Source organism: Rhyacophila brunnea, unplaced genomic scaffold (genome assembly GCF_057557595.1).
Source record: "Rhyacophila brunnea isolate RB1 unplaced genomic scaffold, BYU_Rbru_1.0 scaffold_7, whole genome shotgun sequence".
Taxonomy (NCBI): Eukaryota; Metazoa; Arthropoda; class Insecta; order Trichoptera; family Rhyacophilidae; genus Rhyacophila; species Rhyacophila brunnea.
In genome coordinates this window covers 16802957-17083736 of record NW_028233339.1, presented here as the reverse complement: position 1 = coordinate 17083736, position 280780 = coordinate 16802957, and the positions used below count along the sequence as shown (strand labels likewise).

Below are 280780 nucleotides of genomic sequence, written 5' to 3'. Positions count from 1 at the left end.
TAGAAGAGAAACAATCACAATTACTAGAATTATAGAATTATCACATAAATATAATATTGCGACTTCACTGGAAATCGAACCCAGAGTCGAAAATACGAAACATGAAATTTAATAGACTTTTCGGATAATTTACAAGTGTTTTATTTAATTTAAAAAAACCGCCATAAAATGTGGGTTCGTTGAAAATTCGATTTTAGTTAGTAGCTTGATGACAAGGAGATGGTTGAAAAGAATCTAGAGCCTGAGAATGTTTGGCGTCGTAAATCGTGAGAATCCGGAGTAAGGAATTCCCATCTGGTGATAGACCCAATGGTAGAGTTCCCAGGATCCAAACTGCCTCACAAATACATCATAATCTCTAAACTACGTATGCCGCGGACATATGCAATGTGATTATAATATGCCAAAGTGGGGATTAAATCCTTCTTTATTGTGTGAATATGGAGAAATTCAAACCCTTGAAACCTACTTTGTCCCCACAAGGAAAAAGGCAACCCCTATTGCTTCCCCGGACGACTCTATGATGAAAACGCGCTGGCATGGATTAAGGCTTTATTGGTACCGCTGTAGTGATTTCGTGTTACTGTGCTTTTGTTAATGCATACGGAGTTAATAAATTAGTATGTCGTATTTATTATATGGTTATTTTTATCATTTAAACATAGTTCTAAAGGTTATTTGAAAACTTATATAACGACTTTCGAATAATCATAGTTTGAATGTATTTTATATTTAATTAAAAAACATTATAAATAATAATTACAAGATAAAAAAAACTTTTCATATACAACGTTTTTAAATTTTCTGTTGAATTATTATGCTCAATATGCTCAAACTTCTCCTTGATATGAAGTAAATAAAAAACAAACAAACAAACAAACAAATATAGAATATTGAAATGTCATTTCGACATTTCATATTAATTTCCATAGTAACGCACGTATAGATTAATAATTTAATTGCTAGGACCCATTTAGCAACCAATAATAGTCTTTTACTTTTTACGGATTTTTCTGAAATAACTTTCCATACAAAACAGAATGAACTGAAAATGAATTCAATTCTACTTAAAGATGGCTAAAGGTATTAAAAGAATGCATTGGCATCGTGTTATGATATATTCTAAAAGTTTCAAATGTCTAGCTAGTTGGGAAGTTAGTTAAAAATCGATTGCAAGATTTGTACTGGACAAACAACCACTGGATAAACAAGAATACGAGCTAATAAAAACGTTGTAAAAATGGGTATAACTGGATTATTTTATTCTTTATACATAACTGATTTAAGTCTACACACTGCTTAAATATTTATATCGCATATTCATTAACTTATTTTCTTCTTTTTAACATTTATCACTCTTGTCAAAAAATATCATTTAGATCTTTGTAATTTTTATTAGAGGGAATTTTACATAGATTGTAATTAAATTCACTGTTGTGATTGAAAATGTAAAAGTGAAAGTTAGGTCTTTATAAATTACCTAGCATTCATTAAAAATGTATAGTAGTAATTATTTCTTCAGTATCAGAAGAGTAGTCTCTCAAAATTAGTTATAGATTTGGTTTTCTAATTAGTTTCATAGTTATAAAGGGGAGCTTAATACTTTGACGAATTTTTGCAGACAGGAGGTTTGATAAAATTTTCTAAGGCTTATTTTTCACCTTAAAAATTACGCAGGTAACATTTTCATGATAAATCTTCCCCCAGTTTTGGCCGTAAAGAATATAAATTTCTAGACGCACCAAGTTTTTGGAAAGTTTAATAAGACGACAAAGATTCGAAAAAGGAAAGTGACGTGAATACAAAGAGCAAATTAGGCTTAAACTGCTGAATTTATATGAAAAGATGTACAGTCAACTATTTATGTCAGTACTTTTCGAAACCTGATCAGGATATTTTGTTTGTAATCTCCGGTATTAAAGTAAAAAAAAACTGAGTGATACAACTTACTATTCAGAGAACTTACATTATAATATAGATGTAATTCTATTCTAATTCTTAATATTTAAAATCTTGTAATTATAGCCCGTTTACACGTGCATGGATTTACTGCTCTCAGTATGTATTATAGCGATCATAACAATAATAATTACAAGATAAAAAGAACTTTTGACATACAACGTTTTTAAATTTTCTGTTGAATTATTATGCTCAATATGCTCAAACTTGTACTTGATATGAAATAAATAAAAAAACAAACAAACAAACAAATATAGAATACTGAAATGTCATTTTGATATTTCATTTCGATTTCCATAGTAACGCACGCATATATTAATAATTTAGATGCTAGGACCACCCAGTTAGCAACCAATAATAGTCTTTTACTTTTTACGGATTTTTCTGAAATAACTTTCCATACAAAACAGAATTAACTGAAAATGAATTCAATTATGCTTAAAGATGGCTCGTGTTCTGATATATTCTAAAAGTTTCAAATGTCTAGCTAGTCGGGAAGTTAGTTAAAAATCGATTGCAAGATTTGTACTTGACAAAAAACCACCGGAAAAACAAGAATACGAGCTAATAAAAACATTGTGATAACATTGTAATAAAATGCAAGTGTAAACACGTATGATCGTGCAAGTTGCAAGACTGCATGTATGGATCAAAGAAGTTATGCAGTTTTTGAATTTTCACGCGATAGTTGCAACTTGCGCAATATTCTTCAAATGCAAAATATAATTATGGCGGTGAACCTGCCGGAAAAAAACGTACTACACCGCGCAGCACAGAAACTTTCACGCAACAACAACCAGCGCATCTCGCTGACATTTGAAAATGAGATTAGCATTTTTGTATCCAAACAGTTATTATCGCGATAGTTTAATTAATACTCAAGACACTGGTAGTAAATCCATGCACGTATACAGGCGCTTTATAACCGATTTATAAAAACCTAACGCCTGCGATACATCTGTCACGTATTACGTGTGGATGAAAAAACACCAACGAAGCGACGTGGTGTTAAAAACAAAGAAAAGAAACCCTTCATATTTATTGAACTAGAATACAAATGGAGTGTGAAAATGGCATTATTTCGATGGCTTGATGATATATAGAAATACTTGCGAGGACTGGGGATTATCAACTAGAGATGGAAGTACGGACAGAACAAATGCGTCTGTTTAAGGTAGCTATGGTCCAGCTTGGGCTGTAACAACACAAAACATGAAGATATAATGAACATACATAACTTGAAAACACCTCAGATGTATACCCACTAGAAAAAATCATTTTTGAAAAAAATACGATGCTCAACAGGATTTGAATCCGTATAACCACTGGTATTTTCAAATTATGTTTGTTCAATATATGGAATGCTACATTCTCAAAATCTTGTGAATTATTTGTTGAATAAAATAAATGGTTTATTAAACATTAAGATATAGATTAAGATTTTACATTATTTTAGTTTAAAAAAATATACCCGTAGTTTAACTTTACTAATATTATTCCTATACGGAGTCGAGTCGTGGACCCTGAAGTCAAGAGAACGGAAGGAAATTGATGCCTTTGAGATGTGGTGTTGGCGCCAAATGCTTCGCATTTTTTGGACGAAGCACAGGACGAACCAGAAACTGAAGATAAAGGAATGGCTCTCGACGATATGTCTGAGAAGAATTTTGCAGTTTTTTGGACATATTGTCCGGCGTGGACCGGACAGCCTGGAGAGACTGGTAATTTGGCTAGCCTCCAGGGAAGGCGAAGCAGAGTAATAGCGTCTGCGCGATGGTGCGACCAAGTGAAAGAGCTGACTGGGGGCACCATCCATTCTGCCCTGAGAGAAGCGGAAGATCGAGAAGGATGGAAAGTTTTGGTCGCTCAAAGGATGGCGAAATTTAAATGTGGTCACGATCCTCAGCCACGAGTGTACGACCAAGAAGAAGAATATTATTCCAATTCTATTAGTATGTTCAGGGCATATCAGAGAGAGGAGGGTTTATACATGATGCCATATACCACAAAATTTTATGGCGCTCAATTTAAACTCTGTAAAAAAATATAGCTCTTTTACAAATGCCTTTAAATGTTTTTTAAAAGAAATAGGCAGATGATTCTTGTGTTTTCTACAGAAAAAGTTTTAAAAAATCTAACCAATAACGAGATAATGACGATGCTAAACATACAATTACTATGTTTTCAGTAGTTTAGAACTTTCCCAGATTTTTCTTTATAAACACTGCAATACGAATTTACATCTAATGTATATAGATCAGCATAGGTATCTACGCTAGCAGTAAGTAGCGATAAGTTTTATACTTAAGTATGAAGTAATAATATATATTTTAAATATACATAAATTTTAATTAACTATTTTTTTATTCAACGAATAATTCGCAAGATTTAAGAATGTAACATTCTAATTATTGAACATACATATTTTTGAAAACACTTCTCAAAAAATATATTGCCTATGACCAATAGAAAAAATTGGAAAGCGCTTCAAAGAGTATTAAAAGCCATTAGTTAAAATTTGTCGCAATTAAGTATGACGCCTTTAGCATTGTGGTCTATGTCTAGGTCTATATGACGCGATACCCGAGAGATGCAGGTTCGATTCCTCCGGGGCGTCTTACTTTTTACAAAAAAGAAGATTTTTTTCTATTGGTTATAATATATTTTCTCAGAAGTGTTTTCAAAATTATGTATTAAGTAATAGTACATCTAAGATATATATCAGAATAATTAATAATGCTATTGACTTTTGTAAAATAGGTACCAAGCAATTTTCAGTAGGTATTCTTTGTTAACCAATAGTCATTTTGGATTAATACATTGAAATGAAAAAATGCCGGTCTAAACTATCATAGGCTAGCGTTCGCTTTCCCATGAAACGTACTGCTGGTAAAAAGCAATTTCCGAGGTCGCCTCTTGAGTCGAGATAGATGATACGTTTCGTTTTTCGTGTTATTTAATCCACGTATTCTCTAAAAGTATAGGAATTGGGTAGACATTTTAAATCGAAAAAAATGTCATCGCTGTATTCCTGTTATTATTTATTACGGGAAACGCAGACGCTGTATAATAATATCGTCCACTAATACAGGCGATTAAAGTATAATTTTCGATATAAAATGTTTCGAAAGGGGAGAAAATTTCACCGACAAAATTCCTACGAAAATTGTATTCTTTTTACATAACAGTAAAGATACGAATGCCTAACTATACTTTGTTTTGAAATGTTAGTTCTTGGGATATACCCACTCAATTGTTTTATAGTCATTCGATAAAAGATATTATGGAGAGTAGTAGAAAAAAGCGCCTAAATAAGTCCTACTTTATCTCATACGGAAAACAATTTATAAATTATCAACAGTATAACATCGCTCTTGTAGTGAATATATTATCAAACCATATATTGTGTGTTCAGTTTTAAAACGAACTAAGACACAGTTTTAGATGTTTATGAGTTAGTTATGCAATTTAGTAGATAAATAAATTAATAATGTAATTTCTTTTATTATTATTTTGACCATGTCCAATCCTGATAACACCAAACGAGGTTTATATTAACAGATTTTTCTTTTTACGAAAAATGATTATTAGCCATTTTCTCAATCTATTATTAGGTCCATGCTCTGGCTCCAAAGAAAAATTAAAAAAGCAATATGTGTATTTGACAGACCCAGGATTCGAACCTGGAATCCACGTTATTATAAACTGACGCGTAAGTTAAAAAAATACTATTTGGATTTTAGAACTAAATAGGTACCTGAAATATTTTTGTTTTTTTTTTATCTAATACATTAAAATACATTCCTACTTATATAACTATAGTTTATATTTATATACTATATTAAAAAAAAAATTGTAGAAAAATATTATTTATCGATTTTTATCTAAAAACAAGTAGGTATATTATTCGGCAATTAATATTTACTTAATAGATTTTCAATTCCTATCCTATCTATTATGGCTTTACTTAGTGATAATCATGAATAATTCCAGGTACAAAAAGGCACATTAATATCATTTTGACTTACATAACATTTGCACATTATAAAACAATGGTACCTACTTATTTTGCTTTGTTCATATTAATTGGTATGATTTGATCCCCGCGTTTCGATCTTTGTTTTTAAAAAGTTCATTAATTTTAATATTGTTATTTAATAATTTAGGCATAGGTATAAACCCTAATAGGTTTTTATAAAAAAATATATTTTTGAACGCTTTTTCAGTTTGGTCAATATTTCATTATCATTTTGAAGTAGTTACTCAAATAATTTGATCCTAGATTTAGAATACTGAATATTCACCCAATATCCACTTCTATGTAATTCTACCCTCCACCAAACTATTCCACTTGTGGACTTTATTTTGGTCCCTACCCTAGTTTAGCGCGTATTGTCCATTGATCTTCTACGTGCAACTTTGTTCCACCCTTTCTAGTAGGTTCTTTAGTGTCAGTATTTTCCCGTGCCTGATTTGTTCATTTTACACACGTGACCTAGTTATTTGAAATGACCTACTTTGGGTTAATACTGGTCTCAGTAATTTAAATAATTAAATTTTTAGTTCGTCAATTAAGTATTCTTACTATATTAAATATACGTATTAGTATCATAATTGTATTAATATAGATATATAGTGTGAATAATATGATTACATAAAGAACTAACATATAGGTAAGTACACAATGATTACAATAACGAGAAAAATATTCTTCTGCTGTATATAGTCTTGTAATGAAAAAAAAAAGATATCAAATTACATATTATACGTATTTAATTTACTTTATATAAATTAGGTTAGTATTTATTTTTATTAATATTTAGGAATTTATTATAAATACGGCTCAGTATCAATTGATCCAGTAAAAAATATTAATTTATCAAAAGGAGAATTTTATCATGATTGCAAAAATATTATTTTAGTAGATATTGTTTTGAATAATGCGTTCTGTTATCAGTATTATCAAGTGAGTGTGAAATATTGTTAAAAAATTATGACAATAATATGATGTTTTATTGGGTTGTTTTTTCCACAGTTTCCCACAAAACACATTTTCACACTTTATCATAATATGTCTTAATTCTGTACTGATAGAAGTGGCAGTCCCCGCCGTCCCTCTGATCTAAGGGAAAGCATTACAGCTTAAAACCCATCGCGCCCTATCGGCGCCAATTTGGCGCCGGTGTTACAGGATGCAGGACATGATGAAAATAAAAAAAATTTAATCATATTTTGATTTTTTTAAAAGTTGAAATTACTTAATAATATATGTAGCTATCATTTTATGAAGTTAGTTATATACGGTCCGATATATTTTTTAAGAAATATTTGATTTATAAAATCTATTTTTATTTAAATTTGTCAAAATAATGATCAGTTCGGTAGGTATGAGGTGTTTGAGACAGTAATAAACATAAAATGGCCCTCCATCTTCTAAATATCTTGAAGAGTATTATATTTAGCTCCAGTTTTAGTTAATCTTCCTTTTATTATTTACTTCTATCATAGACTTTTTATCTATGTCATTTTGTATAAAAAAAAGGCTAAAAACAAAAAACTATATTTGACATATTTTTTTCATTCCACTTATACACAAAGTTTACTTAAAATGTAAATACTTATTAGAAAAATTCAAAACCTATAAATATTTCAAAGATTTATTTGAATTGAATGAATAATACATGAGTTATATCAATTTTAGTAATCAGCGTGCCTTTTTAAATGATCCTGAAAAATTAAATCTGTCTGCAATGGGTTAACTTGATTATTGGCGTGTGTTCAAACGGGAACCGATTTGATCGAAACTGTGCTATTGAATCGTTTATCCCATACAAGTATTAACGGAATGTATAAATACAGTTAATCAATATTAATGAATATAATACCCTAGAATCAAAATTAATTTAGTGTTTCTATAATAAAATATGTGTATCGAAAATTATATCGAATTTTGTATAAATAATTATTTTGTTTATTTAATTACTTAAAATGTTTTAATTGAACAATTTTGTATCCGATGAGTAATATTTAAGAATATAGAAATCGTTTTAACGTCCGTTAATGGACATTGAAATAACACATCGCACGCCATTGCTGAACTCATTCATTTGTGTAGTGTCGACGTATCATTTTGTTTTCTTTCACAACCCGATTAAAATAAATGACTTATCCGATTTTTCAAATTTAGAATTTGCATTTATACGTGTATGTTAAATATGTGTTTTTCATGTCTCGCTCTTTTTTACTTATTCATATTTTTTCTTTTATGCGTTATAATCCAAGACACATATAATCTCTATATAAATAAAAATCTCGTGTCACGATTTTTGTGGTCGAACTCCTCCGAAATGGCTTAACCGATTTTTATGAATTTTTTTATATATATTTATTAGGTATGAGAATAGGTCAACAAGTATATTTCATACCGCTAGATGATTAGGGTATCTCTATCCAGAAAAATTTTCTTTTATTTTTTTGACAATTTTTTTTTTGTATTTTTTTCATTATTTGGCATAAAAAAATACCTATAAGCCCAAATTTTCACTCTCCTACCCCCACCCTCTCATTTTTAATTGCGATTTTATTATTTTTGTATGAACAAATTTAACCGTCGTTCGTATTTCAAACAGAACGAAATTATTTATGTTGTTGAATGACAGATGGCGCTAAGTCCGAAAAGAATTCAAGAGGAGCGTCGCGTCATTTTGACATTTCATTTGGCATATCACAACGCAGTGCGTGCAAAATTTTGTACGATTTATTTTAATTTATCTATTTTTATGTGCGTGTATTACAGTGCACAATGCCAGCAAGACGCAAGGGGGGCCATTTGGGCCGTCGAACGAATAAAGCAACAAACATGCAAAACAGTAGAGCAGAAAGAACAGACGAACAAATCCAACAAAATAACAGAAACGTGCGTGTAAGCATGTCGCAATTGCGTGCATCTCAATCACAAGAGGCACGAGCTGAACGAAATCAACAACGATAATTGGAACGGAGCCAAGCGTGCCGGTTCGTAGTTAACACACGCAGAGCAAATGACCGACAACGCCAACAAGTACATCGAACATTTATATCCGCTTCGTTCCTTCGTCTCGCATTCGAGTACGAGCCAGATATTGAATATTCCGCTCATCCAAAAGTGCTGATTGGTGCTATGGACAAAGAATGTTCCCATTGTCATGCGCTCAAATTCAAACATGAGTCAGCCGGGATATGTTGCGCATCAGGAAAAGTGCAACTACCAGAAATTGAGATACCACCAGAACCATTGAACGGCTTGCTCATCGGCACGATTCCAGATTCAAACCTGTTCCTGAAGTCCATTGGCACATTCAATTCATGCTTCCAAATGACTTCGTCCGGAGCAACAGAAATAGTTCACAATACTGCGGCAAATGGTCAACAATTCCATTCTACGTTCAAAATCAAAGGCCAAGTATACCACGAAGTAGGCTCATTGCTGCCAATACCAAACGAACCACATACATTTTTACAAATCTACTTCATGGGCGCGGCGGTGAGGACATCAATCATGTGGATGCACGTTGCGGCTACAATAGCCTCATTTCGCATAATGCCAGGCGCATCGTCGGCGAACTGGACGCCCTATTGAATGAGCACAATGAATTATTGAAATTCTTCTTAGCACATATGCACGAATTGCAAAGTGACAATCACTGAGATCTTGTCACAGGTAATTCATTCATTATGAACATCATTACTCATTTTGAATTGAGAAAATGAATGGTTGATGTTTTTTTTTTTTTATCGGCGGTCATCGTCTACAGCGCTCTATTCCTCTTTCTGTCATAGATCTTATCCCCACACACTTACGATAAATTCGTTATTTTTTATTTACCAACCAAAATATTCACTAGAAATAATTTATATGGCAGAACAACGTTTGCCGGGTCAGCTAGTAATATATAAGATAATTGGTGATGCACATTATCAGTAGGTACACATATCTTTTCTGTGTTCATAATTGATTCCAAAAACTGTTTTTATCCTTCTTTATTCCAGTTCTTGGGTGTTTTAAAGTATTAATGATTTTTTTTATCTCTTTTCCTGTTATATAATTGTATTTTAAATGAAATGAACAAGTTCTTGAACATTTCATTGAAAGTCTTCCTGCCAACTGCCTATCAAGGTTTCAATAGATGTCAGATGCAGTTGTTTAGCTACTTCAGGGTAGGCGAATATAAATAAATATTTGATCTTATTCGTATTTTTTCAAGAATAGTAAATATTAAACCGAAAATTATAACCATTTATTTAAAAAGCATTGAAATAAACGCTAATTATATTATTTATTAGAATAGCATCCTTAAATGTAGGGGTTGCAATACCAGTATTTCAAAACAGGTATTCAATTATTTATTGATATCGAAATACCAGTTTCCAAAATTAAAATACTAGCATATTCGGTATTAAGAAAGCATATACGTTTATCGAAAATGAATTTAATGCAATTTTTTCACTGTCGTATACTTAATACTATATTGCATATTAAATAATTAAGTGTACTTATAATTTTTATGCTGCCAAAACGCAAATAAATTGACTGAAAACAACAAAAGTTAAATAACATTAAAACAAAATCCGTCAAATATACTTATAGAAATGTCGCGATGAATTATTAACATATTTCGAAAAAGAAAACATCTGAGGCAAATAATTCAAATTAATCCAAACTATTGATCTAACGTTGATAGTACATCCGACAAACGTTGAATTTGAAAGAGATTTTCTTGTACCTGGACTTTGTAAAGTGAAAGAGAGTTTTTGTAAAAATTAGCAGTTCTAAAATATTATGGTCTATGCATATTTATAAAGGTCAACATAATAAATGTAGGTAGGTACTTTAGGTTGCTACAAAATATTGCTTTCAATAGATTTTAATAGTTATATTTATTGATAAGTACTTATTTTTTCTATCATATGTTTTGAGGAATACCGGTATATAAGAAATACCGAAGTACCGGTATTGATATATTCATTCGGTATTGCAATCCTTACTCAGATGTGACATTATAATATTCAATAAGCTAAATCTAAGCTTCTTCGTGTTTACCTTTATATAATATACCATGTACTTTTAAAAATAAGAAGAGGTATAAATGTAAAAAATATTATTGTAGAAATCAGAAAAGTAATAATTAAGCAAAGCAGTGAAAATATTGAGCTTTATTTTCATGAAATAAATGTCAAAAACATCAAAGAAATTTGGATTTCAAAAACATTTTTCCACTCTTATCTTCTTTTGATTAAGCGTCCATTTCACTCGTATATTTTTCAATTTATTTTCAAATTCAAAACTGAAGCATGTTTGTCAAAGGTTCTTTTATTATCACCTATTTATAAATAGAATGAAAAATAATATGACTAGTCAAAATTTTAGGAATCAGTTACAAACTTATATTTGATTATAGTAATGAAATATTTAGTTTCCATTTGATAATATGTTATTATTTTACTGAGTATTGTTGTCAATGACATTAATATGGACGAATCATCTGGAAAAGAAAATGACACTCACTTTATTGTCGGGTCTGCCGAATGGCATAATCTTTTCTAACGCCATTACAATAAAGGTGATATTGCTATAAATTCCTGATGCTTTTTGTTGGGTCTGCCGAATGGTTCGGTTCGAACGGGTTCGCTCAAATGAACATTGACATTAGAAACACTGCTCTAACGCCATTACAATAAAGGTCATATTGCTATAAATTCCCGATGCGTGATATCGCATAATTGAATTGCGTGACGTCTACCTATACATGCGAATTTACTTGCTAGCTACTGTATTGAGTGCGTCGTCCATTAATAATGTCATTGATTGTTGTTTAATTTAGTATAGTAATACATAAATAACAAATAATTCTAGTTAATATCTCAAAGAGAAACATCAATACCGCTAATAACGAAACAATTAACTTATATGTGTTTATTTTGGATAATCTGTAACGCATGAGAGAAAATATCTGAAAACGTGTGAGAGCGCGACAAGGAGAAGACATTAAACATACACGTTTAAATGCAAATTCTGAATTTGAAAATATGAGGAATCTTTTATTTTAATCAGGTGGTGAAAAAATACACATGAAACTTTTATAATAGTTTTACAGATGCTTACAGTGCGGTAATAGCATACTGTCACCTCCGAAAGGGGGGGGAAGGGGATGGATGAGTGCTCTGGACCCCCCTGATGATGTAATGTCATGTCAAGTCACGGTGGTATCGTCTGCTTCTTCTTTCGGGGACATGTTTATGTTGATTGACAACGCGGAAGTACAGGCGAAAACAGGGCGTTTATTGTTCGGAATATAAATACAGTAAAGTACAGCGTACAAAATATTTAAAAAAAAAAAAAAATTAAATGGCGGTGACGCCGGCGAGCGCGGCGCCACAGCCGACGTCACGCTCCTCGAGAGTCCGAAAACCGAATGAATGAATCAACCTTTTTGGAGTAGGTTAACTCAGGCAAGAATTAAAAATATTACCTACAAATTCTGTCACTGAAAAATGACAAAAGGACAGCCTTTACACCCTATGTACCTGGCTGGTAGGTACATTGGGTGTCATATTTCTGAGAATTTTTGCTAACCACAGAAATATTCAAGCAGACCTTTTCCAGGTACATGCTTTGAAATATTTGAACTAGGTACAAATACATATTTTTTCAAAGTAATCTCAAATCAGATATTCTAGGTGCTAGGTACACTGTATGGCTGGGAACTTGCTTTCAATATTTATAATTATGTAAGTGTACGAATTTAATACATATTGGTCAAAATTGGATGAAGGCTAATGTAGGTAATAATATTAATAAAATGATATTAATAATTACTATTTGCTTACGGGCTAGAAATTTGCCTCGCAGTCAATCTGTTCATGTTTGCATGAATCAGCCCAATGATGATTCAGGCCTCGTGGCCTTGGATCCTCTGAGGATGCCATGGTTTAGGCGGTATCAATACCTATCAAGTGGATATAGTGTCAAGAAATTAGTATGTTATCTAAGAGATTTGAGGGTAATGTTAATAGGGATAGGGTGCTGCAACCTTAGTCAAAATACACAATCAATCGGGATATTATGGATGAGAAAGAACCATCAGCTGAGCATCGCCGGTTGACAAATGAACGATTTCAGTGATGGCTTGACGGCAAAGCTATGATACTCTCTCTACAAAGACTTCGTCAGGCTGATGCGATGTAGCAGCTCACAGACAAATAATAATTGAGTCTAAAACATCAGAATGAATACAGTACGACAGAAAACATACGTAAACATAATATGAGATTGAGAGTGACAGGGAGAATACGTATAAGAATGTTGACAGCTGGTATTGCCATCTGGTAATATTTAATAGTTATAATAATATTTATCGTATTTTGTACACATTTTTTAAAATTATAATATTGATAATTAATTACAAATATTCCACCTGCATACTATTTGAAAGACTTCATTGACTTTTTATCTCATCTTAAAATTTTGCAAATGAAAAAAAACTATAATGGGTCATCCACATTACCACATCCACAATACTAGAAAGTATGATACCCTAGACGTTGATGTAAATTCACAAATGTAAAACAGAAACAGAAAACAGTAGGAACGTAAAGGATATCAGAAAGTGACGTAATTTGTTAGTAGGAACTTACAGAAACTTATAGTCAGTGAATATCTGTTGTAAAACATGCTGATGACGAGAATAGACAGCATATTTAGAGCTGTAGAGAATGAAACAAAACCAGTTGAATGCTTTATTTAAGTATGTAAGTATCAATATGACGTGCTGCAAATCTCTTTACGATAAGCACACTATGGTTTAGTCAGTTAAGCAAATGTGGTAGAGTGAATGGTTCAAAGATAATGAAAAGGTAAATGATAAGAATAGAAGATAAGCGAAAATATACAACGTTTTCCTGTTGTTTTTTCGATACACTTTTTTCTGTCACGCTCGATTTTCGCCTCTTTTCCGTATAACGAAAGACCTTAAATTAGGTGCATATGTGCTAATGCGGTAACAATGCGTTCTAGGGAAGGTCCGACAGTGTCTATACATCCATACAGCGTTCTGAAAAAAACTTTTTGAAAGAAACTTTCGCTCATAGATGATGGAAATTAAAATTTTTATTAGTGGCCATCTTTATTTTGGGCGTGTAGGTAAGGGAGGGTAGGGGTTCTGCCAGGGAGTTAAGAGGTGAGTGGCCGAAAGATAATGAAATACTGAATAAAAAAACATAATATACATTTAAAAAAATTGAGCTACTTACTGTGTATTGTTATTATTAGCCGGCTCGCACATCAAAACTCGCCTCGTCTACAACGTGTTGAATACGTCGATTTAACGTCATCGTTATTTACAATACACACGTTGCCTAATGGAGCTCCGCACATTGTTTGAATGCGACTTTTAAGTTTGAAAAACAAACATCCAGTGCTGTCAGCAACACGTCGCATGCGTCTCGGGCTGCGAGTCGAAAACGCCAGAACGCATATGCACACCTACGAATTGGTCATTTCTATACCGACTCGCCGGTCACCGCATTAAAATATATATACATTTCAAGAGGGTAAGCGCGACTGCCGCTAGGTATATGTGCGCGGTCTTCATATGCAACATCGGAGCGACGTTTCTAGGAGGTTTGATTTATGCCTATGTGGCAAACGATGATAGTTTAGATGTGAAAACCGGCTTAGAGTCAAAAAATATATTTGTTGTTTGTATTTATTTAGGTAGCTTGTACTTTTGTATATTTTATGAAATACTTTTACTACTACAAATGTTGCTTAGACGAAACGCAGAACTTGTATAACCATCTTACAGTAGGTTATATTAAAAACAACAAGATACTATCCTAAATAAACTAACCTAACCATAAAACGGTTCGTTAGCCGCAGAGGTATTGCGTCAGTATTAAATTTATCAGACCACGTTTGTTTAAATAATATTATGTTAGTCGGAAGTTTCGCAGTTATCCGGTTTGCCAGGCGTCAAAACGCCAGGCGTGACTTGAAATTTTCTTTCATTGATATTAATAATTCGTTTTGATACCTACGTAATATTTTTATTTCAAAAAGTCACAGCGTAAGTTCATATTGATTTATTGTTTACTGATTGTAAATTCACTATATTCATATATATTTTTAAAACGTTTATGTACGTGAATATTAAGTACAGTGGCGCACCCAGGGGGGGGGCCAAGGGGCCCTGGCACCCCCCAAAAATGAAAATTATCAGAATGATTTTCAACATTGAAATTGAAAGCCAATAAACTATACCTTTGGGTTTAGACAAATAAAAACACGGCAAAAAATGATTTGTAATAATTCTCCAGCACCCTTTTTAGAAAAATTTCTTAGATTTTAATTTCTAACACCAAAATTTCGAAACGCTAATGTCAGGTTTTTTTAGAAACCCAATCCCTAATGGAAATGTCAAAAAATTCTCGTTGTTATCCCGAATTCCGGAGTGGTGTAGGTCATGGCTGGGGAGGGCTGACATGGCTCTAGCCTGGGGGTCCGGGCTGTGGGGGGCCCGGCGTGTCGGGTTGAACAGATAAGTGAGATAAACACACATCATAAATTAGCTTTAATAGCAAAAAAACGTCGCCTGCGGCGCTATTATCCTTCATGGCCATAAACATTTTCAATTACTTATATAAATGTGCAATATATTTTTTGATCATTATGTGTCGATACTCGACAGCTCCATTATTAAAGTAGATGTATTAAAAATCGCCAATAATTCATAGTATAAGTGCCCTTAATTTGAACTAAAACACAATTTGAAAAACGTTAATGTAGTGTTTCACACTGCCTTTAATCTTAGCGGTAGGTAGGGGTGCCACCAAATATCCTAGCCTGAGGGCCCGTTTCAGGATGTGGGGACCATGGTATAGGTACACCGAGTGCAATAGACAAAAGACCGATAAACGAGAAATTAGGCTGTGAAGAAGAAAAAGAGCCTATAGGACTATTAATTTACATTCTCCACCTTGGCCCCCCCCCAATATTAAATCCTGGGTGCGCCACTGATTAAGTATAACTATCAATTTGAATGGTATATATTCTGAGTTCACTGGAGTTCAATTGCATAAAGCTCTATTGAACTCAGGCTCGTTTATTTTTTATAAAAATGAGTTACTAATGTAGGCAATACATTATACATATTCTACAGTCATTAGTATAAAATTGTGTATTTAAAATTTAATGTAGTCTACGATTTTTTTACATGACATAGTTATATTATATTAATACTTTGGACGCGGAAGACGCACACAGCGCGTAATGACCAGGCGGCCGATCGATGTAATTAACGTGCATTTTAAAGGGGGCAATTAAAATCTCATTATCTATTCAGCAGCGAAAGCGTTAATCAAGATACACACGCATAATATATACCGGCCGGGATGCCGAATACCGCATTCCGATGGTAGTGTCATCTATTTAGAGAGAATTTTAGTTTGCGAAAGTGTTTTTTCACAACGAAAATAAATGACAAAATGACACTTTATGAAAAAAAACTTTCTAATAATTTCAATAAAAATAATTACAAGATAAAAAGAACTTTTTATATACCACGTTTTTTAAATTTTCTGTTGAATCATATAAACTTAACAATTCTATGTATTAATAATTTAGGACAAATAAGGCAATTGTCAACAAATCATTTTTTTGCTATTTCGCAACAAACAAACAAATATAGAATACTGAAATGTCATTTTGATTTTCGTAGTAACGTACGAATATATTAATAATTTAGTTGCTAGGGCCACCCCCTTAGCAACCAATAATAGTGGATTGGATTACGGATTTCTTCCGAAGTCACTTTTCATACAAAACAGAATTAACTGAAAATGAATTCAATTCTACTTAAATATGGCTAAAAGTATTAAAAGTATATTATATATTATCATGTTCTGATATAGGTATTCTAAAAGTTTCAAATATCTAGCTAGTCTGGAAGTTAGTTAAAAATCTATTGCAAGATTTGTACTGGATAAACAACCACCGGACAAACAAGAATACGAGCTAAAAAAAACGTGGTAAAATACTTCACTTGCGGTAAACTGTATACCGGTTTGCATGAAAAATTAGCAACGAAAGCTCTCGCGAAATAGACGGCACCTATCATACGAATGCACTATTCGGCGCCCTGGCCGGTATATAGGTATTATTACTGTGATCACGATATAACACGACATACATGCATGTACATTACGTTATTTACTACTGCAATAATTCTGTACTTGACAAAGTAATAGGACCATAGAAAAGTATTCTACAGAACAAAAATAAATCAACGTATTTAATAATATGCTCACAGTTGAAGTATTAAAGTAAATTCATTGTTTGAATGTTAACCTTCTTCGAATCATGTACTTAACAGTTTATTTTATATGAATCTCAATATACTTAATACCATATAATATTATATTCGTATGTTATCTGAATAGTATATATTTTTAAGATATACACCATTTTGATTTGAAATATAACAAAAGAGAGCTAGTCAATAAAAATATATTATCTTGGTTTAAGAGTCTAATAAACAAAAAAAAAAAATCACGTTTATAAATACATAATCATGTATTTAGGTTAGTGTGGAATACGTTTCAAATATTGTATTGCCTTTTGTCATACGAGCTTTTGGATTCTACAGTACATTAGTTTTCCCGTCAAAACGAAAAGCTCTTGTTCGATCGGATGGAGTTATGTAGAATGAAACCTTCCCAGAAATTCGCAACAAAGTGGTTTAAATACACAGACAGATAGTCATACATTCTACCCTCGATGAACTAATAGGGTTGGTTCTTATAATATCAACATAATATTATGTTAGTAATATGATATGGAAAATATATTTATTTCTAATGCAAAATAAATGGTTGAATACTTTTGAATTTATTATAATAGATTCACATCGTGTTGCATGTCATGTCAAACCGGATTTACATTATTACCACAAATTGCTCGGTTACCAGGTCCCGTTTCCTATACTTGTTGTCTAGTAATAAATGTAGATGGTACTGTTACCTCACATCGTTACTTGTTACCTCGTTTGGCTACTCCGGTGACACGTCAGTGAACTAACCCACTTCAAATAAAGTGACGCGTTACTACTTTAAAAAGTTTGGAAGTGTCATCAATAACGTAAACTGGTAAATTTTAACTGAAGTAACGTCATCGAGTGTAGGTGTGAGATTGGTGATGTTACCACAAAATAAAACAAGTACCTGTAACGTGGTTAAGTAACAAATGTTGACCAGGCTTTATATTTTAAAGAAAAATATACAAAAATCATTAGGTATCAAAAATATATCAACAATTATAATGAAAGTGACATAATATTTTGAGAAATGCATCATTATTTATTTACTTAAGATTTTCTAAATGATTTTTAAATACTTATGGATTTGGATTGATTAAAAAGAAGATACATTTAGAATTTTGAATACATTATAATCAATAGAAAAAATCTTTTTGAAAAAAGTAAGACACCCCGCAGGAATCGAACCTGAATCCTTGATCCGTGACATCGGTTAGTAATTGAAGTTATACCTACTTTAATTTAAAATACAAACGCCGATAGCCAATAGTAGCTCAATTTAGAAAGCGCTTCAGAGAGTACTGTAAGAGCCATTAGTTAAAATTTGTAATAATTAAGTATGGTACCTTTAGCATAGTGGTCTATGTGCGTGGAGGAGAAACCCGAGAGATGCAGGTAATGCAGAATGGGGTGGAGATTCAAAAATGTAACATTCATTTTTGAATCTTGTGAATTATTCTTTGACTAAAAAATTAATTAATGAAGATACATTTATTTGGGTACATATTATTAATTTTTAACAGATTGCTATCACTATTTCAAATAATATGTCAAATGTGACCATTTTGTACCACAAATATTAAAATAGATACCTACTGAAGGTAGATAATAATGTGTCATTTTTTATCTCGATAAATTGTTTGTGGCGTGGTTGATTTCTGCATTACGTCATACGATTTTCCCAAAGTAAGTTCCCTAACCACGTGTCATAGTCTATCCGAGGAAAGCTGTTGTAGCGTTAACTGACAGTGCGGTTTCGCTAAACAATTCCAAGACTTATTGTATGAAAGAAGCCTTTTGTGAGATGTCTCGTATTTTTGAAGGCGCAAATATATTCTTTTGGGGTATTTATTGTATGTACATGATATGTCAAGAAAGCTTCACAGAAAATATAATAAAAATTGTACAATACTCATGTCTCAAGTCGAATATAATAAAAACAAGATATAGCATTTTACTTCATAGTTCATATGGGTTAGTTGGCCAGTACATTAATATATAGGTTCTGTTTATTTTCAAAAGTTGAGAAAATGTTTATTCATTAATACGGTGCTTCTTATTTAATTTTAACTGGTATCTATTTACTATTATTTAGGTAAAACATTTTTTGTATTTTGTTAAAGAGTAATATAAAATCCGTCATGTAAGATAGTATTTATCAAACTGTGGGGCGCGGTCCCCTAGGGGGCCCTGGAGCTCCTGCCAGGGAGCCGCGAAATATTTCAGTATTTCAACAAATATCTCCCAAACTTAAATGAAGACCAAAAGTACAATTTTATTGGATAAAAACACGATTTGCTAAATCCTTAAAATATGATCATATTACGTTGATTATTGATTGATATTATTAGATAGATTAATTACCTTGAATACGAATTTAATGAAAGAAGTCTTTAGAAATTAGCATAAGGCGACAGCAAGAATATCTGTCAATCGCAAAAGCAGCATTAATCATAGTTCCTTTTGCGACAATAAACATATGCAGCATTTTCATCATTACTGCTAATAAAAATAAACTTAGGTCGTGTCTTTCAACGGAGACTTTGGAGCAAAACCAGCGAATTAACATTTCAAACATTTTACAGGATATTGATTTAATTATGTAAAAATATGCAATCTCACCCCTCTTTCTAAATTGTTGTTGTAGGCTGTAGCTGTAATAAATTTGAAGTTTTTTTTTTTTTTTTGCTTTAGAAGCAAGTAAATGAAAAAAAATGTTCTATTATATATTAATAATTATTTGTAAATAAACTACTGTTGATTACTAAAGACTAAAATTTTTGGGGAGAGAGTCTTGGATTTTTTTCTGATTTCTGCGGCCGTGGTATAAAAAACGTTTGAGAAGCACTGATGGAAGATGCCACTCCATAATTATTATGCCGTAATCAGCCGAACAACAATCGAAATAGTATTGTGAAAGAAAACAATCATTATTATTTGACACCTGTTTGTCACAATTATTTTTACAATTCATTTTCGTTGACAGTAATATGACTAATGATTAATATTGTTATTACCTACATACAATTTTATTCAACGACGCTAATTCTAATTATAATTTTTATGAATAAAATATATCCTATTTCAACTAGTAATAAATTAAGAAAATATATGACGCGTTGTATTAATTGATCATGCCGGATTACCACTTGAAAGACCCTGAGAACCCAACAACTACTTACCATAATGTTTTTTTTTTCAAATTTCGATGTGAAAATGTTATTTTCTACTAGAAAAAAGTTTCGCATTCTGCTTTTACAATAAAAACAAAAATGCTCATTAGACCGTTATTACTAAAACTAAGGTGCTTATTAGATGATGTAGCCGCTTAAGGTGCCGTGCCATGATAGCAGAATGATGTCACGCGTCTTGCCTACACGAATGAAAAGGCAGCCTCTGCACATGTGCCGATGCGACAATTTGATATACTTGCACCCCATGTCGAGTAAAATTGGTTGTTTTCGATATCAGCTGTTTTTTTTTTAACTAAAATGTTGCATTCGTGTGCCATACATTAAGTTACCTACATGTGTTTTGAGAATACCAACAAAATCACATCGACACATTCGACGTATTGTAGTCGAGGCGAGCTTAGATGTGCGACCCGGCTAAAAGCGAATATAAATGAAGTGGTAATATAATATTTTGCTCACAGTTGAAAATTGTTCTTGTATTTCCTGTAAAGTTTATATTATGGAAATAAGTCCATTAAGCTGTCATTCACAGTAAATTAAATTTGGCAAACAGTATTTGAGAAGATACAATGTTTAGAATAACATCAGTAATGCATATCTACTTACTGGATAATGTTATTTGTATACTAATTATAGTATACGCACTGTGAAAGTAAGTTTGAGACAGCTGCTTGGTGATGATATCAGCGAATGTCACGTTTGGGACTAATGATCATTTACCTAATAAACGCTAAGCCCTTCGTTAGCCAACGGTGCCAGATCCCATTTTTATTATCTGCTGGATGCTGATGCATAGCATTTGCGGAAATTATGTAACTTTACCCAAAATCTGTATAGAAATACAAGAATACGTTGTTAAAAATATTTAATCATTTTCTTTATAAAATATCTGCAAAGAAAAAGTAATCGTAATTTCATGGATTTAAAATATACTTATACATAATTTATTAACAACGTAGGCACCTCACCATTTCACTTATAAGACGTAGATATTTGTAGATGTTTTTTTTATAATATATTATAAAATTACACATAAGTAATGGTTTGTTTAATAATCACTTTTGACTAATAATCTCGGCAATAAAAATATACGTTTAGACGGCTAACTTATTGCAACAATTATAATACCTCGATGCATAAACATGATTAACTACCATCGATAGCCGCCTTGTGTATAGCATAGATCCACTGAAACTGAAAGAAATTATTTATTTTCACGAATTTGTAAACAACCAACTTACTTTGTAATTAGTAAGAGAAAAAAAATATTTACTTGTACATATGGCTCATGATTATTGCAGCTTACTCTACGCATACCAAATCTGAATAACTGAAGTATTGAAAAATGTATCAGTGATCTTGGTAATTTATGACAAGCTTACAGCATGCCAGAAAAATAGAATTGTGTGCATGAAAATAAAAGTAAATTATGGTTAAAACAATCTACCTGACGGCAGTTTTATTTTTCTGCTATTTTGTCTATCTATTATCTGTCTAGTTTGGTTTAAGTAATATGTTTATCACATGCGTTTTAACATCATTTACAGTAGCTGATTTGTAAGAGTTGTCGTCTATGAATCCGTGGATTACAGGCTCGATTCCGTGTGTTATGCTTTTAGTAAAATTTATATATAAAAAAGTATAATATTTTTGTATTTAGATTTTATTTTGTTATTATATTTATTAATATTGTTATATTCAATAATGATATTATAATAATACCTATTACAACTACCTGGTACTTTTTATTGTTTTCCATTACTTACACCTCTCTAACGCAGCCTTCGCTAGTGAAACATATTGACTTATGTAATATGCCAATTTTATCCACGTATGTTAATACATATTATAGTGAATACCAAACTAAGATTTATATAAAAATACAACAGAATATTTATTATGACTGTCATGAAATGGAAATATTATTATTAATTTAAATAAAACGCAAAGTTTATTGTCCTGATTCTACTTTTATTTTAATATAGCTGGAGCAGTTTCGTCCGCTTCAGATGAACATTGTCAACTAAAATATTATATAAGACAATAATATATTAAGCAAATTTAAAAAGAGACAAAAACATTAACAAATACATTTAAATAGCTTATCAAATAATATTATTGACAATGAATATAGATTGAATATTCATATTTCATAATGAATCGTTATTAAGAATCTAAAACCAAAAATTCTAATTATTAACATAAAATATACAAGAACATTATTCAAAAATAACCACTTAATCACTAACACGTGTGACATATATATATATCGGACAGTTACTTATTAATTATACAACATTTAATAACACGATAATATTTAGGCTAATAATCAATTTATAAATTTATAATAAAATATATTATTATAACTTAATAGACATTCGAATGGAACAGTATCAACTCTTACAGAAAATTATATATATCTAAAATAAAGATAAATAATGTTCAATATATGTACCTACCAATTTATGTTCAATCAATAAACCAATATCACGAAAAAATAATAGATGTTAATACTATCGACTTCAGGTACTTGGTGGAAGTTGATTTTAAATTCTAATGGATTTAAGTTTTGGTACTATTTCATTCGAGTTAAATTTGATTCAAAGGAATAGTGCAAAACTTAAATTCTTTACAATAAAGAATATTATTTTCTTCCACATGGTTTATTACTTAAATTCTAAATTATATCCCGATTATACATATTGAGCGGAATTAAGTTATATGTAAATTAGAAGCTGTGTATGAATTGCTTATATCTACTAAATTTTATTAAAATTCCCATCTTCCCAAAACTTGGTGCGTGTGAAAAACTTTTTGTTAGATGGTTTAGTCTTAGATAAAACACTCTACTAAAACCACGTGTATAATAAATCACTCTTTTAGCTGAAATATATTATTTTCTTCCTATTCCATTTTCGTGGTTCAAGGCATTTGTCTTAGTGATAAGAAAGATATGGAGATTTATTCAAAATGTATGAAAACTCCTTTCGTAAAATTATACGAAAGTCTAAGAGAAGCTTTAAGATGAAATTATTTTTACGTCTCGGTATTATTAAAACATGAATAATTTGACTTTATAAATAATGCCCAACATTACAAACAATTGTATTTAAATACTTAAAACAAATTTTAGAATATAGTTGAAGTTTATCGGAAAAATAGTAACATGCTATTTTTAGTAACATTATATTGAATACCTTATCTTTTGGAAAATCCGGGAAACGAATTTTTCGATTACTTTCCGTATACCAAGGGACTTAAAGGCTTAAGGATATGGCATTTTTGATAAATTCAGAATTGAATATATAAATGCCACAATCTTATATAATTATTAAGTAGAATACTAAATGAGCAAAAAAGTCTTCAGCTATGATGAGGATATCTTTGTAATGGGCTAACATTTTGATTTAACTTATTCTGATAATAACAACGATATCGACATAATATCCATTGAATTATTAAGGATAGTTTTCTCATGAGTTAAAATATTATGTTTTTATTTAGGTTCGAATTTTAAAAATATATTACCCTCAGAATATTTGTCTAACACTACTACTTTAATTCCATTATCTATAGTCCAATTTTATTATGTGAGTAAAATATTCATTCATAATTAAAATTTATACGTAGTAAGTGACCACTCCTAAAAGGTATCAAAATATTTCTATAAAATTTAAAGGTTTTAATTATTCTCAGTTCTTCAAAATACTTTTTGTTAATAATTTAAGCTCATAGTAAATTATCCTCGCTCCGTGGATAATATAGGTCTCTATATAGTAAAAGTAAAGGCTATGTGAGAGTAAGAACTCTCACATAGCCTTTACTTTTAGGGATGACCACTGGATTAAAAAAGTACGTCAATGATGGCTGGGAGGTTACCGCGTCGGGCTATAATGTCGTGGGTCCCGGGTTCCAATCCAGGCTCCGGCAAAGTTCACATGTTGTTTTTCAATTAGCGTATCAACCTAATATGTTGAGCAAGTGGTCAGAATCTATTTTTGCGTAAAAAACAAAAATCTGTCACTCTGTGAAAGCACATATTATGATCTTTTTAGAATCGTACATGAGTAAAGAAGATAAAAACAACATGTATTTTTACCAGCCAGATTCAAACCGCTTTAGCAGATAGTCCATCCTAGCTGCATTGAGAAGTATTATTATATGCAATTATTGATAGTAAATTGATACACCACATATATTATAATATATGAAAAATAAGAATATACGAAAGTTGAAAAGTGAAAGATTTTGTTAATAGAAAATCTGAAGCTTTTTTTTCAAAGTATGTATAGTATTACTAGTTTTTTAGTTTTATCACTTTTTATGATAATAGACTTGGACCATAAAACAATTAAAAACCCAAACTAACCAATATTGTTGCCTAATATTAAAGTATTTTATTGATTTTGTTTTCTAAAGTTTCTGTTTGTATATAAGCATGTTATGAATAGGTATCAACTTAATTCACATAACGACATGGATCGATTTCGACCGCATAGAGGGATATGAATCAAAGTTCACTTATTGTAGTTATAAACCACGATTATTAATTCAACTCACGATGGTTCACTGTAACACAAAGAACCCTTTGTCAATACCCGGTGATATATACTTACCTGTCATTCACTTCCCATAATTATTAATTCGATACGACCTATCTTTATTTTGGTGGTCAGTAGTAGGATATGGCTAGTCAAACTATACGTTTTTTAGTAGGTAATAAATATATATATATATATATATATATATATATGATCTTTAAAAATAATGGTAACAGTGTTGAAAATAGATATTAGAAATAATTTCTTACGTAAATTAAATTATGTACATGGGTGGACAAATAATTTTATTTATGATGAAAGTATTTATCATATAAAATATAATATTTAAAGCGACATAATTTTGAATATTCGTACACGTGAAAGTATATCTTTACGTAAGATACCCACAATAATTTACGAATGTTATATCTTTCTTAGATTCCCCAAAGAACCAGAGATACTGCTTCACTTGCGATATATATATTTATGTACTTTTAAAATAAGGCCCGGAAAATCGATTTTCACATGTCTTTAGATTTAAGATAGTTTTGGTGACTTCGAAGTAAGAAGATTTAAAATAAAACAGCGTTTTCACAGAGATGACACGACGCAGACGGGACCAAATTGTCAGAAAATGGAAAAATTTTGATCTCAGAGTAACTATTGATAATTGAATTAATAGTGGTGATTATAATAATAGATATATTTCATAAAAAATTAAGGTATATTTAAAATACGCGCCCGTCATAGATGAGAGATTTTCTTTACGCGTATTGACTAAACATCATTATATACGGTTGTGGCATTTTTAATTAATTCAGAATTTATAATTTTATTTAGGGAATATCGATACAATCATTTTTAAAAAAGTTAGTTTAAAAAAGTTTAATGGAGTCCACATGTTTGGAATACCGTACTGCTACAAAATTATAATAGAATGTGTTGTCTGCATTAGCATCGTGTACCGAATTTATAAAGATGCTGTGTATTATACGGGCAGTAGGCAAAAATTGAGCATTACAGAAAACGCCATAGATTTTAGCGTATCTTTTTATATTATTGAGTAGTTATACATATAATAACATAGAGCCCAAGTGAAGTTAATATTGTAAAGTTAGTATAAACACGAAATAAGTTATGCAAACATAACGAGAGATAAAATAAGTAAAATGAAAATAATCAATCACGTTCGGTAGTATCAGTGGAGTTCAAATATGTTAAGATAATATATAATACGTAGTTTTCGTAAGAGCTTCGCAAATGGAAAATCGTTTATCTGGGATTTTTTTTTTGAAAATACTGGTATACGAATTTTGTAGTTAAAAATAGAATGTATATTCGTATTTAGGGATTGCAATACTGAATAAAAATATCAATACCGGTAGTTCGGTATTTCCTATTCGTGAAATATATGAAAAAATAGAAGTATCTACCAATAAATATAGATATAAAAAATTCTGTAATATATTAATATTTTATAGCAAAAATGGCTAAATAAAACTAGGTATGTAAACCTTTAAAAATATGTAGAAATACTGATATTTAAAAATACCTAGTAGTTGAAGTATTGGTACTTTCTTCTTCAAATGATCTATTAATAAATGTATATTATGAAATATTCTGAGATGTGTATGTGCTCTACTGGTTATTCCACCTAATGTTTTATTAGTTTATTGCAATTTTTACATTTACGAATAGAAATTTCTTTACTTATATTTCTACATTATTATATAAGGCTATTCTTTAGTAGATAAACATAAAAAATAGGCACAGGCAAGTTCATTGTAGTATGTAATTATTAAATTATTCTTCCATCATGAAATATTCGCCACTAGAGGTGAGGTTACTAATGATTATACAACCGAACGACAAAACGCAAAAAAAAAATACAGTCCTCTTAAACTTTTCATATTAATTAGTACATTTTGTTTCCACTTTCAATACCGATTATATCAGTATTGTCTGATTTTTAAAACCGGTATTTTGGTATCAAAAATACTGGTAATCCCTACTCGTATTATATAATATGTATTAAAAGAATTCGGTACTGTTCGGTTATACCGGAGGCAGCGGAAAACGCATTTTGAAAATAGCCGATAAACTGGATTATTTGTTAGGTTAACCTAACCAAACCTAACCTAACCTAACCTAACCTAACCTAACCCAACCTAACCGAACCTAAACTAACCCAAACTAACAAATAATCCAGTTTATCGACTATTTTCAAAATGCGTTTTCCGCTGCCTCCGGTATAACCGAACAGTACCAAGAATTCAAGTATGCATATTCCAACTATGGCTATTAGGAAATTTGTTGGCCAATAGGTATAGTGTAATATAATATACGATATAAACGATTTAATGGTATGTTATTATTACCATTGTGGATGATCCTAGTGCTGGACATGAAGTAAGTAGTTTGTTGAAAATATTGCGTCCCGAAATACGTAATAACAAGTATTACATATTTTACGATACGAGTATATACTAAATTTTCTGTCATGTTGTATTATAATAAATAATGCAAGAATCATATTAATTTGTGCCGACACGCATATACGAGGAAGGGGTTATTGCCCTCGTAACCCTCCCAGGAACAAAAATAAATCACAATTATTATTAAGGTAAGTACCGTACCGGTGATAAAAGAAAGATGTATTTTTAATATTGCCTTACGCTATGTTTAAAAGACAGGACAGCATGGCGTTGAAGATGTAAACGGACACCGTATTACTAATGATGAGGTCACAGCGATTTGTAGATATGTGTATCACCAGTGGCTATAAGACAGATCAGCGCATCGAAATAGAGACCATCAGTTGTTTATTCTCCCAAGGTGCAGAACTAACCTGCCACTGGTAATGCCAATTGGGAGGGCGATAACTATGTTCAACGAAATTGCTTCGGGTGTTGATATATTCCACCTACGTGAGAATGAGTTTAGGTGGATGTTGTTTTATAAATTCTTAAAATAGGGTCTGCTTAACTCATCCGGTGTACTTCCATGTACCTATCTAATTTATCTACTGATATATCTCTTTTTTATGTAATACTGTTATATTTATATATCTTTGTTTCTAAATGTCTTGTTGTGAACGTCTTAAACTTATAATTTGTAATGTCCACAATATGATAAAAAAAAAATTGAAAATAATTAAATAAATTGAAAATCTATTTTATACACAAGACTGCTTTCGACCGCTATCTAGGGTAGGAAAGTATCCAAGTATTAGCACTTATTGTAATAATTACAATAAGTTAGTTGTAATTGTTACAATAAGTGCCATGTTTTAACAGCACCTCTCTTGGCTCTGATTAAATTTAGAGTGAGATACACAGTTTTGACAGTTCAGATGGCTAACTTATTGTAATTGTTACAATAAGTGTTAATACTTCGATACTTTCCTACCCTAGTTAACTGCCGCACAGACTGAAAGCAGTCTCGTATAATATAGAATATAATATAATATATTCTATATTATATTATCGCATATTATGCGCTGGTGTTCGTAGCAGTGCGGTAATCTACAGTGAAAGCGACGGGGCGCTGTGGTTAGTCGCATCCGATTAAAATTACTTTAATATAGTTATAATCTCCCCCTTCGCAAAAAAAACAATGATAAATAAATATTCTATTACGGATATATTTTTTAAAAGAACCCCTCCATACAAAATTTCAGCGTACGCACCTGATTTCGTATATTTCTTGTTTTAAAAGAATTGAAAACTAACGGAAGTATACCTTATAATTTAACGAAAGGTCGCTTTATATTTGAAACAGTTAATGGAAGCTGAATAATTAAATTCAATTCTCTTCTACCATCGCTATGATTTATACATACTAACATTTCCTTCTGCAAAATGAACACTTACGTATAGGTATTAAAGAAAAAGAAATTTTAAACTTCCTTTCGCCTCGCCTTTGTGACCTGCTGATTTTTTTTCGCAGTCATAAATAGCATTTTGTATGAGAGCTTTTACACACTGAGAAAACCGAACACGCCATGTCCCAGGTGTATTGTTCTAAAAGCTATTTAAGCCCTTACCGAAAATATATCACCAATGTACGTGAAAAGCGTGCTTAAATTTTAAATAGACTGGTAATTTTTTGCGAGACATTTTTAGAGAATTAGTTTATAATGTTGCAATTGAAGGATCCGGATAAAGCAGTATCAATCAAAAACAAATTTAATTTTAAAATCTGTTAAACGTGTTTAACTAATGCGCCGGCGACTTGCCTGCGTGGTATAGTTTGTGCAAAAAATACGGAACACTTTTACAGTGCTCTTCGGTTTGCGCGAGCTACAGTTTTCCCGTCAATACACACGGGCTTTCTATTATAAACTGGTTTGCGCAGGTAAGCTTGTGGTAAAGCATGAGCGTCTAGCCGGCGCTTAAAGAATGGGTTGTTATAATTATTTAACGATGAAATATACAAAAAAACATAAAAATGTTTATTTTTATACAGTTAGCACAAAATTGTTATAAACACTTGTGAAAGGCGCGGCGCTATGGTCGATTTAACTTATAAATGTCTGAAAAGGCCGTCATCTCGGATTCATTACGTCACGCAGGCCATGTGCTACAATTTCAAGCAAAACATCCGTGAAGCCATGACTGTAAAATACATAAGGGATGTATTTCAGGTAGCGATTGAATTTCTTAATTTAAAATCCCACGACGGGCTATTATTTAATTACAAATGCTTCAAGACAAAACAGCGTAGAGGCAATTCTCATAGATGATGTCATATTCAATATAATTGTAACTAAAATAAAGGGTTGAAACAATAAGAGGCTCTCGTACGGAAGCAGGAAGCGGGTTCGATTCCCGGACAGATGAGACAGTGATTATTTCACTTCTATTACTAAATACACTACTGTTAAACTACTCCACTGTTATTGGTCTTCTAGGCCTGTTGTAGTGTTAAAAAGAATATAATATATACTGTGCGCAAACATCTTCTTGGCTACGCTTCTAGGCGCTGTTGTTTACTAAATGGGAGAAGCTTGTTAGTTTATAATGGAAGTGCGGTTAAAAATAAGCGGAGCATGTTAGTTCACAGTTTTAACACGTAGCCAAGAAGAATGATGTTTTCGCACTATAGATCTATAGATATGTTTTTTTTTTTTATATTAATGTTAATCTGATGATTATTATGATTCAATTGACTCACATAAAACATACTTATTAAAGTTATTATCATCATTACTAGACGTCAATCTCACTTAGATTCTATTACTTTTGTCAGTCCACAGTTTTTTTTTTGTGCCGGCTCGTACTTTTAGTACATTTTGTAGGTTTGTAATTTCAACAAATCGGTGGATTTGAGGACAGCCCTGTGGTTGGTTAATGCTTCCTAAGTACCACACAGTGTGTCATAATATGACACGATATAATATAGTTTATAATATGACACATTTAAAGGTTTAATTGTCATAATTAACATGTATGTCGCAGAGGTACACGGATGACATGGAAATATACATATTAGAAAAATTCTTTCAGAACTGTTGGAGCGTGTTTCATTTGAAAACACGTTATTTGATTGCGAATTAATAATATATTGATCCAAATAGGTGTTTTTAAATTTACCAATCATTAAATATGCACTTTGATATTTTTTTCTCAATAAATGGTATTTCGATTATCATATGGCAGAAAATAATATAAATTAGCATATTTTGACGTATTTATAAAATAATAACTGGTCCAATGAGTGAGGAAATCAATATATTAGATTGTTATAGGTACATGACTTTGTTATATTATTATTTTTTAAATAATTAATATGTTTTAAATATGAATATAAAATAACTCTATGTTAGATTTTGGAAACCGTAACTATCCTACCCATATTCTTGGCCCACGATGGTCGAGCGGCTGACGCTACAGCTTATATTAGCATGGGTCCCAATACACACATTGTTTTTTTTTTCATTTCAATGTGTGTTTGTAGTCAGAGTATACTACACCAGTCAGTTTTTGACAGGCTGTGGTGGATTTGCTATCAAGCTCAATGAGTTTGGACTTGTTTTTCGTTCAACATGTTCATGTATCGGAGAACTATAGGATGCAAATCACATCCTCTGAGAATATCCGAGAATGTGCTCTGAGAGAGAAGAGATGTTTAAGTCGGTCCAACCAGATGTTGAGCCCATCGGGCTAGCAAGCAACTGCTGATGCGTCACATCAAAACGTAGGGCCACGTGATACGCTCGATTAAGACCGAGTGTGGTGCGGGGCGGGTTGGTTTGGAGGGGTCTATGTTTGTGTTGTAGTCAGAGTATGGAACTAATAGGTTGAGTAAGTGACTAACATCAATTTCTCATAAAAACAAAAATCTGATTATACAAACCTCCACCATGTGGAAGCCTAACTATGATCGTATTAGGATCAGAAGTGGACGAAAAAAAACTCTCCTACTAGATTCTACTGAATCATATTTGGTATGTAGAGTGGAAAAATGTAATTTAAATTGTAAAGTCGATACTCTGATTGTAACAGCTCTCGTCCGAAAAGTAATAGTCTACAGTGTTCGAATCCCATCCAGTTTTTCTAAAATATTATTTATAGTACCTACGTATATTTCTCAATAATTTTTAAGTTATGTAAATTAATATTTTTTTAATAGCTTAGTAGGTAGTTCTAATAAAGTTTCATTATAATTTGTAAGTGGTTATAGTATTTTCAACACAATATTATTACTTCACAGTTGAGTTAAACTTTTATACTGTCTCTACGTAACTAAGTTGAATAATGAGTTAACTGTTCTGTGTCACGAACGTTCACAATTTATTTATAGGAGCCGTCATATTTGCTTTCAGCTATTCGCACAAAGCAAAGGACCTTGTTCTACCGTGTAAAGAGATGGCATTTGAATAGAAAAGATATGCGTTCTCTCTCCTGCGAACCGGAAGTGACCAACCTCCCGCTCTACTGGTTCGCACTCAAACAAATGAAGCCTGAGTTCCGTGTTATTCTTTCCTGGAAAATGTCGACGATTTATATTTACCTACACGTAGATCTGGCCGAAGCTATTTTTGGAGCGTTCGAGTAAAGGGTTTTAGATGATAAAGGCCGAAACCTTTGTCTCTGTGACTGCATTTCCACTCAGGAAATTGGCAAAGAAAATTATTATTATATAGCTACCAACCTTTTGTCTATAGATATATTTTATAATTCATTATTTATACGAAACGTAAAAACAAAAGAAATGTAATTTAAAAAAAAAGGAAATAAGGTTCCCTCTTCATATCCTCTGCATTGGTACTCAGTTATGGTGATCACTGAATATACAGGCGTTGCCAACAAACTCCTTGCATCTAAAGCAATAATGAGTTGATCTTGTAGCTTCAGCTACTGTTAATTTAATTGTTTTCTTGATAGTTACGCTAAATCTGGAAGGCGCATGCCCTCGTAAGTCGCAACCTCCTTCCTTTGACGCCACCACCAGAGGTCACTCTTCTCTTCAAGCTGCTCCGATATGCCATTTTTTGTATAGGTCCAATTTATTTAGGGATATTCTTCTCAAATATATTAAGGGTCATCTTGTCACTTTTTGTAAGGGCTATGCTAGAATGGGTTTGATGAGGGTATTATATGGCTGACATTTGATCTTCCCTCTAAAATAGTTTGACTTAAATTGTTTTTGGAGATCATAGTAGCATTTATCCGTTTACTATGATGATATATAGGATCATTATCTTATCACCCTGTATCAATCAACTGCTGAATAAAGGTCTCTTAAAGCACATTCCATAAATATATTTTAACTTATCTATCTCTTCAATTCAGTAGTGTCTAAGGTCCACCCTTTGAACGTTATCTACTTCTTGGGTTGGTTCCATCGAATAACCAAATGTGTCCAGTAAATATTTTTTACATATAGATATATTTGCTGCGATTTTTATTTGCTGTTTCTATAACATCGAAAACATTTGTTTCTCCCGTTACCCAAATCTTCCTTTTATGTAATTACGTATTATGACCAGCATGAACTTTTCCATACCATGCGGTAACACACTGACTTTTGTATTTCATTTTTATTCCCCACATTGGTTCCATATTTTGCAGACGTGTGTAATAATTAAGTATTAGGCACCATTGTCTTCTTAATTTAATAATTAAGGTACTAGCTTCTCCCCCGGGTGCTCCGAGTTTGATTCTCAGTGAGGTTACAATAAATTTATCTAATTTTCTCAAAATCTAAGTATTTTTGAATTTGTTTCATTGCTACTATTACACTACTACCATTAAACCCCATGGCCTGCTTTTAAACTGTCAAAAAGAAAAAATAAGTATGACACCTAATGGGGGTCAGTTTTAAAAGCATTATTTAAGTGATCAAAAGTATACAGTACAAAATAAAATATTAGCAACTATCAATAATACTTAGTATATAAAGATGAGGGAAAATTATTGGCATCTACATCTTAAAAAGTATTTTAAAAAGTTTTTTGTATATTATTAGGTATGTACTAATAATATATCGTGTTCTATATTTTTTTTAAGAATTAATACATATAAAAGAGAAATCAAACATATTAATTGACTTTCCAATATTTTTCAAAAATATAAATTGACTAGATCTCCCGTATCAAAGACTTTGTAGTTATAACTTGGATTAATTACTTTTCCAATTGGAAAAACAATAAAATTCTATGCAGTATTGCAGTTGTTTCAACTTTTGTTAAAATGCCAAAAAACTCATTAACAGTCTCATTTGCCTTCGAGTTTTCCACTGCAGTTAAGTTTCATATGATAATGATCATTGAGTGTTCATAAAAAAGTTTACAGATGCTTTTCACGGGCAATTTGCTGGCCTTTTTCTATCTGAGAGGGCAGTAGACTGTCGTAAATGCGGAGCGTATACAAAAACTTTGTGCACCTTCTTAAATTACACTTTCTCGTGCTTTAAAAACATTTTCTCATAGTAATAATATACTCTAGTATTTCTTAGATAAAAGTCAACAAAATCAAGTAACTATAGAATTGCAAAAAAGTGTATAAACTTAAATGTTACATACTTAAAATAAATAATATTTTAGCGATCAAAGTAAAATTGTACATTGTTGTGCTTGGGTATTCTTTGATTACATGACATTGTAATATATTAATAAAAAAAAAATAAAAACAAAATATTTTCAGGTAAAATTTAAACTAAAAAAAAAATAAGAATTAATAAATTAAAAAAGAGTTGAAATTGAATGCGCATTTCATAGGCTGTTTATTAGGTTGGCTATGAATTTTCATTAATTTTATTAATAATTATTTCCAAATGCAATGACATCATATAAGTAAATTTACATAACTTCTGACGCCATCCATAAATCATGTTGGTTTTTTTTTATCATAACCTTGATTTACTTACAAATCTGATATGCATTTCCTTGGATAAAATATAAAATACCGAGGATAATTATGATAGTTATTAGAAGTAATTCGCATGAGTGACAAATGAATTAAAAGCTTAAATCTTAAAGAATAAGAAAACTCATTCAGACAGTGAAAAGTCCGAGTTCGGTTCCTGGTCGGTCCATTTATTTGTGTGGAGTTTTTCAAAATGACGTATTTTAATTGATAATATTCGAATAATCCTTTAATTCTTTAATATATCAAGATAAAAAATGTTAAATACTAATATTATTGAACATATATAATTTTGAAAAACACTTTCTGAGAGTATATTATAACCAATAGACTAAATAATACTAATTGTGACAAATTTTAACTATTGGTCCGATTTAATACCTACTCATCAGCGTTCTTTCAAATCAAGCTACTTTGGCAATCGACTTTTGTTTCTTAAACCAAAGTAGGTAACTATTACAATTACTTATTACAATTACTCCGATTACTAACCAACATATGTCACGCCGTAGCATATTGGTTAAATGCAATGGATGGGGCGTAAATTCGAGTGATACGGGGTTCGATTCCCCGTCGGGGTGACTTACTTTATTCAAAAAAAGATTTTTTCTATTGGTTATAATATACTCTCTCAGAAAGTGTTTTTCAAAATTATATATGTTCAATAATCGGAATGATATATTCTTAAATCTTGTGAATTATTCGTTGAATAAAAGAAATAGTTAATTACTAATATTATTATGTTGAAATGGACTACTTTAATGTGTAAAATAGAATTTTAAGTATTACAATATTTGAGTCGCTTAGAATCATAACTCACATATTCCAAAAATCGAGTTTTGAGATAATCGCAAAAAACCACCAGAGCACTATTTTTAGTAATTAGAAGAAAAGTATTGAACACACTTGAATATTAATGAGTGACTGAGTCGATTGACATTATTTTTTGTTTATATATAATGCTCGTAAGGTTACGGGAAGCATTTAAAATTTTCATAATGTGAGTTTTGACACCAACTTTGTGAATATGTGAGTTATGACCCCAAGGTGTAGGAATAATGTGAGTTTTGATTCCAAGCTACAAAAATATTAATAGATGTAGATTGTAGATACATCATACTTTTTATATGAATTTGGTAGGAATGATTGGATTTTTGAATAAAACTAATTATTCTGGGACATTTTGTCATATTTTATTTTGTTCTTACATAATTATTTACACTTATCAAAAATTTTATTCTAAATAATATCAGATCATCGTCCTAATGTTACTCCAGACACTGAATTTTATTGATATCACATTTTTTATAATCAAATTCTTGCATGCTTCTGATTGACAACGATTTGCAAAGAATAGCTCCTTTCTGATGTGTACATAAGGGATATTATAGGCATTCCACTGGCCTTGTATCTGAAACCAAAATAAAACAAACCAACTTAATAAACCCTTGGAAGTATTTGCCCTATATTGTGGAACAAAAGGAATACGTAGATACCAACTAAAATATAATTGGGTCTTGGAAAAAATAAGTCTCACTCATTGTAAAGTTTATTTTGATAACTCAGTGGAATCTTTTATAGGTATTCATGGTTATAATTAATATATCAATAAAGCACTGAGCTGAATTTTTTTGACAGTGTCATTGTGCAAAGTAATAAAATAACAAATATATAATAATACATACCAAATTATTTTAACATAATATTATAACTTCATTCAATGTGTATACTAGTTGAAAACAACTTTTACAAACTCATGTGAGTAATGTCATGTCAAACAATAGAGCCTATAGATCCAGAGCAAATTGGCTGGCAACAGCCAATGACAAATTCTTTAAAAGGCTTAATTAAGTTACTGAGACTGCTAAGAATAATTATTAAACTTTATATTTTATACAGAAGGTATAAGTAATGACAATGACAAAATACAAGTTATTATCAATGGAAATTCAATATCACATTTTGGTACTGACCTGTCAGTCTTGGCTTTATTTTTCTTACAGTTTCATGTACTTTCCTCACTTTCTTACGACCCCACCTGTGACTGTGGATACATTTATATCCATATTGAATAATTCTATATTATTTTTAGTCAATTTTTAACAAACAACGCCGAAATTATCAAACACAATGACTGCACAAGTGAACAGCAACTTCTTATTGAGATGCGAAATCCGCCATGACACTTTGAGGAATAGAGCTCTCTGATTGGTTAGAAAGGCATTGGAGTCAAAACTCACATTATTCTTTGAATTATGTGAGTTTTGACTCCAACAGTGAACTTTGTCAACGATTTTCACATAGTTTAAAGTGTTTTTTGATACCCAACTATTTTCTGTATATAGATTAATGCATTTAGAATCACTTGGCATATTTAACTCAAAAACGACAAAAATGCAAAATGTGAGTTATGATTCTAAGCGACTCATTTTTCCAAATATGAATATAAATGATATTATATCATCCCTTGAAAAATTCTATGATTTTCCTACGTTGATAGTTTTATAAATTGGTTGAAGCCTGTGACGTAATCGGATTTATCGAAATTTGACACCCACGATGGACGAACATCTGCTACATATGCATGATTAGGCACCTTTGAAATGGCACAAGCCCAACGGATATGTGGACGTCGACGATCGTTGATCAGTGTTCTGGAAATTCACGACTTTGCAGGTGTGATTTTCTCCTACAGAGATTGCAATGCTTATGTGAACGAAGGATCAAGGGCGATGAAAGAGTACAAGCGATCAACGTATATTTCAGACTGTGAATCCACAGAAGAAATATATTTGCGTGTCATATTAAGTTGAATACATATGGAATTATGTAAATTGTCAGTTAATTCGAATAATACTATACAAGTGAAAAAAATATGTGGAAAAACGTCACGCGATTTTATACAGTTGGGTGTTCGAAATTTGAATATAATGTAAAGAAGTGAATAAATTAGTTCGTTAGTGTGTGTAATAAAAATGTTTCATTTATAAAAATACATACCTACAAAATACGTGCATAATCGTCACAATTAGAATTTAGTTTGTATAGGAGAACTACTATAATATGACCGTTATTTTTCGGTAGTGGATTATTTTATTATTACCACGTTTTTATTAGCTCGTATTCTTGTTTGTGCAGTACTAATTTTTTCTTGTGTGTCCAGTATATATTTTTTCTTGTTTGTCCAAGATTTGTATTGGACGATTAAAGATTTTTAACTAACTTCCCGACTAGCTAAACATTTGAAACTTTTAGAATATATCAGAACACGACGACAATGCATTATTTTAATACTTTTAGCCATTTTTAAGAAGAATTGAATTCATTTTCAGTTAATTCTGTTTTATATGGAAAGTTAATATTATTGGTTGCTAAGGGGGTCCTAGCAACTAAATTATTAATATATACGTGCGTTACTATGGAAATCAATATGACATGTCAAAATGACATTTTCTGTATTCTATATTTATTCGGTATTTCTATCAAGTACAATAAAAAGTTTTCTTTAATACATAGAATTGTCAAGTTTATATGATTCAACAGTTAAAAACGTGGTATATAAAAAGGTCTTTTTATCTTATAATTATTTAAATAGTAATGATACATAAGTACCTATATTCTATATTTTTTTGTCTGTATTACTACATAATATACTTATCAAAATAAACTCCAAACAGATAATAAGTATAGGTACACATGCATGATTTTAGCATATTTTGAAATTATATAGGTATTGCAATATTGACAATGTAAAACTATATACGCGCTATATAAAGAACCATGGAGTTAATATTATGGAAACAACGATAAAAGTAATTTACGAATTTATTTAGAAAAAAATTGACTTTATAGAATTTTTTAATAATAATTTTACAATGAATGTAATTAACCATATAGCAGGAATGTCCAATTCGTTTGTTGTGATCGATTATTAGGATACAAATATATTATTCGCGAGATACTTACAAAATTCACATAATAAATTAGCAAAGAGCGCATTGGTTGGTTTTCACTAGAATATTAAATCATTTTATGATGTGTTTTGCACCAACAAGCACCAAGTAAATGAGTAAATATTTCATAGATATTGTATTTTACCACTTTAGGTAATTGTGTGTTTTGAAAATAGATATTATGTGCGTAAATTTAAATGATAAAATATTACATTATTTATATGTTTTTAGCAGTAAATGTAATTTTGTGATAAAATGACTTCTCATTGTGTCTTAATAGTAACTTTTTGAACCAATGTGTGCTACCAGGACTCATGAATGCATGTGAAACATTGACTCTTAGGGCTTGCGCAGACAGAGCGCGGTCAGGCGGTCTGCGTTCCGCGTTCGGAGTTCGGCGTTCTTTGTACTGTATGGACTTCATACTGTATGGGTACACAGCCGGCGGTCAGACCGCGCCGGTCAATTGGAACGCTAGAGTTCTGGAGTTCTATGCCCGGAATTACAAAGAACACCGTACCTCCCGTCCAGTCCTGTCATAGGAATTTGAGCAGTCACACAACATAGAGCGAAACCACACGAGGGAGTGAGTACGCAACAGCGGTGCTTTCTCACTTCCACTCGCAGTCGGAATATAGCGGTCTCGCATTATGCAGCGCTTGTGTCAGTACAACGTTTGTAAACAAATGGAACGCTTATTGTTGACCGCCACCTGTCTGCTGTCCCTGAACGTTAGCGGTCAACGGTCGGTTGAACGCAGAACTCCGACCGCTCTCTGTCTGCGCAAGCCCTAAGTGTAAGAGAAATCCAACAATTATTACGAGTAGCGCAACGTGGCATGCAAAGGTGCATCTTGGATATAATGCGAAAATATCACAAAAGAAATCAATGGATAAAAAAGCAGATAAGTGTATGCGATGTGATAGAGATCGGTAAGCAGATAACAAAGACAATGGGCTCAGGGCTGGATATGTCGCTCAGCGAGTGAATAATTTCTGTACAAAATAATATCGTCAGACAGTGGTATTTAAGTGGTATCTAACGACCATAGAGACGCCCTAAATCTCACTAAATAGACGAATTGATAAAATTAGGCGAACGTACGTGGTTGCGAAGAACTATTAGTAAAATTAAAAATAAAGTCACAATTAACCACAAATTGCTTTACAAACAACCCCTTAATCATATTTGATATTTATACTATTATATTATATGGTAAGTATATACTTTAAGTGGATAGTAATTTTGGCTTTGGTGTCATTGCCAAAACTATAAATCGAAGGCTCGATATTCGCGTGAACGCTGAAATATTTAAAAAAAGTCGAATATGTAATTTCACGGAGTAGAAGGTTATTCCTGACATATACTTATACATAGCTAAAAGGTATATATTATTATGTTGACTTGCTGTAGCTTAAATTTAATATTATTCACTTTTTCAAAGATTATCGTGAACATTGAATAACTATATCAGAGGTTTATAACGTAACTTATATGTGATTACATGACATAATGTTATATTATATAATCAACAAAGCTCTTCAGATTATTGTCGCTAATTTTGCGGGAATCTCATTACGATTTCGGCGAAAGCTTTTAAGCCCAGCACTGCGTGCCTCAGCGTGGAAAAGCTTGGCCGCCGCCACCGTCCATTTTCATTGCCCCGCTTGGCCATAAAACAGCGTCTCGGGGCGCCCACCTGAGCGCCATTTATCCTCTAAAGCCGACGAGTAAAAGGATATTCGCGACGTGCGAGTTTTTAGACCGAAGGCATGTATCGCTCTTGAATAATTCCATTCTAGATCAATTTTTTTTAACTAATGTATTTACCATGTACCTGCCCATTAAAAATGGACTTCAAGCTTTTTTTCGTAGGAACGAATTGTAATCAGAGCACAAAATTCTGTTTATATGGCGGCAGGTTTAAAAGTATAACATAATTAATTATTGGCAGTATTAATTAAGTAAACGCTATGCGTTGCGGACTTACACTCGTCTCGTCTGCGGTAAGACGATTAAGTTCTGATCAAATTGAGATGCATATCACGCCACTGTCACGCTGTCATGGTGACAAATTTAGTATTTGGTTTCATCATTTTGCAGAATATTTTGAACGATCCTCTCTAAATTCAATTATAGAGAGTGCCAACTCTAATGTATTAATATTTTGAATTATTATTAATTATTTATGCGAATTTCAACTAATTTAAACAGTTTCAACATGTGCGCACTTGCAAAATTACTTGCAATATTATATCCATAGATAATATTTTGAACAGAACCCAACCTGATAATTTATTTATTATAGATAATAAACAATATTCTTATAGAAAATATATAGTGCCAATCACTAAAAATAAAAACGTGATTTTGACATGATTCGAAAAAGTGTAGACATCTAGAATATGATAAAAACGTTCAAAACGGCATGTAGGTGTCGATGCAGTGCGGTTCAACGTAAGGTGACCTCATTGTTGATTTGGTGATTTCGGGAGATTTTTCCAACTGATAATGTTCGCTTACAGGTTCAAAATGTGCTATGGGATGGGACCATCGGTCTGATAACATTTTAAACACACACTTTTTCCCGTAGCGGTAGTTTACTGTGACGTCACGTCATAGTCCGCGACATGCACCATAATATATTTCACGCTTTAAGGTCACAATAACGTACTTGTTAGACCACCTGTGTCTGAAGCCGTGGGTATGGGTTTGATAACGTATTCTGAAACAACCATGTCTGGCACTGGGGTTTATCTTCTGGATCATTAAGCATCAGTTGCTTTGTTGCTACTGTTTAATCCATACGTGTTACATGTCCGAGTCATGGCAGACGTAAGGTGCAGATAAATATTCTGATGACATCAGGCTTATCAAATAGCTTGTAGAGGTCATGATAATAGCAATGTTGTCAGATGTCATCTTTGTCGGGCCAAATATCTTTTTTAAGATTCTGGGCTCAGATACATATTATGGCTTGTGGGAATTGGTCTCAATAAAATTGTATTAAACATGAAAGTAAACCTATATTATATGTATATTTTCGTGTGTGTTGGAACTATAACAACATGTGAATTTTAGGTCTATGGTATTTTCCAAATATCATATTGCCCCCTTGATTATTAAAACAGCCCCTAGTCTGAAAATCATTAAAAATGTTTATTTATTAATTAATTAGGTAATTTGATTTATTAAAAACTGTATTTTACGGTATCTTCAATGTTTTTGGAGTAATTATTTATTTTGATAATCTGTCAAATATATTAAACATAAATCAAAAAATTGTATTTTAATTAAATCATATTATAATAATAATTTCAATGTGTGGAATATGGTGTATACTCATATATTATAATATTAATACAATCGACTGAAGGTACTTGATGGAATTTGAATTTAAATTATAATGGAGTCAAGTTCTGTACTATTCCTTTTGAGTCATTTTTTGCGACCCGGGTTTCGCCTTTCGGCATCTTCAGGCGCCGTGTACACTCACCAAAGTGTGTGTTTACCTTTGGTGAGTGTACACGGCGCCTGAAGAGGCCGAAAGGTGAAATCTGGGACGCAAAAAATGACTCAAATGGAATAAGCACAGAGTTTGTATCCATTAGAACTCATATATTAATTATCTAGGTATGTATAATAAATCAAAGATAAAAATATGTCGTTAGGATTTCATTAATATACGTCTATGAAACGTATAACTATCCAGTTACCAGATACCGCTATTGAGAAAAGTATTATTCAATTATTAAACATATTTTGAAAATGTTTATATAAAATAAAAAAGCTTTTTACTTGAATTACACGACCCTCAGCTAGTACTATTTCCTAAATTATTTTATCCGGGCTTACACGTAGAATATCGTTTGAATTTTTTATATTAGGTATGTAAATACTTAATTACCTCATAACATATTTTTACACAGATATATAATATTATATGTACGCCTTAAGTGATATAAATTTAATATATGGGCATATAAAATACTTATTTTTTCTTTGGAGTCCTTTTGCTCTTAATGTTTGTCAGTGAGTATATTTGTAATCCGAGAGGATTTTAAATAGTAAAAGACATTAGTTTACAAAATTTATATTGTATAATAAAAACGTATTCATTTATATCATTAATGCAGGTTAAAATGATATCAGTAACAAAGTCAAGGAGCTTACCAAAAGGAAAAGGGATAGTCTTGATCTAACGGATGATGGGTGAATTGATCTAATGACCTAATTAATTAATGATTAATGGTTGAATAGTTTCTGTAATCTATTAATTAAATCGTATAAAAAATACTCAATAAATATACTTTAATTTCGATCAGGACAGTAACGGTTAAAAATATTAAATCGGGTGCGTTAAGATATTTTTTTATTTGCAGTTATCTAACCACATGATATATATATATATATATATATATTTTAATTTAATGCTTCGAATTATGTACCTGCTTCGATACTTTTTAAATAAACTGACCATATTTAATTTCATCCTGTTAATTATTTCATTCTCATTCAAATATTAAAACAATTAATTTATAATAGTTTATTTAATTTTTATTTTAAGTAGGTACCAACTATGAGTAGGTTAAAAGTAAAAGGACTTTTCTCCATCACTTTCATATTGAGATATGAGCATAAACATATTGCCAAATTTTGAGGGGGATTTAGGTACATTATAAATTTTCTTATATTATATCAATTTAATAGAGTAGGTATACTATTACTGAGATATCTATACCATTGTTTAAAATAAAAATAATAATTTTATTTAGTCTAATTTGAATATTTCGAATGGTGACTTTTGTGTATTTCAAAAACCGATAGAAGCCGTTTCGCATTTAACCTAGTCAAGGTATAGTTTATTATTATTTATTTTCATTAATATAATTCACAAATTGTCGCCATAGATGTCAAGGGAGCCAGTCCACAAAATCATAATGCTGAAAAACAGGCATGCAAAGATTTTGTGTGACAAATAAAAATGAAATTTTTTTATTGACCTTTTTTGTTTTTAAAGATATAACGGTGAAACTTTGAACATAGAATATACTTTGTGGTGTTACCTTTTTATTATTTTGTACAAATAACTAAAAAAAATAGTATCTTAGAAGTTATGTGTGTTATATCTCTTGACCACTGAATATTTAAATGTACAAAAAATGTAGTCAAAAGAGTTTTGTGGCTTAAATCCATTGACCACTGCATCTTTGATGATTTTAAAATGCCTTTGTGTACTTTACTCATTTTCGCCAAATTTGTGGCTTGGCTCCCTTGACATCTACGGCGACGAAATATTAATGCATTGATATTATTTAATACCTCCATTACGCCTTTTTATTTACGTTATATTATATTGTTTATTCTAACTACATATTATTTAGGCAAGGAAGAAACTATATGACATAATCCACACAAATCATATTCTACAGGAGGCACAAAAACGTCGTTGTTATGGTTTTCGGTCAAGGTTAAGAAATAAAATATACCTACATAAACTTTAATCATATGATAATTCAAAATTTGGTTTTTCTACTCCGAATCTAATAATAATTATTGAGTTAATTAAAGAAAAGCCAACATAACTGATGGTAAAGTTTTTTTTGCACTTGACTTCGTACCTTTTTATTAAATTACGATCTAAATTTAGATAACAATTCGGCATTTTCAGCGTACATCATTTGGATACAATACGTATTTAGTTATTATCCAATAAAACCTATTTTGAAAAAACTGAGGGTTACGTTATTTTTCCTTTCTACGGTCAATCAAATTAGCCCTATATTATATAGAATTTAATAAACAGCTAAATTGTTGGATATATATGCAATACATATCTAGTGGCGGTTTTTTATGAAACAAGCGAGGCCTTCGTTTCGTCAATAAGTATTAAAAACTTTAAAAAGAACATGCGTATCCTTCACAAATTGAGTATTTATTAAACATCTATCGAAGCTTTGAAGCATGAGCCTCTACGTAACTAAAACCGCCAATGTACATAAATCTATCTGAAAACAGCATTTTAATAGAAAGAACTTATGTTTAACTGAATATATAAATATTGGAAAAGCTTTTTAATAAGCATTATGTTTCAACATAAGCATAAGTGAAGTGAAGAATACGAGCTTGTAAGGAAAAAGTTCTACATTATAAAGGCGTGTTGTCTCCTGAATAGTGCAACAACCTCCGCTTTTCATCGTTTTCTCGCGCCATTGCCTTTTTACTGCCGTTTAAAACGTATTCATAGAGATGAAAGACGTTAAAATAACGGGCCGTAAATTATGCTCCGTGTAAAGTTGGCTTTAATTCAGAAAAATTACCATATAAACAGTAATGTTTTACGCCGTGTTATGAAAACTACGTTGTTTTCGAAATTTTGTGAACAATAATAATACATCGTATTTAGGTACCAGCGGCACAACGAAAACGGGTTGAATATATTTTCATTTTGTCGAAAAAAGATATTTTTTACATTATACTATTTATATCAGCTGTACCTACATTAGAGCAGAAAAAATGAGTTAAATCCTTTCAGAGCCAATTTCCACCTTTAGTCTATTAAAAAACAGTGAATTCCCAAAAAAAAAAACGAATACGTAGTTCATAAACATCAAGTGACAAGATATCTCAATTACGTTTTTTTAGCTACTTGAAACAAATAATTACAAGATAAAAAGAACTTTTTATATGCAACGTTTTTAAATTTTCTGTTGAATCATATAAACTTGACTTGACTAGCTTAAATGATCAAAAAAATGTACTTGATAGACATGCTGAATAAATATACTGAAATGTCATTTTGACACTCCATATTGATTTCCATAGTAACGCACGTATATATTAATATTAATAATTTAGTTGCTATGACTCACATAGCAACCAATAATAGTTTTACTTTTTACGGATTTCTTCCGAAATAACTTTTCATACAAAACAGAATTAACTGAAAATGAAATCAATTCTACTTAAAGATGGCTAAAAGTAATAAAAAATGCATTGGCATCGTTTTCTGATATATCCTAAAAGTTTCATGTGTTTAGCTAGTCGGGAAGTTAGTTAAAAGTCGATTGCAAGATTTGTACCGGACAAACAACCACCGGACAAATAAGAATACGAGCTAAGAAAAACGTTGTAAAAATGCGCACATGTCTATTATGATTAAAATTGTTCTAATTTTGAAATAAATTAGTTAAAAGTTAAAATAGGTGGCATATTTACAAAATAAACACGACAATTTTACTGTTTCATTTACAATTAGTTAAGTATATTAAAAAGTAATAAATATTTGAGTATTGATAAAATTGACGTATTAAGCATTTATATTGCTGTCCTTGGATAGGTTTTCCAGATCATTTTTCAATAAATCCGACAAAATTTTGGTGTATTTTGAATGATCGCGTAACTTTGTAGTAAAAATAATAACCAGGTATATATTTTAGCTATATTTTGTCACGAATCAATATATAACCGGAGGGGCAACGAGTGAGAGAAAATGATGCAACAATCCTGATGTAAGTACAATCAACAATAATAACCATGACACTAATTACATTAGACCTGCAATATTATCTAGGCATTAGAAGAAATCATGTCTAGCTCAAATGGTACTATTATTGATTGAGAGAGATATCATTTAAATGAGGTGAACGAAAAAAAACTAAGCACTTCAGTAAGTATCATATTTCTTGAGGCTTTACATTTGAAAGGCTCAAATCTCGTATAATATATACTTGAAAATTAAGTTATTAAAAATGATAATATTTTAGAGTAATTTTAATAAATTACGATGCAATCTTATAATAAACCTCAGACTTTTGGTGGAAAATCAAATCACATTACGCTATAAGTATGCACTTAGACGATTTTATCAACAAGGAGGCTCCATCCTCTGGAAATACGCGAGGCTCTCTCACCCCACTGGCTTTAGTCGATGCACAAACATTTAATCGAAATCCACCGACGCGTTAACCCCACTGAAAGCTTATAAGGCAGCTTAATCGAAACCTTTTATCACCTGCGAAAATGATTTTTCGAGCGAGAAGATCCATCCACCTGTTTGGATGTAATTCGCGCAAAGGTGCGTTGTACGATATCAAGTCTGCGTCAATCCACGAATAATGTTATATAAGCCCATGCCATTATGTCTTTCAACTTTTGAGTTGAGTTGAATTTTATTTCGCGGAGATTTTTTTTAAAAAATTTAAACCAAATAATAATAAGTTCAATGCATTCAAATTTAATGCCAATTTTAAAATAATTTTTATAAAAATAAATTATGTTATAAGCAACTAAAAATTAATTCAATCCTTGCGGGCCCTTTTAATTAATTTTGTAATTAACGTGTTATTTGCATTTAAAAATCAATTAGCAAAAACACAATTTTGTGCGCCACGTAAACATTGAATAGTTTGGATCTGCATGAAACAGTTTCCTCCAACAATAAGTTTTGAAATAATTTACAAGTAGGAACCATGTAACTTGATCATTGTATTATATTTTTTTTAAATTATTATACTGTGATAAGGTTCTGGCATATTCAAAAAATACATTTTTATATTGAATTATAGAAAAAAAATCAGCTCTTCACTATCATTAAAAATAATTAATCAAATTGTTACTTGTATATTTACATAATTGTAGTATAATTAACTGATATTTAATAATGAACTAATCTAAGCTAAAAAAATGTTTTTTTTTTCTTTTCAAAGAGAAGAATAATTGTTAAGAATATTCTGAGCGTCGAACATTTCAATTTTCCCTTATTTATTTTTCATTCTAATGTTAATTTGGTTTTTTTACATTGTTTACTTATAGGATTCCATGAATTACGAGTATTATGAATGTTTTGTAAAAAAACATGAATCCAATTTGCCAATTATAATTTATCTACTCAATATAACAAGAGTTGTTTTCTTTTTCAGTATTTCGCCAAGGAGATCAAGGAAAATACTGGTATGCAGTACTAGGGGGCTCTTTGGATGTTCGAATACAGCAGCCAGATACCGATTCTAAGGTTTGTGTTTTGACTATATTATTTGTGATATAATAGAATTATTTATTATCAATATTTACATAAATGCATTTAGCCATGTAGAATTGATAACACCTAAATTTTTTTTTATGGCAATGATGCCATAAAAGTATTTCGCATAAACAAGTTTCCGGTGTCATATAATAAATAGGAAAATAATATATTATAGCTGAAATAGCATATTTTTTCCAATCTATCTTTTTATTTAAATTTTATTAACTAAAAAAATACGTTGAAAAAGCAATAAGAAATTGATTAAAATTAAACAAAACGTGCTCAGTATAGCTTAGTCAATGTAATTTTATTTAAATAAGGTCATGATCGATTTCGTTCGCTTAGACTTAAGAGTTTGACTTTAGAGCAGGGATGTCAACTAATTTTTACAAAAGATCTACTTTGGAGAAGAAAAATTCTCCACGATCTACTTTTTCTGAAATTATGGACATATTTATAATATATGGTATATAATAGATATATTTTTTAACCAACATAGAATCTAACTAAGAAAATTAAATAAAGCGTTGTACATAGAAAATTTTATTTATATAACAACTATAGTTATTTTATTTTGTATACATTAATTCAATTTTTAGATTCCGGATGCTATAGAGCTTGAATTACTTATCCTATATTGAAAGGTGTCCATAATTTTTAAATAATAGGGGGTGCAATTACTCAAACCATTTCTCAAACATGATTTCGAATATTCGTCCGTTAAGGTTGTTCTGTACTTCGAATATATAATTTTCGATAGCAAAATTCGCACAAGTATGTCGACCTAAAACATGCGTACAATTTTTCAGCACATTTTATAGGTACTTATATTTCCAAAATGTATTGTCCGAAGTTCTTGCTTTAATTGAAACATCATTTTGCAGCGTAATTAAGTTTCAACATTTCCATATTATGAAAAAGAAGTTTTGAAAGGTGTCCTGCTATTACTTCTGCTTTGTTTTTTGTATCAAATGTAAAACTCATAAATAAAACTACACCATCTAGTTTTTTAAAATTATGAATAAATAAATTGAATATTTTTGGCGATCGACCTTATTGACACCCCTGCTTTAGAGGGACACTGTAAACTTATCCAAACACTGTTTTAATTTGTTTTTCTTATACAAGTTTTGCCGTACTTGTTTTATTAATCATAGTAGTGGTGTTAATTATCTAATGTCCCTTTAAGCGGAAGGTAACAGAACTAGCACGTCGAGTTTACATCGATTAAGTCAATACCTGGAATATATTTTTGGTTTTGCCAAACATATTTCTCAATTGCGTATAGGTACGTTTTTTCTCGGACAGTTTCTTTCCGGAATATGAGTTACGAGGGTGAAAAAATAATATATAGGTATGTACATACTTAAAACCATAAAGTACAGCTACGGGTGGGTGCTCTAGTCTAGTAGGTGAATAGTGGATTTTATTAATATTATCGTTGTATTAGTATTGTAAGTATTTTTTATAGTGTATCTATCATATTGTGAATATAGCACAGCCTATTAAATATGTAAGAATAAAATATCAGAATCAAATAAGATAATAACAGATATCGCAGGTATTACTGTCAGTAAAAATAGTATTCCACAATGTAGGTACCGACTGTCACCTTGGGACTGACAATTTTTTCGAACTATAACAAAATCTGGGTAATTTTGAAACAGTTGTGTATTTCAATAATATTAAAACATTCGTCAGAGAACTGGAGTAAATTACCCCGATCTGACTAAAAGAGATTGTTTTGGCGGATCTTCTTTTTATTGTGCCATCCCCTAGCGGAGGTCGGCCACCATCAATGCGATCTTATCTTTGTCGCCTGCTACCCGGAATAGTTCAGTGGAGCTGCAATCGTACCAATCACGGAGGTTCTTAAGCCACAAAATGCGGCGCCGTTCTCTGCAACGCTTCCCATTGATCTTTCCTTGAATGACAAGTTGGGGAATACTGTATTTTTGTCCTCTCATAGTGTGGCCGAGGTACTGTAGTTTCCTGGTTTTGATACTACGTAGAACTAACTTCTCGGTCCTTCCCCATTCGATTGAGAACTTCAAAATTTGTCACCCGGTCAGTCCAAGGAATTTTGAGGATGCGCCTATACAGCCACATCTCGAAAGCTTCAAGTCTCCGTGACATCTTTTTGCGGATATTTTGGAGGATAATAGGAGTTAAAAAACAAATAAAAATCTATAAAACTTAAAATAAAGGCTTATAAAACTGCGTAAGTAGAATCAAAAAAGATATAGCTTCCATTTTCAAAAGCTGCCTGTGTAAATAAGGATATATACCTTTATCATAAAACAAAGTATATAAATCATTTAAAATCCAAGTATTCAAGTTATTCTGACATTTACAAAATTGTGATATCAATTTTGTTATCACAAATGAAACAACACTATTCTTTCTAAACCTAATGTGTTGATCCTCTATTATTCATATTAAGAGCTTTTTTAAGTTGATAATCTAAGTTATATAAGTAAATTTATATTTTTCTACACGACGTCTTTAAAGTACCTACTTACCTTCTTAAACATTATTTTACGGATTCAATAGTGTATTATTAATTTTAAACAACATTAATTTGTTGGGATGAGTCAATATGAATAAAATACTCAATATCCGATACATTATTAACATAATCTCTAATATATTTTCATATATGACTAGTTTTTATAACAATCGACAGCAGTATTTTCCAAATATTTATTGAAGCATAGTATGCAATACCACATTGACTGTGGATCGCTTATACAAGGGATATATTTTACGAGTGACCTTTTTACTATTGAATGAATTCAAACGTTACTCCACCAAATCACTCTACGTGGAACTCAAACGTGAGTGTCCCACGTGACGTCATCAATAATTCAGGAGACATGCCGTGGTAGACTGGTTGATGTTACCTGCATACAGGACGTATACATGAGAAGGTACAACCTGGGGTCTGGAACATGTTGACCGTTAAATTTGACGTGAAAACGACAAAAAAACACTGTACATGACCATACAAGAGAAATAAAAAGATTTTAAAAATGCACACAGAGTATGATATTTTTTATTAATTTTGTTGATAATAACTTAAGAATGGGTATAACAGGGGCCAGTGTGATTCATATTTCAGTCGAAGAGAGTCCACTGAGCGTGTACTACGTCATTTTAAATCAAATTTACAACACAATCCCTGGTCATCGAAGATTTTATTTTAAAAACATAATAATAATTTATGTCGGTAGAGCAATTCATTGCAATGATTTATTAGGTTCCATCACCGCTGTTCGCCGGCCGGCCGAATGTAAAACAATGTGAAAAATAATAAAAGTGCATGGGGTGCCTGCACGATAATGTTTAATTTTAGGCGTTATAAATTATTTCGTGCATTGGCTTTACTCAACCAACAAAATACAATAATGGAACCCACCTATTGTTCCACTAGTACATATTATAAAAGTTGCGTTACTAGTTTGTAAAAGTATCAGACTAAACTTAAACCAATCGGGTACATCACTAGATATATTCTACGTTTTTAAAAAATATGCATTAGAATTAAACAATACTTACCTATTTTTTTAAAATAATTATGTAGGTCTTACACATTAAAAATAAATACTATTCATTTATAATGTTTTTTGGATAGCACATGAAATAAAAATGTATGTAGATAATATGTGTTTCAACATCTTTCGTATGTTTAGTTCTCGTACAATTTCAGGTTAAAAAGTTATCAATCTATTTCTAAGTTTCTAAACTACTAAACTAAACTCTAAGTTTAAAAACGTCACAATATCCACCATATTGGTTGCAATGCTTCGCACCAAAGAGCTGATTAACATATTGAATTTAGTAACATTTATGTACTTATATTAGAAGATATTATTTTTTGGTCACCCCATACTGGATTAGTTGGAGTGAGTTTGTTTGTTTTAAATTTAATTTAGTGACCATTACTTTTGAGGCACGCATCGGCGGCGAATTTTTAATATTACTAGTAGACCAACTATTTCGGACCACATATAAAAATATCATATTTTCAATTCTAAAGGGCATTTCTGTAGAGCGTCCCCTTAAGGCTATACCTCAGCTGAGGCATGGTTTAAAAAGATCGTGACTAGGCGATGCGCGGATTGTGCAAATGACGCGAGCCGAACGAAATATAATTTGTAATAACAATTCAACATGCGTCCTTTTTATGTTATGTTTATTATTATATTCGTAATGATAATAGTATATTCATTGACATGTTTTCTTTATCAAGTATATGCGGAACGATTTTTAGTCATCTTTATACGATTTAAGAATATATTCCTCCGACGCCATCACAAAACAAATTAACGTGCAAACAGGTCGACTATCGCTCTCCGAATGGCAACGCGGCCAAAATTTCGTTCCACATACAGTTGAAAATTATTTGCCGTTTCAATTATGTACGCTCTTAATAGAGAAAGTATTCGTTCCTAATTGTGAAATGAAAATGTTTTTAGACAATAATTAGGAAATTATAATAAAATCAATGTGCATTTGTAAATATTATATTTATTTTTCTCTAGGGAAATTTATAATTTTAATGGAAAGCATCTACAAACATACTTACAAACAAGCAAGTGTGGCCACCAGTGAACACAACAGTATTAGGAATTGCGTTACGTTTTGGGTGTGGTTGTAAGAAGGTACGATTCTCGAGTGTGGAGAAATGTGAAATAAATTTAAAACGCGTGTTAAAGAATATGTCACATGTCAATATTTATGTCTGTAATCTATATTTTTTTTTATGTAAACGCATTCGATATTGGTAATATTAGAGGAAATTTGTGGGGACTTTGTATCTCTTGCGTTTAATGGCTTGCCCCTCATTAAGTCGTTAATCTAAGCTGCCGTCAAAATCTTAGTCTATGTCGATTGACTTTTGCTTATCTATATTATTTTTCTGTTCTGCGGTGGCTATATTCAAATATTTTCATAGGAAGTAGCGACGCGTAGATTTGTAACGTTGTTTTTATGAAAGCACGCAAATTTGTCTGATGCGGACTGTCCAAACTATATTTACTTTTATCGAAAAGTTTCCACATGAAACATCCTTAAATATCAACCCTGTTGACCCACACGGTCGTTAGGGTGCAATTTGCAACGTTTTGGAGGCAAATTTAGTAAAATATTTTTATTAGTTTTGTCATAGTTAGGTATATTTTATGTACTAACTACCCTGCCAAGTCTCGCATAAAAGACATCTTAATTAACATAATATAACAGAAGTTTTTAATACTCACAGAATATTAAACCATATTGAATATATAAGAGATTTTAGAATATTAGATTCGTATTAATGAAAGTAATATTAATCCCTCTAATTAAAGCAAATAATGTTTAAATGTAAACTTTTTCAATTTTAGGTTAATTTCAAACGAAAATATTATGAATTATTTACATTGCCAAGTTTATTAGAGAACTAATAAAATTATATTGATATCAGTAGAATATAGAAATACTAATTTTATTTAAAATATACTTAATCAAAATTGGTGAAATATGATTACATAAATATCATTTTCATCTTAGATATAGTAAAATACCTCGACGGCAATAATTACATTGCAATTTAATAAAATATATGTACACCAGCAGTAACAAAGTAACATTAATGTTGTAATTTACTATTTACGTGATTCTGAACAGAGATCGTATAGGGTTAATGCACGAATGTAATATACCAGCTTTACGGTTTAGCTGCACAACTTTCCTGCAGAACTTTTAAAAACATTGAATTCATAATAGGGGTGGGTGAGCTCATTTGAAATGTAGAAGACTCTTCGAAAAATTTATGACCAAATATTCTACCACGTCTTTGCAAACTCGTACGAATGAATAAACTTGTAAGTTATAAGAAATTTATCTACTTATTGGAAAATACTAATCCACAGAGTTTATACACTTATCTGTTCCTATAACTGTGAGAATTCAAAATGAGCGAATATTATATTATTCGCGCCGAGAGAAAATATTATTTCATAACTTTAAAATTCGGTTAAAAGAGAAGTTAGATACGTCTTATCAGTGACCTTCTTTTTAACTTTGAAGGGATCAAACTTTGGTAAAGTAGGAAGAAAGATTTTTTTATATAACTACTTAATAAGCCATTAAAACAATTGGCAGATTTTTCTATCACATTTTTAAGAGTTTATTATTTTCAAAAATATGAAACAAATATAGTATGTATTTATTCAATGATTAACTTAAAAATATGTTTATTGCATTTTACACCAAAGTGACATCGAAATATTTCCGTTTTTATCAACGTTTTGTCTCCCACCATGGCCTCTCGTTTTAAGTGTCAATTCAATTCAATTCATTTATTTTACATATCGATGGCTTAGAGTTAAAATATTGTATCTCCATAAATCATAATATTGAGAAAACTGCAATTGAAAGTTTGCAAACCTTGGAAAATTAGATTTTGTGATATATAAATAGGTATATATCTTTGAAATGTTAGGTTTAGAAGATGCAATATTGTAACACATAAAAATATAGGCTATATTTGGTACATTTCAGTACTTAACTCATTTTCGACCAAACCTGGAGATACAATATTTTAGCTCTAAGCCATCGATATTGTGGACATTACAAATTATAAGTTTAAGACGTTCACAACATGACATTTAGAAACAACGAAATATTATTAAAACAATATTAGGTACATAACAAAAAGATTAGTATTAAGTTATTCTACAGTATAAATGTGTAAATACAAAAAATTATATAGGTACAAGGAAGAACACCGGATGAGTTAAGCAGATCCTATTTTAAGAATTTATAAAATAACGTCCACCCATACTCATCCTCACGTAGATTGAATATATCAACATCCAAGGCGATTTGGTTAAACAGAGTTATTGCCCTTCCAATTGGCATCACCAATGGCAGGTTAGTTCTGCTCCTCGGGAGAACAAACAACTGATGCTCCTGATTTCTAAGATAGTTATCAGGGACACACAAATCAATACTACCAAGAATGGCAGAGTTCTCATTCACACCACGTATAAGTCGAAAAAAATACGTGGCCAAATATTGATATCTTCTAGCACTTAAACTACAGTATGTAAGCATACCTAAGAGAAAGTCAGTTGAATAAAGCCACGGATAGTATCCATATAACCTCAAATAAAGGAGTCTCAAAAATTTCTTTTGAACTCGCTCTACCATAAGGTCATATTTCAACTGATGCGGGGCCCAAACAATCGACCCACTCTCAAGCCGGCTTCTCACTAAGGAATTATGTGAGTCCCAGGTTCAAACCTGGGTCTGGCAAGTACACATATTTTTTATTTATGTATGAGTCAGAGTATGGAGTTTATAGGTTGAGCAAGTAGCTGACATCCATGTCTCGTAAAAACAAAATCTGTCACTACAAACCTTCACTCTGTGGAGGTCCATAATGATCCTATTATGATCGGACATGGTCGTAATATTATATATATAATATAATATGCATTTTTTTTAATTTCTATCTGTCTCTGTATTTTTATTCCGTTATTACCATACAAACTGCTAGGCTGATATCGATAAACCTTACATAGATTATGACTACAACAGTATAGTAGCTTAGATGGGCTTCATTTTGGTATTTCAAAAGGTTCTGAAATTCTGATAAAACTTTTTGCAACTTGCACTTATAGCAATTATCATATAAAATGAGTTAAGTGTTCAGATAGCAGCAGTGGTATGTTGAGGTGAGGTGGGGGTAGAGAGGCACGTGCCTATATCCTCATGCCTCAATCAGTCTATATAGGTGGTGAAATAACATTCAAATCGAATCAGTCTGTTTCGTCAGTGCAGCAGAGCTACTAACTGCTAATAATAATAATTATCAATTTAGATTTATACAAATATAAATACAGTAATCGTAGTTTAGAGGGTTTTATATTATAATAACTAATGTAACCAGATAATTTTCAATTGTTTCGTTGTATGATAAATTTATTATTTTATACGAAATGATGAAACCCTAACAATACCTACGTCAACATTAAAAAAATATCCGCCGTTAAAATAATGTGATATTGAATTTTGAGATTATTTTTTCCTATTATTTTTTAGAGAGTAGGTAGGCTTCTGAAAATAGCTATCAAGGGATAAGGAATATACCTATTTGTCATGGAACATTTTTTTATATCCATTTAGTAAATGTTTGATCTGCGTGCTTGAAACAGATCCCCAGGAATATTTATATTGAAGTCTTAAGATAACATTCGACCGAGGTAAAAGTGATTTACTTTTTTTTTTGAAAAGGGATCCACGGGGATATATTTTCCATTCAAGGCCGTAGGCAATACATTTTGATGGCATTTTGCAGTGAAAAGGTTAGGCCCACATTTCATTTCCACCTGCGTGTTTGTTGTGTTAATAGGTTTGTTGAAGTGATAACTCTATTTTTATACACACTTCTGATCTATCTTTGTTTCTTTAATATGATTCAGTATTATATACACAATAAATTATATATATAGAAATGTGTTCCGTGGTTGAATCAGAGATTTTTTTAAAATAATGTAATCGTTATTTCAAAATTGGGGGTGTAGACCTCAACTCATCATCACGTCTCAAACCTCTCATCATGTGTGGACCTACAGTGCTTAGATTGCTTTTGTAGCATTGCTGCAGGGTGTGGTCGGTCGGCCACGGCGACGTAACCCTTGAGGTTGTTCTACAAGGGTACAGAGTGTCGCACTCTTTGGCAATCACGTGAAGCGTCTCGTCGTGATTACTTCAATCACCGCTTGCTGCCGTGCCTATGACCCAATAGTAGGTCGTGATAGGGTAAAGTAAGTAAGTAAAATTAAAAGTAATGTATATATAACATACATAATTTGAAAGAAACTTCAGTTACTTATATATTTACAATAAAAAGCACAACGTGCGATTCTGGATTCGCGCCAATGTGCTTTACCAATTGAGCCTGATTTGAGTTATCCCATCTCCATCCGCCATATATATGCAGCCGCGGTTTGTGCACGGTCGCCTTCCATAGCGCTATAAACGTGTCAGAATGAAAAGATTTTAGCAACCATGCACCTTAGTGCTTAAAGAAAGTGTTTTCGAAAATAGAAATAATCTTGACTTGCTCTGCCGTCATTTATCTTTAATGACATTAATTAGTCTATACCCGTGTACTGAAACTCTGCCGAAACAGGAGTCAGAAGTTGAAAGTGATGAATCTAAGGAGGGATCTGAATTATTGCGTCCTCCATATGCCGCAGCAAATTTTTCAAATGCCTCAAGAGCCATGTGAATTCTATCACATTATGAGGAAATTAACTAGTAGTTTTTGCAACTTGAAGCGTTTATAAAACTTAATTTTTGGTAACCGGGTCTAGTTCAAACGTATTTTTTAAAATTGTTTTTTATAGAAGGTGTTAAAAATTATGTATTTTCAATAAAGGAATGTTAAATTCTCAAATCTTGTGAATTATCCATTGAATAAAAAAAATGTTTTATGTGTATTTGTTTAACCGATGAAAATGTCGTAAGTATAATTATTGAATGAATTATATTATTATTAAATTTCAAAAGCAAGAAACTTTGTAACTAGGTCAAGGTAGACATCAAGTTGACGTTGAAGATATTCCTGAGAAGCCCTTGTTTATGAATATTAAATTTTGGTAGTCAGTGTGATTGGATCAAAACTTTTTGTTTTTAATGTGGTAAAGTGACATTTATTAATATTTCATTTTGACGTAATATGAATGTACCTGATAAATTGTTACATGAATATATAATACTTACATAAATTAAATACGTGTATAATATTTTCGTTTTACTAACACCAGATGTAGTTAATAAAACAATAATTCGTGTAACAAATTTCTGCATAAAAATACTCTAAAAGAGTAATAATATTTTCTTATATGAATTTTCATCGTGCAAAAAAACAGAGCGAAACTTTTTACGGCCGCAGATTTACTGATATGATATTTCCATATTTTACTACCATTTTTTATTTTATATATGTGAAGCGATTTTTCATTTGATTTACACGTGAAAGAAGTGAATGTTTTTTTCGTTCTCGACTAGAATATACAACTAGTTGGTAAAGGAAGCATTATAATATACATACAAAAACCGCTGACTTGAACGTTTCGGTTACATACTTATATAAGACGTAGACAAAATAGACTTTCTGCAAAATGACAAACTTTCGTTTTCGGTCGTTAAGCGACAGAGTACAAAAGCTCTAAGTCAATACATTTAAACTGATAATTTTCTTTTTAAATAATCAAAACGTATCGAAAAATAAACATTGTTTTATAAATTAATAATTTCCAAATAAATAAATGTTTGTGCTTTGAACAAATTAATTTATCGTAGTTACATACTATTTTTTTATTATTATATTGTAGTCAATATCATTTTTTTGGGAAATATAAATGATGTTAAATTCTTTTTATTTATATTGATTCTAGCTTCAGTGTTGTTACCTTATCTGTTTTGTTGTATGTTGAGCATTATTACCTCACATACAGTTTGTTTGAATCGAAAATTTGTGTAATGTTCTTACGTATGTTTATTTTTAAAAATGAACTTAACTTTTAGAGCGAGATAGATGACAGGTTATGCGGCTAACTTGTTGTAACCTCTATATATAAATATGGTAAACTACCGTCAGTAGCCACCAATAGCCGTCACGTGTATGGAATATACCCACTGGTCCTTATTGCGTTTTGGAATTTGAAATTATTCATCTACTGTTATAATAAATAACTTAACACAGGTAAGAGATGGTGTAGGCCTCCGAATCCTCGGCTAGCTCCGGGCCTGGAGTGGAGGTACATTCAAATTGTAGGAAGAACAGGTAGGCACTATGTCTAGTCCAATAAAAGAACTTATTACGATATTAAAACAATTTATTAGGTTCCGCGTCCACAAAGGTCACAAAGTTCAAATTGTCTAAGTCCGAAACCACAAAATTATTAAAAAGTCTTATTTAAGATATAACACTAATTACATAACTAACACAATTATTATTCAGTTATTTGAGAATTAATCTATTTTTATCCGTAAGCGAGATTGCGCGAACACGGGGCACCGCGATAAAAGGTTGGGGACCGGGTCCGGTAATGAAAAGATAAACTCGCGAATAAAACGACTAAGTCGCTGGGTGACACTTCACTCCTATCTGTCAAAGTGACAGTAGGTAGAGAGGTAGGTATCTGCCTGTAGGTATCAGGACCTGGGCGAGTACCTCCTCACAAGTCCTGGCGACTTGTATGTGAAAATGTAGAGAAAATTACGCCGCTGACCTTCGCAGGTTCAGGGTCGTAAATGCGGGCGTCGACTGATATTGAATTTAAAAATATTGGGTTTATATGCAAATCTGGCCGATTTCATCCCTTAGCTCAACGTTTTTCGGGTGACAAAATTAATTAACGGTTTCCTTACGAGAGTGGCGGAAATTGTACAATGACTAATTACCCGCGACATCTACGTAAGGGCCGACTAAGAAAAATTATGGGCGCGAGTCGACGCTCGCCGGCGGGCGGCGTCGTTCACTCGTCACGTACGTCCTTCGAGTACCTAGGAGTACTGAGATCGTGTAATTGATGAAGCAGTACCGCAGTGTTTCTGGGCCAGCCCCACGAAAAACGCACCTACGAAGGCGTGCAAGGCATCGACGGATTCGTGGTTGAATTACCTATCGATACAGCACACCCCCCGCGTGGTGGCGCTCTTCATGGCTGAGGGAGGGGCGTTCCCGCGGCGGCCGGCTTTGCGGGCCCTAGCGGCGCGAAGGTACCTCTCACCCAGAAACAAGGGTACTACAAAGTTAGCCTGGATGATAAGGCGTCATATGCCAGTGGTTAACTTGGCATATTTGAGGCACCAGGCCTCCGACAGCGCATATCAATCCTTCGGCCAACTACCGTTGGGGGGCTCAACTTTGAGGCGCCCCGACGGCCTGAATACCTACTTGACGTTGGTCTAAGAATATGAACTCGGTAGATTGGTAATTTAACTACAAAATAAAAGCTTAATATAAACCCATATTACGCGGGGAAGTTACTTGATTCTAATATATAAACGTATTGGTCGCGCAATCTTTCTCACGTTAACAACTAATATAGCTCGGTGTCGCCACAGGCACATACTTACGACTAGTTGACGGATGTCATTCCGTCAACCAAACATATAGGCAGTAATAATTGCTTAGTACATACTCATACCTAGCCGATCAAAGATTTCCCGCACTTTATTCCAGTACGTGGTCTCCTTGATCGACCAAAATCATTGATCCGATTCTCCCGTCGCGCGTGAGCGTGATGCCGTCATACACGCGAGCGAGAGGGGCTCTGTCACTGCAAAGCGAGCAAATTCGTATCTCGAAATCGGTTTCTACACATACGACAGAGACGCCGTCGTATGTGCGAGCAGGAAAGCTGCCAGAATACCGATTCGGAAACGCCGCGCGCGGAATGACCGCGGATATTAATAATCGAAATTGAAATGAAAATTAATTGCGCGGGATCGTGATTATAATCGGATCGATGATTGCCTAAGTGTTGCTACGCTTTGTGATTGCACATACGTGCAAAAGGGAGCCTTCGCAACAGGCCTATGAGCATATATTAACAATTACTGTGCCGTGTACGTGCGACGCGCAGCGACATCGATCTATATGCACTTATCACTACGTACATCTTAACTATCTAATTACATACCCTCAACGCCCATCCATAAGTCCCCCTTTATTACTATTTAATCCTTTGCCTTACATATAATATTTTACAATTTACACTATACATTATTATAAACAAATCATATTTAATTTAATTACCCTTTACCTAATATATATTTAATTCAAAATTCAACCTTATACTATATTACCTATTACCTATATTTACATGGTCAGTGGCGACCGACTTAACCATCCACAGTTCACTCTGAGAAGCCGTGGGGCCTGTCAGAGCAAACTGCGGGACTTTACATATGAAATATTTTGTTCAGCTTTGCCAAGGGTCATCATCATTTCATCGGTGGCGCATTGACTACCAGGGTCAGACCGAGCGGCTGGGTGGCACTACTCCTTATGGGAGCGCCCCCCACAGGGGCGGAAAAACCTGTCGGTGACAATGGGCTGCGAAAACATAACACAGTTATGGTTACTAACAGTTTATACGGTTAACTTATTGTAGCAATTGACCGCCTCATTGCATAAATATGATAAACTACCATCGATAGCTGCCGATAGCAGCCTTGTGTATAGAATAGACACTTCTTCTTTCTTCTTTTGATATCCGATGTTAATATGGTCATATGGGTTCAACAGGGTGGAGGTTTGTATTAGCAGATTTTTGCTTTTCCGAGAAATGTTTGTTAGCCATTTGCTCTGACTCCAAACACAAATTGAAAAACGATTTGAGTATTTGCCAGACCCAGGATTCGAACCTGGTGCGTTGCCTATCAAGTGGCCATTAGATATAATTAGCAAGATAAATATTAATTAAAAGGTCCGCAGCTAATCGGTTTTAAAGGCCAACGCTTAAGCCGCACGGCCATCGTGGGCCCACTGAAGAGAAACAAAATTGAAATAAATTCTAATGGATTAATAATTGAAATATATTTTTTTTTAATTTGGTGAATTTTTCTCATTTTTACACAATATCTTTAAGTCACTATTTACAAGAAAAATTTAAAGCATTGAAGATTGCGCATGAAACAACCATAAAAATTGTCTCAAAATGATAATTTCAAAATTCATTAAGACGGTTCTTCAGTGAAACGGCAAATAATTTTCAATTATAGTTGCGACGAAATTTCGACTCGCTGACAATCGGAGAGCGAATGTCGAGCTGTGAACACGTAAATTTGTTTCGTGATGGCTGTAAAGATGACTAAAAAACGTCACCCATTTACTTTGAAAAGAAAACATGTCAATGAAAATATTATTATTGTTACAAATAGAACAATAAACAGAACATTAAATGGACGCATGTTGGATTTATATGAAAAATTATATTTCGTTCGGCACGCATCGTTTGCACAATCCGCGCATCGCCTAGCCACGATCTTTTTAGACCATGCCTCAACTGTGGTTTAGCCTTAATAACCATTAATGACTATGTACGCTTTTTACCCAGAGATAGAATGAAAAAATGGGAGCAGTACAGATATTATGATAGACGAGTAACTATGTATGGACATGTTTCATACAATGCTTGGGGTAAAACTTTCCTTTGTTCTACGATTATCTCGATTGTATGGCTACCTTCGTGCCTTGTGCTTTGACTATTTAATGAATGCAGTTGCTGTGCTAGCGGATCCATTGTCTCAACTGCGCTTGTAAAGGTAATTCACAGTACATTAATCACCTTCTGCTACTAAATATACATGTGCAGTTATTCTTTTAGAATTAGAATTTTACGCTTCTGTGAATATTGTTATTTTTATTCTACTCTGCACTGGTATTTCTATATTGTTTTATCATATATCTAGAGCAATATATAATATGGTAATAGTTATGGCTTTGCGACTCCAGAATAAAATTATAAAATAACACGTACATAACATAACAAATGAAATAACATAACAATACTTTAATAAGCCGCGTATTTTCTTATCAAATACTAAAAAAACAGTAGGTACTTAAATTGTTAACAACCAAAGATTTCTAATACAACATAGATTGAGCTTTTGTTATTTTATACAACAAAAACACTGAAGTAAAATACAGTAATTGGTTATTAATGGGGTCATGTTTGGAAAGATTGCCTTAGAGCCAATTACATTCCTAGACAAAATGCCGCCCCATTTTTTATATAGTATTTTTTAATAATTTTTTCATGACTCCAATATCGAAGAAATGTGTTGTATGGATACATTACTAACAAAATATTATATACCATACATACAAAATTAAATCTATACATAATTTTCCTTATTTTTTGACGTCGGAAATACTGTGACTTATTACATGTCATTTTTGCGATACAAATATTTTGGCATAATTAAATCGATTTCTGGTCAGCAAGAACGTCGAAGGGCAACGAAAGTAAACCAGACATAAAAATCCGACAAAAAAATGCAGTCCTGTTAAACCTTGTATGTTAATTACTACATTTTATTTCCAACCAGTGAGCTGATTTTTTTAATGGAAAGATATTTTCGTTATTACTAAGTTTAGATAGCTATTACTATTACTTTACCAAATGATTCTCCTCGATTTTCCGCCCTTCCAGTAACTGCCGCCCCCAAGCGACGCTCAATCTACCTACCCCCACGGGACAGCTCTGCTTAGAGCCAACTTAATCAGTAGACCAGTAGTATTTTTTTGCTTCAATTCTGTACATTTTGGTTCCATCTCGATAGAAGAGAGGTTTCTTTAACATTTTCGGTATCGACATTAAATTTTGTGACGTTAATTTAAGCATTGGGTTTGAATACGTTATGAAAGCTCATACAATCTTGATGTTATATCAAATAGGCTGATTGATAGTCTGTTTCAAATTTTTGGTTTTATTATGGTTAGAGTTACAAAACCCAGCTCGCAAATATGCTGTCGCAAAGGGCAGTAGTGCATACATTGTTTTGTGTACTAATGTTAGATTTTGGTTTTTTTTTTATTTTAACTACAATATATACAACTACTTAGTTCTTTAGTTATAACTTTGTATTTCAATAAACTATTCTTATATGTAGGCTTACCATAATTATGAAACTTTAAACCGGGTCAGTAACGGAAAGGTCAAAGAAACAAATTTAACCATTAAAAATTGTTTTATTATTAAAAGTATGTACAAAAGAAGAATTCTTCTGCAGCAGAAATTTAAAATTATTTAGTTATTGTAGGTACCAGTCGTAATTCTCGCTGGAATGAACTTTTTACAGCACTTTATCATTTTTTTATTCATTAATTTTACGTGCACACCTTTCAATGGTAAAAAGTACCTATCTATCTATCATCAGCAGGCGCTAATTTTACTTCTATTTTATTTGAAGTGTCGTAAGTAACACTTACAAAATGCGTCTTGTGTTTACGGTCAATCATGATAATTTATTATTGCTAATCATTCATACGCGGAATAACAGTCGGGACAAAATGCCAAACCGACCGGGACCAATTTGTGAAACCAGGACATAATTATAGTAAGCTTACTTATAGGTCAGGCATGTCCGACGAATTGATCGCATGATCAATTATGTACCAACCGGATATAAGTCGGTAAGTCTTGTTTTCAGATTATTATAGGCAACAACTTCTACATTAAATAATTTATTAATTATTTAACAAAATAGAAAAAATACGACAAAATTATAAAACTATTAGTATAGTTTTGTTTGTATAAAAATTTAAATAAATTATTGTATAATCAATTAAATATAAAATAATGAAGCTTAAAAGTTGCTTTTCGTGTAGTTACCTACTTATTCATGGTTAATACATAATTTAGGTCGATCCATATGACATAGGCATTATGTCGTGAAAATGTAAAAAGCGCTTTTAAATTCCGTTGCAATATTAGGATTATTTCATTGAAAAGAGGACCGTAGACATTTCTTCAACCAGCATACATTAAAGTCGTTTCAAAAAAAATCATGAGGAAGCCCGCATGACCTCGTCGTACCTATTACTTGATTCGTATTGGATCACTCGTGACATACCATAGGAGTTAGAGAATGACGTGTGAATCCCCGGGAGTTAAATTTAAACAGTTTCGTAGTTTTCTCATTCGATTTTGCAGTGGGATTTTTCCACAGTATGCGAATAGTTTGACAATGGGTGTCCAAAGAAGGCAAAAATTTATCATTTTCACAACAAATTGGTAAATTAAATTACATATATATTTGCGATAGTGATAGAAGAGTGGTGTTGATTAATTTGTACAGCAAGAATTTTAATACATATTTTTCTCAACATGAAAATGTGGCTATAAACAACGATATCTTTAAATTTAGTACACTAATAATATATATATTTTTTCAGTAACTATAATAACATTATATTATGCCTTTGACGGTTTTAATATGTTCTGTTTGGGGGTAGATTATGGGTCATTTAGTGACTAGTAGAGACTTACTAATATAGCTATCTTGATAATATGAGTGGTATAATTTATCATTAAACCAAATTCCGAGAGAATAATATATCATTGTAGGTAGATTCAGTCCGTATAATATACTTAATAGAATATTAAATAAGTATATCTATGCTATACCTACGTGATAAACCTATTAACAAAGCTTAAACTTAAAGGTTAAACGTATTAAACCTATTAAGAGTAGCAAAGTTTTCTCATAATAATAATGAATTAACACGTTGTAAGTAAATATTAAATTATTTAAATAAATACGTGGGTGTACGTTAAGATGTTAATGTACTTACTTATTCAGCTTCAGTTTGTTTGGAGTTAGAACAGTATTAAAAAAAACTTATAAGCATATCTACTTAAATAAGTCTACTACAGTATAAATATTTTTGGTACATGTTCCTTAGATAATTATATATATTATGTACTTGATGTCAGAGATAGATGATTTTTTTAAAATGCAATCAGTTATTACAATAATATAATCATATCGATTTGATCTCTCTCCAGTACTAATTGCCATATTTTATCAACCGACTTTTCTACAAAAATTTCACTCTGCCGTAGATACTAATTTTGCATACTTATAATATTTTGATTCATAATTAAAATTCAAAAACTGAATATTAATAAATCGCACTTATCAATTAAATATATTTACATGTTATTCGTTTAAGATATAATGAAAAATGAATATTTATTTTAGTACCTATTTATATTATTATATAGATTAGTTTATAAAAAATGCTATTGGCCGTCTGAATAATGTCTTTAAAAGTATCCTTTCTTTATGTATAAAATGCAAGTGCTCACGCAGTGGGTTCTTCCCGTATGAGAGGTCCAGAAACTAAGAGAGACACCACGCGGTACGAAGATGTGCATGTTGGTCATACCGACAAAGCGTTAAAGCAGAATGACTGGAACAGGAAATGATGGTATGACACAATAGATTTAAAACCCCTAAAACCTTAAATGAAAATGTGTTGAACGTTTAGTTCGATGAAGTAACAATCGCTGGACAAATCGAGTTATTAAATGGTACGAAAAATTTTATTGGGTATGTAGAATATTTGCTCCAGTTATAATACTAATAGTATTTTTCATGATTATAACACCATATATTTCAATAAATTGCTGTGCGGTTCATTGCATGACAGGAAAGGTGTAGAATCAGCTTGGAGATGTTGTCGTCTAGCAGTGGATAGATTCAGGCACTTTATGATAAAACAAATATATTTTGATTGAAATAATTATTGGTTTAGACAATATTTCATCTTTTGTTCAGATGATCCCTTATTACAGTTATAATAAATTAAAAAGATTTTTGTGTAAGGATGTCATGAATTTTGAAGGGTTTATTTATTATCAATTAAGTATCAATAATATGTAACTACCAAAGCGTTTGAATTCATATATATTCCATTAACGTGTACTGTGGAAATTACAAGCATAATATTACTTCAGTATGATTAAATGCAAACACTCAGCGCAAATTATATTAGCCTGATATAATTGTGAGACAAGTATTTAATTGGGTAAATGGCAAAGTAATTATTACAGAGATGATAATAATAATCTCATTTCGACTAATCCAACATGTTTTGTGAATTTTGATGTCATTGTAATAAGCTATTTTAATTATAATGTGAATGTACAAAATTACACGTAAATAAATTGGTACAGTGTGTAAAATTTACCTTGATTTACAATAATTACTTACAACACAGACGATAAACACTTGATTAGATTATTAAATAGAAAATAAATATAACTTACTTAATATGTTCATAAGAATTTTATAAGTACAGTAAGTATATTATTTCAGTCTTTCAATTAAGAAATATATATTTTGCTAATAACATTCTTATTTAAGTTAAAAACTTGAAATTAAATCGTTAAAATTATAATAACTGTTTTATTTTATAGTAATATCAGAAACGGTAAATATTTCTGTTACAAAATGAAATGTTTATGAACATCGGTCTTACTACGGAGAAATACCAAGTTAATTTTTATATTCCTTTGAATTGTTATTTTTCTATATCTAAACGTAAGAATTTTCCAATTTTTATTGGTATGTATTTTATTTTTTAAGGAATCATTTGATAAATACCTTCTGGACGGACAGACGGAAAGATATTTTTGACAATTTCATTGCATGTTGTTTAAACCGTACCTCTACCTACTTAATTTTATATAATAAAAGTCGCTTTGATCATATCCGTTCCTCAGTTTGAGCATATGGACACCTCATGGCATCTCCAATTTTTGCATCAATTCAGGTTATGCCAGAATCCCGTAGCTCCGCCGTATCTATATACACATAGTTTATTGAACAAGTGAACGTAATCAAGCATTTAGAATAATATCACTATTAAATAATTACAAGATAAAAATAACTTTTTATATACCTACAACGTTTTTAAATTTTCTGTTGAATCATATAAACTTGACTTGGCTAGCTTAAGCCATCAAAAAAATTTGTACTTGATAGAAATAATACTGAAATGTCATTTTGTCATGTCATATTGATTTCCATAGTAACGCACGTATATATTAATAATTTGGTTCCTAGGACCCCAGACAGGGGCAGTTGCTAGGGAGCAACCAATAATGGTGTCGAATTAACTTTTCATACAAAACAGAATTAACTGAAAATTAATTCAATTGTACTTAAAGATGGCTAAAAACGCATTGGCATCGTGTTCTGATATATTCTAAAAGTTTCAAATGTCTAGCTAGTCGGGAAGTTAGTTAAAAATCAATTGCAAGATTTGTACCGGACAAAGAACCACCGGACAAATAAGAATACGAGCTAAGAAAAACGTTGTAAAATTCATAAAGGACCAAGCGAGACTTCCCAAAAATATTTTTTCTAACAGGAATGTTTCTGAGGTCTTTCAAAATATACAATATTATATTCAATAACAAATGTTAGGTACAATTTTAAAATCTTGTATTGATTGAATAAAAAATGAATTATTCAAGCATAGGTATTTATTATCGACCCTGCTTCTGTATGTAATAGAAAATATTAGTTATAGTAAAATAATTAAGACTTGAATATGCGCAGATGAAATCTATTCTATTGCGCAGTAATAAGTCAAAGCAAATGTTATTATTGTGACAGTTACTATCGTGGACTCGGTAAAAAAAATTAATTGGTTTTTACTGTGAATTATTCAACACAAAAATATATCTAAAGGATTATTTCTTAAAAATTCAACTACCTACGTCAAACAGATAGATACCTAGGTATATTAGGTGAAATTGTAATTGACACTACGTTTAAATTAAAGCCCTCGTGGATAATAATAGTATACCTAATTAACTATATCAAAATTTTGTAAGTGTTGTATACGTATTTACCAATGGAGCCATACCTATTATGTTGGAATGATTTAATCTGATAGATAGAGAAATATTGGATGTTTTAATCAAAGAAAATGACAAAAGAATTTAGAAGGAAGCGTTTCTTTGTTAATGAAGGCAATTAGTCTTTCATAAAAGCTCGTTTTCTTTGGTGCCAGTAAATGTCACTTTATGGTCAAATTATAATTACTTTTCCTTTTGAAAAATTTAATGTTTTACTTCAAAAATTTTGTCTTATTAATATTCCTATTAATAACATTAAAGGGTTATCTCAGAAATAGATGATGTTCAAACGCAAGAAATTGATGACATGAATTATTTAAAATAATTGTATTACTCATTTTGTAATTGAGGATATTTCAAATATTTCATTGTTTTAAACAATTATTAATCTTTTGTAAAATACACAGCAAAGTTTCATTTGATTTAAATTAAAGACTGTAGTAGTGTATTATATAACCTATCTTAGAAGTATTTATTTATAAAATAAACAAATCAAACTTAGATACTATAATGTAGTAAATAATACATTTATATTTGCATCGATGTAAATTTATCTCCGACTTTATGAACCACAAGAAAGTAAAATATAGTACCTAACCTAATTAATAGGTACCTATAGGTGTTCTAAAAAATGTAATTTTTTAACTAGCAAAAGTTTTTAATTGGTTTCAAGAGAAAATAAATGATTCGGTTCCAAACCTTTTTCGAGTCGCGACCGTATGCTAGATTGTAATAAAAAACATTTTAATATGGTGAATAAAATACATTAAAAATAATTAGAGTATAAAATTACAATAGGATAGAATTTTTATAATCTGCTGAAGACTAATTTTTATCTTTTTAAACCGCAAATGACTTTTGTTTATTTGTTGCACTTTTATTGATTTTATACTGAAGTTTTTTCGTTCTTATTTTGGTCAAATTATCCAAGTAGTAGGTATGCATATCAACGTTTTTAATAAAAAAAAATACATATATATCAATATGAAATTCTATTTGAAGAATGTCCACATTCGAATGGCTGTTATTCAAATAATGAAACGCTGATTAAAACTAATTTTGATATTGATACTGAGATAAATCCTACATTATATTACTCTACTATTAATAATTACCCTTATTCCTGATTCCTGGATATGGATAAAACAAATGGTTGATAACCAATCCAGGATAGAATGAAAAAAGTCAAATTTTTCACAACAGTAGAGAAAGTATTCGTAAAATAATTTTTGAATCGTTGATGAACATAGTCACCTGTCATCTGATCTATTTCCCTTTAAGATGCTTTGAACAAAGTAGGAGTATAATGGACGATACACTCTTCCGCGCATTTCCCAAGTCGAGCGTGGGATGCGGTAAAATTCGTAGACGGTACCTACCGCAAACGCGCGCCGATCGAGTTTGTGCATTCCGACTTTTTGTTGATTTATTCACAATCACACAAGGTTTCACTGTCGCAGTTTATACGGGGTAAATAAACATTTTGTCTCTCAAACCGTGCATGCCGCGTGCATGGAGTGATATAACGTAATATTGCTGATGTGATTACTAGTATTAATATTGTTGAAGTGTTTACGGTCTTGCACTGAAAACTCAAATGGTTTATGACGCGCTCGTTGGTCGTTCATTGGTTGCGCGGGGTAAAATAATGCATTTCTTCGCCGCTGTTTTGAGGTGTGTACGCACAGTGAGATGGTTACATGTAAATTGTACGTAAAATAATTCACCGTAACACAGTGAGCTTTCTTATCGGAAAGAGATGAATCCAATTTTATTATATTCAATAATTGGCAAAATTATGAATTTAAGAATGAAAACCTAACCGAACCTAAAAAATAATCCAATATATCGGCTTTTTTTCAAAATTTTGAGTTGTTGGCTTCCTGTAAACTGACAAGAAATATGTTTTACTTATGTCAGTACTATACGGTCACAAATAGTTTGGACCTTAGACTATATATACATCTAGACGCCACCCATTGCATTGCTAAATGAAGCTGTGTGCCGTGCGTTTGGTTTGTGGGCGAGCAAACGCATTTGTATACAAATGTTCGAGACCATAGACCATTTCGCTAGTGCTCGCCCAAAGTGCTCGCACTAGATGCTCAGAATTAAAATATATTTTTCCATTTTTTTTACGTTATGTATTATTTTTAAGCGGTCAAAATGCAACCATTAGGTAAAAATATCCATAATTTAAGTTATTTTAAAGAAACACGGTCACTTGATATTAAAATAATATATAATAATATACAAATAAATTATCACGAACATGTATCAACTTACATAATATGAAACGTAATACCATATTCTTGCTTATCAGTACGGCTATCACATTTTAATACAACACACATAACCATCTTGTCTACTTAATTAACTAAAAATATTTACCACTGACTTTATGTTAAACACAAAATAGCAATTTTAGCAACACGGTTATCGACGCTTAGTTAAGCAATAAGGTAAGATTTGGCGGCTACACCGTAGCAAACCATCTTCCACATCTGTAAACCTTTTATCTTACTCTAGCGCGTGTCGCAGAGATTATAAAGGTGACGAATACTTTCTCACTCGCTTTTGTTCAGGCCTTGGTTTGGACGGTCTTTAATATGCCGCCATATATTTCCGATACAATAAATAACGGTGAAGTGTGATACGGCGAACTGCATACGTACAAGTTATCGGACACACAGTAAGACAGTGCAATAGATTGAGAAATATAGGAGGGTAGTTTACCCAGCAAAAGATCGACAACGGCTGTTTATGAAATTATGGTTAAAGTTTGAATCCAAAAAATCTTCAAAGTAAAATTTTGGATGCCAAAGATTTAAGCCGATATATAAAAATATGACTGAAGAATTTTTATACATTTGCGATAATTGAAATAATTATCAAAATGTATCATTATTTTTTATGATAAATGAGTAATGGGGTAATAATTTGAGAAATAATTACCTGCTGTAAATATGGTGGGTAATGAAATATCATAGTCAATAAATTATGATGTTTTGAAGTAGCGTCATAATAAAATAATGTGTCAAAACTCATAAAGTTAATAAAATTCTACGTCACTTTTATTTTTGCGGTATCTACGACCATCAATCTTCGAGCGAGTTTCAGGAAACTTGATTACCTGGCGCTCGAGAGAGGCTCGCTACGTTAAGCTCGGAGTTGTATTAGGTTCAAGACTAGGGTCGCTTCCGCTTTTGAGCTTTGCGGAATAAAGGAGTTAGTTACTTGCCAGGCGAGACCGATATTTAACCTCGTGCCAGTAATAACGTGTATGTGTGCATTTCTCCTTGGAAGTTTGCATTGCTTAACAGGTTAAAGTACCTATATAAATGTACATCTATGAATCTTAAATTCTTAAGTTTTCATTATTTTACTATGTTTGTATGCTGATTTAAAATAATATATTGTATTAATTATACAAATATAAAAATAGCAGTAGGTATCTAAGTAATTAGGTATACATTTGATAGATAAATACCCATTAAAAATGTTGGAATATCTAAGGTTTTGAATGTCATTTCAATATTTCACCGTTGTTAAAAAAGAAAGTTTAGCAAAATTATTTATATGAAGTAAAAAAACATTTTTGGTGGTAAGGATTAGATTTAGAGATCATCCATAGACGGAAACTGTATGCGGCTTAGAACCGTGTGCCATATGTACTAAACTTATGATTTCTGTTCATGGAAATATATTTTCACAAAGTATATTATAAGCATCTGATCTTATCCGTTTATTTAGACCAGCGATACTCAACCTGCAGCCCTTTAAGCTTTTTGTGCGGCCCGAAACACATTTATTATCAGGAATTTCGTATATCTTGAGATTCGTTTCAACTTTGACGCACAGATAGTGACACCCGAAGAGGTTTGTCATTATAGTCCACATCATATCAAGTATAAGAGTGGTGCTATTGCGCACGATTTATTTAAAAAACACGCATAATTTTTAAAATCTCAAAAATGTTTTGTAAAAAAGGGGGAGTTTCATGATTTTTTTTGTCACACCAGTAGTGATGCGGCCCGCGTTACTTTACAAATATACGTATTTGGCCGGAAGAAAAAAAAGGTTGAGTATCATTGATTTAGACCATACACTTACACTTACGTGAAAATATATTTTCATGAATAGAAATCATAAGTTTAGTATAGCACACGGTTTTAAGCCATGGTTTCAGTCTACGGATGACCTCTTAATCTTTCGACCATGTCCGATCCTAATAGGATCATATGGGCCTCCACAGAGTAGAGGTTTGTATTGACAGATTTTTGTTTTACGAGAAATGGGTGTCAGCCACTTGCTCAACCTATTAGGTCCATACTCTGACTCATATACAAATTGAAAAACAATATGTGTACTTGCCAGACCCAGGATTCGAACCTGGGACCCTCGACTCTATATAGAATACATATATTTTTTAGTATATTTTAGTTCATTATTTTATTTGTTATCATTTATTTATTTAATGTTATTATGATGAATTAAAATATTCTTTATACAAATTGGTCAATATGTAAATAGCTATTGAGGCTGTTAAACGATTTTGCGTTTAATTGGTTGAGTATGCATTTATAGATTAAATCGTATTCAAATTGCAGACAAATTAATGATTTTTAAATTGGCTTTTCAATTCGATGTGGATCTTGGCCGCCTCACAAAAAGGTTTCTTAACAGATCATTTTATGAGAAATGGAAATGGAGCATGGATGCTCTGGGTTCAAACATACATTGAAAGACAATATAATAAATTGCCATATCTATCAGTATCAAACCCAATAACTACGACTTCATAAAAGGACACTTTGTCACTCATCCGCCGTGAGCACTCTCAAAGTAAAAATACATTATTCATAAAAAAAACATTTTTAATAAATCTAGACGCACAAATCGGTCTGAATACTTACTTGATTTGTTTATTTATATTATGTTCTGTAATATTACCCACTCTTGCATATGAAAAGTCACTCGAGCCAAAATTAATGGGAGGAAAAAACATTGACCATATTTTTTACAACACTAATGATTCAATACATAATATATAATTATATTATTAATAATATTATATTTAGTTTTGTATTATACTTATAATGATTATTGTGAATGCTATACGATGAGGGTGAAAAAAGAGTTATTTATTGTAGGAAAGGGATAGATGTTAAAAAAAAACTGATGGTTATACCAAAGATTAAAAATAGAATATTTACATTGACATACGTTGTCATTTATGTTACTACAACCCTTGACGTGTCTTATTATTAAACTGGCGCTAGGGGCCGTTCAGGTCCATGGCCGACTGCACAACGTTTTTCCAGGCATCTCTGTCCAGCGCTCTCTCTTCCCAGTTGACTATCCCCAGCCTTTCCGCATCCCTTTGAATGTTGTCCGCCCATCTCCGTCGAGGGCGGCCAAGAGGTCGAGTGCCAGCTGGTGTGCCTTTGTAAATCCTATAGAGAGTTCTAGATCGTTCAGATCGTACAACGTGGCCCGCCCATCTGAGCCTTCTTGACCTCAGAATATTAGTGATTCTAGGTTGGTATCGGTCGAAGAGCTCAGCGTTTGTGCGGATGCGCCACCGGTGGTTCTCATTGACGGGTCCAAGTATTCTCCGGAGGATTCTGTTTTCAAACACTTGGAGCGCCTTTTCTTGTTTTTCTGTTAAACCCCACGTTTCACATCCATACATGACGATTGGCTTGATGACCACGTTATACACCCGGAATTTCGTTTTGATGGACAGCATTTTGGACCTGAACAGACGACTCAGCGCGAAGTACGCTGCATTTCCACTTCTCAGTCGGTCAGAGAGCTCTAGGGACATTTCATTTTTAGAGGTAATGTTGGAGCCCAAGTACTTGAAGAGAGAGGTTCTCTCGAACGAGGAGTTTCTTATTCCAATGTTTCCAGAGGGTTCAATGCCTCTTGTCATTTTCAAATACTTGGTCTTTCCCACATTTACTCGTAGATTCAACCTTTTCGCTGTGTCCTCCAGAGGAGTGAAAATATCTCTGACTTCTTCTTCAGATTCTCCGAGCACCACCAAATCATCTGCGTAGCCCAATATTTTATGGGACCCATTCAGGGTAACTCCACCTTCTGCTTTCAGAGCTTCTCTAACGGCTTTCTCTAAAGCTAAGTTGAACAGCATTGGTGATAAGGAGTCGCCTTGTTTTAGTCCTGCTGTCACCTTAAAAGATTCTGATATACTACCTTGCATATGAATTCTACTTCTGGATCCGTCCATGCATACTTTTATTATATTTATAAGTTTTGACGGTATTTCAAATTCTTTCAATATATTCCAGAGAGCTTCTCTATCAATAGAGTCATATGCGGTTTTAAAATCTACAAAGAGACAGTGTACATCTTGGGCGTATTCCCATTTCTTTTCAAAGATTTGGCGCAGTGTAAAGATTTGATCGGTAGTACTGCGGTTTCGTCTAAAGCCGCATTGGTAGTCACCAAGAATGTTTTCGGCATATGGTAGAATTCTTTCGAGAATAATGTTCGACAGAACTTTGTATGCAGTAGGAAGAAGAGAGATGCCACGGTAGTTTGCACAGTTGAGTTTGTCCCCTTTCTTGAAGATAGGACAGACCAGTGATTCTTTCCATGCTTCAGGGATCTTTTCTTCCTCCCATATTTGTTGCAGTAGCTCAAGCTCTTGACGTGTCTTGGCCTTCGAAAACTTCCCCCATCCTGGACGATCCAGTACCGATACTCTCCAATTGTTTTGACCGAGCATTCTTAAAAATCTCCTGTGTCGAGTCCAGTCATCTCAATTTCGGCCGTCAAAGTCTTCTCTTTTCCTCGGGGGTTGCGTACATAGTCAGCCTTGCTGGTATATCCTCCAACATTCGATGCATGTGGCCGATCCAGCGTAGTCTGCATTTTCATATGCCACGTGATCTTTTCGCCCTTATAAAGTGTGACATATTAAATAATTAGAAGAACGAATAGGGAAATAGAATAATTTAACATTCACACATAAACAAGTATGACTCACTACGCACAGTTTTACTTTGCAGCCCTTTTTTGATTTCGGTGAAATAATATTAATTATATCAATTTCGATTAACGGATGAAGCCTTTTAAGTCAAATTTTATAATCTAAAATAATTGAACTTGATAATTGTTGAAAAAAATTAGGTATTGTACGAGCAGTGGCGCATATTTTTGACGCAAAAGATGCAACCGATTCGTCAGAAAATCTAAAAGTGGGCTTCCGAAAAATTAACACCAGCCTCAGTCATTTAATTATATGTTAATTTATTATTTGGTAAATTAAATGTTTTGTAATTTTTTATAGTGATATGACTTCTAAATCAGACAGTAAATCGGGCCTCTACGTTACTAAAAGCGCTACGTTATGAGTTAGTACTACTACCATTTAAAGAACAAACTATTGTTAAATAATTAACAACGAGTTGAAGTATTTCAACTGATTTTTCATCTTATTACCGCCATTCGGTTACCTATGTTTTTTTTTTCAGGCGAATGAAGTAGGTCGATCTTTACTTATCAATTATTTAAGTATGTAAATGTATATGCCAAAATATGCAATCTTATATAAATAAGTATATTTATTTTAAATTGTGCTCCTGTTTACTTTGACGTGGTTATACACGAAGCGCTCATAACGGTAGAAACGTTTCTTCGACTGCCAAATAAATATGTTTGAGTTTTCCTTTCCAGTAAATGTCACCAGCATATAACTAGGCTTCGCAAAGGCATTAAACTTTATTCCAGCTTCTTCTGGATGTCGCGGTAGAACGGAGCGAGAAATATTTGGGACACCGCCTAATTTTGTCTCCTTTGACTTTCAACATACGCCACAAAATCTCGGAAGAAATTGTTTTATAGAATGTGTTTTAAGGCGTTGTTAGTTTAGATATTGTTTTATTAGTGAATATTATTAGTGTATTGTTTCATTGAAACATGTACTGGTAATTTGTATTACGTCAATAAGATATTCAATTTTTACAATATTCCTGATATTCAGTGTAGAGATGCTTGATCCTTTCAAACTAATTGTTATTTTTAGATAACCAAAATAACCGAGATGTACCTTCTGCAATTTAGTTGCCAACCTTTGATAGAAGAAGACACCAAGAAAAGAATAAAGCTTTTATTTGGCTAAAAGTATTAATTATAAATATATTTTTGTAGTTATACTTCTTTTAGCGCGTTTGGGAAATCAGATCAGATTATATTTTTGGCGTGTGATATGTAACACATAATTTATTTTTTAACACGAAAAAAACGCACTCGATTGGATTCGAACCACCGATTGTTCGGTTATCAGTCGAACGCACTACCTTTAAGCCACAGTATGATACTGCAATCGAGACGATTATACAGTATAATATTATAGTTTAGATTTTTTCCGTTGCCTAGGCAGCGAATGTATTATTGTTGGCCATTTGCAATTCCTTACGTAAACAAACTATTAAACGTCAGAGTGACAGTTGGTACTTTAAAAATAAAAACAACGAGAAACCGTTATATAATTTAGTAATATAAGTTAAAGTGTATATAAATAAACCAACGGTGGTCCAATAAGCGGTCCTTTTTCTTGAGTGTGTAATTTAACAAGATAATTAAGAGCTAGCTAAATAATCTAGTTTATCACAAGTTTTTTTTTGTTTTGTTACGCCACAGAAGTATAACTTTTAACTCACGTACATATACTACACACACCGATTTTTTTAGATATACATAATATTACTTATTACATATTTTATTAATCTGATAGCAGGGTATAAAAATCAATGAATTCATTTATTGCGTAAAAATATTATACTAATACAGTTTTTTTGCCGCCATAATAGGTACTCAATATCTATGCAATAAAGCAGTGTTTTTCATTTTTTTTACACCTGCGGACCGGTAAAAAGAGGAAAAAAATTTCGGGGATCGTACAAAACTCAAATCCATTACAACTCAAAGGTAAGCATTTTGTATTTATGGTAACTAGCTGTATTAAATTCACATAATGTAATGTATATTTTCAATGTTCACTTAAAAGGTTAATAATATGTTTATATGTTAGACGGAATATTTTATCATGTTTAATAAATATAAATCGTTCGTGCATTTAGATTCATAAACATAGATACGAAATATTTTGGTAGACGTGGTATTATAACATATTGTACAAATTTAATACATTTTAATATCGGTGTTTGAATTTAAAATATATCTCACGAAATAGATTAACTTAAATCGATAATATCCTAAATGTCAACAATGTAAATTATTAGATACATATATTTTATATTATTAAATAATAGCATATTAGTTTTGTGGAGCAACCCATTTATCACCTTTAGTTTATTAATGTTGACGATTTCTACAGAGAAAATGAAAATGTCAGACATTAGTATTAAGCTGAATAGTTCGGGGGTAAGATAAAGGTTTCTCTCTCTCTAAATAAGCCCTTGCAAGTGCAGTTAGCGGTAGGTAAGGGTAGGTAAAGGTTGCTATGGGTTGTCCTTAAAATAATAATGAATAACTTCCCTTCTAACCCTTCAGTATAAAGTTTCAATTCCAAACGATTGTTTCAAGTTGGTGTTTTGTGACGAATTAATTTTAGCAGGGATGGAATTACCTAAAAGCATTCATTTATCACGTCGAAGTTTTCGTTGTATAATTTTAATTGCTTTATCCTGATTTTGATGGTAGGTAATTTGCTGGAATATTATTTGTGATTTTAAAGTTGTTAAACCGTTCACATTTTTGTCCGGTGGATTACTGGTTTAATTGAATATAATATGTTAGGCTGTAAATTGTCATTTATAATTTTAAGTAAATATTATTTATTACCTACCTGTTTTTGCTACTTATTTCCTTTCTCCATTCTTTCCGCAATCACTTGTTTTAATGGACTAAGAACTTGTATAGATGGCGCGATTCGACTCGCGCATAAAAAATCGCGCGCATTTCAGGTAGATGCGACCTCATTGAGCCGTCCACGTGTAATCGCCGCGAGTTACTTCTCGCGCGTGGTCGAGGTACAGGTGACCTCGTTGAGCTGTCCACATACACTCACGAAGTATCGAGGCGAGACACGTGTCATCTGGACAAGCTCTTAGACTGATAAGATAGGTTTATAACATTTTTTTGAATAAATATGTTATATAATATAAATTGACTATTGACAAAAGTGTGAATCTTCTCTAAGTAAGTCTGTTCACATTTCTACTCATTCTTTAATTTTGACACGTAAAAATGTAAAATGATTTAGTTTACCGTAAAAATAGTTTTAAAGCTACACTTTATATACACTTAACCGAGTCTACATGCTAACAAATCTGTGATGGCAGCCATAGAAAAACACAGTAACGGAATCTTCTTCTTCTTCAGTATTCCATTACTTTGATCAAATTTCCATCGTTTATATAAATATAATCTCATATATTGTACTATTAATTTATAATATTGGCATGATATCCACATGGGCATGGCGGAGACGTGGTTTGCCAAATTTTAGTTACATGGAGGTCAACGCTATATTCTGTGATGACCCGATACCGTTTATTTAAGAGCGTACTTCAGTAAAATGGCAAATAATTTTCAACAGTAAGTGCGACGAAATTTCTCACTAGTCGACAATCGGAGACCAACAGTCGAGGTGTCTTCACGTCGATTTGTTTTGTCATGGCGTCGGATGAAAATATTTTTAAATCGTGTAAAGATGACTAAAAAACTTTACGTGTATACTTAACAAAGAAAACATGTCAATGAATATACTATTATTATTAGTAATATAACAATAAACATAACATTAAATGGACGTATGTTGGATTTTTATTACAAATTTTATTTTGTTCGGCATTTGCACAATCCGCGCATCGCCTAGCCACGATATTTTTAGACCATGCCCCAACTGAAGTATATCCTTAATGCGTGCGTACTTGGTACCTGTGATACCTGTGTTTCTGTATGGCTGTGCGACATGAAATCTTACCAGAGTACAAAGGTATCATATTTTTTAGTGTTTTGAGAATTGATGGCTCTGCTGAATTTTATCTGGTACACTATTCTTCGTCTTCGCCACTCAGTTGGGGCATGTGGATATCACACTGCGCCCTTAAGAATCCCTGTCGCTCGCCAGTTTTTATTTATCTTCTCAGATCATGCCAGCAACCCGTATCTCTAGCGTATATACTCTTTGGATAGTATTTACCAGCTTTCCAGGACGCCGGAATCCAGTTGGTTTGAAGAGCAGGCAAGCTAGGTTGAATATGCAGCACGTGGCCGAGCCAGGTTCAAAGTCGCCTCTTCACTCTCTTATCTCATCGTTATTCTTAAAATCATACCACTAATTACCCAGTAATTATGAAGACAAGACAAGACTTAGAGCCGAGCCTTAGAGGCAGCCAATAATCCGCTCTGAGATCACTTTTAAGATGGACGTCGAAGACGTTGCGCTCGTGCTGTATTTGCGGCATAAAAGATTCTTGGAAAAGAAGAAGAAAAAAGGATCTGGACTCATCCTTTCGTCGCAGCTCGCTTTCTGTCTGGAGTGTTTATCACGTTGTATGATGATTTAAGAAAATACCCTGGCAAATTCTTCAACTACGTTAGAATGTCGATATCATCATTTGATTAATTATTGACTCTGTGCAAGAATGACCTAACCAAACAAGATACTATCCTACGGAAGTCTATACGTTCCGTTTGTATCTCTATAATGAACATAACCGTATCGAACGCCATGGCTGATAATGAATGTATACGCAAGTTATGCAAAAAATACGTCCTCTCCGCGGCGTAGCTGCTCGCGACTAATCGCCCAGTGTGGCAGCACTCAATACATAACTATATGTTTTCATACATCGCTACCGGTTGCCCGACCAGAGAGACTGCGAGACCAGACCGAGCGCAAGAACGTGATTTTACTGATCGCCCGACCTTATTACTTGCGCGACTACTGGACGACCAGGTGTGGCATGCTCCATATAACTGCATGCATCGGTCTGGTCTCGGCGACTGGTCTGCCGACCAGAGTCGCCCGGTGTGGCTCGGCACTTAATGTGGCTTAGAAATGCGTTTCGGATGCCGCTAGATAGTGTAACACTCCTTACCCTTGTCGCACAGCTCATGAATTCTCTTACTAGTCTTACGAGGCGGAAGACCTGAGACTTTGCTATGGATTGAGGGAAATGCACGACATTATGCTTAGCCTATGTTGTAGATAACAGGGTGCAATAGTAATGAATTTGAAAATGCGCCAAAATCATAAGAAAAAAACAAATTTAATAACCCGATAGTTTACACAAATCGACTTTTTAAAGTACATATAATAAACTTTTGTTTTTCTCATATTTATTGTAAAAATGAGTATATCGGCTAATTAAAATGTGCAAATTGTTCTAATTCAAATATAAAATACGATTAAAAGGAGAAACTAACATTACAACCAATCAGTTATGCTTGAAATGTAATTGATCACTAAGATTAAGCCGTGGACTTATCGGGTTTTATTAATTATACGCCTGATTTATTTTAATAAGACATACCTATCGAACAAATGAATTACATGCACGGCTGTAATACCTATGCATGGTCATAATTAAGGGATAAGTCTAGCAAATTACTATTTCTCATACGTTTGAATGTGTAATTAAAATGTTAAACAGATTTTTTAATACACAAAGATTTACGTTCCTAAATTAATCATTAAAAATGACATTTACATTGTTATTGTCATAAATATGATTTTGGATTTAGTGGTATAATTTAACATTCAAATTATGAATTCGATTATGAATTTAATACATATATTATATGTCTGTATAAAATGAAACTTTAAAAAATTAAAAACAAATATATATTAAATTTAATGTACCTATTATACATGACAGTTACATTTAAAAAAAGTTTTATAAAATGTATATGACTGCATCCAATAAACGAATGAAATCCAAAAAGGATTGTTGAGCAAAGTAATGGTTTAGTAAAAAATCCATTTGTCTATGTCGAGATTAACCATAAGGTTTTGGTAACACATGCGTTGGTCGCTTTATCCCGGCAAACTCGGCATTTTTTTTTTGCTATTTGGTTTTTCTTGTCATAATACGCTACAAATCCTTGTGGTATGTTTATTCGAATTTTGTATTTTATTTTATTTTTCTTTGAGAATACGGTCTTTCTATTTATATAATAAACCATTTTACATACAAAAGTTGAAAACAAAAACATACCGGCTAATATTTACTCAAACGTTCAATTTAAGCTTTAAAAGTTAAATACGATTCTTTGTCTTTTACAAGACATATGTGAATATTGCTGTCTGGATTGTAGTAATCCAGGTAGCAAAATAAGAAGTAGAAGATGGATGAATGATTAATGAGACCTGAATAATGCAAATATGTAGTCTTGCTCTATTTCATGAGGTCAAAATATTTTTGTAGTAGAGGAATGATAGATTCTTCTGGCATCGCGGCCATAACGAAATTAATTTGGAACGGTGGTAATGTAATTTAAAAGTAACAACACCTGAATGAGTCGCTTGCACTACCATAAGAATCTGATACCAGTTTACCAAGAAGAAGTTTTATTAATCGTAAATCTATAATACTAATACAATTTTAAATGTATTAATGAATAATAAGTTTTTGTTCAATTATACATTTATTCTTATATCGTATGAACCGAATACAACAAACATTTATCGACAATTTTGTAACAAAAAGACGAATGATACAATACGTTATTCTGATACTCACCTAATTCGTTAACAGCTTATTATCAAAACAACGAATGATAGATTACGCTATTATGACACTTAATCTTTTGGTTATATTGGAGATACGCATCACATAAAAACGTATTTAGCAAAAAGACGGAAATACGTCCTTTTGACACATAAAAGAGCGAGTTTTTATGAGTGTGTAAAAAAATCAGAAGATACCATTTTTGGTTCATTCGTTATTACGATACTTAGCTTTAGAATTGGAGTATCGCGTTGTCTGTACTCTTTTTATTCAAAAACAACTTGACAAATATTGATGACACCTGAAGAAAATAACACACTTGCAACAACAACAGCGTGCGGCTAGCAATCGAACGATCATTAACAAGAATTTTTCTATTTCTACATTGCGTATACCTAAATATTTTCTTTCCGTATTTCAGGCAGACGAAGTTGCGGGTGATCGCTATTATAATTATTTAAAATAATAGTTATTAGTGAAAAATTATAATACATTATTTGATTCACTATTTTGATATCAGTTATCACGGTATATTGTATATCATAAGTATATGTAACAATCCAGAATTATGAGTAAAAAAGCTTCCGCCTAGCAACTACTCTATGATAGTAATTCTAGACATTTTTTTGTAGCGGTCGTTAGTAGTGCTATATGAGTGTTAATGGTGATAATAAAATTTAAAAAAAATCCACATTCATATATATAATAATCTGATTACAAATACAATAATTGGTCTATGATTAATGCTACTTATATTGTTGTTTAATAATACCTACCTGTACTAGTGGCGAGGGGTGGATGTAGGCTGTTAAGATTTGACATAAATAGTGCATACTAAACTTTGTCGTCATACTTATTTGTTTTCATTGAACTAAGAATATAATTTGCAGCAATGTGCTGGTTAGTTTTTAAAATCCAATTAAACCCTGCCTAAACTAAACCATAATGGTTTAGGTATGCTATGGCGAATCTGAAAAAAATAGTGCTCACTTTTTCAGTCATACTTATTTGTTTTCGAATTTGAATTAAGAATTACAGATGGTGATGGATTATTTTTTTAAATTCTGTAAGCCTGTATTCTTCTATCTACGAGTAGGTATACAATATCTAAAATTATTTATGGTTATATATATATTTTATGAATAAACGATTTTTTTTAAATATTATCTACTTGGGCTTGGATTAGGCAGGGTTTTATTGAATTTTAAAAACTAACACACAATATCTATACATTGTAACCTTAGTTCAGTGGTGGCCAAACCGTGGCGCATTGGATGATTACAAGTGGCGCATTGCATCTTTGCGCCTACTTATTCTTTTGAAATAGGCGCCATAATTGCATCAGATAATTTAAAATTAAATTATCTGATGCAATCTTAGTTATAAAATGAGGATTTGTGTCAATTTCTACACTTGAAAGAGCAGAATGAATGTGCTGTGGATAATAGTTATTTGACCAAATATATAAAAAAAATTGCAGGGGTCATTTGAAAGTCGTTTTCATGATTTTGCTAGAGAAGAAAACTGCATACTCGCATTTAAAAACCCATTTTCACTTAGTGAAAAAAATATAATGCAGATGCCTAGTAACATACAAATGGAACTGATGGATTTAAACACAAATTCATTATTGAAAATGGAATTTGATGAGCTTTTTCCAGATCAAAATGCTTCTGTCATAATTAATTTCTGGCGTTCATTACCATGTGAAATTTTCCCAGAGCTAAGCTACGTGTGGGTAGGCAGATTGAGCATCGCTTGGGGGCGGCAGTTACTCAAAGGGCGACAAATCGAGGAGAATCATTTGATAAATATAGAAATAGCTACCTAAACTAAGAAATAAGGAAAATATCTTACTATTAAAAATTCAGCTCACTGGTTGGAAACAAAACGTATTTAATTAACATAAAAGGTTTAACAGGACTGTATTTTGTTGTCCAGTTCGCGATGCCTAGTTTAATTCCGTTGCCCTTTGACATCCATGGTGACGAGAAACGACACCGTGCACAGACGACACAAAATACTGTATAAAAAATGGGGCGACATTTTGCCGCTGCCCAGGGGCGGCATTTTGTCTAGGGACGTCACTGCTCATCACATCCAATAACTGTTATCTTCACCAAACGAGTCTCTCCGGCAGCTGTAGCACCATCAGCCGGGTCCACGACAGCGATCACCCTCTCGTCCAAGAGATAATTTCTGACTGTTGTAGATTGGTGCTCCAATGAACGTGTGTTTTTTGAAATGGCATTATTAATTTAATTGCATGATTAAGTTATTCTTTTTCCTCCCCTAAGCGAAGCAGATCCTACCCCTATCTCTATTTTCTAACCCCAACCGTGAACGTTAGAAGGTAGAAAATGTGCTTGAGTTATATGGCGCATCTGAACTCGTCTGCGAAAGAAATTGGCGCATGGTATGCAACAGGTTGGCCACCCCTGCCTAAGTCCAATGAAAATAAATATTCTTGGCTGAAAAAGTTTAATGTGCACTATTAACTCATTCACTTCGGACCTGTTAATTACAATTTAATTACCATATTTAATTAACATGCTAATAGTATCTAATGGCCAATTAATGGCAACGCAATAGTTGCGTTGGACGCACGGAATAAGTTAGTGTTGGATCTTAATAGCCTACCTGCACCCTTTGCCACTGACCTACAGAGAATATATAATATACATCCATGATAGTCTGATTGGTTCCCTTTCCAAAGTAAATAACAAGTGTGGGTTTTTGAAAGAAAAATAAATCTTAAGTAAGTAGCTACACGAACGGTAAATAATATAGGATGAATATTTATCACTCTAGTTATAAGTAAAATAGTTTACACCATGTAAACTGAAGGAACAGCTATCGAGACATACACATCTATAGCTACGGTCATGCACCAGTGTATTGAATTAAGATTGTCTGATCAGTTTGCGTCACCACGCCTTATATACCACTGTATAATGTGAAAACAAAACCTCATTTTGTAGAATGTTGAAAACAGTTATATTGAATTTACAAAACATCCAGAACATTCTTACCCCACAATTCATCGCCTATATTTTTTTTATAGTACATCACTAATATGGATGCATTTATAAAAAGATCAATATAATATTCCCCAAAAAAAATCATATGCGAATAATGTTCCTAGACCTAATTTACAAATTTACAATCGCAAAAGTATATAATATTGAAGTTGATTTACTCAACTCGGCCACCAGTTCACTTGTGTTTGTTCTATCCCCAGTAGTTCACTTAATAGTATTATAATGTATGAATAAAATTATTCTGACTATTATTCACATGCATATATTGTATGTATATCATAAGATACGTTTGCAGCCTCAAACTAAAACAGCCAATTTAGTTCGAACTGAAAATGTAAATTAATGTGTCACGTTCGGTGATAATACAATTTTCGTAGACACAGAAATTGAACACATATACTAATTTGTCGCCTGTTCGAATTACCTATATGTACTAACATTTAATTTATGTGTCATCCCATCAGTTTGGTATTCTAATTTCATTAATGGAGGACAGATTTCCTATTAGATTATTAACATTTCAAGCATGACAATTAAATGACAACCTAAAAATATTTAAAAAAATATATATATTCTGAAGATTTGAAGACTTTCTTATTGATATTATGTATTTCAACTTTGTCACGTTCCTGCATCGAAACATGAAGGAAACCAGGTCGTGCCATTTTCCTTTTGTAACGATATAAATATATTTTATGGTATCGCTGTAGATTGCGAGAGAAACGTTGGCGAAGACGTAATCCACGCGGCCATGCCAAATATGCAGCTATGCAACAGCGGGTGTAGAGTGGAGCACTTGTGAAGCCCGTCAGGTGTTCGAAATTATCAACTCAGATGTTCGTTCTGTGGTCGTACCAGTGTATCCCTAAAATTCGGCAGAAGCCTAATTTTTGGAATGAAATGGCTCATATCCTAGACCAAATACGCAACTAAAAAAGAACATGTAACTTGAGCGGGTTAAGCATCGGTGTTAGGATCGGACATCGTCAAAAAAAATTCGTACCCACGGTTTCAGAAATGGACGCTTTCATATCGCGAATGAAAAAGGATACAGATTATATTAATTAAAATAAAAAAAATAAAAGACATGCTCAACTGACGTTAAGTTAACAATGTCCCTTTGAAGCGGACAAAACTGGTCCTGCTTATTATCAAAGTAAGTGGAATAAGTACTACATATTATATTGTGTTTTATTTTAATTAATACATTGTATGTCTACCAAAGAATATGATTTGAGAATTCTACCAAGTTTTTCTCAGAAGGTCTTTTTGTTTTTCTACAAGATTTTAATAGTAATATAATGTAATATAAACTTTTATAATATTAGGTATGCATAAAAATCTTTGACTTGAGTGCTTAATTAGTAGAATGTATTTACTGCATTGAATACTTCTACGCAATGACATTAATATGGACGATGCATCTGGAAATAAAAATGACATTCACTTTTTTGTCGGGTCTGCCGAGTGGCATAATCTGTTCTAACGCCATTACAAATAAGGTGATATTGCTATAAATTCCCGATGCTTTTTGTCGGATCTGCCGAATGGTTCGGTTCGAATGGGTTCGCTCAAATAAACATTGACACTAGAAACACTCTTCTAACGCCATTACAATAAAAGTCATATTGCTATAAATTCCCGATGCGTGATATCGCATAATGGTAATTGCCTGACGTCTACCTATATATGTGCGAATGTCGCTATGCGCGAATTTACTTGCTAACTACTGTATTGAGTGCGTTAATAATCCATTAATAATGTCATTGCTTCTACGTTTTTCAAGAATATACATGTATACATATCTGATTCACAACATTTTTTGTTCTTCCTGTTACTAGATTTTTATTTTCAACTCATTTGAAAAATATGAAGTTGATAATTCAATTTGTTTTTTACTTGTAAAATAACGCAGACAAATCTTCATAATTTATACAAATATTAAAATAATACATTTAATAAAAGTCTTCTTCTACAAATTCTTCTTAAAACTTTGAGTTAACTTAAAATTCTGCTCGAGCACTGTTTGCGAATGTGAATTGCTATTTAAACGAAAGATGTATCTTTGTCAGCAGCGGTGTTTAATCTTGATAAATGACTTTGAAGTTCTGATTTTAGGAAAGTGCCATTTCTTGTTTTGTTCGGCGCTTTATAGTGACAGTAACGAATGTTACAACTTGTTATTATATTATCACATTATTTCATGTTACTTATGTATGTTCATACCATTAAGAGGAAACTTGAGTAAAACGCAAAAAAAAATAATTTCGAGACACCATTTTTCATAACAAAGAACTTAATATGACTATAAAAGAATATTATGATTGTTTCTAAAGATAAATAAGTAATGTTTGTGAATATAAAGTAAATATTTTATTATATTTGTTTATTTATACATATACAATCTTCAGAGATTTTTGTTATAAATTAAATTATAAAAAAAAATCGTCAAAATATTGAATAAATAAAAAAGAGAATCATCTCTTTTTTACCTACTACACCGTACAAAAACTTATCTAGTGATATAGAAGTAGGAATATTTTCACCTCATAATTTTCACTCAACAGATATTCAACTAGAAAATTTCATTGCGGCATATTTTGAAAAAAAAATATGTTCGATAAAAATATACAGTCTTTCTATTATAAATGTATAATATTTTCTCACAAAAAATCAAGAGATATTTCGCTTATTCCCCGTGTAAATTCGATATACACATACTACTAGTAGGCGGTGAAATTGCGTGAATACTTACTAATAAATTGTACGAACCTAGAAGGGCCCGTTCCTGCTACTGTTAATAATAACGAATTAATCAATCTAAAACTTTTACAAATCAATTCCTTATCACCAAATTAAAACAATTTTGATAGTTGGCAGCACTTTTCAGTGGACTGTAATATGGCGGAATGATTTTGATGCTGGGGGGGGGGGGGGTTATACAAAGGATGCTAGGCGCTGACCTTTAATGATACTAAGGCGGAGTCTGGCTTTCACTCACTCGTACAACCACTCTCGCGTATTACTATTTATTGAGTCACCCTGTGCGCGGCAATTGAAGGTCAAAACCAGTGCATGTAAATGAATTCTTAACGTTTTACAGGTTATAGGTGTTTACAAGCACATGGTTTTAGAATGACTGCCTGAATGGATGAATGGGGCCGCCATAATTGGCCCAACTGTATATTCTTATTTTATTTGGTCATATTCACTCCTCAATAAAATATTTCTAGGTACCTCCAAAAATCTCTATCGTTTACCAGTCTATTTGCATCTTCCCGGGCCCATACCAGCATCCTGTAGCTCTACCTACCGTATACAATCTGTGAATGATATTTTGCGTTCTTTCAGGATACTTGAATCCATTTGGCATGGAGAACAGAGAAACCAAGCACAACTATATTTATATTTAATTAGCACTGATGCAATGATAAAAGATAAGTTATCGCGTTGACAGGTTTATTATAATTTTGAATTAAACATGGATCTCAGTATATTCCGAAATCGTTATCGTAACTATCGATGCAATGAGTAAAGATATAATTTGGCGTAGAAACTTTTAACTCTCTAATTTCTTTGTTCCCTTTAAAGTTGAACTCCTGAAAACATGATGTTTTTGAAGTGAAACTTTTTTAGGCACGATATGTTGTAAATTCGATTCAGTTCAATTTCAAAAATTGTGACTTTTTTAATGAAATATCTCCAGTACCACGATAGATGATAGCTAATGACGGATTCCCTGTATTCACGCTTTACAATTGTATGGTCTCAGGCTCAATTTCGCACACTGCCAATTTTATATTTAGATATTTGTAATGAAAGCAATATATTAAAATCGCTTGGATTTACGATACTGGAAGAAATCTGCTATTGCTATTAGTAAAAACTGTAGTTTTGTTTTTCAATTTATAATAATTTTCTATATAATATATTGTGCGTCGTAAATTTTGGTCTCCTAGTGACAGTGGCTAATTTTATTGGTATCAGAAGATAATTGCTAATGATTTCTTTAAATTATTGAAGTATTCCCGCTTACTTTGCGGATCTCACTGGTGGGTCAATAGTCTAACATTTTCTCTCCGAGACTTGACTTAAATGAAGTTGACATGGACCTACCTACCTAATTTTCAATGTATCGTTCAGAAGTTGCAGTATATTGTCATTTTATTAATAGAGTAAATATTGTCACTACACATTTGTACATTAATTTTCACCAAGCACATTTTTTCGCTTAAACTTGCAGTGAATTATATGATGGAGAATGGGCAACCATTTTATTAATCGGAGAATTGAATAAATTATTTGATACTCTACCAAGTCCTCTTAACATACACTGTTGAAGATACAGCGTTGTTTAGGTCTGATTTGGACAAAGTGCCAATGATTTTATGTAATTATTTAAATGTCGCAAAGTTGCGACACTATGCAGTAAAGGGTTTTAAAAGTTAACTTTGAAACGAAGCAATCACAGTCCTTAATTGCCTAGTAATTTACAATTAAATATGACAAATGACCCATAAAAAGCGACGAACATATTATTTATGTGCGAAAGGAAAAAACCGATAAATTTAAAATCACTACTTTTTAGTAGACCCAAAAAAAGATTGATTTTTTGACCACTTTGCATCGGGTTTCTGATATAAATATCTGACTCCTGACCATCACACTAGTCAATGTGTGACTGGACATGGTGGTTTTGATGGCAGGCTCTTTGAGCTTGGACTTGCAAGCCGTCCGACATGTCCATGTGGAGGGGGACTACAGGATGCCAACCACATCCTTTGGGAATGTCTGAGAATGTACTCTGAATGGGAGGAATTGCTCAAGTCGGTCCAACCAGCTGTTGGGTCCATCGGCCCGTCCGACTTGGTTGCTACTAAGGCCAAGTATCTTGCTGCGGCGTCTTACTGCGGACGTAAAGATCTCTTCACATATTATTTTGCTGTTTATATGTTTGTTGTATACACAACGTAACTTCATTTTCTTTTCGTAATTTCCATGTGCTTTTCTCTTCCTGGCACCTTGCATTAAAATAAACTTACTAAACTTAGTCAGAATTCACTTTGAGCGTACCAAAGTCTTGGGCATCTTCTCCCAGGACACTCCCAGTCCAATTGTTTCAGATGCTTCACATCACCAATTGTAGGGTCCCGCAATACGCTCGATTAAGACCGAGTGTGGTGCGGGGCGGGTTTCGGTGAAGGGCGCTTAACTTCAATGTGTTGAATTCAGAATGTAATTAAAATGCGTTGATTCGATTCACCCTTTTTAAAATGTATGGATACGAAGCTATCAGTATCTATGTTCGTAATCTCCATTTTTACTTTTTTGATATTTTTGTTGATTATGATTCTGTAAGTACTTTTCCATCGCATGTATGTATGTATGTATATCTATAAATATCAAATCCGTTCGTTAGTGAAATATAATTTAACCGAAGCTTAATTGCAAAGTCGTTTATATTCACTAGTTGCAATTTTTGTATTTCACGACAACATTATTTTATTCATATTAACACAATCACTGCTGACCTTTTAATTAATACATTTATATAACACGTTAATTATATCTGATGGCCAAGTACTCCAAACGCGCCAGTCGCGGTGTTAGCACTAAATGAGTTAATGACATTTTATTTCGCTATTCACTTTTTTCAATTCAATTGTTTACTAATATAATTGCAAAAATAAAATATCCAATATGCAAGTCCTAAATAATATTATGTTCGAAGGTTTTTTTGCGATTATCTCAAAACAGAGAAATAAAGAGGATACCAAACTAATAGGATAGGAAACTAACAGCATATTATTATATAGGTAATATTATGGTTCATTTGGCATATTCAACTAAATTTTTATGACTTATCGTTGGTTTCGTTTCGCATAATTACTTTATTCAGTGTTTGGTAGATTCCTTTACAAATTACAATAAGAATATTCATTTCCAACTTGACTTTTCATAAACAAATTTTAGAAAGTTAACAATTAATGAAAGCTGAATAAAATTGTAATTAAAAAAAACAAAAGGTTTTACTCTTGTCACGTCAACCGCGCACAATTTCTTATATAAAAATATTCTAACTACTCGTCGAATGAAAATTATAAGAAAGATAATAGATAAGAAATTATTGAATGTGAAAATATTATAAGATGATAAATTTTATATTATATCTGAACTTCTAAAATAAATTATCTGCTTCGTTTATTTTAACAATCTTCTTAGGATTAGTTTCATATCATGGCAAATCTGTAAAACTTTTGTGAAGGTGCCGTGACGTCTACCAAGTTACTTAATTTTGCTATTGACTTAATATGTCATGTAAATATGTTTAAGACGGTATTCAATTTGCAAAGTTCATTCCTGTAGAGTAGACAGTCTTATCTGACATTGGTATTACGAAGTCAATAGTTCGGAGTCTGATGAGATTGAAGGTGCCGCAGGGCTTGGATTGAATAATAAAGATACACACAAACAGTTTGTACCCTGAAAATGAACAAAATAATTTCATGGCTACTATAAAATATTTATATGAAAAAATAATAATATTAACGTCTAATCAGTGTCCATTATCCACACAATATCAGGTGATTGTGTTGTTAAAATGTAATTTAATTTTAAAATTATTACACTGATTTCTTTCCGAGTTACTATTTAATATTCCTTAAATATGTATATATAATAATATTATCTTATAAGTATTTAAACAAGTAAAAAACCAACTCTCTAAAGAGTTTTGCAGTATTTTGCCAAGTTTGACGTCAGAGGAAAATAGCAGAAACGTCGACGCGGAAAAGATAGGTCATCTACTTACACAATAGTCCTAATCTATATATGCATACGGTGAATTTCATGGATTACTAGAGATATATAAATAGTACGTTGGATAGGAATCCTGATTTTTAACAGCGACAGATATGAAAATGAATTAATTGAATTAGTGATTCCGTGGTAAAACTCTACTATTATTGGTTAACGTCTGCGATGGCCGAGCGGCTAACAGGTTGGTTTACAATGTCGTTGGGCCAGGTTAAAATCTAGAGTCTGGCAAATAAACATATTGTTTTTTTAATTTGTGTTTAGAGTTAGTGTTGAATTATTAATAACCATGTCCTTGCTTTTTCGTACAAGTTGTAGAGTTAGTGTTAGACTATGGATGTAATATGTTGAGCAAGTGCCTAACATCCATTTCTCGTAAAAACTAAAATCTGTCAATTATCTTCTATATTTATTTTGACTTAGTAATAAAGTCATTATCGGAATGGTTGGCCAAGTTGGTTCGGTTCATAGAGCAGCCGTCTTTCTATAAATATAAAGTAAATATACAGGTTTAAAAAAATCACGTTATTTTTCCAAATGTGTATTTGATCTAGTACAAGAATCTCATGGGTTGGTCTGTTAATATAATCTCTATTGTGTGGATGATCATGTCCTCTTCCTAAACTCGAACATGATAATTAACTTTTTTTTTTTACTACATAACTGTTATTTTTATTGAACAAATATGATTTGAAAACACATTAAATCCACACCTACTAGGAAAAAAATATCAATTGAGTCTACCTTATTGCGATGAAATTAACTAATAGTCATGCAAACTGAAGTGATTTATAAATTTCGCTAATATTGGCCGCTGACTCTTAGAGTTTGAATCAAGGTATCAATGATAGGTACCTTGAATACTAGAATGCATCAGGATCTCTCTAAATTTTAGTTGTAACGTACTTGTATTTGCTAATAATTTTAAAATCTATTTATTTGTGTCAAATTATTATATAAAATGTATGTTCAATAAAAAATATTACATTCTTAAATTTCGTGAATAAGTTACCTTTACATTTAGTTATATTATTATTTATATAATGTTCTCTCGGTGACGAGATATTCGTGGACAAATTGCAATGCGTGAACTTTGATTTTCTTACCTTTCAGAAGCTAAAATTTAAGCTTGCATTGTTGCTTGTACCTACCTCGTTAAATCAGAAAGTAAATATAGCCCAAGGTAATCTTCGGTTAGCGAGATGTTCCCGCCAAACACTTTCGGCTCTAATAATTTCTCTGAAAATTGAGATTATTACATAGTATATATTATTATATTTCAAAACAATGCTACTGTGCATACACACTACGAATGCAACTCAAATAAAAAAAATCAAGAAAAACATTTTTCTTAACTTAAATGAAATATTTCATTGTACTTGTTGTTTTCTGCAATAGCTCTTCATTTCTGAAGAATGTGGTGCCACCTTTGTAATAATTGAATTCTTCGTGTGACCTACATTTTCCTGTGCCGTTTACTACTCGCATTGTAGAATGAAGGCCAGTTTTCAACGTATTTTAAGTCATGCTTTCACGTGAGATAACGTTCATTACTACGAAAGTGGAAAATATAGCAAACTTTCAATCATATTCATATTGTGTTCGAATAATATTATGTAGATATATTTTTTTTTGAATTTATGTACTGCATGATTTCGGTCATGTGTAAATGAAACCTTATATTTTTATAGTCTGTCAAGATATATCAATGCATCATGTTTATTTATTTACTTATTAAACACGAGTATTATGGTATTACAGTTATTTGCCAATGCGCCATTATACATAATAAAATACAATATCAAATTATAAGCAGAATGAAATTATAAATAGACATGGAAAAAATAATAAAACTTAATTACTAATAGTAACCAATATAAAACTATAACACATGAAGAGAAAGTAAGTTTGTATGTAAATATTTAAATAAAATAATAACCAAAATATATATAAATCTAACCAATTCTAAACGTCTACAAAAATTTACAGTTAAGAAAGAAAAGGTAAAGTAAAGAAAGGATCGATTTTTATGGTGTTTTCAAATAGATCAACCGCACGTTACGCAGCATCATGAAACATCACATCCGTCCTGTAACGGGGTATCATGAAAACCGCAGAGCTATGAATGATATTGGCAGCAATATGAAATTTAATATTTGCCAGTATAGATAGAATGTAAATGAACCCATTAAGAAGTACAAAGAAATGTTTTAAAACTTATTCACTGCGGAACAGTTAATTACTATTTAATTACCACATTTAAATAACATGGAAATTGTATCTAATGGCCACATAATGCCGACACGGCAGCCGTGTTGTCAGCACTGTATGGGTTTAAAAGAGCTCTTCACTCTTTATGCGCATAATACCCAGAAGAAAATAAGTCGGAAAATCATTTAATTGTTATTATCATAAGGAAAGAATCCGTATATCCTTAACTATACAATTGAATACTTAAATATAATATTATGGATTCGGTCCGACTTAAATATTGAAAAATTATGCTGGCATATTATAGAATACTTAACACATTTAATAAAACTTAAAAATAATTATATTATTATTTCGCAAATATTTGTTTCAGGACTGTATGTTATCTCCAATCTTAAAACGAAAATCGCCTCTATTGAATGACTTAATTTGATTTTTATTCTACTCTTCAACTAATGCGGGCCGAGGTGAGCGAATTTTCAAGCGTATTTGAAATTTAAATCTCCATAGGTACCCATCTACCGAGAGAGACATTAATTGGTGCGGATTTTTTTCGCTGTCATTAAATCAGACAGCCGAAAGAAATAAATAATCTGCCTTAATTACGCCTCAAAAGCAGCGTTATTGTAGACTTTTTTGTCGTCAGATTTTTTCCCTCGAAAATTAACCACTTTATATTTAAATTTTACATGCTCGCTTAGAGTAGAGTTTTGATGAAATTAAAAAGCAGAAAATATTGCCGCATAAAATTAATTTTATTTTGACTACATAGTAAAGTAATGAAAAAAAATCTAAATACATCTAAATACCAGTGGCGAAGGGTGATTTTTGGAAAGAGGTAGGCTGTGGAGATCAAACAAAAAGAGCACATTTGTCAGGTATACTAACGGGAAATAAGACGATAATACGATATTACTACTGATGAATAGGTACACACTAATTTCAACGTCACACTAAATTGATGAAATTTTAATAGCTCACTGACGATATAGAATTGAGCAATCAATATAAATTATGTATTTTCCTATACCTACACGTAATGTACGCCTAAAATATATCATCGGTAAATATAGCGGTATAAACAGCCCAATATGACAAACAACTAACAAAAAATATGACTAAATTAACTGAAAAGTTAATAATAATCACGAAATAAAATTATTAATTATTTTTTAAAATATTCTATCTTTATATGACGTGATTGAACCCATAGAACATATTTTTTTTAATAATCGCATTATTAATTATTATTTGAATAAACCGGCAGTCATCGACACTAAATATATCTGGAGGCTTTGCCTTATAAGCTTATAGATTCATTTGAACAAAACCAGACTACTCCGATGCTCTTGACACGCAGTTCATACAATAAGCTCCCCAAAATTATCTCGAGTGAATCGATATTTCAATACTCGCTAGAGGCGCTGCTTTGTCACTTATTTTTTATTTATTCTAAATTCTTCTGACGATAGAAGGCCCTCATTTATATATATATATATAAATATATTTTTTTAAATATTAGTTAATTATTCTGACGATTTATTTAAATTTAAATACTTTCAATCTATATTTCTTAGAAGGTATGCTTCAAATAATCGCCTACTATGGAGCCTTCGCCACTGCTAAATAGCTAATCGTTTTCTCAAAATTGTGGTCTTTGGAGCATATATACATACCTTTGCAGGCATATTACATATTATTATTATGATGTGAGTATGCGCAAAAAACTTTGCAGTGTTTTTGTACGGCAATAAAAATGACCTGTAGATGTCAATTAGTTTTTAATTCAAAGTTTTAAAGTTTTAAACCCAATTAAAACCCATTCGCTGCGGGCCTTTTAATTAATATTTAATTACCACATTTTAATAACATGCTAATTGTATCTAATGGCCACCTGATGGGCAACGCACTAGTTATAGCAATTAATTCATTTGCGTATATTGAAAGCTTGTATTTCCGCACACGATAGTATAATGGAGGTGAAATGTTACTTCATAGCCATTTGTTCAATAAATTTGAGACCATACTCTGAATCCAAACATACAAATTGGTGAAAAATCCAATGAACTCAAATTTTCAAAATTTCATTTATACATAATATATATATATACTATAACAATAGTAACATAATTTTATTTTTAATTATTTTATTATTATTAAGTTATTTAAAATTAATACAATCATAGGCTATAATTTAAGTATTTATAATAAACTAAGTATCAACATTTCATATAAATACATATGTAGGTATTTATAAATAGCCCATGTAATTCATTACAAACACAATTTATTTCATAATACTGAAAGTCATCCGTCTATAAATTAGAAGATACCCATATTATTTATAAGTCTCATATTTGGTTTGGACATTTTTCGGCACACTGAGGAATACGTATTAGTATTTTCAGACTCTTAAAATATAATTGTCATATTTTGCGCATAAGAGTTTGAACTACCTCTAGACTAGAGGATATCATATTTCTCGAATATCATTTAATCCCAATTTCAGAATAATATATTTAACGTATGTGTGAATTAGTATCCATGGATATTAGCATATTTTAAGATGGTGACTATCAACTATTATTTATAGTCGTGTTTTCACATTATGTTATAATGTATGGATGAAATTTTATTGATTAGCATTTTTTTTGAGATCGTTCACGCATACGCAGCGTATACTTTATAAGTTATAAGTAAGGAGCGGATTTATATGCACCAAAAAACATGTTTATATGCATGCACGTATGCACTTAAAATCAATAAAATATGCACTAAAACCGAAGAAATATGCAGTTAAAATTGTCATTTTTTGTGGGAAAAAATTAAAATACCCACTTTACCCAATATTACTGACAAAAAATCGAATAATAATTTTTCAACATAATAGTTTTTTCAGAAGTACAAATAATTGAATAATAAATGCAATGTAAACCTAACATAACTTAAACAACAAAAAGGACACACTTAACTATTCATAAATACTATTTTAAATTTAATTTTTCCCCATAAGTATCTGTCAGTATTTTGTTTATATGCGGAAAACTACCTCTCAACGTCCACATAGGTGATTAATAAAAGTGCCCGAGTTGACTTCACTTTTTCTGATAAATCCACAGCTCGGAGATGGCATTAAAAATGCAAGTGCATCAAAATTATCTACCTTCCAAACTTAGTTATATTTCGATAAAATTATTTAAAAAACTAAAATTTTAAATTCAAAAGCTCTAAAATATGTATTTATTTATAAAATATGCATTAATGACTCAAATATGCTCTAACGTCTCAAATATGAATTTATATGCACAATAAAATTTTATTTTTGGATTCTGTGTCTTTCAAAACAGATTTCTGTGCAACTCTCGTAGATGTGCATATACCCTAACAAAACATGCACTAGCATATAAATCCGGGCCCTAGTTATAAGGCAGTCAGTGTTGCTAAATAATTTCTGAATTTTAATATAAAGTATCTTAAATCGACATATTATATTCGTGTCAAATGAAGCACTGAAACAGAATTTAAAAAAAATGCTATGGAAGGAAATTGTGCCTCAGGTGACTTTTTTCATCGTAAAGTACCTTTTATATTTTTTAATAATATCATTGAAAACGATTTTTGAACTTTTCGATACCCCCTGAATCCTGCCGCCCGAGTGTTTCACACCCCTAACATCCGCACTTAGCACGCCCCCCATATGAGTATAATAATTTTACGAGACAATATAACATAAAATCAGAAGTTAGATGACTTATTGTGGAAGTGGAAAGAAATTTTGCGGCACGCTTCCCAATCGTTTGTGACACACCGGTTGGTAATTGCTGATTAATGCCATATTGCATATTGACATGTCTATACGTTTTATACAGCGAAATGTTATCAAATGCATTATCCAAAATTGTTATGTATCGCTTTAATTAATGACTTTGTATCTACACTAGATAGGAGAGAACCTACATAATTAAATATTACGGCAGTCTTACTATAGCAGTATTCATTTAAAATTTGATTACAAATCCGTATGATCATAATTTCATAAGTAGCTACGTATCCTATCTGTACTCAGCTCTCATTATTGTATGAAAGCTCTAAGTGAGCATTAATATATCTTTATGTATGGAGATGGTTGCTTATACATGTAGGTACGAATTATATTTGTCTACTGACATGGTTTCAGCGAAAGCTTTTAGGGTAGGAAATGTCAGTGTAGATTTTAAGCAGGCGTAATACTGTGTACTCATTTGCGTGTATTTTATATCCTCAACACAAATTAGCTTTTTGAAATATGATGTTGATGGATTATTAGACAAAGAAATACATTTAATACTCGTAACTACGTAATAAAAAAAATATTTTTAAATCAAGACCAGTTTTGTAGCTTAACTGAAGAATCCAATGTTGTATTTGAAATGCTATAATAAATACGTATTAATTTATTAAAAGCTTGATATTCGTTCATAAAAAAAAAATCTTATAAAACATTAAAAGTTAAACAAGTAAGATATGAATATACAAAAATTATCGAATATATATCATGTTACCAATGATAAGGTTTTAAGAGCAATAAGTAGATATGTAGGGTCAATACCCTACCATCCAGTATGACTTGGCAGGAAACCATTAATTTATAACTACAATGTATCTTGCAACATAATATTGTTAAAATTGCAAAAGAAGCGATTTATGCGAGTCAATCAAATTTCAACAGAAAGCTAATTTAGCAAAAATAATTCAATTAATCAATAATATCGCAAATTAATAAATATTGCTATTTAAGTTTGTTATGATATGCACAAAAGTTAAGTATGAAAATCAATCTTGCGCAAAGCTGCATAATTGTTCAAATTAAAATCAATTATTTATAATTTACAAAACGAATCATGCATTACACAATAAAGCATGATCATCAAAATATTTAAGTAGTGATATCAGAATTTTCTATTGTATCGAATCACTATAAAACACTCAGTAGAAGAAGGCAACATCGTCATTCAGTCATCAAAGATTTAACCGTAAGGTTGTCGTTCGCCTCGCCCGATCGAACTTTGCAATTCATCAAAACGCATACTCGTGATTTCACTCAGCTAAACTATAATCTTTAAACTTAACTGTAATAATTAAATCAATATTTATTTGGAAGGAGATAATAAAACCAGGGTTCGCTTCATTCACGCACCAAATTCTGAGTTATTCATTTGGGAGTCAAACCAACCTACCCTGCTTGTTCCTTATTTCATATCCTAGCCAAAGATATTATCAAGCATAGAAAAGCAGTACATATTTTCTATAATTAAAGATAAGATTTTCTCCAGCTCATAATGCGAGGCAACAAAACGAGATTCTCTTGGTAACGCATCTTCCGTAAGTGGCTCAATGAGCAAGGCGTTGGGATCTAATATGACTGGTGTACGATAGGGAGGTATACCGAAAATGGGTCACCAATCTTCGATAAAAGACGCCAAGACGAAAGAAGAAAAATACATTAGAGGAGATGTTTTTTTTTCTGTATATATTCAGTTACTTTAATGCACTTGGGGATATCATTTCCGAAATGAAAATGGATTGCTCTTGTTTTCTGCATTGAAAGAACCGTATCCGTTACTTGCAAATATTAGCACCAAATGGTTGAAGCTTTCTTAATAAAAATATTCTTTTAGTGATTTAACATTGGTAGCTATCGAAAGATTTTCTCCATGAGTGATTTTTTTAGGTTCACAGCAAATACCGTAAGTGACGAAAATGTGTATCATCAGTTCCGCGCATTAGAAGTTATACTTTTTTGGCGAAGCGTTAGTCCTAATGTCTGAAATTTTCATTTTCTCTCTAGAAATCGTCTACATTGATAAACTAGAGTTGATAAATGGGTTCCTCCACAAACTAATACGCTATTATTTAATAATATTAAATATATCTAATGTTTGAGGCTTTCACGGTTGTTTTTTATCGTAGTATATTCTTGGGTTTTCACCGTGTCTCCTTCTTCCTTCTTTACTCGACGTTTCGGGCTCGTTGCAGAGGCCATTATCAAGAGATATGTTTTATGATGAAATGTGGTGTAGGTATGTGAATGTAAACGTTGCTCTAAGAATGTCAAAAGGAATCCGATTATCTAAGAGCAAACGTTGCTCAGAGTAATCTGTCAATCATTACGACCGGAGATACTGGCTCGAATATTAGATTTTGCTGATAGTGCCGGAAGCCATGACGTTTTTAATCGTAATCCATCATCCCTATTAATGTTTTCAGGGTTTCTGTGGATTTCAATGGCCTCCTTTACCAAACGTGCGAAATATCCTTTATTACGACCCAATATCTTGGTCTCGAAGTCAAATTTGTGCCCTGTATCCATCGAGTGCTCGGCAATTGCCGACATCGTGTAATGTTTAAGACGGTATGCTCTCTCGTGTTCACTCACACGCTTCTGTACCGTTCTAGAAGTCTGGCCTATATACTTTTTTGGGCATCCACGACAGCTTATCTGGTATACACCTGCCGAGTACAAAGGCTGTGAGTCCTTTACTGGTCTTAGCATATTTCGGACCTTTGTCGATGTTGAGAATATTGTTTCAATATTATGTTTCCGAAGTATCCTGGAAATAGTATCTGTGGTGTTTTTGATGTAAGGTAGATAGGCCCGGCCTTTGAACTGTATCTTTTCCTCCTGACTGATCGGGTTAAGGTTGATTTTGCTTCTGGTGGCTTTTTGGATCATATTGTGAGAATATCCGTTTGCTTGAAGAGCCTTTGATACTTGAGATATCTCGGATTTTAAATACGAAGATTCGCAGATACGCCGAGCTCTTGTCATCAAAGTCGAAATCAGACCCATTTTTTGAGCAGGGTGGTGGTGAGAAGAAGCATGTAAATAACGATTGGTATGAGTTGGTTTCCGATAGACTCTGTGTCCTAGAGAACCATCCAATTTTCTGATAACTTCCACGTCAAGAAATGGTAGAGCTCCGTTTTGTTCAATCTCCATCGTGAATTTAATCATCGAATGTAGATTGTTTAAATGGGCCAAAAACTCATTTAGAGCTTCTATACCATGAGGCCATATTAAGAAGGTATCATCGACATACCGTAACCAGCACGAAGGTTTTAATCTACACGTGTCAAGAGCTGTCTGTTCAAAATTTTCCATGAAAAAATTCGCAACCACGGGAGATAGAGGGGACCCCATAGCGACTCCTTCGGTTTGTTCAAACACTTTGCCCTGAAAGCTAAAGTAGCTTGACGTCAAACAGTGCTTGAAAAGTCCAGTCATTTCTGCGGAGAAAACTTCACCTATTAATTTTAGGGTATCATCTAGGGGGACATTTGTGAATAGTGACTACATCAAAGCTTACTAAGAGGTCAGTAGGCTTTATAGTCATATCAGCCAATAATTTGACAAAATGTGTTGAATCCTTAACCCATGATGCGGTGGCGTTGGTATGTGGTTGCAAAAGGGACGCCAGATATTTAGAAAGTCTATACGTGGGGAAACGTCGAGTAAAGAAGGAAGAAGGAGACACGGTGAAAACCCAAGAATATACTACGTTAAATATATCTATCTAATAATTTCCATTGTTGACATTTATGATATTGTCGATTTAAGTTAATCTATTTCGTGAGATATATTTGAAATTCAATCACCGATATTAAAATGTATTAAATTTGTACAATATGTTATAATACAATGTCTACCAATATATTTCGTATCTATGTTTATGAATCTAAATGCACGAACTATTTATATATATTAAATATGATAAAATATGCCGTCTAACATACAAACATATTATTAACCTTTTAAGTTAGCATTGAAAATATACATTACATTATGTGAATTTAATACAGCTAGTTAACATAAATACAAAACGCATACCTTTGAGTTGTAATGGATTTGAGTTTTGTACTATCCCCGAAATATTTCTCCTGTTTTCACCGGTCCGCAGGTGTAAAAAAAATGAAAAACACTGCTTTATTGCATAGGTATTGAGTACCTATTATGGCGGCAAAAAAACTGTATTAGTATTATATTTTTACGGAATAAATGAATTCATTTATTTTTCTACCCTGATATCAAATTAATAAAATAATATGTACATAGTGAAACATTTATGATTTAAATTAAATATAATATTATGTTTATTTAAAAAAAAAATCGGTGTGTGTACTTATGTACGCGCGTTAGAAGTTATACTTCTTTGGCGTAAAAAACAAAAAAAAAACTTGTGATAAACTAGATTCTTTGACTAGCTCTTAATTATCTTGTTAAATTACACACTCAAGAAAAAGGACCGCTTATTGGAACACCGTTGGTTTATTTCTATACATTTTAACTTATATTACTTAAGTATATAATGGTTGCACGTTGTTTTTATTTTTAAATTACCAACTGTCACTCTGACGTTTAATAGTTTGTTTAATTAAGGAATTGCAAATGGCCGACAATAATAAACTCGCTGCCTATGCAACGGAACAATTCTAAACTATAATATTATACTGTATAACCATCACGATTGAAGTATCATACTGTGGCGTAATGGTAGTGCGTTCGGCTGATAACCGAACAATCGGTGGTTCGAATCCAATCGAGTGCGTTTATTTCGTGTAAACAAATAAATTATGTGTTACATGTCACACGCCAAAAATACACTCTGATCTGATTTTCCAAACGCGCTTAAAGAAGTATGACTTCAAAAATATATTTATCATTAATACTTTTAGCCAAATAAAAGCTTTCTTCTTCTATCAAAGGTTGGCAACTAAATTGCAGAAGGTATATCTCCATATCTTAGACCAGTCGTGTCAGATAAATATCGCGATAAAAATGAAGCCACTTATTGAGGTTTTATACCTAATATAATATCTCTCTATCTACTTTATTGCAACCCTTACTATTACACTCATTATGAGTTGGAACAACGTAATTAATCATCTTATACGAAATGACGTGGATATTGATTTTTATTGCATTCGTTATAAAACGTGCAGATGAAATAATGAATACGAACATAACCAGCCATTTAAATATTGCAATAAAAGTAGACACGAGCTTTGATTACCTGTAAATCATTGATTGTCGTTCATACGTATGTGAAAAATTAATTTTACGTTGCTGTACTGAAGCTATGTTTTTTCAAACTGTTATTTTTATATATTTGTAATTTAATGATTTACCGATTTAACTGCGGAGTTATGTTTTCACGATGATGAATGGTGATTGCTATTATCATAATAAAAGGTTTTCATTAATGATAGGGGTTATATTTTTTTCCATCAACAGTACAGGAAAATAGATGATAATAATATTAAGATTTTATGATAAAAGACCAAGTATATTAAATGGTTCATACTACATGCCGTTTTTGTATTATATAAAGTAGTGTCTGCCAATCATGTGTTGTGAGAGGTTTTAGGTGTGCTGCGAAATACGAAGTGTGAATATATCCATATTGTGAAATATTTATTTAAGAGAATCATTGATGTTTCGCGAGACATTGTTGATCAATTTCGAGAACATTTTGCTGATGCAAAGAATGATCTCAAAATCTATTGGGCCTTACGAATCGATGAAACGGCAATAACTGTATAATTTTAGCTATTTTATAGATAAACACATATTTTTTTAGTATATTGTCTTGGATTAGGTAGGGTTTAATTGAATTTAAAAAAAACTAACAAACACTATCTACACATTGTAGTTTTAGTTCAATGAAAACAAAATACGTTTGACTGACAAAGTTTAGTGTGCACTATTTATGTCGTATCTTAACAGCCTACCTCTATTCTTCGCTACTGTTGAATATGGCAGAGCTATAGAATACTGGCATGACCTGGGAAACTGCAAGAAGACTGTCGCGCGACAGGGATCTTTGGAGGCGGTGTGCATATTATGCTCTAACTTTAAAGTACTAGAAACATTAATTAGTAACAAATCACAAAATATGATACCTACCTAATTAATGCATTTTACTGAAAATTAATCTTTAAATTACTATTTTTTATTAGGAAAAACACCCAAAAATAGGTTCATTTTAATGTATGAATTGATAAAATATTTGGCGTATTATTATATAAAATATTAAAGAAAATTATGTTGTGTATTATTGAAAAGCCAGTCGCAAAACTTGCTTTGAGTTCCTTTATAATATATAACGCCATCCAATTATGGATACCCTTGACTAGATATGCTAGATGGGTAAATAACGCCCAGTCCATAATTATTAAATTGATTGGATTCACACCGAAACTCTGTAACAGTAAATTTTCTTATTAATATAATTATAATAAAATTTAAAAGGAACAAGTTAAGATTATTAACTAAGACTTAAGGGCCAACATGCCCCACTTAGGTCAAAATGGAGATTTTATGGTATTTTCAGAGCGTAAGCCTGGACATTCTTTAAACGTTGTAGATAATCTATTTATATAATTTTGAAGCCTTATTATCCTTTATATTTATTTTAAATATTTGATGACTGCATAAAGTATTTTTATTACGTAAAATAGAATTCTTTTAAACCTCTCCATCTAATGTTTTAGAATATAGTTATATTTCAGTACGTTGATGTGCAATAGTGTTAAAATTTTTAAGATTTATTAATTTTTAAACGCATTTATAAAACCATTACTTAAATGAATGTTAACATTTTATAGTGAAATATTTACGATAAAAAATTATATTTATACTCTCTGTGATCCCAAAGATGACAAGAATTAGGCATTTTATTGTTCAAAAAATGGGCACGATTAACACATTTGAAGATAATTCTAAAGGCACTGATTATAATGTATGTTTTTGACCATTTAAATATGATAAAACATTACAAGAATTGTTTGATAATAATTAATGACCTAAGAAGAAGGTAGTATTTTTTTTGAAATACCCTATTTCTATTGGCATTTCCCAGTAGTTAAGCCACAACATACGGCCATAGCCATAAATTGATATTATACCTTAAATTGATATACAATTGATGAACTTTAAGTTTTAATTGATAACTTTTTTAAGTTAGGAGTAAGATAGATAATAAGTAGAATGTTAACGCGCGTATTTAATATGTACCGAACCGAAAAAACCGTTTTTTTTTCAGTACAATTTACCGTAACTCCACAAGTAGAGCTATTATTATTCTTCCTGAAGAAATCATCCCCAAACATCAATCATTACATAATATTTAGATACCAGTGACGTGCGGTTCACAAATGCTGTAGAAGCAGTGCATCCCCATAAATAATCGATGAATTACTACGTATTAATATTACACATTATTGTAGTACTATTTTATAGTGCAACTGTATGGTAAATATTATTAAATTATAATTATTTTTAAGATTTTATATTGATATGTATCACGTTCATATTTTTAGAATATGATATAGCTATCACTCCTCAATATGACACACTATACTAGCAATGGCAAATAGGTGGCACGCTAAAAGTTTCCGACGGCACACTAAAAAAATAAATTCCTTTTATTTTTTAATAGTCAAAACGTGTACAGCGGAAAAAATATGAAATCCAAGCAAAATAATGTTGATATTGTATTATGTATATTGTGGCAATACTAGACAGTTGATGTTACTAGCACAACAGTACGCCACCAGTGTGCCACACTCGATTTCTTTGGAAATCCCTTTCATAATTCCAGCGTGCGTTCAATGGCAAGTGTTCGTTGAATGTATTCAATTCTCCTGTCTTACGTATTTTTTAGTATTACTAATATTGAAATAAAGTTATTACTTATAACTTATTAGTCAATTTTATAAAAGAAATTATTGATTTGCAGTCTAATCCTATTTGGACTGAAAAATTCGAAAAATGATGCAAAAATGTATTGAAGAATAATTGGAATGTCATCGGCTTTCATGCGAAAAGCATGCCTGATAATTTTATATCTGTTAAAAATCTAGCAATCTCGTTGTTGACCATTTTTTATTACAATGTTTTTCTTAACTCGTATTCTTATTTTTCCGGTGGTTCTTTGTACGGTATAAATATTGCAATCGATTTTTAACTAACTTTCCGACTAGCTAAACATTTGAAATTTTTAGAATTTATCAGAATACGATGCCAGTGCATTTTTTAAAATACTTTTAGCCATCGTTAAGTAGAATTGAATTCATTTTCAGTTAATTCTGTTTGTATGAAAATTTATTTCGACACCATTATTGGTTGTCTGGGGTCGTAGCAACTAAATTATAAATATATACGTGCGTTACTATCTAAATCAATATAACATGTCAAAATGACATTTCAGTACTATTTCTATCAAGTACAATTTTTTTGATCGTTTAAGCTAGTCAAGTTAAGATTATATGATTCAGCAGAATTTAAAAACGTTGTATATAAAAAGTTATTTTTATCTTGTAATTATTCTTCCTATACTTATGTGAAAGTATTTTTTTATATAATAAATCATGTCCATTCAAAGACTAAAAATAGGTTGACAAAGGAAGATTCAACAGCATGTATTAATTTCCAATCAAGAATATATTATATTATGTCTGATATAAAAAGTCTCTTAAATAACATGAAAAAAAAAACCTCAAACAAAAATTAGTGTGATAAATGTTTTTATATTTCCTTATTTTCCTTTAATAAACAATATGGTAACCAATATAGGTAACTACTTAATTTTTTTTTATATTTATTACAATATGATTTAGATTATATTATCATGTGTACATTTAAAAAGGAATGGCACGCGCCACGAATTAAAAAAATCGGATTGTGGCCCTGCATCGATGAGGTACTTCTGAGTTAAGAGATCCCTAGTCAGCGCAAATTTCTACTTTTACTCGCACCTAGAGTTGGGTTTCGGGAATTTCTCGACGGGAATTCTCGAGAAACTTTTTTTAATTTTCTATCCCGAATCTCGAGAATTGAAATTTTTAACATTTCGGGAAATCCCGGATCTCGAGAATCTTTTTTCGGGATTCGGGATTTCTTTATTATCAAATATTAATTAAAAAACGATTTTCTATATGAAAAAAATGGACAGGAAGCATAAAACGTGCAAAGGACTGATCGGGGCATTTAACACAATTAAGCCAACGTCGACTCAAAATGAGCGCAATTTTTGCAACATCAGGGAATTTTGTGTCTCAAAGGCGTAGGTGCGCCATTGTCATATGCAGTGATTGGCAGTCTGGGTTTTTTAAAATTCTATTTTAATAAGTAATGTTTTGAATTATTTTTATTTTCCTACTTATATTTTGTTTGTAAATAAAAAGTAATAAATAAAAAAAATATATATTTCTTGGAAATTGTCTGTTTTTACACTGATTTTAGAATTTTTACAGTTTTTTTTTAAATCTCCCGATATTTCAAGAATTCCTTTTTGGAAATCCTGAATCTCGAGAATTCAAGATTTCATCATTTCGGGAATTCCCGTATCTCGAGATTGAGATTTTCTCGGGAAATACCCAACTCTACTCGCACCGTCCCTGGCTACATAGTATTTTCTTCAATGGGTAAAAGTGACCCTCGCCTTCTTGATACGGTATTTTAGCTCAATAGTATGGTCCTAGTATCATCCAGAGCGAAACACGTATAATTTAATGTGCTCTCTTAACATGTTCTGTCAACTATAAGGACCTGCGTATACTCAGTCTTTTTATTAAGTATTACGTTCATTTAGTGTAAGTTTTTTTTGTGATATTTGGATAGATATATCTATTATATTATCATATTAGTGTCGAATGTTCAAGCCACATACGAAAATGAAATATTACATCTAACAGGAAAGCACACCCTTATTAGAGACACTATAAATTACCAAATTACACTCACGGTTTCTGAACTATTTTACAAGTAGTAAGCGGGTATACGCTCAGAAATGTTAATTTAGTTCCGAGTTTCTGAACAAATTTTACGTTATATCGTGGCTGCATGCAACGCTAGCTGCAAAAGAGGAGAAATTTAGAGATAACATTTTTATATCGCGGACATTAATAATATACGAGGGTGCGCATGACAGTAGACGCTTGTTAATGAGAAAATAAAAGCGACATGTATTACCCATTTATTTAAAAAAATCTGTTAACATTTTTTTCGGCTTTTTTTACATATCTACAATTAAAACAATGTACAACCTGTGGTGTATGCTAACTTTTCAGTGACGAAGACTCCTTATTAGGTTATTATTTAAAGCTTACCTTTTAACAAAAATATAATTAAATTATCTAGACATTTCAAAAGTTAAAAAAAAACCAACATAGTGTATTTTTTTTCAGTATTGAATTTAGGCTTCACATACCTACACATATATAACTATATACTCGTAACAGGACAAAACAGAACATGATAAAACGGAACAGTGACAAAAAAGAACAACCAGGGGAAAAATAAAACATTCATTTTTGTCCTATCTATTTATTAATTAAATACTTATAAAAGTTAAGTTTATAAATATATATAAATAAATAATCACTGCATGTTGGCCATTCGGCGTGAAAACCTCAATAGTTTATCTGCTTGATTTTCATTATCATGCACAAATCCACAGAATTAATAAACACATTATTTCATTGTAGCTAGTCACCCAAGCATTTTGAACATATTAGATTGCTTAAAACTAGCTATACCTAGCTTGTCAGCAACACTGAGTCGAGTCCCGCTTAATTGAGGCTTCCCAGCGATTAATGGAATAACCAAGGAATGCAGAAATAATATAATTTGATTTTTTTACGGCGTATTGAAAACCTGTGTTATTAAAAATGTATGCAATGGAGATACAACAATTTCAATATTGAATGTTATATTTTTTCTAAAAGGTCATAGTTATATTAATCGCTTTTCTGTTTTATTTTTTAATGTTCTGTTTTGTCACTGTTCCGTTTCTTCGTGTTCTGTTTATTCATGGAACCATATTTACTTTATAATAAGTCAATATAATTTTTTGCTAACACATACAAATAAAATGTTGGAATAATCCAAAGTAATTACTGTTAAACTTGATGCTATCTGTCCTTGAAATCTCAGCACTGTCTGCTCCATTTTATGAAACGATTCATGCTAGACTGCGCCGACCTTTGCGAATTTGCAAATATTGTGTAATAGGAAGGTTAACTAATGAAGCTGTAGAATTTTAGCAGGTGTTAAGTGTTAGCTTGAAATTTATATAACCACCGTGTATACAGAATTACTCCAGAAGTTATCGGAGTTATCTTCGATTAAGAAAATTAACGAAAATATGTTATTGTAGTTAACAACGTTGTTGCACAGTAGATATTATAACAATCTATGAATATCAATTTAGTCTTTGATATGTTTATATATATATTATTACTATTTAATATACTTGAGTAGATTAGTTTCAACCCTGTGTAACAAGGTAGCTATCTTTTTGAGTGACATTGCTACATGAAATTACTTTTTGCTACTATTTACCATCAACATTGTGATTATATTTTTATATAGCAGAGATAAGTTTTTTTAAGATGAGAAATAATAAGTAGCTATGTTAAATATGTATTATCTGTCATGGATTTTAAGAGTACACGTTTAAGATATTATGTGTTGTAATCACGAAAGTAAATGTTTAATCAAACTTTCAAGCTCGTTTATTTTTATTGTACAAATGGCTAATCAAATATTCAATTCTTTAATTCGCAATTCCAATTATTTTCAGCAATTTTGGTTCTGATTTATTTGGGCATGAAAAGTTTTTGTGTAAATTCAATTTGGCAAACGAATGCTACAATGGCACTTACGCGGATGTCGGGTTCAGCTTAAAATAATGCAAATATAATTTCGTGGAATATAATAGGAGACGTTTCAAAAAAATATATTTTTTTCCAATTTAAATGATTGCGGTTTGGGGAAAATGCGTAATCATTTTGTGAATTTACAGTTTTTGTGCGACGTATGTATCTACATAATATAGGTCGTAAAAAAATTGGAATCATTTCCTCACATGATAACAAATTAACAATGAAAACTAGCCATTACAAAATTATGTCATTGTTTTAGTACGTATTTATTGTCGATTTTAAACGATAGTTTTAAATTTAGATAACATTTGAAATCTTCATCATGTTGGTCTTAGCTTTTATTTGTCTGGACGTGTGGATTATGTCTATCTTAAACAAAATAAATATATGCATTTTATTACGAGAATCAACTTGGCACCAAGCTTTTCAGGCGGATGAAATAGTATTTTCAAAAGACACTTATATTTATTCTGCATAAGTGTTCAACCGATTGGTTCTAATTTTACAACGTTTTTCTTAGGTCGTATTCATATTTGTCCGGTGGTTGTTTGTCCGGTACAAATCTTGCAATCGATTTTTAACTAGCTGTCCGACTAGCTAGACATTTAAACTTTTAGAATATATCAGAACACGATGCCAATGTATTTTTTTAATACTTTTAGCCATCTTTAAGTAGAATTGAATTCATTTTCAGTTAATTCTGTTTTGTATGAAAAGTTATTTTGATACCATTATTGGTTGTTAGGGGGTCCTAGCAACTAAATTATTAAATAATATATACGTGCGTTACTATGGAAATCAATATGAAATGACATTTCATTATTCAGTATTTTTATCAAGTACATTTTTTTTTGATCATTTAAGTTAGTCAAGTCAAGTTTATATGATTCAACAGAAAATTTAAAAACGTTGTATATAAAAAGTTATTTTTATCTTGTAATTATTTATATTTAAAACATGTATCCCTAGTGCGAAAGAAAGTTATAAATGAAGAGTTAAGAATCATGGTATCGAAAGGTGCATGTTGGACATATCATATAAAGACCATAACAGCAACTTATGTACGTATAATGAAGCTAACGTGAGTATGTACGCGATGTGATATAGCCAAGATAATGCAATGAAAAAGGGCCGGATATCTTGCTCGGCGAGTGGATAATGAAAACGGTAGGTACCTAAAGGGAACTAAAAAACCGCTGGATCGACAAACGTATCATGTTTGGCGGTTCTATACGTGGCAGCGAAGAACTAAGGATATAATATTATAAGAGTTAGAAGAGATTATGATTAAAATAATGCCAAATTTATAACCATTTTGGCTGGCACGGTATGACTGGAGTGAGTAGACGACGAAGGTGATGCCTACGTATATTGCAAACAGTGGCAAATTATGAACTTTTTTGCTGCCTACCTGAAACTTTTATATAAATTTCATGTTATTCTAATTGCGTCCATACACGTAACCGGATGTAATTATACCTACATTAAAATAGTGTTACATTCCATACCCGTATTTTATTTACCATGTAATAACGTTTGCCAGTGTGTTACGTGATATAAAATTAAAAGTACTGTGAAAAAAATACACATTAACAATTAAAAATGTTGTAGGTATGTTGATATCTTACAGTTTGTATAACTAGTACATAGTTGCACAATCTGTATTGATAATTTTAAGCCAGACTCCGACTTTACACAGTGTGAACTTCGACTGTATACCCACCTACAGACTAGGAAATGACAAGCAAACAGCTAACTGATTACCCTCCGTGTTCTCCAGTAAACTACCCTCATTGAACAGATTTAAAAATATTGCAATGTTATTACATGAGCTGTGGGAACTCATGGAAAATAATGGGAATTACAATACCTTAGGGTGTGGAGTAATAGGAAAATGATCTCGAGTGTGGAAGAATATGGGATAAACTTAAGAATACGCTTGTATTCCATCCTGACAGCTGCTTTCGGTTTATGCACTGACGCTCGTTCAATATTGATGCATTTGAAGGTTACAACACACACTATTGCACGTCTATAATGTGTGGTTCATTTTCGTAGGACACTCACACGATTAAAATTCTGTGTCAAAATGTAGTGTATTGGGGGGTATAGCCTATTGGAATTATATTTATAAATCTGTTCTGTGAGCTGTACGCATACTTGTCTAAACCTGTTTGATATGTTTGAAATTCAATAATAAGTTTTAACATTATATTAAAAATTATTAACGTTTAAATTCAAGAGGAATTTGGGCATACATATGGCTGACGACATCTAGATAGAACAAAATTTTCACAAAGATATGACTTTACAATATTCAAAAGTATTTGACCATGAGAACTGAGAAGAATTTTCATTTGCACAGCATTTTTATCGTATTACCTGAAATATAATGTGTTAGATTGTAAAACATATAAAAGAGTTCCTTGCAGGAGCATATTTAACCATTTCGATGCTCTATTCGCAGCACTAAATGAGGTATCCATAGAAAAATATACAATATTTATGTTTTAAACAAAACTCGACTGGGTACCTAAAATATTCTTCGCTAAGAAGAATTTTTTTTTATAAATTCGGAAGACTCCAATGGGCAGGCCATGAAGCAAGAATGGACATTACCCAAATACCACGGGGCATTCTAAATAGCAAACCATACGGTCGGAAATCAACTGGAAAATTTAATTGTCAGGGATTAGACGGTCTCAATAAAGGATCTAGGACAAGCAGTGCAGACTACCTGGAGCATACTGGGTACAATATATGAATAAATTAATAGAGTTTTTAGATGAATAGAACCTGCACTTAGTTGTCAAACCGATAATAATGGTAATTAGTGTAGGGAATTAAATAATGATTACATCCCTTAAAAAAATTAAACAAATATTAGCTAGTAACTATAAGGAATCGTAAGAAAGGGTGGGTCTATGTATAAGATTTTTTCCTTGATTTATGAACACATGTATACTTAGGTTATCAGCATTTTCACATAAGAGGGTGTTTTACCTTTAACAGTATTACTAGCGTTTATTATAGAGATAACATTTATAGGGCGTAGCAGGGAGCGCCTCTCGAATTGGTTTTTCTGCATCGGCCGCCGCTTGATGATTCATCAATGCTTACTTATATGTGAGTGCATGCTTATATATAATATATTAATATATTTCATATATGGAAATATTTTCGGTTATATTTTATAAATTTGAATTTCGCGGGGATTTGTCAGGACTTCTGACACCCTGGTTTTTCTCAGTTACCTGACTGGACATTAATTTTGAATCAGTCTAAGCTTTATTTAATTCTCTTCTACGTGAGAGTTAAATATTTTAAAAGAATGTAACATTGCCATTTTAATATTTTTGTAAGGCCGAACAGATATGCAATCATCATCCTAACCAAACTCAAGTAATGTGTGTCGTATTGTTAAAATCTTAAAATAAATTTGATTTTAGGGTTCATTCAAAAGTAATCTTTATATATGTGTACTTATATATATATATGACGCCAATCTGAATATAAATAATTTGAGAATTATTGGAGTGCACGACATTAGTGATCGGTAGTTTACGAGAGAATGGTGATTTGTATGCAGAACATATTTTTTTGTATTCACTATTTAAAACCAAGGGTATTTTTTTCAGACATACCGTATCCCTTGCGGCAGCTCTGAGTTTGGGAATATTTTTTTCATACATTTATGATTACTTTTTAACTAAACTAAACTGAAGCAAACTTTAACGTACCAATTATAGAAGGACATACATATATATATATAGTTTTATAATTACTCTCCCGGTGGTGAAGGCAGACACCTACGTCTCTTAATGGGATACCTGCAGTTGATTACTTTTATAACTAAAGTGAAAGTTTGGTAAGTGAAGTTCTTGCAAAAGCGATGAGTGGGTAATTCCACGTAGCTCTACGTGTAACGCTTTTTGTCTTGACAATTTTAATTACTTTTTAAAAATATTCTTGCGACAGCGCAAAGGGAAAACTGAAGAGCGAAAAGCTTGTTAGACAAAGACAGCCGCTTAGTTTCATCATCACTTCGCGACGTTTCGCGATATAATGTTTCTGAATAATGCGCCGGGATAAAAATACTCGTATTGAATTATAACTTAGTTTATATTACATTTTTAAAACAGATTATTTGTAGACGATATACAATTACAAATTTTTAGAATAGGCAACACTCTCTTGTTATCTTTCATCTTTAATATACTTAATAATAATTGTGGCGTCGCGTGCGACATATCATGCACTGTAATCATTCAAATAGTCAAACAACACATTCGGGAAACTTATGAACACATCCGAATATTGAAACTTTTATGAGTACGTTTTGTGAAAATGAGATTGTTTGCCTGTCGCGCTGATGTGTTTTACCATATCATTACTCTGGTGTTTTACCAATCCGAAACAACGATTTGATTTGAATTACCCCATCTCCACCTGTCATGTATATACAGCAGCTATTTCTACACTGCGTCTGAATGAAAAGATATTAGTACTACATTTTCTTTTCCCGAGAAGAAGCCGCACGGGACTGATAAAACAATTCATGTAACAATAATGTAACAATGGTGCTTAAAGAAAAAGTTTACAAGATTAAAAAAAAGAGTGTTGACTTGCTATGGCGTTATTTATCTTTAATAATATTACTTGTCCTCTGTAGCTTTGTACTAAAACTATTTCAAAACAGAGGAGTCAGAAGTTGAAAATTATGAATCTAAAAACGATCAAAATTATTCCGTCCTCCATACAGCGCAGCACACTATAAAATACCTCAAAGTTGGTCATGGTTGATATCCAGCTGGCGCGATCAATTAAGACCGCATGTGGATTCTATCAGCGGGCAGTTGTGCTTATAAATATAAAATCTACCCCATGTTCTATCAATAAAAAACCGCGTGACTTGACCATGAAGATATCATGGCCGGTCAGAAACTGGTTGACCCAGTGCGTTGGTCTTAATTATTTCATTTAAAAAAAACAGATAGGTAGGTTTTTCGCCTTTTGATGGATGCCTACTATATTGACGGCTTTATTTAGAGTACTATCTTGTAGACTAACGTGCTCACAGTCTACTTGTAAAATACTTATTCAGATCAGAACATCAGACGGAAGCCCTGGATGCTTGTGATGATAATCATGAAGAAGAGAGTGATCGATCCTCGTACGTACTTGGAAGTGCAGATCGATAGACAGTACCCCCTGCTAGAACAGAAAGCACGTCCGATAACGTTGTCTTATAGGATTTGTCAACGAGATTTATTATTGAAATACGCCAAAAACAAATAATAAAATAAATGTGTTGGAACCTAATGAGTTTACATAAAATTCTTCACTGCCAAGACTACCAGTAGAAATATTTTATATTCATTGAAATGAAAAATATAAAAACAGTGATCATTGTATCATAAAATAAACATTAGCCCCGTACCGACAAGGGAGGAAAAGTTCATATATCATAATTGGTCGAAGATAACCGTCACCAAAACATACGAATATAATAATATCACTGTGTTCATGCATCAGCACGTCGAATTAAGTTTTTATTGTATTATTATTTTCGATCGGCCTGCAAATCTTCAGTAAACTTATTACGGTATCCAGGAGCATACTTTAGACACCGCTGGTGTAATGCAATTGATTCTGAGTAACGTAACTCTACTCCTATATTGTGTGCTTCGACTATCTCTCTAACGTTTAATAATATTATATTGCCAGGGGCGTATCTTCATTTGACGTCTAATTGATAACTTTCAACTAAATACTTACAAATTGATAGACTCAATAAACATGTACAGAATACGGAAATATTTCAATAAACCAGTTTGCTGTCACATACAGATAATAATATTACATGTCAAGTATTTAAAAAACAATCAAAATTTAATCATTCTAATGATAATATCATATTAAGCATACGTACCTGCGAAACTATTCTATATACAAGGCGGCCATCCACGGTAGTTTATCATATTTATGTATTGAAATAAAAATGTGTATATTATCTTGAAATCCTTTTTATTTATTTTGATTCCTCATTGTAACCTCATCTGTTATGTTGTATGTTGAGCATTATTATCTCACCAATAATTTGTTTGAATTGAAAATTTGTTGCCAAAGTACAATATGTATTTCTTCTTAAAAATGAACTTAATTTATTAATTATAACTGTAGATGAATTTAAAATTCCAAAATTAAATAACGACCAGTGGGTCTATTATATTCACAAGGCGGCTATTAGCGGCTATCGACGGTGGTTTACCATATTTATGTATTGAGGCCGTTAATTGTTACAACAAGTTAAGCATGTTTTAAAATCCCCCCTCTTGGTTGTGTGAACATTTAGAGCGAGTTAGACAGTTTTGACAGTTTAGACGGCTAACTTATTGTACGAATTATAATACATAAATATGATAAACTGATAATATTTATCACTTTACCCGCCGATAGCCGCCTTGTGTATAAAATAGATCCATTGAGAGTTAAATATACATTCATAAATTACCACCATCATCAGTCTAGGTAAGTTCACTGCTTGATAAAGACTCCTCCATACCGAATCCCTTATGTACGTTGCAAAGGTATGTACTCAACCAGAGCTCAACTATTATGTAAATACGTACCATCCACGAGGTATATAATACTATAATATATGAATTGGGAAGATAAGAGATCTAACAGACACATTTTAGACGTTTTGGTAATGTTTTTGCTGTTTTAAATTGGTCATAGTTTTCCATAATATAATATTATAATATTGTATAACATTTTACAGCCATGTAAGTAATTTACCAATTTACTGTTATATCGTCTATGAAATAATTATTCATGATTATTATAAACACACTTTAACTGTAGGTTTAAATATTGTTATTATGGTATCTCATAAAGATTTTTAATAAATATTTACTACCTAAGAAACTGTCTCTTGAGAAAAGAGTAAACAATAAATTTCCACTGTATGTGCAATTATATTAAATGAACAAAAGCGGTACACGCTTCAAACACATTAATATGGCTACATAACATTAGAAAAGCACATTTATTATTATGTTGCATTTTATTAGCTAGAACAGGGTTTTCCAAACTATGTTCCGCGGAACACCAGTGTTCCGCCGAACCTGAATAGGTGTTCCGCAACCATTTGGAAAGGTTTTATACACTGAAACACATTTAAAGATCTTCTACTAAGTAGTAGTAAAATAATAAAACTAACATAATTAAAGAATCGACTTCATATTGAAAGGTAAGTGATGATCAATCTCCACTGATGTTTATGACGTCAAGTATCTAGATGGGTCATGGCTCCCATAAGGGGGGGGGGCTGACCGGCTTCTAGCCTGGGGCATGGGCTTACGGGGGGGGTGGCGTGAGAGATCGACCAGCCAAGTGGGATAAACACACATCACAAACATGCACTAATAGTAAAAAAATGTTGCCTGCGGCGCTGTTTCACTTCAAATTTACTAACATTTAATAATATGTAGTTTTGCCATCCTTACAATTTTTTATTATTGTCGATATAATTGTGCATATCAACATAAAAGTGGGTGTATTAAAAATACAAAAAATCGCTAAAAACACCCTTAATTTTACCTCGAGCACCATTTGGAATGGAGCACCTCAAGCACCATTTGGAGCACGTTGCCTTTAACCTTAGCGATAAGTAGGGGGCCGCTAAAGATCCTAGCCTGGGGGGCCGCTTCGGCATGTGGGGGCCATGATCTAGGTACCATCTTTTCTCACACCTTGCGCTTGAAAAAGATGGGGTATATATATTGTTTTTAACTGACCGGCTGACAAGTCTTGTCAGCTTAACGACAGTTTTGACACTTACAGACGCCAAAATTGGCAGAACGGTTAGCTGCGCTAATAAATAACCTACAAAATAAAGTAAGTGGTCCGTTAAAATTTCCGGGTTAGCGAAGTGTTCTATTGCAGAAAAAGTTTGGGAAACCCTGAGCTAGAATGTTAGAATAAGGTCAACATGATAATAATATTGTTGTGTTATAAAAGTCAACTCTTAATAAAATTAAATAGGTACACAGTATGTATGCACAACAAATTGTAGAATATTGTTGTACTACATTTCGGCTCTATAATTTAGACAAAAACACTTTTATTGCATTTTTAGATGTCCAATATCATTTGAATTTAAATTGAAACTTCGTACACACCAATTCAGTATGTGGCGAAACTCTTTGTATCCAAAAGAACAAACATACACTATATTTTAACAATCAAGTTTTGCATTTCCTGAACATTTTTCCCGTTGGCATAATATACCTAGGTACTGTGGTTTTCCTCAGCACAGAATATTTGTCATATTATCACCTTCACTTGCATTAATGATTAATATTTAGTATTTTAGATTCTAGCAGTGATTTTCAACCTTTTTGATTGACTAAATCCTTGACATATTTCCAATGCATGAAACATTACCGAGAAGCTAACAGTAAACATGATAGACGAGATGTATATTAAATATCTAAAATGAGAATTAAAGAGGTATAATAATAGTATTATTTGCAGTCCAACAGTGGTTTTATTTTTCTGCTGGGAACGCTTGGTTTGAGATACTTATTGTTTTACTCAGCTTTTTAAATGGAAATTAAAACTTGACACATTTACTTTTTAACTATTGTTTAAATATATTTGAATTGATATGGATAAAAACAACTACATTATGGTAATCAGCAAAATGCAAAAGCTGAAACAAAATTTAAGTCGTGTAAATATGACTGGTCAAATGTTATTTGTTTTTTGTCAATTACCCGTTGCTTACCTCCCTTCAAGTGGATCCCTTCACAAATGGTTTATAGAGTATTTTTTCCCACAAGTAGATCAACACCTTTCACGAGTACAAAATGATAATTAAAAGTAAAAATAGAATGTCGGAAATATATATCGGAGAATTCTTTTTATGGGAGCTTTTTTGATAATAGGTCAAAGGTTAATTTATTGTTGTACATCTCGAAACATTTTATATAAACATAAAAGATTTTTTTTTCGTGATCAGTGGAATGTGAAAAAAGTTTTCTAAAGTCATTACCGAAAATGAAATAAAGCCCGGAGGAGCGAAAAGTTTTCCCTTGGCTGATAGGCAGGTGTAGGCATGTTATATTTTCTTTAATTTTTTCAAGTTGAGATGGAAAATCAGCTCTAGATTCCCCCCCCAACTTTAATTGGTAAAGGGAGATCCTTGACGAACTTCTAATTAAAACGTATTAATAAAAAAGTGCTTTTTAAAAATAAAATTTTATGACATTAAAAAACTTTATTTGTTTTTGATTTTGTTGTGGGGGGAGAAAATAAGAACCTAAATATCATTGAAACATAAAATATAAAATTAATGAGAACTGGCTTACACTACTGGCTGTGGTATAACAGGCTACGGATGTCCAGTGTGGAGAAATATGGGATAAAGTTAAACACTTGTTAAATAATATGTTATTTTCAATAGCTACTTCCGTATGATAATAATGTGCATTAAAGTTTGTCATGTAAATAATGTAACGTGCATTAAATATTGAGGGTCATCGCACGCTTTATTATACTTGGGTTATCTGGCCTGATCATCATAAAGTACCCTGATTCAAAATCTTGGTCCATGGTGATGACTTTAAATTTATTAGAGAGGTCTTTCTAGCTTTACAATGATACGAGGGTGGGTCAATAATTCCTTAGAAAAAAGCATTAAAACAGTTTTTATTTTTGTATTTTTTTTTTATTTCAACATAATCTCCTCGGAGCTCAATACACTTGGTTAGACGTTTCTCAATTTTTTTTAAACAGTCAGAAAAATAAGTTTTCGGAAGGTCCTCAAAATAAGCATTTGTCCGATCGATGACTTCTTCATTTGAAAAAAAACGTTGTCCACTTAGCCATTTTTTTAAGTTTGGGAAAAGGAAAAAGTCACTGGGGGCTAAATCTGGCGAATACGGTGGGTGGTCGACCAATTCGAACTTTAATTCTTCAATTTTAGCCATTGATCGTAAACATGTGTGAACACGGGTATTGTCCTGATGAAAGAGGATTTTTTTCCTGTTTAAATAAGGCCGTTTTTCTTCAATTTCATTTTTTAGCTGGTCCAATAAAGATGCATAATAATCCCCTGTTATTGTTTTTCCTTTTTCCAAATAGTCAACGAAAATAATTCCACGTGCATCCCAAAATACAGTAGCCATAACCTTACCAGCTGATTTTACGGTTTTCGCCTTCTTTGGACATGGTTCGCCTTTCGCAATCCACTGCTTTGACTGTTCTTTCGTCTCGGGAGTATAGTGGTGTATCCATGTTTCATCTACAGTCACAAAACGACGAAAAAATTTATCCGGATTGCGTTGCATGAGCGACAACAGGGCTTTAGAGGCCACCACCCTATTGCGTTTATTGTCGACTGTGAGCAAACGCGGCACCCATCTTGCAGAAACTTTTTTCATGCCCAATTTGTCATGTAAAATAGAAATGACGCTACCTTTTGAGATCCCTGTAACCTCAATTATCTCACTCAACTTTAATTTTCGGTCACTTAACACCATATCGTGGATTTTATTGATCATTTCTGGTGTAGTCACCTCTACAGGACGTCCTGAGCGTGGTTCATCTTTTGTTGATGTACGACCACGTTTAAATTCATTTAACCAGTTATAAATAGTTGCAAGTGAAGGAGCAGATATGCCGTGAACTAAATCCAACTCATTTTTTATTTCCTTTGCTGTTAACCCTTTTATATTAAAATGTTTAATAACAGCTCTAAACTCAATTTTCTCCATTTTTGTAAACAAGCAATTTTTTTTTTTAAATGTACGAAAATAAAAAACAACAACCCGACCAATCTGATTGAAACTTCGCAGCATACTGAATCGGTAGTGCCGCTGCATGAAAACAAACCGCTTACAGTACTAGTCACGCCACCTGTCGGCTTTTCTAAAGACTTATTGACCCACCCTCGTATCATGTGGTGTTCAAGATAGGTACGCATTATACAGCGATCCTCATATCATTATATACGTGAAAGTGACGCGAATCCATCAAAGAGGCCATGTGCTAAAAATTGAAGATACTAAGTACCACTAGAAACTCTTATTCAATGTTAGATGAAGAAAGTAAAGTCGGGGGACCTAAACTTTTCTGGGGCAACACCCCTGGGGCCAAGGCAGTGAAGGGAGCTTGAAGCAAATAGAGGAAAAGAGTTGTTTCCTGGATGTGGTTAATACCAACATTGGGCTGTAGTGCAGATATATAAATTTTATCTTGATGGAACCATCTATAGTTTTTGTATATAAATTACTGGATGAAATTATAGTTTGGCAGCGGTGTCTTTTCTATGCAGAAAATATAGGAGTACATTTGTGTGGAAATTAGTGATGTAATGTGTAGTTTTTGCCTCGTTTTAATCTCTATCTCAATAATTGTATAAGAGTTTCTTTAATACAAATACATTTTTCAATCAATTATAAAATTATGTTTAATTTTGGAGATATTATTTTTATTTGCTGAGATTTTTACGATATTTAGAAGTTTACAAAATTGTTATTGATGTGTTTAAATACATAGTTTGCCGATTTTTTTCTCCAATTTAATATTTAAAATGGAACCGCAGTTTTAAAAATATTAAATAACACTATTTACATTATGGTGTTTTTTTTATAAAATCCTCAAATCGAATCGGCTTACTGTAAACCATGGGTGGCCAACCTTTTCGGCAGCCGGGCCAGATTCTAAAAATGAGATTTCCTACCGGGCCGCACAACTGATTTTTTTTATTATACTAAACAAAAAAGAAATATGTATTACATATTATATTAATAAAATAAAGCAAAAATGAGAATCAAACATATTTATTCGATTGGACTATTTTTAAATAGTAAAAAATAAACAAAATAATATAAAGATAATAAATTTTAGTGAGAAGTTTGATTTTGTGTGGCAGAACTAAGTGCATTAATATCGATATCGAGTGATGTTGTTCCTACACGCAAACAGTTTTCCAAATGTAAATCAGTGATTCGTATTCTCACTTGGGATTTGATATGTTTCATCTGACTAAAAAGCTGTTCACACGTGTAAGTCTTTCCAAATAGCGAAGTAGTCATTAGAGCATGATTGTGAAATACAGGATATTTCTGCTTGTCCTAAAATGTTTTATAATACTTTTCCAAACCAACCTGATGGAATTTCTCCTTTAACTGTTCATCGCAATATATTTCATAATATTCTATTTCTAAATTTCCCGGTAATAAATTCACGTCTACGGAGAATGGCGTTGCAAATGCAGCAAAAAGCACACTGTGCTTTTCAAAATCTTGAGCCAATATCGAAATCTCAATTTGCGAAATTATACAACTAGCGGCAGCATTTGATATTATTTTTATTTTCTCACTTCTCCACTGGCCCACAAGTTGACACCCAGAGGGCCGCATGGGTTGGCCACCCATGCTGTAAACCTAGATTTGGAGGATTGAGATAAAAATAAAAAATATATTGAATAATTATCAATATTAATTACTAAATATATTAACGCAGCTATATAAAATCGTCGATGCCTTCAGGTGACAGTGAACGTAGCTTATCTGAGTTGCCATGTCTTTGCATGGGTAAAGTTTCTTTAACGATAACAGATTCGATTTATTTATGATCCCTCTCAAGAATCTGTAAGAAATTAAACGAGAAAGTTACTTTAATGCCTTCGAGTGAAAGTTTTGTCGTAATTAATGTAAAAAAAGTATTAACGGGTTGAAAAGTCATTATCAAGAAACTTGAGTAAATTTTATAAATAAACGCGAAAACTTATTGATTACATTTTATAGAGCTATTATTTTTTTCTTAGTTTTAAATTTAGATCAAATTACTTACAGTAAAATAATGATATTTTACAACGTTTTTTTAGCTTGTATTCTTATTTGTCCGGTGGTTCTTTGTCCGGTACAAATCTTGCAATCGATTTTTAACTAACTTTCCCACTAGCTAGACATTTGAAACTTTTAAAATATATCAGAACACGATGCCAATGCATATTTTTAATACTTTTAGCCATCTTCAAGTAGAATTGAATTCATTTTTAGTTTATTCTGTTTTATATGAAAAGTTATTTCGACACCATTATTGGTTGCTACGGGTCAGGGGTCCTAGCAACTAAATTATTAATATATACGTGCGTTACTATGGAAATCAATATGACATGTAGAAATGACATTTCAGTATTATTTCCATCAAGTACAAATTTTTTTGATCGTTTAAGCTAGTCAAGTCAAGTTTATATGATTCAACAGATAATCGAAAAACGTAGTATGTAAAAAGTTCTTAAAAAATACGCACGTATTCTTTGTATAATTTTACACAATATCTATTGATCTATAAATTCCAAAATGCGACATAATCCTACGAAAAAAAAAATGAAGTCTCGAATTACGTGTTTCATATATAATTATTTAAAGCTTGGATGATTTCGTGCGTGTTTAAGTTGAGTGAGTTCATGAGTTCTGTGAGTGAGAAGTTCATGAGTTTACCAGATGCTGTAGCATCTGGTAAACTCATGACAGTGCCTCGGAAATATGTGCCTTATGCGGAGTAAATTAAAAAGTGAGGTACAAATAGCACTACGTCCAATTTTATTTGGCCTATATAATATATTACATTTAAGAGTTTATCGGCTGAAACAGATTGCCATTTGGTTCTTATTTCGACATAGAATACAACGGAAAAAATAATCTCACATTAAAACAAATAATTAAAGCTTGAAACATAAAAACGTTGTTTCCTGAAAATATTGAATTGTGGACTTGTCGTTTTTTGTAATTAGACCCCTCTTATGATCTTTCCCAGTTTTAGTTTTAACGTACTTGCACTTACTAATAATTTTAAATTTAAATTTATATTCATATTTAATATTAATTAGATATATTATACAATATTAATTAATAGTATATGGTTCGTGTTTTATACAATATCACCATTACCTTTCCCTTATTTTTAATACACCCAAGATACTCCCTGTACCTACCTTACAATCCATTTGAAACACATACCCGAAAATTGTTTGGTGCCGACCTCAAAACTTTTCCTTGTACGTAGTCTTTACTCCAGAATGATTTAAATGTACCTACTTGTCGCCTGATTTCCTTTCCAGGTATCCTGACCATTTTTATCTCAACCACGCAATCCTCTCCAGCTTTATTTGTTTAGCTGCAAACAGGTATCACTTGTAAGTTTTGTTTGTTGGCTAGTTTTGTTATAAACTTTTATGAGTAACAACGATTATCTACATTAAAAGCTTACTTATAACTTATAATAATATACACCTACATCTTATATACTGTTTAATAGTGGCTATGATTTTAAATATAATACAAATATGGGGATGAAAAAATACGATTGCGTCCGATCAATTGATAGATGCGCATTTATCAATGACAGGTTGATGGATGATGGTAGACATCAAATAATTATCCGTTTTAAAACGTTTAAATGCATCTATCTAATACTTTTGGATACGATTGCATGTCTATAATTATTAATATATTGATGTGAAGTTTACCAATATTAATGACCATAATCATTATCTAATTCAATGTTTAACAGTAAAATAATATTGTAATAAGAAAAACAATATTTTTCTTATTTACAAAATAAACCATTTGAGAATGTGAACAAAAAATACATTCGTCACATTTAACTATGATCAAAATATTTCATTTAATATCCAACTTCACTCAATACCTGCAAAAAGTGTTTCCAATATAAGTATGTACTAGCTAAGTATTTAGATTTATAGGTGCATTCTTTAAAGACATTGTATTATACAATATAATATAGATATATATATATTTAAATTAAAATTGTTATGATTGTTCTTATCATTTTCACTATTTCAACTCATTTAACTTGTATTGACAATAATAAAATTGTAATAATATGTAATTTCAAATATAAAATGTTGGTAAGCACATAGACGATTAAGCTTATGTGGGCTTATTAAAAAAATTATATTATGTTATAAATACCAAGTGATATAAAAATATTTAATTCTTGAGAAAACCGATAAAAGGTTAGGTTTCGAAAACTAACAAAGAGAAATAAAATATTAAGCTTGGACAAAGCTATTTATAAACTCAATCTAACCGAGTTACAACAGACTTAGTTTTTAACTTTCGTGTCTTTGGAAAAGTTTTTCGAGCAATATCGCTAAATCGCTATCACTCCGATCGATCATAAACGATGTCTTTTACTTTAAAAGTCTTTTCCAGATTACAGTTTCATGAAATTAAGATTTAAGATTAATACACAACTAAAGTTGTTTATATCTTTACTTGAAAATTCTTATACTAAATACAAATTGAAATAAAGCCACGTAAACAGCATTTATTTGTAATATTGACGAATCAAGAATATGGTAACAATATATACATTGCACAAGCACAAGCACAAGCATGTCATAGTATAAATTAATTAAACATGGATTAGACAATTAATTTATTAATTATACTCAATCTCGGAATTAGACAAAACTAGTAAAATTTTAAGTGAGTTTTTTTGTTAATGTACTGACATACCCAATATTACCAGGGAATTGGACAACTAGGCGCCAAGACAATTGGGCGCCGCACTGTCGAATGAAATAGATATACGTTCATTACGATATTATACAGAAAGTAGTCTAGGATTTTTAATCAGATTCTATCTAATACTTTGTAGTTTTAATTCGCTTTACTCTTAACATAATGTTTTTTTTATGATTGAGAATTAACATACCTGACGCTTTTTATAAAAATAAAAGAACTGTCTTTTTGTTGGAGCTTAAACATATGCACAAATAAATCATTATTTTTGTGTGCATATTTAAATTCTCACCAATTAGTATTAAATAATAATTTAAATATAAATAATAATATTAAATGTATATTTTAAAAGTACATATAATTCACGAACGTCTATTTACTTTCAAATTTCATTCGATTGCGTAGCGCCCAGCTGCCTTGGCACCGAATTGTCCTAGACCCTATTATGACAGTATATTATTATTAACAAAATTTTAATATTACATTACATTCGACGCGGATGACACGGCTACCGTGTCCCCGTTAAGCGGCCGATCGATCCAATTAACATGTTATCTAAATGCGGTAATTAAAAATTAATTAAAATGTACGCAGCGATTGTGTGGGTCAGCTTATATAGGTATTTAATTATTATGTCTCCTGGGATTTAAGATATTTTTACCCTGGGGACTGCCTGCTTTGAAGACGGTTGCTGAGATTGGTTGTCGCTTGACTGATAAAACAGGTGAGTGCCGTTCAACTGTACCCAAAACAGCGAATAAGCATAAACACTAAAATAAGTAATGCAGTTGCTGTTTTATGTACTCTTGAGGTATTCAGGGGACAGGAGGATGTATTTTATAATACTTGACGAAATCTATTATAAAATTATTATTTTATTGGTTTATATAATATATGCGAGTACTTATATCGTTTAATTTTACACCTTTTGTTATTTATTTTATTTTACTCTTTTATTATTATTAATATTACTTCTCTATATAATTCTAAATGTAATGTAGTATGTAACTATTTGTTTGCAATGATTATGCATATTTCTCTCATAGCATTATCCGGTGTATATTTAATTTACATATATTTTTTTGAAAAATTATGAACAAACCGCTTTTCTTAGTTAGATTATTACCCTTCTTTGTTTGACATAAAATAAGTCCCCTTCTGTCAAAAATAATCAGACAATCCAGAATCCGAGATTTTAATGATTGTATTTCGACATGTCAAGTTATTGAACAATTGCGCAGTTAAAATTTAACTACGCAATTATTGTTCAATAACTTGACATGTATAATTTAATTTATCGATCTATGAATGACCTTACCTCAGCGTTATATAGTCATTGAATAATGCGGGTGGTACTATAACAATCCACACCTTTAATGACCTCTTCAACAGTGAAAATAGCTTTCTACTTGATAATTACCCAAAAAGGTTTCGGAATGTGAAATATTTCCACTCTATGGCATAGCTCACCAAATTTTACTGCTTTAGTATGAAGTTTTATAGATAACACTATAGCTTAAAATGATAATATACTGGTAATGGTGGTGTACTATTATACCTACCATAGACCACAATTAAAATATCCGCTTCTGAGACCATAGATCTAGTATTCAAATCTCTTGTCTGGTAGATTTACATATACATTTTTAGTATGTATTTACGTGTCATGGCATAGATTCACACATGATTTTAGAACAGATGACGATGATTATGATAATATTTAGGCATTACATAATATATGTTACAATATAAACTATATATAGAAAACAAGAAAGCCATATTAATAAATCATATGAATAAACCCATAACGTAGTAATTATGTACTAAACATATATTTTTTACGTGATTTTATGATTGGCAGGTAAGATTATTTGTCAATTTGATGACGTAATGTTTGTACTAACTATATTCATATATCATTTCCATTATCTAAATAACAACAAATATTTTAATATAATATATCTGTAAAAGGCCGTGTGTCCATTTTCATTTACGAAAATAAGTTATGAATGTAGTCATTCTTATATCTCATATATCTCACACATCTCACAATACTTTGCTTAGATAATGGTAAAATAATAGATGAATTTTAATAAAAATGACGATATTAAGTCATTATGTAATATTCGGGGTCCAAAACATCTTTAAGAAGTCAAAGTTATGTAGTCCAGTGGGTCTATTCTATGCTTATCGACCGCTAAAGTGATAAAGTGAAAAATATTATCAAACTTAGGGTAGGTTTGTATCAAAATATTAGCACTTATTGTAACAATTACACGAAGCCGGTTTTTATTGTTGCAATAAGTGCTATATTTTAACAGCACCTATCTTGCTGCTGTTAAAATATCGCACTTATTGCAACAATAAAAACCGGCTTCGTGTAATTGTTACAATAAGTGCTAATATTTTGATACAAACCTACCCTAAGTTTGATACTATTTATCAATTTAGTGTTCGATAAGTATAGAATAGACCCACAGATACCCGAAAAACCTATACAAATATAAAATATAGAATTGTAACGGAACAATAATATTCTGTTAGTGATATAAAAAATATAATAACGCAGAGAAAAAATGCTAACACGAATATACCCATTGAATATTTATACCAACACAACTGCATTATTTTACATTTTCTCTATTCTGAAAAATTTCGATGTGACACCCCACCTTTTACTATTGTCGTACAGATATATTCATATCTTTGCCATGTTAGCAAGGTTACATCCAAATACGCACAATTATTATTTGGTTAATCTAAATTCTAAGTCATTGATAATTTCACTGCTTATCATAAACGATATAATTCGCGTCTACTTGCTTACTTATCCCTCTTATCAGATTTAAAGATAAATATTATTATCTACCTAGTTGTCGATAACAATAACTAATAACAAGTTTTAACGAGATGATAGTATCATACTAACAATATTTTTGGACCCGATGGTTATGATTTAATTAATATCAATTAAATAATAAAACATTATTTAATATAATATACGGACTGAAAAAATATTCACATACTTAATAATTATATTTTTTCTTTATGTATTCATATTATTTTATAGTAAGTGATTAGTTACTTTATATTAATATGAGTTATATATTATTATACAGTGTTGTGATACAAAAATGCACTTACAACTGATTACATTAAGTATCTATTCATATCTGATTATAATTAGTGTTAATGCGAAATTAAATTTGTGATGTAAGTGAATTCGCAGTGAAGAAGTGTTTGTTCTCGTGAGAAGAGATTAAATATTACAAAACAAACATTTTTTTAAATTTGTGTAATAAAAAAATATGTGACTTTTCATTTAAAAAATGGATTTATCATTGAATCGATACGACATGCTGACTGCTTGGATGTCATGCGTGCCCTTGCAAAAATCATCGTATACAAAGGTAACCTTTGACTTTATAATATGAATCATATTATATGTATTAACAATACGATAACTCCATAATCCTGTATTTACTGTGAACGACGTCTTTGTGTTTCAAGCGTAGGTGGTCGATTTCGACGTAAGTTTCTTTTTTCAATGTATTGTATTTTAAAATTAGAACAAAATGGTAATTTTTATATTATGTCAAAAAGCAAAATAAAATAGAATATATTGACACTGCTATCATTGGGCGACATGATCTGTTGTAGTGGTAAAAAGAATATATTATAATAAGTATGTTTATTGAATCGAAATCATTTTAATTAGGTACTTATCTGATTTCCGTCATTAAGCCATTAAGTTTTTAAACATTTTTTTCGTACCTCTTAGCGGGTTTCTTTTAAGTTACATATATGTAGATCATTACATTAATATATTTTGAATTTACATAATATTATAGAATATGTATGTAGTATTGTTAGTTGTTGACCATATTGTGTGGCTGTAGACTATCGGTTTTCGAAATTAAACGTCTCATAGAAATTAAAGAATAAGAAAACTGACTAGCGCAAATTGGATTATTTTGTCATAGTTTAAAAATATATTAATATTCGAATCTGCTTTTATATACAATATATCCTTAGGAGTCTCGTTGTAGGGGACGAAAACCACTTACGGGTGAAAGGCGTAGAGATGGAAGTCTGTTAGGAGTGGCTCGAATGAATCGAGGAGATAGTTTATTGCTGACAAATAAATAAGTAGAATGGTGAAATGACAGGGGTTATGTTAGCGATCCGAGGCACGGTGAATTCAAGTACTGTGCGGTGTGATATCTATATAGATCTATAGATATAGATATATAGATCTTACTGAGATTAAGATTACGGAGCTGACTGAGTTAAACTATCAACTATGACTAGCTATTTATGTATATGAATATTAGGTAAATTGCGAGAATCATTGTTGATGTAGTTCGCAATTGGGAAATCTGCTGGCCGGTGCATTGTTGCAACTTCGAGGCATTTCGATGACCAAGCCCAAAGTAGTCAAACCCCGAAGTACATCACGCCTATAGAATATGCCGATTGCAGATACGACGATTGTACGATAGTTAAATAGCTTTCTGATTCTTATGTTGTCGAAATAACGCTGACAATACCCAAGGTTGTCACCCACTACAGATCTTTATATGATATATTTTTTAGTATTTATTCAATATTCATTATAATGCGATTATAAAAAAAAACTACGAAATTATAATATTTTTTTATGTACTACAATATAATTTAGGTGTGTAATTTTTTTCTAATATTATGTATATTATTATTATGTCATTTTCGTATTGTACTGAATCAATAACACTATAATATTATTATGAAGCTATTAGAAACAAAGTCAACAAAATTCCATAAGACTAAATGTGACTTTTCTGCCTTTACTTTCAATTAGCTCGTATGATCTAGTTACTGGTTGACCAGGCCACTGATTTTGTTGGTGATTAAATAATGTACTATTTATTACTTTAATGATTTGCGTGCACTTCCGTTATGACACAGACTGTAACTAACTGTAATCAACAAGAATGCATCAAATGACGATTTATGTCATTACGATAATTATTCCATACCTAATAAAAATATAATATACTAAATAGGTAATTACCTGGTTTTATATTAATATTAGAATTAAAACTAAGAATATTCTATAATATTACTTATGAGTATAGAATTTCTAAAATATCTATAAATAAAAGTCATTTAATGAATGTATGGTAGAAAAAAAATTCAAGGCCATCGGATATAGAAAACATGCACATAAAGCACAAATAAATTAGAAGTATGCCTGATTTTAGAAGGCGTATATCAAACTACTTATTTGAATATTATTGAAATTACTTCATAACATGATGTCAAGACTTAACAACTTTTGGCAGTTACCCCACAATCTGAATCATTACCATAAAATTAACGTAAAAACGTAAAATTATCAGAAAAATTTTGTAATAAAACCAGAACAAAAACTAGTATCTTTATTCATATAAATAAAATACAAGATTTAAAAATGTAGCTTTCTTTAATGAATAATATACTCGTACATAATGTTTCATTTTAACACACCAGCGCAGCTATTCTTAACAGTTAACACTTTAGCATATTTTCGTTACTTTCATTGGACTAAATTAACATGGAAGCCATTCCATACACAAAACGGTTATCGGAAGCCATCGACGGTTATCTCCAATAGGTAATTATTAAATTGTAATAGGTCATTGTAACGTAATTGGTGGATATGTCGGTCAAAATCCACCCGAATACCAAAACCTTGTATAGAAACGTCAAACATATCAACATAACATACAATTTGATTAGGTAGTAATGTCATTGAGATTGAAGCATATAGTAAAACAAATATTATATTACTATTAGCTACTCGATATTTGACAGGTTGCAGGGAACTATAAATTAAGGCGGCGGTCGTGACGTAATTATTTTTCAAAACAATAGTATCTTGCATCTCAATTCTTATAAAATTACTATAATCTAGCTTTCTCTAAAAGTTAACACAGTCAAGATAAGTGGTGTTAAAAGATAGCACTTTTTGATAGTTGAGGTGGTTAACTTATTATGATAATTAACTGCCTGAATACATAACGTGATAAATGTGATATTTATCACATGGATATCTTTTTGGATGGTAGGTAAGTGATATGTTATAATAGCCTTGCAAAAACATAATAATATTATGCTGGTTGCAGATGTATTATACCTCATTTGGTAAATATATTTTTCATTTTGTTCAGCTGGTGTAACCGGCACTGCATCAATTCATATTAGTTCAGTTTAATAGTATTGATCAGCATTATTTAAATGGAAAATGTTGGGATATTCAAATGTATAACAATAATTTAATATGAATAACTGTGACAAGATGATTGTTTCCATCGAGCTACTTGGCCGCATTTGGTTTCTCAATTTCAATGGAAATCGGATGTTCACAAAATTATTGTTTAGTTAGCTGTTACGCTCAAACATAACAGTGGCCTAATTGGATGTTATTATATCAGTACACCCATGCTGCGAACAAAAGCATGACGTTTTGCAAAACGTGCCGTTGCAAATCTAAAACATTATTAAAAATAAAATTACTATTATAAATTGTTATTAAAATTAAATTAAATACAGTTATTAATATAAGACATCGCGTAAATCCACGTGTTTGACAGTAATTTAAAGTATTAAATTGTACGATTTTAATTAAATTCTACTTTAATAAACTTCATAAATTAACTTTAATTAAGGAAGTAGAAAATTAATCATTAAATTTTCCACTATATCATTTTATAACCAATTAAAATAATGTAGACGTCTATTTAATCTGTTGTTGTATGTATGCTAAATATAATAAAGTGAATAATAATACTTTTTAATTAAAATTTAATAAGTAATAACCCTTCTAATATTTTAAGTGGGTACCTACTCTTATAACAGTTTATTAATTTAAGAAGATTCTTTTAAAAAGTAATCCTCTTTGAAAATAGTGAACTACGTAGATATCGACTATTTGTATCATATAAAAATATTTTTTTTTAAATTTAATTAAAATAAAAAAGTGAATTTTTGATTCGATCGATTTTTTCTTTTATTTTATTCTTAATATTACACCATTTTTGGAGAATAACTATGTTTATTGTGTACATAAAAATATGTGAGTGAAAAAATTGTTGCCAAATCTATTTACGAAAAAAGGTGTGGCGAATTATCTTTTTCTAATCTTGTCGGTTTAAGATAAAACAGTAAAGGTAAACAAATCATTTTTCGCATCATACTATTTTTGTCAACAACTATGTACTTAGGCATGTGTATTGTGGAAGATTATAACAATATTTTGTGTCAGATTCCATAGAAATTCATCGATATAAAAATAGCTTTATTACATAATAGGACTAATAAAAATAGCCAATAGAAAAAGAGACTTGTCAGATTTGAAATATTCATACTATGTTTAAGGTTAATAGTTCTGTATCTAAAAGTACAAAAGGTCATATGGCTCAATGATAGTAGTGTAGTTAAACAGTAGATTAGAGATTAGTTAGTAGTAGACTGAAGTTAAACAATCACAAACATCCAGACTTTGAGAAAATCATATAAATATTGTGACCTTACCGAGATCAAATCCGGAGTCCCCAGAAGAGCGGCCAGTGCCACTAGACTACGAGGGCCGCTGCCTACAGATAGATATAAATCTGGCATTCGACTTTGCAAAAATCGAAAGAATCTTTAAAAAACAGTTTACAATAAACATAAGACTTAAATAAAGAAATTAATGATTTATTATTTAATTGTGTTTTATTGAATTTTCATGAATATTAGTCAATTGAATGAATTACAAGAATTGTCTGATATTCGGGATGTTAACTTGGGAAACTATTTAAAAACTACTTACATTAAATTTAAATAATTTCTTGAGCAGTCGAGAGGTCGTTATATATTTTATTAACCCATTCGTATTTGATATATATCATAATTTATACTCTACATCTATAATAATGTGTAGTTTTTTTTTTTAATGTTTATTATGCTGAATTGAATCCGCACCCACTATTATAATTCAACACCAATGCTACCGTGGTGGCCACAATTTATAAATTGAAATAAAATAATCATTCTCTCTGAGTTATGTGAGTTATGCTAATATTATGTAATTATTATTAAATTAGATTAAACTTTGGTGACGTTATTCTATTTGTTTTATTATAAAATATCCTGGAATGTGGTTGTTATTCATATATAACTATATTAATATGTGAGAAATACACTGGTGGCATTTTCTATGTGAATTTTGTGATAAGATATCTACATTAATAATAATTAACATCATATAAAATATGGCACATGTCTGTATTCTCGAAGCGATGATAGACGCTTCGTTATCATTAATTACATTACCATGTTTTCCAATTACTTTAACATAATTATACTAACAGAAAAATACATACATTTTTTAAACATATGCCATTCTAATTTGAATTAACATATAATTTTTTTGTCTACATAAACGTTACATACTTATAGACATAGTTATTGAATCATGTGTGTATTAAATTTAAATAAATAATCATCTTTATTGTCTTTATAATCCATTATAGATATTGGTCACCTCGCTAAAAGATTTCTTTTCTTTGGATCCATATACGTATTGAAAAAAAATACTGAATTTTCCAGACAGGGTTTCGAGCTCAGGATACCACTCGTGAGTACAATGCAAACTCACATAGGTATAAGTTTAACAGATACACAGTCCGCTAAGTTCCTTACAGAGATTTAAAATATTGTAGATCCAACTAATAATTATAGTCCCGACCTATACATCTATGTGACAAGACCAATCATTGACATTGACCTCATTGAGCAAGTTGAGATTGCGAAAAATTTCATAGATTACCTAATCAAAGTAGATGTGAACTTGTGCAATAGCTATCTCTTAAATTTATAAGATTCTGAAGATGAGTTTATAGTCTGAAACATTTATCAACGTAGTTTTAATATTGCGGACATTATTTTTTTTTAAATTTATTTAGGTCAACCAAAAGAACCAATCACAGAGCATACGTATGATGGAAATATAGAATAAAATACGAGTAATATGTGATAATAACAGGCGAATACAAAAAGCACAATAAATCAAATTAAATAAGATCAAATAATATTAAGTACAGTTATAAATAATGTATAGTAGGGTTATTGAAAATGGTTAAAAAAGAAAAATACATAGGTAATATAGAAATATAGAAAAAAATATATAAAAAGTATATAGGTACGTAGATAAGACAGGCAATACAAGAAAAGAAAATACAATTTAAAAAAAGCAGCCGTCTAGATACAATTAGTCGTAAATTTTAAAGAATCATAATTTGAAAGAGGCAAGAGAACAAAACAGATACACTCGGATCACTAATCATTGTTAAAATTCAAGGTTCTGCAGAGTCGAGCCACCGGACAATAGAATCATAAATATGTATTATATGTATGAATTATGGAAGTGAAAATATATGAGAACGAACATTGACTCTGGCTACATTAAAATCAATTTTAGACAGTTGTTGTGGTCAATCTGAATGATTGTTAATTAATTTAAAGATGAAAATATGGTGTGAAATAGTACGCTTTGTTTCTTAAGTAGTGACGTCCCTAGACAAAATGCCGCCCCATTTGTTGAACAATATTTTTTAATATCCGTGCTCGTGTCGTTTCTGGTTACCAAGGACGTCGAATGGCAACGGAAGTAAACTAGACATCGTGAAACTGACAAACATTAAAGTCCTGTTAAACTTTTTAAGCTAATTTATACATTTTGTTTCCAACCAGTGAGCTGAATTTTTGAAAGGAACGATGTTTTCGTAATTAAGTACTCAGTTTAGGTAGTTATTTCTATATATACCAAATTATTTTCCTCTGTTTGCCGCCCTTTAAGTAACTGCCGCCCCCAAGCGACGCTCAATCTGCCTACCCCCACGGGACGTCACTGTTATTAAGATTGGATTTTAAAATGTTCCATTTGGGAAGAATAATTGGGTAAGTTAATATGAAGACTGAAATATAGACGATTTATAAAAGTTTTTGGTATTCACACTACTTCGTATTAAAGTATTTTTAGATTTTATTGAATAATTGACATAAATTCCATTATAACGGTCGTGAAACAAAAAAAAATCAAAACTATTCATTGGTATTATTAAAAATAAACTATTTATCTGCCTATAAATTATTTTTGGACACACAGTCCTTGCTATTTAATATTCAAATAGTGTAATACATACATCGTTTTGGATTGATTAGAATTTACGTGGCCGCTTAATTACAGTCGCTCACTATACTCACGTAGTTGGACGACAATGACACGCTTCACCATAAAATCCTGACTGCTCTACTTTGCCTAGGCAGGACATACGCCATTTATTGAAATGTTCTATTAGTTGAAAGTGACGTCACTTCCGTCGTGGGCGGCGGTCGTATCAGATAATCCGTTCTGCGCTAATATTAAACGCAACTGTAAACATTACATACATGCGCTGAACAAACACATAAGCCTAGATATTTCAATTATATTCACACATTATTGTTGAAATATTTGCATAAATTATGTAATTATAATTTGAACCAATCTGGGTCATTATTGAAATACCAAGTAGGTAGTATTAACAAACCGCCCTTTGGCTCCGGACAAATACGGAGAGAAATTGCAGGAGATAAGGGTGGTATATTTTTGGTGGTGGGGGTTGCTTCATAATTATGGATTTATTAAGACATCATAGAAATTGGGTACATAATATATGTTTGATCACACGACGAGTGTGCGGGGAAAAGTATGTAGTTAAGAACGCGTCTTCTTGGTTTGAAAGTGAGGTTGGAACTGAGTTCAAAAAGTTCAAATGAAGGTAAATGAAATTCATGAATCAGGAATAAGCGTAAACTGAAACGCATGGCGAACCGTTTTTTTATTATCGATAGTGCGTGGGGTGCATCCACATAGATGCCGTCACAAAAGAGGGTGTTAGTATATAAGCATACACCTAAAATTTATATTATTAAAGAATTACAATAATTTTGGTAAACAAACGGGTATACTGTTTAGGCAGTATGCACATAACTAATTTAACTTTTTTTTCTAAAATAGTTACGAAAATGAAGCCAAACAAAAGACTATTACGCACATAAAATCATATTTTTTTTATTGTGTAACTCTTTTATTCCATTAAAACAACAATACAATAAAATCGCTAAGCTGTAATATTCTTACGTACATATTAGACGTCATATTCTCGTGTCAAAACCATCTGTTTAAATAATATGAAAATAATTTTAATAGGCTCCGATGTGGATCTTGGCCATCTGTCGAAAAGTTTTTTAGGTAACAGATTGTCTTATGAAGAACGGTTATTAATAAATAAGAAAAAATAACGTTTTAATTTACTGGATGAGGCCTCAGAACCCTGAGCCCATAATAGGTCCAGTAACGTATGTCCTACGACTAGATTGATAAATCCATAGATACTATTGTAAAACCATATTTCTTTGCGTTATTATAAAATTGTAGATAGAATCACATCATAATAAATTGAATGCATTTTAATAAATTGAACGCGTTGCGAAAATTAATTTTACTAACGGTTTTATAAATGCATTTAAAAATTTAAAAAATCCTAACACCACTGTAGATGGATGTACTGAAATATGACTATATTCTAAAACACTAGATCGAGAAGTTTAAAAGAATACTATTGTATTTAATAAAAATACTTTATGCAGTAAATAGTTAAAATAAATATAAAGGATAATAAGGCTTCAAAATTATATATAAATAGATTATCTACAACGATTAAGGAATGATGTCTAGGGTTATGCTCTGAAAATATCATAAAATCTCCATTTTAACCTACGTGGCGCACGTGGGCCGGTAACGCTAAATACGCACCCAACGCGTAACGATTAAAGTCACCATTCGATATAATTATCATGTTATTTAAATGTGGTAATTAAAAAGTAGTTATCTAGTCAGCAATCAATGTGTTATTGGCACATTATACTTTGACTATACTCACTGTTCGAACCTCGTGTTAGCTTTTATTTAAATTTCGTTCATTCATTTGTCGGTGGTTTTTGTATAGGTACATTATTATGTTTGAATATACTCGTTCGTCTTAACTATTCGTGTTTTTATTTCCTTAATTCCACATATATATATTTATTTCTCTGTCCTTTGGACTGATTGATTTAATTGACACGAGCCGTCAGCCGTGTGATACTTCATTTTAGTAACTTCATAAACTACTGTCGTACTCGTATTTTGACTATATTATGTTGCCAGTCCAGCATAACCTATAATTAATAATAGTTTTTAATATTAATATTTTAATTATCTTGTTAAATTACACACTCAAGAAAAAGGGCCTCCTATTGGGGTGCCGCTGGTTGAAAATTATTACTGTTTATATTTTTTTATTTTTCGGGATATCGGCATTCGGGATTTTGGCTTTCGGGATTTCGGCTATCGGTATTTCGGCATTCGGGATTTTGGCCATTCGGAATTTTAGCCTTCGGGATTTCGACTCAAACCCCCTCAATGGTGATGACGGATGTTGTGTCGAAACCAAGAACTCCACGGCTCATAATAGTCCATGCTCTGATCCCCTCTCTATCTACTCCTTATCCTCACCATACCCTTACCATACCCTCCCCATAACAGCGAATAACGATGAGTAAGTTCTATGTATTTTTTTAACGGTATAACGAAATAATTTGCATTTCAATTAAAATTTCATGCATTTTAAATTAGATGACTTCATTTCTAGCCTTTACTGAAATAATGTTACGTTTTTCAAATAATCCAGTATAAGTACCCCTTGGATTCAGACGTATATTGTATTATTATACATTTTTTAAATAATAATTTTATATTTTCCCATTGTAACGCATATCATTTCGCATTATCATAAAGCCGTTTGTTTTATTTCCTTTACAGTTCATTGCATTATATATTATTTATGTACCGACTCATTTTATATAACACATAAGGAAACAATTTTTAAATATTTTTGGTTGTTTCATAATATTATTATAACAACACCTAACTAACTAACTAACCAAGAACTGAAATCTATTAAAAATAACTTCAGTGTTTACGAAATTTAATACATAAAAATACGAAAAGGCAGTTAATCCACATTAATCTCTCGTGAGAAAACTGTAGATGTTGCATCAGTACTAATAATGCAACGGTATATTATTATAATATTGCATTGTCTTTTTAGAATTACGTTAAATTTTAAATTTATTGTGTGATTACTTTCCGTTTATTGCATGTATTGTATTATTAACACTATCCTACATCTTTATGATATCTAGATGAGCACTTCCTAGCCTATTCGCGTTACGGCACACTATATAAACTCACACTCACGTTTGTTAGTCTTTTAAATTAAAATATTTTAAGTACATAATAATTATTATGTCACCTGAAAAATAATGAGATACAATTTCTTGGAAAAATAGTTTTTGTAATAATATTATAACATTTAATAAATATATATATATATATATAAATGTATATATATAAACAAAGACAGAGTCCAGCAAGATTTTTTTCTTTGGAGGAAAGAAACCTTCACCCGAAGAGGGGTTCTTACAAACCAAACAAACTAGTATCTTAACATTAAAAATATTATTAAAGTTACAAATACAAAATATATACTAATATAAACATTACATAGCACTGTTTATTATATAAACATTATTTATTAGTAATTTATTAGTAATTTACAAAATAAAAATCTTAATATATATAATACAAAAATATAAGAATATCATAGATAAAATATGAAAAATCATAGATAGATAGATAGATATATAATATATACATAATAGATATAACCGTAGGTTATATATACATTAGATATAGTCAATTCACTGTCATTCACTTTTTTGTTTGTAAGAAATAAAAAGGCTTTTTTATTTTTTATTTATTTATATATAAAAACGTACAAAATGTCCATGTCGACAGACATAATCCGCACAAATGTATATTGTTATAGTCGATAATAATACTTATCATTACATAAAATTGTACAATATCAGTCGTAGCGGTTCTAATTATCCACAAAACTCTTTTATTCAGCGCTCTTGTTTAAATTATAATATGTATTTCTCCACCGTTGATCCTTTTAATAATTCACCTGTTTCATTTAAACGCGTTATCTCCAAAATTTTGTATAAATAGATATATATATTTATATATATAAATTTGTTTATGTTACTTTTTTTTGCATATAATTTAATTATTCATTATTCTTCCTCATTTTTCTCATGTAATTTTCTTATGTAATTTCTTTATATTTATGTTATTCTTAATCTCTATCTTGTTAGAATTAACTATATTATAATGTATATATGGAAATTTTACTGGTTGCAATAACTTGACATTATTATATTTTAAATTTTTTATCAATATTATTTGTTGTTTCTGTTTGTTTCTTTAATAAATAAATAAAAAAAACATCATTTTAATTGATCTGATTTTTAATTAGACTTTCATTGACAATGATTCTTTTATAACATTCTTTCAATTATTTTATACAACGGTTTTTTGTATGGATCGCTTGAAAGACCTACTCGTAATTAATTGTAATAACATTTTAAAGAAGACATTTTTTGTAACACAATTGACAAACAAAATTGCTCATAAAGATATGTTAGGGGAAATGGTCAAAGAGTCTTAACTAGTTTGCGGCACACTAACAGTAGTCATACTAGTTGGCAAACTCTGATTTATACGATGTTTGTGTTAGTTATGTCTATGAATTGGTTAAAGTCTCGATTATTGTCATTTTCCTGGATACCTTGACATTTCATTTCTAACCATCTATAACCAAAACAAAATAATGATATAATCATATATGAAACTAAACTGGTCGTTTTAACTTTTTTTCCAATTAGTTCTCAACGTAAAATAATAATTTTGTTCAATTGAAAAGGTTAAGGGGGTATATCACTGAATTGCTTATATTACGAATAAACAAAACAACATTTTTTTGGTTTCAAAATAACTATTAACAACCCTGTGTTGGCTATATCCAAATACCAGGGGCGCGCGATGACTTTTTCTCGTGGAGATTCTCTTTATAAAGTTTTTAATCTATCAATTTTAATTTATCAGTTTTTTGTAACCAATTTAATCTTGACATAAATGTTGGGTATGTAAGATATTACGTAATGATAACTTGAATAATAAGAAAGAACTGTTAGAATCTCAATCGATATAATATAATATAGAACTTAAAAAAAAAATTAAGTTACCTAAGTCGAAGTTACCATGAAATAAATACATAATATTATTTACATAGTGATTTATCAAATATGTATGGTGATGCTCCACCAATACATCTTCACATTTACCAACTGTCATAAACCTATAGGTGTATTATACCTATATGTGTCAATTTGTATTGTTATATTGATTTTTACAGACTTGAATATAAAAATTTGGTATTAAAGAGATCTCACTTAACTTAACCTAATCGAAAATACGAAGATACCCCAAGCAAATAATGCGTGCAACCGATAGCATAATACAATATAATATAAAATAAGATTGTGAAAAAGTCTATATGAAACGACGTATCTGAAGATGAAAGCTTTATGGCGAAAAATAAATTGACGCCTTTTTGTGAAACCTTTTACCGAGTATGAACAAAGTAGATTTTACCAGAAATAGACACGCGACGCGTTCAGAATTTCAATATTAATGAACCTAAAATTAATATCGATATTTGAAATACGAGAGAAGTAAAAATTAACACCTTTATCCACAAAATGTTATAATGTGTTGTCTTTAATATAAATATTGTAAAAGTTAAGAATATTTTAGTATACTGTCGTTGAACTGATAAAACTTCCGATGTGACAAAATTTAAATTTTACTGGAAATTAGGCTTTAAAAGTACGAAAATGAAAAGTTATAAGAAATTGGGGAACTTGTAAATATCAAATGTTTGTATTAGTTTCAATGTGATGACTACGTGTATTGCAGATAATAAAGTTTAATTAAAATAGACATACATATACCTTGGAAAATCATGTAACCATTAAATTTTATAAATATATATATATATCACGCCTAGCGGGATTTGCACCCATGTGCTCTACCAATAAACCCATGTTTCTATCTAATTGCGACGAATATTACAGTACTTTTTCTCCGAGAGCACTTTCTAAATTACGCCAATTTTTGTCAGTTGGCTTTTGTATTTGAAATCAAAGTATTAATTACCTTAATTATTAACCAGTATCTAATGGTTATATATTTCTCTAATATATTTTCAAATTAAGTATGTATCAATAAAGAATATTACATTCTTTCTTCTTATTGTGCCATCCCCTAGTGGAGGTCGGCCACCATCAAGGCGATCTTATCTTTGTCGTCTGCTACCCGGAACATTTCGGTGGAGCTGCACTCGTACCAATCACGGAGATTCTTAAGCCACAAAATGCGGCGCCGTCCTCTGCTACGCTTCCCATTGATCTTTCCTTGAATGACGAGTTGGGGAATGCTGTATTTTTGTCCTCTCATAATGTGGCCGAGGTATTGTAGTTTCCTGGTTTTGATACTACGTAGAACTTCTTGGTCTTTCCCCATTCGATTGAGAACTTCAACATTTGTCACCCGGTCAGTCCAAGGAATTTTGAGGATGCACCTATACAGCCACATCTCGAAAGCTTCAAGTCTCCGTGACATCTCTTGGTTTAGCGTCCATACTTCCATACCATAGAAAAAAATTGAGAGCACATAACAACGTACCATACGCAGTCTCAGACTTAGGTTAAGATCATGATTGCTAAGGAGGCGTCTCATTTTGAGAAAGGCGCTCCTTGCGATCAAGTTGTTCTAGTTTTTATTTCCTGAGACTGGTCCCATTTCTCATTGACCCATGTACCTAAATATTTATAATGGGTCACACGTTTGATTGGTTCGCTGTTAATGACAAAATTTGTGTTGGTGTCTGATGTCGCTGTTTTTGATACTAGTAATAGTTTTGTTTTCTTGAGGTTCCGTGTGAGGTGAGGAAGGATGTCTAATTTTAACCGATTCATTTCCATAATAACGTTTTGCAATTTTCTACTTTTAACATAGATTGCACATTCCAGGTCGCAATATTCATAGCCGGCCCGAAGATTCTTAGCACCCTCTGACCATTTAAGGCCTGCCGGGGACTGAGGGCCATGAAATTTGATTTTCCAGCCATGATGATTACTAGGGATATAGTAAATGTGATAGTTTCCCGTTGCTTTCCACATCGCAGTGTCAAAGCCATTAAGGCCGTTGCGACCATGCCTTCAGTTATCTAAATGTAAGCTGTACCGAAGTCCATCCTCTCCACCTTACATCAGTACTGGTAATTGCTGCTGTCCAATGCCAGGGATATTTATTAACTTCCCAGTCTAGATCCGCTGTGCTCTGCGATACCAGGGTCACCTCTAGGAGGAGAAAATAATAATACACACTTAGACAGCAATCAATGTGTTATAATATACATGCGGTATAACGTGCGGCAATTGATTGTATCATAAAAAATGTAAAATAAACTAAATATGTCCAGTTTATTTTTAATATATTAATGAATTAAATGATATTTTAAAGATAGAAATGGTTTCTTACGTTGCAATTTCCTTCTTTTCTGGTGGATTAATAAATATAATTTTATTTAGTATTTTGTTGAAACTATCTTACTAAATTAATTAATTATTTTAATTTTACGTGTCAACTAAAACGTGCTATACTACTGTTTAGTATTGACATTTTCTCAACGCTGCATGGTGAATGAATATCGATCACATCTAAACATGTCTGAATACTCATATCATTATGTTATATTTATAAATTTGTTAAATATCTAAATAATTTAATTAAAAAGCGAATAACTTTTTCTGAATTAAATGGAAAGTGTTGAAAATTCTAAGCGGCCATCACTTCAAAGAGTCCTGTAAGTGATCGTAAAAAGAGAATACTAAACGAGCCTTCCAGGTATTGAAATTGGAAAAAAGTTTTACAGAATGTCTGTTTTGTAAAACAAATTTACCTCGGCATAGTTATTCAAAAGATTATTATTATAAATAAATGTAAATTAGTTTGAAAACAAAAGTTTATGCAAAGATATGATAACTTCCTTCTGAAGCAGAACTTCCATTGAATTATTAAATAAGGCAGCGCAAAATGCTTGCAAGGAAATCAGTTGAGTAATAAAAAAAACTTTTTATTTGATATTTATTTATTAGCTAAGTATTTTCATCATTTTAAATTGACGTTTATACTTAAGAAAGGATAAATAAAAACTGTGTGTAATAAAAACATACTATTATGATCATGGATTATAAATTGTTAATAATTCACTAAAATTATTTCTACTGTATAACGATATGCTATTGTATAATTATGATTATAAAACTAATAGGAATAGCGAAAGACTTTTAGGGTAAGTGATGGAGTATTTACAGGAATTTATATATACTACGTAGTATTTATATTATAATATTTATGTGGTAGATATTATATTGAAATCAACACCACGTCACGCGTAAATATGATATTTCATAATAAAAAAGCGACAGCCTTTTACCCTAACTTTGTAAGAGGTTTTGCAATGTCTTAAGAAATCTACGTAGTAGAAGTGGGTAAGTATATTATGTATGTATGACAATAATCATTATCGATTATAGTTGAAGACTCTCTTGAGATTATACCTTAAATTGTTTACTTAATAAAATAATATAAAACTATTGTATTGTTCAGTTACCAAAGTAATCAATCGCAAACTTATAATTTGGCGGGAATCTTGAACATAATTTATTAGAAGATAAAAGAAAACTGAGCGAGCTAAAAATAACACAACATGATAAGTATAAGTCCTAATTTATATTTATTCTGATTTATTTATCAATCTATTCGTATCACATGAAAAATATATGTAACTGTGTAGGAGAGAGCGAGACAGGGAGAAGACGTATTAAAATTGGTAAGGTGAAAATATATACACAAAATAAAATGATTCGCAAAGAAAGTATTCATTTATTTAAATAAAGCCCTGAAAGAACACAAATGATAGGATACTCTCATAATAGTTTGACAGATGCTTACAATGTAGTACTACTATCACATTGAGTACGTATATAGAATTAGCAAAGGGTTGAGTTAGTTAAGTATAGATTAATATTTTTTACTTTTTCCTTTTTATTTTTTACCAGACTTTAATTTAATTTTAAAAATTAACAAACAATATTTACTTATTGTATGCTTAATTCAATGAAAACAAATAAGCATGACTGACAAAGTTTAATGTGAACTATTTATGTCGAATCTTAACAGCCCACCTCCACCCTTCGCCATTGGTATATAATATATACCAATGGCGAAGATTACTATATATTATATAGTAAGTATTATACGACGATATAATAAAATTAATTTGTAACAGATTGACAGAAATGTATGAAAGAGGATGAAGTTTGATAGGAAACACGATTTTGAAAATGATATATCTCTAAAAATGTCAATATATTCAATATAAAGAGATTTTGGGAGTGGAAAAATCGAATTTCCCAGTAATAATTTATGTTGTTGAATTAAGCTATGTCCGAGAATATATAAAGCTGGCACTTCCACTGTTTTTCTAGTAATAAAATATAATCATATTATATTACAACCATTATTTTATAAAATATTCTCTCTAATTCAATAATACTGAATTTTTGTCGAAAATAAAACATCCCTTTAAATTTTGTTTGATTGCTAAAAACTACAACGGTGAAAAACAGCCCTAAACTAAATACATGATAGGTATTTTGTTCCGGAGATGTGAGCAAAGTTTACACGTGCCGTAACATCTTCACGTGTCGGTTGCTCGTTAAAAACACGGATACTCTACACAACTTTGCCGTGTCTGCATAATAATTACGATCATTATTTATGTACTGGAAATATTCTAGTTAAAGAATTTAGCGCATTTAAGTTATAGTAACTATCAATGTTAAAGATTAAAAGATCGGTTTATTTTATTCATTTATAACCTAGTTTTTTTGTAGATTTTTTATGAATTTTAATGGATTTAAGTCGCAAAAAAGACTCAAATGGAATAGTTCAAAACTTAAATTCATTAGAACTTAAATTCAAATTTCATCAAGTACATTCGGTAGATAGTATTAAGAATATAATATTCCCTTGACAACCTAGCTTCGTTATATTTCATTGGAATAGCCGTATTCATTATTGGGTGAGATTATAAGTTATACCCTGTTCACACGTGCATGGATTACTGTTTACAGTACGTATTATCGTAGCCGAGTACAGAAATACAATAAAAAATATAACAAACAAAAAAAATATGAATAGGTATTATGAATAGTTGAAGTGTTTGTAAAAAAAACCTTACCTAATCACTACTGATACGTCATTCAATAGGCGTATAAATCTTCAAAACCAATAATAGATCATTAGGATCATAAATCTTATACTAAACCACATTTTTTCATATAGGTATAATTAATACCGGACAGTATTTTTATTATTTATGCGATAATGAAGTTTTTTAATTTAATGAAATAATAATTACAAGACAAAAAGAACTTTTTATATACCACGTTCTTAAATTTTCTGTTGAATCATATAAATTCTATGTATTAATAAAAACTTTTTATTGTACTTGATAGAAATACTGAATAAATATTATAGAATACAGAAATGTCATTTTGACATTTTATATTGATTTCCATAGTAACGCACGTATATATTAATAATTTAGTGTCTAGGACCCACTTAGCAACCAATAATAGTGAGTAGTAAATTTTACTTTTAACATTTTTTTTCCGAAACATACAAAACAGAATTTACTAAAAATGAATTCAATTCTGCTTATGATTTTTTAATTACCACCTTTAAAATTCACGTTAATTACATCGATCGGCCGCCTGGTCATTAGGCGCCAGGTGCGTCTTCAGCGTCCAAAGTATTAAAGATGGCCAAAAGTATTGAAAGAATGCATTGTCGTCGTGTTCTGATATATTCTAAAAGTTTCAAATATCTAGCTAGTCGGGAAGTTAGTTAAAAATCTTGGACAAACAAGAATACGAACTGATAAAAACGTGGTAAAAATGACAATAATTACTTAGCACAATAATTTATCATTAAATGCAATATTAAAATATAACATTAATACATTATGTAGTTGTTTATTAGTTTATTGACGGTGTATGTAGCTACAAAGATATAGTTTAAAATGAAAAATCGCTCTTATAAACATGTAGAATAAACATCATGATAATAAAGCTGTAGTAAAATAGAAATAAAATGTTACTAGTAAATAAACATAGACAAGTTGAGTAATTAGCACACATTATTAAAGATCTACTTGAGTACCTAAATGCAGGTATAGAACATGGCAATGAATGCACTCTTTGAAATGGAATGAATCCTAAACATAGAATAATGCGTGGAAAAAAATGATTTATAAAAATCACCGTAGGATTGGCCACAATATAGTGTGTGTGTGTGTATATTGTGTGTGAAACTGGATCAAACAGCCAAACAAGCTCAAGGCAGTCAAAAATTAAATTCGCAGTTTTTAAAATATACATGAAGTTGAAGGCTTTCATTTAATGAAGACGAATTGGTTATCTGTAATTATTAAATATACACAATTTCTGGAAGCTGGAATACTGAGATTCTGAAAGAAAACTTAAAAGAAATATTTTAAAACATTTAATAACTAGTTGTAAAAAAAAATTTATAATTTTATAAAAGTTAAATTTGCTTTGAAACCTGTTGTTATTTACATAACCATCGCGATTTTTTGTTCATGTTGTTTTTCCGAAAGTACTTAGATAAAAGCCAACTATGTATAAAGATTTTTTAGAAACATCTCGTAAATCTAGAATAATAATGGTGGGTCATTTACTTACCTACCGTGCTTAGTTTTTTTTAGCCTTCAAGGCGAATTTCCACAAAGAAAACTTCCTTGAGACATTCTCAATCATTTTTGCTATTTTCTTCTCTCTTGTTTTGCCTGCGTCGTCGTGGCGCCGTTTCTATCCTTTTGTGGAGTTTCTTTTTCATTTCAGTCCTGTTTCCGGTTTCGTGCTTTTGAATTTAAACCACAATGCGATGCAAAACTATTATCTTTTGCGCAATTGTTATTAAAGCCATCACCGGTTTTAGAAATTAAACGAGGTTGGTGGTATATTTTGTATGCAAAATATTAACATAATACAAAACGTTAGACACCAAATCTACTGTTTATTTTAGAATGTTTAATCCATATCATATATTAAAAAAATGTTATGGTTTCTATTTTTCTTTAGTTTTATAAGTATGCTTATAACTAACATACATTCGTGGGGTTACTGCCATGTATGTATGTCCATAATTTAGGTATTTAGAGTATTGATAATGGATGTGTGACGCACACTTAATTTTCCGCCCCTGTGGGGGGCGCTCCCATAAGGAGTAGTGCCTCCCAGTCGCTCGGTCTGATCCTGGTAGTCAATGTACCACCGGTTAGATGATTACGACCCTCGACAAAGCAGAACAATATTTAATATATGTAGAAGTCCCACAGTTTGCTCTGGCAGGTCCCACCACTTCTCAGGGTGAACTGTGGAAGAGATGTCGGTCACAGACCATGTTTATATAGGAAATAAGATAATATGATTAAATTTTGACTAAATATAATATTCTTAGGTAAAGGGTTAATTAAGATAGATCAAATATAAAATATGATTTGGTTGTAAGATAATTGGTAATGTATAATTGTAATGTCTAATGTTAATGAAATGTAATATGCAATGGGTTAGTGAAATAATAAAGTGAGACATATGGACGGGCGTTAATAGTATATGATAATTAATGTAATTAAAGTAATATTAATATTAATCATATTATGTACATCGATAACACTATATGTTTGGTTGATAGACTGACATCCGTCAACCTTATATAAATGTGTAGCATATGGCGGTATCGGTGTGAATGGGTAAGAAATACGACCACCCCTAACGGATAAAAAGGCAAGATTCTAAAATCCGAGATCAGTCTGTTTTGTGGATTCCGGGGGTCGCCTCGGCGACGCTTTGTTGCCCCGGGACCCTCACGATCTCGTCTGCATAACTAATTAGAAATAATTAAGTTAATGTTAAATAATTAGTTAATAATAATCAAGTTAATTTTAAAATAATTAATTAATAATATTCGAATTAATTTTTAATTAATCAGTAATAAATGTGGTTATTTTTGTGGACTTCGAGATATAAATAAATCAGACGTTTTCAAATGTTTTTTTTTAATTTCGAGATTTAAATAAATGACTTTTCATAATTTACTTGTGAATTTCGGATGCGAACAATTCAGACCTTTTCCTTTTGGATAATTGTGGCTTGTAGACGTTAAATAATTTTGACATTAGACTTATTGTGATTGTTTAACGAGAATCTAGTTACATATAAACATTATTTCATTGACATTTGATTATAAACTTTTGAATAAAGGGTGACCATAAGTTAAATTGTGTAACAACATTGATAATATACCAGTTATGAAGTTTAACCAGTGTTTTCTTCAGTTATCGACTTTTTTTCTCTACCTTAACTTCTTGGTTACTCCACGTCTATGAGATTCCTGCCTGTTCCTCCACATTAATGAACCTCCACTTCCAAGTGCCTGAGCTAGTCAGGAAGTCGGAGGCCTTCATGTGTCTATATATAAATATGTATTCTGAAAAAATAATTCAAGGTCATTCGATATGTGGAACATGCCTATAAAGCACAAAGAAATTTGCATTTTACCTGATTTTAGAGAACATGTCAAACTTCAAATTGCAATCACTCCATAATATGATTTCGAGAGTTACCAACTTTTCGCAGTAACCCACGATATTTTATATATTATATTATTCTGTATTTAAATAATATTTTACTCGAGTTGTAATTTTATATAATATGGATAATATTATTATTTCATATTTTATTATACATAGGTACTTACATTTCATAACTATGTAATAGCAAACTCCACACCTCATAAAAGCTAGAGTACGGTTTTTCTTTTGTTTTATTGAAGGTTGAATGCAGACGACAGAAACTAGTCTATTAATATTTCACATTTTAATTGCAGAATTTATAACATATTTGTTGTTTATTTAATGGTTGGTAACTCAGAAAAAAATCCTTATGTGTAACTACTTTGATCAGCTGTAAACTCAAATTGTTGAACATTCCAAATGAGCCATAACAAAGGCTGTCCAACGGTCGTGAAATTATCTATACATGGTCGACGTAAATGCAAGAGTGTAACAATTTAAAGAATACATCTAAACTAAACATACTTTTTTATTGCCACTTTCATCATGTTGAGACAATAAATATAGAGTAGAGGTTTGTATTAACAGATTTTGTTTTTTTATACGAGAAATGGATGTCAGTCACTTGCTCAACCTATTAGGTCCATACCCTGACTCACAAACAAATTGAAAAACAATATGTGTACTTGGCAGACCCAGGATTTGAACCTGGGACCCATGGCGTGATCGTCTAACGCTTAAGCCGCGCGGCCACCGTGGGCTATAATTTATTTTTCGACTGCGATTATTAAGATTATTAATAATGTTTCTCAAATTTAGTATAAAACTTTCGATCACTCAAATGAAAAATTTTGAAATAGAAATACGTATTATAGTGGAAGAAATTAACTTTGAAATTGCGTAGATTGCGATTTGTTCTACTGCGCACGAATTACAAAGGATACATTTAATTATAGTCAACGTTATTATTTTCCGTATCTAATCCTATTGCACTATTTTCTCTCGCTCGGCATCGCTCTAACTACGTCATATTTTCTTTCAAAACCTGTTTATACCACTTTTTTACTTGATCTGAGTATGTTAAAAGTATCTATCTAAAAATAATATTCATTAAACTCTTAAAACGTATGGTATGAGACAAGATGTCTTGATACCGTGATCTTTTTTACATTAAACTGAAGTAGGTATCCATATTATTTCATTATTCATTATTTTCTAAAAATATTTATTATCTTGTATAAAACTTCAATAATTAAATATACATAGATACATATTATTTAATTTCGAGTAGGTAGATTATCGATTATGAATAATAAATACTTGAATAGGTAGTTAATTTTGAATTTTATGATTCATTCGAAATTTACTAGCACAGTCATGATGACAAAATTTTAATGCAGAATAAATTAATAATTCGTGCGTATGACATATTTCTCGCTTCCTCTGCCCGTTGTGTACATATTCAACGAACTGGCAATATTGTATATTTTAGAATTCATCTGAAATTTTTACTCAATAATTTGAATAAAAAAAATGAATATGAATATCCGCGAACAAATGAAGACAATAAATAATTACCCATATATGTTTTATTCAGACCTATTGTGAAACTCGGTGGATGTTAGTTTACATGGAATGGTAGGTTGGTTTCGATTTGAGGCACAATCAGTACTTTTTACGGTTGAGTAAAAACAAACATCTATTTTGATACCAATTTAAATCAATGCACATTTATGCAAAATAGGTACACGATTATGGAATAGATTTTGAATTTATTGGTGAGCATCGAGATAACGATACGTTTTCTCGACTAAGAAAAAAAACCTGGGGAAGTTACATTTTTAAATAGGTAGGCTTCTTGCAAACAGCAACACAGTGGACGGGCAACTTCTTTTTTAGGTATAGAAATTGGGAAACGTTTATAGTATTTGTATTCTTTGTAGGGTGGCGTTAAAACGGCGCGAATTTAAAACAGAAATAAATAATTACAAGATAAAAAGAACTTTTTATATACAACGTTTTTAAATTTTCTGTTGAATTATTATGCTCAAACTTGATATTTGAGACTTGGTACTTGATATGAAGTAAATAAAAAACAAACAAACAAATACAGAATACTGAAATGTTATTCGGACATTTCATTTTGATTTCCATAGTAACGCACGTATATATTAATAATTTAGTTGCTAGGACCACCCCCTTAGCAACCAATAATAGTCTTTCACTTTTCTGAAATAACTTTCCATACAAAACAGAATTAACTGAAAATGAATTCAATTCTGCTTAAAGAATGCATTGGCATCGTGTTCTGATATATTCTAAAAGTTTTAAATGTCTAGCTAGTCGGGAAGTTAGTTAAAAATCGATTGCAAGATTTGTACTCGACAAACAACCACCGGACAAACAGGAATACGAGCTAATAAAAACGCTGTAAAATGGCTCTGCTTTGGTGAATTAATCACGATTTCAATAAACATCACTTCACACGTATTACCGATGCATTATTTTGATGTTGACACTATTATAACAAGTCATATCCATGAGTGTATTTTGACCAATGTAAGTATACTGGGTGTCTATAAAATATCTGGAAAGTTATTTCCTACAAGTAGCGTTGCCAACTTAGCATTTTTCTTTCCAGATCTAGCATTTTTCGATATGCATTTAGCTTGCAAAAAAATTACCTAGCTTGTGGCGCTTTTATTAGCGTTTTTTGACGCCTTCAATAAGTTTAAATATAATGAAAATGAGTTAGATAATTAGTTTATTTATTCAGATATTTAATGAAGGTAGATCGGTACCGGAAAACAACACAATGAAACAATATGAGCATTCTTGTCGTTATAGTTATGTAGTATCAGATATTATTATAATTTAATGTATGCTTAGGTACGTGGCATCATATTGACGATTATTAGAGATTCCATTCTCTGTTATTACTTAATTATTACTTATCATAGGTTAGATTACGTAATTATTTATTTTTTGTCAATTTTTTAAATGAGTTTCTGGGAAAATGTGATGTTATTGCACTTTTTCGATAGGCAAAAGAGGTATGGAGATTTTATTTTCAAAAAATCTAGCGTTTTGTCCTGCCAAATAGCTTAATTTCGTACCCCGTCTTTTATATTTTTCTCAACGACAGTTGGCAACGCTGCCTACAAGTAATAAGCAAATACGTAAAATACCACTAAATATGATAAAAAAATATAGTTGTGTTATTCGTAACACTACAACAAGCCATGCGGCAATGATAGCAATGTATCAAAACACAGTATTGCAGTAGTAGTAACTGAAACAATCACACCCGCTTTGAGAAAATTGAAATAAAATTAAAGAAGCAGCAGCCGTATGTTGTAACTTGTGACATGAAGTCACCCGACGACATGACGTAATTGTGACGTAAGCTCAATACACGCATCGAGGCGAGCCGCCCAATGCACACGGCTCACCACAGATATTATTATGCTGAAACACCTATTTGTGTATGGGGACAATGAATAACGCCAGTATTAGAGTAGCGTTAATTTCTCGAATGCTATTGACTCACTCCGGTAGTACGTCACAATGATGTCATATGACGTCATGTCGACCGGGCAACTTCAACTCGCAAGTTACAACATAAGGCCCCTGTATTGTATCCTCACCGGAATTCAAACCAGGCGCCCCGGATTAGACACCAGTGAATTACGCACTGGACTACAAGGGAGTATAGTGACAAATAGCTACACATATACAGATTAATAGGATTTTTTAAAGAAATCGATAAAAAATATTTTATAAAATGGATGAAATATTAGAAGTTTTTCAAAGTAACAAAATTATATTATAACCAAATTGAAATTCGTTATAATTTTATAGAATAAGAGGGTGTTTTTCCACATAGTATAAACTATTTATTATATATGACACAACATTACAACATTTTGAAAAGTTATCAGTTTAATGATAGGATAAAGGCGATTTAATATGTCGAAAATAAAAAACACTAAATATTTTAGTTATAAGTTCAACAATTCATTACTTCATTCAAGTCCATTTTGTTATAAATAGATGAGTAAAAGAAAGAGGCTCCTGTAAATGACAGTTAATTTTATGTAGTTTGTGCAAAATGTCGAAACAGTTTACGCAGATATTTAATACAATTGCGTGTCAACCACCATTGCCACATTAAACGCAGTGGTGTTGGTCAGAAATTCTATTTGACGTGTTACGGCTTTATGTATTGTTAGGTGTTAGCACGCTGTCAGCGGATGCATTTTCCTGGCACATCATTTCAAATTATGCGGTCAGAATATATACACTTGTTACAACGTTATGTACTTATGGACATTCAAATGATTTCACGGAATTGTAACAAAACTGGAAACGTGACTTTTAAAGGTAAATATTATAACAATAAGTTTTCATTCACACCTATACGTTGATACGCTGACCATGTGGCCAATTTTGACTGACATTTATCATTTTAGGTGGGGAAACCTAACACATTTTTATTTAATGAACGATTCGGAACATTTTTAAAATTTAGAATTACATCATTGCTTATTTAATGTTATGTAGGTATTTTAGAACGTTGTAAGGATTGCAAAACCGGTATCCCAGTATTTTTTGATAGCAAAATGTGGAAACAAAATGAATTAATTAACATAATAGGTTTAACAGAGCTGTAATATTTTTGTCGGGTTACGCGATGTCTGGTTTACTTCCGCAACCTATCATCGTTCTTGGTGATCAGCAATGGCAGAAGCTATAAAATATTAATATTTTAAAGAGTTTTTTACATATATCATATTTTATTTGTAGATACTTCTGTTTTTTTCAATTATTTTAAGAACACCGGTATTCAATGGGAAATACTGAAATACCAGTATTGGTATTTTATTCGGTATTGCAATCCCTAGTACGTAGGGATATAAGAGTAATGTATATATGGTAACAAAAAGAATCACACAGTGACTCCAATAAACTAAATATTAAATATATATATATATATATATATATATATATATATATACATATTATCACCTAATGGATTTACGTACAAGTGTGTGTGTATAATGCCTGAAGAACCTGAAAAGCAAAACTGTGGTAGCTAAATTTGATTCACATAAAATAGTACAAAACTTACGCAGAACTAAATATTGTAATCTTTCAACTCTTGGTATAAATCTACCATAGAAACACAAAATAGTAAAGTGGTAAATCCACGTAATCGAATAATGATTATGACTGTACTTTTTTGGTAAACTTTTAAATAAAACATTTCATACTAATAAACATGTAAGTACGTAATTGTTCACGTAGAAAATATTTGTATTACGATCAAAGAAATCACTGGTATGAGAAATGAAGATTGTCTCTGTCGATTGTACATAAATAATGGATTACTTACCCCATTCTAGCAGCTATTAGGAGTAAAAATAAATATACCACCTCACACAATGATGGATAAATATTTGGTTTATTTTGACAGTTTGATTAATGCCTTAACTTTTTTCCTACGAATAATTTGATATTTTCAAGGCTTTGTTTGTTTTAAAAAAATCTTCAAAATACACGCAGCCAATTTATTATATAAATTTGACTGTGGTTTACTTTACAATATTTAAATAAATGATTACTTATGAATAATTGTTTATTTATTATTGAATGTTAATCATTGATTAAAGTATCTCTCTATTCTTCATAAAATAATTTATGGCATGTGAATATAGGATATTTTTTAAGATAAGAATATAATATGCAATTAGCAGTATAAGTCAAAATATACTTAGCTATTGTATGACAGTATATAGTAGTTGACAATATGGAAATTACCACAAAACAAAACCACATAATATATATGATATTAATATAAAATATTCTACGGTGGTAAGTAATCAATATCTGTTCATTAATTCTCTTATAACACATTAATCAAGGACACACAATTATTATCTTAAGCATTAAAATTCCTTATCATATTTACCTTATTTTGGTCGTATAAATTTAATAATAAATAGTTACCCAGTAGTTAGGAAGTAGGTACTACCTAACTAGTTTATCAAACGATTTACATGCTGCGGTGACGAGTTATTTTAATTACTTCAGAGCTTTGTTACATCAAATGTTTCATAACAATGCATCCATTTTAAAGCCGGAATACCATGGCTTTTCAAGTTAATTTCAAACACCAACAGTTTAATCAGCAACGGAAACGTTTTGTTGACAAATCTAATTAAAATTGATTGCACAAATCTGTAGAATGCCGTTACTTTTGCTGGAACACTGAAAATTAAATACATTTAAGTTTAGTATCTTTGTCAATGTTAAAATTACAACTGTATAGTCTGATTTTGTAACTGCTAATGATATTACTTGATTTATTAAACGGAACAAATATTATTGTTCTTAAACAATTGTTGCATTGTGTTTAAATACTCCGTTTACATGTACATGTATTTACTGCTGACAGTACGTATTATCGCAGCCAAACAAAAAAGCACGTGTAAATACGTATTATCGTGCAGATTGCATGCAGGGATCAAAAAAAACTTCAAAGCTTCTGAGTTTTCACGCGACAATTGGACTGCGCGATGCCTGCACAGTAGGACAATAGTGGTGAACCTGCCGGTAAAAAAACGAACTACACCACGCAGAGACTCATTTTGAGGTTAACCGATTTTCACGATCTGTCAAATAGTACCATACAATGACAACATCGCATCTCGCTTGAATAATAAGATTGGCTAGACAGTCAGCGCTTTTACGTGTAAACATTTTATTATCGCGATAGTTTAAAACACACACTATTAGTGCACGTAAATACACGCACGTGTACAGGCGCTATAATATTCGTATTGAAGTTTGAATCTGACACAGTTCATTTTTTACAGCACAGTAATCAGTAACATCCCTAGGCGAAGAGCCGCCCTTAAGCAGACTCAGAATATCATCCCTTTTTCTTTTTAGTTTATAATTATCTACAAATTCGTTATGTTAGATTAGACCTGCTTATATATATTTTGTAATTTATTTTCTTATATCTTAAACTGGCAAATACACCATAAATCATCGACTATCTACTAACAACAATTAGAGCATTTTCATGAAACCTACTCTCAACAGTTTTAGGTACGTGGATATCTGTGGCGCTAATTGGTTTGGTGGAGCCCTGGTAAAAAAAAATCCAGCGTGATAAACCGCCATAACAACATATATCACAATTGGTGTTACAATATAATAATAGTTATGTTGTCAGTAATTTTTAATTTTCGATTACGATTTTAAGCTACTGTACGACAACATTATTTAGGCAACAACAGGAAGTCGCTCTTATCGCGTATAGAATATTTCACAGTGTTGTCATTTTTTGAGAAAACATATCCCGTGAAATTAGGTTTTAAGTTTATATCAATTCTATTCTCAGTAAGTTTATAAGTGCATTAATTTATAAGTCTAATTATTGTTCAATAAATATCAATAGAATTTTTTTTTCAAATAATTTCACCTCTTAATTATTACTATTATATTAGGTTAATTAATACAGCGTAATTATTGAATTTGGAAGGAAATGTATCATTGAACCCACATTAACTGATAATATTGCTGCAGGTATTTATTAATTAAATAACTAGAACACAAATTATGAGTAAAAAAGTAGAAGTGAAAGATATAACATATTCAATATTATATTGATGACCCAATCACATGTTTTATAATTTACAAATGATGTCTTTATATCGTATTTTTAGTAAAATTGTTGTAGAAACACATACTGTGAAAATAATTTTCTATAAATTAAATTATATCCACCTTCAATAAATTTTAAAACAATATGTACCTACTTATCGGTTTAAAAATTAGGAAAATAATTAGGAAAAAATAGGATAATTTATTAACTAACTAATGATCATTTATACTTAATTATTATACGTCTAAAAATATTAATAAAATAGATTACGATACACATAACTTTATAATATACAAACATAATTTCCAGTATTTGGGGAAATATTTCTAGTATTACAACACTGAATTTTGACATACCTGACATGATAGGAACCCGTAAAATGGGCTTGTTGAAAGTATTGTATAAGCTCGCCTTTTAAATACGACTCTTTTTCTTCTTCGCAATAAATCAAAAGTTTACTGATAATAATTCGAATATCATTTCGTATTGTTTTAGACATCTTTTGAATATAAAAAGCTTCAAATTACGTAAATTGATAGATGCGTCCAATACGAAGTGTCAAAAATGTAATGAAAAATTTGGGGGCGTTCCTAATTTGAAACCGGAAATTCGATTAGCTGTACGTAGTTCACAGATTTGCCACGTAGCCAAGATGAAGTTGCCGGACAATAAGCTATCGACACTTTTAATGAAGTGACCGCATCGTCTGCTCCATGAAAACGCCACTGCTCTTAAATGTTATTATAACTGTATTGGTTCGTTAATTTACTGCCCTTTATGTACCGCTTATATGCAACGTCCTGCCCAACCCCAGGACGTCACTGTAGCAGCATTATTGTCTTTCAACGTATTTTAAAATACCATTTTAACACTCAATTACAAGGAGATTTTGTCGTGATGAGAATTGTTACGGTTGCTTTTAGTAAAGTACATTATCCGGAATACGATCGATGCAGGTTAAAGTGTCGCTTGGTAAACATTTTTTTTCTCAAAAATAAATGTTTTTGATGTGTTATGAAAAGTTGTGTATAGTGGATTTTTTCACAATTTGTAGGTATACGATTATTTGAAAGGTTTTAATAATAATATTATGTATGTTTAAGGGTTTTTTTTAAAATATAATATGTATTTCTACCTATAGTGCGAAAACATCTTCTTGGCTACGTGTTAAAACTGTGAACTACCATGCCCCGCCCATTTTTAACCACACTTCCATTATAAACTAACAAGCTCATCCCATTTAGTAAACAACAGCGCCTAAAAGCGTAGCCAAGAAGATGTTTTCGCACAGTACTTATTTGAATTTGTAAAATTAATTGGTGAAAAATTAAACAAAGTATATGAATAAACTATAAATATGTAGGTATATTCAATTATTGTATCCTCTTTTCGCTGTATTCTAAATTCACTAAATTAGTTTAACGCCACAAACGAATGAAAATTCATATTCAAATCTCTAATAATTGGATTGAAAAATAGTTCAAACTTTTCAATAGCTTTCCAAAAACTAAGAGATTTAATGAACTTTGTTTATTCGATATTGGAAACAGCCTCTTAAGGGCGGACGTGCTCAGCGTAGGTCAAAATAGAGCTTTTATTGCATTTTCAAACCATGATCCTGGATATTCCTTAAACGTTCTTCAAACACGCGCGTTAACATGATCTTACTCCCTACTTCAATTTTAATTTATCAATTTATGGCTACGGCGTATGTTGTAGGGGAACCAATGGGGAATGACAAAAAAATTGCGTATTTCAAAAAAACACTACCTTATTCTTAGGTCAATAATTATTATAAAGCAATCATTATTCGTAGTATGTTTATCACATTTGAATGGTCAAAAACATAGCTTTTAATTGGTATCTTTAGATTATCTTCAAATGTGTTAATTTTGCCCATTTTTTGAATAATAAAATACCTAATTCTTGTCAAATTTGGGATCACAGAGATTACCAATATATTTTTTTATCGTAAATATTTTACAAAAATAACCTCGTCATAAATTATACTAATGGTTTTATAAATGCGTTTAAAAATTAATAAATGTAAAAAATCTTAACACCGCTGCACATTCATGTACTGAAATATGACTATATTCTAAAACATTAGAGCGAAGGGTTTAAAATAACACTATTTTATGTAATAAAAATACTTTTTGCAATCATCAAATGTTTAAAATAAATATAAAGAATAACAAGGCTTCAAAATTATATAAATAGATTATCTAGAACGTTTAAGAAATATCCAGGATCAAGCTTTGAAAATAGAATAAAAGCTCCATTTTGACCCACGCTGAGCACGTCCGCCCTTAACGCCATTTCAAATCTCTAATAATTGGATTGAAAAATAGTTCAAACTTTTCAATAGCTTTCTAAAGAGATTTAATGAACTTTGTTTATTCGATATTGGAAACAGCTTCTTAAAGCCGTGTTCAATAACAGTATTCAAAATTAGGCATACCTATCTATACAGTAGCAATCACACAATATGTATGAATATCTTAGATTTCAAAGCAAGACTGAATACTTGTAGAGTTAGTATCCAAAATATTTAGATATTAATATTTATTTAGTTTAGTTTAACTGTCTAGGCAGAGCAATGTCATGTAATTTAATATAAATACTCAAACGCACAGAAATTTACGTTAATACAACTTAATACTGCAAACTTTATCAATTTGAATTACGAAGATTTACAACTTCGAGAATTTTCTTATATACCCTTAGATCAAAGATTTTCAAAGTGTGCGGAAAATACCCGGAGGTATAATATATAATTCCAGGCAATTAATTGTAACTGGATGATAAACAGTCACAGTGATAGATTCGTACGATTTGCAGGGTATTTTTTCGGGTAATAACAGTATTCAAATACAGTATAACACTCTTCCCTTATCGTAGACAGTCTGTATACACGAAACAAAAATAAGAATTCCTGTACTATTCTACATTACAGTTTAATGCTTTGGACGCTGAAGACGCACATGCGCGTAATGACCAGGCGGCCGATCGATGTAATTAACGTGCATTTTAAAGGTGCTAATTAAAAAATCATTATATAGTCAGCAGCGAATGAGTTAATTCAGCTGCTACAACTATTGAACACCTTTACATATAATTGTATAATATTATATGGTTAGTGTTATTCGAACACTCGTAATAATTAGTCTAGATGATATTATGGTATTTGATTTTTCCTTTATGTTTTTTTCGATTCTAATAGTATTGCACGTAATTTAGGGTACCTACTTTACATATCTTGTTTGATTTCAAGAATTGAGAAACTGTATAGTGAATATCTTTCTCATTCATCCGAATAATTATTGATATTTTTTAAGATGCCGTAAAATGAAATAGTTTGAAAATAACTGTCTTACATACATACTAGGTACATAGTGTGACTTTCACGTGTTTTCCGAACAGTTGCAGAAAAACAACTATTTAAGATTCTTTTCCCTTTTTATCCCCAGGGGATTTTCCCTATTTGTGTTCACGAATGGCAACATATAATATGTCTCACAAAACAAAATTCTTATTCGGCTCTTTTATAAACACGCAATCAACACGAAATACAACATCAATGGAAATATTGCTTTGTATATGGTATTTGTATATATGACATAATATATATATATATACCAACATATTGAATTGCCTTTGTTATGACAGATGAAAATGGAAAAACCATCAAAGTACTTTTTTGTGACAAAAATAAATACTCATATGCATTCTATTTTCACTAACTTCATATAAAATTCACGCAAGATTGTTATCTATATTATTTGAACTGTCAATGATGTTTCGTCCATTTTTAGTAAGTATTTTTAGAGATTTGAGAGATCGCTCCAGGCACAAACGCGGGCGACACAAACAAAAAATGTAATAAAAGAAACAAAATTGGTTTAAATTTTAATTAAATATTTAATCGTCATCTGAATATACATAATTTGAAAACATCTCATGCATATACACAATAGAAAAAAATCGTTTATGTAGAAAAAAATACGACACCTGACGGAACTTGAACTTGTATCTGCCGGACAGATGCAGGTAGTAGATGTAGGTACATTATTGGTAGTAAACTTCAAACTGATAATTAGGTACATGCATTAATAAATATGGAGATATTGCCATGATAAACAGTGAAATATAAATTTGTTTTGATTCCATGCTATGATTTTATTAATGATTAAACATATTGACCAATATGACAATTCTTACACGAGACATGGTCAACTTGTACCAAAACCGAAACATTCACATTATTATGCAAATATAGGCTATATTAATTATGTAACGTTAACGACGTTAATGTTTTACCATTAGTAATTAGACAAACAACCACAATATTCGCGTATGTCATGTCATACATACAATAACGAAACTTTTGACAAAAGTGACAGGTGAATAATTTAGAGACACAGAATCAATTTTCTGTGTCTCCCAATTAAACGTTGCATATATTATTGCCATAATTTTTATAAGTTTAGTATATTTGACATACATATTGCATTTATCTTCACCTATTTACTTTTTTTTATTTATTATTTTTGATTAGTGTTATTTATATAATGCGTATACAATGAATTTTCTAATTGTAATTATATTGTTATTATTGATCTGTATTTATTCCATTTCTAATTTCATGAATTCATGAAGGTACATTATTATGTTATTCTGTCTAAAACTTTGTAAAGGTCATTCTGATGTGCGCATTATTCTGTTTATAAAAATACCAAAAATATATTATTATCATGCCAGTCGCTATTTTTAAAAGGCTTATTTATACCGTTCCATAAATAATTATATATTTTTACGGTGTGTTATGTACACAATATATTTATATTTAATCCAGACGAGAGTAATATTAATATTCAAAGTTTGATGGGTTTTAAATTTCAGTGGGTAGATAATTACGCTTACTCAAACATTATATGCCAATCCTTTATGAAGCGTTGTGGTTTCCACTACACACAGGCTTGCTTTTGAATTGAACTCCATTTATGCTTCGATGGCCTTTCCTTGATCAGCCAAGTGTTTCGATATGGATGCCCTTCAATAATTACACGAGGTGGAAAACTTTCAATGATGTATATAAAATAATATTTATAATTAAGTAAACTTGTGGATAAATAAAAATATGAATTTCAGTGAAAACTCATATAAATAGGTAATGATTTTGCATCTACGTTTTGTGTTAATTAACTATTTTGAGTTGGTATCATATTATTATTTCCATTTTAAAAAAAAATCGAAATACTTCAAACGTAATCATAATAATTCTTCCACAAATATGCTAGTCTAATAATTAGTAATTACTTTTAATAAAAATTAGTAATTAATTTCTTAATTATTAAAAATGTGTATAGCTGTATCTGCACTATAAACACATTATCCATGATAAGTTGGCCAGATCTAATATAATTAATCGGTGACTAGTGAAAGACTTGGATGCCCGAGACACTGACTGATTTTGAAACCATTCACGATCAAAATTAAAATAAATTCCAACTACTAGCATAGGTACCTAGTAAAAATATCTTTCCTAGAATCACATCCTCTGACTAAAAGTAATAATTATTGTTAATGTCAATAATGGCACATAATCATATTGGTGGCTTATTTTTTGTGTACAAGCACGTATTTATGTTGAAGTGATTATATTATGGTGCTACTTGTAGGAATTTCGTTATGCTTTGGAAAATTTAATAATTTTATGACTAGTTTGAACTGTTTCGAGACCACTTTGTAAATCTTTCAACGGATCGATAGCGTGATCTGCGTCAAATAAAATTGCCGCTCTTATTATAAACAATAATTTACCGATGAGATGATAATATAGCTATATTGCCAAGCAATCATATTATAACTATTGCAGAGAAAATAAATAAACTTATTACATTAATAAAATATTTCAATCAACTAAAATCAATTTAAATTTGATTGAAACCACTTACGATTAACTTTTGGAAGTGGTTATTCTATTAGCGTGTAAAATATGACAACCGATTAGAAAAATATTTCTTTATTATTAAATTACTACTGAAATTTCATTTTGCCATATATATAATAATATTATATCTCTTCAACGAAGGTCGAAATTAGGAATTTATTTATTCACAACTTTTTAGCGTGGCTTTAAAAGCTCAAATTCGTGATACAGACCGTTAAAAAAGCTTCGAAAATCGTAAATTTTCCCGTTTATCAACATGCTTTTGAGTAGTCAAATAGGCAATTTAGCATAAAGCTTTATGAGTTTTCGTTTCGTTGAATTTTTATAGAAATGTAATAAAATTTTGATGAAGTACCAGTTAAACGATTGTTTTAACGACTATTCCGCGGATATTATATTCGAAGCAAAGAGTTTTATTAATTGTTAAATTTATTGAAAAGGTTTACGATTTTAGTAAAATTTTCGAAAATTATATAAATTATTTATTGTTAAAAAAAACAATTTTATTTACCAAGTCATATTTAAATTTATTTTGTGTTAGCTAATAATAATACTATTTTTATATAGGGTAACAATATTCACATATAACATCACGGGAGATGGCATTTTGCAGAAAGAGCTCGCTATCCGAATGGGAATGGCTGGAGCAACATTCAACTCGATGCGGAATGTCTGAGACTCACGATTGTACTCGGTCAAAACCAAATGCCGCCAATTCGATTGCATTCTAACGGTGCTGCTTTACGGTAGCAAATCAGTGCACCTTACGAAGGCTCAGAGCAACCGTATACTGAGCTTCGAAAACAGATGTTTGCGACGAATACTGGGTGTGCGGTGGTATGACTTTAGGAGCAACGAGGAGATAAGAGAACGTACCAAGCAGTCTCTCATCACACTGAAAGTGAAGAGGCGACGTTGGACTGGCTCGGCTACGTGCTGCGGATGATATAAGAGAACCTCAACATGGCTTGCCTGTTCTTCAAGCCGACTAGATTCCGGCGTCCTGGAAGGCCGTTAAATACTATCTACTATACGGCGGGGCTACGAGATGCTGGTGTAACCTGTAACAAAGCAAGAAGACTGGCGAGCGACAAGGATTCCTGGAGGCGCCGCGTGGTGCCCATATGCCCCAATTAAGGGGCGGATATGGCCAAAGAAGAAGAAAACAATATTAATAGCAAAAAAAATCGTCGATTTTATTATCAATATATGTTGTTAACCTTACCAATAGTGTGAATGGGTTGAGAATCGCGTAAGCGTCTTCTTGCATCCTTTCAGGTCATACCAGCATCCCGTAGCTCCTCCGTATACACTATATTCATAGTATTTAGCAGCCTTCTAGGACGCCGGAAAGAGGCTAAATAAAAAAAAGTTCCATCTAACTTAGCTACAAATAGTAGTGTTTATATTTTGTTGCGGATAGACACAATATTTTATTTGGTCAAATAACGCTTGATTTTGTCTAATCCTATAAATCCTGTCTAGAATTATAATCTCTGGTAATGATAATGATTTTTGTCACCCTATGACCTTGTACTATTGTATTAGACACTATAAAATATAACACGAAACTTCAATAGTTTAGTACCCACAACATAGCTTGTCACTTCGCGATCACGAATATCTTTATCGCTTGCTCTCCACAGATTGTTCAACAAATTGACATAACATTTTATGAACGTACAAAATGGGATTCTGTAATATTTGAAAGAACCCAATTTATTAGTTACAGATGCTCTCACCATGAACAAGAGATACAACATTCGTTTCGGCAAGTGGCATGCTATAAAATAATTACAAGATAAAAAGATTTTTTTATTTACAATGTTTTTAAATTTTCTGTTCAACTATTATGCTCAATATGCTCAAACTTGTACTTGATATGAAGTAAATAAAAAACAAATAAATATAGAATACTGAAATGACATTTTGATTTCTCATAGTAGTGGATTGGATTACGTATTTTTCCGTAATAACTTTTCATACAAAACAGAATTAACTTAAAATGAATTTAATTCTACTTAAAGATGGCTAAAAGTATTAAAAGAATGCATTGGAATCGTGTTCTGATATATTCTAAAAGTTTCAAATGTCTAGCTAGTCGGAAAGTTAGTTAAAAATCGATTGCAAGATTTGTACTGGATAAACAACCACCGGACAAATAAGAATACGAGCTAATAAAAACGTTGTAAAATTACTCATACTAGGAAGTAATTAGTAGATATTACGTACAAATTTACTTAATTCTGAAAATGGTGATATTTATTATAATTGAGAAGTAGAATTTATTTAAGGCCACATAAGTTACAGTTTTATTTTTCGATATATTTTTTCGTAATAAGTGAGTATATTATATACACTGCGCGGATATAATGTATTTATTACCGTATATATATATTTGTTTCGCATGAGAAAAAATGTGATATGTGTGTGTAAGAGAAAGTGAGAGCAGATAAGGTAAACACAAATTCTAAAATTTTAAAAATAAGGGAATCGTTTGTTTTAATGAGGTCAATAATTAAAGTACAGTACTACGAGGGTGGGTCAATAATTCCTTAGAAAAAAGCATTAAAACACTTTTTATTTTTGTATTTTTTTTTATTTCTCAACATAATCTCCTTGGAGCTCAATACACTTGGTTAGACGTTTCTCAATATTTTTTAAACCGTCAGAAAAATAAGTTTTCGGAAGGTCCTCAAAATAAGCATTTGTCCGATCGATGACTTCTTCATTTGAAAAAAAACGTTGTCCACTTAGCCATTTTTTTAAGTTTGGGAAAAGGAAAAAGTCACTGGGGGCTAAATCTGGCGAATACGGTAGGTGGTCGACCAATTCGAACTTCAATTCTTCAATTTTAGCCATTGATCGTAATCATGTGTGAACACGGGCATTGTCCTGATGAAAGAGGATTTTTTTCCCGTTTAAATGAGGCCTTTTTTCTTCAATTTTGTTTTTTAGCTGGTCCAATAAAGATGCATAATAATCCCCTGTTATTGTTTTTCCTTTTTCCAAATAGTCAACGAAAATAATTTCACGTGCATCCCAAAATACAGTAGCCATAACCTTACCAGCTGATTTTACGGTTTTCGCCTTCTTTGGACATGGTTTGCCTTCGCAATCCACTGCTTTGACTGTTCTTTCGTCTCGGAAGTATAGTGGTGTATTCATGTTTCATCTACAATCACAAAGCGACGAAAAAATTCATCCGGATTGCGTTGCATGAGCGACAACAGGGCTTTAAAGGCCACCACCCTATTGCGTTTATTGTCGACTGTAAGCAAACGCGGCACCCATCTTGCAGAAATATTTTTCATGCCCAATTTGTCATGTAAAATAGAAATGACGCTACCTTTTGAGATCCCTGTAACCTCAATTATCTCACTCAACTTTAATCTTTGGTCACTTAACACCATATCGTGGATTTTATTGATCATTTCTGGTGTAGTCACCTCTACAGGACGTCCTGAGCGTGGTTCATCCTTTGTTGATGTACGACCACGTTTAAATTCATTTAACCAGTTATAAATAGTTGCAAGTGAAGGAGCAGATATGCCGTGAACTAAATCCAACTCATTTTTTATTTCCTTTGCTGTTAACCCTTTTATATTAAAATGTTTAATAACAGGTCTAAACTCAATTTTCTCCATTTTCCATTTTTTTTTAATGTACGAGAAACACACAACAACCCGACCGATCTAATTGAAACTTCGCAGCATACTGAATCGGTAGTGCCGCTGCATGAAAACAAACCGCTTACAGTACAATTCGCGCCACCTGTCGGCTTTTCTAAGGACTTATTGACCCACCCTCGTAGCATATTGAGTAAATAGAAAGAATTATACGAAAACGGAAAGGTAAGGCAATAAATAATAAAGTCTAGATGTGATTTTAATCAAATCATTTTCCATTGCCGAACTAAAGCATTGCCACCTGATATTTTTTCTAGTTTATCCATAAACGATGCATGTATGAAATAAAATATATAAATTATAACTGTAAAACATAATAATAATAAAATATTAAAAAACAACTGTTTTTAGTTGGTAACGGAATATTTATTTTTTGCATATATTTAAATTTATAGATGCTAAATTTAATATCTTGTTTTTGCGAGAGATTTTGCATCATAATTGTACAAATTACATTTCAGGTAACTGTGTACTTATCGCAATAATTAATAAATCATCTTTTATATTAATGGTTTTGTTGCACTGTTTACCCAGCTGCAATGTGATGTTTAATATGAGGAAAATACCATATTTTTTAGTCATAAAGTTATAAAAGCGATTATCTTCTTAACTACTAATCAGTAGTGAGATATGCCTTCAGTTATTCGCCTCATAAAGGTTAGTCAACCGCTTGTATGTTTGTTTGTTTAATAATTAAAACGTACTTATCTTATTGTACTAGTATACTGTATTTAATAGTGAATGTATGTTATGTTATTTATCTTCATTTTTGGCTACTGTGCGCAATATATCAGTGTGACGTGTGTAGGTCAGAATCCCTTCAACGTCCCAACCGACATCAAAATTCTGACAGATCTACTCATTGATACTATATAATAATATGTATTATCTATATTATGTAAATTTTTATAATTATCCTAACCTGACCTAAACTAACTAGGCTTTAAATTCATCTTAGTATTTGTGGAGCATTTTAATCATTATAATAGATTTGGATATTACCTATCTATCGTACAATTTGGAGCGGCTAAGGTTTTATAGAATGGGATTTAACACCTCTCTTATTAATTAGATCTACAAATGACAAGTCTCCACATTCTGTTTCAATATTCCTCAGTTTTTTTTCTTTATTAGCTATATGTATATTCATCTTCTATTTGTTAATCTATTGTTACTTAGGAATATTTATATTTGTACACGATTTATTTATATTAAGGTCATAGATACTTAAAATAATCATTATTAAAATCATCGACTACTTTATATACATACATATCATATAAGTGTTTGTCAATGTAAATTAATAAATTGTTTAATAAAAGCGGTTTTTATATAATTATGATATATTTAATTAAGGAGTGAAAGATTAAGCTGAACACTTTCGTATAGTTTCCTATGAATATAACAAAACACGTTAAGTTAAAAACAAATGTAGTATATTAATTATTTTTTAATCAATACAGATTAGATTTTAGGTAAGATTGTAATATGGTATATGAATATAGTATTCACACAGACAGTAAAAAATGTGAGTTAAAATCCTACGCCATCTAATTTTTTTCATCTAGTATTTTTTCTAACACTTAACTTTGTTTCTGTTGTTTATCAAAAGTATGTATTTTCAATAATATTAAAATATAGGTATATTTTCATAAAGCTAAATATTATTTTTCGAGTTTTCGTTCATATTCCTATCAAACATTTAAAAAAATTCATGTTATCAATATTTTCTTTGGAATATCGAAGAAACGTTTTTTTATTCTTGATATCATCATCAGCCGGGGTCAATCCACTGCTGGATGAAGGCCTCCCCAAACTTCTTCCAACTCTCGCGGTCCTGTGTCGTTCGCTGCCACGTATTTTCGCCGAACTTTACCAGTTCGTCAATCCAGCGGCTTTTAGGGCGACCCGACCCTGTGGCCGTTTCGTGCCGCTTGAGTACCACTGGCATTTGTCCAGCGGCTCTCCTTTTGGCGAGCAATGTGCCCCGCCCATCTCCATTTCAGCTGTTTAGCAACGTCTATTACATCGCGTACTCCTGTCTGTTTCCTAACCCATTCGTTTCTCTTACGGTCCTTTCGCGTGAACCCCAACATACACCTCTCCATGCTTCGCTGTGCAACTCTTAGCCTTTGGACATCTATCGTGTTGAGGGTCCACGTCTCGCAGCCATACGTGAGCACGGGTAGCGCATATTGGTTGAACACCCTATGCTTAAGACATAATGGTAGGTCACTCTTAAAGATACTATTCAGACATCCGAAAGCACTCCATCCCAGCTTTGTTCTGCGAGCAATTTCATCGTGCATGCTTCCGTCTATGGACACCTGCTGTCCGAGATAGACGTAGCTGCTAACTTGCTCGAGTTGGGTGCCATTAATACAGGTAATCGCAGGGTCCGAAAAACAGTTCCTCATCACTTTTGTCTTTGAGACGTTTATCTTTAGGCCGACCGTTTGACTGACATCCGCGAGTTCTTGCATTCTACCTTGGAGGTCTTTCGGGTCTTGTGAGAGTATAACAAAATATCGTAATAATAGCTCTCAATGAAATAGTCAACGTTTTTTTCAATTTCTCGATAGATGAACTATTATTGCAATTTCTTCAGACTTTTTACCACAATATTCAATGAGAACATTCTTCTAAAAAACATTCTTTCATTGATACTGCACCCAACTTAGTAGGAGAACGTCAACTCTGCGTAGAATTTTTCATGAGTTTGATTGTAAATATTATAAAAATATTAAAACATGACTTAAAATTTGTATGCTTATATTCAGCATTACGAAAGCATACTAATAAATATTTATCCTAACACAAAAATAACAATAAAAATTGCCATTACTTTGGTTATGTAAGCAAAAAATCCACTATTTAACAAACCAAAATATTAGGATAATGTTATTTATTATTTACTTACAGATTATATCGTGATTAGTAAACACTCTTATGTCTCAATTATCATCCATTAAAATATATTGTTCATAAAGGGCGGTAATTTAAAATGGTTATTCATTATTACGCAAAGCTTAAGCCAGATAAACCAGCAGATTAAAATATCCCATATATTTTAACGTAATACGTACTTCAGGAGTGTTTATTTTAAGACACGTTTTCAAAAATATGTTCATATTTTCTATTAATCATGATTTTATAAATTGTATTATTATTATAGATTTATTATAGATAAAATTACTATTACTTTTAAATAATATTCTATACCTATCACATCTATAATATAAAAAACAATATTTGTTTGTTTGTTCGTATTTTATGCGCTGCCATACTGTTCATCCGATTGCGATAAAATTTTGTCAACTAAATGCTTGCACTTGCGCGAAGAGTATAGGCTATATTTTATATATAAAAATGAATGTCTGTCTGTCTGTCCCGTATGCGTTCCTATACCATTCATCCGATTGCGATGAAATTTTGGTAAGTGGTTTTATGCACACCCGTGAAGGTTTTTGAATTAGAAAAATTATCATCTTCTTCTTCTTCTTCATTATATTTTATTTTATTCGTATGCGTTCCTATACCATTCATTCGATTGGGATGAAACTTTTGTCAGTTGTTGTGCGCACACCTGCAAAGGTTTCTGAATTAGTACAACCATCTTTTTCTTCCTCTATTCGTATGCGTTCCTATACCATTCATCCGATTGCAATGAAACTTTGGTAAGTTGTCATGCGCATGCCTACAAAGATTTATGAATTAGAAAATCATCATCTTCTTCTATTCGTATGCGTTCATATACCATTCAACCGATTGCGATGAAACTTTTGTCAGTTGTTGTGCGCACACCTGCAAAGGTTTCTAAATTAGTATTATATAAAATAAAAAGTTTATTGTTTGTTTGTTCCATCCAATTTTGATTTTTTTTTTTTACTACGCTGTGCAAATAATATGACGGGTGGTGGTGGGCACTTATTGTTCATTGTACTACATATTAATAACATTAATAACGTTTGCATATTTTGGATTCGATTTTAATTTAGTGTTCTTTTGTTTGACTTTTACTCCTATTAGAATTATTTTCATATTGCCATATTGTATTACACAGATATTTTGATATTAAAAAAATAATTACCTCTTATTATTTTTTAATAAATGATTTGATAAATATAACCACGAAGCGACCCTGTGCGAAGCCAGGTACTTCAGCAAGTAATATATAATATCAACCATTTCAACTACAGTCGAACTCGGTTATTACGATCTCGGACATAGCGAGATCTCGGATGTAATGAGGAAACATTCATTGACATTTTGGTTTATGATTTTCTACTTACATTTATTCACTGTTATAACGAGCAACTTATTGGATTTACCGAGCTAAAATACTGTTAATATGTCGATCGTTTAAAAACATTTCGACCTTAAGTAATAATATCCGATCGGACAGGATGCCGCCAGGGTCGGATTACGTTAATGACACTAGTTAAGTGTATCCACCTTATTGGTGTTTCGCCGACAAAAATAAAAAGATATCCACGCATATGGTTGAAAAATCCAAGGTTTGTGAAGTCCGTAGGTACCTACCAGCGTTCATTACAATAAACAACTTCTTTTGTAGTTTATGAATGCCATGCTTGTTTCGGGGATTTTTACGATGGTTTTCAGATTTTTTATTTTCGACTTTTTGCGTAATGTGACCGCTCATTTAAAAACACCTATTCTCTGATATAACGAGTAACGCTTATAACGAGCAAATTCAGTTGGTCCCATCTTCCTCGTAATAACCAAGTTCGACATAGTCTATTTTGAAATACATTACAACACTATTTCAAGCAAACAAAATAATCTCCTCTCGAATAAATTAAGACCTACACAACCGCCATTGCCATGAAAATTCAAAATCATTCACCAATTATATTTTATGCATACGTATTACTAATTATTAACCTGTATTCATTATTTTGGGTTTAGTACTTGATATAAATCAGGTACGTTATTACGTTTGAAAAATGGAAAACACACTAGCAGTAAGTGAAAACTTATACTAATTAAATACCGCAAGGGAAAACCATTCCCTTGTAAGACAAAGTTTCATTTTGGCGAAAATATTTACGAATTTGAGTCATATTTTAAATATAACAATTCTATTCTCAACTTTGCTGAGTAATTATATATATTATATTATAAGTTTAATATAATAAATTACTTTTTTATAATACAAAAAAAAACATATCTATCTACAACCTTATATTTTTAATATCAATTTACAATACGAATAGGTGTAATGTTTATCCAGAATAAATTTTGTGGAAAAACCTAGTAAAAATAACGCATACATTTACCGTATATTCACGATTTTATAAACACGTTTGTTCAGCTAAGAAATTGCATTAGTTTTGTTTAATAAAATATAGCATACTTATTTAAAAATATTTATTTATTTTTGGAGAACACACCCAAAGAACAGTCAATTATCCAAAAAAATATTTTACATTTACATACTGAAATTGTTAAATTTACGTATTATTGTGTCATCAAAATATTGTTGGATTTGTAAGCAAGTTCATATTAAATTTAAGCTATAGTATATACTACAATGATTATACCAAAATCTCGTAATAATAAAAATACATTTAAATATTTTGTAAATGAAACAATGAACGAATAAGAGTAGAAATAAATAAATTAGGTGTCATTTATTTTTAAAATAGCTATGGGTTTGATGATTACGTTAAATACGCATAAGTATGGATGGAATCTATGTTTTTATCGACAAAAAAGTAAATTTAAGATGCAGAATCAATGTTAATTTGTTTTGGATTTTATAAATGAAACTCATCTCAGATAATCTTAAAGAAATGGGACGTATCTAACAGCCAGAAGTCGTTGTGGGATGGCACCAGTGTCCACCATTTAAATTAATCGTCGTGAAAGAAGTTCACCCGAGTGGTTCAAAAAAAGAATAATGCGTGTCGATGAAACCAATCAGTGCATCAAATGAACCGTTAACCAGAAAACTTGGACGAAAGCGCCATATTGGACACTAGCGGCTGCAACTTGTACTTACTAAATGACGATTTTCAGCAATTGAATGCAATGTTTCCAATTTTAAAATAACCAATGAATACGTGCCTATACAATATGAATCTTATTTTTATTATGCAAGTGTCAAGATATTATTTAGAAATTGTTGTAATCTAATATCCCGTTTACACTTGTATGAATTTACTGCTGACAGTACGTATTATCGCGGCCATAACAAAAAAATGTACGTGTAAACATGCATTATCCTGCAGTTGCAGGATTGTATGCATGAATCAAAAAAGTTCGGAAACTTCTGAATTTTTATGCGACAGTTGAGAATTTTTCGATCTGTAGTATGTCTCGATTGTTTGGTCTGTGCAGTAGAACGATAGTGGCAATCCTGCTGGCAAAAAACGAACTATGAACGAATTTTGAGGTAACCCGATTTTCACTAGCTGTCAAATAGTACGAAATAGTACCATGAAATGACTCGCTAACTCTTAAAGAATGAGATTAGAGAGACAGTCAGGACTTTTACGTGAATACAGTTATTGTGACGAAAGTTTAAAATACACACTATTGCTGCCAGTAAAGCCATGCACGTCCACAGGCGATATAAACGTAACCATATTTTGTCATTGGATAAACACCGAAATTTGAACGCATTAATATTATGTAGCGTCCCGTCCGAGCTCAGTCCGTTTTAATTAATCGACTTTTCACTTTGATTGTCGTTATTTGACCATTTTTGATACTTGATATTTTGATTTGGTGTGGATGCCATTATGTGGTGGATAGCATGCATCGTGTGATCAGTGTCTATTCTACACATAATGTACGATGGTTGTTTATGACCTGTTGGGGTTGTGAGAGAAATACATGTGAGTGATTGCTAGAAGGGGTGATAATTATAGACTACCCAGTGGGTTTAAACTTACCTATAAAAGGTTGTATTAGCTAAGGGCTGTGCGATAATTCCAAAGGTAATTTATCGGGAAAATAAATGGTTGGTTGGGTTGTATAATATGTAAGTGGGTCCACATTGCTAGACGGGTTGATGATTATAGGTTACCTGCAAAACTATTCTTAACTTTTAACACTTTTCTGTTTTTTTATTGGTCCAAATTAATATGGAAGCAATTCCATACACAAGGCGTTTATCTACCATAATTGGTTTTTCGTAACATGGCGAAAATTTAAGTTGATATGCCTGTCGTGTGAAATACGTCTCTTATTTGCAAAACTCGTGCAGGCGTATCTATGATTTTTCTACTCGAACGCCGAAATTTTGTATTAAAACGTCAAACAATAATTGAACATATGAGCATAACGTACAATTTTATTAGTCATGTCATTGCATTAAAAATATGTTACTACTCGCTACTTAATAATTGACAGCTTGCGGGGTACTATAAATTGAGGCAGCGGCCGTAATCCGTGACGTAGAATATTTTTCAAAATAGTCGCATCTTGCATCTCAATTTTCAATATGTAATTGATGTACTCTATCTCGTTCTAAAAATTAACACATAAAAGTCAAGAGGTGATAAAATATAGCACTTAGTTAGATAGTTAACTTCTAGTGATTATTAACTGCCTGAATACATAAAGTGATAAATGCGATATATTTGTCAAATTCGTCACTTTTTGGGTGTTAAGCAATATGTTAGAACGGCCTCGCTCGTGTGGTTAGATTTGCCTATACTAATTATTAAATTGTATTATTGTACTATTTTTGAACAGCAAATTTCTATGCTCGTTGTATAAAATTTAATTAGAGAATTAAGAGTTATCATGTCACACAAAATACGAGAAGGTCCTGTAGGTCCTGAGCTTAGTTCAATGTAAGTCTCGGGATAGAGAATACGCACATTACACAGTCATGCACACAAGTCCAAATCAACATTCTTATAAAATATATTCAACTCGAATAAATAATATCAAAACTATTCATACGTGTTTCACTGGTCACACACACAACACCTATACCACTATATCATTATCAGCCAGAATCGGTGTATTGCTAGATTTAGAACTACCTATAGCTTATTCTACTCTTATTGATATCTGATTATTCTCTGTTATAATAATTGTACTTCCACTGAATATGATAATTTTGTTGATCCAGCGGGTTTTAGGGTCGTAATGTAGACGTTTAGTGACCCTTAGGTACAACTAAATGATTGCATTTGTCTAGCATTTATCTAAACCAACTGTCATTTAATTAGCTTTGCGATCTCTATTGTATTGCGTATTCTTGTAAAAAATATATATTAATCACTATAGACCCAAACACAAATTGAAAAATAATATAAAAATTCGTACTCGATCTCATAAACGGGTAATTTACCACACGGGCGCTTTAAGAAGAAATATATATATATATAAATAGACATATCTATATTTTATTATATTTAGATGTATAATTTGTATAAATATAATATAGTCATTTTTATGTTTTGTTATGCTAATAGCTCTCATATATGAAAAGTCACTCGAAACAAACTCAATCAAATGGTAAAAAATTGATCATATAATATATCTTTTACAAGAAAATCTTAGTTTTTTATGACCTTCATATTTCATAAGTCACCAGAAAAATATTTTGATAAAACCATAAAGTTTATGGGACAATAACACAATGAATGACTGAACGGAAATGACAATTTATTTAATGATACAGTTTCTAATATAGAAATAAAAATGAACCATGAGAGATTCGAATCTTTCTCAAAAAAATATTTTCAAAGTATATTTCTCAGGTTTTCCTTTTTTTATATCTCTTCTTTTTAAAATCTAAAATTATTTTCATAGTAATATTATTTTAAAGAATATGAGGATTGACGCAACTCAGTCAATCATAATAATAATATCATTTATAACCAGCGCTTTTAGTAGACTGTAGGAAGGGTATAATTTGAATACTGGAGTGGGGGTTATACAAGAATTCAATCCAAGCACTAGCCTTTGATGTTGATCTGACTGGCGCGTTGGGTTGGCTCCATGTTCCCGCACTCATACAATGATTACGATCACTCTCACGGTGTAACACTGTACTTACTTGTGACGGATGGGTGGATAATGAGTTTTTGATTGTTTATGAATTATGGTGATTGACGCGGCATTGGGTGAACCGTAAATCGTAATTGAATTACTTCTTTGATGAGGCTACGGTTAAACTAGTGCAAGTCTTGATTCTTTGATGGTTGCGTCGTTTGTACAGTCATTCGTTATTTGATTAAAATGCCTGGATGACAACAATCATTGAGCGAGGTGGGTTAGGCATTTGTATAGGATTAGCGCTACCATAATTGGTCCAAACACCTTGATTTTAAATTAAAAAATTGGAATTATTATTATTTAAAAAAAAGGACAAACGGATAGGTATCTTAAAGGGTAGGAGCTTTTGTCCGAAAAGTGAAAAATTTGTATTATAAATCGCACAGTCCAAATTTTGTTCTAATTTACTGATGTTTATTAGAACGAAGTAGGTATTATATTTTTAATCATATTTAAATTTCAACATAGCTTCTATTCAATTTGCCGTCAACAGGTAAAAGCAGCGCTCGAAATGAAAAAGATTACGAACCGGAGCGCTCGAAAATTAATATGGTTATCAAATTGTATGTGTATTTTATAAACATAAGTGTGCTAGATTTTTTTGTTATATGGCATATCTAGCTCAGACGGTCAAATTATTTTGTCCACGAGACGGAGCGATAACTTTACAGATTTCTCGAACCGGAACGGCACTCCGGTACTTTTCGGTCCATTCCGAGCCCTGAGTAAAAGCTGTTAATATAACTAAACTATTAAAATAACGCATATAAAAGAGATAGAATATTATAATCTTTTCTCACCACTTCGAATTCAAGCCATGCACTAAAAATGAAGTTAAACTATCACCTTAAGCGATAATTATTATTACTTAGTATTAATTTCCGAATTTAAGCTCTAACGGTAATCCAAAAGCTTTTTAAATTGTGTATAAAAATTCATGTTCAAAAAGTTTAACAATACTAGAGTTGATAGAAGTTTTTACGATAGGATAATTAATCTTTTTTGTGTTTATTATAACAGGTTATTTGTCATATTGGTGTACTCACATAGTTAGTCCCGACTGGCTCTAACAGAATCATGTACGAAAAGCTTTTTTATAACCTATGCATGAGCCGCCTCTTTTGTGTTTTCCCGAAAACAAAAAGTTTTCGTCGACTGAATAACAACGAGTGTAAAAAATATATGAACCGTTGTTGGAAAATTCATCCAGTGCCTCTCGTATAACTCGCTGGTGTGAGTAATATATTATATTGTCAGAGAGAACTGTAAATTTTTTAATAATTTGCTCAGTGACACATTTTTTTTAGAAATAGTCATGACAAATTTGTTATTTTATCATAATACTATTATGAAAATCTTTTCCGCAATTTTTAATTTAAAACTAGACCTATTTTATCCAAATTGAAAATATCCGTTAGGATGAAACCAATATTGTGGTATACCAATATAATAAAAAAAGTGTAAAAAATACTAAATCTAAAATATATCTTATATAATTATTACAGTAGGATTTATTTTAATTTTATTTAAATGCTACGTTTTATTATTTAAAAAAATGCTATCATGTTATCTAAATAGTGTTCTTTATACAAGAGAAAAGATAATGATCATATTATTATTTTAAAGTTAGAAATGTAAATTGTAATTTTTGTTCCTAAGCCACAATTAATCTAACAGAGTGGAGGTTATATTAATATACCAGAAGAGGAACAGTTGCACGCCAAAAAATTGTATTTTTGCTCTGGTGTGCGCATATAAATATAATATATGAACAAACAAAAAACATGATTTTTTGACAGATGCATCTAACCCACCTCGGATATTCGAGGAGTAGTCATAACTAGGAAATCCAATCCCAAGCCAAAATTCTAATTCCGGGATTTTGGGATTACAATTTGACAATCTCGGGATCCCAGGATTGGTATGTCTTTACATTGTTTATATAAAAAAAATATATTTACAAATAACATTGATAAAATCGGTCAAAAATAAATCTAGTATAATTTATACTATTTAAGACATTTATTGTTAATACTGTATACGTTCAATCTTGGAAATACATAAGTGTAATGGAGTAAATAGTATTGTGATAGTGATATTGATATTGTGATATTGGTATATATGATTGAAAATATATTGAGATTGCTGTATCTGATAGTAAAGACTTAATTAATGGGTTAGCGAGATTTAAAATAGTAAAGCAAATCATGGTGTACTTATGGCCTTTCCGCTTCATAAATCTAATTATTCGGCTAAATATGAAACTGCCGTAAAACATATGAGATTATGGTGAAATTACTTTGTTAATGGTGCGAAGCATTGTATATTTCCAATATTTCTCATATTTATTAATTTATGTGAAAAAATAAAATGAATCGGCAACTTACACATGAGTATACTAAAATCAAACTCAGTTTATTTCTAATGTAGTTATTTGTTATTAAAAGTATTTTTTCTGTTATATTTTCGTTTTTATTTTATTTTTCATCAAAATTGATAAAAAATCAATCCCGAAAATTTCGGGATTATGTTTATCAATCCCGGGATTCATAGGTATCGAAAATATCTCGGGATTGGAATCCCTAGTCGTAACTATTTAGTTTAACTATCGTAATCATTTATACTATTATGATAATTATTATATAATGAGTAAATTATTTTCAACAGTTGATAGGAGTGATTTTTACTCAACACAGTTTATCACTTGATTGATGAATTAATAAATATCATTAATTAAATATTAAATTAATTATTTTCTATAGAAATGATAATTAGGCTTTTAGAAATCATATAATGTGTTGGCTATTTGCACTATTTTGGTACTACTTTGGTATTATTATAATATTATACACATATATTTTATTGGACAAACGTCATTACAAAGTTTTTGAACCAAAAATATTGTCGTAAATTGGAGAATTAACAAAATCTTTCTTTCGCAATCATTCTTACTGAAACCAATTATTTTTTTTACAAAATTTTTATTAGCTCGTATTCTTATTTGTCCGGTGGTTTTTTATCCAGTACAAATCTTGCAATCGATTTTTAACTAACTTTCCGACTATCTAGACATTTTAAACCTTTATAATATATCAGAACGCGATGCCAATGCATTCTTTTAATACTTTTAGCCATCTTTAAGTAGAATTGAATTCATTTTCAGTTAATTCTGTTTTGTATAAAAAGTTATTTTGGAAGAAATCCGTAATCCAATCCACTATTATTGGTTGCTAAGTGGGTGGTGCTAGCAACAAAATTATTAATATATACGTTGGTTACTATGGAAATCAAATTGAAATTTCAGTATTCTATATTTGTTTGTTTGATTGTTTTTTATTTACTTCATATCAAATACAAGTTTGAGCATATTGAGCATAATAATTGAACAGAAAAATTAAAAACGTTGTATATAAAAAAACTCTTTTTATCTTGTAATTATTTATCAATAAATTTACTTATTGATTATTGGTTTATTGGCTTCCACCAATCTTAAATGACATATTCATAGTCAATCATCGACCATATTTGATTACACTATAAGTATTATAATATTGTGTAGGTGCGTAAAGCTTGTACAATTAAATACCTAGGTAGATACCTACCTAATAATATTTTTTTTAGAATTATTAATAACCATGTCTTTGCTTTTTTGTACAAGGTGGTTGTTAGTAATTTTGAAAAATCCCACACACCCAGGCTTTACGAAAAACAGATAAATATTGTGTCCTCACCGGTATCGAACCCAAAACTCTCGGGTGGAAAGCCTGCGCCTGACGCACTACACCACAAGAGCCGCAACCTAATAATCATTTACCTTTGTATGGTCCCGTCTGCTCTAAATAATTTTGACGTAATATAATTTATTAATTAGATACGTAGCATAGTTTTCCCGAAATTGTGTCGAGATTTTATTAATATATAAATTTTTATTTTGTTTTTTGCGTACAACGTTTTGATAATTTACTAAGAATCAAAGTTTTACAGAAAAACAGATAAAAACTTAAAAATAAGGTTTCTCAGCAAAATTATATTTATTAGGTATTTATATAAAACTAATTTTTAAATTTGATTTTTTGAGTAATTAGGAGTTTCGTAAAAAAATTATAGAAGGAGACTCTTTTGGTAGGTACTTTGTATTAAATACAATGTGCATTCATTATAATTAAATAAATATAGATAGATAACAGTGGCGAAGAGTGGAAGAAGGCTGTTAAAATCCGACATAAATAGTGCATATTAAACTTTGTCGGGCATACGTATTTGTTTTTATTGAACCAAGACTACAAATAATATGTAGATACCTAGTGTTTGTTAGTTTTTATAATTCAATTCAACTCTACCTATTATTTTAGGCCACAATAGTCAAAAAATATTTGTTTTTCTATAAAACATCTAAACTTAGGACATTTACCCATACATAATTGTAGATATTTTATTTTATAGATAAAAGTATATTTATTATCGATTGTGGTTTGGTTTGGCAGGGATTAATGAATTTAAAAAAATAACTATATGTAAAATTATGTTTTCCTAATTCAACGCAGATAAATAAGTATGACAGAAAAAGTGTGCACTATTTTTGTTGGATCTCTTTATTCTAAACTATTACGGTTTAGTAAGGTAGGGTTTAATTGAATTTTAATAACTAACCAGTACTATAAGCAAATTGTGTTCTTAGTTCAATGAAAATAAATAAGTTTGATTGACAAGTTTAGTGTACACTATTTATGTCGGATGTTCAACCTACCTTCACCCTTCGCCACTGATAGATAATAAAGTACATTTAATTTAATTATTATTATAATTTTAATTGTTTATTAATGAATATTATTTGTTAAAAACTAGGACATAATATAGTATAAATTACACATACATAATATATATAATATTATTGTGTCTTGTTGAAAAAATCTCTAGTCGAATGTGAAAATTAGAATGTAAATAATTACAAGATGAAAAGAACTTTTCATAATATACAAAATTTTCTGTTGAACTTAAACTTGACTTGATTAGCTTAAACGATCAAAAAAAATTGTACTTGATAGAAATAATACTGAAATCTCATTTTGACATGTCATATTGATTTCCATAGTAACGCACGTATATATAATTTAGTTGCTAGGACCCTAGACCCCCAGCAACCAATAATGGTGTCGAAATAACTTTTCATACAAAACAGAATTAACTGAAAATGAATTCAATTCTACTCAAAGATGGCTAAAAATATAAAAAAATTGCATTGTCATCGTGTTCTGATATATTCTAAAAGTTTCAAATGTCTAACTAGTCGGAAAGTTAGTTAAAAATCGATTGCAAGATTTATACCGGACAAATAAGAATACGATCTAAGAAAAACGTTGTAAAATAATAAGCTTATAATGATTTTGTAACAATTCTATGGATATACAATATGAGAATATCAATTTCTAGAATATTGTTTTAATCTCTAAAGTCACACAATGTAAATTGATGTTGGTATAACAGTAAAAAATAATCAAATTATTAGGATGTGTAAATATTACATTTAATTGCTTTTTAAGGGATATGAAACTCTCGTGTTAAAACTATATAATAGTATTTATATAAAACATGAATAATTGTAAAAAACGATTACTAAACTAAACTAATATTGTTTTTATTTAACATATAAATCATATTATGATATTAGCCATGTAATGTTAGCCAACTTCTGATTTACAGCATGTGGCATACGCGATTTTTCAGACCTGTCTTCTCTGAAATATGTACAATGTTATCCTATTACCCTGAAGCTGAAAATGTTATATTATACCTTCAGCTTCGTCTCTCTGTGATCACTGAGAGTAGTAACACACTTGTGAACTTTACAGTAAAATATTAAGAAGTATAAAATAATCCTTTACGGTCTAGGAATTTATATATTAAAATTATGCAGAAAAAATAATAATATCTCCATTCTTTGTCATTTTTCTATATTTATTATTAACCAGCACTGGAATGTGATGCGAGATATTTTTCATTTCATTTCATTTTATATGCATTGTTTTCTAGTATTTGTAAGCCGGCTCGCATATCAAAACTCGTCTTGTATACAGTGTGTTGAATGCGTCGATTTGACGTCATCGTTCTTCACAAAACTTCACAAATGGAGCCCCGCAGATTCGTCGAATTTGACTTTTTAGTTTGAAAAAAAAAACATCTAGTGCTGCTGCTTGCTATCAACATATCATATGCATTTCGGGCTGCGAGTCGAAGACGCCAGAGCGCATACACACGACTATGAATTGGTCATTCCTATATCCCGAATTCAAATATCTATACGTTTCGAGAGGTTACATGCGTCCGTTGCTAGGTAGATGTGCGCGGTCTTCATATGCACTATCGGATCGACGTTTCTAGAAGGTTTGATGGCTGTGCGACAGACGAGGCGAGTTTAGATGTTAGAGCCGGCTTACACTTATGTCATCTTACTAATAATATATATAGGTAAATAATCATCGCAGGATTAGTATATTTGCCAAATAGTATAATATATTTGGTATACATACTCAATAATAACTCAACTTAAACTTGTTTTTAACACAACAATATGCCATGTGGCTCAGTATGTAGTATTAGCAATAAAATAATCACAAACACTATTGTGACCTCGCCGGTGGTTGAATGCGGAGCCCTATATTGTACCTACATTGAGGTAATTATTATAATCGAAAGGTTGTTTTATCTACCGTGTACGACTACATTTTAGTAGTACAGGACGAGTTTAGGTGATACGAGTAGTTGTTTCTTAAAAAAGGGTCCGTTTAACTCACTCGGTAGGTTGTTCGCTATTTTACCACGTTTTTATTAGCTCGTATTCTTGTTTGTCTAATACAATTTTTTTCTTGTTTGTCCAATACAAATATTGCAATCGATTTTTAAATAGTTTTCCGACTAGCTAGACATTTGAAACTTTTAGAATATAGCGGAACACGATGACAATGCATTATTTTAATACTTTTAGCCATCTTTAAGCAGAATTGAATTCATTTTCAGTTTTGTGTGGAAAGCTATTTCGGAAAAAATTCGTAAAAAGTAAAACACTATTATTGGTTGCTAAGGGGATCCTAGCAACTAAATTATTAATATATACGTGCGTTACTATGGAAACCAATATGAAATGTCAAAATGAAATTTCAGTATTCTTTATTTATTCAGTATTTCTATCAGAATATATAAGTACAAAAAAACTTTTTATTAATACATAGAATTGTCAAGTTTATATGATTCAACAGAAAATTTAAAAATTTGGTACATAAAAAGTTCTTTTTACCTCGTAATTTACTCATCTCATTTTTATATTTTGTTTATTCAAATTTATGATGCAAGTATTGTTTACAATTGTTTTCTTGAATTTCATTGTAATATATATATATATTTGTTATCTTTAATAGGTATGTCATAATATAAAATAATAATATACTTATACGAATAATTTACTACATGATTAATTAGGTACTATATACCTATTAACAATTATGCACTTTAAACAAGATAATAAGCTATCAAGTAAAAGTAGCAGCATTTTTAAAAATCTAAATATGATATTATATTTAATGTTTTTATAGTAATACACATTTATTTTTACTGGCATGCATTTCTCTTAAAGTAGTTTTAAAAATCGATGCTTTTAATTTGTAGACCCGCAAACCCAATTTAGACATCGCCGGATTCTAAAGTTTAATTACGCTCCAAATTCACCCAACATTAATTTAACTGGCCTTGCTCGCTGAGGAAATATGTTACAGTCACATCAAATGGGTACAATTGAATGTAATATAATTGTAGGTACTGTGGAAATATTTGACAATTGTCAACAGTAGCTATACATTTTTTGGAGCTAACTATACAATATCAAAATTATAACCACCTGAGTACCTACCAATTTAAACTGCCTGATTGTATAATATACCTTATACTATTTATTCTATTGTTAAATACGCTATTAAAAATTGATAACCATTCTACATACATCAGCAATGAATTCGAAGAATTTAATCATTAAATATTATTCGCTAAATAATAATACATTAACGAAATCCTTTTTTTAAATATATTGGAAACTCAATAGTTGGTACTACAAATAAATCTATTTTTTTAATATTACCGTATCTGATACAATAAAAATATCATATAAAAAATAAATCAATGGGTAACTCAAAACTAATCGTGTAGTTATCTTCAACACTAGGTTATAATTATCTACTGACAATATACTAAGATTGATTGATAATTGAATAGTTTTTCGACATTTTTAATTGAATATTACCGAGACGAAGTTTTCATATAACTAATTCAATTTGTTTATAAATATTTTTACAGTACTTGATTTAAAAATCATTTGAGTAATAATATAAAGTCGTAGTTATTTTATTTTAGTTTTAAGATGACGATATAGTTGTCAAACCATCGTGTCATGTTTGAAGTTATACTTCTTTAAGCGCGTTTGTAAAATCAATTCAGAGTGTATTTTTGGCGTGTGACATGTAATTAAACACATAATTTATTTTTTCACACAAAAATAAACACACTCGATTGGATTCGAACCACCGATTGTTCGGTTATCAGCCGAACGCACTACCATTACGCCACAGTATGATACTCCAATCGTGACGATTATACAGTATAATATTATAGGTTAGAATTGTTCCGTTGCCTAGGCAGCAAATTTATTATTGTCGGACATTTGCAATTCCTTACTTAAACAAACTATTAAACGTCATAGAGGCAGTTGTTACTTTAAAAATAAAAACAACGATAAATAATTATATAATTTAGTAATATTAGTTAACGTGTATAGAAATAAACCAACGGCGTTCCAATAAGCGATTATTTTTCTTGAGTGTGTAAGTTAACAAGATAATTAAGAGCTAGTTGAAGAATCTAGGTTATCACAAGTTTTGTTTTTGTTTTGTTACGCCAAAGAAGTAGAACTTCTAACGTGCGTACATAAGTACACATACGATTTTTTTTACATTGATTACAATTTCGGGTAAATCTTGGCCATCTCCCGAAGAGGTTTTTTTAATACATTTTTATAAGAAATTCCATGCACTGGATCCAACACGCATATAGAAAAAAATATGTTTACAGTAGCATCATTCGATCTTTTGATCCACGGCATCAGAAGTGGATAATCCACCATTTGTATACCGCAGATGTGTAGGTATATTTTAATATATACATAGTTTGATTAATATACAAACACTTAAAAAAGCTATTCAAACAATATCGGCCAATTTATTTCGTGTAACATCTGTTTTTATAGATACAATGTAACAGAAAACACCATACCGCTATTAGATTAAATTCATATAATACATAATATTAGGAAATACGATTTCATAAAACCTTCAAATAGAGTTTAAGTCGTAACGTTTTTTTTATAAATAATTAATTTATACAACGTACGGCACTGTTTTCAATAAAACAAAGGTAGGGTCAGAAGTCAGGTCAGCATTTAATTAATACTCTCATCAAATTTAGGCATTTACGGTTCCGCCAGAAGCAATTAACATGACCATCATAAAGTTTCTTTAATATTCTCCGTTGGCATTAATAACGATCTAACATTGCTTTATCCAAAGTGTTTGCAATGTAACTAGTCTTTAGTCAATGTGATGGTGATGATGCTTTTAGTGTGATAATATGAAAGTTGGCGAATTTAAAGATATATAAGTATGTGAGATATTGAATAATGTACTGTTTAATATTGTATATTTGAAAATATTCTAAACATTGATAGATACTTGTATAATGAACTAATTTACGATTGCTACGCTGATATTTATAATGCGTTTCTATCTTAGTGCAGGCATGAAAAATAAATTTCAAGATATTATGATCCAGTGTGATGATTGCTACAAAATTATTTACAATGAGAAATAACTGTATTAAATTAAATAATTAGCTTTAATATTTACCTTTTTTCAACATATTTTATAATATACCTATATAGTTATAGTCCGTCTCTATAGAAGAAAATTTCTTCAACGTCTCATCTATCACGAAATGTAACGATATGTATAAAAACATAGTAGATTTCACGTATTATAATATAAACCATACTTTAAAAAATATATATAATATGTGAATAAAACTACCTATCTTCTTATTATTTTGCAATGAATATTCGGTGGAAGTTAAAATAGTAGGTGTGTACTGAAAATATACAATATTTTCCAAGTTCGTTACATTAAAAATTGGATTTTTATAATTAAAAAAATCTTTAAAATCATAACATTGCCGTAATTTTTGTTTATTTATATTATCGTACGTAATTGTCAACTTATTGAATAGTTTTCTATTAAATTTTATTTGATACTAAATGATATTCTATTATTCAACTCGTGGAAATAAATCATTCCATTGTCAAAAAGAAAAATCATATTAATAAATATAAGAAAACTACAGCATTATTGTTTGCGAAGGGCAAAGCAGATTATTTAAGCATAGTACTTTCTAACTTAATTTTCGGATCATAAATTATATATTCATTTTTTTTCAATATAAAACCAGCTTTATTCAGTTATTTACATTGAACATTACATTATGACTCATTCTGGTAAGTAATTAAATTGTATTTTACAATATAACATAATTATTATTATTTTATAATATTCTTTATTATAGAAGTCGTTCGTTGTTAGGTACTTATTATAACATCCCTAAAATGAGATAAACACGTAATTTTCTAATTGAATCTTTTGGATTATTCGTCTTTATATTGTCAATCTAGAATTAGCAAAAAACATTATTACGTTTGAAAAAATATTTTATTTATTTCTGTAACTATGAGTTTTTTTTACCTGATGAGATGCTTATTATATTGCTTAATAAAGTACATTACTTAATTACATTTTAACTTAATTAAGATTTTTTTTTTTAAATTACATGTTACATTTTAAACCTACTTGTAAGTTAGTAATTACTATTCTGCAAACCGACACAATTACCTACTATGTTTCTATACACTTCTATCCTAAGTAAAGATACTTCTTAGTTGCGAAACTATCCGTAAGACCTATCCGTAAGCTTCGTTTGAATAATGTGCTTTCGGTAAGGAAAAGCTTAGAGTTAGTAGACGGTCATTTGGATTGCGAATTGCCTTGCCAAATATAAATTGGCCTTCACATCATTCCGCCAAGTTTTTCAAAGGACGAAACTTTGAAATGTAACATAAGATTAATTTTACAGAAATCATTAGGTACCTAAGTACTTATTGAGTACATTTCGAAATGCATTTCGTTTTTGTTTATTATTATTAGAATTTAAAAAAATTTTAAAAGAATTTAAAAAAATTATAGTATTAAAATACACAAAATTGGTTTATGGTTGAAATCTTTTTTGATACTTATATAAGTATCATATAAAAATCAGTAATAAATTCTACCATAACTCCGAGCTACAAAATATGAAGCAATACTTAATGACCATAGTACATATTTAAATTAATTAATTACCTAAGCAATATGAATAAGCATCTAAAAGCATTTTTTTAAATCAACTACATATAAAAATATATATAAATTACAATATAATAATTACAAGATAAAAAGAACTTTTTATATATAACGTTTTTAAATTTTCTGTTGAATCATATAAACTTGACTTGACTAGCTTGAACGATCAAAAAACTTTGTACTTGATAGAAATACTGAATAATGAAATGTCATTTCATATTGATTTCCATAGTAATGGACGTATATATAATTTAATAATTTAGTTGCTAGGACTCCCTAGCAACCAATAATGGTATCGAAATAACTTTTTATACAAGACAGAATTAACTAAAAATGAATTTAATTCTACTTAAAGATGGCTAAGAGTATTAAAAAATGCATTGGCATCGTGTTCTGATATATTCTAAATGTTTCGAATGTCTAGATAGTCAGGAAGTTGGTTAAAAATCGATTACAAGATTTGTACCGGACAAATAAGAATACGACCTAAGAAAAACGTTGTAATAAAATACAATTTAAAATGCGTTCGTTGGATAGGTTTCTCTACTATGGTATTACTATTTCATGAATGAAGCAAAATAAAATTTTAATTTTATATTGATCTTTGATTTTTCCTTTGTATTATTTTTATATATTTATTGATTAATAAAAGTACAAGCAAAATGTAAATTATAAGTAAGTTGTATTAAGTCGCGCGCTTTGTATTCTGTCACTAGATGCCCTCCGCTAGAGATATGTCACTTAATTATTAGTTCTGATAAATATGTGATTTTCGTATACTTACCCAAGCAATATTATAATGTTTCTACCACGTGAATTCTATCTCAATCATTCTAATTCAATCGCAAATTTATTCGACCAATGCGCATGTTAGACTTATTTAAATATAAATGCGTTTGAATACGAAATCAATAAAATAATAGTAATAAACGATTTTCAAATATATACAATTATAATAGGTTTTATTAAAAAGTTTATTTTATTGTATTATTTACCACAAATCCTAATTGAAATATAAATGATGTACTAATTTCCTATTCATTTTCCATATTGTAAATTAAATTGAAGTTTACGTGTTGTAATACATATTATATATTTAGACTATTTTTACTGTGAATATATTAAGCTATAATCGATTTAATTAGGGATTATGAAAGTATAAATATTGATGATACATATTCGGCTTTATACATGACAAAAAGACACTATACAACTGTTACTCCATTTGTTTGATTTTTATATTTATTTTTACCTGAATTTACAAATTTTGAAAGAGAAAATATAATTCTTAAATTTATTGTTTAATGTTCTAGTGTATTGTATGTTATTGGTACTTTAAGTCTTATAGATTCTTTATATACTATACTTATTGTATACTATTACGTATATTATCTTCCTCTATTGGATTAGGGAGAAGTAGATTGCACACTCATTCCTATCTTGAGCATTGCAGTCAAGAACAGTCGAGACAGCTGTTACAGTTTTGGCAATTACCTACAGAAAATCTTTCCAGAAGCTCGTTCTTTCTATTTATTTAATACAGTAAAAGCTTTTGAAGAGCGCTTTACTTATGCCTATTACTTCCAACATTTACGTCTCAAAGTAATGGAACGTTTTGAGACTTTTTTTTAAACACTTATACGTGTAGCTTTGTATAATTTTTAAAATATATTTCGAAATAGTGTATAAACTGGTTTTGATTTTTATTTTGTTTGCAAGTCATATCTATGTATGTTAGGTATTGAATAAAAAAAAATATATGAATTTCGATCGTAATGCTAGTTATTGGTTTCAGTAAATATGGTAATTTTTAAAGAAAATGATGATTGTTTCATATTTAAAAAAATGGTAATACGTTTATTATTATTATGAACGATAAATGCAATCAAAAATCTTCATTTACTGCAAACGAGTTACCGGATTGCGTTCAAAGTTAAGCAATGACCCCCACTACCATCAGAACTCTCACTTTAGTACCACGGCCTTGGCAATTCAAGTTCCATTAATTTAATAATACATATTGATACACAAGTATGATGGCGTTAAAATGGAAAACAAAACTGATTTAAAATGCATTGATAAGTCATTTACTTAAAATGTACATGCTACATAATAATATACTATAAATTTAAATTAATTATAAATGGCGTAGATGCATAGTGCATTACTGCATATACTATTTTCTCCATGCAATGATACGTCGTACAGTATTTCAAACTATCGTTTCAACAGTCAGAATTAAAAAAAATATGTAGGATATTAAAAAACAACATTGGTCATCTACCGTTTTAGTTAATATTTTAAAATATCCTTTCTACCTCTTCGACACTTTCCTATAAGTTGAATTAATAATATGTGGCCATCTTTAATCACAGAAATATTGCAATAAAAATATACCCAGGATGAGAAAAAATCATCTCAAATACATTATTTGAGATGATATTATGTAGGTATATAATATGTAAATATTCATATTATTACGAATTAAATAAATGCAATATTTGGTTACTTATAAAATTAATCTATGAATTTATTAACTTCATTCAAATCTAAAAGCTGACTAGTTTTTTTAACTGGCCTTTCTTAAATGATAATATTGATATATTAATTGTAATTTTTATATTATAATATTATTGAAACTATACATTTTAAAATTTCCAGAAAATGTTATTTATTTATATAATGAAAATAATGTAATTAATTCTTTTTCAAGTACCAAGATTTTCAAATACAATTTGTATTTATTATTATTATATTATCTTTTGCTATTCATATAGTTACTATAACAAATTAATTAAATACAAATAACGAAAATATATCGTATTACGTAATAAATACAACTAAGATATTATTATCTTACTAGCTGAGCCAGCTGGCTCTCGCCAGTCTGTCTCGCTAGTTCTTGCAGACAGCTTTTCGTCATAGTGACTTGGTGTTGGATTTTAATATAATGATAATGGAAATATAAATAGATATAATATAATATCACCGATTTTGATAAATACAGCAATTCAAATGACAGAAAGGAGTAGAATCAAGCATGGGAGGCCTTTATCCAGCAGTAGATGGGTTCAGGTCAATAATGATAAGGACGATAGAAATAAGTATAATATAGTAGTAGAATCAGGTTGCGGGACCCTTCATCCAGCAGTGAATTGATCCTGGTTGATGACGATATGAATATGTAGATAAATGTAATATCACCGATTTTGATAAATACAGAAATTCATATCACAGAAAGGAGTAGAATCAAGCTAAGGTGGTCTTTATTAAGCAGTGGATTGGTTCAGGTCGATGATGATGATGATGACGATATGAATATGTAAATAAATATAATATCACCGATTTTGATAAATACAGAAATTCATATGACAGAAAGAAGTAGAATCAGGCTAGCGAGGTCTTTATTAAGCAGTGGATTGGTTCAGGTCGATGATGATAATGATGATAACGATGATAATGATGATAATGACGATATGAATATGTAGATAAATATAATATCACCGATTTTGATAAATACAGCAATTCATATGACAGAAAGGAGTAGAATCAAGCTAGGGAGGTCTTTATTAAGCAGTGGATTGGTTCAGGTCGATTATGATGATGATGCTGATGATGATATGAATATGCAGACAAATATAATATCACCAATTTTTATAAATACAGGGATTCATATAACAGAACGGAGTAAAATCAGGCTAGGGAGGTCTTTATAAAGCAGTGTATTGGTTCAGGTCGATGTGATGATGATGATGATGACAATATGAATATATAGATAACTATAATATAACCGATTTTGATAAATACATAAATTCATATGACAAAAAGGAGTAGAATCAGTCTATGGAGGTTTTTATTAAGCATATGATTGATCCTGGTTGATGATGATGATGATGACAATATGAATATGTAGATTAATATAGTATCACCGATTTTGATAAACACAGCAATTCATATGACAGAAAGGAGTAGATTCGGGCTAGAGAGGCCATTATACAACAGTGGATTGGTTCAAGTCGATGATGATAAGATGGATAGAAATATGTATAATATCACAAATTCGTTAAACCAATAGTAGTAGAATCAGGTTGCGGAACTCTTCATCCAGCAGTGGATTGATCCTGGTTAATGATGATGATGATTATGATGACGATATGAATATGTAGATAAACAACATTAGAAATTCAATACTGTCAAGAATACAATCAACGTAGAGAGGCCTTCATCCAGCAGTGGATTTATTGAGGCTCGTGATAATAATGGCATTATATATAGATAGGTAGATAATAATATAATATCACTGATTTTGATAAATATAACAATTCATGTGTAAGTAAGGAGTCGAATAAGGCTGAGGAGGCCTTCATCCAGCAGTGGATAGGTCAAGATTGATGATGATAGGGACGACAAAAATAGGTAGATATTATACAATATGACTCATTTTGATAATTATAACAATTCGTATTAATTTCTTTCATTGTTTGCAATGGCAACTTTGTTAGTTTAATATGACTTTATTGTGATTTATGGAAATTAGTAGCCTAGGTAATTATTCAATAAAAAAAGTGCGTCACAGCCACAAAGAAGTATTTAAACAAAATCAAATTTGGAATATCATGTTATCTATGAAATGGCGAACAGTGGCGCACGCTGCTGTCAAAAAATATTATACGTAGTGAATTGTACCAAGATTATGGTTTTTTCACTAGAAAAAAGTGCACCAATGCCTACATTACGATATTTGAATAAAAATAATCGAATTCGTTCGTCAAATAAAGGATTAGAAGGTCTTAAGCGACGAAGACGTCATTCTGTGAGGCGTAAACAGTAAATATGGCGATTGTATACGGTGTGTAAGAAAATATCGGATATAAACGTCACGTACATGTAAAATCATGGAAAATTTCTGAAATGTGTTCAATTCAATCGGTAGATCAACCGGTAGCGCACATTTTGAAGTGAAGATGTAAAAATAACAATAAAATGTCGCTTAAATGAGCTGTTAGTGCGTTTTTCAAAATTTCTTAGGATAATAATATATAGGAGATAGGAGATAATTAAATATGTGTGTTGATTTTATTTCAGGGGGGCGGCGGCGGACCAGCTCCCTTGACGTTGGGAGTAGGTGCTACATTCGGAGAACCCGCTGGAGGCCTGCCTCGAACAGCAACAGTCGTTACAAAATCTGCTTGTGAACTTCTCCGAGTCCAACATCACGATTTTCGGCTTGTTTGGGAGGTAAGATTCACACAATTAATATCTCACATATAACACATATTAAAATATCTTTGAAAAAAATATAACTGGTGGGACATGAACCAGCATTCACTGAATTTGCGTCAATGTAGTTCACCAATTGAGCCACGTGCGTCCTATCTAATTATGATGAAATTAACTAGTATTATATAATTCCGAAGTGCTTAGGTTAATTTTGGCAATCGGCTTTTGTAATTCACAAGATTTGAGATTATTGAACATGCATAACTTAAAAACACTCACAAGGAAAAATTGGTGTGTGTACTTATGTACGCGCGTTAGAAGTTATACTTATTTGGTGTAACAAAATAAAATAATCTCACACCGCAAGACCAAACAAAAGTAACGTACCTATCACACTTAAAAATATTAAGCTTAGTTTTGACAGCTAATCACATATAAAAAGGAGTAGGTTCACAACGTGACACAATGTTTTTATTTTATTTTGGCCAACAATAATAAGCAACGGAACAATTCTTCGTACATATAATAATAAATTCGCTGCCTAGACAACGGTATACATTATAATATTATACTGTATAACCGTCACGATTGCACTATCATACTGTGGCGTAAAGAAAGGCAGTGCGTTCGGCTAATAATCGAACAATCGTGTTTCGATTCCAATCGAGTGCGATTTTTTTCGTATGAAACAATAAATTATGTGTTACATGTCACACGCCAAAAATACACTCTGATCTGATTTTCCAAACGCGGCTTAAGAAGTATAACTTCAAAAATAGTTCATTTTCATATTATTTAATTAATGTAATAATATAATATACTTCAGAGACATGTGTTTGAACAGTATTTTCTGCTGAATGGGATTCAAACCTACACTAATTGATTTTTTTAAGTATGCTCTTTATCAATTATTAAGCAACTTGAAAAACACTAATATTATGACGAGTGAAATCAACTATTTTAGACCCTTATACCTTATACCTTATATGGTCGCCAATATTAACCGATTTTGAGATGACACGTCGAAAGCACGTACATGTTATATACCTAATCGTTTAGTATCAGTTTTTTTTAAACTAGTATTCTGTAATATTATTATTTTAAATCATATTATCATAATAATATGAACCCATCCAATGAAGTCTTGTTTAAATATATATAATAATATGCATGCAATAATATGTGAGGTGAAGAACATATTCGGTCGTTTGTTATTCTATTTACATATATATGACAATATTTGTTAAAATAATGTGACCCAAACAGACAAACGCGTGTCGCGAACGAAGTGAAAGGTCGGTTTTATTTTAGAAAGGATTTTATCCCTTACACAAAACAGCAAATTGAGTATTCAAATTCGGTGGCATTTTTGCACACCTGTGCACAGACTCTCTGTGGATTGTATTGTGCCGAATAACATGGTATACAATATATTGTGTTTGCTTGGTGATTATTTAGTCTAGCGAAAATAAAAAATATCGCTTTTATTCAACTTCACAAACCACAACAGTAAATAGTGTAAAATATAGTGACATGCTAAACATAAAATAAACATGAAACATAGAACGATTTCGAAGAATCTAAATAAATACATATAAAAAAGAAAGTATTTCAGTTATGTACTTGATAATGACATATTGTTTTTATATAAAGATATTATTTAACATGCGGCATGAACGTTAGTCTCTTTGTAACTCAGGATAAATAAAATAATAAATGTATAATTGTATCAAAAAAGTACAAGATAAAAAGAACTTTTTATATACAACGTTTTTAGATTTTCTGTTGAATCATATTAACTTGACTTGACTAGCTTAAACGATCAAAAAAATTTGTACTTGATAGAAATAATACTGAAATGTCATAGTGATTTCCATAGTATCGCACATATATATTAATAATTTAGTTGCTAGGACCCACTTAGCAACCATTAATAGTTTTACTTTTTACGGATTTCTTCCTAAATAACTTTTCATACAAAACAGAATTACCTGAAAATGAACTCAATTCTACTTAAAGATGGCTAAAAGTATTAAAAAAATGCATTGGCATCGTGTTCTGGTATAATCTAAAAGTTTCAAATATCTAGCTAGTCGGGAAGTAAGTTAAAAATCGATAGCAAGATTTGTACCGGACAAATAATAATACGAGCTAAGAAAAACGTTGTGAAATACGAATAAGTAGTAGTTTTTCCCTGACAACTATGGGTTTATTTGTACTTTTACTATTGTAAAAAGATATGATATTAACACTCCCGTTACTGTAATGTCACTTTACGTTACTAGTCCCATTAAACTGCAAATATTTTAATTAATATGCACTACGTCATCTTTATATGTCGGCTATTTCTAGCATCATCATTATTTAATTAACCTTTACGATTCCAATAAATTCCGTCCGTTCCGGTGATATCATTTTGGGTTACCATACTAGATTGACAATAGTACAGTAAGTAAAAGGAAAATGCCTATTTTATAACATATATAAGTTTAATAAGGTTTCATCATCATTATTTTCTATTTTATATCTATAAAATGATCAAAAAGGCATCAACGCTTCATTTTAATAATAAAAAACGATTTTCTTTTTCGGTTCGGTACATGTTCAAACACACGCGTTAACATGATCTTACTCCCTACTTTACGTATCGTTTGTCAATTTATGGATACGGCCGTATGCTGTAGCTTAACCACTGGGAAATGCCAATAGGAATGGCGTATTTCAAAAAAATACTACCTTATTCTTAGGTCAATAATTATTATAAAAAAATGATTATTCGTAGGATGTTTATCACATTTGAATGGTCAAAAACATAGCTTTTAATCAGTATCTTTGGAATTATCTTCAAATGTGTTAATTGTGCCCTTTTTTGAATAATACAATGTCTAATTCTAAAATATAATTTTTTATCGAAAATATTTCACTATATAATGTAAACATTAATTTTACTAATAGTAATATAAATGCTTTTAAAAATTAATAAATCTAAAAAATCTTAATACCACTGCACATGGATGTACTGAAATATGACTATATTCTAAAACATTAGTTCGAGAGGTTTAAAAGAATACTATTTTATGTAATAAAAATACTTTATGCAGTCATCAAATAAATATAAAGAATAATAAGACCTAAAAATTATATAAATTGATTATCTACAACGTTTACGGAATGTCCAGGATCATGCTTTGAAAATAAAATAAAAGCTCCATTTTGACCTACTTGAGGCATGTGAGCCCTTAAGGCATTTATTGTATTCTTTAGTATTTCATAGAAATGACCAGACTAGATAATATATAGTTATTATGTTAGATGTAAATGTCTAGATGAACTATTGAAAAGGGCGGTGACAATGCCTTTATCAGAAAAAGTTCACTGAAAAATCGATTACATATCGTTCACCGTAAGCCTCAGTTGTAAAATTAAATATTTATAGTGTAGCTCTTTTGCTGAAAAAATGAAGTCACATAATAATGTTCGAAATATTATGTTATATGAATTTAAAATGAAATAGAAAGCAAGATAATAATCCAGTAAAGTAATTTCAGTAATGCGTAAATAAAAACATGACATTAATTCTGTTAGACATAATGATAATTATGTCGAAAAACTTTCAATACTTTATTATCATTTATCAGTTAGATACCTTTTTCATAATATTATAACCAACCGTAGACACAAATGTATATGTTTAAAAAAATATCCATTACAAGATTGCACCCACCGTGGTGTGGTTCAGCTGGGCCGGGTTGATGCATTACCACTCGTAAAAAAATCTTTTAGCATAACTTTCAGCAAATATAGGCCTATAAAATCAGTTCAGAAACAAAAATAGTAATTTACTTATTTGTTGATTATGTATTTTCAGCCTATATTTATATCAACATAATATAAATGAAATCATTAAATTAATGTTCCTCGTATCTTTTACTTTGTTCTTTATTACAAATTACAAATAAACTTATAAATGGCAGTCTTCATTTTCGCAATATGTTGGCGAGTCATAAAAAAATGTTGCGTGCACAAAAAAGTATTTTGAAATGTTGTTTGTATAGTAATAATATATAACATATTATAATATTTTTTTCAGAAATTATACCTATAAAAAAGATATCAGACACTTTTAATGACTTGCCAACATATTGCGAAAGTGGATACTGCCGTTTTTCTTTCCAGAGCCCTCAAGGAAACATTTTTATAAGTTTCTAATAACGTGTCTTTCCACAAATAGTTAACAATGGAAATAATTAATAATAATATATAATTTAAATACTTTCTGTATCGTCGGTCCCTATTAAAAAAGTCGGATCTGAAATTTTGTCATTTTCGGATTATTACGTAAAAGTTATTTAAACACTTTAAACATTTATACCACAATCACAGTTTTTTTTGTTTGTTTGAAAAATTTCGAGATATTCAAGTTAAAAATGACGGATCTACCGAGAGTGTCCGAATAACAATGTCGGTTCTTACCAACCGACATTGTTGGCTGGGCGTGGGTGCGCAAGATGCGTCGGATCTGACAGTTGCTGCTATGTTCACCGGACAGACAGATGTTTTATAAACGTTTAAAAAAGTTTCTATAACCCGTATTTTTATTCATTATGGCAAGCAATAGGTCACAAAGGATATTTGATGAAACATCTTTGATTGCTCGTACTGAAAAATAGCATTTTGCAGATCCAACTTTTTTAATAGGGACCGACGGTATATTTACCAATACCTGTAATTCCGTATTATTTGGATGAATAAATGAATAAGTAGAATTAAATTACATAATAATTTAATCCGGGAATGTGTTTTAGTAATTCCTTGCAAACTGGTTAATAAGCAAAAGAATTTTTTATTTGTCTATGAAAATACAACCATTATACGAATTAAAGCTATGTGATTCTATAACATTTTCTGTAAGCTCAATAGTTGCTGTGCGTCATCGTATTGCCCAATTGGTTACGCAACAAAAAACACAATAAAGATGGTTTTCCTAAAACTTGCTTTTAGTGTATGTATTTACATCTGAAATGAGAGAAAACCGTCTATCCAGCGGGTTCTTTCATGTAATTTAATACAAATCTTTTACAAGCAAATGGCAAAGACGTCTTTGAAAATCTCAATACGTTTAAATGCATTCAAATACTTTGCGCGTTTTGCTTGAGAAAGTTTTTATCTTCTCGGATTTATATAAGAGCTCTTTCGTCTATCTTTTTTGAGTTACTGCTACAACACAATGTTCATATACAAGGGTAAAATGCTTATCGCATATAAATTGAAACATTATTTATACTACAAATGAAAAAAAAATATTTAAAATAAAATCTCCACATAAACTATTTAGAATAATTTATATCCAATAGATATTTCTATTAAGACGTTATCGATCTTTATTAATTTAAAAATAATAATTTTAATATTTTACTAGTTAGTACATCATGGTAATAACGCTGTTGAACGCAAATTCAGTTTAATATAGAAAAAAATATCAAAATAATTTAATTTGAATTACTTACTAGTTATTTTTATTTACTAAATAAATTAAATATTGCAAATCTGTACTAAAACTAAATATAGACAATTTTAAATTAAATTTGTCAAAGAGATAAAATAAAATTCTTATTGCACTGTTTCATTCAAATCGTTTTTTTTTTGTGACCCAGGATTTGCTTTTCGGCATCTTCTGGGATGATAGATAGTTAATGTACATTCAAAACCAATATAGTTAATTCTCATTAATATATTAAATTAATATAATAAAAAAAGGTAAAAACCTTCAATTAATTGAATTTCCATCAAATTCCCTCGGTCAATAGTATTATTTTGAGAAAAAAAAATCAATTCATCACACAATATTCAAGTTTATAATGATGTTAGGAAAAAATATTATATCGTAGTTATGTTGACTTAATTACAACTTATTACATGTCAGGTCTTTTTCAGGTACAAGACTTTTTATGTAATATGTTGGCTTTAAGATCTGACATTTTATCTACATTATTGTACGACAATCAAAATGTAGTAGGTACTCAACTCAATACACGTAAACGTTAATTCGTGGAAGTTTATTTGCGAGGGTGAAAAATGGGCACAATATAAATAAACAATGGAAGTAAAAGTTTTTTACTGTCTAAACATTCTTAATTATTCTCTCTTAAATATTTAGTTCTTTCTAAAAAAGTATTTCATTAATTACTATAGATTTGTAATGTGATTGTCTAATTACAAAATAACTTTTGGATAACATGGGTACTGAATTATTTTATAAAAAAATGTCGAAATTCTGGGTTCGACGATAATTTGATTTAACTAGTAATAAACAAAATGATTAATTAATAATATTTTACTTACTGATTAAATCATTGAGTATTTTGCCCAAAATAAAGGTGTTTTTTTATGTACCGTTCCTATTGTTCTATAGTTTCTATGTTTTGCGTCGATTTCGTTATAAGTGTTGAAGTCAGTTGTAATTTGACCAGTGTATAAGTTCGGATACTGGCAATTTATTATGGAGAATTTACATTTCAAAAACTCGTTATGGTTATTAAAACATATTAATATATTATAGATAAATACCCTATTTTGTTTAAATTTACGTGAGTAAGAAAGCTATTTTCGTCCTAAATGGATCTGATTTAACAGCGCCAGAATGTTTTATTTTAGGAGAATGTTTACTAAAACTAATAATAATTTAAAACTGAAATACAATATTCGCGAAGAAGACCAAATTGCCCGAAAAATATGCCAAAATGTACTAATCGCATATTTGTGCCACGATTAAAAGCGGTCATTTAATCGAAATCATATTTCAAAACATTTTTGATCTTTAAAAGATAATTAACAAAACACGTTCCTTTCTATAACAAAATTGGTACGATACATAAAAAAAACAATTGAAAAATAAATGCAATGCACGTATAGTAAAAACTTTAGTTTCGGTATTTTGAGCAAAACAGAAATCGGTTTTACCATAAATATTATAGCCAATGGTAAAGAAAGAATCTTTGTTTCAATTTAAAGTTACAAGAATAGTAGTGGTTGTTGGATATAATTTGTAATCAAATGACGCGAGCCAGAGATGATTATTTTACATAGGCCGTATTTTGGCAGTTATTTTAACGGCTATATTCAAGTTCAGTTTCAACTAAAAAAAAAAATATTTTGATCAGGTAAAAAATATTTCTGGATTCTATAAGGTGGTTTAATTGATTATTTTTGATAATATATATATTTTTAAATAATTCCAATATAAAAAAATACATTATTTTTATAGTTCAAAGTATTTGATGAAAATATAATATAAAGAAAAATATTATTAAATATTTTTTAATTTATTTTTCCCGTAATTAGACCTATCCGTACCTACTTAATATGAATATATATTTTTTTTTAAAGTAGAAAATCATGCATTTAAGGGTTAAAATTTTTTACAAATATAATTTAACTACTTACCTATGTTTAATACATAATGTATTACAAATGTTTACGTACATTAAGGGGGGACATGCTCAGCGTAGGTCAAAATGGAGCTTTTATTCTATTTTCGAATAGAATAAAAGCTCCATTTTGAGCCACGCTGAGCACGTCCGCCCTTAACGCTTTCAAAAGTTCACTGTACTAAATGTAGGTACCTACTACAATATAAGAAGCTATGAAACTACCAAGTATCACTATTGTCTTCAAAATATTACAATACTCATAACATTGATCATAGATAATATTCATAGCCAGATATACATACCCTAGAGATATCAGCTGTGAAATGTGATTCTGATAAATAATATTTTATGGTATGCTCCGTATGGTTAGATCGTTAGAAATAATGACGCGTGAATAAGAAAGGCTAGACGTTTTATTTTATAACTGGCATGATCTTGTTATTTCAGAAACGTCCCATAGCGTAATCTGGCCCTCGCTCACCTTTTCAATAAAGGTCGCTCCACATGTTTTGTGAGATCATCGTTAAATAAAAAAGCCCTATGCCAAGCATATTTTGGAATAATTCAAACCGAGTTTTTCACGTTTGTTTATTTTCATATCCCGATAAAAACATTCATTTTTGCTGGGGAAAACTATTCAAATTGATTCAAGCAGAAAACTGAGAATATTTTTGTAAAATTTAGTTTGAACAAATTTTATTGTCTGAAGATTTTCCTTTTGTTATACTAAAAACTTTATAATAAATCGGTAGTATTTAACTTCTTCTTCTATCTTCTCTCCTACCAAAAGTTGAATAACTATATGTATAATATTGTATACCGCTGTGAAATAAAAAAAAAAACATAGCAATCTGCAGTTTCAAACAGTTGATCAAAACAAAAGTGGTGTTTACAGAACAAAAAATAACATTTGTATTGCGCGGTAGAAACCAAACGATTGTCCCGTATTTTTTTCATGACTGTTTAGTTACGTCAACCTACGTCATGATATACCAAAAAATATGATATGCCATATCCTGATATCCAATGACAAATAATATATGCGTTACGTATTAATACTAAACACATGAAAACGTGTAAAAAATATTATTTATCACGTTTTTTTTACATAAATGAGATATGTATAGAAACACAATTTAAATTATTAAGAATATGTACGGTTAAGATTATAATATGTGCACGCGTGAAATAAGTTTAAGTACATATTATGTACTTACTTATTTATTACTTATTTTAAATGCGAAAATGAATATTTTCTGAAATCAAACCCGTGTACCTGAGATTATTGATTTTTGTATAAATTAGATTCAATCAAATTTGTAATTATACATTATTAGAAAACACATCAGAAATATTATCATATTATAAAATATATTAAAAAAAATCTTGAAAAAAATATGATGCCGAGGGGCTCTAACATGAATCCATCGAATTCCGACTAATGTATTTTACCAATTTAGCCACCTACAACCCTATCTAATTACGACAAAATTAACCAATAGTCATGCAACTAGAGCGCTCAACATGCAACTTTAACAAACAAATATTTTCTTTTTAATGTTTTTAGATACCTACGAATTGATTAGTTAAAATATTTAAATGGTCAGTAAATTGTATCAAATTCCAAGTTTTCTATCGGCTATTTTTATTTATATTGCTATATTGTGACATTGTGTAAATAAGTTGCCTTATATAACGTACTATAACTACTCATCAGCAACATCTTGTTTGCTACGTGTTAAAACTGTGAACTAACAAGCTCCGCCAATTTTTAACCGCACTTCCATTATAAACTAACAGGCTCCTCCCATTTAGTAGACAACAACGCCTAGAAGCGTAGCCAAGAAGATGTCGCAGAAGAGTAGGCAACAATATCAGCTGGCAGTGCCATCTGTCAAGATTCTTGGATGTCGCTTAGTTCTGCAATAGAAATGATTTTGATTAAAGTCACATTTAGATTTTAAAATCATCTATCCAGCTATTATGAGAGATGAGAGAATCAAATAATTTGTTTTCTTTTACGACCCGATTAAAATAAATGATTCCTTTGTTTTTATGTTAGTCTATTTTTCAAATTTAGAATGTGCGTTTACGTGTTTATTTTTTTCAACTATACCCCATTTAATACGTCTTCTCCCTGCAGCCTCGCTCTCTCCTAAAAATTTACATTCCTTAGATCAGTGATACACAAAAGCGGTCAACATAAGCGGATACAAAAATGGCATGTGTTGCGGCCCGTGAAAAATTAAAAAAAATGGATTAATCGGCTATTCTTTCAAATAGCTTGTACACCACTGCTTTAAATAAATCAAGACAAATAAATATATAAAGGTAAAGGCTACGGCAAAAATAATTTATTGCGATTAGTTAGTTAGTACCTACAGTATTCTAATAAACCTAAGATAACGCTCAATTATTTATAATGCAAAATGTGAAAATATCAACATTTTCTATTTAAAATATTCCCTTTCATATAAAATTTTATTTGCAGAAACAAAATAATATCTAAACGAATTAATTATTTAGACCTAAAGATTTTTCGTTTCATTCAGATAAGAAGGTTTGTAAAGAAATTAAATTTCCTCTCAAAATATAGTAAATTTACGAATTTTCTTTTCGTAATATTTTCATAACACAGTACGTACAGACATTAAATAAAATTAAGTTTTGCCTAACAGATTATTTACACGCGCCGAATATTTTAAATTAAGTAGAGGGACTATTTCGAATATTATAAACTTGTAACATCCGATGCAAAACTTGTTTCTATTGTGGAGGGTTATTATGCTAAGTAAGGTGATACTTTTGACACGGCTTAGGTGACTTATTAAAAATAGTTTGAACAGTGTAACATGCCGATAATAATGCTGTTTTTAATATTCTAAAAAGTTTTGAAATATTGTTGTGCTACCACGTATTTAAATAACATCTGTTTTTCATATATAAAAGATAAATAAAATGAGTAAAAACGACTGAATTTAATTTTTACTTTAACTTTCGTATATTATTTGAAAACAATTTTACTTTTAATTATATTTACTTTTATAAATTATAAATGTATATAAGTATGTTATTTATTAGAATGACTCATATTATACAATCAGAGATTAAGGGCGGACGTGCTCAGCGTGGGTCAAAATGGAGCTTTTTTCAATTTTTAAAGCATGATCCTAGATATACCTTAAACGTTGTAGATAATCTATTTATATAATTTTGAAGCCTTATTATCCGTTATATTTTTTTTTGTAAATATTTTACTATAATAATGTCGATATGAATTATACTGATGGTTTTATAAAAGCGTTTAAAAATTAATAAATGTAAAAAATCTTAACACCACTGCACATTTATATACTAAAATATGACTATATTCTAAAACATTAGAGCGAGAGGTTTAAAAGAATACTATTTTATGTAATAAAAATACTTTATGCAGTCATCAAATGTTTAAAATAAATATAAAGGATAATAAGGCTTCAAAATTATATAAATAGATTATATACAACGTTTAAGGTATGTCCAGGATCATGCTTTGAAAATAGAACAAAAGCTCCATTTTGACTTTGAGCATGTCCCCCCTTAATGCAGGGGTAGGAAACCTGCAGTCTTGCATTAAATCCGACCATTTGAATGAATTGAAAAATTACAAAATAAACCCGTTTATTTTATTCTTATTTTATTATATTGGTGTTAAAATGGGTATACGAGTTAAATATAACAATGGATAAAGACAGAATCAATGAAATATACCGAAATAAATTAATCACTTTAATACCCCGTTTACACGTGTATGGGTTTACATGGACATTATGTATTATCGTGGCCGTAACAAATTATTATAAATTATTAATATTATCGCGCAAGTTGAAAGATTGCATGCATGGATCAAAACAGTTCAGTAGCATCTGAATGTTCACATGACAATTTTGATTGTGCGATATCTGCGCTGACGCAGTGGAACGATAGTGGCGAACCTGCCGGTAAGAAACTAACCAGACCGCGCAGACTCATTTTAATGTTAACCCACTTTTACGACCTGTCAAATAAGTAGTACCATATAATGATAAAATCGCGTCTCGCTTACTCTTGAAGAATGAGACTGGCGAGACAGTCAACACTTTTACGAGAGAACAGTTATTATCGCTATAGTTTAAAATACACACTATTGGTGCAAGTAAATCCATGCATGTGTACTGGCGGTATAATGCTATCTCAATGATTAGAAACCGATTGTATTGATTAAATAAAAACTCATTATTTTTGAACAAAGAAGTTCTAAAAACATTGTATTTAAGTAATGTTTACATGTGTCTTTAATAAATAACTTTGTCATTAAATAAAAGTGAGATTAAATAATTTTTATCAATTAAGAAAATCTCATTGCAATGGATGAAACCGGCCCTGATTATTATTAATTTTTAAATAATAAGTACTATATTTACCGTTTGTAAGAACATACTAAATTAAATACGTGCTTCGAATTAAAGTATCTGAATGGGGCATAATTAGATTGCACCTAACTTAATGTGACCTTCCAACATAAAAAGGTTGCTCACCTGTGGCTGAACGGATAAGAGCACTCACTCGGATAGTGAACTATATGTGCTCGAATTACACTCGGCTCAACTTATTTTCTTAATATAGATTAATATAGATTTTTTTTAACTTGATGTATTTTTAACAAAAAATAATCACACACGTATTTGGTATTTATTGAGTATTTTTTATATATATATATATATGAGTATATTATTACTTATAGAAATTTTATTACAAAAAAATGACTGGAATAAAATACGTAGTTATATATCGTCAACTCAATACTACAACTAGATAACTGTGATTTGGTCACTGTTGGGAAAATGAAATTTAAACTTTACTTGATTAACATAAATCTAGGCTATAATTATTAATTAAAATAAAAATGGAAAATTGCGCTTGTCTAATGATTGGACAATAAAAAATTCTTATTGTAGATATATTATTTTATTTATTTAATGCATTTATGGTTTTAAAGTTATCTAATATTTTCAAACACAAAATTAATACAGTTCCCAATAACTTCTGACTTACTTAGTGTTATTATTTCGTAGAGAAGGGAATCCAGAATCATATTCAATAACTATCTCAAAAACAGTATTAATCTAGTTGTAGTATTGAAGTGACGATATGTACCTACATGTTTTATTCTACTAATATACTATACCACTACTTCACTACACTATGTTCTAACGGTTCCACGACAAAACATAACAGTGACAAAACAGAACATGACAAAACAGAACAGTGATAAAACAGAACAACGATAAATATAACTATGACCCTTCAGGAAAAATATAGGATATCACATCTCAATCAATATAATATGTTCAAAATGATTGGGTGACTAATGACCTAACCCTGACCTAAATAGATTCCACAAAAAATAATGTTTCATTTTTCCCCTGGCTTTTTTGTCACTGTTCTTTTTGTCATGTTCTATTTTGTTACTATTCTGTTTTGTGATGTTCTGTTTTGTCCAGTTACCGTTCTAACATTTTTTATAACTTAACTTATTATTTTTATCAAAAATATCTAGAATTATTCAAAATAATAATAAAATATCTGTGTTCCCATTTTTACGATAAAAAGAATGTTATTTTTTTTTAAAGAGAATTTTGGCAATATAAAGTTTTATTATCCATCAGTGCTTTCTGTCAATTTCATTTCAAAAGTAAAATGTTTGTATAAACATTGCTTTTTATATTTGACAATTGTACAGAAACTCTGATGCTGATTTTATGTTAACTACCAAGCCTTTTCTTGGCTAAGTTTTTCTTGTGGATTATTGCCTTTGTTACTATTCGAAATTGGTAATACATACGAGTATCATGCCAGGGAGTTTTCTTTTATCGCGACCAGACAGACGCGCGTGACGGTGTTAAGTGTAGCGTCACTTTTCGAAAAGGGCTTCAAAGGCCAGACCAGAGTACTTAACGTATTACTGAACCGAAAAATGGGTGCTTTGAAGATTTGAGCAGCCGGCTACTAAAAAAGCTTTCACTGTAGGTAAGTTTATAACTTCTCGACAAAGCGATCTTACCTTTCAATCCTGATGTGAATAATTCAAATAAACCTAAACAATTCCCCAATGATGAGAATTTGAAGTGAAGATACAAAAGCTTAGGAGGTTTTCTGTTTACCGTTGTAAGAAAACTTTTCAATGTATCGGTTTTCTTTCATCACAGAACCTTTTTGCTATGCTATAATAAATACGCTATGCTATAATAATATTTTAGTTTTATATTTACCCCTCGTTTGTGTTTCGAAAAAGTACACAGCTGAGTCGGCTGGGTAAAATTTTCAAATACGAAATAATATATTGTAGATACGGGTTAACACAAATACTGGATATCTTTAAATATAATATAAATACGTAGTTTAAACTATGCAATAATGTTGTCGACAAATTAGATATAGGTTAATTTTTAATTTTTCAGTATGTACGAATCAATGGAACGAATTATTGTACTGGACAGTATATAGAATGATAAATTCTACAGGTCGTTTTATTAGTCGATAATTATTTCGCTATCACACCATTATCAAGACTATAAAGATAAACCATCTATATTTGTTTAAGTACTTATCTTATATAAAGAGATGAGTTATATCCTTCTACTTACTACAGCTACTAATCAGATGAAAATACCTTTAAGTTGGTGTTTTTGAAAACCGTATTGAGATCATTACGTAAAAAGGAGGGTCCCTTATATGTTTTGTAAGTTAATTACATAAGTAGAGAACGATCATTTATCTTTGTAGTCTTGATAATAGTGTGACAGCCAAAATATCTATTCAATAATAATCCAACCTGTAGAAGTTAAAATAATTGATATTATTTTTTTTACCATGTTCGATCCTAAAAAGATCATAATAAATGATACATTATGGGCCCCCACAGAGTGGACGTTTTGCATTAACAGATTTTGTTTTTACGAGAAATGGATATTAGCCATTTGCTCAGCCAACCTGGTCCATAATCTGACTCATACACAAATTGAAAAACAATATGCATACTCGCAGGTCCAGACCGACGCTTACGCCGCGCGAATATCGTAATATTATAATGTTGTAAACTTAATTCTAACACAAATAATATTTTGTACTCTACCTATAGAGCGGGAGGAGAGGATTGAGGTTTCAAGTTCTCGAAAAGTCATTAATTTGTGAAATCATTCCAAATTGTATTTTTAATTTTGAGAAATATTTTTCGCATTATTTCACAGTACTGAAGTGCATATTCCAACGATTTAAACTTATTATCATAATACACAATATATTATGTAATAATTATTCTTTCAAAGTTAACACTGCGTAAATATATATATTATATCATACTCTTATTAAAATAAGTTGTAGATATTTACTAAATGTATTAGGTTTTTGTAAATTATATTAAATAAAAAAAAAAATATGTTGATTTGATTACTTGTTTATATATTTTACAAAGTATGGACAGTAATTCTGATTATAAAATTCTAATCCAAATATTATAACAAATTGGCAAGGTGGTTAAGATTTAATGATTAATTGTATTGTCATAACAATAATAATTCATGTAACTTAAAAACATAAGTAATTTGAAAATATTGATAAGATAATCACGATTGAATAATTTACGTATAGTTCTAAAATTACATTAAAAGGAAATGATTCTATCAACATCAGGATATTAATAATATTTCATTTCAATTCATTAAATGGATGGCATCAAAATTATACCTATGATATTTTATCATTTTATTCAATAAAATACATCAGTTCTATGGAAAATTTTGGGTTCAAAGTAAAATCTCTTTGATGTCTAAGAGTGAATTTTCCGGATTTACTCAGCTAAAGCAAAGAATGATCATTAACTTAATCAGACATCTGCTTGGGTTAATTGGAAGAAGGGTTGAATCTGTTCTCATTATCATTATATTTAATGACGCCGATAATACTATTATTTACGATTATTTTATATATTTTATTGCTGTTTTGCGTACCTACTTTCATTTCGTTCTCGAGATTCTCGTATTAAAAATACAAATTACTTCCCTTTTTTTTAATTATTGACTTTGCGCTTAGATAAGACAATGAAAACAGTTAATCTCGCCCCTAAGTACATTAAATCTTTTTACACTAGGGCTAAAATAAATATTCAAACCTTTGCATTATTCACAATTCTTTAAAATGGCTGACTTAATTGTTTTATCGTTTATTTGCGACTTTTTAAAATTTGTGTTTGATTAATTACTAGATAAAATTACCAGCGGTGCCACCTGTCAACATTATTATAATATTTAGCTAACAACATTATCATAAGCAAATCGATAATATAGAGTAACAATATTCATGGCCGAACGCGTCGATTTGAATACCAATTGGTTGGTATCTGTTTTGATAAAGCCGGTGTATGTATTATATGGAAATAAGTGTGTGCGTGAAATACATATACGTGACTAAGCGATACAACACGCATGAGAGGAATGCAACGTGAGTGTTTCTATTTAAGCGATCGTGCAACAAAGACGCAGACTCTTACTGGTTCATTACAGACATCAAGACAAATATAATATTAATTACAATAAAATATGAACAAAAAAAACTGAAGTTTCTAAACTAAAAGAAACCTTTTATAATTGCATAAAATAAATTTGTAGTTACTATACACATATTTAAGGTAATCATTGTATACCCCTTTAGTTCCACTGGATGAATAGATTTATCCAGCGATTATCATTTCAACGATATATTATATGTACAAGCGATTTTATTTTTTATTTATCTTTTTATAGAGCGCTATATTGAAGTATACGTGAATGTGCATTGTTTGTTTATTGATACCCGAAAATGAATTCAAAATTTCTTGATTCATCAATCATCATTATCATGATCTTGAATACAGTCACATAATCTGATTAACTAATTCCATGTCACGTGCCTCCATGTCGTATGCCTTTACAAAATGGTGTCAAATTAATATATTTACCGGACAAAAGTGTCAATGTACTACAACTGTTTAATTATATGTCACGACTAGCTTTCCCATACAATATTGCACGCGCGGACAGATTCATATGTAATGTCATTCGACTATATGATTTTTAGTCAACTATTAAAAAATCACATATTATGTACCCTTGTTTATTCCAATATCTAATCATTATATTTTTTGTTTTTTTTTCGCATTATTCTCAGCATGCACCCCTTTATACCTACTCTTAGCTAGAAACACTAACATAGAAAACGTGTGCAACATAGACATAGACGCCGCTGAGCAAACGAAATGGTTCAATTATCTTTAATTACATGACAACTCAACGTATGAATGGACTAAGCTTGGAAACGGCTTGATCTAGTAGTAAATGTTATATTCACGCAGATGATGATGATGATGACAATAAATATAAAACAATGATTAAATATCGAAAACACAACATCGTTATAGAGGTGTAAGTATTGATTAAAATAATATGAAACAAGGTTTGTGCAGTTTTTAATAATACACTCAAAGTTAAACACAAATTTCTAACCCGTACAGTCGTTTTTTTTTCTTAAATCATAGGTAAATTATCTCGTCAAGTAGATCGACTATTCGCAGTTTAGTTTTGTTTTACGTAGAAAAAGAAATGAGAAATTGGTTTATCGAAGATAATTCTCAAGAATATTCAATGGTGTCCCATATTTGGAGTACGAGATTACTCCCAAAATTTGCACCTAAGACTACTATTAATTGTCATTGCATTGGACCGCTGCATAGAGTGTTAGGGCGGTGTATTTTGGGCAAACACCTGAGACGTTAAATAAACTCTACTCTTCGGAGATAAACGGAGCCAAATATATGAAAGTGAAGTTGAAAAATAAATTAATAATTTATTTTCATCTGAAAGTCATTTCGCAGTGCAGATTAATTTGTAATAAACTACACACTATAATAGCCCGAACCTGCTGAAGACCGTTAGGATTTCAGCATAGTAGTAAATTTACTCGATGTATAGGTCTACGTCCAAAGCGGCCGAGCGGTTACGTGTCGGCTTATAATGTCGTGGGTTCTGGGATCGAATCCCAGATCTGGGAAATTCACATATTCTTTTTAAATGCGTGTATAGAGTATAGACTGAAACAATTTAGTGTATGGTGGCTAACAACCATATCTCACAAAAATCTATTAATACCTGTAACTTCCACTGTGAGGGGCCATATTAATATGATCCTTGTGGGATCGAACATGGTGATCTAATTTTTAGTATCTGAACCAATTCAGAAACACTAAAATTGTACGCACGTAGAGCGGCCGTCTCTGAGGAACGGGTTAAGAGTTTAATTCCATAGATGGTCACAAATATTGCATTTTGTTTAATGAATCTGTGTTTGACCCAATGCAAAAATCTAATTTGTTGGACGAATGGTTAACAACTATTTCCCATAAAAAAAGTTTGTCATATTCTTCACGAAATTTTCGTTTAATAATAAATACTTCTACGAGGGAAAATTTCCTAACTTTTAAAAAGTTGGCGGAATTATACGGCGAGCGAGAAGGTCTTTTCTCGTCGAGAATTGACCGTAATACATTAAAATATGGAAGTTGGGATCACGCACACTCTGGTGCACGCCAACCAAGGTCTTGGGAAGTTGCTCCTGGGACACTTTCGACACAAATTTGAACAGCGCCTATTGTTCGTTACGCCACGGTATACGTCTGCATAACGGGTGTGGAGACGTGGCGGGTGGTGGAGGAAAAAGTAAGTAATAAATACTATGGTAATTGACTTTTTAAAAAATTTGGCTGTTGAAAGTTTAAAAAACTTTCTCTAGTTATAACTTTAGATTAAACATTATTTGTCAATTAATAGAGCACAATCCTTTTTATTTATTACACTAAAAATGTGCTTGCGAATAAACATATAAAAAACGTAAATATAATTTGATGGATTGATAATATACTTTCATTAATAAAGTAGTTGCGAAAATTTGTTTGCAAATAGGAAAAATCGACTCACATGAAAGGACGCAGTTGAGTGATTAATAATATAATATGTGTTAACATGGTTTTAAATACACTGGTGAAATGGATAAAAGCTGTAGATGATCAATCCTATTCCTACCCACTACAATAAATATCTCTAAATAAATAAAGAGTGATTCGTGTGGAAAATACAAGGGTGAAATGGTTTATGGAATGAGATATTCTGTTATCGACATTAATGGACACATACAATAGGTACGGACTCTTTTTGCAAATGGTACTTTTGAATATGAACAAAATAAATTGAAAAATAAAATGGTCTTCTGACACGAAAAAAAGGGGTAATCATTATTTCGTCTTTTTACGTTTTTATAAATATTTTTTGCCTTCGATGAAAACATTTGTACACAATATGAATAAAATCTGTCTTCTTATTGCAGGTTTCCTTTGTGGGTTTAGTCATATTCTATTTCGAATTTATATTTTACTTTTTACAAAAAAAAACTCAATTTATCGGCTTAGTTCGAAAGTTTTTTATTTAAAAATAAACCTGGCGATAATACTTTGAAATCTTTTTGCAATAATTATTTGTCATTATGGTACAAATCCAAATTGACCAGATACTTACTGATAGACCGGTGTATTAGTAAGTTAACAGCTTAGTAGTTCATAGGTTATCTTTAAAGCAATTTCTTTTTAGGTCTTTGAGTCTTTAGTTTAAAATCTTTCCAAAGTCAATTCAATGTTGGGTTTTCTTTCGAGGCTATGGAAGGATTTCAAAAAACCTTCTACCAAAATTCTTCTTTATAAACTCTCTAGTACGATCGTAATTCGAGTACTGCAGTTTAGTATGGAACTCCCACTATACTATTATTCATGTCAACTGATTGGATCGAGTGGAAAAACGTTCTTTAAATCATCTATCTTTCAGCAATTACCTTCGTACTTACTTACCCAAGTATTCTCAATCTTTAGAAACATGGCGTACTATTTCTTAACGTATTGTAATAATTAACCGCCCTAATACATAAATGCCTTATAATATAGAATAGACCCACTGATTTCGTATCAATACCAGTTAAGAATGTGTAACTAGGCTGAGGAACCAGTATTCATAATTATTAAGGCAATGTGAAGTGATACTCGAACTCTAGTGATACTAGGAACATCTAGTGACGGAATCACAAATCGTACAATTTAAATATACTCTTAAAGTATTTTAATTAATCAGTACGGAGATGATAAAACAATATAATAAAATTAAAAGAATAAAAAAATATAAAAATGAGCCTCGCGATTATTTTTTTTAATCCTTAAATGTAGTTTAATAACTTCTCTCAAAGTGAGTATTGTAGTATTTCTGATAAATACATGTAAAGGTTAGATATACGATGCAATCTAAAGAAACAGTCGTAACCATAGAATATGGATAATAAACCAGCTACTTCCTGCGCATGGGAAGAAATCGCATCTGCGCAGCTTAAAACCGCGTGCATATGATGACAACCACTAAACAATCACGCAGTACTTGTGCGTTGACGCAGCGTGTGGTCAGATCCCATATTTCCCGTCCATCTCTTCTCTGCCGAACTGACAAGCGTTTGTAACCCGCGTATTTACCCGCTCGTATCTCATGTCACCAAACCACTTCTAGTTGCACCCGGTTTAATGGTTAAGCCGACAATCTATAACGACATTAAAGACGTTTACCTAGTTAGTTTTAGTAATTTAGTTTTTATAACAACATGAAAATAAAACAAGACAAGTAATATTTGCAGTAGCTAACCGTTATATAAACGCAGTACAAAAATAACCAAATTAAATTATAACATTTATGCAAAATATTATTTTAGGTACGAGTATGTACGAGTAGCTTTGCGGGAAAATTTCCATGAGAACAAAGCACAGAGTTAGTAATGTTATTATTTACTCCCTGATGGCACCCATAAAAGAGCATATTAGCCACACACACGCGATGATGTTTATCTAGAGGTGATTCACCGCAAAGTTGGACAGCACATGGAATGGTTTAATCACGTTTGTCATAATTTGTCTTTTAGCAAAATGTTCAATGACCCCTAAATCCTAATATACACATAAATAGGGGCGGAATAGTAGATACCTATACCTACATGATTTACATTATTAAAAAATGCGTCAACACCCCGAATTAATCTGTCCTTACACAAAACAACCATAGTATTTTAACGAACTTAAATATGTAGTTTTGTATCTGCATATTTTCTACATGAGTTCGTTATTTTTCATCTGATATACTATTCAAAGTATAACAGAAGAAATAAGAAGTATATTTATTTTTTAAGTTCGAAAAAATAAATATTTTATCATCGGAATAAAATTAGAACAGTTATAGTTTTGAATCTGTAGGGGGTCGTCGATGTGAAGGCCAATGGTGTTGTGACGAGGAGAGATAAGAAGTCGTTGTCGTGATTATGGAGGGTGTGAGTTTATTTAAATTGCGTAAGTACATGTGTACAATTGTTACAATAATGTGAATCACAGCACAGAGCGATGTGCTTCGGTTGAAAACTTACAATCGAATAATTCTCTTTTCATCAATCATAACGTACTGATTATTATTTTATCAACTTATAATTATGTATTAATTAGGCTATTAACTAACTAAATGAGAACAGATATACAAAGATTATTGTCGCGGTCATTGATCTACAAAGTTAGCTATAACTTGATACCTACATGGAAATGCCTATTAATTCAATTTGTAATATGTAATATGGCCATAAATCTAAAATTTTTACCATGTGAACCTAAAATCGAAGAGATTTGAGATTTAAAAAAAAATATCAGTAACACCTTCGCCAATCATTCGATCCTCGTCAATAGGTGCTATCATTGTATCTAACAGCTTTTGAAGATATGGCCCCTTCTCACATCCTAAATAAAATAACTATAATTGACTAAAAAAAATCTGTGGTATTTAATAATATACCAACAAAAATTAAATTCTATCTATGTAATGCTTTCTAAAATAATTAGTAGGCTTTATTAGTACTTAATAATATTTTCTAATAAAGCTTCATTCAACAAAAAGTTGCATTTATGAGTTACCAAGTTAAACGTAATATGATGAAAACTACTCGCATTTTGAAAGGATTTTATTGAATCCAGCTGAGAGTCAGACGGCTTTATTTTATTAGACGAGGTTTTTGCAAATCAAATGCATTTCAATGCGACATAATAATAAAGTGAATGAAAGTTAGCCAATTTATTTCGATTCCCCTTTGAATACAGCGAATTTATTTTACGAAGGATTTTAATAAATCACTGCAAACTTTTCAATTGAGCTTTTCAGTTTAGTTTGCAGTCAGACCATATTATATTAAAGACCTGCAATATATTATGTGAATTCGGTATCGTATAGGCTTTGTCTTGCTTGGCAAAGATTTGATAGGCACATCGGGATATTAATATTCTGCAGTGGCAGAGGGTGAGTTGAGAGATAAGTAACCGAACGAATAATGCACACTAAGACAGTCACACTTACAGGATAATATAATAATGATATAATATTAGTGATCATGAATAGGGACAAATTTATGTCAACGACATACGAAATCAATGAAATTTCAAAATCTCATTGACGATAAAAAATTGATTGAATGAATTATAATTATGTATTTTTTTATATAATTACTTTTAGGAGATAAAACGTAGTAATATTAGTATATTTTTATTAATAATAACTCAACTATTATAATATATAATTTTTCTCGAGGTACAAAATAGATTCTGCAATGCAACGCAGACTAGTAAATGACGGATGAGTAGAGAAAGAATTAAAACTGTATGTGATATATACAAGGATCTTCCACTCCTTATACCAGTGATGAAGGGTGGAGGTAGGCAGTCAAGATCCGATACAAATAATGCATACTAAACTTTGTCAGCCATATGTAATTTGTTTTCATTGAAATAAGACTAAAATTTACAAATGGTGTTGGTTAGTTTTTATAATGCAATTAACTCCTGCAACCTGCAACACTAAGCCATCATAAATAATTGTCAAAAAATACTCGTCTATCTATGAAAAATCTAAAATTATGCAATTAAATCGTACATTACTTTGGATATGTTATAGATAGAATAATATTTTTTTTATATAAGTAGTATAGTTTGATTTAGGCAGGGCTTAATGAATTAAAAAAAATGAACATGTAATATGTATTCTTAATCCAACAAAAACAAATAAGTATATATAAAAAAGTGTGCACAATTTTGTCGTACGCCCAAAGTATACCAAAACTATTATGGTTTAGTTTAGGCAGGGTTTAATTGATTTTCAAATAGTAACCAACACAAGTAAATTGTAGTCTTAGTTCAATAAAAACAAATACGTATCACTAAAAAAGTTTAATGTCCACCATTTATGGCGAATCTTAACAGCCTATCTCCACCCTTTACATATAAAAGTGCTTTGGTTAAGATAGGTGGAACATACGAAATGAATAAGTGGCTCCAGAATATAGTCAAAGAAATTCATTGGATGCCCGTTGGTGATGAGATCCGTCAGACATCAGCGTGTTCCTGGTGGTGGGTGACTGGAACGAAGTAGTGAATGACCGAGTGTTATTGAGGTGAAGAATTGAGAAGACCAGAGCTTGACTCGGTCTATAATAGCATCAAGTAAGAAGAGAAAAAATATGAATACATAGGTTGCCGTTTATATTTCGGGAATTTGCAACACTGGTGTTGCTAGGTGCAATTTGACTTCTGTATTTTAAAGTTTGACATTTTTAAGGGCAAAAGTACTCAGAACGTTTTAACAAACGGACGCTTTTTGTTTTTTTTTTAAATTCATTTGAAAATTTTATCTCGGCCAAAAAATGGAATTAACTCGTGAAAATTTTCTTGCGATTATTTTTAACAACTTTCGACGTAGATTAACAGGGGAACAGTGCATCGCTGAACTTAATGCTTTATATGGAGATAAAGCACCATCAAAAACTACGGTATATCGCTGATTTAGCGAATTTTATCGTGGCTGTCGTTCACTCACAGACGACCCGCGTGAAGGTCGTCCAAAATCAGTTGTTTCTATAGAAAACATCGATGCTGTGCGTGAACTGATAATGCAAAATCGTCATTTGACATACCGTAAGAATGAGGCATTTTTGGGCATTAGTAACACTAGCGTATATATGATCTTGCATGAATATTTAGATGTAAGAAAGCTATGTTCGCGTTGGATCCCGCATAATTTGACAATCGCACAAAAAGAGGCGCGTGTCGATTGGTGCAATGAAATGCTCAACAAAATACGATCGAGGTGCTTCAAAAATCGTTAATAGGATTTTTACAGGTGACGAATCTTAGATCTATGCGTATGAGCCCGAAAATAAACAGCAGTCGACCGTATGGGTCTTCCAAAATGAGTTTAAACCAACAAAATTTGCTCGCGCTCGAAGCACTTCGAAGCAAATGGTCGCCTGTTTATTCAGAAAAACGGGCCATTTCGCAACTGTACCTTTAGAGAATCATAGAACAGTCAATTCTGAATGGAACACAACGATTTTTTTTCCAGAAGTTTTTGGTGAAATAAGGAAAAGCAACTGTCGGCGTCAAATCATCCTTTATCAAGACAATGCGAGCTCTCACACATCGGCTCAAACAAGCGCCTATTTGAGTACTCAAAACATCAAATTGATGGGTCATCCGCCGTACAGACCCGAGTTGGCACCAAATGATTTCTTTTTATTCCCGACAGCCAAAGATAAATTGCGTGGTCAACGATTTTCTACACCAGAAGAGGTTGATGCATTCAAAAACCATGTTTTGAAGTTACCTTCTACAAAGTGGCAAAAATGCTTTCCAGATTGGTTCAAACGCATGGAAAAGTGTATAAATTGTCGTGGAGAATATTTTGAAAAACAATAAAACTGTTTTTATTGTAAAAAAATTCGTTTTTGTTTGTTATTCCCGAAATATAAACGGCTATCCTCGTAATAAATAATTTAACTTGTTATTCATATAAAAAGTAAAATTGTATTATTCTGAGTTTATCCTATACTTAGTCTAGTTTTTGTAGTTAAATATCTTAAAATATATACATACATTTTATATAATGAATAGCGTTGTAAACATATTATTATTTATTATTACGAATATCAAATTAATTTTACAACATCGCATACGTATTATTTCATGAAAATAATTTAGCCACCGTGTATGAAAATACTAAGATTCGCCTATGTACTTAATATCATCTCTGATATTGTTTTATTCTCCAAGTTTCCATTGTAAGACCAGTATGTTTTCCATGAAGATTTAACCATGTCTATGCGATGATTTCAGATGAAATATACTTACGGGTATTCGTATAATATTATAAGGCTCAACGCGTTTCTATTGTTCAGATTATATTCACGTAATAATATTCCTACGAACCCCTTAATTACGCTAAGCTATCATAATGTATTCAGATAGTATACATACCTAGTAAAGCACGTCATGATATAATATAAAAAAAATGATGCAGGTTATAAATAAATTATTGAAGAAGGATACCTAAATTACAACTTTATGTATAATTTAAAACAAGTCTAAAAGAGGTATTGGTTACACCGAATTATCTAATGAGATTAAATTTAGGTTAATATTTATGTGCTTAGACTACAACATGTTGACAATAATTACACAATAATAAATAGGTATGTTTTACTCTATGAATGAAAATAAAAATATATAATTCATATTTAAATGAATTCATATATATATATATAAATGGCTGCGAGACGTGGACCCTCAACACGAGAGATGTCCAAAGGCTAAGAGTCGCACAGCGAGACATGGAGAGGTGTATGTTGGGCATCACGTGAAAGGACCGTAAGAGAAACGAATGGGTTAGGAAGCAGACAGGAGTACGCGATGTAATAGACGCTGCCAAACAGCTGAAATGGAGATGGACAGTGCACATTGCTCGCCGAAAGGACGGCCGCTGAACAAATGCCGTCATCCAGTGGTACCCAAGGGGCACAAAACGGCCACAGGGTCGCCCTAAAAGCCGCTGGATTGACGAACTGGTAAAGTTCGGCGGAAATACGTGGCAGCGAACGACACAGGATCGAGAGAGTTGGAAGAAACTTGGGGAGGCCTTCATCCAGCAGTGGATTGACCCCGGCTGATGATGGTGATATAAATGAATCACATTCTAAAGCCGGGTACTCATAAGCGAGTCGTTACTTTAACGTCCCAGACTCTGTAACCAATTCTAGATGCGAAATAATTATTTATTATGCTTGTGAACTAATTATTTGGTGTCCATACAGTTACTGTATCTGCATCGGTCACAGTTACGACTCGTTAGTGAGTACATGGCTTTAAGTATTTTAATTTGGAATATTTTACTACACACATACCACACTAGCGTCAACTTCGGTAGTTTTGACAGAAAATAAGTCATAGTCCGAGCGAAATAAAGCGATGCAAACAGGGTTTCCCAAACTTTTCTTGCGATGGAATACTTCTCAAATCCTGAATTTTTAACGGAACACCTAGTTTATTTTGTAGGATAGGTAAATAAAACATAACGCATAAAGATATAAGTGGATGAAGCTCTTAATAAATTCGATGATGTATTGTCCTTTATTTGAAAATCTTCTTGACATGTCCACAATATTAGTTAGAAAGTAAAATTCTTATATCTGGTGTGGCGTCAATTCTGTTCCTGGACTCGACTGACTTCGTTGCAGAACAATAAAAAAATCTTTCTAGGCATAAATATGTCATGGTAAACGGAAGTAAAACAATAACAGTTTCTTTTGACGCACTGGGGTACTCTTCTCGTAAATTTGAGGAACACCTACTCACTTTCCACGGAATACCAGTGTACATAGTTTGGGAAACCCTAGGAAACCCTGCTAGTAGACGTAAGTGAGGTCGGAAATAAAAAATCTAACAATAATCAAATTCATGTCCACTAAACGAAGTCACATATACGCAGATTCATGGTTAAATTGCTCCATTATAATCAAGTATCTCTAATTATCATACTAATATATAGGGATTAGGCCATTCAGATCATTCAATGGTCGACTTCACAACAGTTCTCTATGGATCTCCACTCAAAGCTCTCACTGTCCAGTTGACCATACACTGCCTCTATACACTTTTCTTGACTTGATACAACATATACCTTAATAATATATAGTTACTTCAAACAATATAATATAATAATTAAAATAAAACACTATATACCAAATTCAGTAAATAATATCATATAAGCAGTTTTGTTTTCTCATAAAGGCATTCTTAAATGATTTATTGAACACAAACATGAAAACTAATTAACACAAATACAATAACGCTGTTTGTTAATAAAAATCTTTCAAGTCATGTATCGTTATTTATTTTTATTGCATTGTTCTTATATACAATCACAAAAAAATATATATGAAATTTCACGTAGGTACTCATTTTCATCACGAAAACCAATCTTAGTCAAGCAATACACGAATGTTACAAAAAAACAATTACGAACAACACGGAACACGATTATTATGTAGTTCCTTTATGTTAGCTATCCTTCGTAGAATCTTTTGCCATGTTAGATTTTTTCACGTGATAAGAATCTCCTGTATTGATCATTGTATAAAGGAAAATCGTTACATGCTTCGTTTTATTGTTCCCAAATGGAATCTTTGTTTATGTAAGATATTAAACTGTATCGGGATATGTAATAATGATGCTTTTGTATTGTGTTTCTTCTTGCAAAACTATTTTGTTTAAGGTATCACTACATTAATCTCGCAAAGCTTTCGCCAAAGATATTAAACAAATGTCATTAATATATTAGAATATGAATAGTAAATAAGTCATACATCTAATTAGATAAGCTCTTTAATATATTTGCTACAGTACGGAACTTGCCCAGCAGTTTATGTAAATTAACAAAACAAAAGCTTTATTACCATGTATAAAAAGCACACACTATCGTGAAAAACAAATAGGTAAGACAGATTCACAATTTGTTAGACATACTTATAAAAAATAGCCATATTATAAATCAAACTCATACACACACATGTGCATATATTATATTATAAAATAATAAACTACCTTTTTTATCAAACGAATAATTTACATGATTTAAGAATGTAACATTCTTTATTTAACATTAAATAATTTGAAAACACTTTTGAGAAATATATACCCACCATAGCTTACATAGATAGTAGTCAGAGCACATGTGCCTAATGTTTGAATCTCGCTGATTTTTCTTTCAAAAAGATTTTTTCTAGTGGTTCTTATATTTCTCACAACTTCCTTCTTTAATCATTACGGTGCATGGGTTAAATGCGTCTCCGTCTCAGGAAGGAATGAGCACTTAAAACCACTTCTTTTAGACATGTTTATAGCGTCATGGAAGGCGGTTGTGCATATCCACGGTTGTACATATAATATGACGAGTGGTGGTGGGAACCTAGGTAGGAAAATATGTACTTATCTAACCAAACCTAACCTAACTTAAGCGTCAATAGATACAGAATCTGACTGTGAATAATTTAAGTACCTACCTCGTGAATAATTCTATTAAGGTTCAATCATTAACAAGAAATTTGCAAGACCATTATCAACTGACTTCTAAACAATGTTATATTGATTTATAATACAATCCAAATCTAATATAAAGTTAAGGCGAGCAAGCAATCACGCGGAGTCAGAGTATCAAAAACAAGGGCCTGAGGTTACTTTGCAGACGACTCAAATCAAATTTACTTGAACCTTTATAATATTATACGGACAAAGTAAAAATAATCTCGGCAAATAAAGTGAACGGATATTTTCAAGAATTAGATTATCGTCTTACGAAATTCTATTGAAACACACAATAATGTGTCGTTAATAATGACTTAACTAATTTTATAATGTAATATAAAGGTATTATATTGAAAAAACATATTTCTTCCTAGCGACAAGCGGCGATTTTGTCTGCGCGAAATAAGAAAATAAAAAGTCAACAATTAAGAACTAAACTGATTCGATTTTTTTTTCAAATTTATACAATGGTTTGATCAACTTCTTCACGCTTCTTGAATATTACCTACGTATATTGTATAAAACTCGAATGAAATGACGCACTCGACATCGGTTGGGTGTAGGAGCTCGCCCCTTCACTCTCACCTCACCACACTACTTTACCGCTGCTATATGACCACGTTACCTACTCGTAATTATTTTCGAGAAGATTTATCTTAACCAAAATGTAGCTCTATTGAATTGGTAACAACAATGCAGTCATGAACTGTGCACGTCTCATGAATAAATATTTGAGTAGTAATATTTGAGTTATGATCATATTTTTTGCTTAGATACCTATCGTGTAAATAGTCAAAGCGCTGATCAAAAGGTACCTACATATTTAGAAAACACAAAATAAAAGTATTTCTTAGATTATAAGAAAATCATAATAGTTTATGATAACATTATAATGTCCAATAAAATATTATTCTTTCAATAATTACAATTAATGTATATAAAATGATTGAATACCCAGCTTATTTAGAAAAAAGATATTGGTTTCAATATTAATAATTGTTACTAATTATTTATGTTAAAATATTACCACTAGATAATATAATATTATTAACAAACTTTTTTCTTCTTTTCAGAAAAACAAAGATCTGATGTCTGATTTGCTGGCCAATTGTAAAATAAAAAATGGTGAGTTCATTATATTTAATTAAACATATTGTATTTTTTGACAAGTATTTTGATTTTATCCAATAAAAGACTTTTTATATTTATTAGTTTTTAATATTTTAATAAACGATTTCATTCGTATTTTTTGTGTTTGAACAGCTTAATTTTGATTGACTTACTTGTTAAAATTTGATTTAAATACTTTTGAATATAAAAATATTTATAATTCTTTTTAGTGATTTTTAGTTTTACAATTATTTTAAAATTCTGTAAAAAATAACATTAAAAAATTCTGGATATTTAATAAAATAATTACATAAAAAGTAATAGTGTAAAGTTTTCAGACTGTCTGGAAAGGTTGATAGGTACTCATTCAATAAGAGTTTTAATTTAATAAGTAAACTAATAAAGTCTATCTCTAAATAAGTACATTAAAATTATCTTTTAAATGTTATAGTTTTGTTTTCATTATTTGATAGATTTTAAATACTGTGATATAAAAAAAAATATTTTATAATTAACTATTTCTTTTATTCAAACGAATAATTCACAAGATTTACGAGTATATCATTCTGATTATTGAACATTATATAATGTTCAAAAAAAATATTATTTAGAAACTCTCTATTAAACTGAACAGTTTATTCGTCATAATACACTAAACCATAAGACTACCATCTGAACCCCTTAAAACAGCGATTTCCAAACTGGGGGGCGCGCCTTCCTGGGGAGGCGCGGACTGTTGCAAAGGGAGGCGCGAAAAGTTTAACACAGGCTTGCAGTTTGCAAGTGCATAGTTTATAAAACGGCAGCTAGTTATAAACTACATAAAAAACAGTCCTATAAAAGTTAGGTCGTTTGAAAACCTGTATGAAGATATGGAGACTAATTTTATTATTCCTCATTTCTATACTATTGTCTATGGCCCCCACAAGAGGGGTGGGGGTTGACAAGGATCCAGTCTGAGGGCCCGGCGTTGCAGACCGACCAGTTAAGTGAGATAAACACACACCAAAAATTAGTTATAATAGTAAAAAAATTCGCTGGCGCTGTTTCGGTTACAGAATATTAAAATTTTATAATAATATAATATGTGTCTGTGTGATACAATTTGATGTCATTGTGTGGTGCGTGTGATTGATGATAATACACATGTAGAATTTTATTTTATAATTATTTGTGGTGTATTTCCTGACTAATAAAAATGCCTATATGGAAACAAAAACCTTTGTTCAATTTTGGTTGAATCGAACTGAAAAATAATATAATACTTTGTTAAAAAAAGCAATGCAAGTACCTAGGTACTGCTACCATTCGTAACACCATATTTATGCGAAACGGAATTTTCTGCATTAGATGATTATATATTGAAGTTATATAATTATATAAGAATTGTAGAACGGAAATACCTAACGGGTTTGGAGTAACAGGCAACTGATCTCGAGTGTGAAAGAATATGGAATAAACTTAAACACGTGTCAAGAATACGCCATTTTTAACATTTCTTTCGTTCTGACAACTGCTCTTGGTTTGTGTACTGACGATCATTCAATATTGGTGTATTTGAAGATTACAACACACACTATTGCACGTCTATAATGTGTATAGGACACTCACACATTCAAAACATTGCTTCAAAATGTAGTGTATTGGGGTATATCCTATCTGAATTATATTTATTAATCTGTTCTGTGGACATATAGTTATTGGTTAATTCGCTATGATCAAAACGTATTGTCAAGGTGGTTAAATCTCGTAAAGCACATTGACCGGAATCTAATGGATGTGGGTTATAGTCCCGCCCGCCACCATAAAATGTTTAAAATATTTTTTCTATGTACACTTTTAATGTATTCCAAATTATGTAGGTAAGTGCAAAATATTAAAACGAAATAAGTACTTAGATTCATGGTTTATTTGAAAAGTTTATTGATAAATTTACGATATAAACATTGTAAATTATTAATTGGTGAAAGACTTCAATAGCTCACTGCCCAGACACGCAATAAATTTTGTTTTGTTTGCAAAAAAATGGACCAATTAAAATTTTGAAAGACTTATTTGAAGTAAAAAGTGAATACATCACAGTTTTTTTTAAACAAATGTGAAAATAGCAGTTAGTTGATTCATTGTAATCAACTTTGGAAAAAGGCTTTTATGAAAAATACTGCAATTGTTATAAATCCACGAAATTCGACAATAAATTCTATAGATGTCAGTGAATTGAATTGATAATCAATTATTGAAAAAACCAAATTGTAGGAGGGAAAATCTAGAAGTCAGTAAATTTTATCAACCAGATATCTATGAGAGTATAATTTATTATCAAATTTTATGGTATGGGAGGTGGAGATAATATGACACAAATTTTATCAACGAAGCCACTGTCAATACAATTTTAAATTTATCGTCAAAAGTATTATTTATCTTGTAAACCAGTTTGGTCATCAGAAATTTTCAGCAAAATTTAGTTGTGAGAATGATTGTTCTAATTATTTATAACAAATATTTAACACCTACGTGTTATTTGAATTATTGTGTTATTTTTATTGCGCCTTTGTAAATTTGATGAATTTATTTAATATCGGAGTTATAATCTATTTCTAGAATTTGTCTGCTTAGAATCTTCCAGTCGGACTACACATAAATTGCCCATCTATCTTCTACGGCATCAAATTACCATCGTACCAATTTATAAAAAAAAAATACTTGGGTTTATCGACACTACATAAATATTTATCGTCTATATAACTTATGTTGTCTAATAAATTTTATATTCAACAGTTTTTCATATCAAAAATCAAATTATTATAATAATATGTGTATCTTAAACGTTGGTTATTAAAAAAAATCTTATTCAAAATATAAGCCAATTTAATCTGAGAAAATTCATCTACACAATTAAAATACTATCTTTAAGTATAAAGAGAATCTGAAATAATAAAATACATAGTCAAAGCGTTATTAAATGGTTTTTGAAATTTGACAGCAAAGAAGTAGGGACCGAGAATAATGAAATAAACTACGGGAGGATTTCATTCACCGGAGTGTCGACCACTAAAATATTGTATTTAAAGAATATTAAAATTATTATGTTTAACTTAGTGGTAATGTACAATATTCTAAATACTTAAAAATTTCCAACATTTAAAATTTTATACTTATTTAGTTAATAATAATATTTTACGGTCGTTTAATATGTATATTAAAACTGGTATATAAACGAGAATTAACAGTGTATTATTTCTCAGTTAGATTGATTACCATTGATCAATGTTTATAGTGCCTGAAGATGCCAAAAGGCGAAAGCCGAGTTGCAAGAAATAACACAAATGGAATAAAATATAACTTTAATCAAATAGAAAGTAAATACAAATTCCATCGAGCATCGTCAATCAATAGTTTATTTTTTTATTGCACGATAATGATTTATTTTATGTTTAAATTGTAGACATCCAAAGATTTTATGGATCGGTGTAATTAGATTGTTTTAAAAATAAAATAAATTAATATAGGTACTTGAAGTAAAAATTACACAAATATCATTAGCCAGTGGTCTTCGTAGACCTATTTTACGGTACGCCTGTCTTAATCGAACCTTTTATCATTATTTTGTAAGTAAAACAAAACGAATCGTCAGTTTTCTCCAGGGTAAACTGAAAAGGGTACGATTTCAATTGGATTGAGTCGGTCTTCGTCAATTTATAAACGAGATTTAAATTTTCCTTTGAATAAGCGATTACTTTATGGTAAACCATTATTAAATTTGTTTAATTTAATATTATTTAAAACTTGTTACTGTTTGTCCTTGTATTATAAATAATCTCTATCATCTCTAATACATTATCAAAGACAAGTAGTAACATTTATCTGGTTCAATAATAATTCAAACAATAATTGAATCGTGGTTACTTACATAGTAAAGACATTTTATTAAACTGTAGTAGTACCTATTTACGTGCGTTTTCTACTCAAGGTGGGAGCGTTTGGTGATGGGCTGTTTATAAAGCCGCGGGTTCAATCCGATGACATTGCAAAAATAATATTTTTTTTAATGTGTGTTTAATCCAATAATTCAAGGATGCAATAAGTTGTACAAATAACTAACAGATATATTTCTATGGAACCACTATAATATGCTCCGTTCAGGATGCGAAAATGTTAATTAATTTTTTTAAATAAATTTTATTGAATTTAAGTTTACGTGTCATATTATTTAATGCCCACGGTAGCCGCGCAGCTTAAGCGTTGGAGTATCATGTCGCGAGTCTCAGGTTCAAATCCTGGGTCTGGCAAGTACACATATTGTTTTTCAATTTGTGTGTGAGTCAGGGTATGGACCTAATAGGTTGAGCAAGTGGCTGACATCCATTTCTCGTAAAAACAAAATCTGTTAATACAAACCTCTACTCTGTGGAGGCTCATATGATCCTATTAGGATCTGACATGGTCGAAAAAAAATATTTTATTATAATTTTAAAAACAAAATAAATTACTTAACAATAAAAACGTACATAAAAAACCTCTCGAATAGGATAGATATGACCCAACAGAATAGATCTCTACTCAATGTGCCCCACCAAAGTTTGAAAGTATACGAAAATATGAAAGCATAGATAGGTATTACAAATTCAGACACTTAATAAAATATTTTATCTTTAGATAAAAATAAATCTTTTAAGAATTCAGCTCTCTTAAAATGACGCCTATGTGATTAAATGCTTCTGATACTAGTATATTGAATCATATAAACTATAAATAATGTTGGGAATTGTGGATGGTTTTGAGGATCGTAAATAAGCAACGTAGTTTTAATATACGATTAACTTTATTTATATTAAACTGCATGAATATTATTATACAGAAAGATTACATTTTATATGCGCGTGTAACAAATAACCGATGAGAACTGACTAGTATCACGCCGCACACACAGGTGCGGCGTAAGAGTGGGAATAAAAATTTGTCTCCCTCTTACAAACAATAATCAGTATCTAGCAGCGTCGCACAGCGAGCGCTAGATGTAAACACGTACTTCTTTATTCATATATTATTAATTATATTATTTAATTATATTGTTATATTAGACGGCTATATATCAACAATGATATCTATCTATAATGTAGCATATCATTTTACCTCACGTATTATTGATTTAAAATATTACTACCATATCTATTCGTATTCAAAACGTGATGTATATAATAATAATATACCATCTGATTTTCATTATTGGAACGGGTAATTCACCTACACACAAATACAATCATTAACGCTCGTGTACCTGTTTGATAGAATTAAATGGTTGATGGTTTAATTTGATACGAATTATGTTCACAAATTAAAGGATTCAATCTCGCTCAATTGTAAGCTTAGGTTTATTCTGGGTGTATTGTTTAACGAATTGTGGTGTCTTATGAGTAGAATACGGTTCATACTATTAGTGTACACGCGACAATAATTCAAGACGAATTTGGATTGTAAATTGAATACAACATTGTACCTACGCCAGCCTTGTAATGATTGATTGAGGTGGAATGAGTGATAAATGATTGATAGGTAGGTATACCAATTTAATATTAATTAATTTGTTAAATCTTCTTGATATATTAATGACTATTCTATAACCCTCAATCATTCCAATGTGGTTTTAGATTCACTATTATCAAGATAAACACTGTAACTTATAGTTGTCACGAATAAATGTTTTTGCTTTTATATATATATAGTATGTCTAAGACTATGTTGCTGTCAAAAATTGGTGTGTCAATAATTTAGGTATTTAGAGTTACCAACGGATTATGTGTTTATATTAAATAATATGTAAGCTAGAAAAAAATCAAGACCGTTCGATAGATAGTAAATGCACATAAAGCACATAGAATTATGCCCGATTGTTGAAAACATGTCAAACTTCAAATTACAATAATTACTCCATAACATGATTACAAGACTTAAAAACTTTTTGCAGTAACCTTACAATACACACGACCATTTCTAACATGAAACATGACTTTTCACTAGAAGCGGATCCAAAACAATCTCATTACAACTATTTGAAAATTAAACCATACAATGACACGTCGCGTTAATTATTGTATTTTAATAAAACAGCCAATTCCTTCAAGCCATATTTATTGAGATTAATATCCACAAAAATTGCATAATATAACATAGTTTATTATCGAAACGTCAAATGCCAAAAATAAAAACGGCGGCTATTAACAATTTCATCATATTATTTCGATGCACCAATAATAGACGTATAAAATAGGTATAAAGTTGGCAGTGGTTACTAATTCCAGATTTAAAAAAATGATTGTTGATAAATCCATATTAAAGTATCTTAAATTGTATCCTTAAAAGTTAAACAGAAAATCGTTCATAAATATTTAAAAATCAATCTGCCAAACGACTTGTGAATCCAATTATTTTAAACTTCACGCTATTCTTTTTTAACTTTGAAATGTTTAGATAACAATATACTAGTTATAAAATATTTATTTGTCTAACAGTAAATAAAATTATCTAGCAGAATTGAAATACATAAACACATTTATATAAACTTATTTTTTATTTATAACAAATGTAGAACAATTTACGCTCCTTTATCGAACACATCCATGGTCAATCGATAAAACAGTTGTATACTTATATTAAAATTATGTTCACATGATATTAGCTTTAGACTTGTAATATAAAAGTCAGAATTACTTTTTAATAACATTTTCATTTTCTATATATTTTGTTGGCAGTTCAATCTAGCCCAGACATGAGAAAAAATAATTTTTCAATCAATTCTGTACTATCAATCTGACTATCCACCAAGGGAATATAATATTATTACTGTATAAAAAAATTATAAAGTATTTTTGGTCAATAGTATTGTAATATTATTTTCGTATATGATTTTTGACATAACGCACATGTGCTGTACATGTATCTACCTGTACCTTTACGTACATGTACCTGTAGACGTACATGTATTTACTTGCACCAATAGTGTGTGTTTTAACTATCGCGATAATAACAGCTGTTTACACGTAAAAGTGTTGACTGTCTCGCCAATTGCATTTTTCAAGAGTAGGCGATACGCGATGTTGTCATTTTATGGTAGGTACTATTAAATTTGACAGTCGTGAAAATTGGTTAGGCTTCGGCCACATAGGCAGGTGCCTTGCTTGGTGGCTACGTACTAGGTGACATATCCTAGTGAACAAACGCACACTATTCTATCGCAATGGCCACACTGCACGCTTCGCGCCTCGTTACGTGATTATGAGTCACCTCGTGAGTCTCCCGGCGAACAAACGTGTTGGTTATTTTTATTGTGTCACCTAGTGATTTTGGATTTTGCAAGATGGCGGATGTTTCTTCAGTATGACAAACGTCAAACACCGTATATTTTGAGGTTATGAATAATGACGCATGGGATGAATCATTGCCGACTCAAGTAGAGTATTAATCTAAAGATGGCGGTGGATGAATGCATCCAAAAAAATCGAATTTGAGACTTTCGAAATTCTCTGTGAGAAGTAGCTTTCTGGTTAGTTTTGAGAGTGACATATCGTTGATGACTTGAGCGCTCCCAAATGTCAAATAAATTTTAACCTAAGCACATAGCTTGCAATGTGGCAGTAGTATTTTTAGTAGACAAGCATAGCATCTAGCTCAGGACTAGCGAAGCACCTGCCTATGTGGCCAAAGCCTTAACTTAAAAATGAGCCTCAGCGCGGTGTAGTTCACTTTTTTTACCGGGATATTCACCACTATCATTCTACTGTGCAGGCGGAGATATTGCACAGTCTAATTGTTGCGTAAAAATTCAGAAGCTTCTGAATTTTTTTGATCCATGCATGCAATCTTCCAATTTTCACGATGCCACGTGCATTTTTTTTATTATGGCCGCAATGGTACGTACTGTCAGCAGTAAATCCATGCACGTATAAGCGGGGTATAAAAGTATCTATAGCCTTAATTGAGACAATATAAAAATGAAGTATCGTTTTTTGTTTCCTGATCCGTAGATCCATGAAATTTTCAAAAATATGAAACACATAATGTTATATTCAATTACTTTTTTCAGTTAGATACTGGTACAATCGCACCATTTTTGATAATACGAAATATTGCGTAGTTATACTACTTATTTTATAAATAAACTAATGAGAAGTAGTTATTATAATTATTTTTACATTTTCTATTTGATCGTCAATGAATGGATATATAAATAGGTAAACCAGATTCGAACAAAGATGATTTTTCTTCTTATATATTTTTTTCTTTTAACTAAAATCAAAATGAGAATTAACTTAATGTTTAACGTGCAAGAACACAACGCCTACTTTATAGCGATGTCAAAGCGTTCAACATAAAACAATGCTAGATTACAGTAGGCCCTCTTCATATGCACTAAATCTTCCAAACTTAACCATCATTCGCTCTAAAACGTTTGGCTAATGTTGATATCCTCCAAAAACTTTCTCAATCCTGGACAATTCAGTGTCACGGCTTTCCAGTTAATTCAAAACTCTTGTGGCGCAGTTCATTTAAGTCGTGGCTGTCTAAATCTTCTTTCACACAATAAAAAGAATATTTTATTTAATTCCTAATATTATAAGTAATCACCTTAATCAAACATTAGAAATATTAAAAAAAACTCAAAATAACTCAATATTTATCATAACTAAAGTTGCTCAACCATAGATAGGTTTTTTTTTCTGTCAGTACCATACTCTATGTACGAGGGGCGTTCATTATGTTATGTAACTCGGCAAAAAACGATGACAGATTAAAATGATTTTATTAGTGATGTCGTCTTCTGACAATGTACATTCATACGTTGTATAATATTCCTATAACAATGATAGCTATTTTAGAAAAAAAATATTGATATAGTTCTAAAAACCAGGTCCTGGCCACCTCCTTAACTTCATTATCATTGCAGTAAAAATACTGTCCACCTGTTTTTTTTTAAAACTCGGATGGGGCTGCTATAACTTCGTTCTATACATATCCACCGGCGTACTATTGTGAAGGAGTAACACGCTTAATGTGAGCTGTCCTTAAGTTTTCATAAAATGGTCATTCTGTTACTTAGCGTAACTCTTTCATATTATAGTGATCTTGTATGGTATGTCATGTACTCTAGTAACAAAAGTCCATCCTGGTTCCAGAAGTCATTTATCATAATCTGTCTAATACGTATATTGTTCGACCTTAAAGTTTTAGAGTAGATATACTACCACAAATGTTAACTCAGGATCATTACTATTAGTTTAAATATCAAATTCGTACTTTTAATGCATATAAAGGGACTAGTTTTAATTCGCTCATTGTTTTCTTTCAAACTGAAATAGATATGACGAACTTGCTACATAGTAAAAGAATTTTGTGGTAAAAACAGAAATTTCACGAGAGTTCACCAATAAGATATTATCAGTCTCCACGATAAGGAATTACTACTATTCAAAGGTTTTTATTAACAGTTAATAATTTTATTACATAGTACAAATAATGTTACCCTTAATAAATCATCGCACAAGTCTCTTGATACACACCTAAATGAACCCGAACCCTGCGCTAATTTGTGTTTCGTTTGCATGAACCGGACGAACCGAAAGGACAAAATTATATTATTTCGGGAGGCATACCTTACCAGTTTGAGGGAACCGTTGACATTTCAAATTATAGAACTTGCGCTGCGCTCAATGGAGAATTATTCAGTGATTCGAGTTTAAGACGTATTTTTGTTTTGGTATTATTAAATATTATCAAAGGATTTTTATTTACGTCTGGAAATAATTGGAAGTTACTATATTCTATTGTGTCCATATTATCATGTTTGTAAATATGTAATGAGATCTAAAGATATCGTTGAGTATTTATATTTTATATATAACGAATACAGTATAATATGCGCTGTCTAACTAAGAGTTGGGGAACCTTAAACCTCTTCATATTGAAAGATCACTTTATTAGATGCAACGTAATGAGGCCGCATTCAATAAAACATAATTTATATATATATACTTCAAAATATACATTAGTTATAGGAAATTAAAATGCAAATATTTTAAATAATAATAATTGAGTTAAGGACCAATAAATGTACAAATTAGTTTTATTTTCCATGTTTATTTTCTTTAAATTTAGTCGATCTATCTAAGTTATTATAATACATTAAATTATTTTTAAAGATACAAATGTTATCCATTTTGAAATTTACGAAGTTTACAGCAGATATTTTTTATTCTTTATATTATTATAGCATTTCGCTTTCTGGGTGAAGCATTAATGCATGTTGAATTTTAATAGATATCACGTGTTTTTTACAAATTTAATAGATTTTAAGTCATGTACCTACTACATTTTCATCAAAATAATAATTGAATTATACACATAATATTTGTTTTTGTTGAAAATATAATAAGTTATTATACATCCAGAATGCATAAATATTAACTATTCTTCCTATGGGACATTTAAAATGCAAACTTTATCAAATAGGTAAACTGTCTATCTCTGACCATGTTTTTATGCTTTAACGATGTATCTGCTTAATAACCACATGTATTTCCACAATTACTGCTCTTCCGGCAACTGTAATATGAGAAAAAGTAAGATGAATGTATAAGAAAGAAGAAAGAATGCTAAAACGGTTCATGGAAGGATTAATAATTAATTAATTACTCTTAATATCGCGGCGTGTGTTAGCGCTGCTACGTGGATTTGATTATAAGTGAAACTTGAATCTATAAGATATATATAAAAATGGATATCAGTAGGATATAAAAGATGTTAAATAAGAAAGCCTTGTATGTGCATATATTAGTAATTAGGGCGGTAAGTGTGATCTAAATACATTTATGTATATGATGAAATACTACAGATATAAAGAAAACACTGTATTATAGATAGTTTACAATATGTATCAAAAGATAAAACACACATTGGTCCGGTTAAAATAAATGATAAAGGTAGATACATGTATTTTCTAACAATAAAGACTTAATTATAATTTAAAATTAAATTTAAATTTAATAATTTTAAATTTAAATTTAAAATTAATTAATTAACTTAAGTAATAAATCTTCGCAGAGACAGAGAAATCATAAAAACATTATAGATACATGGATACTCATATGTACATCACTTAGTATTCACTGATTCTATAAAAATTCTAAATAAAGTTACTTGTCGTACTGAATTTAAAGTTCGATGCCGTCCGAGCGGCAACCGTCAAGGTAAACTGTTTATCAATGAACTCCATCCATCTTTGTAGCCAAGATTAAAGTAACCGTGTTAAAGGGTATTTAAAGCCCTGCTCTTATGCCGCAGCGTTGCAGTTGGTACAAAAGAGAAAATCAATCTTGTGTTTTTTTCTAATTGCTCATCCCTATACCTAATTTTAATTAAGTGACACAATTTATTTTTTCATTACTACACATTCGCAGATGCTAGCAGTAAAACACTTTTCATAATATTATAATTACCTACAGCTTTAAGCACTTTCACTTTAAAAATAAAAATAATTTTCTAATATATGAAAATATTTTTCTCATCCATCTGACCTCATATATTATTTTTTATGTATTTTCATAGTTTAATTCAAAAGGATCGGGTAGGTAACAGTTGTATTTGCTGATCGATTTGTAATTTACTTTGAACCTCAAAGTAAGCGCGGACTTATTTCAAGTGCTCAACTCACATGCGGAGAATGTTGTTATTTCTATTAAGGCAAGATTTTTCTTCCATATTATCAAAAGAAGCGTAAAATTTTCAGTCGATTCAACTGTGAAGTAAGAATAATCATATCGAAATTGGATTATAAAACTCATACAAAAATAAACGCCACTAGGTGCCGAAATTCTGCGTGACGTATTCTTATTAAAAATAACAAGCCAGCAATATATACTTCCGTTTTTTTGTATTTTATTTTTATCAGAACACCATTCATGTTTTCCAAATGATATAAAAAGAAAACATCTTAAAAACGAAAGCACTTCTGACGTACCTAATATAAACGGTTTCATATACATATGTTGGTGAATTACATAATAATATACAATAACTAGTCACATTCAGTAACATAACACTAACTGGAGAATAATACTAGTTTTGAGTAATTTGATTTTGAAGTGAGTTTATTAAGTAATCGTAAAAGAGAAGACTTTAAAACAAAGAATGTTTATTTAATAAGAAGATTAAAGTAAAATTTTCTTTTTTTAAGTTTATTTTCGTATTTGTTTATAAAAAAACGAGTTGGTGTCTTTTTCCAGAACACAGTTTGTCTTTTTTAGCGGTACTGATTACACTAAGTCTTATTTATTGTTTTCTGCCAGGAAAAAATGAAAACTCCTTACTGAGTGAATATTTAATATAAAGTAAATTAATTATTTAATATAATAAGATATTATTTATTTTAAATCACCCGTTAACTAGTAATATAATAAATAATGTGTTTATGTGGCGAATTGAACAATATTTTTTTCGGTTTTATGTAAATAATAAATTATTATGTATTAACTTTTTAAAAAATCTACCGAAAAATATACTGCATCCAAACCGGGTTAAACCGAAAATCGAGTAATACTACACGGTTAACCGTCTAAAATTCTGGATGACAAACATTACCAAAATAGTATGTGAAAGCTATTTGTGTATTTGGAGCCAGAGCATGGACATAGCAGGTTACAGCACATGGTTAAAATATTAATTATATTTCCCACTAATTGGGAGCGGCTATGATCAACGTCGAATTTTAGGGTCAATGAAAAAGAATGTGCCAAAAGTACTTGAAAATGATTTTTTTAAATATGAGCGTTTAAATCGGTTACTCGATTCAGTTATCTAGAAAAACCGATAGCTGGGTAGAATTTTTCCTCCGGTTAATTGGATGCCGAACATCTATTGAACACAAATTAGTCCGCTATTGCACAAATAAGAATAAATATGCGGTGACTTCTCTGTAGTAATGAAAAAAAAATATAACATTTTCAAATATGACTTTGTAGTACCATCTATAGATTACTTGACATTTTTTCCACATTTTCTTTTCTCCTATCAATAAATTTATTACTCACTTTAAAATCGTAAGTAAACTTCTGATATTTCATAGATTTATGTATATTTTTCTTAATATTAATGTTATATCATTATTACCACGTTTTTATTAGCTCGTATTCTTGTTTGTCCAGTACAATTTTTTTCCTGTTTGTCCAAGATTTGTATTGGCAATGGAAAATGATTTGATTAAAATCACATCTAGACTTTATTATTTATTGCCTTACCTTTCCGTTTTCGTATAATTCTTTCTATTTACTCAATATGCTAGTACTGTACTATAATTATTGACCTCATTAAAACAAATGATTCCCTTATTTTTAAAATTTTAGAATTTGTGTTTGCCTTATCTGCTCTCACTTTCTCTTACACACACATATCACATTTTTTCTCATGCGAAACAAATATATATATACGGTAATAAATACATTATATCCGCGCAGTGCATATAATATACTCACTTATTACGAAAAAATATATCGAAAAATAAAACTGTAACTTATGTGGCCTTAAGGGGGGACATGCTCGTCGAAGGTCAAAATTGAGTTTTTATTGTATTTTCAAACCATGATCCTGGACACTCCTTAAACGTTGTAGATAATCTATTTATATAATTTTGAAGCCTTATTATCCTTTATAGTTATTTTAAACATTTGATGACTGCATGAAGTATTTTTGTTACATAAAATATTATTCTTTTAAACCTCTCGCTCTAATGTTTTAGAATATAGTCATATTTCGGTACAGAACTGTGCAGTGATGTTAAGATTTTTTACATTTATTAATTTTTAAACGCATTTATAAAACCATTAGTATAATTTATTACGAGATAATTTTTGTAAAATATTCACGATAAAAAATTATTTTGATAATCTCTGTGATCCCAAATTTGACAAGAATTAGGCATTTTATTATTCAAAAAATCGGCAAGATTAACACATTTCAAGATGATTCTAAAGATATTTATTATAAGCTATGTCTTTGACCATTCAAGTGTGATAAAAATCTTATGAATAATGATTGCTTTATAATAATTATTGACCTAAGAATAAGGTAGTGTTTTTTTGAAATACGCCATTTCTTTTGTCATTCCCCAGTGGTTAAGCTACAACATACGGCCGTAGCCATAAAATGACAAACTATAATTAAAGTAGGGAGTAAAATTATGTTAACGCGCGTGTTTGAACATGTAGCTAACCGAATTTTTTTTTATTTTTTTTTAAACGGTACATGTTCAAACACGCGCGTCAATATCATTTTACTCTTTACTTCAATTATAGTTTGTCAATTTATGGCTACGGCCGTATGTTGTAGCTTAACCACTGGGGAATGACAAAAGAAATGGCGTATTTCAAAAAAACACTACCTTATTCTTAGGTCAATAATTATTATAAAGCAATCATTATTCATAAGATGTTTATCACACTTGAATGGTCAAAAACATAGCTTATAATAAATATCTTTAGAATCATCTTGAAATGTGTTAATCTTGCCGATTTTTTGAATAATAAAATGCCTAATTCTTGTCAAATTTGGGATCACAGAGATTATCAATATAATTTTTTATCGTGAATATTTTACAAAAATTATCTCGTAATAAATTATGCTAATGGTTTTATAAATGCGTTTAAAAATTAATAAATGTAAAAAATCTTAACACCACTGCACAGTTATGTACCGAAATATGACTATATTCTAAAACATTAGAGCGAGAGGTTTAAAAGAATACTATTTTATGTAACAAAAATACTTCATGCAGTCATCAAATGTTTAAAATAACTATAAAGGATAATAAGGCTTCAAAAGTATATAAATAGATCATCTACAACGTTTAAGGAGTGTCCAGGATCATGGTTTGAATATACAATAAAAACTCAATTTTGACCTTCGACGAGCATGTCCCCCCTTAAATAAATTCTACTTCTCAATTATAATAAATATCACCATTTTCAGAATTAAGTAAATTTATACGTAATATCTACTAATTACTTCCTAGTATGAGTAATTTTACAACGTTTTTATTAGCTCGTATTCTTATTTGTCCGGTGGTTGTTTATCCAGTACAAATCTTGCAATCGATTTTTAACTAACTTTCCGACTAGCTAGACATTTGAAACTTTTAGAATATATCAGAACACGACGACAATGCATTCTTACAATACTTTTAGCCATCTTTAAGCAGAATTGAATTCATTTTCAGTTAATTCTGTTTTGTATAGAAAGTTATTTCGGGAAAAATTCGTAAAAAGTAAAGCACCATTATTGGTTGCTAAGGGGGTCCTAGCAACTAAATTATTAATATATACGTGCGTTACTATGGAAATCAATATGAAATGTCAAAATGACATTTTAGTATTCTATATTTATTCAGTATTTCTATCAGTACAAAAAAGTATTTATTAATACATATAATTGTCAAGTTTATATGATTCAACAGAAAATTTAAAATCGTGGTATATAAAAAGTTCTTTTTATCTTGTAATTATTTTTCTCTATAAGTTTTATAATCTCCAAATGTCCACTATTCTACTGTCATTCTGTAAACCAATTACTAATAAATGAAAATCGTTTATTAAACCTTTAGAATGTAATGTATTAATTTAAAAATTAAATATTAATAAATACATACAATTAATTAAGTATAATGTTTATTATAACCACAACAAGAATCATTACATGAAACAAACTCTACATGTAGTGAGCTTTTTCAAAGATGAATACGGATTATATGACTCAGCTTGTACGACGTAAAGCTCTGAAAAATATATCTTTTTTCCTCATACGAAATCGAAACACGTAGGTACCTGTCAATGTGTTTCGCTTTTATTTGCCAATTTACCTTGAGATTGTTTTTTTTTCTTCTATTCAACGAAAAGTTTCAGTCGCTCCCTTCTTAGTTGATAGCTGCTTATAACTTTTCAAAACTAAGAAGCTGAACAGTTGCAAAAAGCTTTTTAAGCTAATTTTCTTTATTGTTATGAATACTTACTCTGTCAAATGTCAGCTTTTATTTTCTATATATTGCATTTATTTTCATAAAAGCTTTTTAACGTTTCGTTTTTTTTTTTGTAGGTTAGTACTACATTAATTTTCTAAAAATATTTTTCATTATTTTTAGTTTGTATATTTATAATATATTTCCATACCAATATACATCTGTATCTTCCTTCTATCTTATATGCCAAATACATTAAATGAATTTTCTATTACCTCGCCAAAATTAATGCTCGAAAAAATCCATACCATCCTCCCAAAGATATATGAAAAATACGTATACATATATTTATATTACAGTGGCTAAACCTAGTAAGTGCTAAATGATTATTTTTTAGCCTTTACTTGTTATACCTTACGACGTCTATAAATAGTATGAAATTGTTTGTAATTTTTTTTAAGAAAATACAAAACTCGGCGCTTTGCTAAATCTAAAGAAGCAATAATAACAGACAAACAATACGTCGAACAGATTGTAGGCTACTGAACGTAAATGAAAATAATCGACGCGCGTAAGTAGTAGTAATTGAGTAAAACATGTTCCATGTTAAAATATATATGAAAATGATTGGCGCCGTACAACGTAAATATGTGAAAGTGTCGACAATTATTATTTATATACGGAATATAAAAAAATAAATATTCTCATTTGCATGTTATCACGGGCTACATGACATAACATATACATCATCCTCGAAGGCTATTACTGTCCTAATCTGTACTATTCATTCAATTATTGTATAAGTACCTACCTCCAACAGACAGTCTTTGTATATGATATATTTGTAGAGCTACCTACCTCAATAAATTATCATGTAAATGCAATACATGTTACCAGAGCTAGAACCCTTTTTTTAAATTCGGTTTCAGTGGAAACAATAAGCGGGGTGCGATTCCGGCGTTTGTTTCGATTAAAAAATCAGAACCCTAGTTCAAAGGTTCAGTACCGGTTATTTAATAACCTACCTAGTTATATATATTTTATTTTAATACGTTGTTTCAATATATCCTTAGCAGGTGCCATTTTCGTCTTTAACCATTTTCGCCCCTTAATTAGTATATTGACAATACACGGAACCTCTAAGAATCCATGTCGCTCGCCAGTCTTCTTGCGGTATTCCAGGCATGCCAGCATTCCGTAGCTCTACAGTATACATTCTGTAGATAGTATATAGCACCCTTCTAGGCTTTAAAAACTATTATTATTGTATTTATTTAAAGTTTAATGTGTAATACTCGTGTCTATGATTTCAACATAAATATGTATAATTACAATACACATTATCAAATAAACAAAATAATTTTACAGTGTAATTTAAGAATTTATTGTATCTTAACAAAAACGTCGTATTTGGGGAAAATATCTGACAAAAAATATTGCATATTCTAAGTACTTCCCAGACCAACCATAGTGAAAAATAAAAATGTGTATTCCATTGCCAGCGGATTGATTGTTTATGTTTTGTCGACAGGTGTCGGCGCAGGGGGCCGAGCTGGCTCCCCTCAGAGGGGATCACCCCCTCGACGACCCCCCAGTCCTGAGCGACCCAACCCGGCGGATCCCATCACAGAGGTAACACCGCGGATTTGTAAAACAAAAGACTTCGTTACGGTGCTGTCATTTTGAACCCGAATTGACTGAAATTGAACTGTCAGACAAGGATAACAGTAGTTTCTTTCTAAACAATTTCATATACAATAAAAAGAAACTACCTCGTGAAGTAAGCACCTACCACGTGTTCACTTTTCAAAATTATTATTAAAATCTATTATATTTTTACATGGTGGTTTAAACACATATAATTCATTATGTAAGCATGAACCTATACCAGTGGCGAAGGGTAGAGGTAGGCTCTTAAAATCCGCCATAATATAGTCATACATTTTCATTAAACTTTGTTAGTCAAACGTATTTGTTTTTATTGAACTGAGACTACAATTTTATTTACAGATGGTATTTGTTAGTTTTTAAAAATCAATTAAACCCTGCAAAACCAAGCTATAATAGATATTAGTAAAAAAAATACTCATATATTTATAAAATATCTAAAAGTATGCCATTAAATCATACATAATTTTGAATATTTTATGGATAGAATAATATTTTTATCTATTATAGTTTGGTTAGGAAGTGAATTTAATGAATTAATGAATTTAAAAAAATACCCAATAGCATAATAAATGTAATATGTATTTATAATTCAATGAAAATAAATAAGTATGAATGAAAAAGTATGCAAAATTTTGTCGGATCGCCCAAAATATACCAAGTTTGCTTTAGGCATGGTTTAATTGGTTTTTAAAAACTAACTAATATCGTCTTTAAATTGTAGTCTTAGTTCAATAAAACAAATAAGTATGACTAACGAAGTTTAATGTGCACTATTTACGTCACATCTTAACAGCCTACCTTCACACCCTTCGCCACTGATCTAGTATATGTATTGACTAAAATATTATCAAAATTATTTGAATTTCGCTTTCTAAGTAAAGTAAGTAAAAATGTATTATATTTCACTATATATTTTGTAGGTGTACTGTAATAGGTAATTAGCCAGATAGATAGGTATTGATTGAATCTATACCTCTTCATAACTTATACTTGTCAACAGGTTACGCCACAGTAGGATAGCACGCAACATTTCCTTCTGTGGAGGACGAGGATTTCTTACGTATAGTTTTCCGAATCATCTCTGAGTTTTACCATGAGTTTCCACGCCTGTGCGCGTGATAAGTGGATGGTCTTGAATTGATAGCCACTCGATGGCGAGAAACGGAACTGTTGCCTCGGTCTCGCATTTGTGAAGATCTCTCTCGTGGCAGGCAGGGTGGTTGTAAGGCCCGGTACTAGCAGGGCGGAGCACCAATTGGACCATGTGTGCAAAGCCCCCGAAATAATAAATAAATAAATGAACATTAGATTAAATTTTGATAGTATTCCAACAATACTATTGATTTAAGTCCGTACTTACCTACCTAATCAAAATTATATTTTACCGGTAAAATCTATCAGATATTTTCAATGTTTAAATTTATAGATACTCTGGTTTAAATTGATATTCTTTTAAGACTATCTATTGTTTATTTTTTTTGAATGACTGTTGACCTAAGATATGTTTTAACGACTTTTAACGTGAACAGTTTTTTCATATACCTAGGTCTTTCAATGATTGGATGAGTAGACAGTTCTTGAAAAATTGGTCTCAGTTCAAATATATTACCCGTAGCTTTAAATATTTTACAAAAAATATAAACAAATTTCTTTACTTCATGTTTTTTCTTGTCAAGCTCGGGATCCCCTAGTTGGCCAAATTAGTCCAATAGCCCTAAAACTCGGCGTGGTGATAAGGCAATACAAGCCTTTAATGGGGATTTAATGTCTTAAAATAATATAAAAATAATATTGAAAATGTATAACTAAGAGCAGTCCTTAAAATATGAATAAGTACATATTATAATAAAACATCCAATACTCACTTTAGTACAACATAGAAAACGTTTTTAATAAAAAGGTTTTTTGGATCATACAAAAGTTTATCCGTCCCTTTTCAATTTAACCTATTCATCGTCAATTCTAGATTTTCTAAATTCTAGATACTTTTAGTTTTTTTATTATATAAGTATAATATTATTATTTAGGTAACAAATAATAGACTCGAGACTTGTATTGTCGTCTCTTACTATCGTTAGTTGAAAATTTTACTAAATTTTCCAAGAATTCAATAGAAACGTAATTCTTTTGAAACAATTCATGGAAATTCAACTCTTAAGTCTTAAGAAGACGAGATTAGGCGTCACGTGGTTTGCCTAATGCCTTATCTCAGCTGAAGTGGCCGAATGCCTTCAATAGAAACACTACACCGAGAGAAATTCGAGAAAAACTCCCTGTTTTTTTTGTTCTTCAATTCGATACGACAAGGGCCTGGAGTATCATTAGCACAACAGTGGGAGGTGAAAATATATTTTCCTTCTTTTCCAAGAGTTCTTTTAAAAAAAGAAATCATTTGGTTATCCAAATTTGTGTTCATGTTATTCATCGTAATATTTTATACAATTGAAAATTTAAAAATACATTTTTTTAAGAAAGGTGCTTTATGTAGTAAATATTTCGATTATTTTGTGTGCCACTTAAGGCTATACTTCAGCTGAGGCATGGTCTAAAAAGATCGTGACTACGCGACGCGCAGACTGTGCAAACGACCTAATTATATCAAAACTAATTAATTTGTCATAAAAATTCAACATGCGTCCATTTAATGTTATGTTTATTGTTATATTAGTAATAATAATAATATATTATTTGACATGTTTTCTTTTTCGAGTACATGCGTAACGTTTTTTAGTCATCTTTACACGATTTAAGAATATATTCTTCCAACGCCATCACAAAACAAATTGACGTGCTCACATTGACTGCCTCTCTCTGATTGGCACCGAATGAGAATTTTTGTCCCACCTATTGTTGAAAATTATTTGCCGTTTTACTGATGTACGCTCTTAATTCTATGATCTATAATGATATGAATCACCCGGCTAGCTCAAATTCACATGTTATTTTTTAAAACTCCTGTCGATTCAGACTAAGTAAACAATATGATGATTAAATGACTAACAACCAATGACATTATTAATGGACAACGCACTCAATACAGTAGCTAGCAAGTAAATTCGTACATAGCGATATTCGCACTTGTATAAGTAGACGTCACGAAATTTCCATTATGCGAAATCACGTATCGGGAATTTAAAGCAATATCACCTTTATTGTAATGGCGTTAGAACAGTTTTTCTAGTGTCAATGTTCATTTGAGCGAATCCGTTCGAACCGAACCATTCGGCAGACCCGACAACAAGTATTGGGAATTTAAAGCAATATCACCTTTATTGTAATGGCGTTAGAACAGATTATGCCATTCGGCAGACCCAACAAAAAAGTGAGTGTCATTATTTTTTCCAGATGCTTCGTCCATATTAATGTCATTGCTAACAACCATTTCTTGTAAAAGACCTAATAATCTCTACTTTTTATAAGGCTGTGATTCGGAATGAAATGATTATGTACCTAGCTAACGTTATTATCTGATAAGAGTGACATATCTCTAACAAAAATGACCTTCGTTATAAGAACTAAATTAATGATTTTATTGTCAATAATTATTGTCGCTAATTAATGGTAGTGTCAAGAACAGAAATTTACCACTTATAACAGTTACTTAGTTCAAATTAAAGTCCAATTTATATATATATATATATATTATATTTTAATTAATATATTATTATAATTAATCATCTAAAATTATCGGAAACCTACCTACAAATTTATTATACTTAAAAAAAACATCTTAGAATTGTTTATATTTTTTTACTAACGATATAATTATTATGTAGGGCGTCTCTTATAGAGGTTCATTTTGTTAGTCAGTCGTTAAATCTATTAAGTTATTTATGAGCATGTACTTTAAAGGTCCACGCTCTTGATTAAATACACACATTATAAAAATCAATAGGTCAATAATTCTCAATTAATTTATAAACGCACGATTGAAACCATGACTTCAAAATGAGACATTCTCCCACTTGAGTATGACGGTCGCCAAAATTTTGTAAAAATATATTTAAATTAATTCTGTAATATAAAAATACATTCTTAATAAATGAATACTGTATAGAATTTTCACATCGTTGTTTGGTTCAACACGTGTTTTATCTAGATTAAGGACCGAATGCATTAAACGAATAGACTCGTAACATTCATCGCTCATAAAAAAGATTGTTAAGATAACCGTTCAGTGCTACTATGTTTTGCGTAGGGGCGCATATGGTAACTTACCTTTTTTATTTGCTTGTCGTATTATTTTATTCAATTCACTTAGTGTAGGGTACGGTATTTGTCGCTACCGACTCTTTTGAAATAAGTAACAGTGGTATAACATAACGCACACAATATATACATTTAATATTATATTATATCTGGTGCGGATATGTGCTGATGTGATCTTTCAATAACCCTTGTTTCTGTCTGCAGTCACCGAGTCCAGCAATGTCTCGCATCGGTTGGGCACTTCGGACAATGGTTGTCAGCGAGCAGGGCGCATGTCTACGCGACAGGAAGGTATCAGGGAGGTTGGTGAGAAAGTGCGCTCCAGGAACGGAGCTGGTCGACTGGCTGATGGGAGTGTCGCCAAGCGTTCACGGACGTCAACAGGCTGCGGGAATGTGGCAGGCTTTACTGGAAGAAGGAGTTATTACTCATGGTAAACTAATAAATAAAACCAATTAAAAATACTCTAAGAAAAAAGGTGTTTTTCTAATATCTGTCGCACTTTCCAAATTATATTGATTGCATATGTATTAATACTAAATTACTGATTTGGATAAATTATTTTGTCTTTGTATATTGTTTCTTAATATAAACCATTTGGTTCTATCCTCTACGCCATAGATTATAAACTATTTTTTTTGTGCTGTTTAGTGTGACCTATTAAAACTCACATTTTATTCACAAAAAGAGTAACAATTACAATAATTTAAATTTTGAATTTAAAATATATCATGCCGTAGACCCTCTACGCCATAGATTATTAACTAATTTTGTCTATGCGATTGTTTAGTGTGACTTATTAAAACTCACATTTTCTTAAAAAAAGAGTAGCAATTACAATAATTTCAATTCTGAATTTTAAATAATTACAAGATAAAAAGAACTTTTTATATACCATGTTTTTAAATTTTCTGTTGAATCATATAAACTTGACAATTCTATGTATAAATTTTTTTTTTTTGTTTTTTTTTATTTGATAGAAATACTGAATAAATATAGAATACTGAAATGTCGTTTTGATATTTCATATTGATTTCCATAGTAACCATATTAATAATTTAGTTGTTAGGACTGGACACACAAGAAAAAATGTGTACTGGACAAACAAGAATATGAGCTAATAAAAACGTCATAATAAAATATCACCATCACGGTACCATTTATGGAATGCGTATTTTCTGTATATGTATTTTTGAAAGAGTTTACAAGAGCAATGTTTGAGACTTTCACAGTTTGATAACGAAATAGATTTTTGAGTTGTCAGTGTCACCGCGTGTTTTTTCTCCGTCGTTCCTTGACATTTATTTTACGTCTTTAAATACGAATGAAGTTTTTTTCGAAGACCACAATGTGAAGTATAAACATAATATACATACATATTGTAATAGACATGGATTTCATTCCAAGGGATTAGGTGCAAGCAATTCTTACATGGTCGAAATCTCGATTAACGCATTTTTTACAGAGATTTTGGTATTAAAATAAGACAAATTTATAATACGTTAAATTTTATAGGATTATAAATTGATTTTAAAATATATAAATGTTCTTAATAGTACAACATGTTTTTCTTCGTCCCCCAAAGAGAAAATGCGTTATTTACGATTTTGAAATGATTAACGTTTTACTAACACAAGTTATTAACGGCGTTTATCATCCAACTGTCCTCAGGTAGAGAAAAAAGAACATTTTTAATACCTGTATAAACGTTATTTTGCAAGGTTGATGTGCAACGACGAGAAATATTAATTAAAAAAGAATAATGGACATGTTTTCGTAAAATTTATCTCAAGTACAATTAATACTACATCACAAGTATTAATTGGCGATGTATTATATTGTGTTGATAACAATATGATGTAAGAAATAATTATCAAGCTTAATGTTATGAACAATGGTTTTCTATAAATATAACTTTTCTAAGAAAAGTAGTCATGATATAAATATTCAATACGCGGAAGAGAATAATATGTCTATCAACAGGATTTATGGAACCCACTTAATATTATGTATACTAAATAATAATAAATATATACCTACTGCTTTAATATAACTTCAATATCAATAATAAATAAAATGAAATGACCTCGATAGCACAGATATAATATAGATTTAATAGTTATTAAAAATTCCCGGATAATCCCAAATTATTTTTAATCTATGAAAGGCCAGCGCCATTTTTTCTAAAATAAACTTTTCCCGATAAATTCTCTCATACCTTCAACTTTCAAATAATTGTTCATAGTTTACAGAGCGTTTTCCAATTTTTTTTTATTGGAAATAGCGTTGAAGGAATGTTCAGCTGGAGAAAATGTAGATGCCAGACGGCGCGGTTTTCCTGCGTGGGGTACCTGCGAGTATAAAGGAGGAATACATACAATATATGAAAACCCAACTATAGATGGCGTTAATGGATGCGTAGGCTATAAATATATGTGGCATTTTGAATTAGTACGATTTGTAATAAAATGAACAGTGCATTGTCAGTAAAGTTATACTTATGAATTCATATGACTACGTACTTAATATCTACATAACTAAAATATTATTGGTAACTCTATATAACATGAAATACGTAATTGACGATTTTTTTAAAAGCTTACAAACAATATAAAATTATACATTTTTTTAAATAAATACGCACACATGATGTAAAAAAGTTTAAGTTATAAGTTCTCGACTCTCTTCTTACCTTTCTCGATGTGCTAACACTTACTGTGTCATTTACACAACAGATTTGTTTAAATGTTATTAATCCTATCCTCGCGGACGGAACACCTGCTGTACACTAATTAATTGGGCATTCGATGTAATTAGCATGTTACTTAAATGCGGTAATTAAAAAGTAATTAAATGCACCACAGTCAGCAAGATAATGGACGTCGCCTCAACATTACAATCATTTTTAGTCTAGTTGTACTGTGTCCAATTTAAATACGGAAAATACATCAATTCACATTATTTGTAGTATATCTTACATAACACAAGTCCAGATATACATTAAATAAAATTTTAGTATCAAGTCATTATGCTTATATACCAGTTGTGTTCAATATTTTTCTCATAATAGCAGACTTTTAAAACTACAACATTTTTGTGGCATACTGAAGAATACCTTATACATATAACTTTTTCAGAATACTGTTATCATAATTAGTGCATTCCACTTCAAAAAATAACGAGTTAAATTTTTTTGAGCAATAATTATAAGATATAATATGAAATTTTGGCTTGCTATTTAATGACAATTTCACAGTATTTTTGTTGGGGTGAATGTGCATCCACAGATAAATTATTACTACAATTACCATCCTCCACGTAACCTTGCATTTTGGAATAGATTTTTTTAAATTATTTGATGAAATCAGCCAATCAGGCGCCTGGCATTTACTAATACGCAGTGCGTATACACAGACATTTTGTCACTGTGTACAATGGCAAAGTTATGTTGTGGATACTCTACGTTACGACATTGAAAGATAGCGACTATGTAATGGAAGACTTTTGCATGTAATCATCATATTTTACGTATGGTATAATTTGTAGATAATCTGTTAATAACCAGGGTTACCAAATAGTTACTAACGCTAGTGAATTTTTGGCATACAAAAATATCCTGACAAAAAGTGTTTAACGGTAAAATTTTGATTGATTTTTTTTTTGAATATGTACTATCATGCGAAGAAAATTTTTGAAAATGTAAACGAATACCAAAGAAAATTGCATCGCAGTCGACGTTCTTTTTTGCTTACTTTTCTTAAATACGAGTACAACAAATTTGCGAAACAAGACACACTTGTGTCACACTTCTCAATCGCTCGAAACATACTGATTAACAATCACAATATCGTATATAGTATTATTATGTATATAGGTATGTCTAAAGGTATAATAGTAATATATGTAGGAGCATCGAGTAAAACACTAACTACAAAAACGTTTGATTAAAACCAAACGATGACTCAGCTAACATATACTTTTTTGCTCTTTCCGAAACACGTTTTCGTATCAAAGAAAAACATTTGTTGTCTTCAATTAATTGGCTTTTCTTGCTTAGAAAAATCTTTTCTTTTCATATAATACCATCTTACAATATATATTATATGAAATATTTAAGTAGATATCTCTAAATCTAATTAATAATATTATATTATTATTAATTGTCTTAGCCAAAACGTCAGTTAAGAATATTGTCTGTATATTATTATGTTGTAGATATTTATTTCTGTTTTCTTTAAAATTTTGGACATTAATTAATTACTCTAACGTGATACTGCCTTATTCTTATGCTTTAATTTTCTCTACGTCAACATTTTCTTTGTGTGACTATACAATAGTGAGTATAATATTATGCTTGTTACTATAATTTACTTACAAAACTAACTAAGATCTTCATACCGTTTTACATTTTGGCTAATTATAATGAATCATAGTAGCTGACAGTGTCAGTTTGTTGTTACACATTCGACTAGTAGTAGTAGTTACTGCAATAGCAAACTTTGTTATGTTTACGTGTTAAAAAAAACTAATATTACAATGTGTTTGTAGCGTGCTAAAGGAGATATTTGGTATAAAATACTAATTAGGAAAAGTATCAATTAATAGTTATGAGGCATGTGTTATTCCGTGGGATTTTGAATTACTACCTCGAATACATTGTGTATGCACTCTACAATAATGACTTACCTACTTGGTGTTTTGTTGTAAATCGTAGCCAATGGTTTGTGTGATGTTCTGAATTCAAGAAGGTGGTTGCTCCAGGCATTAAGGTAAATTTTGTAGTTAGCCTTTTCTATTTAAAATAAAAAAAACAAATTAGAGAAGTTATCTTTTACCGTTAAAGAGTTATAATTAAGCCAAAGTTTTTTTGAACACTTACGTATATTTTGGGTATATTTAGGAGCTAACCCAAACCAATTTGTGTACGTTGTAGAAAAGATGTATACATTGTCATCATGATCTCTATTTGTTTTTCAACTTAGAAATTAAAATTTCATGATCACAAAAAATGTTTTAATTAGATAGAAGAGTAATATTGTAAACATGTTCATTATAAAATTACGATTAAATACATATTTAGTAGATCAGATGTGTCCGGAGTTCAAATAATTCTTTCAGCAATACGTGCATTACCTATTTATTTAGATTAGATGCATTTAACTTGACGTGTTGCATTAACGCTACGTTATTACATTAATGCTAATACATAAGTGTGGAAATATATTTGTCTAATTTACATAATCAATGGTAATGTATTTACCAAAAAAAAAATGTGGTAAAACCATGTTTGCTCATTGAAACATACATCGTTATTTAAACTGGTGTTTACGTTTGGAACTCCATTATAATGATATTTAATTTAGATTTCGTGGAATTACTAGAAATATTTTTTCGTACGTAAGCTTAGATAAGTATACTGAAATACTACATCAATCATGTTTAGTTGATTTGACTTTCAAATTATTTACTAATTTATTTTAAATTCTCGATGAAGATTTTATTATTAAGCTGGGAAAGACATCAACTCAACCTCTCTGTATTGTCTTTGTTTCGACTGTCAAAATTTGTATTGATTGATTTCCTTTTTAGTGTCAAAAGAACAGCCATTCAAGGACAAGTGTTTCCTATATCGCTTCCGAGTGGACGAGGAGACACCACCTCCGCCGACTCCTTCCAGTGAAGAGATAGCGGCGGCTGAAGGCCAACTTCGAGAGTCTCTCGGGGCACTTCTTCAAAGAGGGCCTGACGCCATGCTAAGAATGATACTCAGAAAACCGTACGTCCAATAATTAATACTTTTTTGTTTTTATTTTCAAATTTGTATACTTGATAATAAATAATGGTACCTACCTAAATATTATATTACTATTTAATAAAATAATTTGGAACAATTCAGATATATTTGAAAAATAGTTTTGAAAGTGTAACGAGACGTATCGAATTCTGATCAATAAAAGTTACCAATTAAGTAACCAGTATCACGACAACAAAACTTACCTCAAATTTCACTAATATTGGCATATAAACGATAATGGCGCACAACGATAGTATTCGGAAGGTGTTTTAAATTATGCGGATGCAATGAGACATAATTATTGATTTTTTTTAATTTTGTGCATTATTAGCTAAATAAAAAATGGATATAGTTGTAATGTATTATATAGTTTCTTAAATAATCACTCATGCTACTGATGACCATTGGCTCAATCTTCGTTAAAATATTCGATAACTCCTTGTATTTGGTTCAAATTGGCCAATTTAATCAAATTAAGCATGATGTATGACTATGACAGATAAACTTATATTGTATAGTATTTTCATAACGTATACTTTATCTAAAGCATGGAGCCAATGGTTCAATATTTTTTTTATAAATTAGTCTGTAAATATAATCTCATAACGCAACAGTGGCGCACCCAGGGGGGGGCAAGGGGCCCTGGCACTCCCCAAAATTATCAGAATGATTTTAAACATTGAAATTGAAAGCCAATAAACTATACTTTTGGGCTTAGACAAATAAAAACACGGCAAAAAAATGATTTGTAATTCTCCAGCACCCTTTTTAGAAAAATTTCTTAGATTTTAATTTCTAACACAAAAATTTTTAAAAACACTTATGTCAGGTTTTTTTAGAAACCCAATCCCTAATGGAACTGTCAAAAAATTCTCGGTGTCCACCCGAATTCCGGAGTGGTATAGGTAATGGCTGGGGAGGGCTGACAGGGCTCTAGTCTGGGGGCCCGGGCTGTGGGGGACCCGGCGTGTCGGGTTGACCAGATTAGTGAGATAAACACACATCATACATTAGCTTTAATAGTAAAGAAAGTCGCCTGGGGCGCTATTATACTTTATGGCCATGAACATTTTCAATTATATAATTGTGCAATATATTTTTTGATTATTAAAAACTTAATTATTATTAAAACGTTAATGTAATGTTTCACACTGCCTTTAATCTTCGCGGTAGGTAGGGGGGGCGCCAAATATTCTATCTTGAGGGCCCGTTTCAGGATGTGGGGACCATGGAGTAGGTACACCGAGTGCAATAGACAAAAGGCCGATAAACGAGAAATTAGGCGGTTAAGAAGAAAAAGATCCTATGGGACTAACCCCCCCCCCAATATTAAATCCTGGGTGCGCCACTGTAACGCAATATAAGTAATTTAAAAACTTCAGTATTATCGTTATTCGTTTTTAAATACTAAATGCACGAAGATTAATATAAACAATAATACGTATATTAATGTGACACGTGTATCACCAATAAAGTAAGTAATTCCTGTAAAAAATATGAAACATTTTATATTCTTTTTTTACAAAATAAAAAACAATTACCATACTTACGAGTACATTATCTTTTATACGTTACATTATTTTGAAATCGACTCTAGAAGCCGGCCCTAAGTAAAAGCTTAAACCATTACGGCTAATGCCGTCTTGACACAAATTCTTATTGATTTTGTGAAAGCCTTTTCCAAATTACGAAACCACTTATATTCAGTCTGTGATTTTCAATAAAAGTGAACGGTTATTGTCTCAATCAATGTTATATTGTTCTTGTCAAAAATATTCTATGGGATTCGATTCGATAGAAAAAAATGTATGGTCTATCGAATAGAGTCAAGTAATTTGAATTGGTTTTTTTTTATTTTTTGACAGATTAATAATTTATTTATTTTGTACACAAGATTTAAAAATGTAACATTATTTATTGAACATACGTAATTGCGAATAGAAACACACCGGACTATTAGCGTGCTTCGCTATCCATTAATATCCTGATAATGAACTTTACCGATTAAGTAACCGATAAATTTACTAATCTCGCTTAATATTGACCTCCATTTTTTGTAATTTTAAATCAAAGCATTAACAATACTAATTTGAATTTCTATATGGCGTCCGGAACTCTCAGTGTTTTAGTTTTAAGTTCATATATAGTGCAACTACGTTAGAAGTTTTTTTTAAGTAAAAATTTTTAATTTCCATTATTTTTTAATTTAGTGAGTATGTAATATAGGTATCTAGTTTTTTTTCCTAATATTATGAATGTTCAACAACTTAGGTAGGTATTATAATATATCTGAATGAAATAAAAAAAAGAAAACACATTCATTTTTAAGATAAAGCTAAACGCAAATGTTGGTTTATGTACGCATGTTATCAAACGATAAAAATATATTATTATTATCGTCAGCTCTAGGTTTTCCCACTGCATAACTGCATTTTCCAGCGGATAAGTCATTCAAGAACTGAGAAAAAGATGTTTAATTTTATTATTTGGCATCATCTAGAAATAGCATGGGGGTATATTTAGCGCCTCGGGAGGGCTTTACCCCCTGGCCCCCTCAGACGATAGTTACTTAAACCCTGAAGGCTAAAATTATTAAACATGGAACATGCTTTGCCTACTGATTTTCTGAATGCTAATTGTCCAAATTTGAAAGAAAATTTATTTGTCAAAGTAACCGAATCCAAAGGATACAAACAATTTTACTTTTCTAAAAATGATGTAATTACAACAATATAACTAAAGAAGTGATAATAACAGACTAACAATACGTCGCACAGAATTTAGGCTACTGAACCTACTGAACGTAAAATGAAAATAATCGTAGCGGGCTGCGCGTCTATAAGTTATTCTACGTCGAGTAAAACATGTTCCATGTTAAAAATGTAGTACCGTATTATAATTAAAGGATTATTTTTTATGTAATAGATTTTCAACGAGTATAATCAGGAAACAAGAAGTCAAAAACATAAAATATATAAATATATAAGTATGCCAACCACTCCTGTAATAAATAATATGAATATATATTAATAAAATCATTTAACAACAAAATACGTTACTGATATATTATCTATCTCCTTTTTCACACATATATAAATATAGTCAAAATAAGGTTTTCACATTTTTTCAATTGTCTCCCATTTCCATCGTTACATAATTAATTTATTATGAAAATATAAATAATTGAAGAATTTTTCATTATTTCTATGGTATATTATCTTAGCTTAGAATTAATACTTGTCTAAATATAAATCTGAGACAGCAGAGTGAGAGGCGGATTAATAATTTTATGAAACTAGTTTTAATCAGAATATAATTTTTTGCGCACTTATTTATGCTCGCAATTTATTTTAATATCCTTTATAAATAGAGTAAGTTAGATGGAAAATTAATCTTTTTGAATAAGTAATGCTGAGTTCTATTTAACGCTTTTTGTTTTTCTTCTGAGTAGAAAGCTGGGTGTTCGTTTGGATATAGTGTTCATTATTTATATCTCACAGAAGTCATGAAACTATTTTATCTCTAGATATATCACGTTTTACATCTGTGAAATCTAATGTAATGAAAATTCAAAGTCAAAAGGTGACAATTTGCAACTTTAGAACAAAGTAAGATTTGAAATAAAGTATTTAATCGGTTTTGCCATATATTTTTCATAATCTACCGGCCCTATCAAAAAAGGTCGTAATTTCACCACAGAATAACGCACGCTTGCACACTTTTGAAGCTCTGAAGAGGACATTCTAAACAATAATAATAATTGTCATCAAAATTGGTTTCTATGAAAATAATATAACTGCAAGTTGATGAAAATAATTAATTTACCACATATCGATTATATATTGTATAATTAGGGTCATATAACGTGGGTCGCAGGTTTGAATCCTGGGACTGGTAAATATACATAATTTTCAATTAATTTGTGATTGAGTCAGAGTATGGACAAGTGGCTAACATCCATTTCTCGTAAGAACAAATATGTGGAGGTCCACTCTGTGGAGGCTCATAATATTATTCTTTTTAGGAAAAAAAGAAGAAGAATATTATATAATATACTATTATGACACTTTTACATTATTTGATTTTCCGGAATTTACAAGATATTTTTGTATTAGTTATTTGTGATACTTGTATTTATATACGTAAAATATTATTGTCTTATAATATTTATAATATTACTGCTCATTTAATTATTTAAAATAGTAACTAGATTACTGCGTAAAATTTTATATCCAGGATAAATATAATTCTTATATACTTCTTAATAATGTAGCATACCTATAATATAGAAATATTGTTAATAATTATTGTACATTTCACATATAGGAGTCACGAACGCACGTCTGACGAGCTAGAAGCAGTATACGAGGAATTGCTCCGGGTACCAGCTCTCTCCCACCTTTCTACTTCTGTGAAGAGGGAACTGTGTGCTGCTATAGTCTTCGAAGCGCATCCTCAGCCGAGCACTATCTGTGAGTATATTCCTCGTTAGTTTCGTTGCTATTTTTAATGGTAAGTACCTAGCTGTTTCACTTATTATGTAAACATAGACACCAACATGCCATTATATTTGTCATAGCGGTGATCGTTAAATATTTTTGTGTGGAGGAACCCTTGAAATAATTAACAGGTTTGACAGATTCAAACAGCTCAACCTTTGGGATAAAATAATATAAGAATAATATAGTATTTCTTCACTAATAATAACAGTTTTATAAAAAAGTACAATATCTGCATCTGGCTTCAAGCATTAAATGCTAAGATTTGTAGGTATATATTTTTTAATATTTTGATTTTAATATAACAACTTATTAATGTTGTTAAAACCATACTTTTGTTTTTAATAATTACCATAATAGGTATACAAAAATATGGCTTGATATGTAAACTATCAGATTGCATAAAGCAGTGGGCTACTGATAAAGGTCAACTGGTTGCCCATTGGAGACCTGGGTAGATTTTGTAGGATCACTTAAAAATGCATACTGATTGCTAAAATTGGTATAATTCATTTATTATTCATTTAATTAAATGATTCTTTTAAAAATATATAGTCATTGAATTTTTATATTATGTATTTATGTTTTATATTAACTTTGTATATCAGTTGAATCAAGAAAATATGGTTTTTTGTATATTTTTTGCCTCTTTTTATACAAAATGAAAAGGTAAAAAGTCCATGATATAGCTAAATGATAAAATAAATAATATATACTAAAACTATTATAATTTATATTCAAATTCCATTAAGTACCCTCGGTCGATAGTATTAATATTATATTAAGATTGAGAACCATGTAGCGCACTATTTTTTTTTAATTTAAGCTGATACCTTTATCTACCGCTCAACACAATCAGACATTTTATAAAAACGTATTTTATCTCAGTCTGTTTGTGGTAATTGATAAAATTTTCCACTTTATTTTAGTTTGAATATAAATTTATTAATAAAACTGGTACTCTCTTGTAAAATTCTTTCGAAACACATTAACAGAGCAGCATAATTGAGTCTACAAATAAGCGGCGTCTTATTAAAATAAAAGTAACTTTTATGACACTACATTTAAAACGCGGGCCTGCATAAAAAACGACGTTAAAATATCCCCTTAATCATTTCGCGGACGGAAAAGCAAATATTAAATTTGGACGAGCTGGGTTAAAATTATGTTAGTTTTGCATTTATTATGAATCGTACACCGGTTTCTGCGCGCTTTTTAACACAAAGGAAATAATTTCCCGCGGTTTTATTATGCTTTGCAGTTGAAAACGTAAATACTCTCCATTAAATTATGAAAAAATCTTTACTCTACCTCCGAGATCCTGGGGTAAAGTATTTTATGAACACACATAGACTCATCTGGTGAATAAACATGACAGTTTAATAGTATGATAATATATTACATTACACAATAACAAATGAAATTTAACCTGTTCGTATATTTTGTCTGTCATTCGGTTTACTTTAATTAACTCAAAAAGCTTTTAAATATGATTGAACAAACGTAATAAATATTATAAACTTTGACGTATTAACTCAGCTTACAATGAATATTATTATTATAAACTATATTAAATAAATATATCGGTACATGATTTATGTTTATTCATAAAACGGTCATCTTTGTATAAAATGCAAAGCCGTGGGACGTGGGTTCGAGCCGGCGGTTAATCAAAACAAATGAATGGTATGTATTTTATTAAATTTGAATTTGTTTTAATTTAAGTACCCAATACGTTAAATAGGCTAATAACTATTCGTCTTGAAAATATATTAAGACAATCTGCACTCTGCAGAAACCCACATGCTCCACTTCGGATCAACCATGGTCATTCACTTTTCCTAAATTATTTAACATATTATTACAATTTATATATTATTAATAATATGAAAACACTTCTGAGAAATATATAAGTATATTAAAAGTGTTTTTAAGTTATGTATGTTCAATAAAAGAAAATTACATTCTTAAATCTGGTGAATTTTTCGTAGAATCTAAAAAAATGTTTATATGTGTATTTTAAATGTGTAAAGGTTCTGAAAGGAAGCCGACGTAAAATGTATATTATGTTATAGGTACATTTTATTCATAGTAAATACAATTATATTTCGTTTCATCATTGCTGCATATTTTAGACGACGTTACATAGAAAATCCTAATATTGAAATTGGATACTTACGTAGAAGACATAGGTCAAAGTCATGAACGCAAATGTATAATATTATGATACCATATTATTTATAATGTAAGTAAATTAGATTTTTAAGCACATACTTCACACGCAATGTTTAAACGTATTTAAAAGTTTAATATAATAAAATAACAATTTTCAACTATGCTATATGCATCCTTTTTGCTGTAGGTATACGTAGAGTTTACTTTAACCAAATTCAATATACTGTACTGATTTGTGTTAAATTTGTGGGGTTTTAAGCAAAAATTTTATAAACAGGGACGTTTACGAGTGTGCTTTTATTATTCGGATGATTTGACCAAGCAATACGTCAATACTTTCAATATAATATCGTCACCTCAATACTACATTAGATAACTCTAATTTGGTCATTGTTGGGAAAAGGAAATACTTGAATAACATAAATCTAGGCTATAATTTATTATTTGAAACAAAGATGTAATATTGTGCTTATCTAATTGGAAACAATTAAATAATGTTCAATTGTATGAAAACATAATATTGTAGATATATTATTCGGTTTATTTAATGCATTTATGTTTTTAAAGTTACACACAATTAAAACAGTTTTCGTTAACTTCTAACTTACCTAGTTTTATTATTTTGTAGAAAAGGAAATGTAGCATTATATTCAATAGCTATCTCAAAAACAGTGAAAATCAAGTTATCTAGTTGTAGTATTGAGGTGACGTTATTATCAGTAGTGAAAAAATGTTATAAAAAATGATGTACTCAAATACCAATATAATAATTATTGCAATACATATACGTAAATAATATGCATATTACTTTATTCATCTTAAGTGGATTTTCCAATATTTAATATATTTCAACATTCAACAGCCTTCACGAAACTTGTATATTATATTATATAATGTAAAATATGAAATCTTGCAATAATTGTATTCAGTATCAATTTAAATTTAAAGTGCTTCACGTATTTATTACGACCGTCGTATCTTAACCTTTTACTGTAAAAAAAACCTTATTTAAAAATAGCTTCTGTATTATTCCAAAATCCATTAAAATTTCACTTCATATGCCAAGCCAAAGAATCATGCTATTTATAAAATATAGGGTCGTTGTCTTAATAAATACCTGTGCAAAAAGATGTCTATTTTTTGTTTTTCTTAAGTTTAATAATCACCATGCTACAAGGCACCATTGAAAGTTTGATTAAAAATGTTGACTTTCTAATAAAGTCATATCTATAAGTCCCTACGCTGGCTCTAAAAATAAGTATCTTAATGTCATCGTAAAAAGAAAGAAAAACAAGTAAATATTATTTTACTTTTTCTTTTATTTTTGAATTTTCAGAATATTGTCTGGCTGAATATATTATGTTGTTTATTTTAAGATTTGTTCTAAATACACATACTTTATTCAACTGATACTCGAGAATATTGAAAATAAACAATATTTTTTTGTTGAAAATAGTTAGAATTCGAGAATAGAATTAATTAGGTACCTGCGGACTATTGTCGTGTTATATACAAAATTAAGTCAGTTTACAGTTGTAATACTTTATTTATTTAATATTATAATATTTTAATAAACAATTCTTTTATGATTCATTTTCTTTGTTATGATTTTACTTAGAATATTACAGTGTAATACTATCAATATTATAAAATGTAGGTAAGTATTATTCTGCTATTATTCTTCTTATAGTGTATTATGCAAAAGCCATGAAACTTAATATCGGTGTTTAATGCAAAAAATATTGTAAAAATAAAAACTAAAGACTAAATGAGCAAGCAATGACAAAATATAAACCATAGATTAGGGCTATTGTCCAAACAATCCACTAGTTTGTTGTGTTATGTTCCAGTTGTAAATATATTTTTTTCAAAACTTAATAAGTGCCTATGTTACTTACCAGTCGCGCACACAAAGGGTAGGGGGGTTCCGGGTCCAGATTATTTACCTGAATGGAATATTACTTTTCTTCTTCATCTTAGTATTTTACAACGTGCAAGACCTGCAACCACTGGAAGACTCGTGTCAATCATAAATTGATGCCATCCAATATTTTCTTTAATATTCTGAATAATTTATTATGGCCATTAAGCCACGCGCATTTGATAACCACGTGTGGATGCGATATCTCGCCAGAACTCGTAGGCGAAATCATTAGTTATACCCGCAGGCCAGGTCTTTAGCACTAAACTCAAAGTGTGGAGTATCTGGGTACGGAGAATGTATCTAAAACGTGCGGTATTCCGTGGTGGAATCGACGAGAAATTATAAATACGTAGTAAGCGGGGAAAATGTTGAAGTCAGTGACACCTGCTAAATTTTGTTAACCACCCACCGCCCAATAAAAAATATTATGGACATTTTTCAAAATGGACCCCCCAAACCATTTTTCTGTGTGCGCGCTTTCATCTATATAAAAAAGTTGAGTGTACTAACATTAATTTATCAAAACTTTTGTGTTGGTTTTTACGTTAACAAACTTTACAATAGAATGATATTGACTTATTTTTACTTTTTCGATGATAATAAAAACATTGCGTTTGTGTTTCGCAGTACTTATGTTAGTCTAAGTATTTTTTTTATTTTCTGAAATCATACTTTATCAAATTTTCTTCACCATTAAATGGGATCATATTGTAATAATGGCTGTCTTGGTAGGTACTTACTATTATAATATATATATTTCATTTGTCTGTATTAATATATACTTTTATCTGCATCGTCTTAGTATTTACTAACATTAGAATCGTATATATATCTATTATTATCTAGATAATCTCAATAACCATTATTTAGAGTTTTAACAGCCGCTTGAATTAACTATTCTTAATCCCATATTAGGTATTAAAAATATAAATGACTCTAAAGATTGTTAACCAATCCTAATATTCATTTAAATAGTACAAAATAAAGGGTCTTTTTTAAGCCCGATGGAACATGAAATTGTAGAAAAATTGAAAGATCAATACATGGCTTTTACATTTTAAATTAATGTTTTCGCGCATATGGTCATCATGGCTGTTCTTGGCGAAGCGCAATCTGGACCAATTTTGGGCCACTTTTTCGAGCACTACTGGCGTATATTACTACGAATAAAACGAACAATATTGGCTTCCAAGGCGTCAATTTTATTGTTGTTCGTTTATCAGTAAAAACCAGTGACTTTACGTTACTACATTTACATAAAAATTGCACGAAATTTCATCGAAAATATACCTAAAATATATTAATTTTGTCTGTCAACAGTGTTTCACCAAGGAGACGAAGGGCGATCTTGGTACATAATTGTTAGAGGATCCGTAGACGTCGTCATCCATGGGAAAGGAACTGTCACAACTCTTCATGAAGGGGATGATTTTGGAAAGCTTGCGCTCATCAACGACGCACCAAGGTATTTTATAATCAATATTCTATAAAGCTAGTATATAATACTAAACGACCTGATTTTACTTGTTGTTTATTCTGTGTTTGATTTTATTTGTATCAATCGTGGTAGTAAGCAGTGAAAATAATTATGTTAACATTTTTCGCTATATTAAGAATGTAGGCAGCTCTCGTTGTGCAGTGCGTAAGGCGCTTGCCTTCCACCCGAGAGTTCTTGATTCGATTCCCGGTCAGGACACAATATTTTTATGTGTTTTTATCAAAGCTTGGGTGTTTGTGATTGTTCAAAATTACTAAACGACTACTGTACGAAAAAGCAAGAACATGGTTATTAATAATTCAAAATATATATATATTAAGAATGTATCAGTACATATTATTATCTTCGACTAAATTACAAAGATTGCATCTGGCAGGCAGCGTTAAATCTAGCATTGTTTTACTAATAAGTTTTTAATTCTTCTGTCAAAATATTGGTGATTTACTCTATCTGATATATTAATTTGAATGAGTTGAGAACACAGAAATAATTTATTTAATCTATTCATGTAACACATTATTTTATCATATTGTGATACATCCTATATTGATAATAATAATATAAATATTTTGAAAATCTTTATTCACCTGTCTTCAATTTTACTATTGTATATTATTTGAAAAAAATATTAATTTCACCTTGTCACCTTGAGACAAGACTAGATACGCCAATTCAATTATAATCTCAAAATAAATTTATATAAAATATACCTGCGATTGAGAAATAATTGCTTAATTTTCTAATAGTATACGAATTGAATTTATTAAAAACGTCAGACTTTGAATATGCAAACCCAGACTAAACGCATTAAAGTTATCCATTCTACTATTATATATTTTATCGAAAGCGATTCTAAGTTGAATTGTATTTATTGGAATTAAATTATTTTCAAATAAGTAAAATCTTTCAACAAACTTTTCTCAACGCGATAAACCCTTCTAAGCGATTTTTACAACAAAAAAATCGCATCGCTTTCAACGAGATAATCATTATTGACACGTGTTGCGAATTTTTCATCCCGTAGACATTTCATTATGCAAAAAAAAAGTTTTATATTATTACATAGGCATTTTAAATTTCACCAAAAAGTCTCACCAATATTTAAACTGTTAGGCACACAGACGAATTTACTAAGGTACGGTACGTGCGAAGACGTTTAAACAACCTTTAAAAATATCGTATTTACTTCTTATTAAAAGTTTTATAGATATATTTCTTCATAATAATAAACCTTCTTTTGTAAAAATATTTATCTTAGTTGGTTTAGAAAATATACTTAAGTATTACAATATTACGAAATATTAGATCTTACTTGTGTATGAAGTAGGTACATACCAAATATATTTAAAGTCAATGATGATAATCGAGTGGGTAATCATTATTTTTGGGACTCTAACCCTTGGTAGATCTTGGCCACCTCGCTGTTTTCTAATTGCTTTCACTGACCATCTTCTAATGTTTTATACACTGTGGTGCAGTCCATTTCTATGCTTATTCGCTATTTCATGTACTCAGTTGAACGGCACTCACCTGTTGTATCAGTCAAGCGACTATTAATCTCAGCCACCGTCTTCAAAGCAAAAAATCCCCAGGGTCGAAACGTCTCAAACCCTCGTATTTTTTTATAATTACAATCCAACTTTGTAGTTTTTTTTATGATAACTTTTAAATCTAAGAATAAATGTAGGTAGGTATACCATATACAACACACATCGTTAATACGAAATTTATCAAGACTTGTTATTATTTCAAAACCATAATATAATGTATGATAAAAGTCAACTAAAATACTGATAGACTAAATATAAAAATATTTTTTTAAACTATTAAGTAGCAATAGGAATAAGACGGTTTGACACCTTCGCGTATTCGAACATATTCTGAGCGGTAAATAAGAGGGTATGTGGTAAAAGAATATTAAACGAATAGTATATTTTCTTGGGCTTTATGGCTTTCCAATATATTATTCTATACTGAAATAAAACATTTCATTTTACCTTTTTATGTGATATGGAAACATATCGTTTTGTCAATTTACGTCATAGCAGTGAAATATAAACGACATTCTTTACTTAGAGACAAGATGGTCTATCTATACCTACTCGTCTATAAAAAATATTGATAATTTTATATACAATTAACATTTTTGTTAAGGATTGAAATAAAATTTTACTAATTTCGTTCTCTCACGTTAATATTTTAATCATCCTAAGGAATTATCAGTATAAAGCTACATATTCGTGATATTTCTTGGTTTAGTGTCCATATTTCCATCGTATAGAAAAGTGTTGAGAAGATTTATCAATGAATCGTACAAATTTCATGTCTAGGTTGAGAACTATATCGCTGAGAAGAAATCTCATCAGCTGTTTGATATTAATTTTACAACTAAAATAGCTATCGTCTATCTATAGAATTCAATATAATTTATATAAAATTCATTTCTAAGTACGATAATGTTTGTTTTAATTTGTTGAGCCTAATTCCTTTTCTCATTACCCCATATGCCTGAATATGTATAGTAAGTCATGCATTTAATTGGACAGAGGATGATAGATTATACTTAGTTAATTCTAACTAATGTTTATGTATTACCTTTTATTGGTCAAGATCCCTGATAGAATCGTCAATCCAAGGTGAAAGATCTTGGCATAATATTTGGCTACTTATATATAGTATATTTATATTATCTTTTTACTGAAAGTAAGCTTGTGTGATTCATCATGCAACATACTAAGCCATTTAAGAATCTAAATTTCTTACGTATACTCTGCGTCTTGTTAGTGAGTAATATTCTTGAATATGAGACAATAATTATTATCTGGAGCACTTGTGAAGTTTCCTATAAGCTTATTTTAGAGCGCGTCCAGAAAAATTTCTTCGTTGTCTTTATCTAAATACATATAACTATTTTCCTTTCGATAATAATTCTTCAAACGATTATTTTTCGATTTCCTTTCAATTGTAGCTCGTAGGTCACTTATGCTCTTAATACATTGTTGCCTACTAGCACGATGGGTGGTTTCCAATCATGCAGTTTTAAAGAATTTTGTACAGTATATACTCGTCAATTACCTACGTAGCCTCTTCTGGACCAGTACTGTTTCCTCGTGTCAGGCTTATCAGACATCATTAGCGAAGGCTGCGAGACTAATCAATGAGCTCTCCAGATAAATGTAGAAATGTTCAGTAGATGTTTTGTATTCTGTTTTTTATTATTTTAATAACGCTAATGTCTGCTTTATATTTTCTATTTCACTGGTTTGATTAGAACCAGTTCTTTTTTCAAATTTTAATGTAATTTTCTGATTCATTATGTATACTTAAAAGAAGTAAATGAAAAACTAATTTCATTGATATTATGTAGATACGTTCATTATAAAACATTTCAGCTCCAACTCTAGTATAGTAATTAAATTATTATTCTACTTTATCAAAAAAATACTTATACGTATTATATATACCAGCAGACAGCTAAAACAACAATTGATAATAAAATTTATTACAAATTTATTTTCAAACTAAAACTTGTTTTGCAATTTAAAATGCTCGTTTATCTTTCCAATTCGCGATATTATGTAGATCGTAGATAGTGCGTTCAGCCGATATAAACCAATACCAACAATTTCAATTTATTGCGGGCACATAAATTAATTTCGTGGAAACTTTTTGCCTTAAAATCCGAAACGTTTGAAGATTATTTGATTGGATCCAATTTTGCTTAAATTTTCTCCTTTTGAAAATGTTTTATTTTTACGAAAGCATAACAAGATTATACGTTTTATTATGAATTCACTTCTGAAAGTAGAAGCACACTTGAATTGGAGATTGTAAAAAATACACAAAACCTATTATATTATAAAATCACGTAAAAGTTCTTGAATAAATTTCTAGGGCGAAATTCGTTTCATCATAAAAAGAGATTTTTACGAAAATATACGAATACATTGTGTTGTAAATGCCTTACGTAGTATTTTTTATTTAGCCTTCTTTGCGAGCATTTTTTTGAATATCCGCAGTTATTTCATGGAAAATTATTATTTGTGTGGACGATTCTTTAATATTTTATTAAATTCATTCATCTATCTCACAATTTCGAAACACCTCAGAAAACAAACATATTAGTGGTAGGAGTTGAATCTCACATCTTTCCACTATTCAGATGAATACTCTATTCCCTGGGTTATTGGCTCAATTTTTATAGGATTTTTTCTAATATGTATATTTTAGGAGGTATTTCAAAACTATGTTCCGAAGTATTTTCAATAAAAAGAATTTATCATTATTATTAGTATGTAGGTATTGTGTTTATAAGTTATATAATAATAGTTAAGTAATAAAATAATATTATAATTACGGTAATAGTTATTTTTATTAAGCTTGTGAATGAATCTGCGCGTGCACATATACCGAGCGGTAAATTTACCGGATACCTGCGAAGAAGAGTACCTATGAGTAGGGAATCCAATCGCGAGCCAAAATTCTGATCCCGGGATTTCGGGATTACAATTTGACAATCCCGGGATCCCGGGACTGGTCCCGGGATTGGCATTTTTTTCCATTGGTAATATATTTTTTTATATTTATAAATAACATTGATAAAATCGGTCAAAATAAATCTAGTATAATTTATACTATTTAAGACATTTATTGTTAATATTGTATACGTTCAATCTTGGAAATACACAAGTTTAATGGAGTAAATAATATTGTAATATAAATAATAATGTGAATTTAATATGAGATTGATCTGATAGTAAAGACACAATGAATGGATTAGCGAGATTTAAAATAGTAAAGCAAATAATCATGGCGTACTTATGGCCTTTCCGCTTCATAAATCTATCTAATTAGTCAGCCAAATATGAAACTGCCGTAAAACGTATGACATCATGGTGGAATTACTTTGTTAAAAGTGCGAAGCATTGTTTTTTTCCAATCTTTCTCATTTTTAATAATTTATGTGAAAAAATAAAATGAATCGGCAACCTACACATGGGTATAAATCAAACTTCATTCGAACTCAGTTTATTTCTAATGTAGTTATTTTTTATTAAAAGTATTTTTTCTATTATATTTTCGTTTTTATTTTATTTTCCATAAAAATTGATAAAAAAATCAATCCCGAAATCCCGGGATTATGTTTATCAATCCCGGGATTCATAGGTATCGAAAATAGCTCGGGATCCCGGGATTGGAATCCCTACCTATGAGTATATAATATAACCGTTGCTGCCCAATAGGTCTCCACATAGTGGAAATTTTAATAGACAGCAAAATACCTACTTAAATATTGTTGTAACTTAGGAACTTTAAATTCTCTGGATTTTTTTAATTTATTATAAAGGTAGAATAATTATTATTTCAATTCTTGGAAAAAAATAGTATTGGTTTGAATTAATTTATTGTGAGTTTAATAATACGATTCCTGAATTCGCGGAAAGAAATTCTGCTAACGGAAGATTAAAACTAAGTAATTAAAACTTTTCCAGCTTCTGGTAGAACAATAATAATTCAGCTACAAATACCTAATAATAATTAAGTAGTTAGGTATTAAAATATTTTAGGCACGACATTTATACAAACGTTTTGTAATTTAGATATATAAATTAATTATTGTGAATCTTGGAAAGGTGTTAAATGATAATATGTTATGCTTTGAGAATAAACTTATATTACTATGGTAATGATTATTATTACTTACCGTTGAAAAACGAGTTGGTTAAGTGAACTGCATATGATATCCCAGCAGCGCTCGAAATGGAAAAATTTACGAACCGGAGCGCTCGACAGCTTTCTGAAGATTTTTACATAGTAAATTTATCAAAGTATATGTGTTTTTTTTTCATAAAAATAAGTGTGTTAGATTTTCTATTATATGGATTATCCAGCTCAGACGGTCAAATTATTTATTTCATGAGACGGAACGATAATTTTACCGATTTCACGAACAGGAACGGCGCTCCGGTGCGTTCCGGTCCATTTCAAGCCATGTATCTCAGTGCATATATACCTTAAAATTAATATACCTAAATGAAAAAAAACAAAGGCACAACACTTAATTAATACCTACGAAAATCTTCAAAAAATAATGTTTTCGAATAAGAATAATAATATCATTTGGCCAAGCTTTTAAATTGAGAAGACAAGCCATTAACGGTCAAAGCAATGGATCACCGTTTTAGAATTAATTATTAGTGAACTAATTTAACCCGCTACTATAGTGACACCTTAGTGCAAGAACGTAGTGGTCGCGCGGGGGCGGTGCGGCGGCGTCTTGCGAAACTCAAACGTATAACCGTGTGTAAAATGGTCGTAGACAGTGTCTTTTTTGGGGCATAATACACATGGTTATACGTTTGAGTTTCGCAAGACGCCGCCGCGCCGCGCCCGCCAAATCACCACGGCCGAGCACTTAGGCTACCCAGTCCATTAAACTGTAAATATTTTAGTTAATATGCACTTTGTCATCGTCATATTTTGGCTATTCTTAGAAACATCAATATTACGTCTAATTAAAATATTGTTATTTTCAAAATCGATAGCATTATCCAATAAATACGTATAATTGGTTGATATCGTCAGATTTAATTTATCTGTCATAAATAATTGTAATAATGCACATTACAAACAGAACGTCGCATTCCACTACAAACAAAAGACATAGATCTAAAAGTATATTATGCAACAAAGAGAGACATACTCAATTGTGATAAAGAGATGTGAAAGAAAGGGGTGCGATCGAGATGGTATTATAACTGTAAGAATGGCTGTAAGAATGTATAGAAATGCCAGTATCATTTTATAGGTAAAACAAATAATAAATAATAACGATCAAACCTTATTGCATTTACTAGTATCACCAAAAAGGCATTTCCCTATTACCGCTGTAGAAAAAATGATTGGAAAATGGAGGCTTTGAAGGAAATATCTTACTATTGGAAGATCCCTTATTACATAAACAGATATCATCAGAAGAGCCGCCGTTCGAAGTTTTTTTTTTATATTATTATTAATAACCATGTCCTTGCTTTTTCGTACAAGGTGGTCGTTAGTAATTTTGAACAACCACAAACACTCAGGTTTTGATAAAATTACATAAATACGAGGGTAGTCCCAGAAGTACCCGACCTAACAAAGAAGGCACAAAAAATTTGGGGAAAAAAATCTTTATTTCTCTACCTAGTTTCCTTTTAGGTCGATACACTTTTCCCAGCGATTTTCAATAGATTCGATACCCTGTTTATAGTGAGAATCGCCGAGCTCCTCAATATAGCCATCAACCGCAGACTCCACCTCTTCATTGTTGGCAAATCTTTTACCACTGAGCCATTTTTTCAAGTTTGGAAACAGAAAATAATCCGAGGGGGCTAAATCTGGCAAATAGGGTGCGTGAGGAAGCAATTCGAACATTAACTCATTGATTTTGGCCATCGCGATAACGGATGTGTGAACTGGTGCATTGTCCTGATGGAACTAAACTTTCTTTTTCGCCAAATGCGGTTGTTTTTTCTTGATTTCATCACTCAAGCGCTGCAATAAGTTTGTATAATACACGCCGTTGATTGATTTTCCTTTTTGAAGATAATTAATGAAAATTACCCCACCCGCATCCCAAAAAACTGACGCCATGACCTTGCCTGCAGATAGAACTGTCTTTGCCTTCTTTGGAGCCGATTCTCCCCTTTCAGTCCATTGTTTTGATTGTTCCTTCGACGTCGTTCGGTGTGAAGTGATGTACCCATGTTTCATCCATGGTTATGAATAGATGCAAAAAATCATCTTTATTGCTGTGAAATTTCGCCAAACACTCAATTGACACATCCTCACGATGATGTTTTTGTTCCATTGCATTCCATATTGCGCACAGCTTTCTCATGTCTAAATTTTCAGTCAATATCTGATGTACAGCACTTTTTGAAATGCCTACCATGTCTGCTAGCTCGCGCAATTTCAGTCGACGTTCATCCAATACCATTTTGTGGATTTTCGTCATCATTTCTGGCGTGGTCACCTCATTTGGTCGACCACTGCGATGTTCGTCTTGGTAGCTTGTCCGGCCTCGTTTAAACTCAGCCACCCAATATTTTACTATTGTAAACAAAGGAGCAGACACCCCCAAAGTAGAATCTAGCGCCGCTTTCATATTGGTTGGACTGAAGCCTTTCAAATGAAAGTATTGTATCACATAAAGATGACCAATTTTCTCCATGTTTACAAATTCACTGATAGTGTTGACTGTTGATGGCTGACAAACAATTACTGAACAACGTAGCGTCGTAAAACTTCAAACTTAAGCTTTATAAGGTTGGTACTTTCTAGCATGGTCATTATTTGCAAACAACAACTGCCACATATACGTCAGGTCGGGTACTTCTGGGACTACTCGGTATTGTATCCTCACGGGGATTGTATCCTCATGAAAGATATTGAACTAACAATAACTGAATTAACCGGATGATTCAAATATAAGTTGATTTTAGATTAGAAGATAATATGAAGAAGAATTGGTATTAAAAATATGTAAATACGATAAAAAAATCTTTTTTAAATAATTTTAATTCATAATTATTAACTAATGTCGACTGATAATACTAAACATTGACTATTTGGTGTATCACTGGATTTACATGAGTTTTGTATTTCCACAAAGATCGGTTTTAGTGAACGGAGTTTCATATTTCGGTACCTAACTATGTTAGAATTTAAATTTAATTATTACTTAAGCGGTTTGCTACACGTGTAAGATATTAATCATTATATTGCGAATGTGATTATGATTGCTATATGTATTCAGTCTCTTAATAAAGATTAGCATTGTGTTACTTTCGCCATTTTGCCATTTCATTAGACAGAAATGTCTCTGGCGTCAGGTTATGGATTAAAAGATTCCAGCAGAAGCTTATAAGTTATAACAATAGCTGTAAGATAATTAATTTCATACTAAATTTAGTAATCTCTTGGTTATCTCGTGTCTATTTTCATTTACATTATTCGTTTGCTGTGATAAAATTTATTAAAATATCATCTTAAATTGGTTGATGCTATGTTATTAATTACAGCTAACTTGTTTGCTTTACTTTAATTACTTATCAATACCATTACGTACATTTCAAATTATTTTCGCACTGAAATGTTAAACCAAAGAATTTTGAATATTTTTGAATACATAGGTTTTCTCTATAAATAAACTTACACAACGAATACTTACAAGTACAAGTATTATAAAATCTTATAGTACAATGAAAACAGAAACTCAACGTATCAAAATCACTATATGTTCCATTATTCGGATGAATAAGCAGATAAGTATACCTATCACTCTATTATTATGGAGAATGTTTCCAACAATATTCTAAAAACATATTGGCAATGTTAACAAACCCATGAAATCTGAAGAATCGAATAACAATAAAGTTTAGAAATTTCTAGTCGTTTATATGTCGTTTTATGAATAGATTATGTTTATTGCACTAGCCAGCACTTCGTTCAGGAATCAAAATCAATGCATTTTTTACAGGGCTTTGAACCGGAAATTAACCGAATACCAGAACCGAACCGAAAAAAATAACTCGATTTTTTCGGTTCCGTACATAATCTTACTCCCCAATTATTCAGTTACCGCTCAGTTATCGTAGGCGCAACATGTCTTACGTAATTGGATCTTCGAAACATTTAAAAATTAATCACTCGGAGCTGAATCCAAAACCGGAAAAACCGTTATTTTTTCGGTACGAAAACCGGAACCGAACCGATATATATATATATTTTATTTGAACCGGAACGAAAACCGAAATGAAAAAAAAAAAACGTTTCGAAGCCCTGGATTTTTTAAAATCAAATTGCTCGTTCTCCTTTTCAGAGCTGCCACAATAGTCCTGAGAGAAAGCAATTGTCACTTCCTGCGAGTGGATAAGGATGATTTCAACAGAGTGCTGCGAGGAGTTGAAGCCAATACTGTTCGCCTCAAGGAGCATGGGGAGGATGTCTTAGTCCTGGAAAAGATCAGCTCTGCGATCAAACAGACGTTTTCTCATTTCAAGTATGTACATACATTTTCATTCAATTCAATTTGGAATACTGTTTCTGTGTCTAGTGTTGAAAGAGTGTAAGTATGTACCTATTTCAGAGACTTTTTGCAATCATTTTTTTTAAGGATATTATTCAATCATTTTATTGTATTAGGATTGCTTTCACAGTCTTTACAAGGTCAGAAGTGAAGTACGAAAGGGTCGAAAGCTTTCGATTATCTTGAAAAAACACACCGAAAGCAAAAAAAATTGAAACTCGATTGCCACCTTTTAATAATTTTATACTTTGAAATAAATTACAATTAGTAATCGCTCAATATAAATTGAGTAGACAATATGATTAAATATTATTATCTAAATAGTCTAATATATTATCTAATATTAATAAAGAGTTTCTTTAACAACCAATAAGCTATAAATGTATTTAACTGATTTTTATGGTAGGTACATTTATTTAATATCATGTTAATCAATATTCTTCTTTTATTTCAGATACACTGTCATGGCAGGAACTCCAGAAAAGATGATGGAGCATCTGCTAGAGACGAGGTTGGATGGACGTGGGGATGACCGAGCTGCTGCGACGGATCCTTTCCTGGACGACTTCCTTTTGACTCATATCGTCTTCATGCCGACCAGTCGACTTATTGTTGAGCTGTCCAAATAATATCCTTTAACTGGGCTTAATTTTTAAAATGTAGCAGTACCATATTATCACAGTGGTATTACTGCTATAATAGCATTGCGACTTCCCTTATTTAGTTTTTAATCCTGGAATAACGTTTCTTCCATAACCGGTGTTGGATGAAGTACATTCTCATATCATTTATAGTGAACATATTATTAAAGTTTACATTGGTAAGAATTATTGTAATAAATTAAGCAAAATAGGAAAAGATAATCTTCCTCTTTCTCTTAACAAATATTAGCTAGCATTATTTTAATCTTCGCATTATTCATTTTTCCTCTGAAGTGTGACTATATACTATAAGTATCTAAAATTAACAGAAAAACAATAAAATTACAATTTTAGCTTCTAATATATAATAGACTCTACGACAAATGCTTGTCAGCCAGTCGCCGAACTCTTTCCTTGGATGAAAATAAGATCAAAATATAATATAGTACTTTCGAAAAAATGTGCAGGTATCGAACACTCACATATTTATTATGGCTTTAGTCGACAACAGCGCCTAGAAGCATAACCAAGAAGATGTTGCAGAAGAGTACGAAAAAGATTCTTGCGGGTTTTAAACCTATTCTTTGTTTCCATGATTTCTTAAGGATACCTACCTCAAAAGCTTTTGAGTAAAAGCAAAAGTTATTGCTCACTGCTTTAATGTCCATGATTCTGCACCACACAATAGAATTTGATTTTAAATAGAGCACTTAGTTAAAGTTCTTGCTCAAGCCTTATTTATCTTAACAAAATATAATATTAAAATAGTCAAAGGTTAAGCTTATTACTTTTTTTTAAAATTTGTATTCTCCTTAATATAACAATCACTTATCGGATAGACTCTACAAACCAGGACCAAGAGTTTGTTCTCGCGTGCAAAAGGAGAGTGGTGCAATTCGTCTACACGTGGATCAGCACAAACCGTCAAGCCGTCTCTGATGATCAGTCAGCCAGTGAATTTCTTGAGGTACGAATGTCTACTTACAGCTTACACCTTTGAGACTTGCCAGAGATGATACTTAATCTTTGTCTTAACAAACATTAATTATATTGGCAAAGGAAGATTTTATATAATCTCAAAGTTCAAGAAATTGATGTGCTAAGTATTATTTTATAAAACTATTTGATTCTAATACTCGTTAGGGGAGGAGACACATTTTATATTTTCCCAGGCGCGCACAAATAAAAATCGTGTAATTGATTGGTGGAATGATCGTGATGGTGGATGTGGATACTGGGGAGGGGGGCGGTAACGTTAGGATGCCAGGCACTGACCTTTCATGCTGTTGATGATCTTTCTCCGTAGTCTGGTTGCACTATCACTCTCACGGTATTGTTTATTGAGTCACCTGGTGTGCGGCACTTGATGTTCAGAGATAATTTGGGTTGTAAGTCTTTGTACGCGCGCGGTTGATGAATGACTGACGTTTTATATTAATAATCGGTCGACTACTAACTCATAACTGCGGTGTGCTTGGTCTTGCGACAATACTGAGGATTTGAGGTAGAAGGGAAGAAAGAAATGAGGGCCACCATAATTGGCCCAACCAATATATTATATATAATATTTGATCTCTATATTGTTTTAATACATCGCTATTGATTACATTAATTTGTTTTAAATACCAAAGTTTAATTACTGTCGTTTAGCAATAAATTAATTAAACGGTGAGAAAAATCAATATATAAATTATAAATCAGCTCTTATTAACGACAGGGTGTATAGTAACCTTTCCAAATTCCGTGAAGTATCTATGGCGAAGCTTTTATACAATGAGTATATGGATGAATTTTGATGATAATATTAATAATATCTAAGGGTTGTTATTAAAAGAAGTTAAACAAATATTTAGAATGATATCAAACATTGAACAATTGATAATATCTCTGTTCTTCACATAATTATGTTTATTAGGTATTAGCCAAACAACAAAAGACAATACCTTATAATAAATTATTTAATTGATGTATTATTTTAATACCTATTATAAAAATTCTTAGGAGCTGGCTGGTGAAGTAGAAGCAGATTGTGTCCAGTGGAGTTGCCTCGAGGAGCAGGCCAGCCTGATGCACCATGTGATGTCTCAGTTGAGGAGGCGGCAAGAAGAGAAAAGTCTTCACTCAGGGCAGAAGTGGAAGTTACCACCTTGCGGGCAACCGATCAGTCTCTTCGCTGGAACGACCACGGAGACGAGGAATGTTATACATCCAGATGATGAAAGTAAGTATAGCTACAATACGATACCAACCTTTTGATTGAAATCAAAATCAGGAATGAAAGATTTCTTATAATTAATTAGTACTCTCTGACAATTGGTAATTCTAAAGATTTTGGACTACGCCTAGAGAGATTCATAGTGTTTATATTTCAGTTCAACCCTGGCAAGTGAGTTTAAGAAGCTTGGAACTCAAAAGTATGTTTGCTACAAATGAATCTGCAGTGAAATTCTGCTTTCATATATGTATTTAGGTTCTGTCTCTATGATATCTTAGTGACAAGGTATGATAGTTTTATCTTTCCATTCCTTTTAAGACCTAACCAAAATATTTATATTATGTTTATTAAATATAATGTAATAATATAGTACTTTCCACAGGTTTATGATAAGATTATGACGCACATCGTGTTACTTTTTATTTTGATAAATATGTTCTAATATTTTACCATAATTTAATGTTAGATCAGTAATTAATGCAAGGCAAAAAATGTTTGACATGATTGGGCCATTTTGTTTTAATTGAGTCTTATCACACATTCAAAATATCCCAAAATAAAACCGCAAATGTGTACATGTAATGTAATGTACTAACATGCAAAAATATCACCAATTTCCCTGAGATCAAAATTTGAAGCTCGTGATTACTAATTCTAACTTAGGAGTTCCACAGATTACAAAAAGCTTTACTGATTGGCAAACAGGTGTCAGTAAAACCTAGTGCAAAATAACATATTCTTTCTAGTTTCAATGATAATAATTTATACAAAGTAAATTTCATTTCATCTAGTGTTGTATTCTTAATACATAATACCACTTTGACTTCTATTTTTATATTGAGTATATTTTTAAACAAATTGACAATCCTCTTTTCTACAAAGCTCGATAGTTTCTGTGACATTATGAAATTATTATTATGAGTATTTGTTCTCACAACATTAAATAACATACCTATAATTTGTATGTTTATAGATATGTTATTAATATAATATAATACTAGCAATCTTATAGCTGATATTCTGTGTTATAAATGTGACATTTTTTATTGCAGTTATATTCAGAGTCTACTGCGCTGACCACACATACTGCACACTTAAGTTTCCTGTAAACACAAACGCGGAGACAATAAAAGTAAGCGCAGCTGATAAGCTCAAAATGCGTCCGACTGACGAATTAGTTCTCGTTGAAGTCAAGTCAACAGGAGAAAGGATGCCAATTAACGACAAAGATATCAGCATTCCGACCAGTCTCAGTTTGAATGGAAGAATCTTCGTAGCTCCGAAAGATCATTTGGATGCATTGGTAAATATATTTTATTTGTCTTAGTCAAACGGTTATATCTTTTCCTGGATCTGTTCTCAGTCGTTTCCTTGTAATTGAAGATTCTGAACACTCTAAAATCATTTAGCCATCTTTTGAGTGTCCTCACAGATATGTCCTTGCTATTCATTGCTTGGGTCACAATTTTTTGAACTATCTTTTAAACATTATTAGCTTTCCGTTGCACAAGGGGTTTTTGCATATAGATGGACTATCTTTGTCTATAATAGTATTATTCTCTAGGACTCATACGCACTAGCGGCTAACCGCGGGTCACGGTTGTATTCGCGGTTATCCGTAAGGCGGCTGACCGAAGGGGACAGCGGTTACGTTAGCGGCTTGCCGCAGTCAGTTTCAAAATGAATGTGACTTATCTTGGAGTTCTGTTAGCTAGCTCAGGATGTTTGAGAACCCAGATAGATCAAATAAGAAATAATTGTCTGAACAGTTTTGGAACTAGGACACTTGAAGGAGGGGTGAATAAACTGAGAATAGTTATAAAATAAAACTTATCGGAGATTTAAATGTTTTATTCCCCTCCTTGTTTGTTAGTACACTCATTTAATATTTATTTCAGAAATAAAATATTTGGGCGTTCATTTTAGGTTCTTCTCGTTCATTAGTTCTCATTTAATATATTTTTTTTTTTTAAATAATTAAATTAAATATTCGGCACATTTCATATTCCATAATATGCTAGGTCATTTTTCTATATCGTGTATAAATTTTTCCGTGTCGAAATCCATATCGGAATAAGTTTTTAAGAAAAGCGGTCAGCCGCCGTCTAAATGTCTAGTGCGTGGCGCTCCGCGGTACGGACAACCGCCGTGGTAGCCAAACCGCCGAGATGTAGTGCGTATAATAGTGCAGGCACTTTTCATACAAAAAACGAGTGGCGCGAGGCGGCCTGCCGCATGTGCGTATGGACTATAAGACTCAATTAATCTCAATTCTTACCGAATAGTTATCAGTTAAGTTTCGGCCTCTTAGGCCCAAAGATATGTATCTCATTATCTCTACTTTATAAGAGACACCAAACACAAGTAAATTTATACATATTCCACTGTCATTCATAAGACAATAAGTGTTTTCAAGAGATGCGTATTGAACCATCTTTTATCTTTTGTATTATTTGATAAGTCTGTTTGTTACTTCACGTAATATATTATTTTATGTCTAGTAGGTACCTACCATACGTGACTTAAAATCACTAAAAATTGAGATAGGCTTCTTTGGTCCTAACGGGTCAATTTGTTACTTCAAAATATTTTTGGCTTTGTTAAAAAAAACATCTGTCATTCAATCCATCACTTATTGAATCATTTTTAATGCTAGATAAAATTTTATTCTTGTGCAGACATCAACATTAATTCATTTCAATCTATTGTATTTTTTCATGCATCAGGTATAAAACAATAAAACTAGATGTAAACTTTCAGGGCAAACCGCTTTATTTGTTGACTAATTGACTGACCTAAGCTTCAAAGTCTATAATTCTGTGACATGATAGATGAGTGGCAGAATGTCTGCTTCTGAAACTGTGGGCTGCGAGTTCGAAACCCATATCTTGCAAAATTAAACAATATAGCTTTACCAATGATAATGTTGAGTTGAACAAATTGAGAATATGCTGGTTTTTGTGTTTACAGACATGCTTAGCGGAGCAGGAGGTTGCAACGCAAGGCTTAGAATTGGACATGGAAACGTTCAGCACAAAGGACTTAGCATATTTCATTACAATCTTTGACTGGGACCTGTTTTGGTGTGTTCATGAGCACGAATTAATTTACCACACGTTTGGAAGGCACCATTTTGATCAAATCACTGCCAATTTAGATGTCTTTCTGCGGCGATTTAATGAAATTCAATATTGGGTTGTCACGGAAATACTCATGTCGAGTTCGTTGAGCAAAAGAGTGACAATACTTAGGAAGATGATTAAACTGGCTGCATAGTAAGTACATCAATGTATACCTAATCAGTAAACTCCTTGATATGAAATGTTGTCTTATATCATTGAGGACATCTATTGACGAATTTAGAAAACATTCAATAAAATACAATTATTTACTGAAAATCTTTAAAATTGTTTTAATTACGAAATCAACAATAAGGCATCATATGTACTGTCAACTGGTTTCCGGCAACCAGGTCAGCAGCCACGAGGCAGAAAACCAATGTTTGCATGCATGGTTGCGGCAGGCAACCATGCTTTCTGATTCCCGAAGACCAGTTGACAGTGCGTAACAGAACTAAGATGAAAAATAAATACATTTTTAAAATTAAAATTTAAACCAACAAGTTAAGAAAGCTGATATAAAATTAAATTTTGCAAAACCAGTTCAGATTATTCAGTTTTCACCCCGTCTTATTATTTTATATTATCGAAATATTTTCATAATTTGAATGATTCATAGTTATAATCTACTTTTATTTTGTTCATAAAACTAAAATTCTGGAAAAGATATGTATAACATGAAATTCTTTATATTTATATCTAGGTACCTAATCTAGTTTGGATATTTCTTCAATACATTATTAAATCCTGGATCATCACTTATTTTCATTGTCGTTTTTTTTAATATTGAATATTTATTAGAGACATCTAGTGAGGAAATTACATGATGCTTTCCAAGAAAAATGTTCGCTTTAGTGGGGGCAATTTGATTTTGTGGGGATAAAAAAAATGGGGTAAATTGTATCTAATTAATTTAATTAAACATGTTAATCAACGGACAAGAGTCGGAAACAATTTAAGACCAGATCTTATTTTCCCACTGAACTGAATATTATTAAAATAATAATTTTGATTTTCAGCTGTAAGGAATATCAGAACCTGAATGCATTCTTTGCTATTGTAATGGGACTGAGTAATATGGCAGTGAGCCGTCTCTCCCAGACGTGGGAAAAGTTGCCATCGAAGTTCTGTAAAATTTATACTGAATTTGAAGCTCTCATAGATCCCAGTAGAAATCACCGAGCTTATCGGTAAGACATTTATTTTCTATAATATTTTGAACAGTTCATATTATATTTTAATAATCATTAAGTAACTTAGTATATATACATAATTATGATGATATTAGGTCCTACATTAATTATGATTATCTATGAAAATAAAATATTGATTTGTTTAACTTTTTTTTGCAGAATGAGTGTAGCAAAAATGCAACCACCAGTTGTTCCATTTATGCCACTTTTACTGAAGGATATGACATTCACCCACGAAGGCAACAAGAACTCAACAAATGGTTTAGTAAACTTTGAAAAAATGCACATGTTGGCCCAAACCATGAGAACTATTCGATACTGTCGAAGTAGGCATTTAGGTAAGTGTCAATATTCTTATTATTATTACTTTATTCAAAACATAATAGAACACTCTTATAATAGACTAATTGTGCCTGTATACGTGCATGAATTTACTTGCAGCAATAGTGTGTATTTTAAACTATCGCGATAATAAATGTTTACACGTAAAATTGCTGACTGTCATCTTATTCTTCAAGAGTAAGCGAAACGCGATGTTGTCATTTTATAGTAGGTACTATTTGATAGGTTGTGAAAATCGGTTAACCTCAAAATGAGTCGGCGCGGTGTAGTTCAGATTTTGTTTTTATGAGAAATGGATATCAGCCACTTACTCAACCTATTAGTTCCATACTCTGACTCATACACAAATTGAAAAACAATATGTGTACTTGCCAGACCCAAGATTCGAACCTGGGACCCACGACTCTATAGGCCGGCGCTTAAGCCACGCGGCCATCGTGGATATATCTATAGTAGTTATGATTAATAGCACTGCAGAGTTTTTCTACACATTCCATGCTGTACATATAAATCAGCGATAGCGAACTTTTTTCTACAACTATGTCAAATTATATGCAAAGATTTTGGAAAAAATAGTGTCAGATTAATTAAAGAATAAAAAAAAATAGTTTACGGTAAATTTACTAAAAAAAGATTAAATAGTACCATAATTCAAACACTTAAGTAATACAAATCATTTTTTTTTTTAAATTTATTGAGATATATTTTGTTGTTTGCGTGGTGTCAATTTTTTTATTCATGGTTTATGATAAATTTAAACCATTTGAAGATAATTAATTTAGGGAAATTCAAAGTGATATTCTACTTTATAAACAATTCATCGATGAAAATAGTTGTTCACAGCCATATTATGTTTACCCAAAGATGGTCAAAATAGAGTCTTAATTTTTTCATTGAATTAATCATAATATCGAGTAATGAGTTCCAATCTTGACAACATTCTGCAATAATATTACTTTTTTATTCACTGACATAATATGAATACGTGTATTAAATAAGGCTCTAAGTACCAAAAAGTAGTATTGCCTGTAGTTACAAAATACCGAGTCATTGCAGTAAAATTTCATGAAGCAGACCTTTTGGAAAATGTAGTTTTACAGTGTGAAGCAATTACGGCAGTTTCTATAATTTTAGGTATTAAGAACTCGCAAGTGTCAACACACCATCTTCAGCTATTTTATATTGAATGCCGTTGACCACTGCAGTGCTACTTACACCATTATAAATAAAACACGCCAACGGACTTACAACGTCGACAGGTTTAACTATTTTGCTGTGTTTTTTGACTTGCTTGAGGCACTTAGACTATAGTTGAAGTTATTGGCGTTGGTATGTAGAATATTTTTCTATAAAAATGTCAGTTTTTATTATTTTGGTACTTAGCGCCTTAATTAATACACGTATTCATATATTGCCAATAATATTTTTGGTAAAAAATATTATTAAAATTGTTGTATAATCTGTTTAAATACAAGTATAACAAGTTGGTGTTGGTTTATAATAATTACAGTATATTATTTTAGATTAATTAAGTATGCATAAAAAACTAGTAAACTTTTATATTTTCCTGGATGTCACAAAAATGGTCCGCATGACACTCATGTCATTGGTTCGTCATCCCCATCCTAAATCATAACATCTGATTTATTTCATCTTCACGTCATCATCCAAACTAACAACCAATTGTATTATTTTTAGTATTAGAACCACCATCTCAGAAAAACGACGAAGAAGTGAAGGCATACATCGGGTGCTTAAGAGCCATCGACAATCAACGGGTGCTCACAAACTTATCGCAGAAACTCGAACCGCGAAGATCGTAAACATGTTGTATGATGTACTATTTTATTTTAGCTATAAGGTGGACCAAGATCCGAACGTTTTTCAGAATCTTATGTAAATTGACTGCAATTCGCTTTACAAAATAATATGAAAGAAACGAGTGAGTAATTTATGTCAGTGTACATACATTTAATGGAAATGTATAAAGAAAGGTTTGAAAACTCCAATAGGTATATCATAATAAATTAGGTAAGAATATTGTAATCTTCTTTCCACAAAAGCATGTATCTTCCTATCTACAATATAAAATTTATACTTACTTACTATCTAGATAAGGTTGTTTTAAATAATAATTAAAAATTATATAGGTACTCAGTACCTTTGACTTGACATTTTTTAAATAAATGCTTAATTCCCATTCTGTGGGCTAGAAGTATACCTACTATAATGAGTCCGAATTGACAAGGAGAGACATATTAGTGATTTTTCGTGCTTCATTAGTGAGAAGATTTAAAGTAGGTAGGTACTTATGTATTTACATTTTTTTCTATGATATATTTTTTGGATTAGTTTTCTTTCTATGTTTAGTTTTAATTTTTGTTTTTGATTTTTTAATGCCCGTTGAGTGTTACTTTATTTATCATAAAATAATTTCACTAAACTTGCACTGCACTTACATTTTTGGATTCTCCTTAGTCACATCTTTAAATAAGTATGTATATATTGAAATGCATAACTCAGAAAACCTTTAATCACATTAATTTTAAAACAATTTAACCGGTTCTATGCCTTCAGCGAGTTTTCTCGCTCTATGAAGCCGCATATACAAATTTCGCGAGTCATCTCGTTCGACTTTAAGCTTAAATTACTAGCCACTGTCAATTAATTTGCATAATCTAAAAAATTAAATACACAATGACATCTGTTTGAATAATTATGACATACTTAGTCACAAATTATCGGTATTATAGCAATTGTAGTAAGAGCTTTGCTCTACATTCAACATGTGACGTTAAAAATCTGCGGCCTCTCGGATACTGCCATAGTAATATCGTGAGGCGTAGAAAAGATTGACTGAATTTTAAAAACTAACAGAGCCCATTTGCAATTTGTATTCTTAACAACATTACTTTTGTTTTCCGTTGTCATTACTAAATTTATTCATAGATGGCATCTGGAGTTACCTTAACTTTTTTATAATTGCGAAATGTTTAGGCATTTATTGAAGAAATGTCAAGTTAAAGCAATACCTATTTTTATTCATTCAATCTACAGTCTTGTATAAGATGTGCATTCAGATGAAAAAGAGGAGGAGGAAATCTTGGGTGCGCGCTAAATTGTGTTTAGCATGCATCAACATTTCACATGATGCCTTTTACATACCTATCAGACAATCCTAATTACCTGTAATTGTTTTTCCCATAACTAAACTTAAACAAAATGATTTTATAATATTTACAACAATCCCTACCAAGACAAATAATTTTAATATTACCTTGACAATGTTTGACTACTGCCATTCAAAAAATGTAAATTTTCTACATCATATTGGATTTACAGCATACCAAAATATCATAGTGACTAATTTTATTACTATATTTCATACTTGACTGGTTATTCATTTGTTATATTTCATATACATGCATACTACATACCTACTATTTCATTTACTTATAAAATTATCAGAACCAACATGGGATAGTCCTCCAAAGCCAAGAATAATAATTAATCCTGTATACCTAGGCATGCACACATATAAATGATTGCTTGGGGGGCTACATTTCAAAAAAATATCCACAATAATTTATTATAGATTTTTAAGGTGGTTGTGGGTGGCGTGGTTAACAAAATCTAGCAGGTTGCCGCTAATTTTTACCTCCATTAAATTCAAATCTAAACACCATTTACTTTTGCTTATAGTTTCTCATTGATTCACACAAATATGTTAAACCGAAACATGAGTATAAAATTTCAATGCATCTTCTCAAACTGGTCAAAATGTATGGAAATTCACATATTATTACTTCTTCAGGCCGTGAGTGAAGCAATACGACAAAGTCAAAATTCATCCCGAGATGGACATGATGGACATGCCTCATTATCGAAGCTCACCCCATCAGTCCTTATAGGTTTCAGGTGTCTTTTTCGCCGTTTATGACTTTTGCAATATACTTCTTGGCATATTTCGCAGCTATCCATCTGTTGCACGTGTCCTACCCACTGAAGTCAAATCTAACGTGTTAAGCTCTCATTCTTGTACAATTGATGATCACACATAATATGCACAGTCCGTCAAATCATGGGCCGTATAATTATTTTCGGCAGAACTTCTTACGAAAACAATTAGTGTATTTACAGTTGCTCGTTGTTACTGTTTAACACTCCAAACAGTATATTATTATGAGAAGAGCTGAATGAGTGTCTAAAATACAAGAAATAAAAAAAATGACCATGCGTGTCGATCTACGTAACATATTACATTCTTGAAACACTTTTGAGATATCACTCTACAACAAACCGTTCTCAAGCCAGCTAATACTTAAACCCACTCATGGGCGTATTGTAAATTAAAGCTCAGTAAATTAATGTATAATATTTAAATAGACTGTGTAGTGTCTAGATATTATATCAAATTATTAATAATTAACGTGATAGTAACAATATATTATATCTATAATATTCTATCTTGTAAATAACACATTAATCACCTAGCTGTTTCCTCTAGTGTTTTTGCATTTTCATGTAGAATACGTCACGTTTTTTTTTTTTAAATCTCACCGGGGTTCAATACCGTGCTTACA

General features: G+C 30.9%; 1 protein-coding gene across 2 annotated transcripts; it reads left to right on the top strand.

The window, feature by feature from the left end:
* Positions 1 to 47314: 47314 nt before the first annotated feature.
* On the top strand, positions 47315 to 280403 carry Epac (Exchange protein directly activated by cAMP). 2 transcript variants are annotated; one of them, XM_085958431.1, is made up of 17 exons: positions 47315 to 47378; positions 191614 to 191766; positions 220818 to 220869; positions 238380 to 238480; positions 242933 to 243161; positions 248318 to 248504; positions 252849 to 252994; positions 258441 to 258585; positions 268481 to 268660; positions 269142 to 269315; positions 270157 to 270295; positions 271330 to 271549; positions 272596 to 272846; positions 274514 to 274818; positions 275682 to 275852; positions 276015 to 276193; positions 277896 to 280403. In XM_085958431.1, exons 3-17 carry the CDS (start codon positions 220833 to 220835, stop codon positions 278018 to 278020), a joined length of 2589 nt encoding a protein of 862 aa, XP_085814557.1. In that variant the 5' UTR covers positions 47315 to 47378; positions 191614 to 191766; positions 220818 to 220832; the 3' UTR covers positions 278021 to 280403. The 2 variants fall into 2 exon arrangements, with proteins under 2 accessions (XP_085814557.1, XP_085814556.1); XM_085958430.1 differs by lacking the exon at positions 47315 to 47378 and adding an exon at positions 166626 to 166663.
* The last annotated feature ends 377 nt before the right edge of the window (positions 280404 to 280780 follow it).

What these genes read in the sequence shown, in the direction of transcription:
- Epac (XM_085958430.1), top strand. Translation starts at nt 166,637, where the DNA reads ATGCCTTCAGTTATTCGCCTCATAAAG. An exon ending in TCCTCAGCCGAGCACTATCT is followed by an intron (nt 252,995 to 258,440) that starts GTGAGTATATTC and finishes GTCTGTCAACAG; the next exon opens with TGTTTCACCAAGGAGACGAA. An exon ending in CTGTCGAAGTAGGCATTTAG is followed by an intron (nt 276,194 to 277,895) that starts GTAAGTGTCAAT and finishes TATTATTTTTAG; the next exon opens with TATTAGAACCACCATCTCAG.